Source organism: Aedes albopictus, chromosome 1, assembly GCF_035046485.1.
Source record: "Aedes albopictus strain Foshan chromosome 1, AalbF5, whole genome shotgun sequence".
NCBI classification, from domain to species: Eukaryota; Metazoa; Arthropoda; class Insecta; order Diptera; family Culicidae; genus Aedes; species Aedes albopictus.
Window position 1 is genome coordinate 196,184,196 of NC_085136.1, and position 288,358 is coordinate 196,472,553.

At 39.7% G+C, this 288,358-nt stretch overlaps 4 protein-coding genes across 4 annotated transcripts; all 4 read right to left on the minus strand.

The window, feature by feature from the left end:
* Positions 1–955: 955 nt before the first annotated feature.
* Positions 956–192,410, minus strand: LOC109397238 (proline-rich protein 36). The gene is made up of 4 exons (XM_062846081.1): positions 190,753–192,410; positions 116,996–117,052; positions 33,941–33,979; positions 956–6,253 (listed from the first exon to the last, which is right to left on the minus strand). The coding sequence occupies exon 4, from the start codon at positions 6,233–6,235 to the stop codon at positions 2,105–2,107; it is 4,131 nt and encodes a 1,376-aa protein (XP_062702065.1). The 5' UTR covers positions 6,236–6,253; positions 33,941–33,979; positions 116,996–117,052; positions 190,753–192,410; the 3' UTR covers positions 956–2,104.
* LOC134290553 (uncharacterized) lies at positions 7,604–9,577 on the minus strand. The gene has a single exon (XM_062857716.1). It carries the CDS (start codon positions 9,575–9,577, stop codon positions 7,604–7,606), a length of 1,974 nt encoding a protein of 657 aa, XP_062713700.1.
* Positions 192,411–208,493: 16,083 nt separating the features above from the next.
* LOC109397236 (uncharacterized) lies at positions 208,494–230,893 on the minus strand. The gene is made up of 6 exons (XM_029866910.2): positions 230,673–230,893; positions 230,492–230,577; positions 230,293–230,422; positions 230,093–230,218; positions 218,379–219,320; positions 208,494–214,090 (listed from the first exon to the last, which is right to left on the minus strand). The coding sequence occupies exons 1-6, from the start codon at positions 230,865–230,867 to the stop codon at positions 212,573–212,575; spliced, it is 2,997 nt and encodes a 998-aa protein (XP_029722770.2). The 5' UTR covers positions 230,868–230,893; the 3' UTR covers positions 208,494–212,572.
* Positions 230,894–255,262: 24,369 nt separating this feature from the next.
* Positions 255,263–257,831, minus strand: LOC134286321 (uncharacterized). The gene has a single exon (XM_062847927.1). It carries the CDS (start codon positions 256,303–256,305, stop codon positions 255,565–255,567), a length of 741 nt encoding a protein of 246 aa, XP_062703911.1. The 5' UTR covers positions 256,306–257,831; the 3' UTR covers positions 255,263–255,564.
* Positions 257,832–288,358: the final 30,527 nt, after the last annotated feature.

Below are 288,358 nucleotides of genomic sequence, written 5' to 3' on the forward strand. Positions count from 1 at the left end.
TTTCGTAGCAGATTCGTTTTTGTTTAATCCGCAAGCGCAATCCGACAGTAGTTTGTTAGAACCGAGCATGCATGGCAGTCGTTTGCCATTACTGCCGTTTTCAGACGAGAGTTTAAACAGTAACAACCCCGTTCCGACGATCGTTACCGATAATCCAGCATCATCCACGAGGGCGAAGCGTTCTGACATCGTCGCGTGCCCGAATCGAAGTCGTTCTACTGAATTTGTGCAATCGAACGGAATTAGCACATGTGATTCATTCAAAAAAGTCAGCGAGCTGCAATCGCATAATGATGAAGTCGAGCAGCGGCAAGAAATTATTCGAAATGAAATCGTTGGTCATCGAGAAGGTACAAGAATCAGGAGGTCTCATCGAACAAAGCGATTCAAAAAAGATTCTAATTATTTGTATTATTAAGTTGAACTATATTCAGTCGGATTATATTTAAGCTTTGAAGTGAATCATCATAAATGTTGAATTTGACCTGAATTTATTGTATATTGGTTTAATCTTAAGGAGGAAGACCACTATTAGCGTAATGAAATGAGTGACCTACGACTACTCGTTTAGAGATAGCCGATCAGAGATAATAAAGTCAGTTGTTTGTTGAAGCGTGCATCGTAAGCATCTCGGTCTTCTTAACGATATATATAATCCGAACCGTCTTAACTAGAATACCTAGATATAATAGTGAATAAAAGGACGATTCTCGGTGGGAAACAAGAAAATGGAGTATGGCGCAGACGCATGAATTACGAGTTGTACCAAGTGTACAAAGATTCGAATTATGCGAAACGGCAGAATTCGGTGGGCTGGACACGTAGTGCGAATATCGAAAGAAAAAATTGCGAAAACAATATTAATCGTTCAAGGGCACGACAGATAAATCGAGAACACTCAAAAACAATTTTGGTTGAACTCGCTTGAGAACTGTTTCCGCAATCGTGAAGCGCAGAGTCTTAAATGGCTGTGATACTATTATTTAAACTGTTTCTTTTATATTTATCACTATTTTATTACCATAATTAAAACCTACAAATCATCCTCGGCATCGTATGTTTTAAGTTCTGCTATTGAGGTAAGTTAAATGATACTGATCTTGATTCCTCTAGAAGAAGGTTCCGTTCCTAAATAATTCCAGTTGACAGTTCATAAATAAATAGATAAATAAATAGGAGTTGCCTTTGTCTATCCTAAATAGCTACACCGTAAGTCCTAATAAAGTTTAGGTTAAAGTCGTCACAATAATTCGGGTGTCTGCGATAAAGACTACGTTTTTTCCGTCGATGGTGCTAAACAAGAACATCGAATATCAGAGCGTGCGAGCATTAGAAAGAAGAGAGCATGAAAGTAATCGATTCTTGAGTTTTTAGCTTTACCTCACTCATCCCTATGATTCTTCAGCGATACCTAGTTGTGTGATGCGATAATTGCATTTTCACGAGTTACTACTTGTTTGTATGCATTTTTTCCTTTGATTTTTTTTTTACTTCACTTCCGCACAGATTGATAAGCCCAAATTATTGGGCTGTAAATCGATTTTGTGCGGCTGGCAGCGTGTACCTTATTTCTATCATTTCTCTTCTGATAATTTAGCTCACTTTTGCTCAATTTCCTATACAGCATTATCATCAGTCTAAAATTAGATGTAATTTAGAAATTAATAACAACTATACAAGTGTAATGGAGAAGGGATTGGTTCGGAATGTTTCTTGTTGTTTTTTTGTTTATTACTTAATTGGTTTATCAAGTATCTAATATTAAGTTTAGCTGACTAGCTTCTTTTATGTTTTCACGCATATACTTCTTTTTGTATTCAAATAGATTTGGAGGTGTGACATGCAGGATAATTTAGAATGTTGTGAAAGGGTACAGGAAGCTTAATCGCGCCCGAAGATTTGCACTTAACATTAGATACTCAAGATGTTGATTTTCTTTAGTAAAATCTAGCTTTACTATGTGAGATTGTTATCACTGTAACCTCAAAATGCATTTTTCACCTAATCGGCATCCGTTTTCACGGATGCTTTCTGATTGACAATGTGTTTGATTCGATACAAACTCGTGCCAAAATATTCAAACCCAAGCAAAACCCTACCACGCTCATTTCTTTACGCTCTCTTCCTTTTCTACACTCGCTTGCTTATCTCTAGCCGGTTCTTCGGTGTTATATTCGTCTGTAGCCTCTTCAGTGATGGCATTGTCGCTACTTCTTCCTTCGAGTTCGTTGCTAATTTTAGCGGTACTTTCTTCCATGTCATCGCCAAGCTCTGCCATCTCAGTATTGTCATCATAATCTTTAGTCAAGTTATCGAAAAATGCTTCTAAGCTGTCGAACAAAGGCTTTCTTTCGGGTTCTTTAACTGTATCTTGCACCGGTTTCGGTTCTTGTTTTACCGGAAGATCTGGCTCGCTATCGCGCTCCATTAGGAATGCATTTCTCGACTGGGGGTCAGGATTCATCATCTCGCTAAGCTTAACATCTTCTGCGTAGATGGGCCGGAAACCTCCTTGGAGTTCCGGTTGGAAGCCTCCTTTCTCGGAAGGTTTCTGCGTAGACAAATCATGCTCTTCGTAGTGATGATCGTCCGAACGATCAATTTTGTTCTGTTCTTTTACCAGTGCTTGGGGTGAAGATGTTACAACTGCCCATCCCTCGTATGGGTTGGTAACCTTAACTGGATCCAGACTAATGCTGGCCTGGAATGGAGCTTGGAAGCTCTGTTCGTATCGGTGGGCAGGATTTCCGAATTCATCGAAATCGTCCATTTTGAGATAGGATACCTCGGTTTGTGTTTCACCATACGGTGAATAGTATGGAGAATTGGGATGTTTTTTGTAGTTGAACTTTTGGGTAGATTCCGTTGGAGTGTAAGCAATAGCGATGGGCGTACTTTCGGTGACTCGCTGCAATTTGCTGGAAATGACGGAATCTTCCGACTGTTCCTTGCTGATGGGTTCTTCGCCGATATTGTAAACGGTATCCTGTTTCTTCTCTATGATCTCCGGCATGCGATTCTTTGATTCGTTTTCCATCTCGATTAAAGTGTGGGGATCTGGTTTTTCAATATTATACGGGAAATGAAGCTTAGGAATTTGTTTCTTGTCCTTCGCCATTAGAATTGGTTCCTGCTCGAAATGAGATGCTATCGAAAAAGGAGTGTTTTGGTATTCGTTCCCTGGGCTAATTCTTGCCGGTGGTGGGGGAAGAGGTGGTTGCTCTCCGTTGTGTCCAACCACGACGGAATCGATGTGACTTCCTGCATGGACCGAATCCAGATTCATGGGTGTACTCTTGACGGGGTAGACTACATAAACTGGTTGCGCTCCATCGGTGCTCACAGCTTGAACGGGTGAAGAGGGGGGTTGACCCTCAACGGCCAAGTCTAGCTTTTGACCTGATGGCAACTTATGTTTGGACTGTTCGGTTTGCTTTTTCGATTGGAGCATTTGCAAGGTTACTACGGGTTCCAGTTTGGGACGTTGCGGTTTGTCTTCTGTCATGGTGTTTTTAAGGATAGTTGGAGGATCTCGTTGGAATTCATTATTTTCCGGTTCCTCAGGTTTACGACTCTGTACAGTCTTTTCGGGTGTGGGAGGAGCATAGCTTTCAGCAAATCTAGAAGCTGGAGATGAACCAGGTGGTGGAGGTGGCTTGAGATTTGGGGGAGCAATGTGGAATACACGGTCCTTTATCATAGGAGGTGGGAGACGGTAGTAGCGACGGTTTTCGTTGGGGCCTTCCATCTGTTGAGGAGGACGCATGGTATTGATGCGATTCATGAATCTAGTTGGGCCTGTCGCTCTGCGGATAGCTAAAGTTGAAGGTTGAGAATGAGTTGTTGAAGGATCAGCGAATGGTTTTCGTGGTGGTCCATTGGCAGGAAGACTTTTGCCTGGTGGTGGTGGTACTCGGAAATTACCGGCTTCTTTATGATACGGAGGATGGCCATGTGATATTTTTGCATTCGGACGGAACTGGGGCAAAATATTCGGTAGTTGTAGGGGTGGTCGAATACCTCCCGGATATGGCCGACGTTGGATTTCTTTGTAAATGAATGGCGGTCCTTGAGCGGGAATTGGGGGTCTGGGGCGTTTTGAAAGTTGGGAATTGTCTGGGTTGGACGGAGGAGTAAGTTGTTCTGGTAGATCTGAAGGGTAACTTGAAATTTCGTTCTTGTTCAAAGCTTCACTGTTCGGTGTATCGAAGACGATTCTGTTTGACACTTTATGGAGAGTACTTTCGATTTGGTCATTTTTAGGGAACACGACCATAGAATTGGGGCCCATGCCAATAGGAGCAGAATGTCCATTTGGAGGCAATACTTCACTCTTATGTGTGCCACTAATGATAGGTGCATTTTCGTATTTGTCGTCGCTTTCACTGGGGAAGCGTACGCTGGTGGTTTTGATGATATCTTGAGGCTTCACTTGAACATTGACTGAAGTTCCTACCTTCACATTGGAGGTTTCATTCGGTTCGTCCAGCACCTGACCCATTTGATAGCCCGTCGGGTGACCATTAAGGGCAGCTGAGGCAGGTTCCTGCGACACCGAGCTCACAAAATGTCCATCACTTGAACTTCCCACCGATTGTTGAGATCCCAAAACGAATGTGGCTGAATGCTGGTTTGGACTGATTACAACACTGTTCATGCTTGGAACCGATCCATATTTCACTATGTTGATTTGAGGTTGTTGCACTTCGTACTTGACATATTGATTACCGAAATTCGTTTCTTTAGGAGGACTCTGCGGCCTGTGTCCGTTAGATTGATATACTTCGTAATGGTCATATTGGTCATTGTTTGGTTTCTGCGGACGATGGCCATTCGATTGCTGGATATCGTACTTCACATACTGATCAGTAAGGTCAATAGACTGCTCAATTTTCGGACCGTCCGGAATAGATGCCTGCTGTTGCTGATCCGAAATCAGCACAATCGCTGGTGGCGTTGTTTGCTCTGTTGTTTGAGCAACGGTTGTTTCAAAGACTACATTATTCTCCTTCTCTTCTGCGGCAGCTTGCTTGTCATCCAAGCCGAGCGAGTTGAAGATATCAGAAAGGGACATAACAGCAGGATCCTTTGGAAGGTCGATTTTGTTGCTGGTTTCATTTTTACGGTTCAACATGATGTGGCTCGGCGGCAGTGGTCGGAATGGTGCTGGACGGTTACCTTCATACTTGAGTGCTGGTATGGTATACTTCATCTTATGGGCTGGGTCCTCTTCCGGTGAGGATGGTTTAGTGTCCTCAAAACGGATTGGGTTTGCAGGACGGGATTCAGTGGTTGGCTCAGGAGTCGTGGTGATAGGTTGGGATGAAGATGGGCTAGTCCACGGTCGTACTGAAGGTGAATAGTACGTTGAAGAACGAACGGGAGTTGTCTGTGGTTCAGTTGACTGAGGTCGTTGTGTAGTAGTCGTGGTCGGCATAGACAGAGTCGAGGGTAAGAAGAATTTCTTACGAGTTTGTTCTGTCGTTTCTAAGTATTTGTTTTTGATAGTACTCTTATAAGGGTATCTGGTAAACAATTGCTTAGCAGGAATGGTTGTCATCGGTGTTTCGGTGGTCGTGGTAGTAGTCGTTGTCGTTATCGGTCTTCCTGAAGTAGTCGGATAAGTATAACGAGAAGATGGTTGAGTCACTTGAATGGTGGTAGGACTTGGTTGGTTTCGTGTCGTATTAAGCCTGGCAGTTGTGTACTGAGGACGCGTAAATTGGAATTTCGGAGCAGCTGTCGTTGTAGAAGGAGTTGAAGACACATTCTTGTGATTTGACACTTTGTTGCTACCCTGATATTTCAAGTTGGCGTAAGAACTCGAAATCAACGGGTAAACAAAGTTCGAAGAGGAATACTTCACTGGTAGATTTAAGAAATCATGGAAGTTTGGCGAAGATTGACTAACGATTACATCTTTAGTGTCACTGACGTGACTGTCCTTTGTATCATAAGATCCTTTGTCATCTAGATCAATCTGATTGCCAGTTTTCTTATGGTTGAAATCAATTGCTCCTGTTGAAGGGTCACGCTCAACGTAGAATGGTTTTCCATCGTTGAATACGTTCGACGGTAAAATGGGTCCTCCATAGACTTCCTCATCCACGATTGATTCTTCCGCCATCAGATCTTCCAAATCATCATCGAAGTTAAATGCCTTCACTGCGGCTCCCGTGTACAGGACCAAACAGATGAGGACACCTATCGGCACTAGCCGATTTCTTTTCCCCATTGTTAGATGTCACTAACCCTGAAAAGAAACAAAATAAAAAATACATCAGTATTGTCCAAAAATGCACCAATATTGCATAAATATTATAACATCACTTAAGTGCTTTTAACGATTGGTTTGCTTTTTCGCATTTTCAATATTCACATAGCGCATCGTTTTTCTCATTCGTGTTCGACCTTACTTCAATTTTGATCTACGCTTTTCGCTTCTTATCTCATCCGGGTCAAGCGCAATGAGACGAGCACGTCAGACGATTGGAATCACGAAGCTTTTAACAAATTTCATTATTTTCGTGCATACGTCATTAGACTAAATTACTGCTTCCAAATGACTGTTTGGTACTCCACAATTTGAATAAAAACTTGCAACTGACAAATCAGCAAAATGATAAGTTTCCGTTGCATCTTGATATGCATGCGCCCACGTGTTCGTGCATTGGAGTTTGCGCGAGTTTTAAGTGTGATTACTGACACCTGCCGCCGCCGACAACGACGACGGTTGGGAATCCGCGCACTAGCAACGCTGCGTTCAATTGTTTTCTCTTTCGCCGGCTGCTGTGTGCGGTAACTGGCGGCATAAAATTAAGGAAAAAGTTCATTGTTCATGGCGGCGCGGGAAAGATGAAAATTGTCCCGTGGTAGCTCGTCGAGAGCGAAAGTAAGAGAAACAAAAAAAAATCTATGGTATAACACAATCACTGGTGGCAACCAAGGTTATTTTAGGAGGATTGATTTATAGCGTCAAGTTCAATGCTTTGTCGTCATTATTGTATATGTATGATCGTAGGAGCAATATTCACTGATTTGTGATTGATTTTTTAAAGAATTTGGAGTCTCTGTTTCAGTATTTGACTCAGAACATAATATGTTGATGCAACATTACATCATACCTCTATATTTAGATTTTTTTGGTAATTAAATGCGGCATGGTAAAGACAGGGTATATCGCGCAATTCAGTTCCCATTGAGATTCATTAGCCTCTGCTCAGCAACTCCGCGCGGCACGGGCCGAGCTGCAAGCTTCTTTAAGGAAGATTGGGTAACCAACGCCGGTTGGAACTATGGTCGTAGGCTCTCCAGGATAAGCGGCTCACAACAGCATCTGATTCCCATGTTAGGGCCGGCTGAATGGCATGCGAATGCTAGGGAAAGACTCCAAACTCGATTGTCCTCCGGAAAGCAGGGGGTTGGTGTCTGGCCCTGTGGCAGCCGTAAAAACCATTGTTACGAAAAATCAACAACTTCTTCTTCTTCTTCTTTCTCGTTTGAGCCGTCTCTTGACCGCTCTAGTACAGGGCCAGTGACTAAGACTATATGCCCTACGTGCTTTTTAACGTCTACTTGGACGAATCTTCCTGCTACTGCTGCGTTAGAGGTCTAGTTTGGTCGTTCTGATGAATTCCGCTACTTCCTTGAAAAGCTCCTTTTTACCAGTTTTAAACAATTCGGTGAGGTTGGCGAATTTGTTATCAAACGAAAACTGCATTCTTATTATACCGAAACGAGGGCAATGGAGCACCAAATGCTCTGACGTTTCTGGTTCTCCACACAGTTCACATTCCGCGTCGTCCGAGATTTTCATACGGTGTAGCCAGTATTTCGAATAGTCGTGGCTTATCATTAGACGATTAATAAGTTTCACGTCACTGCCCTTCATGTCGACCTTTTTATACCAAGCTGCGTTGTAGAAGTTCGGTTGCACTGTATAGAACTTCGTTCCCTTTTCCGCTGAATATTCTGCATACCATTGATTCGTTCGTCTTTCAAGCATGTTTTTAGCGTTCAGGAAGGCGTCCTTTAATTGGATTGGATGGCTTAAGACTTCGTCTGAAGCAGCGCCGGCCTTGGCTAGCGCATCTGCTGTCTCGTTTCCGCTTATCGACACATGGCTGGGAATCCACTGTATGGCGATGTTCCGTCTTTGGCATTTGACCAGAATTTCGATCAAAATACCTTCGTCCGTCTTTGAGTCCTTTGCATTTGCAAGCATGAGGCAAGCAGATCTGGAATCCGTGTATATTACATAGTTTTGAAGACGATCCTCCTCCACTATGCTAGTTGCTAACTGAATGGCGATCAGTTCTGCAGATGTAACGCTGGTTTCCATTGCGAGTTTGTAGCTCATTCTTCTCCTAGTGTTCTCGACGTAAACTCCTATTCCACAGGCTGATCCTTCTTTCGAGGCGTCCGTAAAAATTCTCCCTCTTCCTTTATTACGACCATTCATAACAAAGAGTGCCATTTGTTTAAGCTTCTTAGCGTCGTTATCTTGCTTTGCTGACTGCAATCCTTCTAGGTAAGGTTCGATTGCCACTTCATCAATATGAACCGCTGTCGCTATTGGGCTGATAGCTTTGAAGAGCTCCTTGTTGATCCAGTACATCCGCTCCTGGTATGAGAAAGCGTCCCATTTGTCATGGTCATCCGGTAGCATTACATTTTGTAGCTGTTCTGCGATCACATCGTTCCTTGAGAAATGTCGAGCGATTTCCCGAATCGCAATGTACTCCTGTCTGAACTCCAACGGCTCCTGTCCACTCAACGCAGATAGAGCATTGAGCGGAGTGGATTTGGTTGCCCCCACGATTTTCCGCAGGCATTGGTTGTTTATAACTGATACTATTCTCCGGTTAGTGGGTTTCGCGTTGTTATACACCGAGCAACCGTATTCCAAAACGCTTCTGCATAGTGCCACGTATATTCGACCTAACATTTCCGGATGTGCTCCGCTTTTTGTCCCGCTCAAGATCTTCACCATGTTGAGTCTGTGCTGGACTTTTTCTCGAACTTCTCTAATATGCACTCCAAAACTTAGGTAGCGGTCTATCGTGATTCCCAAATAGCGATGATTCCTCACCGTTTCAATCTTCGTCCCATTGATTCCGATGTCTAACTCCTTGTCGTTGTTTTGGAAAAGTATGGCTTTCGTTTTAGCAGCGTTTATTTCCAAGTTCAGGAAGGTCGCTTTTTCGGAAAACTCGTTCAAAAATTCCTGTGCTGCCTCGTTTAGCTTGTCTAATGTCTTCGCTTTGACCAAAATGCCGAAATCGTCAGCATATTGCACTAGAACGACTCCCTCCTTTTCGATTCTGTGCAAATCTAGAGTGTAGACATTGAAAAGTGTGGGGGACAATACGTCCCCTTGGGGAAGCCCATTGCTAATCGTCCTACTGATTTTTTTGTCGCGAGTTTGTAGGAAGATGGTTCTATTTCTTAGGAAACTCGAGATCCACATGAGCATGTCTTGTGGTACGCCTACGCTGGACAGGATCTCCTCTAACCTATCCGTTCGAACCGCGTTGAACGCGTTAGAGAGATCTATGCAAATTAGAGCCGTCACCATGTTGTTACGTTTACTTTCTTTGACCCAGTTTGTAACGAAGGAGATGCAGGTGTTGGTGGACAACCCCTTTCTAAACCCGAATGAGTAAAAAAAATCAAAACAACAAATCAAAACAAAAATCAACAACAAAAAGGACTTGCCATTGGAAATTCGGTACGTGGAACTGCAGATCTCTCAACGGTACGTGGAACTGCAGATGCTCCTGTTTGACGTTTGCTCACTACCGCCATCTGGTGGCGGCCCAGCCAAACACATTACGTTTAGCGTTGGGCGATTACGTTTTTGTGACGATGTTTTTTAATGAAATTTGTTCTGAGTGTTACGTCTGTTTCTCTGTGTTTATACTGTCAAAATTAAAGAAAAAATAAATATAAAATAGATTGCTTAGAGCCTGCAATATCGTGCAAAAGGGGCACAGTCAATAAAGGAAGTTTTCAGAAGCATACATGAAATCGACATACAAACTGCCGCAGAATTGTTTTGAGATAGTAATGTTGGTAAAAATGTCTTCCCAAAACATTTGGGACAGCATGTAGATAGGTTGACAGTAATGGTTCGGGAAAGAATTTCGAAAAAACCTTTTTTTTTGCTGCGAATTATAAACTATTGACAAGATCAAAAACTATGCTGAATCATAAAAAGCCAAAATAACAATATCTGAATCTCAAGGACAGTTTTCGGAATCCCGGAAATTTATTCGTCTACCTCGGACCCTTACTGATGGCTGAAAACAACGCTAGTCGTGAAATACGGGAAATACGAAGGCGCATCATCAGTGGAAGTCGTGCCTAGGGGCTCCAGAAGAAGCTGCGGTCGAAAAAGATTCACCCACACACCAAATGCACCATGTACAAAACGCCAATAAGACCGGTGGTCCTCTACGGTTACGGGACATGGACCATGCTCGAAGAAAACCTGCAAACACTCGGAGTTTTCGAGCGACGCGTACTAAGGACGATCTTCGGCGGTATGCAAGAGAATGGTGTGTGTATGTGGTGGAAAAGGATAAACCACGAGCTTGCTTGAACCCATGCAGCGTCTAGAAGTTGGCCAAAGATGGAATGATGCGGTGGGCAAGGCATGTTGCAAGGCAACAATCCTACAAAGTTAGATCCTTGCAGTTCCTTGACTTGTGTCCTGATTCCAGACCTTAAATCAAGCCTCCGGTAACTTGTGTAGGATCAGTTGGTAGACTGACCGCCCACCTTGAGCTTCCCTAGTTTAATGGACTAGTTGGGGGCCGTGCACAAATTACGTCACGCTCTCAGGGGGGAGGGGGGTTTTGCAGAACGTGACGACCCATACAAAAAATATTTAGGTCCCATACAAAAAGTGTGACATAGGGGGGAGGGGGGGAGCTGGTTTGAAAAAGGTCGATTTTGGCGTGACATAATTTGTGTATCACCTCTTGTCAACCAGCACAGGTAGCTGTACCTAGTCTATTGCTATCTGTGTCTTTGCCGGGATCTTCCATAGCCGTACGGCTGTGGTGGCCACCTGCACCGCGGACTGCTGCCGCAGTGCCGTGACGAGTTCTTCCGTGTCGGTGATCTGATCTATTTAGGTTCTTCACCTTAAGAGTCGCTTCCGCTGTAAGAGTCCTCATATCGGCCCCCTCTCCAATGACCTCTTCTGCCAGATTATTCTAAGCGGCGCCGTCACGGTACTCCTTGTCACGCTTGAGCACGAGGATTTATTCATCTGTACGAGTACTTCTAATCTAATGTGGTCTAATACTGCACAGATCGTGCAATCGGCTCCCAGATCATCGAATTTGGCGGCGCTCCAGATCGTCTTCAAGACTTCCGGGTACTTCCAACTAACATTATTGCCGTACACTATACAACATTTGTGGAGCCTCGTGGCCGTGCGGTTAGCGTCACCAAGTGTATAAACGTACCGTGCCATGGGGTGAGGGTTCGATTCCCGCTCCGAGTGATGAAACTTTTCACAAGAAATGTTTCTTCTCCGTATCCATTGGTGCTCGTTTTATGTGTCGTGTCCGTTGTCTAGTGTTAAGTTTCATTCAGTCTGTACAGCCTGTGGCTGAAGACGGTGTCCGTGTCTTTTTAATAAGCCACTCTTGAACTTGAGCAGGATTCAGCTGTTATTGTTACTTGGGATTAGACTCTTCGGTCTTGATGACAAGTGCGTCAACCTTCTCGCGCTTGGTACCTGTCCTCCTACGTTAGGCTTGGTGTCCCTACGCTCCTGCGATTTCTTCTTTTTCCGCTCAACTATGGTCCAGGGGGCGTGCTTCTCCTTATCTTGTGGTTGCTGAGGACAAATACCCTTCTCCTACCCACCCTTCTACCCTACCTACCCTTCTCATCTTTCTGGGACGCCTGGCTGGGGTCGGACTTGTCGGCTTTACCTTCGAACATCTGGGTAGATTTCAGAACCTTTGACTTCACGAATTTCTGCCCCTGCCGCTGCCGCAGTTACCATGAGTTTCTCATGGTATGGCTTGGCTGCCTTCTTTGACTTTCGGAGTCTTAACAGGACCTGCTTGAGGTCCTTGCTGATGCTAGACTTCGAGGACGCCGGGGAGGAAATGGGGTTTCCCACGCTCAGTTAACGATCGAGCAACTTCTTCACCCCCTCGATCACTCATTTTTCGGCACGGATCGGGTTGATACCTTGAATTGGGGTTACCCCATTTGGTGAACTCATACACCGGCATAGGATATCCGTAATGCTGTCTAAGCCAACCAATACACGACAAGAGATGGTTCTTCTAGGCCCAGGACTACTGTCCCTGCTGTCCGGATGCTGGCCTCCGGATGTTTAGTTCTTTAGATTTGAGCTTTTCAAATAATTCTAGATGTGGCTTTATTATATATTCAAGCAACAAAATAAAATGAAACCTCCTTCATTTTACCTACATAAGCCATGTAAAAATATCTACATGTCACGCTGTTTTGAGCTTGTTACTTATTTGCACACTTAGTAAAAGCATGCTTATTCAATACGATCATGTGACCGCACTTCCCATCGAATAAACCAAACCTACATAATGCTTGATGCACTTGCGCCCTTCATAATAACTTCTGCGTTATCCAAACATCAATATCATGGCTCGATTTTTTATTTCAATTCAAATTTGGTCTCATTTGTGCAATCTGTAGCGCAGTAAGACGAAAGATAGCAAAATAAGTACCGTGAGAAGAGTGTATTCAAATTCGATTCAAATAAAACGGCTTGCCTAATACCTTCATCAGAGGCAGGCGGCGGGCTCTCAAAGTTTACTTCATTTCCCTAGTTATTTATTTGGTATGGGGCTGAGTTATGTTGCGGAACTGTTCAAATTGCTAGGAAGTAGTCGGCAGTTGTGTGAATATAAAAAAAATACGCTTAAACACATGCGTAAAAAATGTGTGGAGAAAATTGAACAATGATTTCAAGCTTCGAGGTGGTGACTGAGTTCACGAACCGGATAGGTGAGACAAGCAATCAAAACAGTGCCAAGTTGGCCTGCTTGTGAATGGATATCTATTAGCACCGCGCGTTAGCGTACTCGTTAACAATGTTGCCATTGAATTGTTTGGTACAAATCAAATTTTTACCTTGTTTGGAAGCTGTTGGGGGATTCTGGAGTAAAACGAATCATTTACAGAAGATACGTCATTGTACATTAACACAATACACATTTATTGTTCAATTTCTGATAAAAATTCTTAAATCGACATACTGATCAATCTGAAATTATTGTAGAAAAATGCAATGTTAAGCAAAGTTCGGTAGGTACCGTAAACCGGGGTCAAATTGATCTCCGGGTCGAAATTGATCAGACGTTTTTCTATTGGATAAAGTATACTTTAAATAGTTTTGATGCAAATATCGTTTAGTATCTGTTTCCAACAGCACAATAAGTAAAAAGAAACTATGTAAAATATGCTCAACCAACTGAACAACGTCTGATCAATTTCGACCCGAAGATCAATTTGACCCCGGTTTACGGTACTCGTATATATGTAGTGAATATTTTGACGCAGATTGCATGCCAAAATATGAATTACAACTGAAATTGCTGCAACATGTCAATATTTAGACCTTTTTGTAATGCCCTATGCAACTGGTTTCGAAGCGTTCCCAAAAATTGTGTATTTTGAGTTAATAAACATCTTACGTCGAAAAATTTCAAAATTTCAAGAAAACAACTTGAACTTAACTAGCAAATCCCAAAAACTTCAACGAGTTTTGATGGGTACTTTTGAAAACTGAGATCACAATTTTCTTCACAATGCATTTAGAGATTTTTTTTCCAATTTAGTATGAACCTACTCCTTATTTTCACTTGTCAGATACATTGCAATGTTTCATTGAACCAAAATTTGGCGAGCCATCAATAAAACGCCCCATCATTGTGTATACACAGATCGAAAAAAGAATGTAAAATTCTGTGACATATGATGCACATAATTGGAGCGCGGGATATCATAGAAGTTTACATGACATATCATGTAAAAGTCATAAAATATCATGTGAACTTCCATTATATGTCATGCAATTCAGCATGCCTCTGAGAGTTTACATGACATATAACACAATTTTACATGATATATTATGTAAACCATCATAACAATAAGTTTACATGACTAAAATGAAGTTTACATCACGTGTAAATATCATTATTTTTATCTGTGTACCTACTTTGTGTAGGTCAATTTCCATCCTGGTTTGACGATTTTTATTCTTCCCTCTGGCCATGGTGACACCTTTCGGGAGAATATGCTAATTAATTCACTGCGCATTTTTGTGTATGTATGTTTGTATGCGAATCCAATATAGCGGTAAAAGCGAAATCGTCTTAACGCGTTAGCTCTCTGTGGCCGCGGCCGGTTTTGGTCGAATATATTTCATTATTTACTTCAATTCACCCACGGTCGGTCGTCTGGCAACGGCCACAAGCCACAGCCCACATTTGAAAAAAAAAATCAGATAAAATAAATAACTTTCAGGTGGCGACTGTTGGCATTGTCTGGACGGTGCCGAACGGAAGTCGTCCCACTTTTCACAGTGTGCGGTCTCATGAAAGTGGTGTTGAGGTCGTGTATTAGTACCTGATACCTTTTATGATGAATGATTGATATCGAGAGCGATGATTAAATCAGAAAGTGAAAGCTGTTTAAAATTCTGTTGTATGTTTTTGTGATGTTGGAGCAATTGATCACATATGCATGGAAACCAAATTATAATTTTAGGTGGAAGTTTGAATAATAAATGTGGTGGGGATCCCCGAGTGATTGGAACTAAAATTATGTAAGGCTCATTTTGAAAGGTTTCTTCATGATTCATCGATCATTTTAGGTGTTAAAGGAAATATAGTGGAAACACATAGGACAAAGTATAAAAATTACGTTCCATTACTGGCTACAAATTGGATTAGCTTCTTGTGCAGACCGTTCCTAAGTCATGATTTGGTTTTACAGAATGAGTACAATTCATCGACCAAGTACCAGCAAAAAATGGAGCAGCAGGGTCGATAGTCCAGGGGTTTCTCGACTCCCCCTTCTGCGAGTCAGCCGTGTATTTGCCAGCTAAGAATAGGACTACTCATCCCAATTCAAGGTGTCAAGCCACCCGTGCCGAGGAATGAGTGATCTAGAGAGCGAAAAAGATGGTCGATCGTTAACAGAGCCTGTGGAGTACCTAAGCACCCCTTAAGTAATTTGTTCCTTACCGCGTTAATATAAGGCTCTGGCGTGGCGGCCATTTTTTCCCGTGTAGCTCATGGAATTTAATAAAAACAACAAAGTGGTAGTAGTAGTGGCGAAGTCAACCCCTTCGCGAGAAGGTTTCAGTAAAAACTCGTACAAGACACTTCTCTGAAGACATCAAACCTGGACCTGAAAATCCAGATTACTAGAGGTTTTGTCTGTCCATAACAGCGTTCTGCCATAGTGTGCGGCGGCGAGAGAGCCGCACAGAAGAGCCGTAGCTGACAAATCACAGTGCAGACCACTATGATGCAACACAGCAACTGCTTGTCAGGCAGTTTCTGAGTGGGGGACAGATATTGCCATCATAGCGGACCCATACCGAGTACCCGCCAGTAACAGCAATTGGGTCGCGGATGGATCCGGAAAATGGCTACGATATGAACGACGGGTACATACTCCGTTCAGGAGTTGGTGTCTACTATCTACGAGGGCTTCATGATCGCCAAAGTAAACAAGGTGTTCTTCTGTAGCTGTTATGCGCCTCCGCGGTGGTGGACTGTATGACGCCCATGCTGACAGGGCGAAGGCCAGTGGTAATAGCGGGTGTTTTCAATGGCCTGGGCCGTGGCATGGAGATGCCATTTTACGAATCAGATCCTGCTAGAGGCACTGACTGGCGATGCTAGTTGTCGATCTGGCTAATGTAGGCACCAAAAGTACCTTTAGTCGAAACGGAGCGAAGTCGCTTATCGACGTTACCTTTTGTAGTCCTGGTGTAGCTAGTAGTTCGAACTGCAGGGTAGACGATGGATATACTCACAACGATCACCTGGTGGTTCACTATAGTATACAACAACAGCAGACAGCGAGTATAGGCAGAGGCTTGGCCAAGCTCACTTAATCAAACGACATCATACTTTAACGACGAGGTATTTAGGAATGCGCTTCACCGTGAGCGAAACCTGCTCGGTTTAAGCGGAGACGATCTGGTAGCGGTGCTCTCGCGTGCATGTGATGCGACCATGCCTAGGTAAGTCCACCCTAGATATGGGAGACCAGCGGCTTACTGGTGGACTCAAGCGACTGCGAAGCTCAGCCGAGTCTGCCTGGGGCTGTTCACACTAAAATTTGGTCATCTCAGACCCCTCCCCCTCGTAGACATTTGTCCATACAAAAATTTTAAAATTTGTATGGAGCGTAGACCTTGATGAGAACCGGCCCTAACCCCCACCCCCTCCCAAAGTCCACGTGGTTTATGAACAGCTCCCTACGGGATAGGCAGTGGATGAAGCGAGCATGAACTGATGAAGAACTAAATGAACGGTGGGTGGTGTTCGCGGTCGCCAAAATCGTGAAGAAGACTGATTAAAGGGCAAGCAATTAGGCCTGCTTTGAGAGTCTCTGTCAGTGGGGTGATGCCTACAGTATCGTGATGGCTACTACAGATCAGTCTCCAGAGATGTTGAAGGGGATATAAGAGGGGCTTTTTCCGCGTCATGACCCTGGTCCTTGGCCTCCTTTCGACAGCTGGGGACTGGGGCTGGCGATAAGGAGAGGGTCACCGATGAACAACTTGCGGGGATGGCAAAGTCCCTTAGCGTAGGTAAGACCTCAGGTCCGGACGGACCTCCGAACTTGGTCTTTAAAGTGGCCACTGCAGAGGCTCCCGAAATGTTCAGGTCCGCTATGCAGAAATGCCTGGACGAGGGAGTTCTCCCATAGTTTGGAAGCGGCGGAGTCTGCCAAAGGGGGATACCATCCGAAGACCCGTCGGCATATAGACCAATATGCTTCCTCGACACGGCGGGGAAAGTGCTAGAAAAGACTAACACCGAGGGTGTAAAAGTGATAATAGTCTCACGAACAACCAGTTCGGCTTCTGGAATGGGAGGTCAACCGTAGACGCTATGTTGTCGGTTACAAAGACCGCCGAGATAGCGCTCCAGCGTTAGAGGAGGGGAATTCACTACTGTGCAGTATGACTCTGGATGTAAGGAATGCGTTCAATAGCGCCAGTGGGCAGCTATTGCCGATGCGCTCCTGCGTCTTAGGATATCCGGGTACCTGTGCAAGATTCTCGGACGTTACTTTCAGAATCGAGTACTAATTTACGACATAGAGGGTCGGAAGTGCTTTCACATTACCTCAGGAATCCCGGAAGGTTTCATCCTGGGTCTGGTGGTATGGAATGTTATGTACGACGAGGTGTTGAAGTTAAAGTTCATGGTGGGAGTGCCAATCGTCGGCTTCGTTGACGACATTACTCTGGAGGTCTAGTGACGCCTCGTCCATACAGGTATGGCGGCTCGGCTTGGGGAACGGCGGTGAGTACCTCCAGCTACCGCGGTAAACTGGAAAGTACTTCTAGGCTAATGTGACTATCAAAGAATGCGCTCTGCGTCATCGTCATCACTGGGATGGTGCCTATCGGTATCCTTATCAGGAAGGACATAGAATGCTTCGAAATGTGCGGCACAAGAGGCATACGTAGGACTGTTGCCGTTGCATCTGACTGCATCTAGATCGTTTCGGTCATGCGGATTCTCCAGAATTTCCGGTTTGTGCTGGTTTAAGGGAAACGGCGGAACACGTTTTGTTCGTGTACCCGCGTTTTCGCACAATACGTGACCGCATGCTTGCCACACGCGAAAAGGACACAATACTCCGGACAATTTTTTCTAGAGGATGTGTAATGGCGAGTTTGGTTGGAATGTCGTTTCAACGGCTATCAACCACATCGTCTTAGGACTACAGAGAAGGTGGCGCGTGGTCTCAGAGAATGACTAGTTCAGACGCTATACAAAAGGTGGTCCTAGTCGGCTACGTAGGTTGCGGCGGTGCCCTGCGGTCGAAATCGACCCTTAAAATGCGATTAAGTGGTCGCGGGGAGAGCATCCTGGTAGCGCTACAATCGTGGCGTCGTTCTACTGGGTTGGATTCGATCCCGCGTTGGAAGGGGTCCTCAGTAAGGACCGGGGCAAGTAGAGGCCCCACTATCAGCAAATCCTTTGGTCTGAGCTTTTAGTGGGTTAAATCGCGATGCACGCAAGTATCAGTTCTTAATGATTACAGAACAGTTGGATGCGGTCGTGGTGGTTGAGTTTTCCCGCCTTCCAAGAACGAAGAGATGTGGTCAAACTGAGAAACTGGCTAATCGCCAGCATAATACCTTAGTGGACTTCCCAAAGCGTGTCATCGATGTTCGTTACTGCTGGCTATGCAGCTAATCTTGAGGATGCGATGTACCGTGCCATGCCCTAATACCGTGACCTTGAGGATGATCTTCACTTCAAAGAGCCCTGTAAAAATCAATAATCCATGTTTCTTGATTTTTTAAACGCTATATTATTGCTTATTGTGTGTATTATGAATAATTAATATGATTAATGAAATTCCAAATGTTTAATCCATTGTTAAATTCAAAATTGTAAAACATAGCTTTGTTCCTAATACCATGTATGTGGGCCGCATACATTGGTGGTCCTTTGAATCTTTGAATTCTTAGTCGAACCACCTTTGAGTTCGGACGCGCGTAACAACGCGCTTGTAAATATTTTTATAACATAACTTTTTATTTTATTTTTGACCCCGGGTCCGTTCGCGCGCGAACCTGCGTTAGTTTTTTTTTTTTCTCTACTTTTCGCCCCAACGTGAATCGTTTTACCCGTCGACGTCGCCGCCGTGTGTGTTTAATTTTCAACTTTAACCATGCCGTGTGGTGTGAAAACATGCACCGTCAACGACGACCACCTTCTATGGAGGTGCACATATTGCGACAAGAAATACCATGCCGCTTGCATTGGAGTACAACGGCATCGCGAGCATATCATCACCGCTTTCATGGTTCCTATGTGCGCAGAATGTCAAGACATTCTGAAGAAGGAAGCTGATGTGCGAAAGCTACTTTACCAACAAGATAAGCTTCTAAAGACAATGCATTCACAAAACGATACAAATCTGCGAATTGCAGCTGACCTACGCAAGTTTAGTTTAGTGTCAGCGCTGTTCGAAAGCATTGAGCGCTTGCTCAATGAAGTAAATGAAACGTTGGCAATGGTCAACAAAAATAACGAAAGCATTCGCAGCGCCATCAGCCAGCACATGGAATCGTGTGACTCACGTGTGGCTACCGTAGTAACCGACATAAATTTGTCAAATTGCACATTGTCGCAGAAAATAAATAACCTATTTGAAGACCGACTCACGTGCCTACGGAATGACATGGCTCTTTTAACAAGAAATACCGAGTCATTAACTACATCAATTAATCAAGCCAGCCATCAATCCACGCATGATTCACAACTTAGAGAAATTCTTGAGGAAGTGAAATTCGTATCGGCGAATTTATCTGGACTAAAATTGAGTAATACAAATGACCTGCTACCCAACAAAACTTTAGAGGAGGAACTAGCGGAAATAACTCAAATTAACGAAGCATCGATGACCCTGGAGGAAGAATTGGCAGAAAATATACCACGGCATCAGCAACAGACGCCGCCGCAGCAAACAGTTGAACAACAACAGCCAGAACCACTCCCTGCCAGTAACGCCATTGCTGAGCTGTTTGCTGAACGTCGAGCCAAAATGTCCAAGCAAAGCGCTGGAGCTCCACCGAAAAATGAACATTCTTCTTCTGGTTGGCGAATGACAGGAAATAAACGGTGCTGGAAGCAAGACTGGTCTGGGTATGATATCAAGCGCAGCGCTCGACAATTGCAAGAAAAAACTGCTGATAAGGCTAGACATAGTAGGAAACGCAGAAAACAACAACGCGCCCGCATAAACAGTCAACAGCTCGCGAAAAAAACCAACAACAATAAGCCACACATGGGAACGGACAAGGAACTACTGGCCACCGCAAAAACTCAATTTTCCGCTCCACCTTCTTCAATCGATCACCCGATTGCAGGCCTCTCGGTGCCAAAACCCATCAGCTTCAGAAAGGGTGAAATCATAAACCCATACCGAGCAGAGAAGCAGAGGCATCCTACCAACAACATCGCATCACTACCAACGGGAAATGCTACACCTTCATTATCACTTCAAGGACCGAATCAGCAAAACCAACAACAACAGCAACAACCTCAAAACCAAGCCTTATGCAGCAGTGAAACCCGGTTCGATTTGGACCCAATGCGACCTCCCATCGTGCGACTCACTGAGCAATCTACGGAGGGTGACGGTCGATTCTTGAAAGCACGTTTACGCGACCCTAAAATAATGGGCATCGTTCGGCTGTTCCTAGCTTATATGAAGGATCAGCCTGCGACAGTCTGTGTGGAAGGATTGACCCCGACTAGCATTCGAATGTTGCTGGCATCTGAAGGTCTACCGACGGATCCTGAACATCTTCTTCGTATCTTTAGTGATGTGCACCAGGAGTATGGATTGGACCCTACGGCAGCCATGGCGGATCTGCAGTCATACCGGCAATACCTATCAAGCGAGCGTACCCATCGACTGCAGCAACTGCGCGAGAGTGCAAACAAGTTCAGCTCTCCTTCGTCTTTTCGCAAGTAACGACGCTTTCTTCTACCGAAGAAATAAGTAGCATATCATCAACCGACGAACTTCCGGAAACTTGTTCGCATTTTAAACAGAATGTGACCGAAGTTTTGATATATTGTCAAAATTTCAATCGCATGAAAAGCCCAGCCAAAATGAAGGAAATTTATAAAAACATACTAAGTTCATCCTTCTCGGCTATTCTGGGAACTGAAACGAGCTGGGATGAAAGTGTAAAAAGCGAGGAAGTTTTCGGAAGCAGCTATAATGTATTTAGAGACGACCGTAATTTTCTGGAGTCTCAGAAAAAGTCTGGCGGTGGAGTTTTAATTGCTATTTCGGCAAATTATAATTCTGAATTAATAAGCACTTCAAAATTCAAAACGTTTGAGCATATCTGGGTGAAATCACACATAGCAGGTGAAACGCACGTGTTTGCCTCAGTGTATTTTCCTCCAGACCATGCTCATAAAAGCACATACGAAAGTTTTTTCCAATGTGCTGAACAAATTTTATCACAGCTTCCTCCTGAGGTTAAAGTTCACATCTATGGAGACTTTAATCAACGCCATGCTGACTTCATTCTGGACTCAGAAAATGAAAGCATCTTACTCCCAGTCGTTGGGGATAATGAAACATTGCAGTTTATTTTTGAAAAATCCGCAATTTTAGGACTGAACCAAATTAATCACATTAAAAACCAACAGAACTGCTATCTGGACTTTTTATTAACAAATATTAACGAAGATTTCTGTGTGACCGAATCATTAACTCCATTGTGGAAAAATGAGGCTTTCCATACAGCAATCGAATATTCTTTATTCATACATAAAAACCAAAGACCCAATGACTGTGAATACGAGGTAATCTTTGAATACCAATTGGCGAACTATAAAAATATTAAACGTAGGTTAAGTAGTGTGAATTGGCAAGTAGTTTTAAGAAACGAAGGAAATGTCGATACTGCTGTAGACGTATTTTACAAAATTTTATCGGAAATAATTATCCAAGAAATTCCTTCAAGGAAAAAACGTCGTAGCAGAAATTTAAAAAACCCAATCTGGTATAATTGACAGATAAAAAATTTGAAGAACCGCAAACAAAAAGCCCATAAAAATTACAAGACACACAATACCAATGAAAATCTAGCAAATTATTTGGATATATGCGAGCAACTGAACTTAGCCATCAGTAATGCATTTGAAGAATATAATTCAAAAACTGAAAGTGAAATAAAGTCCTGTCCAAAGAACTTCTTCAACTACGTAAAATCCAAATTAAAATCTGACAATTTTCCATCGACATTGGCGTAAACCAACTCCAAGTGCAGGATATTTTACATGCTCTTAAGAATCTAGACGCCTCAAAAGGTCCTGGTCCTGACGGGATCCCCCCAGTATTCATGAAAACTTTAGCACAGGAACTGACTGCTCCTTTGTTTTGGCTTTTTAATATGTCGCTGGAATCTGGTAATTTCCCAAAACTATGGAAAAGCTCTTTTCTAGTACCTATTTTCAAATCTGGCCGAAAATCAGACGTACGTAATTATCGTGGTATAGCCATTATCTCTTGCATTCCGAAACTTTTCGAGGCAATTGTCAACGAAAAGCTATTTCTCCAAACCAAAAACAGAATTACTGATATGCAACACGGCTTCTTCAAAGGTCGGTCGACCTCAACAAATTTACTGCAATTCATAGACTATTCATTAAACGCAATGGATAATGGAAACCACGTGGAAGCTCTCTACACGGACTTTAGTAAGGCATTTGATCGCATTGACATACCAATGCTACTTTTCAAACTACAAAAAATCGGAATTGAGCCAATTCTCCTGAAATGGCTTGAATCATACCTAACTGACCGTCAACAAATAATTAAATTCAATGGAAACAAGTCAAACCCAATTCAAGTCACTTCAGGTGTCCCCCAAGGCTCTCATTTAGGACCTCTTCTCTTTATTATGTATGTAAACGACATTTCCTTCATTTTAAACAAACTAAAAGTTCTAATTTATGCCGATGACATGAAGCTCTTTCTGGAAATACGAAATGAAGAAGACATCAATGTATTCCACAATGAAATTCACATATTCTACGTATGGTGCAAAAAAAGCCTTTTAGAATTAAATGTAAAAAAATGCAACTTAATATCATTTAGCAGAAAAAGAACAACACCAAACATTTCAGTTGCATTAGGAAATCAAAATGTGGAAAAATGTGAAAGAGTAAGAGACTTAGGAGTAATCTTAGACTCTAAGCTTACTTTCGTAGACCACTACAACACAATAATTCACAGGGCTAATAACATGCTAGGGTTTATTAAGCGTTTCTGCTACAACTTTAATGACCCATACACAATCAAAACTCTGTATATTGCATATGTAAGATCAATACTGGAATATTGCAGCATTGTATGGTCTCCTTTTTCAATCACGCACGAAGAAAGATTAGAATCAGTACAAAAGCAATTTCTATTATATGCTCTTCGTAAATTAGGTTGGACTTCATTTCCACTTCCATCATATGAAGCACGCTGCAAGCTTATCGATATACAAACATTGAAAGAGCGGCGTGAAATTGCAATGGTTTCTTTTGTTAACGATATCGTTTCACAACGTATTGATTCAACAAAAATCTTATCCTCATTAAATTTTTACATACCTTCTCGGCAACTACGAAATCGAAACATATTCATAACAAACCACCGTAGAACAAACTACGCCAAATTTGGGCCTCTTAATCGAATCATGGACATTTATAATCAACACTGCGAAACCATTGACTTTACAATGTCTCGGCATAACCTTAGAAAATACTTTTACAGTCTTCGAAGTCCCAACACCTAAAAACATTATAAATACACTACCTATCCTAATTTAATTTTTTAATATTTTTTATGTATTTCTTAGACTAAACTATAGCATTAAGAAACAAAAAATATGTATATGTAAATGTACTAGTCTACGTCGGTTGACGAAATAAATAAATAAAATAAAAAAAAAAATCATCACTATATCAATCATACTAAGTTCATACTTAAAAGAACCTGTGCGTCAAACGTTGCCTAGAGGTTTGTGCAATTGATTCATGAAGTAAAAAGTATCAATAATATTTTCAGTTTGCAAGTTTTAACCGAAACACGGTATTTGGAACACTAAAGGAACTATGCCCTAATACCGTGTATTGGTACTTTGCACTCACATTCTGTAAATATTTTAAATTGCTTGTTTTTGTAATTATGTGCCAAATTTATCACGCCTAACTTGAGAAGGTTTATTATGCTAATGATTGAGCTAGTTACTCAGTTAAAAAATAATACACTTAATAAAATATTTGAGTTTTTTTGTCAAATACACGGTATTAGGAGGCACACGGTATTAGGGCATGGCACGGTACACTAGCCTCTCTCTGAAGCAATGCCTTGTTGGTGGTTTCGGGGACACGAAGGGTTTGGCAGTCATGGGAATGCTGTTTAGTGAGTCGGGGATTCTACTTGTAGAAGACGGTCTCTAATCCCACACTACCTGGACCTTCCTGTTCAGGTGTCTGGTGAGCAGATTATCACCCCAAGGCTGAGAAGAAAAAATGATGCTTTGACATAAGTGCCACGATGTTGTACAGATTTGGATACAATATTATGAAAAAAAAATAATTGAATGATTGATTAAAATCTTTTGTCTTTTTTTTCCCTTCTGAACCATAGGGGGATAATCTGCAAACAGACACCCTAACATCAAGGATAGGGTAGCGTGGGACTGAGGCCGTCTTCTACACTATAGTTAAAGCCAGGACTACTCTCTCCTCGTACCCACTAAACACATTCTTATAGTCGCCCAACCCTACGTCTCTCCGGAACCACCAAGAAGATATTGCTTCAGAGAGGGGCTAGTGCACCTCGCACCCTCAAGGTTAGCTGCGTAGCCTGCAGCAACGAACATCGATGACTCGCTCTAGAGAGTCCATCACGGTAACATGCTGGCGCTTAGCCAGTTTCTCGAGTGGTCCTCACCACTCCCTTTGTCCTCGGAAGGCGGGCAGGGTCAACCCCGCCCGCGCCCAACTGCTTAGCAGACATCAAGAACTGGTGCCCGCGTGCAACCCGATCTGACCTGCCCGCAAAGGAAGGGTATCGCTACCCTTCAGGCCATATCAGATGCACCCGAAGGTTGCAGACAGCAGGGTCTCACCTACCCCGACCCTTGCCGGGACCCCTTTCCAACCGCGGGCTCGGATCCAACCCAGTAGACCGACGACGCCACGACAGCACCGCTACCGGGACTTCCTCTCCACGGCTACTTAATCGCTGTAAGGGTCGATCTCGACCGCAGGGCACCGGTATGATTTACGAAGCCGACTCCGAACCCCTGGACTACCTGTTATCTCGCTGATGACATTGAAACTACACTATTCTTTAAATTATTTTTATGCAATGATTTTTTTCATAATGCAACCCATTTGAGTTGCATAATGTCCATAATGCAACTCAAATGAGTTGCATTATGAACATTATACAACTATTTTTCATTATGCAATTCATTTTAGTTGCATAATGAACCAGTTCGGAAAAAATGGCCATTATAATACCAAAATGAGTTATATAAAACATAAATTATGATACTGAATTGCATTAAATATTGTTTGGAACTCGTTGCAAAACTCGATTTTTTCAGCACTCTTCGTATTTATCCAACTCGGCAAGCCTCGTTGGATAAATGTACGACTCGTGCTGAAAAAATCAACTTTTTGCAACTCGTTACATATATAACTATTAAGATGTTGTGTGAGCTTTGTTAGGAAGCCGACACCAAATCTCAAAGCCACCATGAAGTCACAATATCTGAGAGGATATAGCATACACTAGGGTGCCTGTACCAGTTATCGCACCACCTAAGAAAAACTATTTCTACAAGAATAAGAAGAAGACCGACGAATGTAAACAATAAGTCAAATGATTGATTAGTTTTCATAATTTACAGGAAAAATGTAAAACCGGAGCCAAAACTACTTTTAGTATTTATTACGGCGTGTGCCAATGATAGGAACCCTGTACCAGTTATGGATACATTTCGCACTATTTACATGCATTCCTTATGGGATTTGCCATAACTGGTACAATATGGCGAAATAGGGTGCAAGGAGGCCGAAAAGTTAAGGAAAATGATTTATTTCTACCATAATTTGAGCGAATTGTGAAGTTTGAATGATTGCAATCATCTTTTGTGATCGTGATCTATTGTTAACGAAATTTTTCTTGTTGATTTGTATCTTTAAAAGTTGAAAATCAACTATGGCGAATTTAAGGTACTATAGCAATAACTGGTACACTGAGCCTAGTTGAATACAAAAATGCTTGAACACTTATTTCATTTACATTTTGTTGAATTAATTATTTGTTTTTATTACTAATACTGCAGTATCGGATTGCTAAGTAGCAAAAGAGATGTTTGAGGATTGCTCAGAGATTTGAGATGTTTTATCAGATTTTCAGATGATGAACCTCGAACTAATCAGATCAATGGATTATAAGCGCATCAGTATGCAAAATATGGTATGAGTACCCTTCTTCAGCCTATGCCGCTATGTTCATCCAATCCTAAAAACAGAATATTTAAGCAACAATTGTTTCCGTTCTGTTTATTATCATGCATGCTCTTTCTCACTCCCAACAAAAAATAAAATAGATAAAAACAAAATGAATAGTGCTTATTAGCTTTGTTTTTGATTCGATGAAAATGGCAACACTTTGCTTAAGGTGGGTTCCATTCCCCTACAACTGTATCCCGAGCAGGAATGTATAACTGACACATAACTGGAGCATACCAAAGTCAGGTATTCTTGGACAAATGATATGAGGCTGTAGTCGTAATAAAACACGTCTATATCGATTGACTAACAAATGTGGAATGAAAATTTATTCTATCTATTTATCTGACATAAACTGTTGCTAAGGCGTAGTTATTCGTCGCCTACTCGACTTCTCCTTCACTCCTCCTCGACGAGATGACTCCGGCCAACTCACGAAACTTCGTAAGCTTGGTGTTCAACAGAGGTTTAGTCATCATATCCACAATCATATGTTCGGTTGCCAAATACTGCGGTTCAATGACGCCATCTTGTTTGAGTTGCCGGATGAAATGGTACCGTGATTTCGGGTGAAATTGATCACTTTTCGTAGTTTTTGCCGAATAATTTTTGAATACTTATCGATATGGTAAAGTTTAATGCTTTAAAACAAGTACGACCATGGTTGTCATCAGTCAACAAGGTTAAAAATTCTACTGCAAATAATTCTATTGCAACAAATATCATTTGAAATAAAAAATCAAAAAAATAATTTCGGGGTGAAATTGATCAGTCAGTGAAATGCTTTTTGTAAATGCTGAAAATATTTTTTTCTCCTAAATTAACCACCTCGGAGTGCGAAAAGCTATGCAAAATTTTTACAAGTTTGCTAAATCAATTATTTGGGTTTAAAGTTTAATAAATCCTAAGAAAACGCCTGAAAGTATGCAATTTCCATACTAAATATGTTATAGCTTCTAGAAAAGTACAATTTTATGCAAAAATTTCAATATTTATAGAACTTTTGATGACGAAATCGGGTTTAGCGAAGACTTGGCAGGTAGAAACATTCATTCGAATATTCATTACATTTGCGATACAGCTACGGTAACAAAAGTTTGAAAGTGTCTTTGAAGTTCGCCTGACAGGCAGTTTCAAAAAATATTGAATTTTATACAGAAATATGTGACTAATTGGTTGTAAAACATATCATTCAATAACTCTTGGGCCAGATGATGAACATTTTTTACAAATTGTTTCAAGTTTAAAGTGTTATTTTTAACAAATAAAAATGACCCTCTCGTCGATCAATTTCACCCCACTGATCAATTTCACCCGAAATCACGGTACTTAGTTTCAATATGTTTTGATCGTCTGTTGATGCTGCAGGAACTTAGTTGCTTGATACAGCTCTGATTATCCTCGTTCACTTTCACTGGTAATGTGGTTTTGATTCCGAGGTCGTCAAGTATACGAAGTATCCAATTCAGTTCCTTGCAGCATTCAGCCATAGCTACATATTCCGCTTCAGTACTGCTTAGGGTAACATTTTCCTGTTTCTTGGCGTTCCATCCAATCATTCCTCCTGCATAGCGAAAAAGAAATCCAGATGTTGACTTTCGATCGTGGGCATCGCCAGCCCTATCAGCATCCACAAAAACTTCGAGCTCAGACGAATCTTGTCCTAGAATCAAACATCTTGGACAAATTATATGAGGCTGTAGTCGTAATAAAACACGTCTATATCGATTGACTAACAAATGTGGAATGAAAATTTATTCTAACTATTTATCTGACATAAACTGTTGCTAAGGCGTAGTTATTCGTCGCCTACTCGACTTCTCCTTCAGGTATCATACCAAGACAATGAATTGGTCGGTTATCCAGGTATTGAATATAACTTATTTTGATATTTTGTAGATATTGATACAATACCTCAACGAGTTATAGGTTTGGTGTTGGGGACTGCTTGAGGTATTATTCAATTATGGACAAATTGCAATTTGTATGGAAAAATCGCCAATTATTATTTAGGTATTGCCATACCTGATGTCATTCACGCGTTATGCACAGAATACACACCAGTTATTATTTTAGGTATTTTACCTCTTATGCAGGGCTACTTAATGTCTCATTCAGGTTGTAGGTATTTCCATATCTGAGTTAGTTATTCTTTAGCTATTTTCTCCTGCTCGGGTATGTGTTGAAAAATTCAACTGCACTGAAACAAATTTTGTTGTAGGTTCTACCGAATCCATGGTAAAAACAAGAACTGTACCAACAATTTTCAACCGAATGCAAAATTCTGTTAAATGTACTGAAACATTGTCAGTAATACCATGCATGCTGTATTTTTGACTAAAAAAAATCTTGTTGCTGCTATTTTGGCATTGTTATTTTAACCATGTCGACTTGAATGTTGCACGTCTTGGATAAACATGGTCAAAAATACAATGTCAAAATAGTTGCATCAAGAATATTTTACGTCAAAAGTACAACATGAATGGTATTATTGACAATGTTTCAGTACATTTAACAGAATTTTGCATTCGGTCGAAAATTGTTGGTACAATTCTTATTTTTACCATGGATTCGCTAAAAACGACAACAATTTTTTTTTGGGTGTGCGTGATATTCTCTTGTATACAAGGGAACATTTATATTTTCAGCCTTAAGTTTCGCAATCATCTTCGTCACCCATCAATATTATTGTTAATTCCCTTGTCAATTTAAATACACACCCATTCTTTAAATGGGTCAAATTCCTAGAGCCAAAACGGGAAAAGTATGCAAATTCTATAGCTAAATAGACAACTGGTGAATACCATTATCGCCTCCGCTTGTTCCTCGCGGACAGGTGTATACTGGAAAGACAAACATCAATTTGGTGATACCTATATACAGTGATATCGACGAAGAAGAAGATCCACAGCAGAGAGGTGAATGAAATTTGTTCACCTACATTTTACGCGCCGTTGACCGCGACCGCGAATACATTGTTATATACTAAGTACTAACTCCACACGAGACTTCAAGTTTCAACATAGCACGTTCGATGATGGTGCAATGCCAGCCTATGCAGTTCAATTTGGTCTGCTATTAGCAGGAGGTTAAGAGAAATAGGGATAAAATGGTGTTCTTATCGATCAAAGTGTTTATTTTGCAGCTATGATATCTAGCATCAAATTTCAATATCAGTTATCAATGCAAAAAATTAAAAAAAGATCTTTTTTTTTTTCTCAGGCGTGGGATGTATACGAAGAGTGCTAAACAAACCGATCTGGAAGTAGGTCTTTACTAGCTTCTGTTTCATGCTTAGTTGGTAATGCAGCCAGGGCTCTGATATCCTTCTTAATTCAGCTAGATCGAGGAGCTGCGTACCGATCATCTGTCCACCAAGGAGTTGCAGGTCAAACAGCGTCTTTACTGACTTCGAGCGTCTGTGTATGAAATGCTTCTCCACCAATTCAAATTCTGCTATACTATGGCCACTGAACTGAACACGTTACCGTGGGGTTTGTTGCCTGCTCAGCGCTCATGCCCACGCTATGCTGATGAAGTGGGTTCGAAACCTTATCGTGAATGTCGTTATCCAATATTTCACGCCAAACTAGGCTGTCGAAATGCGAAACAAAGAGAACTTTTACAAACAACTGAATGTTGTCGTGACTGTGATCCTAACAGGTGCCATCAAGATCATCATGGGCGACATCAATGCGAAGATTGATTACGACAACTCGTAGCAACAATGACTCAATGATTGGGATGGTCTAGTGTCACGGAAAATCAAACATCACATCTGCATTAGTCGAAAATGAAGACAGAGCCTTATCGATATGTGGATGAAACGTAGGGCCAACATTGGGCCTGGCTATCGTCTCCTAATCGTCGAGATCATGCATTGTGTTGCTAGGATCCATAGACAGGAAGATTAGAGTAATTCGGACATCATTCAAGCACACGCCGACTTGAAGACGCAGCGATGAAAAGATCTTTCGTCGAAGAGCCGGAGAACCATACTGCGGATATTCCGGAGGATGGTAGCGTAGAAGAACAATGAAGCGGCGTCAAGGTCGCCTGCATTACCATTGAATAACACGGATGAGCTACGCACCCGGAGAAGCACCACAGATTACACCAGCAGGAAGATAGAAGAGTGAATGAACGCCAAAGCCGATATACCCGAACAGAAGGGCATACAGGGGATAGACAAAATGATCGGGATAGGCAAAATGTTCACTTTTCAAAAAATATTCAACTAGCTGTAACTTTTCGAAAAGTGCATCAAATATTCTCAAATTTTTACTGTAAGTTCATCAACTAGTTGTGTATCAGTGGTCCAAATTTGGAAAAGATCGGGCCATTCTTCACGAAGTTGTAAAGATTCTTGAAAAAGGTGAAATTATCCGATATGCAACTTTGAGCTGTTATATCTCTGAATTCAATGAACCGAATGCAATGAAATTTTGATCATTTATGACTTATATAATGAGCTATGGAAAACCGTTGACCTAACTTAAAATTATTAACACGGAAGAAATTTATAACGATTAGATTATTTTTCAAATAGCACACCAAATTATCAAAAACTTCAACATCGTTTCAAAATTCAGGATGCAAATTAATGTTCATTTAATATCCCTCTAATTGACATGTACATAAATGTGTTTTCAAAGAAAGTAACAACATAGCCGCCAATAAATTGAAAAAGTAATGAAATGCATATTAAAAAAAGATCAATTTACTAAAAAATCGAAAAAAAAATAAAATTGCTATGCCTTTTTCTCTTGTTAAAAACCTCAAGTTAAATCAAATGTTTTTCAGAGTTGATTATATAAGTCTTGAATGTTCAAATTTTTATTGCAATCGGTTCATTGAATCCGGAGAAATAATAGCTCAAAATTGGCGATCGAATAATTTTACCTTTTCCAAGAATCTTTATAACTTCGTGGAGAATGGCTCGATCTTTCCCAAATTTTAACCACCAATGCACAACTAGTTGATGAACTTACAGTAAAAATTTGAGAATATTTTATGCAATTTTCGAAAAGTTATAGCTAGTTGAACATTTTTTGAAAAGTAAAAATTTAGCCTATCCCGATCATTTTGTCTATCCCCTGTACCTTACAAATACCATGCGAAGAGCAACATGTGCTCTAATACCTAAAATTGTTATTGTTGCGTTATTCTACGAAATGTTAAGAAAACATCACAATAACAGTTGGAGCTATTTGAGCAGAGTTTGGTATTGATATAGTATTTGTTGGATTAGCAGTGAAAACACCGAAGAACAAGATTTGATATTACATCATGAAGTCGTCGAACAAATGAAACATTTAATAACAAGACATGTTATTAGTTTGTTATTCAATAATTTTGGGATAACAAATACAGCACTTGAAATTTTAGGTATGCATTCAATATTGAAATAACAAGACTTTTTATTTTCTAGGTGTTATTTATACAATATTTTGGCATTCGTTTTTGTTATTTTGCCTCTTATTACCACCTAATTAAGGGCATATCAAGGTATGGTAGTATTGAAGATAAATACCTTGATATGTTATATGTTATATGGTATATGTTATATGATATATGTTATTCTCTTGTTATTTTCTTCTGCTCGGGTAGAGCTGGCGAAAACACGAGGAGCCAAAGCCGTACAGCTACTCGGTTCTAGAAATGCTTATGTAGACGAGACAAAAGAGCGTGGATGGACTCCAGGAGACGTAGGAGAGAACATGTCGGTGGCATATCAGCCGAAACGCTCAAAGCTGACTCCGTAGTAACTGCGGCATCAATTATGCTGAAAAATATGGGAAACCGCTGGAACATCTCCATTCGACTGGGTACAAGGCGTCGTAGGGTATTGGTTCCCTTCTTAAGCATGTGGCTCCCATTTTCATCCTACGAAAAACAAAGGATTGAAGCGCTGTTTGTTTTGTTTCTTATTTTTGTATTTTTTGTTAGAAGTGAGCACCCATGGAAACAAAAAGAACGGAATCAATCGGTGCCGTAATCGCTTGTTTTCGAATAGGATGAATATGGGAGCGTGAGATTAACGATGGAACACATACCCTAGTAAAGGTATCCAGAAAGGATGATCTGGCTGTATGTAGGTATGTGATAACTGATAATTGGGGGAGCATGATGTCTCTGTACTTTGCAAGTGATGCAAGTGATGGATATAAAGGAAAACTACCGCAACTCTCCAACGGCAATGGGCAGGATTCATTTCATGTATCAGTTTACCGCTGTGAACCGATAATGTAATCAAGATCATAAGTCTTATGACCATAGAGATGTAATGCCATCTTTCCAACAAAAATCATAATTTTTGGTTCTCGTCGGGGTGTTTATGTTTAATGCTTGGCTTTATTTTGTGCTTGACTGCGTCTCAAAAAAAAGTTGTGCATCATGATTTCACAAAGTGCCATTTAAGAAGATTAATGATATTTAGCACTTTTACACTTCATCGGCGTGTGCCGCCACTTGTTTCTCCAAGAGATAATAATCGTTCAAAGCGTGTGGGACGTGGGTGCATTGATGTAGTTATTATAGTGCTACGCTATTCAAGTGAGAAAAAAAACCGGCGCAGAATGGTATCGCCTCGTCGCATACACAGTTAGTTGTTATGCAAGTGCTCTACATCTCCGCCCGACAATGCTCTCCACTCTCTATGCGATGTATGTGCTGGTATGCAATGCGTCCGTCGTTATTTTCATTTTTGGTTCGCCAGATATCTACATTAGCCGGAAAATTGGTCAAAACTCCATTGCAGCATGAACCACCAACGGTTTGCACGGAACATACGCCGGTGCGGTGATACAGATACATACATATGTACATATATGATTTTGAGCAAAATCGAGACCCTTGCACAAAATTGAAACAATGATAGTGTTGTGGCAGAAAGCTTCTCACAACCCGTCACATTAAAACTGAGGCCAATTGATAATGTTACATCACACAAAGGAGCATTTGAATGGAATGGCACAGTCAATCAAATGAGAGGGCAGCAGGTCATTAGGGCCAGATTTTTCTTACTTTTCCATAAAGACAAATCAAGCCACTTGCTATCTAGCAAGATGCAATTCACCTGTTGCATTGGGCTGATGCTACACTTATTTTTTTTTTTTTAACGTCGCTTTTATTATTCGTTACTTGCAATTTATGTTTGATGCTGTTGTCATTGCTTGGTTAGGCCCCGAGTTACACAGAAAAGATCTTCAGGAAACTTTAGAATATGTTACACATGTATTGTAGCATACAATTTGAAAGAAAGAAAAAGAAAAGGCGCTACACACCGGCTGTACACACTGAACATAATTTGCACTAGATAATGGGCAACATACACTAAGCCTGAACGGCTGACGCCGCTAACCGCACGGCCACGAAACGAAGCCCACAAAATCAAAATCTTGGTTGATATATTGAGTCATAATAAAATATCATCTGCAAAGGATGCCCTGTTTAGTAACCTCAAAATCAACTGGAGTATCCCAAAGAACCATGTTCGGTTCCAACACAGTGAAAATCTTTGGTTTTGTTTTTTTTGTTGTGTTGGAATGCTGTATAATAACAATTGATAATTATTGTGTATTGATATAAAACTCTTATATACATTTTACCTTAATTACGAATTCTACGTTGTCCTCGATAATGAACACCTGGAAATAGAGAGAAAAAAAAATGAAGTTCTATTTGCTAAGTGAATCTCAAAGGTGTTAATTTTCAGCTATGTGTAATGTTTGCGTGGCAAATATCGTATCTTTGATATTTAGAAGATTTAAAATTAAAATTTAAAAAAATATTTTAAAAGTAGTTTGAAGTGCATCTAGAATTGCCTCTTGGCCAACTTTCCGAGTGCCGTTAAATGTTTTTTTTTTTTGAGAATTTCCTCAATATTCTTCCATGTAATAGTAGATCATGACGATTTTTGCAATATTTCGAATACCCAAAACTGCATAAGTGCATAGTTATAAATGAAAGACCCAAATAAAAAAAATTATAAAGAAAATCGGTAAACTAGTCAACAAACTCTTGAAGAAAAGTGTATAAATCAGATGGCCGGCTGCAGAGGCACGATATCCTCCATTTGGGACATTTGTGCCATTGCCAGAATGAAAGCCTATTTCATCACCTAACTGACTGAAAAGAAAGTGAATAAGGATTACGAGTTTTCAGTAGAGTTTTTGCAGTACACGGCGATTACTCGATTTTACAGTACGCTCTGTAAATTATTTGACAGATGATGCTGTCAAAGTATCAAATTATAATTTAATCGATAATAAAATTACCAAATTGTTGTAAAATGAATTCATTGTACGGTTGTTTTTTTGGTATTACCTTTTTTTTCAGCGAAATAATTACCGAGCAACGAATATGAATCTGAGTGTGTAATTTTACCGATCGTTTGTCGAATGATTTGGTGGTGAAAACCGACCAAGCAATACTAAGCATAAGAAGAATAACTTGAACGGTAATTTTTTGCTATTGATTGGGGCAATATGCACTCCATTAGTTGGGACAAAACGAACCTATACACACTTAATTTTGAATACCGTTATCGGTAAATTTTTGACGAAAATAGAACAGCTGAATATAGCAATAATGGATTTTTTACATTTTGTACCAGTTTTTGACAGTAGGTGTACTGAACATCAGTAAAATCGGTTACTGAAGCTACCGAAATAGTTCGGCTGTTCTATTTTCGTCCAAAAAAAGTACCGAACAGGCAATTCTGGATTGAGTGTGTAGAAAACAAGCTGTAATAATGTATATATGCGCTCTGTAAGTAAACGCAAACGGAATTGAGCTTGATGATGATGAACCTGGGCTTGTTAGGGGAATATCTGTAAGTAAAAAGAAAATCGTGTCAAGTACTGTTCCATTGAATTCCATTAAGAATTTGCATTCTTTGACAGATACGACAGATCGAAATCGTGTCAAGTACAAGACACTGAAAACGACCTTACAGTTAAGGTCGAAATACGTATCTGTCGAAGGATGCAAATTCTTAGTGGAATTCAATAATGCGATCATGTTCGAAAAGTTTTTTTTTGTGCAAATATATTCTTCTTCGGAATGCTTATGGTACAGGTGAATTGTTTTTTTTTAAGAATTATTTTGCTTACGTTTTAGTTGTTAAAAATGAAAAAAATGCCATTTTTTGAGGAACCCCTTTTTCCCATGCTCTTCCAAATCACGTTTTCGCAAATATAAAATACACAAATTCGGTTTTTTTTTTTAATTTATTGGACATGTTTTTTAATTTATGGACGAGGTAGTTTCAGCAGAATATTTTTAAAGATATCTAAGCAAAGTTTCAAAGTTTGACATGAAATCAGAGGATTTTAAAGATCGACTATTTTATATATGTTGAGGATTTTTCTATCAAAAACAAGAATTTATAAAATTAGTGTTTTATGATATAATATGTGTACATAACTACAAACATGAAGCAATACTTTTCAGTATTTTTATATGTTGATACAAATTTTATTCGCTACAGTTTATTTAAATGCTGAAAATCTTTTCGAATTTGTATTTTGTGCAGATTTTTAATTTGTAAGGTATTTTCATTCTATCCAATTTTCAATAACATTAAACATTTCCCAAATTTCTTCAAGCTCTTCTAAATTTGACATTCATTATTGAGAAGATTTCATAGAAGAATCGATATAAAAAATTCAACCCGGCAAGGATGTTTTCGATCGCCTGGCAATCGTTTGACTCATTTTTTCATAACTCAGTTCAGAAGCCTTATATTGAAATGTTATGTTCGGCAAAGATGTAGATTAGTGTTTTTCCTACAATTATCACCAAGGAAGCCATAGTCTTACTTTAATGTTTAAGTCGTAAAAGTTTAAGCATCACCTACTCAAACTAAACGATCGGATTTTTCGATCGTTTAGTATGAGTAGTTGATACTAGCGCTCTAGTGCCGTATATATAAGAGTTGGAATATGGCGTCCTTGGTGATAATTGTAGGAAAAACACAAATCTACAACTTTGCGCCGAACACCACATATCAATATTAGATTTCTGAACTGAGTTATGGACAAATGAGTCTAACGAATGCCAGGTGATCCAAGACATCTTTGCAACCCTTACTCGAGATAGAGCATCCTAAACATGTTCAACTTCGACACGAATGTCACTCTAGTGGTAAAGTGTCTTTAATAAACTAATCATAATAATAATGTTCAACTACTTTCCTTTACACTCTTGATTATTGAGTTGCCTCAATATCTGCTGCGAGATTCCACAAAAGTGGTGAGGGCCTGTCCATAAACTAGGTAGACTCTTAGAGGGAGAGGGGATTCTGGCGAAAGTCTACGCTCCATACAAATTTCGAAAATTTTGTATGAACAAAAGTCTATGGAGGGGGGGAGGGGGGGTCTGAGATGCAGCGATCGTTTCTTGTTTTCGAACCACACGATGAAACACCGAAGCGAGTTTTGTTCTTCGCCTTGCATTCATATTCATAGGGCGTGCTATGTTTGTGTTTGTTGCGCCACGCAATACTACTAAACAAATTGACCTTCATGCTGGCTCTGTCAGATGAGGGTCACCAGAAGTGAGTGACACAGCTCTGCGTCGGAATGACTATTAACAAGCGTTCGGCTGCTCAGGAGATTTGCAAAGAAAGAGCGTGACGGCGGCAGCCATCGTATCAATGCGTTCGTCTCGAATGTGTTCGTTAGCAACATAGAGACGGTCGGCTGTAGCGTGGATGGAGGAACAAGGGCAATGTTGATGATGCGGCTTTTTTGTGTTATGATGGTGATAATGCAAAAGATTGGTTTGAAATAATAGTGTATATTTGTTGAAATGACCATAAAATCACGGTATGTGCATATTTACTCTTATATGAAAACCCTATAGAAATAACACAATGTGTTCAAATGACAAACATTCCATTGGAAGATTTTAAAAATTTTAGAGTAGATACTAGGATAGCATATGTTTTGAATTACGGGTGCCACTTTGGTTTGTTAATAACGGTTTTTGGCACACCGTGGCACCTAAATTTAGTACCTTTTGGACTTCCAAAAATATTTGATAGTTCGATTTATTACCACTTGAATAGTAGAGACTCCTATATTACGAATTTCTGTTACACACGATTCTTTTTTTTGCACTTTTTGAATTTTTGCTATAGCTCAGTCAAGTTTGGACCAACTCACATGAATTTTTTTACACAGGGAGACACGGTTGGTACTATTCGTGTACGAAAAATTAAGTCAATAGGTTTAAAATTGACTGATTCATATTCAAAGATTGACCTCAGCAAAAAAAGAATCAGGTGTATGCAGACATTTAGCCAAATTCCAGAAACAAATTCTGTGAAATAATTTATTTCTATAAATGATACATTCCGGTTTTCTGGTGAAAGGCCAATTCTGGTAAATGACATTCTGGTAAATTGCATTCCGGGAAATGGTATCGAATCAAATTGAGTATGGATTACATTATTCCACTTCGTGTTGAACATCCGAAGTGATTGGTCGTTATTTCGCAAGTTTAGTGCTAGAGTTTGTTTTTCTTCTGTTAGAAATATTGCGTAGCGATTGGCATAGGTAATTTTGCTTTAGCGCTGTCAACTTCTTGTTTGAATGACCAGGCGCCTCCATACCCATCATCATCGGTAGTAGTGTAAATACAAACTACCAAGTTGCCCCTTCGGCAACCACTTTTATAGTGGTTTGAAGACATCTATGCGCAACAAACAATGAACCTTATAGTTCTGCACAAGTGTATTATTCTATTAACCTTCCGTAGCTCGCGCGGCTGGCCACCACCGTCAGCACCATGCTAATGCTGATTACGAAAAGCCAGGTTTTTTCAACGTTTTGTACAAAATAAAACAGCGCAGTCGCTCGAGGGTTAACCCTCGAGTGATTGCGCTGTTGTATTTTTACATGGTGGAGGCTAACCACGAGACTGCCGGAAGGTTAAGGCAGGGTCAGATTTCCATCTCTTTTTCAAATTTCACCGTGCTGGAGCTGGTAGTGGATAACCACCACTATCATTTTATGTGGTTTCTTGATCTCACTGGGTAAGTTGTGTGTGCGCTCACAGCTAATGGTCTCCTCTGGCAGTGACGACCCTGGAGGGCCACAAGGAAGAACGCTTTTAAGAAGTGCCCAAAATACACTCTGAAGCGGTTCGAGTTTTTTTTTTGAATACTTGCACAAATCTTGGATGGAGCTGCAAAGTTGAATATATCCATTGACATTGATTATGTCGCTACTATCTACAATGTTATAGACCCACTCAACTCCACACACCTGGCCAAGTCCTTGCAAGCATTTTAATTTCCAATCATCAACTTAGAAAGAGCCCAGAATTGAAGCAGCTTCCAATAGATAAAAGGATGATGAAAATTGCGAATTTTCAATAAGTATATATGCATATAATACAGTATGCGGCAGGAAATAATGCGAAAGTATTTTCCAACTTCAAGCCTCATTTTTGTCCATTTGACGTTAACCAATTTTTGTTTCCATGATCTCTAACAGGATAATTTTCTTAAAATTTAAAAAAAATCCCATTTTGGCCACTAACCTTTACAAGACGGTGCCTGAAGCTGAAGACAATCAGAATTTTCAAACCACTAAAATGTACGCGACCTGTGTAAATTTCATATGTGATGAAACAAAAATTTAAATTTTCTCTTCAATATCATAAAATATGTGCTTATTTCATCTGGTATGTAAAACTATATGGCTCTGGATTAGTATGGCCTGTTTGTTCATCGAATTTAAGCTATTTTTTTTTACTAATTTAGCCATTTTCTCTCATGACCATTGGGTGCGCACACTGGGGTAGGATTGAAAATACACGGAAAAACCTCTAGCTCATCGAGATGTCGAGATCCACACTTGGTGTCTTCAGAGAAAATATTTCTATGAACAAGGTTAATATTCTGAACGGTAGCATGTTTTTCTAACGTTATTCGCATAAAAGTCCTATAAGTCATTTTGGCCATCTATCATTTTAGCGGTATGGTGTCTTCGGAAAAGTTGTTCGGCTATTTATGCTAAAAAAGTTTGCCGAAGTTGTCAAATTTCCTAAACTACCAAGGATCCAAAAAAAGTCGGAAGTCCAACTTTGACAAGGCATTTCTTGGCCGTTTTTCAACCGATTTCAAAACTTTTTTTTGCGATGAAACCGGACAGGTTTCAACATCATCGTCCATTAAAAAAAATATAAAATAGATGCGTCTACCCAAAGTTATTAAGCAAAAGGCACTTCCTAGTTTTTTTGAGAGCGCATTTTTTGCGCACATTGATCAATAAAACAAAATTTAAAGCGATGACATATGTTTTTTTCGACTCTAAATCATGCGTACAGCTGGAGTGAACATGTTTATGCAAAATTAGTGATTTTTCAGTACACTGATATTTTACCTTACTCAATCAACTGCTAAATACCCTATTTTTCACATAAAATAAGCAATATATCAAAATTCAAAGCGATGACATATAGTTTTTTTGGTCTTAAATTGTTCGTAGGGTTGTACTCGACATTTTTGATGAACAATGAAAATGCTCTAATTACACTCTTATTTTGTTTTACCCGGAAAACTACGAAAATTCCATACTTTTTACACAAAGTAGTCAACAAAACTAAATTTCAAACGAGAACATCTAGTTTTTTAGCCTTGAAATGTTCGTAGCAGTTTGTGGGACATACTTGAAGAATAATAGTGATGTTTTCATTACACTCGAATTTTGATTCACTCAAAAATCATCAAAATTACCACATTTTTCACGCAAAGTGGTTAACAAAAATAATGGCTTACAATGCAAAGTAGTTTTTTACCTTTAAATTATGCGTGAAAGCGTACTGGACGTTCTTGATGAGTAATAGTGATGTTTTCATGACACACTTAGTTTATTTTACTCGAAAAGCTACAAAAATACCATAATTTTCAACAAAACTGTAAATAAAACAAAATTTAAAGCCATAACATGTAGTTGTATGGCCTTATATTTTCCGTTACAATGTACTGGACCTGTTTTTGATAAAATGTTGATGTTTTCGTTACACTTATATTTTGTTTTATAAAAAAAATGTACCAAAATACCACAAAAAAAGCGAACAAGCCAAAATTTAAATTTGGACTTTGAATTTGAATTTATCGTAGTAGTTAAGTGGATTTATTTGAACAACTCTAGTGAACTTTTTTATTACACTCATATTTTATTTCACTCGGAATATTAGGAAAATACCACATTTTTCACACAAAGTAGTCAACAAATAAAAATATAAGGCAATGCATTATAGTTCTTTTTTGCCATGAAATTAATTGTAAAAAAGTACTATACTTGTTTGATAAACAATAGTGATCTTTCAATTACACTCGTTGTTTTCTTTATTTGTTTATAAAAAATCAAAAACAAATCAAATGAAGAGAACATGCTATGCGCAGCATATAGTCACATGTTGATGTACCTTAAAAAATATATTTTTACACAGATAGGGTAATTTTCAATTGTTGTACGGCTAAAAATTCGCCAATTGTTTCACACCTCATAAGAATAACATGAAGTGTGCAAAAATAGGCGAGTTTTAAGCCGTGCAACAATTGGAAAATTACCGTAATTATTTTTGATAGCTAAAAGCACTGAGATTTTCACTCAAGTGGAATACTGGCTCACTTTGTTATTTATAATTTTATAAAATTATTCATGTTTTGATACAATAAATTACCCTAACATGTTTCATACGGCTTTTCCCATCCTACTGATACTCTTTGCGTTGCAATCTCAATACAAGGGGAGCATTTTCGATGTTTTTTTGGCTTTCTCCAGTTCTCTCAAGTTTCCATCCTAGTTCCCATGCAAAGAGTTTTTTTCTTTTATTTGCTCCCAATAATAGTTTCTTCCGTGGTTTTTTCGATATTTTTTAGAGATTTTCGATAATTGCTTCTGGAATTTATGAACAATTTAAGACCAAAAAAAACTATCTGTCATCGCTTTGAATTTTGATATATTGCTTATTTTATGTGAAAAATAGGGTATTTAGCAGTTTTTTGAGTAAGGTAAAATATCAGTGTACTGAAAAATCACTAATTTTGCATAAACATGTTCACTCCAGCTGTACGCATGATTTAGAGTCGGAAAAACCATGTCATCGCTTTAAATTTTGTTTTATTGATCAATGTGCGCAAAAAATGCGCTCACAAAAAAACTAGGAAGTGCCTTTTGCTTAATAACTTTGGGTAGACGCATCTATTTTACATTTTTTTTAATGGACAATGATCTTGAAATCTTGGTTCCATCGCAAAAAAAAGTTTTGAAATTGGTTGAAAAACGGCCGAGAAATGCCTTGTTAAATTTGTACTTCTGACTTTTTTTGGACCCTTGGTAGTTCGCGGGAGTTTTTACCCCCTCAGTAGTTTAAGTGTTAAGTTACGTTTGTGAACAAATTTAATGTCCGATTTGGAATTATAATAATGAAAAATACTAAAATAAAACATATATCAAAGAAATAAGTTAAAAAAAAACAAAATATGCATTGATTTTTTTATAGAAAGTTCCTGAAAATCACGCAAAATGTATATAGAACGTTCTTGCAGTCGGGCAAGTTCGGGCAAGTTTTTTCATCGGCGATCACCTAAAAAATACATAATTAAAACATTTATTTTTTTCATCGACATGATATTTGATGATTTTTTTTAAATGGCCCTCAAAATTTACTGTTTTGTGTGAATTAGTACAACATTTTTGCTGACATATTACCATGTTATATGTTTCCAAGTGAACCAAGCCAAAGCAGAAAATTAGCAGTGTATTCAGATTTTTTGTACTTTTGATACAGAGTGTTTGTAAATTTTAAGGAGAAACTTCAAAGAATACCAATATGGTTGCCACAATGGCCGACTTGGACCCCTACTCATATTTTCAAGAGCACAAATCTTAAAAATTCGTAAACAAATGCGCTTGATTTGGAAAAGCTGCCTCTTTTTGCAAGTGAGCAAAGCCAAGATTATCAAGTGCGGCTTGGTTCGATGCTTCGTTCGTCAGATTTGTGCCTCTAAAGTTTGTATGCAAAATTGCAATGGGATTTCTTGAAGTTTCACCCTCATCCTGCTGTTAAATGATTTTATTCTATTGTGTCACCTTTGGTTTGAATGGCATTAATGTTCAAATTTTCAAATATTTTTTTTTTCAGGAACTACGCAGGTAAATTATTTGTTATTGTTCCAATTAATTATATATGACATTTCACATAACTAAAACGGAGCGTTTGGTGCGGTATGTCCACGTATCCATCCTCCCCTGTAGATTCAAGAATTGTTTCGATTTAATTATTACCAAGTAGTAGGGAATCGCGCCACTTGGGCGGTGGCTTCTATTTTTGTCTGTTAAAAAAAAAAAGACGCGGACACCGTCTTCAGCCAAAGGCTGTACAGACTGAACATAACATTAGACAAGGGACACACGGAGCATGCACACTATTCTCACGAAAAGTTTCATCGCCCGGAGCGGGAATCGAACCCTCACCCCGCAGCATGGTGCGATTAGAAGCTTGGTGACCTTAACCGCACGGCTACGAGGCTCCACCGCTATAACTCAGTCAAATTTGAACCAATTGACACAATTTTTAGAATGCGGTGAGATAGGTATAGTATCTACCCGTGTACAACATTTCAAGTCAATTGGTTCAAAATTGACTGAGTTATAGTGGAAAACAGACGAATATAGAAGCCACCGCCCAAGTGGCGCGATACCCTAGTATACTTGAATTCGAGACAATTCAAAGAATCATCTTTGCGGCAAACACAACGCAGTAGGCCTGGTCGCTTGCTTGTATCATATCTCTGATATGCTGCAAGTTTCAATACTGACAAGAAAAAATAATTGGGCGTAATCTAACCCAATTATTTTCCAGGATGCTTTCTCGTACTGGCTGCCTTCGTGTTAGATTAGATTAGATTAGATTAGATTAGATTACTTTTTACATGTTCCTCATAATCAGCAGATTTCAAAATTTTGAACCACCCTAATACAATAAAATCAAAATATATGAAAAATTCTATATCAGAAATAGATTTACAGTACTAAAATCATAACCTGTAAGTTTCAGCCATTTCGGTTTACAATTGAAGTTTTGTCCGACCTTTGTGGGAGCATCTATTAAGTACGTCACGCTAAAATTGAAAATTTTCAACCCCCCCTCCCCCTTCGTACGGGGTTTTTCCTATACCTAAAACATTGCTTGTCACACTTTCACAAAACCCCCCTCCCCCCTCTAAGCGTGACGTACTTAATGGATGCCCCCTGTATGGAGGCTCGCCACTGTGGAAAGGATCAGCAAATTGGAAGCCACAACAAAACAAAAACACTCAACAAAACGACCTACTCCGCTGAACGGTCATTATCGTTATTCTAGATCGAACATGTCACCACCGCACAGTGGTCCAGATTTGGCAAAAATTGCCAAATCATAGTAGTCTGCTAGTTTTAGCCTATATGAGTGTATTTCAACATGATTTAGCGCTCAATTTCATTTTAAAGGCAGTTTCATTTTTTGTCGGTTTCTTCGACCAAAATCCGAATAAAATTGATGTTTTTCATACGATTTTTCTATACACATATCATCATGGCGCTATTGTTTTGGCAGCTCTTGGCATTTGCATTTTTTTTCTAACCGATTCTGCATACATAAACGAGCATTTGAACGGAATCTCCCCGCGAAGAAGAGCGGGGAGCGAGTTGTAAGACAGTTTAAAGTCGAACTGTAAGAATTTCTCGTACTAAATAATGACATGTAATGTTAATTTTGAAGCCAAAAGTGTTATTTTGATCTCTTGCTCCATTGCAGATGTCTGATATACACAAGAACTTACAAATAAACTTTTGATAGCAATTATTGTATTACTTATATCAATAGACTTTTGTAGCGGTTCCACTTGTTTGTGTTTTTTTATCAAAAAAATTCGGCTGTTCGAGTCCGTATGAAGTTGATCATCAATATTAACTTCTTTTCTCGATCAGCCTAGATAGCTGTGTAGTGTCGGTAGCGATTGTCTCAATTGGCTAAGAATAACACTACGGACCGCCTGTTCCGGTGGTAAGAATTCACCAACAGGTGACCCCTAATTCATGGTGTGATGCGGCTTTATGCTTACCGTGCCTAGGAATGAATGGCTAGGGGGGTCTAATAAAAACCTAACCGCTAACGGAGCCTGTGGAGTACCAGGGCGCCCCCCACAGTATGTAGCCCTTACTGCGCTAACCGGAGCAATGGTGCAGTGGACCTTGTGTTTCTCCGAGACAATCAGCTGCCCTTCTTTAGTCTCACTTAAGGCTAAATAAGGGCGGGATTATGAAGATGTTGTTAATTAGTTTAAATTTTCACCTATATGGTTTCGCATTATGCGATTTACACATTGTATTCTGTGTATCCTCGCCTTTGGCGTTTTCCAATCGATACCGATTTGGTTTTATTGTTGCTGTTCTTTGTTGTGCTGTTGTTGCGAAGAGTTTAATCTTACCTAGTTTGGGTAGTGGCTACGGTTAAGATAGCTCAGATCAATCTTCAGCATAAAAAAACAGCAACGATCAATCTTTGCAGACTTATGCAAAATGGTACAGCCCAAGTGGCCTTGGTACAAGAACCTTACTTTCGTAAGGGAAATTTCTATCTTGGAAACCTTGTGAACCCGGTGTTTGCCACTTTCAGTAAACATGAAATGGCAAACTCGCGTGTCATGCCTCGAGCCTGTGTGCTTGTCAACAACGCAATAGTTGCTACACTCATCTCTGAACTAACCACCAGAGATGTATGTGCTATCACAATTGATGTATCTGTTGGACACCTCAACAGGAAATACGTCTATTGTTCTGTGTATTTACCGCATGATGAACCATCCCCTACGAATGCTTTCAAACAAGTAATCGCATACTGCACTTCAAAAGGCCTTCCGCTAATTGTTGGCAGTGATGCTAATGCTCACCATATCATCTGGGGCAGCTCAGACATTAACTTGAGAGGCTCCAGTTTAATGGAGTACTTAAGTAGTACAGATCTTGCATTACTTAACATAGGCAACCGCCCAACCTTCATGATATCTGCTAGAGAGGAAGTGTTAGATATAACGCTTTGCTCTAGCAGAATTAGTCACGAGCTGACCAATTGGCATGTGTCAGATGAAGAATCTTCATCTGACCATCGCTACATCTTGTTTGAACATTTAAATGTTACGTCGCAAACATTGCGTTTCAGGAATCCTCGGTCAACAAACTGGGATCTTTATACTGATTTGGTTGCAGCCAAATTTCATGGATATTCACCATCCATTGACACTCCAAGTGATTTAGATGATGCCGTTGATACTACAACGACCTTCATCATGGAAGCTTTTGAAGAAGCATGCCCTCTACGGTCTGTGAAGATCACAAGAGGAACCCCTTGGTGGAACTCTGATCTGGCGAAACTCAGGAAACAATGTAGAAAGTGTTGGAACAGACGACGTTCGGCTGGTTCGGAGGCTTTTAGGTCGGCTCGCAATGCCTACAGGAAAGCTCTCCGGTCTGCTGAACGATCCGGCTGGAAAAACCTTTGTACAAATGTTTCCAGCTTGAATGAAGTCAGTCGGTTAAACAAAATCCTTGCGAAATCTAAGGATTTCCGGGTGAACGAACTTCGTTTGCCAAATGGCGATCTGACTTCCTCTGATGAGGAAGTTCTGGAATGCTTATTCAGCACACACTTCCCTGGATGTGTGGATATTACATCTTCGGATGATGCTGATGTCTTTTCTTGTAGTTATGATTCTTTAGCTTCGGCTCGGAGTATTGTAACTATAGAATCGATTGAGTGGGCTCTTTATAGCTTTGCTCCTTTCAAATCTCCTGGGGCAGATGGGATTTATCCTATTTTGCTTCAGAAGGGATTTGATTATTTCAAACATGTTTTGAAAAAACTACTTGTTTGCAGTTTTGCTACAGGGTATATTCCCAAATACTGGAGGGATATTACTGTAAAGTTTATTCCGAAAGTGGGTCGTGCGTCGTATGAAGAAGCAAAGAGTTTCAGACCTATCAGTTTGACCTCTTTTCTTCTGAAATGCTTAGAACGCATTGTGGATCATCACATCCGTGATGTTCATCTGGCCAACGTGCCTCTTCATGTGAACCAACATGCCTACCAATCTGGTAAGTCCACTGTGACTCTTTTACACAAGGTTGTTTACGATATCGAGAAAGCATTCGCTCAAAAGCAATCTTGTTTGGGTGTTTTCTTAGATATCGAGGGTGCCTTTGACAACGTGCCTTTCGATGCTATATTGGAAGCCGCACGGAGTCATGGTATATCTCAAATGATTTCCAATTGGATTACCAAATGCTCAAAAACCGATATCTCTTCTCGACATTGCGTCTAGCAGGGATTAGGAAATTGAGTGTTTGTGGATGCCCTCAAGGGGGAGTCTTATCACCGCTTTTGTGGAATCTCGTAGCAGATACGCTATTGAGGCAACTCAATAATAGCGGTTTTCCTACTTATGGTTTTGCCGACGACTACCTAACATTGTTAGTTGGTATGTGCATCAGCACCCTATTCGACCTGATGCAAAACGCCAATATGGCCTTTCGGTTAATCCGAGTAAAACATCTATTGTTCTTTTCACGGAAAGGCGAAACCGTAATGGCGTTCGACCTTTGCGTCTCTTTGATTCTGAAATCGATGTGACTGAACAGGTAAAGTACGTTGGAGTCATTCTTGATTCCAAGCTTTCCTGGACACCTCACATTGAGTTCAGAATCAAGAAAGCTTGTATGGCCTTCGGGCAATGCCGGCGTACTTTTGGTACAACTTGGGGTCTAAAACCCAAGTATATCAAATGGATTTACACAACTGTGGTTCGGCCAATATTGGCTTATGGATGTCTTGTGTGGTGGCAAAAGGGTGAAGTGAGAACGGTCCAATCAAAATTAGGCCATCTCCAAAGGATGTGCTTAATGGCGATGTCTGGAGCGTTCTCTTCAACTCCTACGGCAGCGCTAGAAGTTCTCTTTGACGTTGCCCCACTACACATTCATCTCAAACAAGAAGCCCTTTCTTGCACTTACCGGTTACGGGTACACGGTCTACTAGAGGAAACTCCTGTGAACCGCAGTTCAACACACACCTCGTTGTTTCCACTTTTAGTGAATTGGGACAAAATTGTCCTTGCTCCAAGTGATCTTACAATTGCTTGTAATTTTCCATATAGGACATTTTCCACGAAATTCCCTTCCCGGGAAGAGTGGACATCTGGTTATCTGGAAAGAAGTATTTCAGACGGCATCGTATGTTACACTGATGGCTCCCTTCTCGAAGGTCGAGCAGGTGCTGGTGTTTATTCTCGTGAGCTAAGGCTGTATCAGTCTTACTCACTTGGTAAACACTGCACCGTTTTTCAGGCCGAAATCTTTGCTCTTATGTGCGGAGTGCAATCAGCACTTCAGCAGCACGTAATGGGCAAAGTAATATACTTCTGTTCAGATAGCCAGGCTGCTATTAAAGCACTTGCTTCGGCCAACTCCAGGTCGAAGATTGTTATCGCTTGTCGAAATCAAATCGAGGAGCTGAATTCAGCAAACGCTGTTCACCTTCTATGGGTACCTGGTCATTCTTCCATCGCTGGAAATGAATTGGCTGATGAGTTAGCTCGCTCTGGAGCATCACATGACTTCATTGGCCCTGAGCCAGCTATTCCGATATCGAAGTGTTGGATTAAGCTTCAGATTCACACCTGGGCTGTCACTCAACAAAAATTGCCAAATCATAGTAGTCTGCTAGTTTTAGCCTATATGAGTGTATTTCAACATGATTTAGCGCTCAATTTCATTTTAAAGGCAGTTTCATTTTTTGTCGGTTTCTTCGACCAAAATCCGAATAAAATTGATGTTTTTCATACGATTTTACTATACACATATCATCATGGCGCTATTGTTTTGGCAGCTCTTGGCAGTTGCATTTTTTTTCTAACCGATTCTGCATACATAAACGAGCATTTGAACGGAATCTCCCCGCGAAGAAGAGCGGGGAGCGAGTTGTAAGACAGTTTAAAGTCGAACTGTAAGAATTTCTCGTACTAAATAATGACATGTAATGTTAATTTTGAAGCCAAAAGTGTTATTTTGATCTCTTGCTCCATTGCAGATGTCTGATATACACAAGAACTTACAAATAAACTTTTGATAGCAATTATTGTATTACTTATATCAATAGACTTTTGTAGCGGTTCCACTTGTTTGTGTTTTTTTATCAAAAATTGAGCACTTTTCCATCAGCAGCTATTCAGTGCTGTAACAAGATACAAAATCAATGTTTCCCATTTTTTTAAACGCCAGTTAGTGCTCTTGGTATTATGGATGAATGCTCAATGTACTATGTCCCATATATGACATGTTCAAAAATTGAGTTTCTGCCAGCTTTTCTCAGAATTGGACCTCTGTGCACCGCCGAAAAAAAAAATCAAACATTAGACCTATCCGAAGTAATCTATGAAATGCACAGTTATCCTCACAACATCACTGATTATAGCGCAGTTTCGTGTTCGGAAAGGAATCGCTCAAGATACTTCGTGAATGATTCCTGGCAGAAACTTTCTACGGTGGCTGCCATTTGAACTGTCATTTCTTCGCAATTGCGTACTACGATCGAAGAAAAAAACGGTTTCCTGAGCGATTCAGGCAAGGAATTTCCCATGCATCAATATAGGATAAGAAATTCCTTGTGAACTGCATAATCATAATTATGGACCAAGTAAAAACCTACATATAATTTAACGTCAACGATAACATTCAACCCTACTGCAAACACCCAAAAAATCCCTCGCACAATAGAATCAAATCACCCTATCACAATTCGTCACCAAAACCAAGGATGGAAATCTAGTGATCATGATAAGATCCCGAATGTGTCGCGGTTGAAGCACATCGCGCGATCATAGCAACAACGATATAACGTTGTCGTCAAGCATTATAACAAACCACGCTCCGCGAAAATTGAGTCGCAAGGCATGTGCGGCCATGATGCGAACGTTATCATGAAGTCGAAATGATAAATACCGGAAATCATTCACTTTTTGTGCATTCTTCTTGCTCTAATATCAAGAAATGCCAATGAATGTATTGTTTTTGATCATTAATTCTGTTTATTGGTCCATAAGAGGTTCAAATCCAGGTTTAAATCGTGATGAATAAAATTTATCGCGACTTGTAACATGATCTGATAACGTGTGATCCCATGATAAAGCGTGCATCAGGTGCTTTAATTGCCTATGATCCCATGATAAAAGCACAGGGCGAGGGTGTTGGCATCATGCTACTGCCAGAGCAAAGGCAATCTTGGATTGTTCGTATCCTGTATCATTTGTCACTAGAAGTGATTTTCTTCCATCCTTGACCAAAACCGGTTTGAGGAGTGGGAACGTGCAGTTTCACACTCTCTTTCTACGGAAGCGTAGCAGGAAGGGAACTCCCCCCGGGACGCCATACCTCAACCCGGGAAGTCATCTAAACCAATGTTCAGTTTTCGCCGCCGAGGCAGTTGCTTTGGCTCAAGCAGCTCATCGTGCTGAAGACAAATCAGTGATATTCAGTGACTCCACCAGCTGCCTTCCAGCGCTGGCATCAGGTAAAGCCATGAACCCATATATACAAAGGATCGATAAGGTGGCGAAACATAAATATATGCGATTTTACTGGATACCAGGGTATTCCGGAAACCCATGAAACGAAGTAGCTGGCAATACCGCTAACCGCGTTAGAGACAATCCAACTGTGCTAGTCGATGTCCCGGCGCAGGATGTTAAAAAATGGGCTGAAAAAGAAATTTGGCGTACACATCAAACACTCACTTGGGACCAAGCGCTGCGAAGCAACCTGAGGATAATCAAGCCAACTGTGAGCAGATAGAATGACCAGCAAAATAGGAAGGAGCAAAGCGTTTTGACCAGACAACGAATCAGGCATGCCTGGTTTGCTACATCTTTTTGAACTTAACGCGTCAACGAACAGGAGGAGATTCGGAATATGATTGAAGGCGAAGTGTACAAATACCTTGGCTTCCTGCAACATAGAGGTATTCGCCACACAGCGATCTGTGGCAGAAGGAACTGCAGGACAAGTTCTTACATCGTGTCAACTGTGTTCTGAGTCGCTTTTTGTCAGCCGGCAACAAGATGAAGGCTATCAACACGTTTGCTGTGCCCCTGTTGACCTACAGCTTTGGGGTGGTAAAGTGGTAATATCCAGGCACTATGTGTCTCCCAGATCCAGCAGTTGCGGGAATAATTCGTAGAAAGCCAGGACCGTCATGAAATGTACCGAGGATTACCAGCAGAACTGCGACATCAAGACCGTTGACGAGATGATCGTAGCGTGCAAGCAGAAGGAGTTGCATGGGACGCATCGCCATCAACTGGAGCTCGTGCACATTGGTAAGGTGGCATCGAACGCGTGGCTGGTGCGGGGTGACCTCTTCTCGGAAACAGAAAGTTTCATGGTAGCCATCCAGGACCGGGTAAGAAGAATTATCGGCGGTACATATTGTATAAAGACGTGGAGGACCGCTGAAGAAAGTGCGATTCAGTAGGGGAAACGATCGGGCATGTCGTTCCAGGCTGTTCAGTGTTAGCTGGATCAGCCTACCTCAATCGTCACAACGAAGTTGCCAAGATTGTGCACCAACAGCACAACTTTGTCGACAGATTTGTACCCTACTACAAGAACCAGCCGAACCCGGTATTGAAAAATAGTTGCATAACGCTGTACTGGGATCACGAGATCATTACGGACGTCCTTATTCGTGCCAACCGGCTCGACGTTGTGGTTTACGACAAAAGGACGAAGCGGCTAACCCTCGTCGCCATCGCTGTACCGTTCGTTAGACCATAATGTTCAAGACCTAGCGGAGGAGTTGAAGCAGATGTGGCATATGGAAGACGTTCGTACAGTTTTGGTTGTCCTTTCGGCAACCGGAGTTGTCCCTAAATCTTTCCTAAGGTCCCTAGACGAGCTGGAATTGAAGAAGGACCTGAACAGCATCCTGAACGCGGTGATTCTTGGAACCTGCAGTATAGTTAGGCGGTTCCTGAATCGTCACAACTGACAGTACATCCGAAGCAGACTCATTAGGATATAAGCAAACCGGCCAATGAGATCCACAGAGCGTAATCCCTTTTGGCATTCCGATTGCCCGGGGTAGGTGAAAGTTTCCGGCAATACTAAGAAGTGCCAAAACTCTATAGGTAATAATAAAATTAATAATAATGGCGAAAGCATTGTCATCCAATCCTAATCAAGCTTAGTGTTGGCTAGTGGAGTAGATAATATACCCTTGGTCTACTGTTCGAAAAATATAAGTCATATTATTGATATTATGATAGGCCTTGAAATTCGATATTCTTTATCGCATATTATCGTATAAACGTATAATCATCATTCATCAAATTCAAAACGTGACACTAAAACCCTGAAAGTTATATTTCAAATATTTTTCTTTAAATTAACTACACATTTTAAACAAATTTACTCATTACTCTACTAACCGAAACCCAATATTCTGCAGACGATGAACCATCCGAGTACCCCATAAAGACGTTTGTTATGTACTTTTTCCATTTCCTTCATTCCCACCTATCAAGTTTTCTATACCCATGCAGACGGGTTAGACGCGCATCGGAACGGAAATATGCCGAGAAATAGGTCAAGGTAAACGTTGTTTGTGATGTGGATGAAGCATTCCAATCCCCATTACACAAAGATCTCGATGGAGCACCTGCTTTGAAACTCTGGAGCAACCCACTGGACGAGCTCTCATGGTTGTCCGCAACCGGTTTATTTTTCTCGCATTATTCCCAAGACGATCCCGCCGGGACTGTCCACGATGGGGGTTGATTATAGTGATGCGCCAACACCAGAAGTGAGGTAAAACGAAAATGAAATCGTTTCAACTTGTTGCTGGACTGAAGTATGGTAGGCATAGACAAGAAATGAAGAGTAACCTGTTAATTACGAAACGCTTGGTTGAGATCTTCGTTCTGACTCAGGTGCTTCGGAAAATAGTGGATGAGAGCGAGCACAAGGTTGAAGGCATTGTTCAGATTGAGCGATAGACGGCTGAATCGTAGGTGAAAGTTGATTCCCGCATCCGGGAATGCGTGTCTGGAGTGCTTCTCTGGGGACTATTAACCTTTTCAGCATTGCGTTTCAAGCTTCGTTTTACGTACTATTATGTTGTGTGAGCAGGCAGATTACGTGTCGTGGGTTTACGGAAAAATGGTCAACAACCTTGCGATGCTGCTGCTGCTGTAGAAGAAAGTGAAAGTGCTTAGTTCTTTAACACGATTTGTGAATTCTTGAAGGAAACAATCTATGATTTGGTGTAACATCCACATCCCCGATCAAGTGTGGAGTCACTCCTTCAAAAACATGTTTAATTCAGGCTAATATCTCTTCCATTTTATGTCCGACTTCAAAAGTCTTGGTCTCATTCACTTGAGGGGGTTAGAAGCAAAGGAGTGCAAGTAACAAAAAACACTTTCAAAAAAGGCTCAAAGTATTTGATCATTTTTTTTTATTACACTAGTATTTTACAGTATTTTCACTTCAAACGTCTCATTCTCCGTAATCAATGCTTCGATTGACCTGATTTTTTTACTGTATCTCGCCTACATATGATATGTCAAATGAATGTTGAGAATGAATTTTTCAATTGTTCTTTTCTTCCTAAAATACTTCTTCATATATTTTGGGATATTTTGCTATGTCTACTAAAACACACTATCGGGTGGTCACTAAATAACGGGAATGCTTTGAATGTGCTCTTAAAAATATATGATCTTTAAAAAATAGCAATCTGAATTTAACTATCATAAAGGTTTAACAATGTACGTCCATGGAAAATATAAAATTTAAGAAAGTTGAACGTAGTAATTTGTACAGTATTTTTTTGCAGTGATGTTGGAGCAACTGCTTTGTACGACTTTTCAGAGTTTACTTTCACGCATTTTCTGCGTCTGTGAAATCGTTGGTCAAAATAAATGGTTTCTCAGCCACCTTTAGCATCTACACACTCAAACAGTAATAAGAAAAAATGGGGATACTGACTTGTTTTTTTTTTTGCTTTGGTTGTAGCCTTTTCCCGTAAATGACATTTATAGAAATTTCCAAAAAATGTTATTTTTCTGTATCACCAAAACGTGTCGATGTAATTTGTGCACTGCGGTTCATTGTTGAACTTTTTTTGTGCTATTTTTTTTATAACGAACCATTTACATGTTGTTCAATGTGTAAATGTGATTTGATGTAAATATTTGTTATTTAACAAGGCATTCTATTGATTTATCCAGCCCATGTCACAAAAGAAGATTTTATTATGTGAAATGATATCATGCTTATTGGTTTTGCTAGTTTTCCTCTATTTCCTTCAGGATCTGTTTCTTGGGATGCCGAAATGTGGAATTCATTCAAAACCGGGCGGGTTCTAGTTTTACAATGGTTTACTATTAACTTTTTTTACGGTTGTTTTGAGCAATCAGTAGAGCCGTCCAAGGCGTTTTGGTAGTGCTTCCTGTTTCAATGTCGTTTTCTGCAGAACAGAATAAGTTGACACAAAATTAAAAATACGCTGACTTTGTGGATAGATAGACGATGGTTTTGTCTAAAAAATGTTAACTCTATGGACGCTTCTATTGTTTTAAATCAGCTGCTAAAAGCATTCCCGTTATTTAGTGGCCACCCGTTACACCAAGTTTTGAACGTGCAGGATGCTTTGTTACGAGTATAGATCTGAAGGCCTTAACTGCATAATACTGAAAGGTGACCTCAGATATCCCTGATGAACTAGAAACTTCTCCCCATGGCTTACACTATGTGTGTGTATAAATCAAATGGGCAAAATCTTATGTATGTGCACTTCTGTTGGTACACCATTTCAAACTCAAACCATATTTCTCAACTTCAGAATAGTTTGGATGATCCAGGATGCCTCTATGATGTGTATACAAGTATCATATGATTCAACTGATCTTCTATGACTACCAAAACGCACTATACTAAGTTTGAAATGCAACCGATGTGTTATTACCGGTGTAGATATAAAGGCCTTAACTCCAGAATGATTTGGATGGCCTAAGGTATCGCCATTGATGTGCAGTTAGTCTTTCATACTCTGATTTACATGTATGGACCTAATGAAATCAGTTCTGACATGCATACATTAGTTTGATATACCGTAAAACGGGGTATCTTTGATAATGCGGGTAACTTTGATAGTGCGACAGGCATTGTGTAATTTATCTTACAACTATGATTCCTTCAACCAGTTAAGAAAAAGGTAAACGTAAATCGATTCTATACATATTAAAGTTCATCTTAGACGTTTTTTCATTAAAATCTAGTTTATAAGTTGTATAAACAAATAAGTTGTATGGACAAAAAATAAAAATTGTTGATATTTTTGTCATTTATCAACCCCTTCAAACAATTTGCTATAGGACTTCGTTAAAACTATTTTTTCAATGAATGGACTCTAATTCTCGATAGATTCATCATAGTAGATTCCAAATCTGGCCTTGAATCTCTTAACGAAGTGTGTTTTTACGAAATGAAAGCAATTTTGTAAATTGGGATATTATTCTCCATACATTGATAAACGCCTAAAAGTATGCAATGCCCTTGTAATTTCATGTAGATAAATATGTGTTGTTCAAAATTTGTTAATAAAACAATAAAAAACTACCCAAAAAAAGAAAACTAACCATGAATAGCATGTAATCATATGTTGATGTACCGTTAAGTATTTATTATTACAAAGATAATAATTTTTGTTAGCTAAATTTATTATGTTTTGCACTCAATACTCCACAAACTCATTTTTATATGTAGAATTTAGTAAAAAATCAATGTTTTGATATAAAAATTCTATCTAATATATTCCACAAGCCTTCTCTCTCATGTTCATACTCCTAAGATTTCAATCTGTGATTATTTACTGAGATTTGATGTGTTTTCATGGCATTATCAAAGTTACCCCAAAATGAAAATCTGATTTTCGGTTATATGAAAAACTAAAAGCTATCCAAAATATTTCAGATTATCGAATCTTTTAATTGCAATTGATAACTGATACCCCAGTACTTGTTTTAAAAATATAAAACTCAGGGAAATACTGTTACATGTAAAAATATTGAGAAAATTCGCTGAAAAACTATCAAAGTTACCCCATTTTACGGTACTATTAGGGGAAACTGAGGAGACTTGATCCCTGGGGAGACTTGTTCCCCCTATATTTTCTTGGAATCAAAAACAGTTTTCTTCTAGCATATTTTTGCCAAAACTACTCCTGGACAAACGACTATGTTTTGGCTACAAGTGATTTCGATTGTACATTGCATTATTTTTAAATGGCTGATGATTTGTTTTCAGTTCTTCAGAAATCTTTTAGGCGATTCCGAAAATCTCAATAATTTTGTGAAAATTTAACCAAATGGTGTCAAAATTTCACAGCACATAGTTTAAATGAAATACTTTCAAACTTATTTATCCAAAGGCTGTTGTTAACATATTTTAATTAATTCAGCTTAGTATAGACAACAGTGACATGGGGAGACTTGATCCCTCGAGGATTACACACACATTACACATGTGAAAAATAAAATTCTATTCGGAAGCCTCTATTTACTCGGAATTCTAGTCTAATCAACGATAAAATGTGTCAGATAATTATAACTAGAGTACAAACCAAGAAAAGGGGGATCAAGTCTCCCCATTTTTAAAATCCGGCATATCCTTAAAAATTTAAGGAAATCTTACAATTTCAAACACTCCATATTCATCGGAAACACAAGAAAACTCAAAAAGAAAATGAATAGGAAGACTCTGGAATTATTTTCTTTTTAAATAAACCATGTGCTCAAAGGGGGATCAAGTGTCACTCATTTTTGAAAAATACATCATAAGACATGCCTCCATAAAAACACAGTTTTGAAAACTTTAACAATAATTTAAAGGCCTTCTGTTGTGTATAAACTTGCAATAGATGTTTACCTGCCATTTTGTACGGAAATCGAATCTTGTTTTGTGTTTTTTCTCAAAGTTTCAGGAAAATTAAGAAAAAGGGATCAAGTCTCCCCAGTCTCCCCTACAGGTAAAGGCCTTACAATCACAACTTCAGAGCTTTTTTAAGTTGCCTAGAACATCACCAGGTCATGATTACCATCATTTCATGTTTAAAAATGTATATTTGAATGTAATTCTCCAAGTTCAAGTGATTTAAAAAGTAAACATAACTATTTGTATTCAGTAGACAGAGTTCAAAACTTCTGGACGTTTTGGATAACCTGGAGATCTATGTAACTGCTGTATAAGGACGTAACTCATTGCTATCTAACATCTACAACCCAAACATGGAGTTTTGGGCAATTTGCACTAAAATATATCACATTTTCATAGAAATACTACTCGAAATCGAGCGAATAACAAGTGGTGTACACTACATTTGCAGCTATACCTCCAAAATGTTCTAGCATAACATAATTTCCATATATGCATATAATAGTACAACTAATCCCCTTGATAAAAACATTTTGGTTTTGAAAATCCACCAACTGGGTCAAAAGCTATAAGTATAACTATGCAAAAAAGTTGTCCACATCCTTTAAGGTTTAAACTCGACAATATCTTGAATTTCATCAATCTGACGCAAAAGCTGCATTCAGAAGATCGAAAGGTATTATATTCAGCTTTCAATTTATGGAAAAAGATTTAAATTTAAATTGGTTGAACAAAACGCAAGGTAGGGGAACTTACGTATTTTCGGCCGTTTTGTTCTTTTCGTCATGGTTTTTTTAAACCTATTGAAACTTGTATTGAACTCAAAATTGACCTCAAATCTTTCCCAAACAACTTGTAATATACGACCAAGTTTCAGGCAATTTGGCCGACAAAAACCACTCATAGCGAAGAGACCAAACCTGTCGATAACACCCTTTGTCACCCTATTTGAATTTTAGTAAATTGCATATTTAAAAAAATTATAAAACTCGATAATGAGCTAAAACTTAAGAACTGTTCTACTTGAAATTTTTTGAAGCACGGTTTTGAAATGATTGTGCTTAAAAAAATTTGGTCGTTGACAGAAGTTCACGACTTTCGTTTTATTTTGTAAACTAGTGTTATTATTATTTATTTATTTCGACAATCATCACAAGTACACTTTACATACTAATACCTAAAGTTGCATCTATAGGGGAATTGGGGGTAATATGAACACCCTAGGCGTTTGTGGTCGTTTCCAATAGAAATATGGCAAAATCTTCAAATTTTCACCCCGCAATATCGTAGATGGCAATATATTCAAAGAGTTCTGGAAGAAAATATTATTCAAAAATACAGTTTTCTTATATTATTTTCAATTTCAAAACATGCAAGGAAACAGAGTCATGAAAAATAGTGTGGGTAAAATGAACATTCGATGGGGGTAACATGAACATATCTTCAAAAACAAGTTTGAATTTATAATTTCGATATTTTCAAGTGTAGGCCAACAAATTGAATACAAACTTTATATGCTACATTTTTAAAACTTTTGATATATGATTTGGAATGTGCTGGAATGTATATGAAAAAAATGTACTAAAACAAGCGATTTTTCGGATAAAAATCTTATTTTATGAGCGCAAAATACTTTTTTCTTAACTTTTTGCACTAGTTGTGTGAAAATATGTGCTATAGATTTCAATACACCGAGTTTGCACAAAATTTTATAAAAAATTGGTAACGTTTGAACCAGCTGTTCATTTTACCCCCAAGTCGTTCTGGTTTTAAAGTTGTTCTAAAAATGATATTGAAAGCGTAACCTATTTTTTTAACTGAATATTATCTTTTGGAAGTACATTATTGGAATATGGGATCACACATGTCATAATTTGCGAAAAATATACGAATTGACCTTAATTCGGATAAGCTCAATTTACATCACAGCACATTTTTTTGTGTGGTTTTCGATATTTTCGTCATCAAGTGGTTTATTCAACTTTTAAGTTCAAGATCTGCAGAAGTATAATGTTTTACGCTATCACACAGCATCCTATCCTATTCGATCACGATCAACGATCAAATCTGACTATACATGTCAATGGTTGCTCCTCCGTGATTGATCTGAGCTGATACCAATTGCATTGAGATCCAAATGAATAAGGGCTGGGACACTGCACTTATTCTCAAAGTGCAATTTAAGCAGCTCATACATTTTTGTTCAGTAACGGCGCCGGCCACGTCAGTTGGGAAAGAAAAGGAACGTTAGAGTGTGCTGGTTGTTGCTAATAAAGACCGAGAGCACCTCTGCATCCCCACAACCAGCACGGACTGGGGTATTTGTTGACGGAAAGGATGGGAGAGTCACCGTTGGGTCGGTGATGCGAGATGCGATCCATGGATAGGGGATATATATAGTGTTCGTAAGGTGATAGATGTCGGATAGCAACCCGACTAAAATGGTTCTCGAGAGTCATGCGACCGGTACAAGAAGACGTGGAGCGCAGCGATCTAGGTGGGTCGACCAAGTGGAGGACGGTCTGCGGACCCTACGCAAAGTGCGGAACTGGAGACAAACTGCCATGGACCGAGTGGAATGGAGGAAGCTACTATGTACAGCAGAGGCCACCCCGGCCTTAGCCTGATTGGTAAGGTGAGGTAAGGTGATAGATTGTGTGGTGAATACAATGAAGGTCAAGCGGCACAGTTCGCTTTGGTTGCATAACTTGTAGGCGTTACATACACTGTGCTGTGGAAGTTAGAAGGAAGGGAAACGAATTTTTGCAATTCGTTTCTGGTTCTAGCGATGGCTATGAACATATGAATCAGAGCGTTAATGATTAATCATAAATTTAACCATGATTAATGATTAATGATTAAGATTAATCAAAAATCAGTAATCATAATCACCAAAATTTCTCATTTAATCATTATTCATTAATCTTAATCACACTGATTTCGCAATTTAATCATTAATCAGTAATCATAATCATAAGAAAAAAAAAATAATCAATCATTAATCATTCATCACCAAAAATTTTCCACCATATAAAATATATGATCCAATTTGAATTGGTTCAAATGCTGTTCTTCTTGATTATTTTTTCAATAATCTCCCAGACAGAGTTACCTTTTACTTTTGGAACTTCAAAAATATTTTAAACAATAATTATATTATAATCATTCCCTGTTTTTTGTGATTGATTAATCATGATTAATCATGATTTTTAATCAATGAGCCATTTTTAATCATTAATCATAATCAATAATCACAGATAAAATCAATTTTAATCATTAATCATAATCATTAATCATCCCAAAAATCAAATTAATCATTAATCATAATCAATAATCACCGAAATTTGAATTTTAATCACCAATGATTAATCATGATTAAAATATTTGTTAATCATGAACGCTCTGATATGAATATACATACATGAGTTGTACAAGGTTGCATCTATATCCTATTGTATCTTAAAGAGTTGAAATATTTCCTTTAATTTTTTCGGAAAATGGTCAAATCAATTAATATACAGTGCTGGTTGTAAAGAGGCATCATTCCCATAAGTAGCATAATCTCTTCAATGTTTGTTTAAAGCTAATAGATTTATATTTTTCAATTGTCTTGCTGAAGCATAAAATTGTATACATACACTCCCGTTCAAAATTTTGGAGTCACCCCCTCAAAAACGTGTCATTTTTTTAGGCCCATATCTCCGTCAATTTGCGTCCGATTTCAAAACCCTAGGTTTCATTCAAAAGATAATAAGTCAAAGAAACTTTGAACATGATTTAAAAGAAACTTTTTCAAAAAATTTTGTATGTAAACTTAACCCAAAGTTGCCAAATTTTCTAAAAAATTAATATAAACTTACGGCAGTGTCGCTGGAAGTTGGGTCGACCAAATTTTAAGATGAGAGCGGTAATATGACCCATTTTCTATTAGCTTTCAACTGCTTTTTACAGAACTTAGCTAAAAAATCTAGAAAAAAAGTTATTAAGTAAATTAATCCTTGATGTCATCGACCAAAAGTTTGGGGTCACCCCTCAATATGATGTATCGGCCAAAAGTTTGGGGTCACTATCGTAAAACATGGAAAAGTGATTTGTTGATATCTTTGTCATCTTTCATTCAATTTTAATTCTTCTTGGCTTATTTGAAACAAAATGAATGATACTTACTGAATAGACATTGAACCACACATATTTGTTGAAATTTACATACTAAAACTTAACGTAAAGTTGCCTCATTTTTTGAAGCGTGGTAAAATGTGCTAACTTTACATAACCTTTTTATATACAAAAATCGTTAAATACGTTAAGTTGAAGACATCAAACGTAAATTTAGTTAATTCTCTTTGAAATGAGCCAAAAATAATTAAAATTGAACTATAGATGACAAAGATATCACCAAATCACTTTTCCATGTTTTACGAAAGTGACCCCAAACTTTTGGCCGATACATCATATTGAGGGGTGACCCCAAACTTTTGGTCGATGACATCAAGGATTAATTTACTTAATACTTAATAATAACGAGAACAGCTTTCCCGGGAAGCTGACTAGACTGATAAGAGCAACGATGGACGGTGTGCAGAACAGCGTAAGGATTTCGGGTGAGCTATCCAGTTGATTTGAATCTCGACGGGGACTACGACAAGGTGATGAACTTTCCTGCCTACTATTCAACATCGCCCTGGAAGGTGTTATGCGACGAGCCGGGCTCAACAGCCGGGGTACGATCTTCACGAAATCCAGCCAATTTGTCTGTTTTGCGGATGACATGGATATTATTGCCAGAACATTTGGAACGGTGGCAGAACTGTACACCCGCCTGAAACGTGAAGCAGCAAAGGTCGGACTGGTGGTGAATGCGGCTAAGACAAAGTACATGCTGGTAGGTGGGACTGAGCGAGACAGGACAAGCCTTGGCAGCAATGTTACGATAGACGGGGATACTTTCGAGGTGGTAGAAGAATTCGTCTACCTCGGTTCCTTGCTAACGGCTGACAATAACGTGAGCCGTGAAATACGAAGGCGCATCATCAGTGGAAGTCGTGCCTACTATGGGCTCCAGAAGAAACTGCGGTCAAAAAAGATTCACCCCCGCACCAAATGTACCATGTACAAGACGTTAATAAGACCGGTGGTTCTCTACGGACACGAGACATGGACGATGCTCGAGGAGGACCTGCAAGCACTCGGAGTTTTCGAGCGACGGGTGCTAAGGACGATCTTCGGCGGCGTGCAGGAGAACGGTGTGTGGCGGAGAAGGATGAACCACGAGCTCGCTGCACTTTACGGCGAACCCAGCATCCAGAAGGTGGCCAAAGCCGGAAGGATACGGTGGGCAGGGCATGTTGCAAGAATGCCGGACAACAACCCTGCAAAGCTGGTGTTTGCAACTGATCCGGTTGGCACAAGAAGGCGTGGAGCGCAGAGAGCACGATGGGCGGACCAGGTGGAGCGTGATCTGGCGAGTGTTGGGCGTGACCGAGGATGGAGAGCTGCAGCTGCAAATCGAGTATTATGGCGGCAAATTGTTGATTCAGTATTATCATGAATTTGATGTGAACTAAATAAATGAAATGAACTTTTTTTCTAGATTTTTTAGCTAAGTTCTATAAAAAGCAGTTGAAGGCTTATAGAAAATGGGTCATATTACCGCTCTCATCTTAACATTTGGTCGACTCAACTTCCAGCGACACTGCCGTAAGTTTATATTCATTTTTTAGAAAATTTCGCAACTTTGGGTTAAGTTTACATACAAATTTTTTTGAAAAAGTTTCTTTTAAATCATGTTCAAAGTTTCTTTGACTTATTATCTTTTGAATGAAACCTAGGGTTTTGAAATCGGACGCAAATTGGCGGAGATATGGGCCTAAAAAAATGACATGTTTTTGAGGGGGTGACCCCAAACTTTTGAACGGGAGTGTACATTATACATAGTATGTTAGCCGAGTCAATGCGTTGCGATATAATATCATTTCCATATTTTAATGAGACCATTGCGAATTCGCGGCGCTTTTTCAAAGTCTGCTGAATATCTTGCTTATAGATTGTGTTATCATGAGCAACGAATTTAATTCATTTGGGGATGAACCTGCCTCGGGCAGAAAATTCCCATAATAAAGGGTCATTAATTATTATCGAATTTAATCAATGGAAAGTAGATTCTTGGGATTCCTTCAGGAATTCCTCCTGGAATTCTTTCAGAAACTTCTCCAAGACTTCTTCCAGGAACTGTTTACAGATTCCCTTAACCGTCGAGCAGTCGCGTCTTCGACTACGTGCAGCGACGTCATGCTCACGATGTGTACCACATGCGCGCAGTTTTTATGGTGCTTGTACTCTGTACACGACGCGACCGCTTTCGGATTAAAATTGATCTTGGGATTGCTTCCGAGATTCTTCCTGTTTTTTCAGGAACTCTTCCGGGGATTCCTTAAGGAACTTGTTTTTTTTTGTGTATTTTAACGTTTGCCAATTCTACACTCCCTTCAGGAACTCCTACCGGGATTCTTCTAAGAGTTCTTCTACGTGCTCTTTTTAGGAATCCTTTAGGATTTCCTCAGGAATTTCAAAGGTTTCTTCACAGTTTCGATTTCTTCAGTACTTCCAGGTAGGATTTCTTCAGAAACTCCTCCTTGGAGTTCTTCAAGACTTCTCCCTGGGATTCCTCCAAGGATTCTTCCAAAAAATCCTCCAAGAATTCTTCCAGGATTCCTCTGGGAATTCCTGCGTGGATTCCTCTAAAAATCCTCCCAAGCAACACACATGTTATAATAGAGTTACGACAGCGCAAGTTTTGGTTGTATAGAAGTTAATTTTACGTAATTCTAACATTGTGTTGAAATAACGTAAAATAAACTTCTATACAACCAAAACTTGCGCTGTCGTAACTTTTATATAACATGTGTGTTACTTGGGCTACAGGGATTCGTCCATAAATTCCTTTAAAATTCCTCAATAGATTTTTCTAGGAATTCCTCCGAAGATTTCTACAAGTATTTCTCTAGAGATAATTCAAGGAATTCCTCTAGAGATTCCTCCAGGGATTCCTCCAGGGATTCCTGCAGGAATTCTTTCAGGGATTCCTCAAAGGATTCCTTCTGAAAGTGCTCCATTGAATTTTCAAGGAAATTCTCTAGGAATTCCTCCAGGGACTTTTCTAGGGATTTCTCCAGGGATTCCTCATGGAATTTATACAGGGATTTCTCCAGGAATTCCTACAGGCATGACTCCAGGAATTTCTCCAGGCATTCCTCCAAGAGTTCCTCCTGGGATTTCTACTGGTATTCCTTTGGATTTCATTCAGGGACTCCTCCAGGAATATCCTCAAGAATTCCACCAGGAATTACTCCAGGAATTCCACCAGGAATTACTCCAGGAATTCCTTTAGATATTCCTCCAGGAATTCCTTCAGAAATAACTACAACAACTTCTCCACAAATTTCTCCAGGAAATCCTCTTAGCATTCCTTCAGAAATTTCTCCGGAATTTATCAAAGAATTATTCCAAGAACTCCTTCAAAGATTCCTGCATGAATTCCTCTCTAGATTCCTCTTCAAATTCCTTCAAGGATTTCTTCAGGAAGCCTCCAGGAAATCCTTTAGAAATTCCCCCAGGAATTTCTCCCGGAATTTACCCAGGAATTATTCCAGGTATTCCTCCAAGCATTCCTCCATGATTTTATCCAGGAATTGCTTCAGGAACTCCTTCAGGAATTCTACCAGGAACTCCGCGAGGAATAACTCCAAATATTTATTCGAGAATTCCTCCAGAAATTTATCCAGGGACTTATCTAGGAATTCCTTCAGAAATTCCCATAGAAATTCCTCCTCCATGGATTCCTTCAGAAATTATTTCAGGAATTTATGCAGGGATTCTTCCTGGATTTTTTTCAGGGATTTCTCCGTGAATTCTTCCAGGATTTCCTCCAAGAGTTTATCCAGAATAATTTCTACCAGAGATTCCTTCAGAAATTTCCCCAGGAATTCCTCTTAGGATTCTTCCAGAGATTCCTCCAGGAATTCCTCCGATGATTTCTCCAGAAGTACCTCCAAGAACTCCTCCTGGAGTTCCTCTGGAAATTCCTCTGCGAAATCCTCTAAGGAATTTATCTAGGATTTTTTTCAGAAATTTCTCCAGGGATTCCTCACAGATTTACTCTAAGGAATCCTCCAGGAATTCATCGAGTAATTCCTTAAGGATTTCTTTCAGGGTTAGCTACAGGAATTCATCAAAGAATTTCTTCAAGGAGTCCTCCAGAAATTTCACCTGGAAATCCTACAGAGATTCATCCAGGGTTTCCTTCGGGAATTCCTCCAAGGATTTATCCAGGAATTCCTCCAGAGGTTTCTCAAGGAATTCATCTAGGGATTGCGCTAGGAATTCTACCACAGGTCCCGCCCAGAATTCCTCGAGAGATTCCACCAGGAATTCATCTAGGAATTTATCCAGGGATTGCTCCAGGCATTCGTCTAGAAATTCCACCAAGGATTATTACTTTCCAAATTACTTTTTCAGAAATTCCTCCAGGGATTCCTCCAAGAATTCCTCTAGAGATTTCTCCAGAAATTCCTCCAGGTATACTTTCAGAAATTCTTCCAGGGATTCCGCCAAGCATTTGTCGAGAAGTACCTCCAGCGATTTCTCTAGGAGTTGCTTCAAGGATTTCTCGAAGAATTTCTCTATGGATTTCTCCAGAAATTCCTCCTGGGATTCCGCCAGAAATTTGTCCAGTGGTTCCTCCATGCATTGCTCCTGAGATTTCTCGAAGGCTTTTCCATGAATTCTCCCAGGATTTTTTCCAGGAATTTCTCCACAAATTTCTCTGAGGATTCCTCCAGGAATTATTGCAGGGATTCCTCAGGCATTTTTCCAAGAATTCCCCCAAGCATTCTTCCAAGAATTTCTTCAGAAATTTCTCTAAGGATTCCTCCAGGAATTCTCCAAAAGATTTCTTCAGATTTTTTCCAGGAATTGCTTCTAGATTTCCTCTAGGAAATCCTCCATGAATTCATCCAGGGATTCCTTCAAGATTTCTTCCAGGGTTTGCTACAGGAATTTATCCTGGTATTTCTTCAGGGAGTACTCCAGGAATTTCTCCTGGAATTCCTCAAGGGATTCTTCCAGAGTTTGCTTCAGGATTGCCTTCAGAAATTCCTCCAGGAATTCTTTTGGCAATTCCTCTACGAATTTATCCAAAAATTTCTCTAGGAATTCTTTTTTATTTTTTTTATTTATTATTTTTATTTTTTTTTCTAGGGATTGCTCCGGAGTTCTACCAGAGGTCCCTCCCAGAATTCTTCTAGAGATTCCACTAGGAATTTATCTAGGAATTTATGCAGGGATTGCTCCAAGCATTCGTCCAGGAATTTCTCCAAGGATGCCTCCAGGAAATCCTTAAAATATTGTTTCAGAAATGCCTCCAGGGATTCCTTCAAGAATTCTTCTAGCGATTTCTCAAGGAACTCTTCCAGGTATACTTTAAGAAATTCTTCCAGGAATTTCTCCAGGGATTTCTTCCAGCGATTCATTAAGGAGTTGCTTCAGGGATTTCTCCAGAAATTCCTCCAGAGGCTTCTCTGAGGATTCCTCCAGCAATTCCTAAAAGAGTTCCTCAGGCATTTTTCCAAGAATTCCTCCAAGTGAATGCCAAATAAATGTCCACTAAAGATCTGTGTTTGTCATAAAGACAGTGGTTTTCAGATTTTTTTCTAATGTCCATATATAATGTAATTAAAAATTTGTGGGGGTGGGCCTGGCCCCTAGCTCCACCCTCCTCCAGCTATGCCAATGCTAGTACGCATAGTAGGATAAATATATAATCTCTAGTGCTGTAAATTCACGAATTATGGTCAAAATTGTCATTGGCGGCTGACATAAGAGGCCAAGGTATGGGACACATGCCCTATCAAAACAGATTAAAACAATGGTCGCAGTGATGGAAATACCCGACACTAGTGTGGGGCTTATTTTAAAAAATCTCTCCGGGATAGGATTTTCCAAGTGGAAAGTGATCTATTAGTCGAATTAAGTGAGCTGTACAAAAATTAGGGATATCGGTTGATATTTAGGGGTGGCGCAAACGGTTCAAGTGAAATTTTTGCTAGAACAAACCTTCAAAAAACATTTCAAATATAAGTTAAAAGAAAATCGTGTTAAGTACTGATCCTTTGACTCGACTAAAGTACAAGACACTGAAGACGACCTTACAGTTGAGGTCGAAATACGTATCTGTCAAAGGATGCAAACTCTTAGTGGAATTCAAAGGAACAGTACTTAACACGATTTTCTTTTTACTTACAGATATTCCCTTAACAAGCCCAGGTTCATCATCATTTCAAATTTAATTTTCATACATTTTTTTTCTATACTAAATCGGTGATTCTAGAACCCGTTTGGACCAAATTTGTGCTCAAAATTGCGATATCTCGACTGGTTTCTGAGATATTAGAAAAAATGTCGTATTTCGGATAGCAAAATATGACATTTTTTCAAATATCTCGGAAACCTGTCGATATCGCAATTTTGAGCCCAAATTTGACACAAACGGGTTCTAGAATCACCGATTTAGTATCGAAAAATATGTATGAAAATTAAATTTGAAATGTTTTTTGACGGTTTGTTCTAGCAAAAATTTCATTTAAATCCTTTGCGCCACCCCTAAATATCAACCGATATCGCTCATTTTTGTACAGCTCACTTACTTCGACTGGTAGATCACTTTCCACTTGGAAAATCATATCCCGGAGAGGTTTTTTTTTTAAAATTGGGGTGGGGCTTATTTGACCCGACATGGAATAAAAAAAAAGGTGTGCTATTCCCAAGCCCCACATATTGGTTATCTGTTCAATTCCGCTAGCCTTGGTCAACCACGGACTAGCAACTACGGTCACCATCGCTCATGCTCACGCTCATGTTCGGTTGGCCAATGTTTGTACACGCACCCTACCTATAAGATTCCACCTTAAGATAAATGGGAGCACGTCCAAGTGCATTTTTTACTCGCGTATTCAAGAGCACGGATCTCGTTATCCGCAAAACAAATGGAGCTACATATTTGACCACAATTAGCAATTACAGTATGAAACCCCTTACCTACTATTAGTACCGACTAATTGTTTTCTTTGTTTTGTAATCAATCATGGACATTGGACACCCCTATGCAAAATATAGTTCAAAAAGCGAGATTTTTTCAACGTGTTGTACAAAATACAACAGTGCGATCGCTCGAGGGTTAAGCTGGATAAGAAACCTGCTTAACATAAATACCGTTCTCATGATTCCGGGACAGAATTGATATAAAAAATAAAATATATGAATTGCTGTTTTGATTGCGATGTCAGTATATTAAATCAATAGAGCGATTCCATATCGTTTCAGCAACGAGTAATTTTCATATATTTTTATTTGGATGAAACCTTGCATACAAGTCTTTGGGGGAGAAAAACGCCGTTTTGCATACTTGGTTCGCCATTTTGAATCTAGTCTTACTTATGAGAAGGGCCTATGAAAAATGCACATGATATCTTAAAAAAATTGTATCTCGAAAACGGTTTGTACGATCGGTTTGGTGTCTTCGGCGAAGTTTAGACAATTGTTGGTTCCATATAGCACCAAATATGCACGGTAAAAAAAAGTTTGGTTTTTGTGATTTGAACTAAAATATAGATTTTCCCTTAAAAGTGACATGTCAATATTTTTTTAATTATCCTTATGTTATAGCTGACTGAAAATGCTATCTAGTGCACAGTGGCTTGTTCTGGAGAAAAATAGGTTACAATGAAAAAAAAAAAATGTTTTAAAAAATTACCATTTTCAAAAAAAGCTATTGAGCGATTCCAAGCAACAGCATCAAAATTGAGGAAATTTTTCAATTCATGATTTTCTATTGAACTGAAACTTTGCACAGTTTTTCAGTTCCATTTCAATCGCCATTTTTCGATATCAAATTTTTATTTTGAATCACGACTAACTTTTTAAAAGGGTGTATGTGAAAATGGTTCAAAAATATTCAAAAATCTGCACAGCCAAAATGGTTCGTTCGATTGCTATGAATTTTTCAGCAAAGTTAGATAACTAAATGGTATTTCCTAAGAAAATATACACTGTGAAAAAACATCTTTTTTAATATTAAAAAATATCATTTTTGTCACAAAAACTCAAATATCTCAAAACCCTATCTTTTTACCATCGTAATTTTTTTGGGAAAGACGGTCCATTGTATTAGCAATCTACCATAAAAATTTGGTGATGGTAAACTAATAAACAAAAAAGTTATAACATTTCAAACATTTCACTATTTTCACATTTGGTAAATATTTTTTTCTGTGTAAATTATTTCGGTCAGAAATCGCAGTTTGATGCTGATTTTATTGTTCAGCAAAGTTAGATAACTAAATGGTGATTTCTAAGAAAATATACACTGTGAAAAAAAATATTTTTTTAACATTAAAAAATATCATTTTTGTCACAAAAACTCAAATATCTCAAAACCCTATCTTTTTACCAACGTAATTTTTTAAGGAAACCGGTCCATTGTACTACTGCAGTAATTCTGAAAAGTGACGTAAGCGCCATTCAAAATTTCGATATTTTTTGGTATATTATTTATAATATCTGGGGTGAGAATAACACTGTGGTATTCCTGCTGTATTAGAATGCAAGATCTAATCGTAATCTATCATATTTGGAAAGAAACTTAAAGGATGAGCAAGAGTTTTATGCATAATAACCAAAAAATGGGCCAAAACTATCAATGTCGCTTACGTCACTTTGCAGAATTACGGCAGATTAGCAATCTACCATAAAAATTTGATGATAATAAACTAATAAACAAAAAAGTTTTGCCAATTCAAACATTTCACAATTTTCACATTTAGTAATAATTTTTTTTTTAGTGTAAATTATTTCGGCCGGAAATCGCAGTTTGATGCTGATTTTATTGTTAATGGCCTTGCGTGAGTAGAACAAGCTGTTTTTATTATGTATTATGTATATTATATGTACAGTAATGTTCCGATTTTATCACGCCCTCCGCGCATTGATCGTTTATTCATTAATTTGCTGTTACATTTGAGGACAAGTGTTTTCCCTTTTCTTCAAGATGAATGGTGAAAGCGTGTTTTGCAACGTTAAAAATATTGAAATGGGTATAGATGTTGAAGTATATTTCAAAGCATTTTTGAAAAGGGGCGTGATTATATTGTTTAAACAGATGTCGCTGATGGTATGGTGGCATGACTCTCTGCACTTAGCACTTCTGGCAATTTCTCAGATGGCTCGTCTGTCAAAGTCTAGACGGCAGGACGTGCAAATGCGTAAATTTGTATTCAATTTGGGCATAACCAGTTTATCTATGGTGCTTTCGGTGAGATTTCGTAACTCTTTTGAACATTTTTTTTTCATCAAACGGTCTACAAGAGAGCGTTGAGTTGAAGACCTTTGAGAAAGCGATTGTTCATGTTGTTCGTTAGATTATAATAAACAAAATCACTTATTAGTTTTAACTGACCAGTTTGGTGTTGTTTACTTGGCTGAAGAAAAAATTTACTATAAAATTTTTAATATCCATAGCGGTAGTATTTTTTTTTGCTTTTTCGTGAGCATTGTCATGGTATGTATACAGACAAACAAACGTAACACTGACGAAATTTTCATTGACCACGCCTTTAACGATCATTTTGAATCTTGGTTGTGGCTTTTATGACCAGAAGAGTGCCCATCGTTTTTCTTTGCGTTTGACGTTTCACACTAGCGCCTTCTGATGACGATATTGCACAACGCAGTGTTTCGTGAAACATTTCCACCAGGTGGTGGTAGTGGGAACTGGGCGATGGATTTTCACGAAAATTGTTCTTGGCGTTTTGTCTGTTTGTCTGTGGTATGTACCTCTCATGCATTTGTTGTTGTTGAAGTTACTCGCATTCTTCCGATCATAAAGTCTGTTCTCTAAGAGGTAATTTTTTTGCAGATCAACTAGACGTATACGCGAATATATAAAACTTTTATTATGCAGCTTTCGTCTTAAAAATAAGTTTAATTCCATTTTTCTTATGATCAACAGCTTTTCAACGCTATCAAGGGAACTTTTCAACAGTCACGTACAATAAAAAGTATGACACTCTCAATATTTTTGATCACAACACTGGATCGCGTCTAAGTTTCAAATAGATACTATAGTAATTATGAATAATCAAACAAAAATATCATGAAAACAACTTGTTTAATTCAGGCGGTAGCCTTTACAATAAAATCAGCATCAACATATAATTCTCGAAATAATTTACACAGAAAAAAAAATTTTTTGTTACTAAATGTAAAAATTGTGAAATGTTTGAAATGTTATAACTTTTTTGTTTATCAGTTTACCATCACCAAAATTTTATGGTAGATAGCTGATATAATGGGCCATTTTCCCTAAAAAATTGACGTTGGTAAAAAGATAGGGTTTTGAGATATTTGAGTTTTTGTGACAAAGATCATATTTTTTTAAAGTAAAAAAAGAAATTTTTTACAGTGTATATTTTCTTAGGAATCATCATTTAGTTATCTAACTTTGCTGAAAAATTCATAACAATCGAACAATCCGTTTTTGCTGTGCAGCTTTTAGAATATTTTTGAACTATTTTCGCATACACCCTTTTGAAAAGTTAGTCGTGATTCAAAATAAAAATTTGATATCGAAAAATGGCGATTTAGATGAAATTGAAAAACTGTGCAAAGTTTCAGATATTTTTGAAATGGTCGCTCAGGATCGACTGACATGACTCCTTGGAACGCCTCTATTACGAAAAGTCAAAAAAGTTTGTCGCCCTAATTTTATGAAAGTTCATACATCAAATTTGCAAGCAAAAAGTACTTCGGTAACATTTTTCTAAGATGCACCGTTTAGAAGATATTACTAATATAATATTGATTTTTTTTTCTTTTTATTTCTTATTAAGAAACGGTCATTGACGGAACTAGCCTCGTTATGGCCAGCGTGGCCATGGTGGACTAGTTCCAACAAAGACCATGTTTGCAACCACCAACTGTATGTAGTACAGCTAACTGGTATCTAATTACCTGTATCTAATACTTGTTAGCACGTTTTCAGCAGAACGCACCAAAAATCACTTGAAGAAATCATTGTTCCTGATAGTGGGATTTTGTAACTTGTTTTTCAAAATACTTCTAAGGCAGAGAATTCCACTCAAATCTTTAAGCTGTCAGTGTCATTTTAACTCAAAATTTTCCAATTTTTCCGAAAAAAATACTTTTGAAACTGGAGAAACACGGAGTACATCCGAAAAGGGCTAAAATTTATTAAGTTACCAAAAAATCAATATATAATTAGTCCACTGTTGAAAATGCTTTGACATCCATGTGCACAACAGAACATGTGCTCGATGAACAAATTGAGATTTGAAATTATGAAAAGAAATCCACGTACCGTAATCCGGGGTAACATTGATCAGAATTTTCGATCTTTCTTGAATAATTCTCTTGTTAAAGCAAACGTTACATATTTTATACTTTTAAAACAAGTACGGGCCCTCTAAGTATGTGTTAAGCTACTCGAAAAAGTATTGTGAAATTTTAAAACATGTTTAAATAAGCTTTTTAATCTAATTTTTTATTTTGTTGATTTGGGGTAACATTGATCATGTCAGTGATCAATGTTCGTTAGTGTTGAAAATACCCTTACTTACTAAATTCGGGGTCGCTGAATTCGAATATGTTGTCCAAATTCTTACAAGTTTTGCACTTTTTAGGTTATTTAAAGATTAAAATCCTCTAAACTGCGAATAACGCCTAAAGCTAGGAAATGGCTTAAGAAATTTAATGTCTTCTTTTAAAAAATCGTATATTTTATTGAAAGAGAGCACTTTTATAGAAGTTTCACTTATTTAATCCAACTCCAGGATATCGTATTGAAGTAATACAGTGATTTCGAACCTCATATTGTATCTAGTATTCATGCCAAGCATGAATGTTTGACAATGTATCTCATGGCGTTATGAAACACAGTTTTGGAAAAATACCTTAATTTCAATGTTTATGTAATTCAATTTTCATGAATTACATGTCATTTAATAGCTAAATAATAGCAGATTACGATATACCATTCGATAGCAGAAACTGATTCAATGTAAAATGCTAGTTTGAACATTACATGAGGTCGGTCAAGCCGATCAATGTTACCCCGTTGATCAATGATACCCCGTATTACGGTACTCCGGTGAGACTCGAACTCACGACTCCCAATTCGCTAGACGGGCGCTTCTATTCCTTCAAGCTACGGAGTCACTCGACTATCTCCGTCGCCAGCAGGCCTAGAACTGAACTCGATTCCACAATCGCACAAGGTTATCTTCTTTTTACAATCCAAACCCCCTTCGGATGGGATTAGACAACATCTAACACATTGTCTGATCAGCATGGCTTGGTCAGCCAAAGCAAAATCAAGAAATTGACATTTGTAAGGTGCTACGGTCACCCTTACCGTATTCGGTCGGCCGAGGACCGACCCGTCGAGAGTCCGACTGCACACTTATTGCCATACCAATAAGTGATTGGGAGGCAGTGCCCGAAGCTCTCGACAATTAAAAATAACTTCCTCTCCCGATTTGACATACATGTGCACAACAGACAATGTGTTAGATGTTCATCTAATCCCATCCGAAGGGGGTTTGGATTGTGAAAAGAAGATAACCATGTGCGATTGTGGAATCGAGTTCGGTTCTAGGCCTGCTGGCGACGGAGATAGTCGAGTGACTCCGTAGCTTGAAGGAATAGAAGCGCCCGTCTAGCGAATTGGGAGTCGTGAGTTCGAGTCTCACCGGAGTACGTGGATTTCTTTTCATAATTTCAAATCTCAATTTGTTCATCGAGCACATGTTCTGTTGTGCACATGGATGTCAAAGCATTTTCAACAGTGTAATTTCCAACATGGCTTGGTCAGCCAAAGCAAAATCAAGAAATTGACATTAAATTAGTAATATCTTCTATACGGTGCATCTTGGAAAAATGTTATTGAAGTACTTTTTGCTTGCAAATTTGATGTATGTACTTTCATAAAATTAGGGCGACAAACTTTTTTGACTTTTCTTAATAGATTTTTTTGAAAATCGTAATTTTTTAAAACATTTTTTTTTTTCATTGTAACCTATTTTTCTCAAGAACACACCACTGTGCACTATATAGCATTTTCAGTCAGCTATAACATAAGGATAATTAAAAAAATATTGACATGTCACTTTTAAGGGAAAATCTATATTTTAGTTCAAATCACAAAAACCAAACATTTTTTTTACCGTGCATATTTTCTCCATATAGCACCAACAATTGTCTAAAACTTCGCCGAAGACACCAAATCGATCGGACAAACCGTTTTCGAGATACAATTTTTTGAAGATATCATGTGCATTTTTCATAGGCCCTTCTCATAAGTAAGGCTAGATTCAAAATGGCGAACCAAGTATGCAAAACGGCGTTTTTGTTCCCCAAAAACTTGTATGCAAGGTTTCATGCAAATCAAAAAATACAAAAAAATAAAAACTGGAAAAATTTCCCACTTGTTCGTGGAATCGCTCAATATACATATAGCATTGTAAGAGTTTGTACTTTTTATAACCATCGATAATTTTGTTTTGTTATCCAACGCAAAGATTCGTTTCTATTTTTGTTTCTCGAGTCATAACATTTGATACATTTTGCCAGTAAAAAGTGCAATAAGTGGTACTCACAGAGGTTCAACCTTGGACAACAATATTTTTACTGCGCCACTATACCGTTGTAACAGTTCACCCAGATGTAAGCCATTGAACCAGGTCAAACAAGAAGTCAATTTCTTTCATATCTCTCTTTGGCCTTCCTTCAAAACAGTCAGTGCATTGGTTGCGAATCTGAGATATCGAAATGTGTTTTGGATCTTCACGAGTTTATCACCATCAACATGTATGGAAAAAGTTTTCGATTGATAGATGATGTGGTAATGTGCAAATTAATTTATAAATAGAGTAATTGTTATTGGACTGTCCATATGAACCATGCAGACATTTGTAGGGAGGAAGGAGGTCTGGCTAAAATCGACACTGAAAAGTAAATCAAAAGTTTGTATGGATCAAGATACGGATGAAAGTTTATAATAAGATGGGTTACATTTCGATTACGTGGTGAATGAATGGTCTCTGAAGTCGTTAAAAGTATCTTCAAAAATGCAATTTAAATAACCCCACGCTTACATTTAATTAACTTCATTTATTTGATTTTTATTATTTGGCAACAACAAATATTGAAATCGTCAATGAGTAAAAATATTGATAGTTAACAAAACCTGAACTTGAAAATATGAACATGGCGTTTATGAGAAGTTTATTTCCACTTTACATTTTTTGTTCCCCATTATTTGTTTGCTTTCGAGTGTAATTTATGGTGATCAAAGTACGTTCAGCTTTCTTTTTCTAATGTGTCGATACTTTTGCAAATTTTCCATTAGAAGAGTCAATTAGAGTACAAAAACAACACAATTTGTACGAATTAATAATAATACTTACTATTCCTCTTTTAGAACCTCAGGAGAAAGATTCATGACAAATATAAGTTACCTGAAAATAACGAGAAAATGTAATCGATTAGTCAGTCACTTAAAATTATAAATTTGTTTCAATAATGTTGACAATAATTTGTCAATTTTGTTTAGACTTTGATTCACTTAACTGTTATTTTATTACAAATACAAATACAATATACAATTACACTTACATTAGCGTTCAAAAGTTGGGGTTGACCACCTCCAAAACATGGTATTTTTTCGTTGATTTGTGGATGATTTCAAAAGTTTAGGTTTCGTGTAAAAATTATACATAATAATAAACTATATCCGAAGATAATTTTGTTTAAATGTTTTACAAAAGCTTTACCTAAAGTTGCAAGATTTTCTAAAATATAAATTAAAACTCAAGGCAGTTTCGATGAAAAGTTTGGTGTAAAAAATTGAAGATAAGGGTGGTAATATAAATTATTTTGCTTTTAACGGCCTTTTACCGATTATAGCGAAAAAATGTAGAAAAAGTTATTCGATATGTAAACTATCAATCCTAGGAGGATGTTGGGGTCAATATGACCTATATAGGCTCGCTGAACGTGCACTACGCCATCGTGGTACGCTTGCGTAACATCTTGGGAGGGTTAAGGTCATCGACCAGTGGAGTAATGCGGGGCAACAGTTCGCTCGGGGTAATAGTTCGCAGTGGGTCTTTTTCTCTGCGCACAAGTTAAGAACCCCAAAAAAAACCTGTATGGGATAGGCTCATTATCAGATCAGTTACTCATCAACAAAAATTGGAACGATTTCGTTATGCTGTCGCAGAGTTATGCGGAAAACTGTGTTTCTAGCTGTTTTGATCTAATTTTTGGACCTTTCAGAATAAAAATTTATAGTGACAGGAAGAAGAAGAATCTCATAGCCTCTTGATATCGGAGAATCGTTATTCCATAGTAGTTCGAGAGAGACAATCGAATTACCAAAAAAATAACTTGTGCTATTTGCATAGGAATTTGCATAGGAACATGTCTAAGGCCTCACCAGTGGGGCAAAAGTTCACAGTCGTTGGGGCAAAAGTTCGCATCTAGAACATCAATATAATTATAGAAGCTATGGAGCAATGATAATTTCATATAAAAAGTATTATACATGTATAAAATGTGTAGTGTGTACCCTTAAATCGTTCCGATAGAGGGTTTGAACATGGTTTTGAAAGAAAATCGTTTAAAAAGGCTAGAGTAAGGTGGGGCAAAAGTTCGACCCTAGTTGAAAATTATTATTTTTTTTTAAATCGAATCAGATAAAAATAAATGAATATTGTGTGGTGATTCTACCATCCTTGAGCTAAAATTGTGCTGAACGAAGTTATGCCAAATGTCTTTTCAGTTTTGAGTTATAACACTTTTTGTATGTGTGTGTCTTATTCGAACTCTTGCCCCGCCATACTGGGGCAAAAGTTCGAATCTAGTGTTTATGGGATTTCGCTAACCGAAGCACACTTTTTTGACACTTTGGTTAAAGGAATATCTAAAACCAATTAATATTTGATGTTGGAATTGGAATACACATTAAGGTTCGATCAGGATTTTACACAAATTAGGGTTAAATTTACTACACCAAAAATTAGTAGTTTTCTGCCAAATTCAGATAAAACAACATTCATTTTCAATTTTGATCGAATTTTCTCACTGATTCCATAATTTTTAGAGATAATATGTACATTTTGCAGAATTTTAGGGTGTTACCTAAAGTTGCCACATGACTCGATCTCTTGCCCCACAATTCGTACTTTTGCCCCACTTTGTGTAAAATATGATTTCCAAATCTTTCTTTCAAAAAGTTATACATGTCAAAGCATCTTCAAAATATACCTAGTTAAGCCCCAAAATAAAATATCGAATTCGATTTCATTAAAATTCCATTCCATGCGTTGGAAGGACCATCGCGTAATACAATTTTTTGATCAAAAACTAACATTTTGTCAAAACTTTTCGAAATATTGATCAATTTTCATAATTTTTGGAGTGAAAGGCTCTTTACCTAAAAAGGCTTCGAACAACCTTGACACCCAAAAGAAATAATTTGAATTGAGTTCAAAATCTTCAAAAGAAACTCTTGCCCCACTTTACTCTATCGTGTTTGCCTATTTAAAACAAAAAATGAAAAATGGATGAGAAAACATTTTCGATTTTTTTTTCGCCATGTTCGTGTTACATATAAAAAGTTTTGAGAGTCATACGTTGATCTACTTTATTGGGAACTTTCATAGCTTTGTTTGTAAATTCACAGTCACGAGCTGAGAAGAATTAAAATTGAGAGAAAGATGATAAATGTATAAACAATGTACTTTGCTATGTTCTACGAAACTTGTTGAAAAGTTTTTGGCTGATACATTATAATTGCTTATATTCGCATAGTTGACATGAGCGTCACTGATGTTATCAGCTCACTTTCTAAATTTTAACAGTGAAATAGTTACAATTTCAAGATTTTTTCCACGTTGATATCAACCTAAGTGTTAGATGTTGTGCTCTATTGAATAAAATTGGTAATAAATATGCCCATGCGTCAAATATTATGCTGACTTTGCCAATGATGTTACGTCGACTATGCGAACATGGGCAGATACCGCAGGATGATCCAACAAATTTGATCGATTACAGATTACATGAATGATTTAATAACTAAATCATTGTTTTTATAGATGTTTCCACTGGGACAGTAGAAAGTGTAGAACGCTAATAGAGACTTTCCACGAAGCAATACAAAATCTAACCGAATTCTTAAATTTTGCCTCTTTGATTCGCCTAAAATTTCAAACAGCTATTCTAATTAACCTTTGCGTCCTAACGTATATTGCGCACTCAAAATTTGACAGTTATTTTTTCAATTGTGGCATATCCTCGGTAGATCGATCATAGCAGAACCTAAATAAGGTCTTGAATCTCTTAACCAAGCGTGTTTTCACGAATGGAAATCAATTTTGAAAATTGGGACGGAAATCGTCCAAAGGTTTATACGAGTAACCAATTTATCATTTTATAACTTTTTATCGAGTCACGACTAACATTTTAATAGGGCCTATGAAAAAACGGAACATATGAAAATAAACAAATATATGACGGAAACGGCTGGTATGATCGGTAAGGGGTCTTCGGCAAAGTTGTAGATTCATAAGTGGCGGTTCTAGTTAAAATACACATTGAAAATTTTTGTTTATCTTCTAAAATTGGATTTTGCTACTAAAAAGTTAATAATCTCAAAAAGCTATTTTATGAAAACCGGTGAAACTATAGAAGAAAATCGGTAAAATCTAAGGAACCGGTGAAACCAGACAAATTTAATACGGGAATACTGTGAAAATTTTATACTACAGATCGGTGATGGAACTATTTTACCGAACTTTCTGCATAATGCGTTTGACAGCCATGTAGGCTCTCTTGTACAGTAGTAACAAGTGTTCCCGATCAAAAGGTCGTGAATTCTATTCCACGGTGGATGTTTTTGTGTTAACAGGAGTTTTTGTGTTGGCATAAAACCACTGTTAGTTTGTAAAAATACTGTACTTTCGGTAATATTTACGGTTCATTTATGTATAAATATTACCGTACGTTCAGTGATACCCACACTTCATTCGTAGAAAAAATGCCGCACGTCCTACAATTTACTACACATCCGACATTTACTGAATTCCAAACTCTGTTACGTACCGTAAGTTAAATTTTCATTTCCGAGCCCTCTTAGAAGCTCCCGGTGCGACTCGCTTGCCTGATAGGTGTTCTACTTTTCGTTGTAGCACTTGATGAAGCCCACCCAGCCAACACACGATCGCATAAGATGTTGAATAGGATGCTAAAGTGGAGGCGATATTCGTATAGTTTACACGCGGTCAATTGGAAGCATGTACGTATATGGCCTCCACTTTAGGATCCTATTCAACATCATATATGACTTCGTGTTAACTGGGCAGGGGTGGGCTTATAGTCTTAGTATTTTGAGATGCTAACTGCAATGTAAGAACGAATGAGAGACCGTGTTATTTTGTTATCTCCCGTCTCTTTCATCATCGCTCACTGATAGACGTAGTGGTAAATTGAATCGATTGATTATATACGATAATTATCGTATGTAATAATGCAGCTGTACCCGGCAAACTTTGTCTTGCCTACTGCGTTTTTTGACGTTTCAAGTTTCTATCCAAGACCAAGTCCCCGATCACAAAATGTATGGAAGATCGATTTTCAAAAACTCTCAATATTTCCATGTTTTTTGCCTCATGAACCTTCCTTGGGTGAAAACTCACAGAACAAAACTAAGACGATCAAAATCGGACCTTCAGTTCGCGAGTTAGGGGCTGTCCATAAACCACGTGGTCATTTGGGGGGTGTGGGGCGGTTCGGCCAATGACCATTTTGTATGGACTAATAAAAAATTTTGTATGGACTAATGACCACGCGAGGGGGGGGGGGGGTTGAAAAGTCCCAAAAAAATGACCACGTGGTTTATGGACAGCCCCTTATGCGCGGTCCCACGTATGCCACTACATTTTTATATATATAGATATCGTATGTAATAATGCAGGTGATGAACAGGGCTTTTAAATAAATGACAAAATCCCGTGTTTATAATATAATACGATCAAGCATGGTAAATATTCCGGTCACAACAGTACTTTTCCCGACCTCGGAAAAAGAAAGAATTACATATAAAAAACAAGGTCAAAATGATAAAAAATCTATATTTTCAACAACAATCAATAAAAACATCATTGAATGAGTAAATATAGACTGTTTCAGAAATTATAAATACACTTTGTTTATTCAATTAAATGAACTGTTATGATGATTTTTACCAACTTGTTTCAGAGTATAGCATATTGTACTCCATATATTTATATTTCCTTTCAATTGTCTTGATATTTTAAAGAACAGTCGAGTTCTCTAACAAATAACTTAATTTTTCAAATTTGCATTTGCACAAAGGTGTTTTTTAATGATTTCAACATTATTTATCACTAAATAACAAAAATTATCTAAATTTTTATCACATTCGCTTTCTCAACAAGTTGTCTAAGTAATGCCTGGATCAAAATTTGGGAAAACTCGATAAAGGCATTCCCACAACATTTTTTCGGAGATCATGTTTCTTATTTTTTGAGGTTTTCTACGGAACATAAGAACTACCACACAGTTTCTTAGCTTTCCTGAACACATTTAATCTAAACAAACTTATTTTTTTTAGCTCATTCGATCCTACAGATGGCAAAGCTTGTCATACCATAAAAACGAATGTAGTAAGCAGTAATTAAGATATTCGTTTGCTTAACATTTGTTGCTACTGGTGTTGTTGAGAAATTTGAAACAAAACATTTTGTATTGCGAAGGCCCTTTTTGGTGGTTCTTGATCAAATATTCCAGTAAAAATTACTCTTACCAATCGAGAAATATATTTTATTATCGATACAGCCATTTTTATTGTGTTTGGAAATTAAATATTATATCTGTGAGATTTTTTTCTTTTCTACTATGCTACATTTTTGGCCACTTTGTGCAACTTCAAGTTTTAATCATCTAGTTTACAGAGCCCTATGTTTTAACTTTTATCAGAAACATCAACAAACTTGGTATTATTTGCTTCGTTAGCAAGTTTACTATAAGAGCTAGAAGAAACTTTTTTGGATATTATGCTGAAAATGAAATGGCAATTGATCGTTAGTGTATTTATAATTTCTGAAACAGTCTATATGTATTCTTGTACCATCATTTATAATTTGTACCGCCAAACGGGGTTACTTGCAAAAGCGGTGTAATTTGCAACACGATTTTTTTTATCTAGTTCATTTATTTGGGGCTCAATCTCGTATAACGCTTTACGGAGCCGAGGATCTTTCTTTGTACTTAATAGTATACATTACCCGAGCAAAGTTTCATAGCAACCGGATAACATACTGTGTTATCTGATATCAAAAATAATTAACTAAATTTGTTCTCATTGTGGCTGAATAAGCAGGCAACATAACAAACATCATAACAGCCAAGTATATCCGTGATACCAATAAAATATCTCATTATGTTATCAACAAAGGCATCCTGATAACAACTTCTGTAAATCTATCAATTTTGAACTTTATTTGTTATCAGAAAGATATTTGCAACGGTCATTGATAACTAACTTCCGTTGTTGTTGTCGACGATGATGCCCCCAGTTTGACAGTTTGACAAATCGATAACACAAAATTGTAAAATGAGTTCTGGAGCGAACACTAGTTATCAGTTTGTTACTGCTCAGTTATTGTACTTTGCTCGGGTATACAGAGTAATAACTTTTTAATGATATCTGTTAGTAATGGGTGGAAGCCAGGGTACTCGTGGCAGCTCGAGGTTAGAATGTCACATTTTGAGGGATGGACAGGGTAATGATTGGGCCAAAGGTTTCACTGCTGCTCATCCGGGGGTGAATCGCATCTTGCTAGCGAATTCGGTGCCTTGTGGTGTTGGTACCAACTTGTTGTGGGACTTGGACAAAACAGAGAAAAAAAACTGGAGAAGAAAACACAAGCGAATTAAGCTTTTATACCAGCAGAGCGAAGAAAGTCGAAAATACATCCCATATATGTGACATCGCGGGTCCCCAACACATCTCTCACAAGAACAAAGGGTTGTCTACCTCGGGCCTCAAGGGTATCCAATAGTAGCGCTCTGGAGGCGTCATTATCCGGGCATTGCCAAACTACGTGGTCGATGTCATCATAACCGTAACCGCACTTAGTACAAACATTGCTCAACGCGAGGTTAATCCTGTGTAAATGCGCGTCTAGCGAGTAATGGTTGGACATAAGTCTTGACATCACGCGAATGAAAATGCGACTTACATCCAGACCATACCACCACACTCGCAAAGAAGCATTAGGAATAATGGAATGTAACCACCGCCCAGCTGGCCATCTCGCCAATCATTTTGTCAACTTTGAAGAGAACTCTGGCGAACAAAATGGAAAAAATCATCATGTGAAATTCTTCTATCATAGATCTATTTATTTATTTATTTATTTATTTATTTCGTCAACCGACGTAGACTAGTACATTTACATATACATATTTTTTGTTTCTTAATGCTATAGTTTAGTCTAAGAAATACATAAAAAATATTAAAAAATTAAATTAGGATAGGTAGTATATTTATAATGTTTTTAGGTGTTGGGACTTCGAAGACTGTAAAAGTATTTTCTAAGGTTATGCCGAGACATTGTAAAGTCAATGTTTTCGCAGTGTTGATTATAAATGTCCATCATTCGATTAAGAGGCCCAAATTTGGCGTAGTTTGTTCTACGGTGGTTTGTTATGAATATGTTTTGATTTCGTAGTTGCCGAGAAGGTATGTAAAAATTTAATGAGGATAAGATTTTTGTTGAATCAATACGTTGTGAAACGATATCGTTAACAAAAGAAACCATTGCAATTTCACGCCGCTCTTTCAATGTTTGTATGTCGATAAGCTTGCAGCGTGCTTCATATGATGGAAGTGGAAATGAAGTCCAATCTAATTTACGAAGAGCATATAATAGAAATTGCTTTTGTACTGATTCTAATCTTTCTTCGTGCGTGATTGAAAAAGGAGACCATACAATGCTGCAATATTCCAGTATTGATCTTACATATGCAATATACAGAGTTTTGATTGTGTATGGGTCATTAAAGTTGTAGCAGAAACGCTTAATAAACCCTAGCATGTTATTAGCCCTGTGAATTATTGTGTTGTAGTGGTCTACGAAAGTAAGCTTAGAGTTTAAGATTACTCCTAAGTCTCTTACTCTTTCACATTTTTCCACATTTTGATTTCCTAATGCAACTGAAATGTTTGGTGTTGTTCTTTTTCTGCTAAATGATATTAAGTTGCATTTTTTTTTACATTTAATTCTAAAAGGCTTTTTTTGCACCATACGTAGAATATGTGAATTTCATTGTGGAATACATTGATGTCTTCTTCATTTCGTATTTCCAGAAAGAGCTTCATGTCATCGGCATAAATTAGAACTTTTAGTTTGTTTAAAATGAAGGAAATGTCGTTTACATACATAATAAAGAGAAGAGGTCCTAAATGAGAGCCTTGGGGGACACCTGAAGTGACTTGAATTGGGTTTGACTTGTTTCCATTGAATTTAATTATTTGTTGACGGTCAGTTAGGTATGATTCAAGCCATTTCAGGAGAATTGGCTCAATTCCGATTTTTTGTAGTTTGAAAAGTAGCATTGGTAGGGTAAAAGCTCCCTTAGTGGAGGTAGTACCAATAGTGGTGGTAGTGCCATGTTGAGGCCATTAGCAAGCTACAGGGGTGTTTGCATGGCACCCTACCGGCCGACAAACAAGCCCTACGCCGAGACCCGAACAAACCTCATCCGCACTACTCCGACATGGCTACACTTACCTACCTATGTTATCATTGTCATTCTATTATACACAAAGAACACGCATTGTTATGGTTTACCTCTCTATGCATTGTTTCCTTTTGTTCGAATTTTGTATAACAATTAACACAATATTGTATTCAACATTTCCATGCAACAATACGATAGCAGAACATTCTTTGTAATAACAATAGGGGACAGCTGATTATAAATAGGTAATCATTTATTGTACGAGTCAGTCTGAAATAAATTGTTGAAGAAGAAGTTTCTCTTTTTTTTAACCTTCCGGATAGTATCCGCGATAACATTTGGCGCTGTAGACAGGATGCTAGTCGGAACTAGCATCCAGCGAAAGTAGTCCGTGGAAGTGTAGTATCTATCAGTGAACGCGTAGTGTGAAGTGTGGAATCTCCTGAAGCATACTAACTGGATTCGTCATGCCGATACTCCAGTTGGCACCGATCTACAGTGAAGCTGCAACTCAAACTCTCCATTTGGTTGCACAACAACCATGCTCATCGCTGCGCATCCGGTATTCAATACGACCAGCCGGTCGTATCATTTCGTCCACGTAAAAGCATACCCGTCGTTCTCCTTCTTCACATTATTGGTCATCGTCCACGTTCACACAAATCATACATCGCCGAAGCAACTGTACGACAAACACAGTAATTGCCTACGGGATGACAACAGCTATTGCCGTTGGAGCAGCTTCAACGCGCGCAGCAACTCGTTGCCAGAAGCTTTTGCCTCCATGTTTGCTCTTCAGATCGCATCAATCTCATCACCACCATCGCCAAGCAGGTTTGTCCTCGACAATTCGTCGTGCGAAGTCACTGCTTTCACATGGTGTACGGCACCTGCCAAAGAACCGAACGTCATCTTCATCATCGTTGAAGCCACTACGTCAAACATACTCTTTATTGCACATAGTGATTGCCTTCAAGATGAGCTTCAATAAAATCGCGACTCTATCCATTCATCGGAGCAGTTCCGGTGTGTGCAACAATCCGTTGTCCGGAACTTTTGCCTCCGAGAATGTCATATTTCTCATCCTTCATTCGCAACATCGAACCAGCTTTACCCAGTGCTTGTGCCTTAAAGTGGGACATCGTTTCACCTTCTCTCCTTCCACGGAGCGTTTTGTATCGCGCAACAGTTCGTCACGCGAAACTACTCCTCTGAACCGCCGAAGCGGTCCTTATCAACCAGCGATCAGTGCCTTCGGGATTCTTCATCATCTCCAGCATTGCTCATCTCCGAAGCAGTCTGTAACATTCACTGACACACTGAGTCTTCGTATTATTCTCCATCTTTCGGAACGTCAACTCCATTCATCGAGTATGATCATCAATGATTCATCATGTAGGCGCATTCAGGAAAACTTCCCATTCAACGTTATCTTGTTACTCAACACAGTCTGCATCGATCATATCATGGTGGGCGGCTTGCCATTTCAAACCGAATAATCATTCGCGATCATGCCTACATCATCATGCAGTCATCAACATCACCACTACATCAAACAATTGGCATCACCAAACAATCCGATCGCTCAAGGTGGGCGGCAACTCATCTTCAGGCTACCAGCATCTCCTCACTCATCAGCACAAAAATTAGTACCCAATTTGGTGGGCGGAATGTTGAGGCCATTAGCAAGCTACAGGGGTGTTTGCATGGCACCCTACCGGCCGACAAACAAGCCCTACGCCGAGACCCGAACAAACCTCATCCGCACTACTCCGACATGGCTACACTTACCTACCTATGTTATCATTGTCATTCTATTATACACAAAGAACACGCATTGTTATGGTTTACCTCTCTATGCATTGTTTCCTTTTGTTCGAATTTTGTATAACAATTAACACAATATTGTATTCAACATTTCCATGCAACAATACGATAGCAGAACATTCTTTGTAATAACAATAGGGGACAGCTGATTATAAATAGGTAATCATTTATTGTACGAGTCAGTCTGAAATAAATTGTTGAAGAAGAAGTTTCTCTTTTTTTTAACCTTCCGGATAGTATCCGCGATAACATGCCATTTTAGCACTATATCGAACAAAAAGCTTGCAAATGACATTTTTAATAGATGCATCATAACTAATTAATAACATTAATTCAGTTTTGTGTTTAGGATTTGCCGAAAAACCTATTTTAAACAATTATTTTCCATAAAATTTTTGCTCCTTTGCACCTATAGTGGTGGTAGTGTTCCTATAGTGGTGGGTCCCATAAGAATTCAATGGGATGCGCCACTATAGGAACCAAAGTTTTACCTCCATAATAGGAACCGTGTACCTATAGTTGGTGCAAGTGATTTATTAGCAAAAACTGAAATAAACAATGGTTTTTACATTTTTCCTAGCAAATTTATGCGAAAAACTACCGATTAACGTTTTCAGACTTTTTATTTTGTGGTATTATCAATTTTATTCAATTATTTTTCTACAAGGAGCTACTAATAGCACCACTATTGGTACATTTACCCTATGTCAATGCGATCAAATGCCTTACTAAAGTCCGTGTAGAGAGCTTCCACGTGGTTTGCATTATCCATTGCGTTTAATGAATAGTCTATGAATTGCAGTAAATTTGTTGAGGTCGACCGACCTTTGAAGAAGCCGTGTTGCATATCAGTAATTCTATTTTTGGTTTAGAGAAATAGTTTTTCGTTGACAATTGCCTCGAAAAGTTTCGGAATGCAAGAGGCTATACCACGATAATTACGTACGTCTGATTTTCGGCCAGATTTGAAAATAGGTACTAGAAAAGAGCTTTTCCATAGTTTTGGGAAATTACCAGATTCCAGCGACATATTAAAAAGCCAAAACAAGGGAGCAGTCAGTTCCTGTGCTAAAGTTTTCATGAATACTGGGGGATCCCGTCAGGACCAGGACCTTTTGAAGCGTCTAGATTCTTAAGAGCATGTAAAATATCCTGCACTTGGAGTTGGTTTACGCCAATGTCCCTAGGGAATTCTGGGTAAAATGCAAAATAATCGCGGTCACGATCTTCTTCAGAAAATGTTGTATAGATTTCTTGGAAGAAATTTGCAAAAAGATTGCAAATTTTTTCCGAGTTATCACCAACAGATTTATCAAGATGCATAAGGGATGGAAAATTGTCAGATTTTAATTTGGATTTTACGTAGTTGAAGAAGTTCTTTGGACAGGACTTTATTTCGCTTTCAGTTTTTGAATTATATTCTTCAAATGCATTACTGATGGTTAAGTTCAGTTGCTCGCATATATCCAAATAATTTGCTAGATTTCATTGGTATTGTGTGTCTTGTAATTTTTATGGGCTTTTTGTTTGCGGTTCTTCAATTTCACCTTCCTGTGCGCCCACCTTTGCGAGAGAGTCCGCCTTCTCATTGCCATAAATTGAGCAATGTGAGGGGACCCATACAAAGGTAATCTTGTATGATCATTCGACCAGTGCACCCATCTGCTCCCTTATTTTTGTAAGAAAGTAAGATGAATGTTTTACAGGTTTCATCGACCGGAGTGCCTCAATCGAACTAAGGCTATCCGAGAAGATGAAGAAATGGTCTACGGGCATGTTTGAAATCATCCCCAAAGCGAAATTGATTGCTGCCAGCTCAGCAACATAAACCGAACAAGGTTCCTGAAGTTTGCGGAAGGCGGTGAAATTTTCATTGAAGACACCGAAACCAGTGGATCCATTTATGCGAGACCCATCAGTGAAGAATCTCTTACAGGAATTGACATTTTGGTACTTTTCGTTAAAAATGCGAGGAATAGATATACATCGAAGTTGATCTGGTATTCCATGAATAGCTTGTTTCATGGACAGATCGTATTTAACAGAGGTACTGTCATTAGTGAAGTGTACACGGGGAGGATTATAACTTGGTAGGCTTATGTCAGATGACATGTAGAACAGATGAATTCTCATGAATTTTGAATTTGCAACACGATAACATGCCTTAAATTTCAACTTTTTTCTCATGATAGTTGTGTATTTGGAAAAAAAAAATGGAAAAACATTGGAAAAGGTGTTGCAAGTTACCCCGTTTGACGGTACCAAGTACGTAGGTAGGGATTTAGGACCCTATTACATATAAAAAAAAATCATGTAGTAGAACTTCAGATTCGCATCTGAGGGCAATGTTTGATGATTGCAATAACATTCCGTAGCACCTTAATTGAAAAGAAAGCGTGCACTATCTTTCATCATATTTTACAAACACTCCGCGACGCTCATTGTTTTGCGGACTGTCTCGAGACCATTAAAAATTAACTCTTCCTCTTCCGTCTTTTTACCACACCACTGTTTGCTTCCGCGAAGTTTCGATCAAGTCGTTGTATTACGACTGGAACGTTTTATTTCCATTTTGGCTCCAACGGTATAGTGTTACAGCATTAGCTTTTGGTCATTTCACACTTTAATATCCATATCACAGAAAATTTGAGCATAGGTTTGCATTGCTCTTCCCTCGGCAAAGAAACCACGTGAAATGGTCAAATAATGTTGTCAATTAATACCAGTTCTCGAAGAAATAATAATTGATTGTACGTATTAATAAATTATTTCCGACACGAGCGCACCCATTGGTGTAAAATGTCGTAAATAAAAAAAAATAAAAGAAAAATTTGCCAATTAATAACAATGCTCGTATGTTGCGTTGGATCTTCTTCGCGAGCATTCATTTTTGCATCTTCGCGATCCATTATTCGCAAGCATTTGTTTTTTCATTTATGCTTCGCGAAGAACACTTTAGCAAGTAAATGAGAGCAGTGAGCGAGGAAGTAAGTTGATCACTTTTGCAGACCACATGCGACTCCCATTCGTTCATGGTACTCACTCCTCCATTCGTCCACTTCGTTGCAAGTGCATTTTGATAGTTGTGTTGCGGCTAATCTGGTTGGAAAAGACCTGGCATCAGGCATTAAAATTCTACGCCGAAATCCGGATTTTCCGCAATCCTCGGTGACCGCACCGGTTCCCCCTCTCAGTAGGAGGTGATTTTTTGAATCAAATTAGCCCAAGATTGCTAGAATCGGCGACAAAATAGCAAAAATATGACCATTTTTGTTTAGCAGATACCAGGGTAGCATGTTAGCTAGGATGCCGTGCAGCGGGTGCAGTTCACGAAGCTAATCGTGGCGAATGATTTTCTGATCTTCGCGAAGAGCACGCATGCTGCATCGAAGCAATCATGTCTTCGGGCGATGAAGTTTTTTTTCAGTCGTAACGAGCGACGAGGAAGCTTTGTTGATGACGAATAAAACTCAAGCATTGGCAACTACACAGCAAAAAAATTCTTGTGATATCACATCATTTTCGCTGCACATCGGTTGCGTCGTAAAAGTGATGTAAGCAATTACATCATTTTCATGCAACAAATGAGCCGCCGTAGCTTGAGAGTGGGTCTAGAAATCGCTAGAACCGGATCGATGGGTGAATCATATATAAGTAAAATATTGGCATGGATTCGTACACGAATCCGTTGATTGTGAGGCGTATCCCTTACCTCTCGGCTATTTCACCGAGTTTTAAGGAAGGTGATAAATATGATACTGCTTCTAGGTATCTGCTGGAATGGGTTTGTTGACACTTTCCAGTGCCAACCAGGGTGTGCATGGTGAGTGTGATTATAGTTGGAAAACGATGCAACAGAGCGAAATTCCGTTCGAAATTGGATACGTCGCCAGAAATTACGCGCCTGGATATTACAAAATTATTTGCTGTGTATGTTCACTCACAGTTCACATGTACATGGCGAAGCAATATTCATCGCCCTTCGCATGTTTCATCAGTGTTCAGCAACAGAACACTCAATTGTGAGGAGCATTATAGCGGTACAATTTAGAGACTTGTATTTGTATTAGTTACAGACGGTATATATTGTCGGGCCGCCACCAAACCGGACGTCGCAAGACTGAGTCACGACGCGACCCGAATCGCGATGTTTTCTGAATCATTTCGGAAGTAGTGCACATCTATGTATCTCCTTGTCATTAGCAACACAGTGCACAAGTCGCGAAAAAGTTGCGATACGTGTGGACCAAGAAAATGGCAATTTCCGATTAAATGTCTGTCTTGATTCCAACCGGATAGACAATACAATTGTCAATAACAAAACCGTTTGCAACTATTGCATCAATAGTTATAATCCAGCTGTTTCAATAGTTTACAAAAACTTAAGTAATATTTAGTTCGCCACAGGAAAAAAATAATCAATCGGTTAAGAAATGATATGAGATAATAGCAATCTGAAGGTGACTACAGTTGGAACCCGCTCGTTGAGCCACAACCTCCACCCAACCAACGAATTCGATTCGCTAGTTGGGTGAAGTGATAGCAGCACAAGGGGCGTGCGCATTGTTTTTTTTTAAATCATGTTTAGGTTGGAAGTAAAAAGTAAAAAAATTCAATTTGTTTTACATTTAGAGCAAAACTGATACGTTTTGCAAGATACATATATGACCAATGCGAGAAATTATAATTTTTACCCATTTTAGTCGGTGAAGTGAAAATATAGATGTTTATGAAACCACCCGGACCAAAATGCAAGCACAAAACGCTTTCAATGATCGACAAAATAAAGATTGCCGATGTTTTGCATTTGTTCCGAAGTAACTGTACATTTTGTTTTTTTTTTTTTAAGAAATATTAAATAGAAATTCTTCTCGATTATCAGTAAAGTTTAAGAAACCAAAAACTCATTAGCTCGCCCCTCGGAATTACAGATTGGTTGTCATTTTCAGTTTGACATTGAATTATGACATCCAGGTGCTTTTTAGTTGGCTGACAGCTCAACTAACGGAGCCCCAACTAAAAAGTCACCCAACTATTAAGCCCCCAACCAGCGGGTCATGACTGTAGTTTGTAGGGTAGGGTGCTCTGGTGCATTTTTATTGTTTATACATCAAAATTGTGACGTACTGAAGCAAATCTGAAATCGCGCGATCAAGGTCATAATTAACGTGCACAGTTTATATTCCAAAAATATTGAGATGACAAAGATGCATTTTGCGCGCAGCTCGAGCACAACTACGTCAGCTGCCCCAGCCACGACATCAAGATCATCAATTATAGCAGACGTAAAAGTTCAGGTGGGCCAGGATGAGGAATTCATACTGACCCCAGCTAACGGACGGAAACTGCCTTCGTTTTATTGATTTGACCGCCTCCAAGAATATGATCATTCGTAACATTTTCCAACACAGTCCGAAAGGAGACTGTTCCTAGAGTTCACCACATTAGACGGATCTATCATAAGGGCCTGTCCATAAACTACGTAGACTCATTTTTGGCCATCTCAGACCCCCCTCCCCCCTTGTAGACTTTTGTTCATACAAAATTTTCGAAACTTGTATGGAGCGTAGACTTTGGCCAGACCCCCCGTCCCCCCTAGAGTCTACGTAGTTTATGGACAGGCCCTAAGACAAATGGAACTGCTGTGCCGAAATGTGAGGAGATTGAAAAGATGGTAGCAGCACTCCGACGAACACCTGAATGGTACAAAGAACTGAGGATTATGGCAGCGGAAAAAAATGACGTGGATGATGGAAACCAACCAAGTTCCTCGCTAAAGGAAATTAAAGATGCCATTTAAATTAGCTAGAAAGGAAGTTTATGTAGTTGCACTCATCATTCTTCTTCTTGGCGTATCATTTCTACAAGGGCACAGTCTACTTATCAGCTAATGTTTTATGAGCGCTTCCACAATTATTAACTGACAGCTTTCTCTGCCAATGATTGTTTCGCATATGTGTATCGTGTGGCAGGCATGAAGATACTCCATTCTCAAGGAAGTCAAAAAAATTTCCTTCCCGACAAAAACGACTGGGAAACGAACCAGCTCCTTCAGCATGGCCATTAGCGTGGGTCATAGAGGTCGTTTTTTCAGATCAAGGTTTTTTTTGACTCCATTTCGAGTCCTGATCGACTGTACAAAATTTGAGCGCGATCTGTCATGCCTACACTTTGCGCATCGCGATTGAAATTTGTATGGGATTTTATATGGGAAAACTCACTTTTTTTGCATATTTCTTATAAAAGAATAAAATTATTCTGAAAGTTTATGCCGATTACGTAAAAGTATAGTCCCAAATGTCCTGAAAAAACTTTGCCGAAGACCTCAAAGCGATCCGAGTCTTGTAACAAAAGCTATAACCTACTGATTGCCTGAGTGTGCTTATCTTTTAACATGTAAAGGAATAATATCAATAATAAAATCTCATTTTTTGGCCTGACTTTCGAAGAGCGTATCTTTTTGCACATGCATCGGATCGCTTTGCGGTCTTCGAAAAAGTTTTTTGACACATCCTGTGCAAACTTTAACTTTAGCGGTTAAATGGTATAGAACAATTTTGTGCAACTTTCAAGAAAAATACGAAAAAGTATGATTTCCCATGTAAAATCCCATACAAACTTCAATCGCGATGCGCAAAATGAAGGCTAAACCATTCGTGCCCAAATTTTGCTCAGTTATTTGAGACCTTAAGGGCATCTGAAAAACTTTGATCTGATTGAATCTGATCAATTTTAAATTTTCCCATACAAAACATCGTACTCGATTGAAAATCACGATCCACAAGACCGATACATCAGCTTAATTCATGCTTTGTACTTCTATGCTATGAATCTGAATTCCCTACAAGTGATCATTCCTGACTGATCATGGCTCACCATTAAATCACCATTGAAATGGTAGAAAATTTGACAGGACTCTAGTTTTGCACTAAGGAATCTGCACATATGGGAGCTTTGCATTTTGACTATGTTTAAAGTCTGAACTGCCCTAGGGGTACATATGACCCCAATATAAAAACGGCTGTATAAATATACACATTCAATAAAACCGAATACTGTCTTCAACAAAGTTATTAAATTTGTATATGTGTTTCGTTCATATGTATTTATTTGTGTTTTATATTCTGAGACGATCTAGGTGTTCCAATTTGTTTCGTAGTAAAGTCGTTCAAATCTACAAGAATACTGTTATGTATTAACGCCATAAATAATAACATTGCATAATCTACCGGGATCCGTGAAGCTCTTGGAATCTACACTGTCATTTATAGACATCATAGGGGTATTCGAGGTCAGCCAACCTACCTTGGAGTTCAGAACTTCAGGTCTACACTCGTAACAGTAGCCATGTCTGTTATACTGAGTAACGCCGCGTAATCAACCGCTGTTTCCGGACCAGTCTGAAGTGAAGCTCTTGAAATCTCAAATATCATTTAGAGACACTGCATATTGGTATATTCGTATATATAGGTATATTCCAGGGTAGCCAAACTACCTTGAAGTTCAAAACATCAGGTCTACACTCGTAACATCAGCCATATCTGTTATACTGAGTAATGTTGTATAATCAATCGTGTTTACTGGACCAACCTGAAGTCAACTATACATATATTATCATGAACCTTTGGGTCATTAAGGGTCATCCAAACTTTGACAGTAATAGTAGATATTCTCACAATGAACTATAACGTTACACATCCAACTGTAATATGTAATCCCCCTGGCATTTCATGAGTCATTGCAAGATAGTGTTAAGATATGCCAGATTAACCAACCTACTTTGGAGACCATAGCTTCAAGTCTACACTTGTGATAATAGCTTTTGCCACTACGTTGAGTAGTGTTACATAATCCACTTTATTTACCAAAGAAGTTCGAGGAAAAATAAGCGTTGTTATATATTATGGACCAGCCTCACTGTTATGGAGCTTAGTTGATAAAAACAACTACTGTAACATTAGGTGATATTGTTTTAGATAGTAACGTTACACAAACAAATACGATCCGTGAACCTCTTAACCTTCAAGGGCCACTTCATGATAATTCTTAGCCATTATGATTTTTTTTTCAATTTTAGGAACTTTATTTTGAAACCTACCTAATCTAATATCAATTTAAAAGAGATTTTTATATCACCTTTTGACAGCTTGGCAACTCCGCCCAGTACGAAATCCAACGAAGGGTGATTCAACAAATCGCCGCCATACAAACATCAAATTTATTTTAATATGTTTCCGGGTACCAAAACTCATGAAAATTTGAACTTCGGCCAAGTTTGTCGTCCACGTTTGAAATTTGGAGCTACCTCAACACCGCTAATGAGTTGTTGAAACAACTTCTTCAGTCGGTAGGTTCAGCTCCGACGTATGGGACAGAGTAGCAAAGTAATCAAACCTTGACTATTCGATATTCCTTTATAGGGTATATTAAACCCAAAGTCAAATGTCCAAATTCCTACCGGATTTTACTAAATGTCACCGTGCGAGGAAATCTCCTCAACATTGGTCAATTTCGCAGGATGTTATGAATTTTGCGGTCAAGTATTAACATCGCGCGTTACGCGGCTTCCATTGTCCCTACTCAAGCAACACACATGTCATATAAGAGTTGCGGCAGCGCAAGTTTTGGTTTTATAGAAGTTAATTTGACATTATTCTAACATTGTGTTAGAATTACGTCAAAATAACTTCTATACAACTAAAACTTTCGCTGCCGTAACTCTTATATGGCATTCGTGTCGCTTGGGTAAACATGAGCTAACCCTTAGAGCCGTTACCTACTACAAGTGTTTACATAGTAAAATGACTATATCTTTTCCCATTCCATCATCAGACGGATATCGTCATACGCTCACGCATATGATGAAATTCTTTTGTCACCTCACCACCGCTATTACCGGTTGTTTCTTTCGCAAACGCGTGCTTGTAAATTCAATTAAATATGCATGGAAAACAGTACGCCGCGCCGGGGTAAGCCGCGTAACACCATGACTCAAGCGCTCAAGCCCTTGTAAGATATGCTCGTTTCCTCCAGCCTCCCACAGCATTCAACCAACTACCTTTGGTAATTATCCGGTCGATGACGCTACCCGTCTGTTGTTGCGTTGCGAGAGCTTGAGCATGAATAAGAGACCCAAACACAAAACAGGGGCAAAACTCGCGTGATCCGTCCTAGGCACGGAAGCCCCGGGAGAGGGGAAGAGGCCGCCCGAGCCGTAATTTGACAATGAAAATAACCGAAAAAATTACAACCCACTACAACGGGGGGCCGCCAGCAGCGCTAACAAACTGATAGACGCGGTGTAATTGAGATGGTGCTTTTTTCTGCTTCGCTTTTGCGCTTCAACTCTTGGCTTCTCAATGAGACTTTGAATGGGCAAAGACAAGAAGTCAACGATGAAAGGCACAGATGCCGTTGAAAGTGAAACTTTCTTTGAATTGTGTAGTAATTTTTCCGTTTGTTGAGTCCTGCATTTTTGGCGATTATTTCACCGGTGGTGTTACGTAAACAATTATTTGTGGTATTTGCGTTGGCATTTTTGGCACTTGACTGTTCAACGTGTGAATATCCATTTTCAACTGATTGATAATGCTTTTTTTAACTGAACGCAATGTATGCGTTCAGTTTAACCAATTTGGCCAATTAACCTTCCAGGACGCGCGCCATCAAGCAACCGAAACTGTACCGCGCTCGTGCTGTATACGAAAAGCGAGGTTTTTTGGTAGTGTTGTACTTTTTACAACAGCGCGCGCGCTGAAGGGTTAAACAACATCAATTAGAACAAAAGTGCTAGGTGATAAACTCGTTCTTTGCGAGAAAATCCACCTGTGATGTCAGTTTTGCTGACCGTTTATGCTTGTTGATGCAAAATGGATACTTAAGTGATTTTGGGCTTGCATAATTTTGCGATTTCTGGTGTCTGGGTTAGGCGTTCCAGGGGATTTTAGGGGTGTTACAGGCGTTTTCAAAGGATTTCATGGGTATTCGAGGGCGTTTTAGAAGGTTTCAAGGATGTTCCACGGGATTTCAGAGAAATCAAGGGGTTTTCATTGAGTTTCAAGGGTGTTGGTGGACGTTTCATAGCGATCCGGGATGTTCCGGGGGTTTCAGGGAGTTCCAGAAGTATTCTAGGTGATATCAGGGTTCTAGGGGACTCAGAGGATTTCAGGGGCGTCTCCTCATTCCAACGGAAAACGTTTCGGAACCCTAGTGAAATTCCCTGGAAGCCCTATGAAACATATCTGAAACCCCCTTATTTGCTCTTTTGCAACCTCCGTGAACCTTTCCGAAACCCTTCTGAAAGATCCATGAATTTTATAAGCTGAAATATGAAATATTCGTAATAGGGTAAATCGCCAAAAGTTGCACACCTTAAAAACTCTGCAATTGTTGCACACCCCTAAGAACAGCATGGAGCGTGCAACAATTAGCGAATGTTTAAGGTGTGCATACACATACATACATACATTTATTTGTTCTACATCACATTTAAGACAAGACATAATCAACAATAGTACGCCACAATACTCGATTTGTGGCTGCCGCTCTCCATCCTCAGTCGCGCCCAGTGCTCGCCAGGTCATGCTCCACCCATCGTGCTCTCTGCGCTCCACGCCTTCTTGTGCCAACCGGATCAGTTGCAAACACCAGCTTTGCAGGGTTGTTGTCCGGCATTCTTGCAACACGCCCTGTCCACCGTATCCTTCCAGCTTACGGTGCCGGCTTATCGTGTGCAATAATTGGCAATTTACCCTAGATAAATTTAAATTTCAACTACCAGTGCAAAACATTCGAAAATTAACCTTCAAGAGGATACCTTAAATGAAGGTCCGTTTTGGGACCCTGGGGTCCATTGGACCCCAACATATATTCTCGCGAATCTCGTGATCCTTACTTTTTGAAAGGTTGATGTTTTCAGCAAAGATGTTAGGAAAGTCAAGGCCTATCTAGTGATGAACAATTTAGTTCGGGAAGTTTCCGCTAGGTGGTGCTAGTGAGCATTGAAAAATGCCCCCGATCTACAGGATATAACGTACCTAAACAAGCGGACAAGGACAAGACGTACCGAAACAATAGGGTAAATCGCACTGCTGTAGACGAGTAGACATATATGTCCAGCGGGTCAAAAGGGGTCATTCAAATATTACGTAACGCAAAGGAGTGGGATGTGGTCTAGCGCTGTGTTACGTTTCATTCAAAATTTTCCAAGGGGACGGCATCCTATTTTTTCACTATGGAGTTTGACAGGTTGGATTGTGCCTCCTTACGTGGAGCATAAATTTATGCTCCAGCCAAAATATTCACCAACACAGTCGTGAAATTTGAATGTTTACCTTTTACGAGGGATATCGGTGCAAAACGCTCACATCACATTAGATCTCATAAAAGTGTTGATCATGAAAAAGCTGCATTATTTGATAATTTTCAATTTGAGAGTGTCGATGTTTAGGTAAAGTTCCTACAGAGAGTGATAATTCTTTGTGAAAAGTCACACAATTCCTCCTTTTGCAAACTTTGTTCGCCAAAGTGCGTTTTTCCTTATTTTCTCCCGCTGCTGTATTGAGTGAATGTTGGTATTAGTGTGCTCTGGTTGCGCATGATAAGCGGCAACAAAATCAGATCACCGTAGCATCCCCGTGAAATTTTCCATACAAAAGTTGTTGCACGGAGAAGGAAGGAGCCCTTAAGTTGTCAAATTTTGCGTTTCGTAATATTTGAATAAACCCAAGAGGAATCAGAGACAAACAGACGTAACACTATTAAAATTTAAATCTCATATATCTCAGGATCCTGATTACTTATATAGTTGATGTCTTCGGCAAAGTTGTTTGGTTGGTCAAGAACTTATAGATTTTAAACCGTTTGATTCGATATTCCACCACTAGGCAGTGCTAGATAGCATGCAAATTTTTTATCTCATAATATCTCAGGATCCTGATTTCTTAGAAAAATGGTGTCTTAGTTGTTGGGTAGGTCAAAAATGTTCAGTTGATGAGCCATTTGATACGAACTCTCCTATTGGGAGACGCTGGTGCGGGATGCTTATTATTTATAGAGATGGTGTCTACAGCTGTTATTTGGCAGGACATGGACCTACCGAATATAGACACTAAAGAATCTACAGACTTTGGGAGAAATAGTTGAATTACGCAATTTTAGAGTGTTTTATAGTGAATTTAGTGTGTACTAATAGAAAATGACGTTACACAACCAACCCACAGTCGTTATCGGTCCGTAAATCTCGTTTGGCTAAACGAATTGATCGATCGCTTGGTTAGGGGCCATCCATAAATGGCGTAGCATTTTTTGACGATTTTTGACACCCCCCTTCTCCCCCTATTTTCCCATACCTAATACATGGCTCGTAGCATAATCAGAGACTCTCCCCACCACCCTAAAATGCCACTTCATCTATGGACGGCCCCTTACAGTTGTCTGCACCTTGGAAAGCATATGGAATCTATAGTGTCTATATTACAGATTATGGGATATATACAATTATACTTTGATCATAATCTACACAATTTTCCACAGCACAGAGATCAGACATCCAAGCTCAGTTTCAAAACTGTGTAAGGAATTAAACGTTCATTTGAAATGGCAACACAAGTGGCAACATCGTGGTGGCGCTGCTATCCCAATGTTCCAACGCTGTTGTCGGTGGTGAATATAAAACTTATGTAGATATGCGTACTCACCACTAATTGTAGCAACTTGCCGCATAGGTGACGCTAGTGTTGTCAACGCTAAAAAAAATTGAATCCTTGCACAGCTTTCGAGACAATTTTCTATACGCTTGAATGTCTGTTCTCTGTGATACAAAATATATTTTCATGAAAAATCGAATAAAATGGAATGTAAATTTCAACGTTTCCTTCCCGTTACCGGAAGGAATTCCTGGAGAGAAATTCCTGGAGGAATCCCGTGATGAGTTCCTGGAGGAATCCTGGAAGAAATTCCTAGGGGAATCTCGAGAGGAATTCCGGGAGAAATTTCTGGAGAATCTCGGGAGAAATTCCTGAAAGAATCCCGAGAGGAATTCCTTGAGGAATGCCAGGAAGAATTCGTGGAGGAATCTCGGAAAGCATTTGTGGAAGAATCCTTTTACGAATTCCTAGTCGAATCCCTAGTTGAATTCCTGAAGTAGTTTTGGGAGTATTTCCGGAGGGCTTTTAAGTGGATTTCCCAGATGAAATCGTAGAGGAACCTCGGGGGGAATTACTGAAAGAATCCCTGTATTAATTTCTGGAAGAATTCTGGTAGGAGTTCCTTCAGAAATTTTGGGAGGAATTCCTGGAGGTATCCGGGTGAGTCAATTCTGAAGCAAATTATCCACCAAATTGGAAGTATTGGTATTGTGAACAGAATTAATTATATTGTGTTATTCTCAAGATATTCACTTCAAAAGAAGCGTACTTATTTGAGAACGCTTGCCACTCGGTAATCTAGGATGCTGGGCATATACGAACTAATTAGCGCCATTTTGCAGAAAAACTTTAAAATAATTTTCATTACCAAATAATCCTTGATGTAATGAACACTTTTGCCGAAGACACAAACTTTCTATACATTCCGAATCTCAAGATATTCAAGCTAAATTTAACTTTCAATCCTTAATTTGAATAAACAATAGCGCCACCTACTGGGCTAATTCCAATTAAATTTGTTCGTCACAGATTGCCCTTGGTCTATTGAACAATTTTGTCGAAGACAGCATGATTCTAGGAAGTGACGATCACAAGATATAATCATTCGTGTCGTGGGGTCCAATGGACCCCAGGGGACCAAAATCGCCCGGTTCAACTTTGACATAAAAAATAATCTATAGTACGCAATGAAACATTTGTTATTTTTGCACAAATAACTCATTGTGGTGTAGTTTGAAGGTACTGTGAAAACGGGACCGATGTGTCAATCCAAACTTTTTTGCGACCACTTCAAAGTGGCTCTGGGGTCCAGTGGACCCCAGGTATCCATTAGAGGGTTAATGAAAATCGGTCAACATTAGGATCATCAAGCTTAAGGATGCGTTCAGCCCGATTAGTTGCCGGCTTAGAATAGCACTCCGCTGTTCTAGGGTAGAAGTCCACAAAACAGAGAACCCCAAGGTGTCAGGCAACCCGTGCTGATGGATGAATGGTTGCGTTACGGTGAAAGATCTACCATAAACCGAACCATAGGAGCAGCATATTTTAGTTATCAAAGGAAAACACTTTGGTCCTTATTACATTTCACACCTTGTGGCAAGTGATAGGTCTCGGTTTTGGTGTCGCCGAGATGGATCTTTAAAACAAGGAAGCATGGATTAGTAATCCTAATCTTTTATTTGGTGCACTGGTTTGAGTCAGTAAAGACTAGGGTTCCGATGCATTGTCATTATCAATTGGTATCATTTAATGACTTTTTCGTTAAATGATCCGATTTTGATTCAATCAGGTATCAGAAGGCTGGCTTCAGCGGCACGTTATCCTGTGCGCCGCCGCTGCCAACAATTTTCGTCCCACGCCGACGCCGACCGAGGTATTGGCGGCGCACAATACGCCACTGTTTTTCACACCGCTGATTTTCATTTTTCGCGCCGTTGATCAGTGCACGAACAAAGTTAAGTTTACACAAAGTTAAAAAAAAAAATCTCACGATCACTGTTATATGTAAGAGTTTGACTGCAATAATTGATTTCTCATCATCAAAAAGAAAAACAATATTCGGTTACTTTTGCAGCTATAGACGCTAGTCAAAACCGTTCTCTAGCACAGGGGTTTTCAGCCCTTTTGCTTCGCGGTGCACTTTTTAGAAATTAATCGTAGAGCGGTGCACTCTTTTGAAATGTCTTAAATATTAAAAGATTTTATTTATTTGTCACAAAACTATGACTTGATTGAATTTGTTCATTACTTGTCTACCTTTACTTATTCACTAATGTTCTTTTTTCAAAATTTCATTCAAGATCTTTGAGAATTCTTACATAGCTCGTAAGACTATTATTTATAATTCATGAAGATATTTATAAGTACTGAAAAGATTTTTGAAAGATTTTCCTCAGTATTCATGACAAACTTATAAGAACATTTGGCCGGGGTTCTGCTAAACCGAACTAAGGGCCAAAAAGTTTATTCCGAGATAATTAAAGCGAAACTGGAAGCATTTCCTCACTTTTTGGTTTTTGATTTTTTTTAAATAACGAAGCAATATTTTCAAAATCGGTTTTCGTGCACATGTAGAGTATGGATCAAGGTATCTTCTGATTTTTTTTTGTAGTGGAAAATGTTTTTCGTTTTTGCAGAAACCATTTTTGAACAAAATTTCACAAAAAAATGGTTTCTGCAAAAATGGAAAACATTATCCACCTCAAAAAAATTCAGAAGATACCTTGATCCATACTCTACATGTGCACGAAAACCGGTTTTGAAAATATTGCTTCGTTATTTAATAAAAACCAAATTAATCCACCTAGTGGTGATAGTGCCTTTCTCGTTGAACATGTTCTCACAATCTTTCCGACAACGTAAGTCAAAGTGTTTCTGAATCCGAATATTTTTATAGAAAAGCAAACATTTTATCAAATACATCTTTGAATTGACTTAAAACTTATTGATTGCAGTCCGACGTATAAGCAGGGCTGAAAAATATCAGACTTCTCAGTTGACTGCTTGAGCACTTTGTTGAGCACCTTCACTAACACTGGAGGCGAATCAATATCAAGACGATACTAACAAGCTAAGCTAAAACTCTTTACACAATCACAGATCACATTTTTTTTTTCTGAACATTTAGGCTATATCTTATTGACCGTTGAAAACAAGAGCGATTGGTAGTGAGTATAGTGCGACGTCTGTTTGTATGTGGGTTTAATTTGTCGCTTGCATTGATTTTATTTACTTTCGTAGTTCCGGCGAAGCACCAAACGCTGGTTGTGCAACCCTACCGGTAGTCTGTAATGTGGTGTGAGCCTATTTTCTAGTTAACCGTTCCTCGGGTTATTCAAAAAGCCGTGATGTAATATGCTGCATGGTACATCTGGTCTTCCAAATATAGTCTGAGACTATTTCATTGCTAACGTTCATTAGGTTACCCAAAAAAACACGATTTGATTTATCTCATGCATGGATTGGTATAGATCACTTTTACATTTGACAACTTCCAGTGGGACACCCAGAACTGGTTTCGGAACACTACCGGTTGTCTAAAATATGGTCTGAGGCTATGTTCTTACGAATCGATCATCGTGTATTCAAAAAAAGCTGCTATTTGATGTACTGTCAAACACTTATTTGTGCATTTCGTCAGTTCCGGCGAGACACTCGAAAGTGGTTCCGGTACGCTACCGGTAGTCTTAAAGTGGCCTGAGACTTTTCTTGCTGACCGTTCAGCGCGTCATCGAAAAAGCCGATATTTAATGCGCGGTGTGCATGCGTTTGGTTCCGTTCTACATTTGACCACTTCCGGCGGAGCACCTAGACCGGTTTCGGCACAGTATTGGTTTTCCAAAGTGTGGTCTATGATTGTTTCTCTTGTTAACCGTTCATCAGGTTACCAAAACAGCTATTTATGGGGTTGGTTCTCCTTTACATTTGATCACTTCCGATGGGGCACCCTTAAACGGTGAGGAATACTACTGGTTGTTCCAAATATGGCCGGGAACTTTTTTTTGCCAATCAAGATACCTAAAAATCCGCGATTTGATTTGTCGCATGGGTTTGGTTCACTTTTTTGTTTGGCCATTTCCGGCGGGACACCCGGAACCGGTTCCGGATCACTACCGGTTCAGATACATATGGTCTGAGAATATTTTCCTGCTGACTGTTCATCAGGATATCAAAAAAGCCACTATTTGATATGTCGCATGTATGGGTTTGGTTAACTTTTAAACTTGGCCACCTCTGGCGGGACATCTAGAACCGGTTCCGGAACACAACTGGTTCCGATATGTTCTGAGAATGTTTTCCTGCATACTGTTCATCAGGTTATCGAAAAAGCCGCGGTTTGATATGTTGCATGCATGGTTTTAGTTCAATTTCATTGGCCACTTCCGGCGGGACACCCGGAACCGGTTCCGGAACACAACCGGTTCAAATATGGTCTGAGAATATTTTCCTGCTTACCTTTCATCAGGATGTCAAAAAAGCCACTATTTGATATGTCGCATGCATGGGTTTGGTTAACTTTTATACTTGGCCACCTCCAGCGGGACATCTGGAACCAGTTCCGGAATACTACCGGTTCCAATATGGTCTGAGAATGTATTCCTTCTTACTGTTCATCAGGGTGTCGAAAAAGCTGCGGTTTGATATGCCGTATGCATGGGTTTAGTGCACTTTTATGTTTGGCCACTTCCGGCGGGACACCCGGAACCGGTTCCGGGACACTACCGGTTCAGATATGGTATGAGACCATTTTTCTGCTTACCGTTCATCAAGTTATCGAAAACGCCGTAGTTTGATGTGTCGCATGGATGGGTTTGTAGCGTTTTCATATCTGGCCCCTTCCTGGGGTACCGATCCGGAACACCTAAATGGCCATAACTCCGGAACGGCTGAACCGATCCACACCATTTTCAATAGGAAACAATGGGACCAGATTCCCCGTCGAATGAACCGTCGGTCATTAAAATTTGTTGAGGTTTACTGTCAAAAAGTGATGTGAGTTTTTTTTGTACACACACATACACACATACACACACACATACATACACACACACATACATACACACAGACATCACCTCAATTCGTCGAGCTGAGTTGATTGGTATATGTGACTCGACCCTCCGGGCCTTCTATCGAAAAGTCATTTTTGGAGTGAACATATAGCCTTTCCAGTACACTTAGTGTACGAGAAAGGCAAAAATCAAAAACCGAAAAAAATAGGAAATGCTTCCAGTTTCGCCTTAAGGCGAAACTGGAAGCATTTTCTCATTTTTTCGGTTTTTGATTTTTTATTAAATAACGAAGCAATATTTTCAAAATCGGTTTTCGTGCACATGTAGAGTATGGATCAAGATATCTTCTGAATTTTTTTGAGTTGGAAAATGTTTTTCATTTTTGCAGAAACCATTTTTTTGTGAAATTTTGTTCAAAAATGGTTTCTGCAAAAACGAAAAACATTTTCCACTACAAAAAAAATCAGAAGATACCTTGATCCATACTCTACATGTGCACGAAAACCGATTTTGAAAATATTGCTTCGTTATTTAATAAAAAATCAAAAACCAAAAAGTGAGGAAATGCTTCCAGTTTCGCCTTAAGCATAAAGTTCAACCACTAACAAATAAGAAACAGTCAAGAATATTTGAAACTTTTCCGCACACATATAACTTACAAGCCTTTATTAACCATCAGGGATGAAGAATATGTAAATTATTTGGATTCATTGATATAATTACATTTTATTTCTCGGTACTTTGCACTCAGTTCACTCTGGCTGATCAAAAACATTAGAAAATGGTTTATAGTTCAGTTTGGCTGAATGTGTTTTTTTTTTGTTTCAGATAAAACCAGTTGGATTGGGAAAAACATCTCGATTTTTCATCGCCTATCAAGTTGAAATCGATATCACTCACAATCTTTTACTTGAATCTGAGAGGACGCGTATAGTATTGTAGCATGGTGGTCTCAAAATAGTTTAAAATATGAACGGCGGAAGCTCTCCCAGCTCAGCTCTTTTGGCACAGGGCAAGAGTGATTATCTCAAATGATGTCCGTGCATGTCCTGAAGTCCTGAGATGTGAAAGTGGAGCAAATTGTGTACTTCAAATGTATGCTAGTCGAAGAAAACCATGAGAATGTTCTGCCAAAGTGCACTAAGTACAAAAAATTTTTCAAAAATATGAAAGAGTTTCGAACTTGGATCATTTGCGGGATAACCAAGCGCGTTTCCTCGAGGTCATTTTACTTAGCTGAAGGTCCGTCGTTAAGTCTGAATCAAGTTCTAAACATTCTCCTCAAGGGTGGTTTTCATGAAAACGCAATTTTTCAATCAGCCAAAGCGAACCAAGTGTTCAATTTTTTCAAGCTTTATTATTCTTGATGGCCTTGTAGTTCAATGACGGCTCCTGTTTTAAATCATCAGTTTGAGTTGTATCGACATAACGCAGGTATTCAAAATCAGTTGGTTTCTGTATTGTTGAGAATAATTTGATTCTAAATGCAGTGGACTTGGTCCGGTCTGGCTGAATGTGATTTGGAAAAATGGCGTTCAGCGCCATCGAAACATAATTGTTCCTCCAACACCCGTATTTCTAATAACGTGTTGGGCGTGGCAAGGCGTTCAAAATGTGCAAAAGTGATCGGACAGCGGCACGCGTGTAAATCAAAGGGGTACCGCTGTCCGATCACTTTTGCACATTTTGAACGTCTTGCCACGCCCAAACCTGTTAACGAAAACGTTTTGTACCTTGTATACGTAAAATTTAGCATAAGTAGTTCCATGTCAAAAATAGAGCAAAATCCATCAACGCAAACCAAAACTACAACATCCCAAACTTGGCCATTTTGAGTGAAAATCGGCGTTTGTCCGATCAATTATGCACCACAGTGTACGTATATTCCAGGGTAGCCAAACTACCTTGGAGTTCAAAACATCAGGTCTACACTCGTTACATCAGCCATATCTGTTATACTAATAACGTGTTCATTTCACTCACAGATTGTTACTATGAGTGGGTTAGAAGTTAGAAAACTGGCGGCGTTGAAGAGAACTTGAAATGAACATCATCTAGACCAAAACAAAAATATTTCGCTGATTCTATCGGATGGTGTACAATTCACTCTGGTTGTATGCAATTTCATTTTTTGTATGTTCTGCCAAACAGAAATTTTGAATTTACTACACGAAGAGCTGTTAGAATTACTGGATTTTTACATGGAAGGAAGATCATTCACCCATACATGGATTCTTCACCCAATGGTTAAGAAAACTAAATTTTTCAAAAATTGGTCTTTGGTTCGGTTCAGCAAAACCCCGACCATATTATGTTAAACTTGTCTATCATAAAGCGGTAAAATAACAAACATAAAAAACATAACAGAAAAATGCTCCTGTATGGTCAGTCAAATAACATGTTCTGTAAGAATCGATAACAACTTAATTACAGTGAATATTACAGTGAATTTCAAAACTTGTTATTGTTGTGTTATTATTCATCATTCTCAATAGTAGAATAATAACTAAACATGTTCTACAACAAAATATATTATCAAAATGTTATTTAGTGGATGAATCTCAATAGATTATGGGTCGTCCATAAATGACGTAGCTTTTTGGGGGGGAGGGGGGTGTTTGTGATTTTGTGACGAAGTGTGACGATAGGGGGGTAGGGGTTTATGATATGCTACGTAGCTTTCTACTAGGCCTATTGAAAAAAATATTTCATAATTAATAAACATTTTACTTGCATTAATTATCATTATCCAGTTACTAAAAAAAATATTGCATGATTTTTTTTCCATTCACAGTAATGTAAATAACAAATAATGGATAAACAAAAAATAAATGCCGGCTTCATTTCATAAGGCATGCAGCTATCGGACGCAACAACTGTATCTGAGAAAGTGGTTTTGAAATCCTGCGTGAAGAATAATGTATTGTGTTTGCAGACAAAAATCAATTTCGCTTAGATGCTTCTCAAGACCAATAGTTTGCCGCTTGCTATAGGGCACTGCACGCCGCTAAGGTTGCAAAGGATTTTTTTTTATAAGTTTTTGGCATTACTGTATTATTCCAGGATTTCCTTATATAGTCTCTACAGAACTTTCTCGAAGAATTCATCCAATAATTTCTTAAGGAGCTCCTCTAGCAACTTTGTAAGGAATTTCTCATTGTGTACTTTATAGGTTTCCCCAACAGGGGAAGGATAACATTTCCACAGGAATTCCTACTGGGAATTCCAGAAAAAAACTTCTGAAAACATTCCAAAAAGATCTGGAGGAATTTCAGAAGGAATCCCTGAAGTAACTTCCAGAAGAATTTTAGAAGGAACTCCTAAAACCATCTTGAAAGGAAATAGATAAATTTCAAAATATATTCCGTGAGGAGTACCTGGAGCAAATCTAGATGAAGCTTTCAGAGAAATCTTGAATAAACTTCTGGAAGAATCTTAGAAGGAGATATTTGTTGATTGTCAAAAGGAACTCCTGGTTTAATTTCTGAAGAAAGCACAAAAGAAAAAAATGAAAGAATCCCGTAAAGAATTCCTGAAGGAATCCCGGAAATAACTTTTGGGGAATCACGGAAGATTATCTTAACTCCTGATGAAATCTAAGAAAGAAAATCCTGGAGGAATTCCAGAAGCAACTATGGGAGGAATTCGTAAAGGGATTCCTCGCAGAATTCTAAGATATCCTGGAGGAATCCTGGATGAAGTGATAGGAGGGATGCCGGAAAACGTTACTGGAGGAGACCCGAAAATAAAAACATCCTGGATAAATCCTAGAAGGAAGTCCTCGAGGAATCCCAGAAGAGTCCAGGAAAGAATTCCTGACGGTATCCAAAAAAAAACACCTGGAGGAATCCCAGAAGCAACTCCTGGGAGGGTTTTGAAAGAATGCCGGAGGGGCTACCTGCCGAGGTCTTGGAATGAATATCTGAGTGAATTCCTGAAGGAAACCAAGATCCTGGAGGAATCCCGAAAGGAACTTCTTTAGGAAACACAGAAAAAAGTTCTGATGGCATCTCAAAAGAAATTCCTGTTAAAATCCCTGTAAAGATGTCCAAAAAAACTGCTGGTGGAAGAGAGGAGAAGAAAACCTTGAAAAAACTCCTGAAGGAAACCTTGAATAAACTTTTAGAAAAACCTTAGAAAAAAAAAACTCATTGAGAAATCTCAGAAGGAGGTTTTGGGGGAATCTAAAAAGGAACTCCGGAATGAACTATTGAAGGGATTCTTGAAGGAACCCCCGAAGGAATACAATAAGGAGGAATTCTCTAATGGAATCCCAAAGAAAATTAATGGAGAAATCCTAGAAGGAAGTGCTGGAGGAACTAAAAAGGGAGACATTCTCAAAAATGGAAATTTCAAAAGAAACATCTCGAGGAATTCCAAAATGAACTGCTGTAAGAATTTTAAAAGAACTCCTGCAGGGTCCTTCGAATGTCGTGGTGAATTTTATTCAAATAAAACCAATTTGATATTCTTAATAGATTTATTAGTGAGCAAACTAATATCTCCGGAAGAGCTTCTATGGTATATTGAGAGCATCAATTTCTGGTTCTTCGGCATCAAGCAGAACGATGGGCGGTTTATTGAGTCATTAGCTCTGGTGATAATCTCCACTGGTTGCACCTATGGTCTTGATGTCGGCGATCTGAACCTGGTAGTCGGCAATGTTTTCTTGCTTTTGTTTTTTTTTCATAATATTCTATTAACATTCAAGTTAAAATTTCAATCAGAACTAAGTTCGATTTTTTTTACATGAAAATTTTGTTGAGGGGGGGGGGGGGGTGTTTAACATGCTACGTCATTTATAGAGGGGGGTATTTGAATTTGTGACGAAATGCTACGAGGGGGAGGGGGGTATTAAAAATCGCTTAAAAAAGGCTACGTCATTTATGGACGCCCCCTTATGACAAAATAAGATTGCCAAACGAAGCAGGTTATACAAAAGTAATACTTTGATAAGCTATTAATAACAAGTTATGATATAAAAACAGACTATGTGATTATGTTGTCACAAACTTCTTCTTCTTCTTTGTGGCTCGACGTTCCCAATGGGACTTGGCCTGCCTCACTTCTACTTAGTGTTCTTTGAGCACTTCCACAGTTATTAATTGAAGGGCATTCTTTGCCTGCCATTGCATGAATTTGTGTATTGTGAGGCAAGTAAAATGATACACTATGCCCAAGGGAGTCGAGAAAATTTTCCCAACCGGAACGGGAATCGAACCAGCCATCTCCGGATTGGCGATCCATAGCTTAACCACTAGGCTAACTGGATACCCGACAGACAAACAGACAACATTCTGATATTTCCCATCGTACACCGATTTAAAGGTCTATTTTAAAATTTGATAGTTGGCCAACTGGTCATCCGTGGCGCTCGCATCGCGTGTTCGAGTTTGACGTTTGCCTTTTAGAATTGGGCGAATATGTTTCCAAGGCTAAAATTTGAATCGAAAAATGTTCGAAGTGTTACGTTTGTCACAAACATGTGACTAGACCATCATAGGAGACCTGACCGCTTAGTTAAGCTAAGATGATGATGATGATGGTCCTGCTACATATTCCTACAAAGAATATGGAATTCAGATCGACCATTTGTTCGACAGACCAGCTGACGAACGAAAATAGGCTACGGTTCATCGATTTCGCCATCTGTATGAACGTGGTCATTCGTAGCACCTTATTTCAACGAAGCATTTCTTATTGACAAACCAAAGACAAATTTTGACAATATTCTATGTTAATGGTATCTTTGAGCTTTCAATGTTATTCTCTTCTATCCGATAACCTAACTCACATGATGTTTTGAATTGACTTTGGGTATCTTTTCAAAGTAAAGTTTTTTACTATTGACACGGGTTGAGGAATCCATGAAACAAAATCGATTTACATTCAAACATAAATTGAAACACGGAACATATTCAAATAAACATTATGATTAATCGTCGATGGGGGAGAAAACATGGGAAGGTATTTTTCCACTCAGACAACAGCAATATCTATATAGGTACATCATCGTACAACAATCTGCTTGAGCAAAACTGAAAGTGATTGGATCGTTGATCAATGAATTCCTTGATGGTAGCTTGTCGATGGCCATTCAACGTAATAACTCTCCAGTCAACGACTCTGGTGCTATGCGATTGCAGAATACCTAACGTCCGCAATTGAAGAAACTTCCTACCCGTGGCTGATTGAGCTTTACTGAAAATACAGCATATCAAGATTGAGCATGGATCATGGGAATTTTACCGCTCACTGTTGTTTGGTGATGATTTCCTTTGTACACAGTGCTGCTAGATGAAGATCTATCACAAGCAACATATCTGTTTCTGAACGATGGTAGCATCTAGGAAAATCCCGTTTATAGATAGTGTCGTCAAGGTGCGTAATTTGACTCGAAGCATGCGACGTGTTAAATTTATTCGCATATAACCATTCATCGTCGTCCGTTAGCAATGCTGTGTGTGGCACCGCACCGTTCGATTCATCAAGTTCAAGATTTGTGCCTTAGGCCACGGTAGCAGCCAGCTGTCTGTCTTGTCCGGAGGAAAAAACTGTCTAGATTGATTGTCTCTAATTATATGGAAATGAACGGATCCTCCACGCGACACGGGGAAAGTGCCAGGTGTGAGTAATGTTTTCAGACTTTCGAGCGGTGCTAATGTGAGTCTAATTGGACGGCCATCCGCTTTGACATTTTCTGTATTGAAATCGTTGGAGACTTCCAACGCCAATTCCTTTCCATGGATCATTACTTGAAGATAAAACTTCTCCAAAATATATCAACCCACCAAAACTTAAACATTGCAACCATAGTAAAAAAATCTATTAAAAAGATTAGAACTACACTACCGATCAAAAGTTTGGGGTAACCTCTTCAAAAACATGGCATATTTTGAGGCCCATATCTCCACCAATTTGCGCCGATTCTAAACCCCTAGATCTCATTCAAATGAAAATAAGTCAAAGTAATTTTGAACATGATTTAGGCGAAACTTTTACAAAAATATTTGTATAACTTAACCCAAAGTTGCCAAATTTTCTAAAAAAAACATAAACTAACGGCTGTGTCTCTGGAAATTGGGTCGACCAAATTTTAGGATGAGAGTGGTAATATAATCTATTTTCTATTAGCTTTTAACTGATTTTTTAAAAGACACGGACACGTTTAGTACTTCCAGTGAGCTATTCGCTCTTTGAAGGAAGCACGACACTAGACAACGGACTAGCATGCAACGCCCAGTGGCACAGCCGAAAACTTTTCCTGACAGCTGTGGCGGGAATCGAACCCGCGCTCCTAGCACGATGCGACTAAATGCTTGGTAACACTAGCCGCACGACCACGAAGCCATTTTTACCGAACTTGGATGAAAAATCTAGGAAAAAAGTTATTAAGTAAATTAACTCTTGATGTCATCGACCAAAAGTTTGGGTCACCCCTCAACATGATGTATCAGCCAAAAGTTTGGGGTCACTATCATAAAACATGGAAAAGTGATTTTGGCTTCGTCATCTGTAGTTCAATTTTATTTCTTTTTGGCTCATTTTAAAGATAATTAACTAAATTTACGTTTGATGTCTTTAATTTAACGTATTCAACGATTTTTATATATAAAAATGTTATGTAAAATTTATACTTTTCATTACATTTCGATCGACCTCAAATGCCAAACTAGAACTATTTTCCATTTTACTTAAATCCAATTTACCGTGTTTGATCGTATTATTCAATGAAAGCGAGAATTCGTTCTTAATTTTAAGACCATATTACTGATTCTTTTGCCGTTTTTCTTTTTTATCTGGGTTGAAACTGGATTGGCGGAAAATGTGTAAACAAACAAACGTCAAACAAATTGCAGCGCAAGGGAACCCATGTCGGAACTGGATAATAAAGAAAAACGACTTTACTATGTTGCCATGTGATTTATGGGGGGATACCTTCAAGACTCTTTATAGCTAAATCATTTTACGATATACAGATGCAAAATGGTGATTGGCAGATGAAGCTCTTGGTAAATAACTGTGAAAGTGCTTATAGAACACTATAGCTATAGCTGAAAGGCAGGATTTATCCAAGTGAGGACGTTACGCTAAGCAAAATAAAAATAACAATGATTTTTCTATCGTTTTCAAATAAACTAAAAAAATCTAATAGATAGTTAAATACCATCGATAACAATAAAAGTACAGTTAATTTGTTACGGTCAATTGTACATTAGTTAAAATAAATATACAATAATATTTCAGTAACAAATTTTGAAAACGACGTATAATCAATGGTCTCTCTCTCTTCTTGGCGTAACGTCCTCATTGGGACAAAGCCTGCATCTCAGCTTAGTGTTCTATGAGCACTTCCACAGTTATTAACTGAGAGCTTCCTCTGCCAATGACCATTTTGCATGCGTATATCGTGTGGCAGGCACGAAGATACTTAATGCCCAAGGAAGTCAAGGAAATTTCCTTTACGAAAAGATCCTGGACCGACCGGGAATCGAACCCGTCATGGTGTAGCATTGATTATACGTCGTTTTCAAAATTTGTTACTGATTTGTTGTCGTATGTAAGCATTTACATATCGCCATCGAATAACCATAGATTTTTATCTCGGTCACATTTTTCTCCAGCAATTACAGATGCTAATGGCCACCAGAATTGTGAACGATTTATGATACTGATCAAATGATCTGAAGTCTGGCCTGTGATATTTGGCAGTTACTTGGAAAGATTCATGGTAGATCAACAACTGTCAAGCAACACATACCAGTGCTCGTAAATTCTGGAAAGAAATGTTACCGGGAAATATAAATTCTATGGTTTTTCAAAAGCAAAAACAGCATACAAATAACAACAAACATTATTGTATTTTTATTTACAGCATATATTATACAGCGAAACATTTTTTTTGTCTCAAAAGCGAACTTATGTGTCTCTGACAGATTTTGGGTCGCTGAATCTGAATCCGGGCTCAGATTTACTCCAGCACGCTACAATTTTGAGCTAAACCTCAAATTATAGGGCAAAATGTGTGATTTTGGGCTTTTTTGACTGCAAGCCATGAAGCATGGACATATTTTTGAAGCATTCAAAGTGTAAATAAGTCAATATTAACATCTAAATTGATGATTTAGGGTATCGAGCCACTTGGATGGTGGCTTCTATATTCGTATGTTTTCCTCTATAACTCACGATAACAATTTTGAATCAATTGACTTGAAATTTTGTACACGGGTAGATACTATACCTATCTCACCGCATTTCAAATATTGTGTCAATTGGTTCAAATTTGACTGAATAGCGGAAAACAGACGAAAATAGAAGCCACCGCCCAAGTGGCTCGATTCCCTATGCCAAATATATCGTTTCACCAAATCAAATTTGATTATTTGTAGCATGTTATGGTAGGTAAAATATTTGCCATACAAGTCAGCCTTCAAAACTTCCATGGAACTTCAGTACTCAACTCAAAATGCTCAAAACTATGACATAAGATTTGGTAAAACTGAATATTAGCGTTAGCGTTAGCGTTAGCGTAGTTACGGTATACTTCGTAGATTGGATACTAACAACATTCATGTACCTTTTGCTAATCTTGCATGGATTGCTTTTCGGAACAAGGCTGGGGAGTTAACTTCGCTCCAATCTTATACAAGAATACCAAAAGCACAAATGTCATTATTCCCGGCCACGCCCATCTTTACCGTAACTTGGGATAGGGGAAGGAAATGTTGATGTAGCACTTATACAGGGGATAGACAAAATGATCGGGACAGGCAAAATTTTCACTTTAAAAAAAATGTTCAACTAGCTGTAACTTTCCGTAAAGTGCATCAAATATTCTCAAATTTTTACTGTAAGTTCATCAACTAGTTGTGTATCAGTGGTCAAAATTTGGGGAAGATCGGGCCATTTTCCACGAAGTTATAAAAAATCTTGAAAAAGGTAAAACTATCCGATAGTCAACTTTGAGCTATTATATCTCCGGATTTAATAAACCGATTGCAATGAAATTTTGACCATACATGACTTATATAATGAACTCTAGAAAACTTTTGACTAAACTTGAAATTTTCAACAAGAGAAAAAAATGTTGCGATTTTATTTTTTTCACGATTTTTTAGCAAATTGGTCTGTTTTTAATATGTATCCCATTACTTTTTCAAATTGTTGGCGGCTATGTTGTTACTTTCCTTCAAAACACGTTTATATATAAGTCAGTTAGAGGGAAATTAAATGAACTATAATTTGCATCTTGAATTTTGAAACGATGTTGAAGTTTTTGATAATTTGGTGTTTTATTAGAAAAATAATCTAATCGTTATAATTTTCTTCTGTGTTAAGAATTGCAAGTCAAGTTAACGGTTTTTCATAGCTCATTATAGAAGTCATGTATGGTCAAAATTTCATTCCATTCGGTTCATTAAATCCGGAGATATAACAGCTCAAATTTGGCTATCGGATAATTTAACCTTTTCCAATAATTGTTATAACTTCGTGGAGAATGGTCCGATTTTTCCCAAATTTTGACCACTGATACACAACTAGTTGATGAACTTACAGTAAAAATTTTAGAATATTTGATGAACTTTACGAAAAGTTACAGCTAGTTGAACATTTTTTGAAAAGTGAAAATTTTGCCTGTCCCGATCATTTTGTCTATCCCCTGTATAAGAGGCCTCCGACTCAGTGACACTCCCATAAGTACTACGGAGTGGGTGGTTGGGAGATGTATTATGTAGGTCAAGGATTCGCCTGAAAAGCTGGCGATGGACCCACGGCATTGGTTGTTTAGTTGGTTAAAATTTAATCTTTTGAAAGCCGGCAATCAAAAGAGATTTTTTTCTATTTATTGCTTAAATAATTATGTTCCTGCTCAGTAAGAGGCCCAAGCAGAACCGATCCCTCCAGGGTCATCGGAACATCACAGTAAATGTTTGAAACGCGTGAAAAAAAAAACAAATTTGGCGATCCGGAAAAAAAAACTCAATTATATAAAAAAAACGCGAAAACAACGAAAAAAACATCTCAATTTATTAAAAAAAAACGTAAAACGAGTTGAAGAAAATAAAATCAAAAGATATTTTTTCTATTTATTGTATAAACAAGTATGTTTCGGCTCAGTGCGAGGAACAAGCAGAACCGATCCCTCCAGGGTCATCGGAACTTTGCAATAAATGTTTAAAACGCAAGGAAAAAAAATTGGTGACTCGAAAAATAACAAAATAAAAGAAAAAATCGCGTTACACAACAACAAAAAACATCTCAATTTATCTAAAAAAAAAAAATAAAAAGATCGCGTGAAACGAGTAAAAAAAAACATGGTTGGCAATCCGAAAAAAAAAAATCAATTTTTCTAAAAAAAAAAAAAAAAAAAAACGCGTCCACACCCGCGACATTACGACACATGGTCTACCCGCCACCGAATGATATGGCGATCTTGACCCTTAAAAAAAATAAGAAGGATGTTTCGTCGTCCCGACTGCAGGGTTGCCCGCTTGTACATCTGAAATAGAAAATAGTATTAAAAGGTGATAGGCTCACAACAGTTACATAATTTTCGAAAATAAATCTCTCTTTACATAGACAAAAATTACCTGAATCCTCCTGAAACAAATGGTTTATTAGCAATAAAAAAACATAATACAAAAAAAAAGTAGAACAAATTATGATCTTGGATTTTTTTTTTGCATTTAAATTGACAAATCTAAAAAATTACAAGATCAGAATTTGTTATGGTAGATCTTACACCGTAACGCACCATTATAAGGTGATCTACCCACGTTACGGGGCGATTTGGTAAAACTGAATATTTAGCATAAACTGTTAATTAAGGTGTTAATTGACCAATTCATACTTTGATTGCTTTAAAAACTATTTTCCATGTGTATTGGCTTGCAGTAGTCAAAATAGCCCAAAACCACACATTTTGTCGTAAAATTTGAGGTTCAACTCAAAATTGTGACGTGCTGGAGCAAATCTGAGCCCAGATTCGGATTCAGCGAACCAAAATATGTCAGTGACACATAAGTTCGCTTTTGAGACAAACAAAAAATGTTTCGCTATGTTCTATTTGTTGTTATTTGTAAGCAACACACGCCTACTGGAAGACGCTGCGGTAAAAAAGTCCTTCGTCGAGGAGCTAGAGATCCGTGCTGCGGATATTCCAGCAGGTAAAAGCGTAGAAGATCAATGGAGCGCCATCAAGAACGCCTTCATCGCTACCGGCGAGAATAACTTTGGTGAGCTACGCACCCGGAGCAAGCAGTGAATCACAGATGATACCTGGATGAGGACAGTGGAGCGAAGGAAAGCTAAAGCCGCGAAAACACGAGGAGTCAAAGCCGTAGCCCGTCAGCGCTATACTTCTCTCGAGAAGGAAGTGAAACGCTCATGTAGATGGGACAAAAGAGCCTTGGCGGAATCCGTAGCCGACGAAGGCGAGAAAGCCGCAAACATCGGTGACATTCGTCTCCTCTACGATGTTTCACGTCGCCTTAGTGGGACTAAGATGAATCCTACGATGCCCGTGAAAGACACGTCTGGACTGTTACTGACCGACCCGGCTGACCAGTTGAAACGCTGGTTCGAGCACTTTGGAAACCTTTTTCAAGTGTCGATCACGCCACCAACACCTCAGCATGATCCGCCAAGGGTTCGACGTATTACCCGTGTCAACACCGAAGCTCCATCAGTGCAGGAGATAGAAACAGCCATCCGTAGCATGAAATCGAACCTGGGCCCAGGGATCGATCGCATATCAACTGAGATGCTCAAAGCTGACCCCGTAGTATCCGCACAACTACTGCATCAATTATTCTGCAACGTATGGGAAACCGCGACATTTCCGGCTGACCAAAAAGGGTGACCTGACTGTATGCGATAATTGGCGGGGCATCATGTTACTGTGTATCGTTCTCGAAGTCCTCTGCAAAGTGATTCTTAACCGGATACAGGAGATTGACGCAACTCTCCGACGGCAGCAAGCAGGATTCCGTGTGGACCATATTGTCACGCTCCGCATCATCCTGGAGCAAATCAATGAATTGCAAGAGTCTCTCTACCTGGTGTTCATTGATTACAAAAAGCTTTCGACCGTCATAGTCACGGAAACATGTGGGAAGCCCTCAGGTGCAAGGATCTCTCCGAAAAAATCATCGGCCTCATTGAAGCACAGTACAGGGTATTTTCATGCAGAGTACTGAACAACGGTGTTTTGTCCGATCCCATCGTTGCTGGAGTGAGGCAAGGGTATACTATCATCGCTACTGTTTTACATTTTAATCGACGAGATCGTGGTAGGTGCGATTGACCGTGAACCAAATCGTGAATTGCTGTTGCAGCCCATTACCATGCAGCACCTAAATGACTTCCAACTGGCTGATGACGTTGCTCTCCTAGCTCAACGGCGCTCTGATATGCAGAGCAAGCTCGATGATCTTGCCAATCGCTCCTCAGCGGCAGGTCTTACACCATCAACATAAACAAGATCAAATCGTTGGATGTAAACACGGTCAACCCTTCCAGCTTTACGGTAGTTGGGCAATCATGGGAGAATGTTAAAAGCTTCCAATATCTTGGTAGCCGAATGGCGGCCGATGGCCGCACCAAGATTGACATAGGTGCACAGATCAAGAAGGCGAGGGCTGCTTTTGCGAGTTTAAGAAAAGTATGGAAAAACAACCAGATTATTCAACGCACCAAAATCCGAATTTTCAACTCGAACGTGAAATCTGTGCTGCTATACGCTAGTGTAACCTGGTGTGTATCATAAGAGAACACTCAACGGATGCAGGTCTTCATCAATAGATGCCTGCGGTATATATTTCGTGCATGGTGGCCTCACAATTGGATCACCAACGTGGAGTTCCATCGTCGATGTCATCAAAAGGCGATATCGGCAGAAATTCGGGAGCAAAAGTGGAGGTGGGTCGGCCACATGCTACGCAGGGGCGGAAACGAAATCTGCAAGCAAGCGTACCCAGAGGTTCATGGTGGCACAGCCCCGACAATAAAATCAAGCAAGTCGACCACGCCACAATGAATACTCAATTGTCAAAGTCATATGAGATTGATGACATTTAGCAGCTCTGGTGGCATGTACGAAAATATGCAACGCCCAAGAAAGTCAAAAATATTTGCATTAAAGAAAGGCTCTGGACTGATCGGGACCCGAACTCGTGACCCTCGGCTATATGGACCTACAAAAACAAATTTATATACCCGGGTTTAAATGTATTTACCTGTTGTGCGAAAAATTTGCTACAATACGATGGAAGGGAAGAAGCGATGAAAATAATCTGAAAAAAAAGAAAACATTTTTCTTATCATTTCATGTCATGTATCATCATGTTATTGGTTTGCATAAATTGACAGTAAAGGTTAGTGCAATTTGCACATCTTCAACTTGTTGTAAATTGAGTTGATAATGACAAAACAGTTTATTATAATAATATAAAAAACCCAGATTAATCCACCTAGTGGTGATAGTGCCTTTCTCGTCGAACATGTACTCATGGTCTTTCCTTGGTTGGGATACAACTGGGATGATTTTGCTTCAGAATGTTGGCTTTGCAGTCTTTTAGGGAAATCGAAAATACTATCTTATGATTTTTTCCGACGTTTCGGTCCGTATGGGGAATTTTCAAGGGATCAATCAGTCAAGGTTTCCTAGTCAAGATGGCTTTTCTAGGTCAAAAATGTCATACGGAAATTTTGGTATATATTGAGTCCGTTCGGTTTGAAACCGTCGTGATGCGGACAATCTCCTACCTATCGGGCGGTCTAGAACTCGGTCCCTGTTTTGGGAATCTTCCGCTATTGCTTTGTTCAGCAAGATTCTGTGCATGAGCCATCATTCCGAAGCATGATCTTTCCATCGACGTAATCCGAACTGTTCCTGAACCCTGATATTACTTTATTTAGAAAAGCAATTATTTTAATATATACTACCCGTCATAAGTACGGACTCACAAAAAGTATTGCAACAATATTGCATCACCCTGTCTCACCTCGATATCTCAAAAACCAGAACACCTATAAAAATGCCGCCTTCAGAAAAGTTGTTGCTTTTGGGCTTCTGAATAACTTTGCTGAAGACAGCATCTTTGTAAGTCCTAAAGTTTTGGAGATATTGAGGTGAGTCAATGTGATGAAACATTGTTGCTATACTTTTTGTGAGTCCGTACTTATGATGGGTAGTGTAATTGGGAAACTTATTAATGGAACATATTCCAACGTTATGTTAAACGTATAGACAGAGCTGAAAAATATCATAATTTTCAGTTGACTGCTTGAGAACCTTCACTATCACTGAATCACTTCTGTCACAATCACAGATGACTTTACGGTCTTCGACAAAGTTTTTTTCTGCACACTTTAGTCTATATTTCATTATCATAGGTTACAAATAAAATTTGACAAAAAATGCAAGCAATAAACTCATAAAATAATTCCCAGTAGTTTTAGACGCAAAAGAGGATTGAAAAACTTTGTCCGGGGTTGATGCGATTATTTTCATGTTTCAATGTAACGTAGATCCATACTACTATATATTTTTACACCTCAGTAATCTGAAAGGGTGCGATTCTTGGTGTGATTTGATGAGATTGCTTTAGTACAGATAACCAGACATATCATTTTTAACATATTGCTATTTTATCCGTCACGAAAAAATAATCGCCAAATGCTAATCAGGTTGCGTTTCATAAGCAGCTGCAGGCTTGATAACGATAGTGAGTAAACGTCAAACGAACAAAAACAATTTATATTTGATTCAACAAGCACTATGGGTGAGTAGAGTGAGTCGTCTGCGTCTGTTGGTATGTGGCCTTAGTTCAGTCAAGATTTTGTTCTCTTACACATATTTATCGCTTGTATTGACTTTGTTCACTTTTGTAGTCCCTGCGAGCACCCAATGCTGGTTCTGCATCACTATCGGTAGCCTCTAATGTGATCTGAGCCTATTTTCTTGCTAATCGTTCATCAGGTTATTAAATAAATCGCGGTTTGATGTATAGCATGCATGGGTTTGGTTCACTTTTGTATTTGGCCACCCGAGAAACCCAATCTGGAACACTTCTGGTAGTTTTGAATACGGTCTGAGCCAATTTTCTTACTAACCGTTTTTCGAATTATCGAAAAAGCTACGATTTTATGTATAGCATGCATGGGTTAGGATCATTTTTTCATTTGCCTACATCCGGCGGGACACCAGGAACCGATTACAGGACAGTACCGATTGTCCCTTATGTGGTTTGAGACTACTTTCTTGGTTCATCAGGTTCCCTAAAAAGCCATGAATTCATTTTTGCATTTGACCACTTCCGGTGTAACAACTTAAACGGTTCTGGAACACTACCGATATTATCTAATGCGGTCTGAACTTATTTTCTTGCTAACTGTTCATCAAATTATCGAAAAATCCGCTATCTGATGTGTCGCATGCATAGGTTTGGTTCCTTTTGGCATTTGGCCACTTCCGGCGGTATACCCTAGACCGGTTCCGGAACTCTATCGGTAGTCTTTTAAAATATCTTAGATGTGGTCCACGATGTGGTCTGAGCCTATTTTCTCGCTAATCGCCGCTGTTCAATGTGCCGGGTTTAGTTATCTTCTACATTTGACCACATAGGTCGTTTCCAATATTTTCTTGCTAAATGTTTATCAGGTTAAATAAAGAGCAGCGATTTGATGCGTCGCATTTAAGGATTTGGTTATTTTTATGCTACTTCCGGCGTCTGGTCTGTAACACTACCGGTTCAGATCTGGTCTGAGAATGTTTTCCTGCCTACTGTTTATCAGGTTATCGAAACAGCCGCTATTTGATGTGTCGCATGCCTGGGTTTGGTTCACTTTCATATTTGGTCACTTCCGGCGGGACACCCGGAACCGGTTCCGGAGCACTACCAGTTCAGATATGGTCTGAGAATGTTTTCCTCCCAACTGTTCATCAGGTTATCGGAAAAGCCGGTGTTTGATGTGTTGCATGCCTAGGTTTGGTTCACATTCATATTCGGCCACTTCCGGCGGGACACCCGAAACCTGTTCCGGAACACTACCGGTTCAGATATGGTCTGAGAATGTTTTCCTGCCTACTGTTTATCAGGTTATTGAAACAGCCGCTGTATGAAGTGTCGCATGCCTGAGTTTGGTTCACTTTTTTATATGGCCACTTCCGGCGGGACACCCGAACCGGTTCCGGAACACTACCAGTTCAGGTGTGGTCTGAGAATGTTTTCCTGCCTACTGTTTATCAGGTTATTGAAACAGCTGCTGTTTGAAGTGTCGCATGCCTGAGTTTGGTTCACTTTTTTATATGGCCACTTCCGGCGGGACACCCGAACCGGTTCCGGAACACTACCAGTTCAGGTGTGGTCTGAGAATGTTTTCTTGCCTATAGTTCATCAGGTTATCGAAAAAGCCGCTGTTTGATGTGTTGCATGCCTGGGTTTGGTTCACTTTCATATTTGGCCACATCCGGCGGGACACCCGGAACCGGTTCCGGAACACTACCAGTTCAGATACGGTCTGAGAATGTTTTCCTGCCTATTGTTCATCAGGTTATCGAAAAAGCCGCTGTTTGATGTGTTGCATGCCTGGGTTTGGTTCACTTTCATATTTGGCTACTTCCGGCGGGACACTCGGAACCTGTTCCGGAACACTACCGGTTCAGATATGGTCTGCGAATGTTTTCCTGCCTATGGTTCATCAGGTTATCGAAAAAGCCGCTGTTTGATGTGTCGTATGCCTGGGTTTGGTTTACTTTCATATTTGGTCACTTCCGGTGGGACACCCGGAACCGGTTCCGGAACTCTACCGGTTCAGATATGATCTGGTACTATTTTCCTGCTTACCGTTCATCAGGTTATCGAAAATGCCGTGGTTTGATGTGTCGCATGCATGGGTTCGTAGCGCTTTCATATCTGGCCCCATCCTGGGATACCGATCCGGAACACCAAAATGGCCATAACTCCGGAACGGCTGGACCGATCTGAACCATTTTCAATAGGAAACAATGGGACAAAATGCCGTGTCGAATGAACCATCGGTTGTTGAAATCGGTTGATATTTACTATCTAAATATGAGGTGACCTTTTTCTACACACACACACATATACACACACACACACACACACACACACACACACACACACACACACACACACACACACACACACACACACACACACACACACACACGGAGCCATACCGAATTCCCCCCGAAGATGGAAACTGGACAGCAGATAGGGCGAAAACAGTAGCAGTCTGGACAGCGGGAAGATATCCCGTGCAAGAAGTGGTGTACTGCGCAGATGAAGGTTTTGTGGTTGTGAAAATCAACGGAATTTTTATATGTAGCTGCTATGCCCCACCAAGATGGACGATAGAGCAGTTTAACCAAATGCTGGACAGGATAACCGAGGAGCTAATCGGCCGAAGACCAGTCGTCATTGCCGGCGATTTTAACGCTTGGGCGGTCGAATGGGGTAGCCGTCTCACAACCCCAAGAGGAAGTAGTCTACTGGAGGCCCTAGCTAAGCTAAACATAGACATCGCCAACGAAGGTAGCACCAGTACGTATCGTAGGGAAGGTAGAGAGTCTATCGTCGACGTCACCTTTTGCAGTCCTGTTCTGATGGGAGCGATAAATTGGAGAGTATGTGAGGAATACACCCACAGCGACCATCAAGCCATCCGGTACCATATTGGAGGCAGGACTCGGCTGGAGTCACGTGGGACACAAACGAATGAGCGGAGGTGGAGGACAGCGAACTTCGAAAAGGACGTGTTTGTGGAGGCGCTAAGGCTGGAGAGCAATTCACTGAACCTCAGTGCAGAAGAGCTGGTAGCGGTACTATCCCGCGCGTGCGACGCTACAATGCCAAGGATGGGAAAACCAAGAAACAGTCGACACCCCGTCTACTGGTGGAACCCAACGATTGCTGATCTGCGAGCACAGTGCTTACGAGCTAGAAGAAGGATGCAGAGGGCTAGAAATGACGGTGATAGGGAGCAACGTAGGTTACCTTACAGAGCAGCAAGAGCCGCATTGAACAAAGCGATCAAGCTCAGCAAGAAAGCCTGTCTTGACAATCTCTGTCATAAGGCCAACTTGAATCCATGGGGTAGTGCGTACAAAGTAGCAATGTCGAAGATAAAAGGTCCTGCGGTACCACCCAACAGATGCCCGGAAAAGATGAAAGTTATCATCGAGGCACTGTTTCCGATTCACGAGCCGACAATCTGGCCGCCCACACCGTACGTCAATCAGGATACCCACGATGAAGAAATCAGGGTGACTAACGAAGAGCTGATCGCGGTAGCGAAAGTCTTGCCAATCGAGAGAGCCCCTGGCCCGGACGGGATACCAAACGTGGCCCTAAAAGCAGCAATCTACGAAAACCCGGATATGTTCAGGAGCACAATACAACATTGCATTCAGGAGGGCAGTTTCCCTGACATCTGGAAACGACAGAAATTGGTGCTACTGCCAAAGCCTGGGAAACTTCCCGGCGACCCATCAGCGTATAGGCCGATATGCCTATTGGATACCGTTGGTAAATTGTTGGAGAGAGTGGTCCTAAACAGGCTCACGAAATACACTGAGAGTGAGAGCGGTCTATCAGAATTGCAGTTCGGATTCCGGAAAGGCAGGAGCACTGTAGATGCCATCAGAACGGTTGTGGATGCTATGCAGACGGCGCAGAAGCAACAGAGAAGGGGAAACCGTTACTGCGCGGTGGTCACCCTAGACGTCAAAAATGCTTTCAACAGTGCCAGCTGGGCAGCAATTGCCGATTCGCTGCACAGGCTGAGGGTACCTGAGTATCTGTGCCAGATTCTGAAAAGTTATTTCCAGAACCGCAGATTGATCTACGAAACAGACGCCGGAAAGAGGAGTGTGGCTATTACGGCGGGCGTTCCACAGGGATCCATTCTGGGCCCGACTCTCTGGAACGTCATGTACGATGAGGTTTTGAAACTGAGCCTTCCCAGAGGAGTAAAGGTCGTCGGATTTGCGGATGACGTGGCGCTGCTTGTGATCGGAGAAACACGAGAGGAAGTAGAAGTACTGGCCACGGAGGCGATAGACACGGTGGAAGACTGGATGCGGGAGAAGAAGCTATCTCTAGCTCACCACAAGACTGAGATAGTTGTCATCAGCAACCGGAAGAATGTGCAGCATGCAACAATTGTTGTTGGCGAGTGTACTATCGACTCGAAGCGCGAAGTCAGGCACTTGGGAGTGATGCTAGACGACCGACTGAACTTCAACAACCACGTTGACTACGTCTGCAAGAAGGCCACGGTGGTGATCTCGGCACTATCCCGGATCATGCCTAACAACTCTGCGATCATCAGCAGCAAGCGGAGACTACTAGCGAGCGTATCATCATCCATCGTCAGATACGCAGCCCCAGTGTGGTCGTCGGCATTAAAGACTGGAAGAAACCGCGCCCAGCTGAACCGTACGTCCAGGCTGATGGCGATGCGAGTGTCGAGTGCGTATCGAACCATCTCGTCAGACGCCGTGTGTGTAATAGCCGGGATGATCCCTATCTGCCTTCTACTGGAAGAAGATAGCGAATGCTACAGGGACCGAGGCACAAGAGGAATTCGGAAGAGAGCGCGAGTCAGCACACTACACAAGTGGCAGCAGCAGTGGGATAACGCTGCGAATGGCAGGTGGACTCATCGTCTAATTCCCAACGTGTCGATGTGGATCACCAGAGCACACGGGGAGGTTAACTTCCACATGACACAATTTCTGTCTGGTCATGGGTGCTCTAAGCAGTACTTGTACAGATTCGGCCATGCCAGTTCACCAATCTGTCCTGAGTGTCGGGACACAGAAGAAACACCGGAGCACGTCATCTTCAGTTGTCCAAGGTTCGCGCATTCGCGAGGAGAAATGGCAGCAATTGTCGGCGTCGACGTAAATGTGGAAAATATCGTCGAACGTATGTGCAGCGACGAAGAAAAGTGGAACGTAGTTAACAGGACTGTAGTTCAGATCATGGTTGTACTACAGCAAAGTTGGCAGGAGGAACAACGATCGGTTTCGGGAGATATTCCTTCGCCGGGAAACTCTCTGACGGAGTATAGCCGAGGGCTAGTAGAGTAGAACGCGTCGTAGCACCGGTCTGGGTCGTCGGAGCGCCAGTGAACCGGACGCCAGGACCCACCGGCATCGCTGGAGTGACTTCGGCACCCTGCCGGTAAGTTCGTAATGTCCGCAAGGCGTAGAAGATGTCTGCCTCCGGGCGGGTCTGCGCTGAATGGCGAAAAATGTAGGAAATTAACAAATTACTAACAGGAGCTAAATGGTTCAGCATGACGCATGTTGCTTGCTGATTGGCGAAACCTAACAAATTAACAACAAGAGCTAAATGGCTTAGCATGGAGGTAGCGAAAGAGCATAGAAAATTTTAACAATAACAGCGTAGAATAACAAATTGGTGATGGTGCACAAGGCACATAACGCCTCCCCTCCGAAGAAATACTGCATGGTGGTACCGGAGGGGAATTTAAGGTGGAGGTGAACTAGGAGAGTGTTTTTAGTGGGTAGGCGCACATTCGAATCCCACACAGCGTCTTTTGAAGATTTTTGGACTCCTAGAATAAAAAAAAAAAAAAAAAAAAACACACACACACACACACACACACACACACACACACACACACACGCACATACGCACACACATACATACACTAGGAACACTAGGAAACTCGAACCGAATAACCGCCGGCGTCCAGCTTACTGGTGGAATGAAACGCTCAGCACCCTACGTGCTGCCTGCCTTAAAGCTAGAAGACGATTTCAAAGAGCAAGATCCGAAGCGAGCAGAGAGGAACGCAAGGTGATTTTCCGCGAGGCCAGGACCGCTTTCAAGCGGGAGATTGCTCTGAGCAAGGCCAATTGCTTCAAGGAGCTGTGCAGAGAAGCAGACGCCAATCCCTGGGGACAAGCTTATCGCGTCGTGATGGCGAAGATCAAGGGCCCAGCTACACCAGCTGAAATGTGCCCTGAAAAGCTGGAGGTAATTGTGAACGGCCTCTTTCCGAATCACGGTTTAACCACATGGCCACCTACGCCGTACGTCGACGGGGTGGAAGTAGCTGCCGGCGCAAACCGGGTGTCTAACGAGGAACTCCTTACAATAGCCAAAGGACTAAAAGTGAAGAAAGCCCCTGGTCCAGATGGTATCCCCAACATGGCATTGAAAGCGGCGATCGAAGCGTTTCCGGACATGTTCAGGATAACGATACAGAAATGTCTGGTGGATAGCTACTTCCCAGACATTTGGAAGATCCAGAAGCTGGTGTTGCTGCCAAAGCCTGGCAAGCCGCCAGGAGACCCAGCATCGTATCGACCGATATGCCTGCTGGATACGCTTGGCAAACTCCTGGAGAAAATCATCCTGAACAGGCTGATAAAGTGTACGGAAAGCGAGAGCGGACTGTCTAATAGGCAGTTCGGGTTTCGGAAAGGGAAGTCGACTGTGGATGCAATCCGGACAGTCATTGCAAATGCGGAGAAAGCCTCAAAGCAGAAGAGGAGAGGTAATCGTTACTGCGCCGTGGTAGCTATAGACGTGAAGAACGCATTCAATAGCGCCAGCTGGGAAGCCATCGCCACTGCACTACACAACATGAGGGTCCCTGACTATCTGTGCAAGGTTCTGAAAAGCTACTTCCAGAATCGAGTCTTGGTCTACGAGACAAACCAGGGTCAGAGATCGGTTAGAGTCACGGCGGGTGTGCCACAGGGCTCCATACTCGGCCCAACGTTGTGGAATATTATGTATGACGGAGTGTTAAGACTTGAACTACCCGGAGGAGTCGAGATCGTCGGTTTCGCGGATGACGTCGTCCTTTCGATAACCGGTGAGACCCTGGAAGAAGTAGAGATGCTGACGGCGGAGACGATCGGTTCCATCGAGGCTTGGATGAGTGAAGTAAAGCTGCGGTTGGCTCACCATAAGACAGAGGTAGTGCTAGTCAGCAACTGTAAAGCAGTTCAACGGGCCGAAATCAACGTCGGCGGACAGGTTATCCCGTCAAAGCGTGCGTTAAAACACCTGGGCGTGATGGTGGACGACCGATTGAATTTCAATTGCCACGTCGACTATGCCTGTGAGAAGGCAGCGAAAGTTGTTAATGCTGTATCCAGGATTATGCCGAACATCGGTGGACCGAGCAGCAGCAGCAGACGTCTTCTGGCGGGAGTATCCTCTTCGATACTTAGATACGGAGTTCCGGCCTGGGCTACAGCGCTGAAACTGAAGCGGAATCGAACAAAACTTTCGAGCACGTTCCGGCTCATGGCTATTCGTGTGGCGAGCGCGTACAGGACGATATCGTCGGAAGCAGTCTGCATTATCGCCGGGATGGTTCCCATACACATCACCCTGGCAGAGGATGTAGAGTGTTACCGGAGAAGAGGCACAGCAAACGTGAGGAAGACAACCAGAGCGGACTCGTTGGCTAAGTGGCAGCAAGAGTGGAATGACGCGGAGAAGGGTAGATGGACCTACCGGCTTATCCCAGATGTGTCGGTATGGATGTCCAGAAAACACGGAGATGTGAACTTCTACCTAACACAGTTCTTGTCAGGTCATGGATGCTTCAGACAGTATTTGTATCGATTCGGCCATGCAGAGTCCCCATTCTGTCCGACATGCCCAAACAACGAGGAGACACCGGAGCACGTGATATTCGACTGTCCGCGATTTGAAGAAGTACGTGGTGACATGCTAGCGAGCGCTGCTGGAAATCTGAGTCCCAACAACGTAGTAGAGAGAATGTGTCAGGACGAAACCGTATGGAATGCGGTGAACAGAGCGGTCACGCGGATCATGTCAGCTCTCCAGCGGAGATGGCGCGAAGATCAAAGAGTATTGGGTCGCGATCGGAGTAGGCTTGATCCACCGCCGGGGACTTGACCGAGTCGTTCGTTGCGTAGTACCGGTTATAGGTCGTCGGGGCGCCGGTGAACCGGAAGTCTACCACCAACCGGAATCGCCGGGCCGACTTCGGCACCTTACTGGTCGGGTTGAAAACATCGGTGTCGAGAGAACTTCCACCGTCGGGGTCTTTCTCTGTCGGAGTAGGCTAGGTCCGTCCACCGCCGGGGACTAGACCGAGTAGACCGCGAAAAAGCACCGGTGCTTGGTCGTCAGGGCGCCTGTGAACCGGAAGCCAGTCTCCAACCGGAATCTCAGAACCGACCTTGGCACCAGCCTGGGAAGTATCGGTAACGGAAGAAGTTTCAGTGTCGGGGAACTCTTCGTCGGATAGGGTAGATCCACCGTCGGGGACTATCCGAGTCGTGCGCGAAAAGCCTGAGTGCTGAATGGCACACGGACGGCATTAGAATAACAAATTTGGTGTATGTTTGTACCAACTGTGTCGCTGAATGGCGATAGGTTAGGTACGAACACTAAAAAGATTAGAATAACAAATTTAGAAGCGACAAAATGTGCATGAGCACAGAAGAAGAAGAGCGCATGAGCGCATTGCCCCCCCTGAAGCAGTCGCATCAGTGGTACCAGGGGGATCGAGGCGACAAGGTGTAGCAGAGTTTTTCCAATCGGTTTTCTCTGCTCGGGAGGTTGGGAGGAAAAAAAAAAAAAAAAACACATACATACACACACACAGACATCATCTCAACTCGTCGAGCTGAGTCGATTGGTATATAAGACTTGACCCCTCCGAGGGCTCTATCAAATTTTCGTTTTTGGAGTGAACATATAGCCTTTCGGTACACCTTGGTGTACGAGAAAGGCAAAAATAAAACTTCAACAAAGTTGTGGAGCACAGAATTAAGTACTAAAAATAATTAATTAATTTATTCATTTATTTACTTCAACATCTTTACAAGAACAATCCATATAGGGAGACTCAGGGCATTATAATTTACCTAGCTTGGTTGGGAAAGATTTGACACCAACTTTCATTTGAGTTCAACAGGTTTCAAAAACCTTCCATGACGAAGAGAGAAAAACTGCCGAAAATACGGAAGTTCCCCTATTGCTGTAAGTTTCCAAATACGTTGACCAAAGGTTCTCGTAACCTGCCATAGGCCATTGAAGTTTTTCTGCAGAGTGCAACACTCAGTTCTTGACTAACATGAACCTTTCATCACTTGTCGTACTCGTATTATTTCAATAATCTCTTGTAGGCACATGTAAGCCCCAACAAAAACATATGATTTGACCTAATAATTTCCGCTCCATAATGATCATTCAAGACGACCACAAAACGGTGCATACTGGCCACTGGCAACGACGGCCGTCCGTTTGCTGTGCTACTGCGTTCGAGACCGGCAAATATAGCCCATTTTTTCTCTAACGGGAGTCTTTCTCACGTGTGCATTCGCTGACGGCTTATCACGCGCTGACCAACCTGGCGGCAAAACAATTTGTGGTCAAGTGCTGCACGGATATAGGCATCATAAACACGAAGGAAAAATTAATTCACTCTATCGCAGCTGATTTCAACAAACACTGTGAAAAAAGTTTCTAAAAACGAACCTTGATCAGATAACGTACAAACCTGTTCCCAAATGGTTCAATTCACTTTCTTCCACGCTTGTAGCCTAGGGCTTCCCCGTTGGTCAAGCGAGTTCACTAAAACTGAGTTAGTAAGTCAGTATGTTTTCAAAGCAGACAAATAAGTCGAAATAAAAGCAAGCGAGCTTATGGATGTTCAGGGCGTAGCCAATTGGTGTCTGCAGATGTAGGGGCATGGTCTCAAGACTGCAGCTTGATAAAAGGCATCGGTCGTGTGGGAATAGATTGAATGCACGTAGCGTCGTAGCATCATATCTTCACGCACGCACATGAAAGGGAAAACAACTATTAACGACATAAAACGCACCATTCATGGCAACGATTTACGCAGTTTGAGGCTTTCATTGAGAGAGCAGTAGTGTTATCACATTCTTTGCTCGAAATTGAAGCCTGATTTTCAGGAAAGTCTACCTGTAGCTAAAAGTTGTCTAATGCCGGCCAAGTGCCCATTTGTAACGTACGATTAATTTAATGGCTACATGGACCAAAACTAGATTTTCATCAAAGAACCTCACAACACAGAGGGAGACCGTAACTACTGATCGTTAGGGTGCTCCTATGCCCATCCTACTCAAAACAAAGGATTTAATGACTGTTTTTGTTGTTGTTGTTTATTTGATAAGCAGTAAATGCCTGATAATAAAAAGAATCGAAAAAGCAATCAGTGCCGTAATCGCTTTGTCTCAAAATAGGAGGAATTGCTTATTTTAAATATGACAGCCTAAAATTTAATATATTCAATGATTTTCATTTGGTAAAATCTTATGCAACGCATTTCAACATTTTCAACAAAAATCAATGTTGCATTAGTTAACAGTTAGTATCATTCACTAGATCATTCATTATAATTCAAAATAACACTCACTCACTCACTCACTCACTCATGTATGCTGAGCACCTCTGGGGGTACAAAGGGCCAACGTAAAAGATCTTCATCTTAGGCGGCTGCTCGCTTTAGCCTTGACCTGAGTCCAGGTCAGATTCCTATCGATTTCCTTGATTTTCTTGTTGAGGCTTCTTCGTCACGAGCCTCTGGGTCTGCCTCTGCTGTGATATCCGGATTCCTAATCCAGTGCTTGTGCGCAGATTTCGTCTCCGCCGACTCACCTCCAATGGGGCACGTTCGGTGTAGTACTAGATTTGTAGTAATGAGCTGAATTTTAGTATGGTGAGAAGGTCAATTCTCCGTTTCTGAATGAAATGGTGCAAAAAGCGTGGATATTATGATTCCTTGCCTAATTTGATGCTGTTTGAGCAAAACTTTGGATAACTATGTTGTTTATGTTGCAAGAAATGGAGAAAAAAAACAATACTGTTGTCCAAAGTTTTGCTCAATTAGCATCAAATTAGGCAAGGAATCATAATACCCACGCTTTTTGCACCATTTCATTCAGAAACGGAGAACTGACCTTCTCACCATACTAAAATTCAGCTCATTAAGTCATTACTACAAATCTAGTACTACACCGAACTGTCCTATTATGTTCTTGAATTTCTGTTGATTATCGGTTTCTGATGGCATCGTCGATGGAGTTCAGTACTCGAGATCCAGTTGTGAAGTCATCATACCCGAATTATAGCCACAGGCATCGGTTGATATTTAATAACATGTAGCTTCTATATGGTCTCTGCTGACACGCACCACACACTAAGAATGAATCGCAGAATTCTGTGAAATAATTTACCGAATCTCAACTGTAAAATAAGTTTTCACAGGTCTTTCTGCGAATTTCAAAGCTTTTCAAACCAACTGTCAAAACTTCACAGAACATTCGGTGATGGCTAACAAATGACACAATTCTGTGAAATTTTTACATTACTGTTCGGTAAACAACAAAATTTTTACCGCGGACTGCGATTTTCACCGAATTTCTGTAAAATCAGTAGTCCGCCATATTCCCAAGAGCGTGCAGGGAGTCAAAACACAACTGATTTGTTTTATTGGCTATTCCGTGGAGGTAATAAAACTAAAGTGAATTCCAGAAAAAAACATTTTCAATAATAATTCCGTAAGTACTATTTGCACCTTTATAATATATTTGTTTGTAGTTATTTGCCTGCTTTTTCTGCTAGATTGAAGTGCCCGGACATATCACCCATGATGCGCACTGCATAAAAAAATGTGTGAACAGTCGCTTTTTTCCCGTGAATTGGTATATGTTGCCTTCGCAATGTGTACAGCTGATTTTTGGAATAAATATTGCAGTATCAAACAAATCTAACAGATATTGGTTTTGATTTTTTTTTTGGGAAAACTTTAAAAAACACCAAATAATTCGGTGAACAGTAAATAAAATAACTGAAAAATCACCGTAAATTTGTAGAAAAACACCGAAAGTTCTGTGAAACCAACAAAAATAAATAACAAATTCACATAAAATCGGTAAAAAAGTCACCGAAATGTTCGGCGAATTTGACAGATGAACATTTTCAATTTTTACAGATCGTTCGGTGAAACAAAAAATCACCGAACAGTTCACCGAAAATTCTGCTGTTGAGATTTCGGTGAAATTTCGCAGAATTCTGTGATTTATTCTTAGTGTGCACGTTTCGCTGGCGTAGAACAGCACCGATTTCACGTTGGAATTAAACATACGAATTTTGGCGCGTTGATTGATCTGATTTAATTTTCAGATATTTCGTAAACTTGCAAAAGCAGCCCCTTTTTTGTTCTAAACCAAAGGGGGGAAATCTGCTCAACAGACACCCGAACAGGCAGATACGGGTATTGTGGGGTTAAGGCCATCTTCTACAACAAAAGTAAAAGCCAAGACTACTCTCTCCTGGACCCATTAAACAACATTCCTATGGTCGCCAGACCCTTTGTTTCTCTGGAACCACCACTGCTGAAGGAAAGGGTATCACCACCCTTCAGGTCCTATCAGCTGCACCAGAAGGTTGCTGACAGTTGGGTATCCAATCCACATGCCCCGGCCCTTACCGGGGACCCCTTTCCAACCACTGGCTCGGATAGAAACGCTACCAGGATGTTCTCTTCGCAGCTACTTAATCGCTGTAAAGGCACAATTTCGACCGCAGGGCACCGGTATGACCTACTACGCCGACTCCGAAACCCTTGGACCACCTTTTGTACCGCATCTGAACTAGCCATTCTCCGAGTCCACGTGCCACCGTGCCACTATGGCCGTTGAAACGGAATTCCAGCCAAACTCATCCCAAGATTGTCTGAAGTTGTGTCCTCCCTGTTGTGCATAAACGCGGACACACGAACAAAACGTGTTCCGCCGTTTCCTCTCAACCAGCCTCACTCAAAAACCACCTGACAGAGCAGTTCTTGAGCTGCATCACAGTGGTTCGGGTTCAGCTGCGTTACCTGTGTGATTTGTTCACTGCGGCTTTCTTGAAGGCCGGGCGTCTCAGACCAGCCGTTGGATACCTGTTGTTCACGGGTTTCGCGGTACAAATCATACAAATGGGTGAAATCGTGCAGTGTTGTGCCTTATGACCTTATGCGCCGCATCTTCTATACAGTTTGCTCCTGTCAGGGCCTTTACATTCCCATGACTTGTGTCCTGGTTCCAGACACCTAAAACAAACCTCCGGTGGCTCGTGGCATATGACATACTCATCAGCCTACCATGATCCTCCCTACTTTAACGGATTTTTTTACGTCCGCCACAGGTAGCTGAACCGAGGCTACCTGTGTCCCTACCTGTCCCGGTTTCGGTGGCCACCTGCACGTCGCACTGTTGCCGCAGTGCCGTGACGAACTCTTCCACTTTGGTGACCTTGTCTAGGATTTCCGGCTTCAGAGTCGCCTCTTGTATATGAGCCCTCGTAGCGCGTCGCCTTTCTCGCGCTTGGCACTTGCTTTTTTACGCCTTATTGGTTTGGCGTCCCTGTTCTCCTCGACCTACGGCTTTTTCTTCCTCCTCTACTCTGTGGTTGCTGAGGGCCTAGCAACGGTCACAACCTCTTCCGGTCCACCGTTCCTAGCTTTCCGGGACGCTGGGCAGGAGCTTGACTTGCCGGAATTATTGCCGACCTTCATAGTTAGTATCCTTTCGGGAACCGCCAGACAGCTCCTCACCTGAGGGCTGCCTCGCACGCTTCTGCTAGTGTTTAGCACGAGCTGTCGCACTTCCAGCGAAAGCGAAGGCCTCCGTCTGGGGAGACTTCGTAACCTTTACTTTAACCGGTTCCGCAACTGCTGCAGCTTTCACGAGTCTCACGTGATTCTGCTTGGCATTGTCTATCGACTTACAAAATCTCAACAGGGCCGTTTTCAGGACCTTACTTATGTTGGACTTCGTGAACGCAAAGTCGATGATCTTGACAAGCAGCCGCTCAGCCACCTCGATCTCGAACAGACATTCTCTTTTTTGGTTGATGGCCCTGATCAACCACGCTCCATCGAATACCTCCACCGGCAGGCTAGCCGGGGAATGGATCGAAGCTCCAACGCTGGAGCTGCGTGCACAGCTTCCCATTCCTACCTCCTCGCTTCTCCTTAACGGAGACCTCGTCAACCCACTTCATCTGAAGGGTTTAGCCTCACCACTACCACTACCTCTTTATTGATTTTGATTTTTGTTTCAGTTTTTTTTTCATGCTTAATCCCACGAACAGCATGCGAAAAGAGGTCCACCACGCCAGAGCCCTGCATTAACGTGATAAGGGACAAAATACTGTGGGGGTGCCCAAGTACTCTACTGGCTCCGTTAACGATCGAGCATCTTTTTCACCCCCTCGATCACCAATTCCTCGGCACGGGTCGCTTGACACCTTGAATTGGGGTTAGCATTCCTATTCTTAGCCGGTGAATACGCGTCTGACTCGCTAGGGGGGTGGAGGGTGGGGTTGATCACGGATCACTGATTGCTTAACAGTAGTTTAATAGCCGCATACGTAAAAAATATACTATAAAAGGCAGTCATAGTGCCTCTACATAAACTTTACAATGGAGAAACTAGCGGTAGGCGTAGCGCCATTGACCGTTCTACGTGAAAACGCGAAATAGACGACCCATTCCTACACTCTCGAAACGAATTTCAGCACCGCTTGCGAACCCGAACTACTTTAGCAGCAATCCTTGGCACCCCCGCTACAGCCCGATTCTCCTCTCCTCTTCTTGGCGTAACGTCCTCACTGGGACAAAGCCTGCTTCTCAGCTTAGTGTTCAATGAGCACTTCCACAGTTTTTAACTGAGAGCTTCCTCTGCCAATGACCATTTTGCATGTGTATATCGTGTGGCAGGCACGAAGATACTCTATGCCCAAGGAAATCTAGGAAATTTCCTTTACGAAAAGATCCTGGACCGACCGGGAATCGAACCCATCACCCTCAGCATGGTCATGCTGAATACCCGTGCGTTTACCGCCTCGGCTATATGGGCCCTCGTAAGAAATTATTAATCAAATTTGCAAAATCTACAATCCATTTCTGACTATTGAAATTCTCACAGAAAAAAAAAATCTTTCACACGCGGAGACTATCCGGATGGTGTAGCACCGGCAAATCATGCTAATGTTATCATATATCTAGCAAATATCTATCTATCTATCTATATATATAAAAATGAGTTTGAAGTTCATTTGAGGCAACAAAACTCAAGAACGGCTGAACCGATCAGGATGACTCTTGCATGGTTAGTTTCGTATTCATGGTGGCTGTGTTTATATGTAAAAAAAAGTTAGGAAAATGAACTAAAAATGTAAGGAAATAGACAAAATGCTGATTTTTTATTTATTACCTGGGATGAAAATCAGCACGATCGAAATGAAACCAATCTAGAGTGCCATGTTGCAATGACCTTAACAATTGTCAAACCACCACAACTTGGCAAGACAAAGTTTGCCGGGACAGCTAGTACTATATAAAAAACTATACTTGATTCAAATTTTGGCTGAATTGGTTAACTTTTCACGAAAATTTAGCGTTTCTTATTTAACTGACATTCGTTGAACTACCTACTATATCTTAGGAATAAAAAAAAAACAAATATTTTTAAGTTTTAATCCCTTGCAATCTAATGCAAAATTGTAATTAGCGTTGCCTAGTAACGGAATCTTGCATCTAATGGTAAATCATATACCAGCCTTTGACTTACCTAACTACTTTGCCGAAGAAACCATCTTTGCAAATAATCAGGTTCCTGAGATAAATCTATCTATATAAAAATGTAGTGGCATACGTGGGACCGCGCATAACTTGCGAACGGAGGGCCCGATTTGGGTCGTCTTAGTTTTGTTCTGTTGGTTTTCAACCAAGGAAGGTTTATGCAGCATAAAACATGGACAAATTGAAAGTTTTTGAAAATCGATTCTTCATTGAACGGGGACTTGGACTTGGCTAAAAACTTGAAACGTTAAAAAACGCAGTAGGCAAGACAAAGTTTGCCGGGATCAGCTAGTTAAGTATAAAACTAGTAAGTTCTCTTGCGTCGCCTGTTTATGGAATTTCGAACCAAACTATTCATCAATTGTAAGTACTTGACCAGCCTAACAACTTTGGCGAAACACCAACTCTCTAAGTAATCTAAGTGCGGCCCCGTTTTTTTGGTGCGGCTTCGTGGTCGTGCGGCTAGTGTCATCAAGCATTTAGTTGCATCGTGCTAAGGAGCGCGGGTTCGATTCCCGCCGCAACTGACAGGGAAAGTTTTCGGCTGTGCCACTGGGCGTTGCATGCTAGTTGGTTGTCTAGTGTCGTGCTTCCTTTAAAGAGCGAACAGCTCACTGGAAGTACTAAACGTGTCTTTGTTTTTTGAAAAAAGTCAAGACTCACAGATATAAAACATTGTTAATTCTGTCAATGTTATGTCTAGTTGTCTCTGATACAGTGGTAGCAGTGCTGTCATGCTAAAATCAGAGCTGGTTACCCAAGTTTTCAAAATAGCTGCGCCCCTTATGATGCTACGCCCCCATATAAATAATTCAAGCATTGCGCTCAATTTTGGCTCATTTTTGGTGTAGAATCATGCCCTGAGTTCGGAAACGCGAAGGAAAAAAATTACAGTAGAGCGGAAATTTTTTCGACTTTCCATACAAGGTTGATGATTCGAAATCGATTTTTGTTCTATTTTTAAGCAACGTCGCTCACTTCACACATCTCATTCTCCGTAATCAATGCTCCGATTGAGATGAATTTTTTACTGTAACTCGCCTACATATGATATGTCAAATAAACGTTGAGAAAGAATTTTTATATTGCTTTTTTCTTATTGAAAAAAAATATATTTCTTCATATATTTTTGGAAATTTGGCTGAAATTTAAGGAGATTGTCCCTAAAACTCGCCAATATCTTGAATTTCATCAATCTGATGCAAAACCTGCATTCAGATGATCGAATGGTATTGTATTCAGCTTTTAATTTATGGAAAAAGATTTGAAATTGGTTGAACAATACACAATATATTTGAATTTTAATAAATTCCATATTTTTAAAAGTTGTAAAACCTGATATTGAGCTAAAACTCAAAAACCGCTCTACTTAAAATTTTTTGAAGCACGGTTTCGAAATCAGTACTAAATTTTAATTCAAAAATTTTGGTCGTTGACAGAAGTTCACGACTTTCGTTTTATTTTGTAAACAAGTGTAATTATCATAATTCTTTCAAAAATACCTCCAGGGATTCCTTCAAGCATTCCTACAGGAATTTCTCCAAAAATACCTACAGGAAATCGTCAAGGAAGTCCTCAGGAAATCCTCCAGGAATACTTACTGGATTTCCCCTAGGGATTGCTCCAGGAGTTCCTCCAAGGTTTCTTCAAGGAATTCGTCCAGGGATTCCTCCAGGAATACATCCAGCGATTCGTCGAGGAATTTCTCCAGGGATTTCTTAAGGAATTTCTCCAGGGTTCCTCTAGGAATTTTTCCAAGTATTCCTCCAGGAATTCCTCCAGGGATTTCTCCAGGAATTCCTCCAGGGATACCTCCAGGAATTCATCTAGGGCTTCCTCTAGGGCTTCCTCCAGGGATTCCTCCAAAGATTCCTCCAGAATTTCCTCCAGAAATACCTCTAGGTATTCCTCCAGGAATTTCTTAGGAAATCCTCCAGGAATTCCTACAGGAACTCCTCCAGGGATTCCCCCAGGAATTCCTATAGGCGTTATTCCAGGAATACCTCCAGGGATTCCTCCTGGGATTTCTCTTGAATTTTTTTTAAGTTAATCCTCAAGAAATTCCTCCAAGGATTCCTCCAGGAATTTCTTCTGGGAATTCTCCTGGTATTCCTTCAGGAATTTCTCCAGGGATTAATTCAGGAATTTCTCCGGTGATTCTCCCAGGAATTTCTCCAGGAATTCCTCCATGATTTTTCTAGGGGTTTCTTCAGGAATTTCTCCAGGGATTTCTATAGGAATTCTTCCAGCGATTCATCCAGAAATTTCTCCAGTTATTCCTCACGAAATGCCTCCAAGGATTCCTCCAGCAATTTCTTCAGGAATTTCTACAGGGATTAATTCAGGAATTCCACTAGGGATTCTTCCAGGAATTTCTCCAGAGATTCATCTAGAGATTCCTCCAGAGATTCCTCCAAGAATTTTCCCAGTGATTCCTCCAGGGCTTCCTCCAGAAATACCTTCAGGGACTCCTCCTGTGGATCTTCCAGGAAATCGTCCAGGCATTCCTCCAGGCATTCCTCCAGGAATTCCTCCAGCGATTGCTCAAGGGATTCCTGCAGGGATTCTTCCAGGAATTCCTGCGAGGATTCCTCTAGGAATTTCTCAAGGCATTCCTCCAGGAATTTCTCCAGGAATACCTCCTGGAATTTCTTCAGGGTTTCCTCCAGGAATATCTCCAGGGATTCGCCCAGGAATTCCTTCAAGAATATCTTCAAATATTCCTCCAGGAATTCCTCCAGGGATACCTCCAGGAATTCGTCCAGGAATTTCCGAAGGGATTCCTCAAGGAATTCCTCCAGGAATTTATCCAGGGATTCCTTAAGCAATTTCTCAAGGGTTCCTCCAGGAATTCCTCCAGGGCTACCTCCAGGGATTCCAGCAGGGAATCCTCCAGAAATTCCTCCAGGGATTCCTTCAGGGATTCCTCCAGAAAATCGTCCAGGCAATCCTCCAGGGATTTCTCCTGGAATTCCTCCAAGGATTCCTTCTGGAATTTCTCCAGGAATAACTCCCGGAATGTATCCAGGAATTCATCCTATTCTTGGAGCTTTTCATATTTCGAAAACTTTATTGATTTTTTAATTGTGTACGAAAGAACATCTTTTTCTGAGCTCGAAAACAGTTTTTGACAGCAGGGACACTGCTTGACATCTACGCTTAGTACAAAATCCGATGAGGGGTGATTCATCATATCGCTTCCATACACACATCAAATTGGTTTTTAAATAGGTTCCATGCCACCAAATTTTTTGAAAATTTGGATTTTGGTCCAGTTTGGCATGCAGATTCAGAATATGGATTTTTATCAACACCGCTTAAGCCAATTCCTTCAGGGATTTCTCCTGTAATTCCTCCTGGTAATCCTCCTAGAATCCTTCAGGAATCCCTTTGGGGATTCCTCCATGATTTCCACAGGGATTTCTCCAGCAATTTCTTTGGGGATTCCTTTAGGGATTCTCATTCATTTCATTTATTAAATATAACATCAAATTCATAATAAAACTGAGTCAACAATATTCCACGGTTCGTGGCTGCCGCTCTCCATCCTTGGTCTCGCCCAATGCTTGCCGGATCACGCTCCACCTGGTCCACCCAGCGTGCTCTCTGCGCTCCACGCCTTCTTGTGCCAACCGGATTGGTAGCAAACACCAACTTTGCAGGGTTGCTGTCCGGCATTCTCGCAACATGCCCTTCCCACCGTATCCTTCCGGCTTTGGCCACCTTCTGGATCCTTGGTTCGCCGTAGAGTTCAGCGAGCTCGTGGTTCATCTTTCGCCGCCACACACCATTCTCCTGTACACCGCCGAAGATCATCCTTAGCATGCGTCGCTCGAAAACACCAAGTGCCTGCAGGTCCTCCGGTCTTATAAGCGTTTTGTACATGGTAAATTTGGTACGGGGCTGAATCTGGAGCCCGTAGTAAATCCGACTTCCACTGATGATGCGCCTTCGAATTTCACGACTAACGTTGTTGTCAGCTGGACGTGAGGATCCGATGTAGACTAATTCCTCCACCACCTCGAAGGTATCCTCGTCTATCGTAACCTTGCTACCCAGGCGGATCCGGTCGTGTTCGGTTCCATCTACAAGCATGTACTTTGTATTTGAGGCATTCACCACCAGTCCGACCTGCTTTGGTGCTTCGCGTTTCAGGCGGGTGTACACTACAGCTCTGCCACCGTTCCAAATGTTCTGACGATAATATCCATGTCGTCCGCGAAGCACACAAATTGCCCGGATTTTGTGAAAATCGTACCCCAGCTGTAGAGCCCGGCTCGTCGCATTAGGCCTTCTAGAGAGATGTTTAAGAGTAGGCATGAGAGTCCGTCACCTTGTCGCAGTCCCCGGCGAGATTCGAATGAGTTGGATAGTTCACCCGAAATCTTTACGCAGTTTTACACACCGTCCATCGTTGCTTTAAACAGTCTAGTCAGATTCCCAGGAAAGCCGTTTTCGTCCTGGGTCCGTTTCGTTTTTAGGGATTTTCAATACAAGTCAAATTAAAAAGATATTTTAGTAAATTAATCAGAATAACTCCAAGGTGTTCCATAAGAAATGTGATTTTACGACAACACTTTTCAATGCAAGTCAAATTTTAAAAATTATGTCAATAAATTTATCAGAATTACTCCAAGGAAATCCCTTAGAACTGTGATTTTACGACAGAAATTCGCAATACAATTCAAAGTTTACCTTGGGATGGATTTCTAAAGCAATCCCAGTAGGATTTGTAAAGAACTATTGAAATAATCCCTTGCTGAAATTGCTGCAGAAATCCCTGAAATTCAAAAAAAAAGCCAGCACAAAACCCTGAGCAGTTCCGTGATCAGGAAGGTGGAATCTTCTCTGAAGTATCAACTTGAACCTCTCATTCTATGAACGTCAAGTACATTTCAGCGAGCACAACTCCACATTCGTGTGCAAGAGTTTTTGATAGTGAAGAAATTTTTAGTAAAATCCCTGCAGAAATCTTAGGAAATGTTTTTGAATGAAGCTCCGGAGGAGTAAGGAATATTCGAAAAAATCCCAGGGATTTCCCGTACAGGAATCCGAGGAGAAATACCTTAAGAACTTTTTGGTAAATTCTTTGTGGAATTCCAAAAATACAAAAATAAATACTTATTCATAGCCAAAATTCCTTGAAAACCCCTTTATTGAAATTGTTGGAGAATTTCCTGCAAGTAATCTTGTAGAGCGATTTTTTTTATTCAAAAAAAAAAAATCTGAATACCTGGAGAAACTGCATTGTGCCGCGTCTGCAAATATCACTAGAATTTTTTGAAGGAATCAATGGAAGAGTTTCTGAAGGACTTCTCGGAGGAACCTCTATGGCATTTTTGGCCGATTTGTTTCTTAAATTTTCTGACAGATTTATAAAGCAATACCTCTGTAATTTCATTTATTACAATAAATCCGTAATTTCATATATTACATTGTTAATGATATATTTTGAGGGAATTTCTACGACTGAGATCGCAGCTCATTGAAAAGCGAAGGAATTTTCACATTGTTATTGATTTACGATGAGAGCTGCTTTCGAATCTGAGATAGCCACTTTATATTTTGGGAACTGAAAAATCTATTATCCTTTTTTGGTATATGATGAGCGCAATTTTAACATCCAAGACTAACACTTTTTTGTGAGCGGGAAAATTGTCTTGTTTGCTTTATTTTGGGAACAGTAAAATAGTTAAATTGAGCGCAATGCTTGAATTATTTATATGGGGGCGTAGCATCATAAGGGGCGCAGCTATTTTGAAAACTTGGGTAACCAGCTCTGATTTTAGCATGACAGCACTGAATCGAACCCGCCGTCACCGGATTGGCGATCCATAGCCTTAATCACTAGGCTAACTGGAGACCCGAAGTGACTGGAGACTGAAATGGAGGTGCTCAGAATTGCGATATCTCTTTTCGTTCCCGAGCTATTGACGAAAAACTAATTTAAAATGAACATTTTTGACCATTTTTTGAGATCCCTATAGGAAAGTTGACATATTTTGCCCGATAACTCAAAAACGGAAAAAGATACTGCAATTCTGAGCACCTCCATTTCAGTCTCCAGTCACTTCGGGTCTCCAGTTAGCCTAGTGATTAAGGCTATGGATCGCCAATCCGGTGACGGCGGGTTCGATGGCCGAGGGGGCGGTCCAGAATGTCAAATTGTTTAAAAATCCATATTCACTAAAACTGATGTGGTCAGAGCGTTAACAGGGTGCACCCAAAATAACCAAAATTGGTATTTTATTATATTTTGCATCCTGAAAAAAAAATTTTTTTTTTAACTGAAGAGCTGGTTACTCAGTGAGTAACTTGGAGTAACCACGATGACACCACTGCCCGAGGGGGCGGTCCAGAATGTCAAATTGTTTAAAAATCCATATTCACTAAAACTGATGTGGTCAGGGCGTTAACAGTGTGCACCCAAAATAACCAAAATTGGCATTTTATAATATTTCGCTTCCTGAGTGGGCGGTCCAGAATGTCAAATTGTTTAAAAATCCATATTCACTAAAACTGATGTGGTCAGGGCGTTAACAGGGTGCACCCAAAATAACCAAAATTGGCATTTTATAATATTTCGCTTCCTGAGGGGGCGGTCCAGAATGTCAAATTGTTTAAAAATCCATATTCACTAAAACTGATGTGGTCAGGGCGTTAACAGGGTGCACCCAAAATAACCAAAATTGGCATTTTATAATATTTCGCTTCCTGAGTGGGCGGTCCAGAATGTCGAATTGTTTAAAAATCCATATTCACTAAAACTGATGTGGTCAGGGCGTTAACAGTGTGCACCCAAAATAACCAAAATTGGCATTTTATAATATTTCGCTTCCTGAGGGGGCGGTCCAGAATGTCAAATTGTTTAAAAATCCATATTCACTAAAACTGATGTGGTCAGGGCGTTAACAGTGTGCACCCAAAATAACCAAAATTGGCATTTTATAATATTTCGCTTCCTGAGGGGGCGGTCCAGAATGTCAAATTGTTTAAAAATCCATATTCACTAAAACTGATGTGGTCAGGGCGTTAACAGGGTGCACCCAAAATAACCAAAATTGGTATTTTATTATATTTTGCATCCTGAAAAAAAATTTTTTTTTTTAACTGAAGAGCTGGTTACTCAGTGAGTAACTTGGAGTAACCACGATGACACCACTGCCCGAGGGGGCGGTCCAGAATGTCAAATTGTTTAAAAATCCATATTCACTAAAACTGATGTGGTCAGGGCGTTAACAGGGTGCACCCAAAATAACCAAAATTGGCATTTTATAATATTTCGCTTCCTGAGGGGGCGGTCCAGAATGTCAAATTGTTTAAAAATCCATATTCACTAAAACTGATGTGGTCAGGGCGTTAACAGGGTGCACCCAAAATAACCAAAATTGGTATTTTATTATATTTTGCATCCTGAAAAAAAATTTTTTTTTAACTGAAGAGCTGGTTACTCAGTGAGTAACTTGGAGTAACCACGATGACACCACTGCCCGAGGGGGCGGTCCAGAATGTCAAATTGTTTAAAAATCCATATTCACTAAAACTGATGTGGTCAGGGCGTTAACAGTGTGCACCCAAAATAACCAAAATTGGCATTTTATAATATTTCGCTTCCTGAGTGGGCGGTCCAGAATGTCAAATTGTTTAAAAATCCATATTCACTAAAACTGATGTGGTCAGGGCGTTAACAGTGTGCACCCAAAATAACCAAAATTGGCATTTTATAATATTTCGCTTCCTGAGGGGGCGGTCCAGAATGTCAAATTGTTTAAAAATCCATATTCACTAAAACTGATGTGGTCAGGGCGTTAACAGTGTGCACCCAAAATAACCAAAATTGGCATTTTATAATATTTCGCTTCCTGAGGGGGCGGTCCAGAATGTCAAATTGTTTAAAAATCCATATTCACTAAAACTGATGTGGTCAGGGCGTTAACAGGGTGCACCCAAAATAACCAAAATTGGTATTTTATTATATTTTGCATCCTGAAAAAATTTTTTTTTTTTTAACTGAAGAGCTGGTTACTCAGTGAGTAACTTGGAGTAACCACGATGACACCACTGCCCGAGGGGGCGGTCCAGAATGTCAAATTGTTTAAAAATCCATATTCACTAAAACTGATGTGGTCAGGGCGTTAACAGGGTGCACCCAAAATAACCAAAATTGGTATTTTATTATATTTTGCATCCTGAAAAAAAATTTTTTTTTTTTAACTGAAGAGCTGGTTACTCAGTGAGTAACTTGGAGTAACCACGATGACACCACTGCCCGAGGGGGCGGTCCAGAATGTCAAATTGTTTAAAAATCCATATTCACTAAAACTGATGTGGTCAGGGCGTTAACAGTGTGCACCCAAAATAACGAAAATTGGCATTTTATAATATTTCGCTTCCTGAGTGGGCGGTCCAGAATGTCAAATTGTTTAAAAATCCATATTCACTAAAACTGATGTGGTCAGGGCGTTAACAGTGTGCACCCAAAATAACCAAAATTGGCATTTTATAATATTTCGCTTCCTGAGGGGGCGGTCCAGAATGTCAAATTGTTTAAAAATCCATATTCACTAAAACTGATGTGGTCAGGGCGTTAACAGTGTGCACCCAAAATAACCAAAATTGGCATTTTATAATATTTCGCTTCCTGAGTGGGCGGTCCAGAATGTCAAATTGTTTAAAAATCCATATTCACTAAAACTGATGTGGTCAGGGCGTTAACAGTGTGCACCCAAAATAACCAAAATTGGCATTTTATAATATTTCGCTTCCTGAGGGGGCGGTCCAGAATGTCAAATTGTTTAAAAATCCATATTCACTAAAACTGATGTGGTCAGGGCGTTAACAGTGTGCACCCAAAATAACCAAAATTGGCATTTTATAATATTTCGCTTCCTGAGGGGGCGGTCCAGAATGTCAAATTGTTTAAAAATCCATATTCACTAAAACTGATGTGGTCAGGGCGTTAACAGTGTGCACCCAAAATAACCAAAATTGGTATTTTATTATATTTTGCATCCTGAAAAAAAATTTTTTTTTTTTTAACTGAAGAGCTGGTTACTCAGTGAGTAACTTGGAGTAACCACGATGACACCACTGCCCGAGGGGGCGGTCCAGAATGTCAAATTGTTTAAAAATCCATATTCACTAAAACTGATGTGGTCAGGGCGTTAACAGTGTGCACCCAAAATAACCAAAATTGGCATTTTATAATATTTCGCTTCCTGAGTGGGCGGTCCAGAATGTCGAATTGTTTAAAAATCCATATTCACTAAAACTGATGTGGTCAGGGCGTTAACAGTGTGCACCCAAAATAACCAAAATTGGCATTTTATAATATTTCGCTTCCTGAGGGGGCGGTCCAGAATGTCAAATTGTTTAAAAATCCATATTCACTAAAACTGATGTGGTCAGGGCGTTAACAGTGTGCACCCAAAATAACCAAAATTGGCATTTTATAATATTTCGCTTCCTGAGTGGGCGGTCCAGAATGTCAAATTGTTTAAAAATCCATATTCACTAAAACTGATGTGGTCAGGGCGTTAACAGTGTGCACCCAAAATAACCAAAATTGGCATTTTATAATATTTCGCTTCCTGAGTGGGCGGTCCAGAATGTCGAATTGTTTAAAAATCCATATTCACTAAAACTGATGTGGTCAGGGCGTTAACAGTGTGCACCCAAAATAACCAAAATTTTATAATATTTCGCTTCCTGAGGGGGCGGTCCAGAATGTCAAATTGTTTAAAAATCCATATTCACTAAAACTGATGTGGTCAGGGCGTTAACAGTGTGCACCCAAAGTAACCAAAATTGGCATTTTATAATATTTCGCTTCCTGAGTGGGCGGTCCAGAATGTCAAATTGTTTAAAAATCCATATTCACTAAAACTGATGTGGTCAGGGCGTTAACAGTGTGCACCCAAAATAACCAAAATTGGCATTTTATAATATTTCGCTTCCTGAGGGGGCGGTCCAGAATGTCAAATTGTTTAAAAATCCATATTCACTAAAACTGATGTGGTCAGGGCGTTAACAGTGTGCACCCAAAATAACCAAAATTGGCATTTTATAATATTTCGCTTCCTGAGTGGGCGGTCCAGAATGTCGAATTGTTTAAAAATCCATATTCACTAAAACTGATGTGGTCAGGGCGTTAACAGTGTGCACCCAAAATAACCAAAATTGGCATTTTATAATATTTCGCTTCCTGAGGGGGCGGTCCAGAATGTCAAATTGTTTAAAAATCCATATTCACTAAAACTGATGTGGTCAGGGCGTTAACAGTGTGCACCCAAAATAACCAAAATTGGCATTTTATAATATTTCGCTTCCTGAGTGGGCGGTCCAGAATGTCAAATTGTTTAAAAATCCATATTCACTAAAACTGATGTGGTCAGGGCGTTAACAGTGTGCACCCAAAATAACCAAAATTGGCATTTTATAATATTTCGCTTCCTGAGGGGGCGGTCCAGAATGTCAAATTGTTTAAAAATCCATATTCACTAAAACTGATGTGGTCAGGGCGTTAACAGTGTGCACCCAAAATAACCAAAATTGGCATTTTATAATATTTCGCTTCCTGAGTGGGCGGTCCAGAATGTCGAATTGTTTAAAAATCCATATTCACTAAAACTGATGTGGTCAGGGCGTTAACAGTGTGCACCCAAAATAACCAAAATTGGCATTTTATAATATTTCGCTTCCTGAGGGGGCGGTCCAGAATGTCAAATTGTTTAAAAATCCATATTCACTAAAACTGATGTGGTCAGGGCGTTAACAGGGTGCACCCAAAATAACCAAAATTGGTATTTTATTATATTTTGCATCCTGAAAAAATTTTTTTTTTTTTAACTGAAGAGCTGGTTACTCAGTGAGTAACTTGGAGTAACCACGATGACACCACTGCCCGAGGGGGCGGTCCAGAATGTCAAATTGTTTAAAAATCCATATTCACTAAAACTGATGTGGTCAGGGCGTTAACAGTGTGCACCCAAAGTAACCAAAATTGGCATTTTATAATATTTCGCTTCCTGAGTGGGCGGTCCAGAATGTCAAATTGTTTAAAAATCCATATTCACTAAAACTGATGTGGTCAGGGCGTTAACAGTGTGCACCCAAAATAACCAAAATTGGCATTTTATAATATTTCGCTTCCTGAGGGGGCGGTCCAGAATGTCAAATTGTTTAAAAATCCATATTCACTAAAACTGATGTGGTCAGGGCGTTAACAGTGTGCACCCAAAATAACCAAAATTGGCATTTTATAATATTTCGCTTCCTGAGTGGGCGGTCCAGAATGTCGAATTGTTTAAAAATCCATATTCACTAAAACTGATGTGGTCAGGGCGTTAACAGTGTGCACCCAAAATAACCAAAATTGGCATTTTATAATATTTCGCTTCCTGAGGGGGCGGTCCAGAATGTCAAATTGTTTAAAAATCCATATTCACTAAAACTGATGTGGTCAGGGCGTTAACAGTGTGCACCCAAAATAACCAAAATTGGCATTTTATAATATTTCGCTTCCTGAGTGGGCGGTCCAGAATGTCAAATTGTTTAAAAATCCATATTCACTAAAACTGATGTGGTCAGGGCGTTAACAGTGTGCACCCAAAATAACCAAAATTGGCATTTTATAATATTTCGCTTCCTGAGGGGGCGGTCCAGAATGTCAAATTGTTTAAAAATCCATATTCACTAAAACTGATGTGGTCAGGGCGTTAACAGTGTGCACCCAAAATAACCAAAATTGGCATTTTATAATATTTCGCTTCCTGAGTGGGCGGTCCAGAATGTCGAATTGTTTAAAAATCCATATTCACTAAAACTGATGTGGTCAGGGCGTTAACAGTGTGCACCCAAAATAACCAAAATTGGCATTTTATAATATTTCGCTTCCTGAGGGGGCGGTCCAGAATGTCAAATTGTTTAAAAATCCATATTCACTAAAACTGATGTGGTCAGGGCGTTAACAGGGTGCACCCAAAATAACCAAAATTGGTATTTTATTATATTTTGCATCCTGAAAAAATTTTTTTTTTTTTAACTGAAGAGCTGGTTACTCAGTGAGTAACTTGGAGTAACCACGATGACACCACTGCCCGAGGGGGCGGTCCAGAATGTCAAATTGTTTAAAAATCCATATTCACTAAAACTGATGTGGTCAGGGCGTTAACAGGGTGCACCCAAAATAACCAAAATTGGTATTTTATTATATTTTGCATCCTGAAAAAAAATTTTTTTTTTTTAACTGAAGAGCTGGTTACTCAGTGAGTAACTTGGAGTAACCACGATGACACCACTGCCCGAGGGGGCGGTCCAGAATGTCAAATTGTTTAAAAATCCATATTCACTAAAACTGATGTGGTCAGGGCGTTAACAGTGTGCACCCAAAATAACGAAAATTGGCATTTTATAATATTTCGCTTCCTGAGTGGGCGGTCCAGAATGTCAAATTGTTTAAAAATCCATATTCACTAAAACTGATGTGGTCAGGGCGTTAACAGTGTGCACCCAAAATAACCAAAATTGGCATTTTATAATATTTCGCTTCCTGAGGGGGCGGTCCAGAATGTCAAATTGTTTAAAAATCCATATTCACTAAAACTGATGTGGTCAGGGCGTTAACAGTGTGCACCCAAAATAACCAAAATTGGCATTTTATAATATTTCGCTTCCTGAGTGGGCGGTCCAGAATGTCAAATTGTTTAAAAATCCATATTCACTAAAACTGATGTGGTCAGGGCGTTAACAGTGTGCACCCAAAATAACCAAAATTGGCATTTTATAATATTTCGCTTCCTGAGGGGGCGGTCCAGAATGTCAAATTGTTTAAAAATCCATATTCACTAAAACTGATGTGGTCAGGGCGTAAACAGTGTGCACCCAAAATAACCAAAATTGGCATTTTATAATATTTCGCTTCCTGAGGGGGCGGTCCAGAATGTCAAATTGTTTAAAAATCCATATTCACTAAAACTGATGTGGTCAGGGCGTTAACAGTGTGCACCCAAAATAACCAAAATTGGTATGTTATTATATTTTGCATCCTGAAAAAAAAATTTTTTTTTTTTAACTGAAGAGCTGGTTACTCAGTGAGTAACTTGGAGTAACCACGATGACACCACTGCCCGAGGGGGCGGTCCAGAATGTCAAATTGTTTAAAAATCCATATTCACTAAAACTGATGTGGTCAGGGCGTTAACAGTGTGCACCCAAAATAACCAAAATTGGCATTTTATAATATTTCGCTTCCTGAGTGGGCGGTCCAGAATGTCGAATTGTTTAAAAATCCATATTCACTAAAACTGATGTGGTCAGGGCGTTAACAGTGTGCACCCAAAATAACCAAAATTGGCATTTTATAATATTTCGCTTCCTGAGGGGGCGGTCCAGAATGTCAAATTGTTTAAAAATCCATATTCACTAAAACTGATGTGGTCAGGGCGTTAACAGTGTGCACCCAAAATAACCAAAATTGGCATTTTATAATATTTCGCTTCCTGAGTGGGCGGTCCAGAATGTCAAATTGTTTAAAAATCCATATTCACTAAAACTGATGTGGTCAGGGCGTTAACAGTGTGCACCCAAAATAACCAAAATTGGCATTTTATAATATTTCGCTTCCTGAGTGGGCGGTCCAGAATGTCGAATTGTTTAAAAATCCATATTCACTAAAACTGATGTGGTCAGGGCGTTAACAGTGTGCACCCAAAATAACCAAAATTGGCATTTTATAATATTTCGCTTCCTGAGGGGGCGGTCCAGAATGTCAAATTGTTTAAAAATCCATATTCACTAAAACTGATGTGGTCAGGGCGTTAACAGGGTGCACCCAAAATAACCAAAATTGGCATTTTATAATATTTCGCTTCCTGAGTGGGCGGTCCAGAATGTCAAATTGTTTAAAAATCCATATTCACTAAAACTGATGTGGTCAGGGCGTTAACAGGGTGCACCCAAAATAACCAAAATTGGCATTTTATAATATTTCGCTTCCTGAGGGGGCGGTCCAGAATGTCAAATTGTTTAAAAATCCATATTCACTAAAACTGATGTGGTCAGGGCGTTAACAGTGTGCACCCAAAATAACCAAAATTGGCATTTTATAATATTTCGCTTCCTGAGGGGGCGGTCCAGAATGTCAAATTGTTTAAAAATCCATATTCACTAAAACTGATGTGGTCAGGGCGTTAACAGGGTGCACCCAAAATAACCAAAATTGGTATTTTATTATATTTTGCATCCTGAAAAAAAAATTTTTTTTTTTTAACTGAAGAGCTGGTTACTCAGTGAGTAACTTGGAGTAACCACGATGACACCACTGCCCGAGGGGGCGGTCCAGAATGTCAAATTGTTTAAAAATCCATATTCACTAAAACTGATGTGGTCAGGGCGTTAACAGTGTGCACCCAAAGTAACCAAAATTGGCATTTTATAATATTTCGCTTCCTGAGTGGGCGGTCCAGAATGTCAAATTGTTTAAAAATCCATATTCACTAAAACTGATGTGGTCAGGGCGTTAACAGTGTGCACCCAAAATAACCAAAATTGGCATTTTATAATATTTCGCTTCCTGAGGGGGCGGTCCAGAATGTCAAATTGTTTAAAAATCCATATTCACTAAAACTGATGTGGTCAGGGCGTTAACAGGGTGCACCCAAAATAACCAAAATTGGCATTTTATAATATTTCGCTTCCTGAGTGGGCGGTCCAGAATGTCGAATTGTTTAAAAATCCATATTCACTAAAACTGATGTGGTCAGGGCGTTAACAGTGTGCACCCAAAATAACCAAAATTGGCATTTTATAATATTTCGCTTCCTGAGGGGGCGGTCCAGAATGTCAAATTGTTTAAAAATCCATATTCACTAAAACTGATGTGGTCAGGGCGTTAACAGGGTGCACCCAAAATAACCAAAATTGGTATTTTATTATATTTTGCATCCTGAAAAAAATTTTTTTTTTTTTTAACTGAAGAGCTGGTTACTCAGTGAGTAACTTGGAGTAACCACGATGACACCACTGAGTGGTAGACATTCGTTTAACCGAGGCATATTCTCTCTATTTTTCGCAACTGTAATAGGGCACTGCATGAAATTCTCTCCTTCTCTTTCACTCTTACAGAAATTTTGTAAACAACAAGGCCACGAAACTTCAAAATCCCATACAAAATCAAAACAGTGCAGTGCCCTATAGTTGCATATTCTTTTTTTTATTATTTTTGAAGGATCTTCTAAGTAATTTGCATAAGCAAATGCAATCAGAGTTTCCCATTGCTCATGTGTACATAAATGTGACAGCGAGCCTCCCACCAAATTGTCTCCCAGCTCTTCAAAATCGCAGTGTGCTGCGCTGCTAGGAGGCTCACAAAAATCTGGCGGGTGCGAGCTAGGCACATAGGGCACTGCATGAAATTCTCTACTTCTCTTTCACTCTTACAGAAATTTTGTAAACAACAAGGCCAAGAAACGTCAAAATCCCATATAAAATCAAAACAATGCAGTGCCCTATAGCTCCCGGGGAGCCCGTCTCATGCGCTGCGTGAGCTGTTGGTATCTAAGGTGAAAAACACCTTCTTGGTAACGAAGAACCTCAACAACTTCTTTCCGTACTCAACACAAGTGTCTGGTTGGTTTATGCGATACGACTAGGGATTCTCAATGCAAAGGTTAAGGTTACAATTCTCGTTCGTTTAGGAAGTTTTCGTCGTGAAATTTTCTAAATTAATCAGCGCATGAGACGAAGCTCATGAGACACATCTTGAGAAAAATGAGGCGCACAACTTTCAGTCTCAAAATGTACTGTGCATAACACCCAAAGTATTCAAATTTCTAGCATAAACTACTTGCTTCATTACACTAGTTTGCGGTGATCATTTTTGGTGTGGAATCATGCCCTGAGTTCGAAAACGCGAAGGAAAAAAATTACAGTAGAGCGGAAATTTTTTCGACTTTCCATACAAGGTTTATGATTTGAAATCGATTTTTGTTCTATTTTTAAGCACCGTCGCTCACTTCACACAACTCATTCTCCGTAATCAATGCTCCGATTTAGCTGAAGTTTTTGATATGTCAAATAAACGTTGAGAAAGAATTTTTAGATTGTTTTTTTTTAATGAAAAAAAAAATACATTTCTTCATATATTTTTGGAAATTTAGCTAAAATTTAAGGAGATCGTCCCTAAAACTCGCCAATATCTTAAATTTCATCAATCTGACGCAAAACCTGTATTCAGATGATCGAATGGTATTGCATTCAGCTTTTAATTTATGGAGAAAGATTTAAAATTGGTTGAACAAAACGCAAGATTTTTGAATTTAAGTAAATTCCATATTTTTAAAAGTTGTAAAACTCAATATTAAGCTAAAGCTCAAAAACTACCCTACTTAAAATTTTTTGAAGCACGGTATCGGAATCAGTGCTAAATTGTCCTTCAGAAGTTCACGACTTTCGTTTTATTTTGTAAACTAGTGTTATTTAGACGTTTTTTTTTCAAAAAATCATGTCAAAAATGAATGTGATTTAAAACCAAGACACATTTACAATATATTCCCTCAGATTGAATGAAACAAGCCAATTGTTTGACCATTTCATACATTTTTGTGTGAACTTCTGCTTTGAATTAAACCGGGTACAATAATTCTGATTCTTCTTACAGTTCTTTCACTTGGCAGTATTTAAATTCATTCAATAATGCTAGTATTATGTAGATATACTTCAGAAGCATTTTTAATTCTTGACGTCTTTATTCCTACACATAAAACTCTTTATTTTAGCCTTTATCAATACCATTCTGATGTTTAACCAATAAAAAAACTATAAGATACAGCGCGGCATGTTGAAACGGGTGGAGCAGGTTGAAACAGCGGGTTAACATGATGTTTTATAATGATGATAAACTGCTTGAAGGCCGTAACACATACTTTTTGATTCAAACAATCTTTTGACGAAGGACAAATTTCCAAATTGTATTGAAATCTATTTCAAAACTTTGCATTTCATCTTGCCCCACCCGTTTCAACTTGTCCCACTGTACCTTATGCTTAATTTTCTCACGACGTTTCATGCTATAATTTAACCATTTCCAAAAAATAATTCTGTACTATATTTTCAAAACAACTAATCTAGCAACAACTAATCAACTAAACAACTAATATAATCATTTGAATGTTTTCACAGCGTATTTTCAATAAATTAATGTATTTTTCATCGTTTTCTCTTACCGGGAATATTTTGTAATATTTCGCTGAATTGCACAAATACATAAACTTTTAAGGGGGCATCCATAAAGTACGTCTCGCTTGGAGGGGGAGGGGGGTTCTCAAATGTGTGAAAAGCAATGTATTGGGTATAGGAAAAAAAACCCGTACGATAGGGGGAGGGGGGGGTGATAATTCCTTTTTTCGCGTGACGTACTTAATGGATGCTCCTTAAGGTCAATAATCTTGTTAACACGTCATAAACTAAAAGCCTTGGGGAATATGCTCGAAATAAACTCGCGAAATTGCAATAATTCATTCTATAATTCAATAATTCTATTGAAAACTTTATTTTCATTCACCTCGGCGTAACGATTGCCTAGGAAAAAAAAACATTTGAAGGGTTTCTACCCTCATTTTTGTTCCAGTGTGTTATGTGTAACATATGGGGATTAGTGGCATAATGGACACCCTAAGCAAATGAGTACGTTAGGCCTGTATAACAGAGTAAAACTTGACATATTATCAGTTGACTTGCAACTTTAACTTGTTTTCTACGTCTTTCAATCATTTACAGCAGGTAGAATGTCTTTATTGTGAATAAATAATGAATTGTAAACCGTGTGTTTTTCAGGGCTGGCAGGAAAGGTACGGGGCGAAATGGACACCCCTGCATCTTTTAAGCTAATTCTTTGGTTACATCGACCTGTTAAGTAATTTGCCTACGGAGATCAATACCACAGATATAATACTCCATCTTAGACGAGTTTACATAACGTCAAAGTTAATTATATAAACTTTAGGCTAAAAAAATCGGATTGATTTTTTCCAAACTTTCTAAAACGCCCAACAGTATGCAATATGCGTACATCCATTCGAAATTACCTGTGTTCATTTCGCCCCGAATCGACTACAACATTAAAATTGCTGTTTTAAGGACAAACGTCTTGAAATCCCGCTCCAACAGTGCATCAGAACCTTAGACGCACAAATCTCAAGAAGCAAGCTTCAAACAACAGAGAGTTTTATTATTCTGTTCTTGCTCACTTGTAATGAGCTTAAAATGATAAGCTCAGGTGTGCTGGTTTTGTTTACGAAGATATTTGTGCCCTCGAAATCGTGAGTAGGTGCCAAAGTCGACCATTGTGGCGGCCATTTTGGGATTCTAGCAAGTCTGTCCTTAAGTAAATTCTGATCAAAAATAAAATGCTTCATCCATTGCTAAATCTTCGTATACATGTAGATAAGGTAAAAATTTACTTGTTTTCATGGTGGACCCACTCCAAAACTCGTAATACCTTATTTGATGCTGCTTCTAAATTATAAGAATTTCACCATATGAAAAACATATTTCAATTTCAATGATATTTTGGTTATTTTGGAGCAATATAAATGGTACCTTTGCAAAATAGAACCATGACTTGTTCCTTTACACTTATGCATCAAAAGTTTTACATAAAAGTCAACGGTTTCGGCAAAAACAGGGGTGTCCATTTCGCCCCGGGTGTCCATTATGCTCCTAATCCCCCTAATGTAAGTGTGATGTATTACCCTTACATAAAATTGTATTAAATGGATATACTATAACTACGATGAAAAAGTATTATCTTAAAAATTGTGCTGGATGAGTACGACTGAAATATATTGATTCCGGAATGCTGGCATTCTCAGTCTTGGGTAAATCAAAACGGCAAGTTTTGTTTTTCCCGACGTTTCGGGTTTTTATTAAGCCTTTTTCAAGGGTAAGGAACGGTTGATAGCTTACCCCTTGAAAAAGGCTTAATAAAAAGCCGAAACTTGTCGTTTTGATTTACCCAAGACTGACGAAGCCAACATTAATTATCTTAAAATCTTTTGTGTAAGTTTCCTGCACGTAGGGCATATGTACCATACCTTGGCCATATATGCAAGCCGCTTTGGGAAGATTCATTTATTACGTCCATCGTTTTTCGGGATTTCTAGACCCCCCTCCCCCCTCTGTCACGCTATTTTCCTATACCTAATGCACGTACTGTCACACTTTCTTAGACCCCCCCTCCCCCCAAAATGTTGGACGTAATTTTTGAACGTTCCCTTTGACAATTTTGACATAAATATTCAAGAACTTGCTTAATTAGGGTATTGGTTCCCTTATTAAGCATGTGGCTCCCATTTTCATCCTACGAAAAACAAAGGAATGAAGCACTGTTTGTTTTGTTTCTTATTTTTGTATTTTTTGTTAGAAGTGAGCACGCATGAAAACAAAAAGAACGGAATCAATCGGTGCCGTAATCGCTTGTTTTCGAATAAGATGAAATTGGGAGCGTGAGATTACTGATGGAACACAAACCCTACGTTGAAAAGATTCGATGCGATGGTATGCAATGTTTGTCTACGGTACAAAAGTTGGCCTATTAGTGGAAACAACATTGGCCTATTGCTTTCCGAGCGCTAGAACCACTTATTCTCTCATTTTTTCAGTATTTCTACTGAAGTAAGTATTATTACCTTATTACTGTTTGTTCACCAATCTTACTTTCAACTTACGTTTTCGGAGCCAAAATTTCCATAAACTATAAATAATTTAAGTGATTTATTTATACAGTTTTTTACAGTTTAGTAACGAAAGCAACGCTACTCAATTATTGTGTTATATTTTTACAGTCACAGCACACAAAATCTTTCTTTCTGTTCGTTCTTTCTGGTTCATACGCAAGCAATGTTGTTGACGTCATTTTACTAATGAGCCAAGATTTGGGTACAGAGTGAAAAAAATGTCCTCAATACTCGGCCCACATTTAATTTGTAAAATAACTATTATTCGTTGAAAACAAATATAAAAGTTTGAAATGGCGTCTTTGACCGTTGCATCAAATGTTCAGTTATCGAAAAGTCAATTCGAAATATCCCAGAATCATGCCATTTATGATCATGTGTTTAGACTACCCACTAAGCCGAAGAATCATGGCGGTTACAAAAGCTAAACAAACTACTATGCCAACGAATACCCTATTAGAAATTGTTTGGACCACAGCTAAACGTATGTCTATCACTGTATCACACAAAATGAGATCCTTTAGTAGTTTGCGTAGTTTTCGCATTATGGTGGATAATTCAGGCGGAAAAGAGTTCAGCAGTTACAAAGGCATTTCAAATTATATTTATTAGGGGTGGAGGGGGTAAAGTGGACAACCTAAGCATTTCGGTCGTTTCCCGCGGAGATGCGGCAAAATCCATCTACTTTTCCGAGAAACATGGAAGGTAATGATATACTCTAGAAATCTTGTAAGGGATTGCATTTAAAAAATATTGTTTTCTTTGATTATTTTCTTCACCAAATCGTGCATCAAAATAGCGTGAAAAAATTGAACAAGTCGTTCAAAGTTATATAACAGCATATTGTTTCTATGTTTTTAAATACAAACTATCAAATTTCATACGAAACCTTTATATTGTCGTTTTCAAACTTTTAATACAAACTTTAAAACACACTAAAATAATTATTGTAAAAATAGTGTAAAAAACAAGCACTGTTTTGGATGAAAATTATATTTTTTTGATATAAAATATTTTTTTATAACTTCTTACTTCACCTATCTCACGATATGTAGGACGGCTCGGTCTAATTTTGTTAAAATTATTTAAAAAAATATTTTTTTTTTACAAAACTTATTTTTTTTCGGTCAAATATATTCTCCTACGTGGACTTTATTGGTTCAGGGTGTAAAACTTGTAATAATTTGAAAATAACTTACGAGAAAACCTTAGCAATTATAAGCAGATTTTACATCATTTCCGATTTTCCACGTGATTTTTTAAAGGTTTTGTCATCTTGAAGAGGTTTATTTGATTTTAATGTTCAAGATCAGCAAAAGTATAATGATTCATGCTTAGGCATAAGCTTCAATCGTTGAAACATTTTTAAAAACAATAAAAGCTATGGAACTGTACCCTGTCCATTTTACCCCCACCACCCCTACAATAAAATAGCTTGGAGTAAAAAATTCAACCTCGTTGATTTATGGTCGTACTTGTTTTAAAGCATCGAGTTCGACAATATCGATAACTATTCAAAAATAAGACGATGAAATTACGGGTTAATCAATATTCTGACTTCAAACTCCTAAAAAGTTTATAGGAATTCAACATTGACATTGCATACTGTTGGATAAGCTATTAAAAGAAGACTACTATGAACAGAGAAGCATCATGGGAGCAGCTATTGAAAGGGAAAACAAAACACCTCTGCCTAACGACCAGACAACTTAGTCGCGGACAGAGCCTGAGAAGAAAATAAAATGCCGGCAACCAAGCAGTAGTGTTCCATCGAGGAAAGTTTTTTCTAGTGCCTACTCTTTCATTATCATTTCCTCTATGCCGACTGTTGTAGCTCGATGCTGATGCAAAGCATACATTATGTACCTCTTTGGTAATAAATAGTGTTTTATTTCATCCGTAATGCCATGTGACGTCTTGGGACAACTTCGGAGATAGAAAGAGCGCATCGTTGTGTTACGATCGAGCAGACATGGGTAAAAACAAAAATTCGCCGCGCAAAGTTCATGACTTCACCACCGTGGCATAAGGTTAGTCATGCCCATACAGTTCCAGCGCATGTTGGCACAGCCATGGCAGCGAATTCAATGCACAACAATAACGGCATTGAACGCGCACAGCATCTTTGTCTGTTTTATTTTTTTCACTGCAACAATTCAGAGACGAATATGAGATGTCTTCTCGAGTGTGGGTGCGATCAGCGAAAGTTGTTTCTCGTCTTTTTCGATATGGGCAGCGTATTTTGTGAAAGTAAAATCCATGATTACCGCGTAATTTCCTGGAATTTAACAAAACCATCACACGAGTGGCAGATCACGCCCCATCTGTAAAAATAATCTCTGCGATTAAGCTGTTTTGCGCGATTCACGCATTTTTGTGTAGTGAATCATTGCAACATCATTGATGTGATGTGGTTACAGGGCAAAACAATCGTGTTCACTTTTCCTTTCCTTGCTTGTTTGATATTACAAGAACGTTCACAAGGGTTACATTAGAATTTGATTTGAAACGTGATTTTGAATTTCGTAGTAAAATAAGTATTTACAAATGTCATTATTGCGAATTAAGTTCAACTTGTAGAATGAGGCAAATACCATTTATAGAGCCATGCCATGTTTACCATATCCTTCCGGCTTTGGCCAACCTTCTGTATGCTGGGTTCGCCATCACACATCGTTCTCCTGCACTTCGCCAAAGATCGTCCTCAACATTCGCCGCTAGAACACTTATAGTGCTCGCAAGTCTTCCTCAAGTTTCCTTATACTTCATGCCATCAGAGAAGTACCGGTATTATTACCGTTCTGCACATGTGACATTTAGTACGAGGATGGATCTTTTTTGACAGCAGTTTATTCTGAAGCCCATAGCACAGCGTAACAAAAATTAACTTTTGGTCTTTCTCAAGAGCAAACTTATGTGTCTCTGACAGATTTTGGGCCGCTTAATCCGAATCCGGAATCTCAGATTTGCTCCAGCACGTCACAATTTTGAGCTATACCTCAATGTATAGGGCAAAATATGCGATTTTAAGCCATTAAGCATGGATTTTTTTTTTCAATCAATCAAAGCATAAATTGGTCGCTTAAAACTATCAAATTCGATTTAGTAAAACGAAATATTTTAAATTGCATGAGTCGTTAATTTAGATGTTAATTGACCAATTTATGCTTTTATTGGTTGAAAAAATAAATTCAATGCAGTCAAAAAAGCCCAAAATCGCATACACACTTATTTCTGAATTGCCTGTTCGGTACTTTTTTGACGAGATTATAACAGCAGTACGATCTCGGTAGTTTCGGTAATCGATTTTACTGAGGCTCAGTAAAACAACTGTCAAAATTGTATGGAAAAGGTAAACAATGCATTTTTGCTGAACGAGTTCGGTGCTCAGCAGTTTTAATCTCGTCAAAAAATTACCGAACTCGGTAATCAAAATTAAGTGTGTATTTTGCCCTATAAATTGATCACTCCTGCCTCGCTCAGCTTCCCTTTACCAGCATGTGCACTGTGGTGCATAACTGATCGGACAAACGCCGATTTTCATACAAAATGGCCAAGTTTGGGTTGCTGTAACTTTGATTTACTTTGATGGATTGAGCTCAATTTTTGACGTGGAACTGCTAATATGCTGAATTTTACGTATACGAAGTACAAAATATTTTCGTTCACAGGTTTGGGTGTGGCAAGGCGTTCAAAATGTACAAAAGTGATCGGACAGCTTCACAGTTCAGGCGGATATACAGTAGACTGGGTCAACAAAGTCGATTTTTCGGAACAAAGCTTTTTGATGCCTTTTAGCGTCCAAAACAACTGTGCAAAATTTGGAAGCGATTGGTTACTTCCCCGTATTCCGCATTGCGATTGAAATTTGATGGCATTTAGTATGGGAAAACGTGGAAAGTTATAACGTACAGATTGCCCGGTGGTGCTTAGCATTAAACATGTATAGGAATAACATCAATAATAAAATCTCAATTTTTGGCCTAAGTTACCAGGCGATAAACTTTTTTCACAAGCGTCGGATCACTTAGCGGTCTTCGACAAAAATTTTCGGCATATCCTAGGCTATACGTCATTAGTTAGACCGGTTTAGACGAAAAAATTCAATTTATGAGAAAAATGCAAAAAAGCACGTTTTCCCATACTAAATTAAATACAAATTTCAATCGCAATGCGGAATACGGGGAGGTAACCAATCGCTTCCAAATTTTGCACAGTTGTTTTGGACGCTAAAATAGATTGCAAAAGCTTTGTTCCGTGTTGATACGATCAAATTTAAAGTTTCTCCATACAACGTTGACCCACTCTAATATACAGCTACGTCACGGTTCGTAATGTTCTGCCGAGGATATCCATGTCGCTGCTTTGCACACCATCCATTGTTGCTTTTATCAATATTTATGTTATCAAGCTTCACGAGAAAGCCGAAAATGAGGCTGTCATGCGCAACTTAACCCTTTGGAGCCGGAGGGGTCATATATGCCGCCAACATAGAAACGGCTGCATAAATTCACTCATTCGATAAAACAGAATACTGTCTTCGGCAAAGTTGTTGCAAATTGAGTTTGGGAAAAATACGAATATTTGTATTAGGGATTTTATTGATAACCTAGAACATCCTGAACACCATAAAATTTGGAAAAACGAAATAATTGACATACCTGTTGTTCAAAAAGCTGAATTTGGATGTAGGTTACGATTATATGTATTCATTAAGCCTTGGTCAAGAATTTCAAAACGTGCTTTATGTTCTGGGATGTTCAAGGTGTTCCAAACTTTCATATAGTGAAGTCCTTCAACATACATACATTTATTTGTTCAACATCACATTTAAGACAAGACATAATCAACAATAGTACGCCACAATACTCGGTTTGTGGCTGCCGCTCTCCATCCTCGGTCGCGCCTAATGCTCGCCAGGTCACGCTCCACCTGGTCCGCCCATCGTGCTCTCTGCGCTCCACGCCTTCTTGTGCCAACCGGATCAGTTGCAAACACCAGCTTTGCAGGGTTATTGTCCGGCATTCTTGCAACATGCCCTGCCCACCGTATCCTTCCGGCTTTGGCCACCTTCTGGATGCTGGGTTCGCCGTAAAGTGCAGCGAGCTCGTGGTTCATTCTTCTCCGCCACACACCGTTCTCCTGCACACCACCGTCCTCCTCGAGCATGGTCCATGTCTCGTGCCCGTAGAGGACCACCGGTCTTATTAGCGTTTTGTACATGGTGCATTTGGTGCGTGGGTGAATCTTTTTCGACCGCACTTTCTTCTGGAGCCCGTAGTAGGCCCGACTTCCGCTGATGATGCGCCTCCGAATTTCACGGCTCACGTTGTTGTCAGCCGTCAGTAAGGATCCGAGGTAGACGAATTCCTCCACCACCTCGAAAGTATCCCCGTCTATCGTAACATTACTACCCAGACGGATCCGGTCGTTTTCGGTTCCGCCTACCAGCATGTTCTTTGTTTTTGAGGCATTTACCACCAGTCCGACCTTTGCTGCTTCGCGTTTCAGGCGGGTGTACAGCTCTGCCACCGTTCCAAATGTTCTGGCAATAATGTCCATGTCGTCCGCAAAGCACACAAATTGTCCGGATTTTGTGAAAATCGTTACCCGGTTGTTGAGCCCGGCTCGTCGCATCACACCTTCCAGAGCGATGTTGAAAAGTAGGCATGAGAGTCCATCACCTTGTCGCAGTCCCCGGGGAGATTCGAATGAACTAGATAGTTCACCCGAAACCCTTACGCAGTTTTGCACACCGTCCATCGTTGCTTTAATCAGTCTAGTCAGCTCCCCAGGAAAGCCGTTTTCGTCCATGATTCTCCATAGCTCTGCGCGGTCGATATTGTCGTATGCCGCTTTGAAGTCGATGAACAGGTGATGCGTTGGGACCTGGTATTCACGGCATTTCTGGAGAATTTGCCGTACGGTAAAGATCTGATCCGTTGTCGACCGGCCGTCGATAAAGCCGGCTTGATAACTTCCCACGAACTCATTCGTTTTAGGTGAAAGACGACGGAAGATGATCTGGGATAGCGCTTTGTAGGCAGCATTCAAAATAGTGATCGCTCTGAAGCTCTCACATTCCAAATGGTCGCTTTTCTAGTGAATGGGGCAGATTACCCCTTCCTTCCACTTCTCCGGTAGCTGTTCGGTTTCCCAGATCCTGACTATCAGCCGATGCAAACAGGTGGCCAACTTTTCTGGGCCCATCTTGATGAGTTCAGCTGCGATACCATCCTTACCAGCTGCTTTGTTGGTTTTGAGCAGATAGTGGTCGGAGTCGATGTTGGCGCCACGATAGGTCCTGACGTCGATAATGTCGGAGAAGTGCCGTCCGTCAATCAGAACGTGGTCGATTTGAGATTCCGTCTGCTGTGGTGATCTCTAGGTGTAACGATAAGGGAGGCTGTGTTGGAAAAAGATGCTACGTATGGCCATATTTTTGGAGGTGGCGAGATCAATAAGTCGTAGGCCGTTTTCGTTCGTCAGCTGGTGGGCGCTGAACTTACCAATCGTCGGTCTAAATTCCTCCTCCTGACCTACCTGAGCGTTCCAATCTCCTATGATGATCTTGACGTCGTGACTTGGGCAGCGATCGTACTCGCGTTTGAGCTGCGCGTAAAATGCGTTCTTGTCATCATCAGTACTTCCGGAGTGTGGGCTATGCACGTTTATTATGCTAAAGTTGAAGAATCGGCCCTTGATCCTCAACCTGCACATTCTTTCGTCGATCGGCCACCAACCGATCACGGGCCTCTGCATATCACCCATCACGATGAAAGCTGTTCCCAGCTCGCGTGTGTTGCCGCAGCTCTGGTAGATGGTATGATTATCTCTAAACGTTCGCACCATGGATCCTGTCCAACACACCTCCTGCAGCGCTACGATGCCGAACCCGCGGTCCTTCAGTAGATCGGCGAGTATGCGGGTGCTCCCAATGAAGTTGAGAAATCGGCAGTTCCACGTACCGAGTTTCCAATCGCAAGTCCTTTTTGTTCGCTGTGGTCGTTGCCGTTGGTTTTGGTTCGTATTATTCTGTTGCTGATTTTCCGTTACAAGTGTTTTTTTTTACGGCTGGCTCGTAGGGCCTGACACCAACCCCCAACTTTCCGGAGGACCATAGTGCACAGTTGAGCTTAGAGTCCTTCCCTGGCACTCGGACGCAGATCAGCCGTCCCTAACATGAGGATCAGACGCTGTTGTGAGCCGCTCCTCCTGGAGAACAGACGCTCAGGTTTGCCGAAGCAAACCCCCCCTTCCCTGTCAGCCTACGACCAAACTTCCCACCGGGGTTGGTTACCCGATCTTCCCTAAGGTTGCTCATAGTTTCCTGCCGGTACCGCGAGGAGGTAGGGATAGGAGTTGCTGGGCAGAGGCTAGTGGATCACAATGGGATCTGAATTGCGCAGCATACCCAGCCTTTACCGTGAAGTCCTTCAAATCTACAAGAATAATTTCATGTCTTTCGTCACAAATAATAGCATTGCATAACCTACTGGGATCCGTGAAGCTCTTGATATCTACAATGTCATGTAGGGATATTCCAGATCAGCTAAACTACCTTGGGGTTCAGAACTTCAGGTCTACACTCGTAGCAATAGCCATATCTGTTATCCTGAGTAACATTGCATAATCAACCACAGTTACTGGAGCAATCTGAAGTCTACTAGCTTATTATAAACTCTTGGGACATTCAGGTTCGCCCAAACTGTTCTATAATGGTGTCCTTCAAATCTAAGGCATTGTCCACTTAGAACCGGACGGACAAAATCACGTATATCTCAGGGATGGAATAACAAACATAAAAGGTTAAGCCCTCAAAACAAAGATTATTTATTGTAGTTTCATGGAAAAATTACATTGAAATTATTTATTTTTATTTCAAATACATTTTTTCACTTATTCCGTGTTAACTTCCTTAAAAATCTGCACAAAGGTGGTAAATTTTAGAATCAATCCCTTCGGCTTATAAGTCCAACAATCAGGTCGTCTACGCAATTGCCTGAGAACCTTGATTAGTCTGATTGGGATTCCGAAGAAAAAATTCAAAAAGTTTTTCTTATTGCGAAATGAGAGGCAATTTGGTAAATAGAGTGAACGCGAAATTTGAATGTTTTTTCGTTGATAAATACTACCCATCCATGACGAAACCACTGAACGGCTCCGGCTGCCGTGACAGATCTTCGAAATAGGTAAAACCTCTATAGATCCCTTGTATGCGTTTATGAAAAGCAGCACGCGGTTATTGAGGCTGTCATCCTTGTATAAATTTGTTCTCATCATCTTGTTTTTAAAAAACGATGCCCAGAGTTCGTGCTTCTTGCCAAATCTTCGAATTCAAAGCAGATTAATCAATGAACCCAAGCTTTAATCTTCTGGGGACACTTTTTTATGCCATGATTAACAACATCTTTGCACAAAACATTCAATGGTTTTGGAGATATTAACATTTTTTGCGACTGCCGTACCTGACCACGCTAAATTTTCAACGTGTTTGTGCAAGATTTTTTTCCTTCTCTTGTCTTCAATCTAAAATAACTTTTCACTCGTTGCAAGAAAATCGATGAAATTTTCACCGTTAAAAGAGGACTAGTGTAGGATAAGACTGCTGTAAAAGAATGAATATTGTGATCATTGAGAGCGTCCCTATAAAATATGCCATGCGTCCGGATTCTAAGTGGACAATGCTTTACAAGAATAACTTGATGTATTTTTACCAAAAAAATAATAGCATTGCATAATCTGCTGGGATCCGCGAAGCACTTGAAATCTCATATGTCATTTAATGACACTACAGGGATATTCCAGGTCAGCGAAACTATGTTAGAGTTCAATACTTCAGGTCTTCACTCTTAACAACAGCCATATCTGCTACTCTGAGTAACGTTGCATATTTATCCTTGATTAGTGGACCAATCTGAAGTCTACTTTTTTATTTTAAACCTTTGGGACATTCAGGGTCGAAAAACTTTATGCGTTTCACCATAAATAATAGCATAGCATAATCTGCTGCGATCCGTGAAGCTCTTGAAATCTGAACACTATGGGGATGTTCCCGGTCAGCCAAACTATCTTTGAGTTCAGAACTTCAGGTCTACACTCGTAACATCAGCTATATCTGACATTTTGAGAAACATTTCATAACCAATCGTGGTGGCTGGACCAACCTGAAGTCTACTATTATAAGCATTGGGACATTGAGGGTCGTCTAAATTTTGACATTGAGGGTCCTGAAGTTTAGCTCTTGATAGTAACAGTAGTTATTCTCACAATGAACTTTAGACTATAATTTATAATCCCACTAGCATATCATGAGTCATTTCAAGATAGTTTTGAGATATTCCAGATCAACAACACTACACCGGAGACCATAGCTTCAAGTCTACACTTATGATGATAGCTTTTGCCACTACGTTAAATAGTGTTACATAATCCACTGTAATTACCAAAGCAGCTCAAGGAACAATAAGCGTTGTTATTATATTTTTGAGATATTATGGGCTTCCCTACTGTAATGAAGCTTAGTTGATAAAAATAACCACTGTAACTTTCAGAAGACTTACTGGACATGATAGATTACAAATCGTAGCTTTTAATGAAAGAAGTTACCGTTACACCCGTAGAATCTTCACAGTTGCATACAAACCACTTTAGTGTAAACATACAATAAGGTACACCGGGGCAAGTTGAAACAGGAAGGGCAAGATGATACACGAAGTTTTGAAATAGATTTCAATACAATTTGGAAATTTTTCTTTCGTCAAAAGATTGTTTGAATCAAAAACAATGTGTTATTGCATTCAAGCTGTTTACACTCATTGGCTAACATCATGTTAACCCGCTGTTTCATCTTGCCCCACCCGTTTCAACTTGCCCCGGTGTACCTTAATTGGTTTTGTCCTGCACACAGTGTCCATTGAGCATGCGTTTGAATCTTACCTGTAAAAAAAACAGAGAGCGAAAAAATGATTTTAATAAATATCATGTATGTATTGATAACTATCTAAAATAATAGAACAAACCAATATAGATAATTATAGTTGAGGGGTTTAGAAGCAAAGGGGTGTAAGTGACAAAAACCTCCTTTGAAATAATAAACGTGGCTCAAAACTCAACTCAAATTGGCTCTATATACTCAACTCAAACAGAATGGAAAAATGTGCTTCTCTCCGCATCTGGGCCTCTCAATTATTCGGCTTCAACTTTTCAGGACGCGCGCTATAGTAAATCGGAAAATCACCTCGATTCATCTGTTGTACAGAGAAGCGCATGAATTTTTGTATTCGTAAAATTTCGTTTAAAACAAAAATTTGGAATGTATTTTGCCGATGACCAAATACAAATGGACGACAACATTTTGAAAGGGCGTAAGTACTTTTGGAAACATCACTTTCTGATACAGCCATTCCATAGAAAATCAATACAGTGCAACTCCAATTGTCGTGAGTGTCGTAATGGGTTTGTAGTTCATCGTAAATAATTAGACCCGCCCAAAAAATCAAGTTTATTCATAACTAAAAATTAAAAAAAAAAATCATAAATTTTAAACCAGCTGACCGATTTCAAACAATTGAAATGGCCAAATTGTACAACTGTGCAAAAATACGCAAATACACTCCCGTTCAAAAGTTTGGGGTCACCCCCTCAAAAACATGTCAATTTTTTAGGCCCATATCTCCGCCAATTTGGGTCCGATTTCAAAACCCTAGGTTTCATTCAAAAGATAATAAGTCAAAGAATCTTTGAACATGATTTAAAAGAAACTTTTTCAAAAAACTTTGTATGTAAACTTAACCCAAAGTTGCCAAATTTTCTAAAAAATGAATATAAACTTACGGCAGTGTCGCTGGAAGTTGAGTCGACCAAATTTTAAGATGAGAGCGGTAATATGACCCATTTTCTATTAGCTTTCAACTGCTTTTTACAGAACTAAGCTAAAAAATCTAGAAAAAAAAGTTATTAAGTAAATTAATCCTTGATGTCATCGACCAAAAGTTTGGAGTCACCCCTCAATATGACGTATCGGCCAAAAGTTTGGGGTCACTTTCGTAAAACATGGAAAAGTGATTTGGTGATATCTTCGTCATCTATAGTTCAATTTTAATTATTTTTGGCTCATTTCAAAGATAATTAACTAAATTTACGTTTGATGTCTTTAACTTAACGTGTTTAACGATTTTTGTATATAAAAATGTTATGTAAAGTTAGCACATTTTACCACGCTTCAAAAAATGAGGCAACTTTACGTTAAGTTTTAGTATGTAAGTTTCAACAAATATGTGTGGTTCAATGTCTATGCAGTAAGTATCATTCATTTTGTTTCAAACAAGCCAAGAAGAATTAAAATTGAATGAAAGATGACAAGGATATCAACAAATCACTTTTCCATGTTTTACGATAGTGACCCCAAACTTTTGGCCGATACATCATTTTGTGGGGTGACCCCAAACTTTTGATCGATGACATCAAGGATTAATTTACTTAATAACTTTTTTTTCTAGATTTTTTAGCTAAGTTCTGTAGAAAGCAGTTGAAAGCTAATATAAAATGGGTTATATTACCGCTATCATTTTAAAATTTGGTCGACCCTATTTCCAGCGATACTGCCGTAAGTTTATATTCATTTTTTAGAAAATTTGGCAACTTTGGGTTAGGTTTACATACAAATTTTTTTGAAAAAGTTTCTTTTAAATCACGTTCAAAGTTTCTTTGACTTTTGAATGAGACCTAGGGTTTCGAAATCGGACGAAAATTGGCGAAGATATGGGCCTAAAAATGACATGTTTTTGAGGGGGTGACCCCAAACTTTTTACCGGGAGTGTATATTAGATTTTACACGTTTTAATGACCTCTGAACCAAAGAAGGACCCCGGTTTTATAATTCTATCACTCTAAAGGATTTACAATATCGTGAAATTTGAAAGTAGTTTGTATTAAAATATATTACTCTCAATATTCAAAATAATAAATCTCAAAAACTAAGCAACAAGGTTACTGAATTTTCTTATAAAAATATAAATCAATGATCATATTATTTGATTTTGATCACCGTTTGTTTTATTCGTTGATTTTGATTGGTTTTTCTCGGTGATATTGAACTTCAACTAAATCTCACGTTTCACACGTTTTTTAATCTTTCGGTCATCTTCAGAAACTGTCATACAAATTCAATAGAAAAGAACAAAAAAAAACAATCACAAATTACAAACATTTCTTAATAATTCATAAAATTCATTTAAAACGCATTCTGGAGAGAATCGACAACTACGCGAGTAGGCTAACAGCCGAGGTGATCCACATAAAGGTAAACAGAGAAACGACAGTAAACTTGCAGCGTGACGTAGACGGATTCTCCAACACATACAACAACTTAAGGTACACCGGAGCAAGTTGAAACGGGTGGGGCAAGATGAAACAGCGGGTTAACATGATGTTAGCCAATGAGTGTAAACAGCTTGAATGCAATAACACATAGTTTTTGATTCAAACAATGTTTTGACGAAAGAAAAATTTCCAAATTGTATTGAAATCTATTTCAAAACTTCGTGTTTCATCTTGCCCCACCTGTTTCAACTTGCCCCGGTGTACCTTAATTAATAAACTGAAAGACGAGCAATAGCGAACCGAACGACTACACAGAGAAGTAACATAGGTTAATTAATTAGAATGAAAAGACCGCCTTGGGAGACGGACGGGCGGTGGAATTGTAAGTGTATTAGGGTATTCTGCTTAGAGGGTTCGAAAAGTCGGTACAAGATGTTTTTATTGGTGTATTTTCTACGGGATACTTTGTTCTGAACACTTACTATACTTTTAACTTCAGACATTTTAGTCGAAGACGATAAACTCATATCTATATCTATACAAATGCAGTGGCATACGTGAGACCGCGCATAATTTTATTCTGTTAGTTTTCACCCAATGAAGGTTTATGAGAAAAAAAACATGGAGAAATAGCGATTTTTTGGAAATCGATATTTCAGACATTTTGACCAGGGACTCGACGAGGATCTGAACTTGGAACGTTGCCGGGGCCCGTGGCGCAGTGGCAAACGTGTACGCTTCATAAGCGGATGGTCATGGGTTCGATCACAGCCCCGGCACTTCGTTAGTTGCTCCTCCCTCCGAGAGCGGCTGGCACTTGACCCTCTTCTGAGCTCTCATAGCTCAAACGGACCCGGATAATTGGATATCGGCAAACGGCAACCCATAATGGACGACCCCAATCGGACTGGAAAAGGAACAACAGCCACACATCATTTCATCATCGTGCTTATCATTCTACCAATGACAGGGTAGAAAAGTGAAAGCAGCACAGAGGCAAACCAGTTCGATAGAGTAGAATAGAAATATAATAGAATATATTTAGGCGCTGTACAAAGTGTAGGTGCAGTAGCCTGGTACACGGTTTATATAAGAAAATACAAAAAAATGGAAAAAAAAACTCCAACTCCTGTATATTTTTTGAGTTCCATTTCGGTCCCATATCAACTATGCAAAATTTCAGATCGATCAAAGAAACTACAATTTAGCGCCCGCCATTCTTATTTTTTCATACGATTTACTATGGGGAAAATTTACTTCTGCAAAGAAAAATCGCTTGAGGTCACCCATTGATCCCTAAAAATAAGTCGTTGAATGATTTCTGTAGATAACTTCACGAGGAATCAGACCTCCGAAGACCGCAAAGCGATGCGACATTCGTGGAAGAAGTTATTAAACTTTACCCGATCGATACAATGACGAGATTTTATTATTTATTGTTATTCCTTACATATTAAACAGCATTGGCATACCATTCGGTTTTCAGGCAATAACTTTTTCCACATGCCTTAGATCGTTTTGTGGTCTTCAGAGGGTTTGTTCCTCGTAAAATATCCAACAGAAATTATTCATCGATATATTTTTTTTATATTATATTATATTATATTATATATTATATTATATTAGGAGCAACATGTGGCGATTTTTCTTTGAAAAATTGATTTTCCCCATAGTAAATCGTATGAAAACTTAAAACGGCTGGCGCTAAAATATAGTTTCTCCGATTGAGCTGAAATTTTGCACAGTTGATATGGGACCAAAATGGAACTCAAAAAGTGTACAGGAGTAAAATGTCCTTTTATGTCCCACGCTAAGGTGCAGCCGTCAATAGGAATCGCTCACGTAGTGCCCTAGTGGACAAAAGAGCTGTAAAATAGGTTAAGTGATTAAGAATAAAAAAAATCGTTTCCACTGTTTTGAGGCATGTCAATTGGTGTAAGTGATTTATAGCAAGGCAGTGGGAGTGTTAGTAACTTTTTTTTTTCTTGAATTGTTAGCTAAGCATGGTAAAAATCAATTGAAAATTAATAGAAATAAAGTTACATTACCGCTCTCATCTTAAAATTTGGTCGACCCAATTTCCAGCGACACTGCCATAAGTTTAATTCTTTTTTTCAATATTGCGACTTGAGGCTAACTTTACACATATTTTTTTTTTAATTCCACCTAAATCACGATCGAAGTTTCATTGACTTATTATCTTTAGAATGCGACCTAGGGCTTTGAAATCGGACGCAAATTGGCGGAGAAATAGACCTGAAATAACGACATGTTTTTTTAGGGGATGTCCCCAAACTTTTGATCGGGAGTGTATGTGGGATTTCACTTTTCTACTTGAATATAAGTATTGTACAGCTTAGGTATACATTTGATTTAAGTGTTATGTGTTACATGTCGATGTCAAACTATAGGGATTCACTGAACAGCAGATGTAATTTCAACATCAACATCAACCATCTGCTTTAAACAAGGTTTTTACTTACAAGCAGCTTGATCTCACGTTACACTCCCATGTCAATGACATTTACGCAAATTTCTTTTCCTAATTCATTACCGTTGACATCGGTCAACGGCAACATGCCACAGCATCGTCGGAAACAATTGCAACAGTACAAACGACAAAACAACAAGCACAATATCGTCTGTCCGAAAGTTGCAGTGTCCATCGACGCATAAAAGTGAAACCCCAAAACGACCAACAACAACAGCTGAGATCTTGTTGCCGCACTTTCGACGCTCTAGCTATTCCTTTCTTTGAACTTTCAACAACACAACTGGCTTGAACTTGAATGTCGTGCAATGCTTTCGAATAAAACAATAAAAGTTGCATTTTGCAGCGCTAAGCCATTTGATTTGAGCTGGGTGCTCCGCAATTCGTGGATGAATACATTATCGCCTATTAAATGGTGGAAAAACCTTCACTTACGTTTAGTTGCACCGTGTATAGACCTTAAGTGTCGAACGATCAAGTATGTACAACAATGATAGGCGTGCTGTATGACCATACGTGATTACTAAGTTTTATATTAGGTGCTGGTGTAAGTTGCCAACAGAATTTTGACAAAAACTACTATACAAAGATTCCTACCCACATTTCACTTTTCGGTACTTGAGACAAGCTAAAGCTGAACGTGGTGTAGGTTGAACGGATCCGGCTAAGTGGGTCAACACGATCACACCTGAATACGTGATGAGACTTGAGTCACCGTCAACGTTTATTTTTCGGGTGATTCGAGATTCGTTCAGCTAATAAAAAGAAAATCTGGCTGGGGATCACGGTCAATTAACGTTGCGGAAGACAAATTGATTTTATGTTTTTAAGAGGTGTAAAACAGTGATTTCGAACAAATTTTGGAAACATTTTCAATCATACATTTTGGAAACAAAAGTGGTGAACGAAGGAAACTCAGTAGTCCAGTAGATCAATGACACCAGTGAAGATCCAAGGGTCGAGATCGGACTGGCATCATCTACTGGAAACTGTTGTAAAAATACCTAATTGCTCCCTGGGGTTGGGAATTAGAAGAAGAAAGGCAATTTTATGCCCAATAACAAAAAAATGGATCCTGCCGCCATATTAATCAAATACAAAAAGCATCATGTGAATCATAAAAACATCTACCGGTATAATCCATCAACTTCCGCGTGTGTTTACAATTCATCAACCGAGATTGAATCCTGCTGACCCAGTGCATTTGAGTGAGCAATTGCTAGCTACCAATGCCGGTTTCCTTCTTCCATATCCAGACTTCGAGGCCGTACTGGCGAAACAAGCCTCCAAACAGCAGCAGCTTTAATGAGACCTTCCAATGTGTAATTACTGCGTTTTTATCTTTTCCTCCTGTTTCATTGTGCGGGGGACGTCGTCGTCGGAAAAGAAAAGATTACTTTCCATGCGCGCATGGTCAGCGAAGCGTGCAAATTTTATCAGTACGGCACATCGTTAGTGCGAAATTTTCTACAACGCCGAGATGGTTGTGGGTCACCATCATTATCGAATAGTGTTTTATGATTTAGTGACACTACTGATACAAACTGCAACTTGATTTGTTAAAATCGTGCACTTTTATACAGGTTTTCTCTCTTTTAAAAACTAAGAGCGCTGTGCCATGGTGAACGTAATGCGCAATATGACAATAGTTATTCATGCAACGAGTTGCATAATGATGAGTTTTACAATACATATAACTGATATGATATCAGTCGTACATTTCTCCAATTAGGCTTGTCCACTTGGTAAAATACGACGAGTGCTGTTAATTCGAGTTTTGCAGCGAGTTGCATGCAATATTTTTCTGCAACTTCTCATCGTAAAAGGCCATTTTACCTCACGCAAATCTGACAGGAAAAGGCCTACTTTCCCACACCAAATTGACAGTGCTGTAATGGTTCCTTACAGCACTGATTTGCGTGGCGTAACGAACCATTACAGCACTGTTTTCAGTTTTGATCAACTTCTTGATGCTTTCTGGATGCAGTTTTGAAAAATTGTGACAACTTCACAGTATAACCTGCTATTTTCAGATTGTCTTAAACATGGCTATGAGCATCAGTATGCAGTTTGATGAAAAATTTTGTTCAAGCGGTAATTTATGAACTTGCAAAAAACGTTGTACGCAAGCCTCGTTCGATAAATATACAACTCGTGCTGTAAAAATCGTCATTCTGCACCTTGTTGCGTAAACTATTATTGCGACTGTTTTTCCGGATCACAGCATTTTTTGTGTACATACGGACGCTTCAGTGACTTTAGTTCACAACCTAATTATTGTTAACTCATAGTGCTTTTAGAGGTTTATAGGGTAATTCGTGATCCTCCGAGCTGACATTGCCAACATCTTCCCCAATAATATCCGTGGCCGGCGAATTTCTTCAGATGGAAAGGGACTTGGGCATAGGCGAAACTACCGGTGGTGCCGGGGGTGCCAGGCACCTCCTACAATTTTAATGCATTGCTATGAGATATGGGGCGTCATACCCTCAAAAACATGTCATTTTTTAGGCCCATATCTTCGCCAATTTGCCTCCGATTTCAAAACCCTAGATCTCATTGAAAAGATAATAAGTCAAAGAAACTTTGAACATGATTTAAAAGAAACTTAAAAAAAAATGTGTGTAAACTTAACCCAAAGTTGAATATAAACTTAGGGCAGTGTCGCTGGAAATTTGATCGACCAAATTTTAAGATGAGAGTGGTAATATAACCCATTTTCGGGCCTCGCAGTGCACTTTTTAGAAAATAATTCCTCCACGGTGCAGCTGTTCATTTATAATCTTGTGTCGACTTTTCAAACCTTCTATACCGAATATTCTTTTCAAATGAGTGTAATTAGTTTTGTACTGATTAAAATGTTTATTATAGTCGAAAGTCCTGATATCCTGAGCAAAGAGAAATTTTTGAAAAAAGGTAATTTTTTGATGATTCGTAACGAGAGCCCCACTAAGTTCTGCATTTACCTCTAAATGACTTTTATTGTGTTTTTTTTAGTTGTTTTGCAAAGATTGTTGCTGGATTTCTCAAAAGATACTTGGAAAATTCCATTAAGTTTTCATAAGCAAATTTTCAGTAAGGCTATTTATAAACTGCTTGTGATATTATTGATAAATCCATGCAAAAATCTACGCGAAACCGTTGAAATAGAATTGTTTCTGTGGTCTTCTAAGTTATTGAGGCTGTATTGCAGATTCTTCACATGCAAAGCCGATTTGTGAGAAATTCGTTCTAATATTTCTGACGAGACTTGTGTTTGATTTCTCCCATCATTCTTTCCGAATACCTGGATTTCTTTAAAGCAAAATTGTGCCCCTAGGTAGAACCATTGAGATTTTACTGGCGACCTTTCGGAACACATTACACTACTTTTGCCCTTGCTCTCACATAAATTGTGTTTGCAACATGAATTGAAATGAAGGCAAAATGCTAATACTTGAAAACTCCTGCTCTACAGGAAACCTGAGAAAAATCAATGAAGAAATCCCAGAAGGAAACACAAGAACAATTTTCGAGAAATTCCCGATGTGATTTCTGGAATAGGAATCCCGGGAGAAATCAATGAAGGAATATCGGGAGAAGTCCTTGATCTCTGGTAGCACAACAAGTTGCAGCTATCTTGGTATGACTTTGGCCAAGAGCCTCCATAAGCTTATTTATTACTTGTGTGCCTACTACTGCTTGTTTACTACTTGTGTTTTTCGAAATTGTTCCAGAATAAATTCTTCACAAAATTGCGGAGAAATACCTGAAGGAATCCTAACATAAATCCCTGATGAAACTCCAAGATGGATCTATGAAGCGGCCTCAGGAAGAGTTTCGAAAAGAATCCCGAGGGAAATCGCTACATAAGGTATCCATAAAATAATACTTCCAGAAGAAGTCCATAAAACAATCCGAAAAAAAAACATTAATAATCTCAGTGCAAATCAGTGGAGACCTTTCAGGAGGAATCGCTAAAGGAATCCACGGAGCAATCCATAATGGAATCCTTGGAGGAATCTATGACGGAAACCCAAGATGAAATTCTAAAGAAATCCAACTTAAGAAATCTCGTGAGAAACCAATTGAAAATCTCTGAAAAATCTATTAAAAGCCCCAAAGGAATCCTGGGAAAATTCTTGAAAGATTCTCTAAGGAAAACATGGGGAAAATCCCGGTGGGCTTCGTGGCCGAGCGGTTAGCGCCGTCAGTCGTTAAGGTGTCTCGTAAGCCTCGGAGTGTAGTTTCGATTCCCGCTCCAGTCGGGGAAATCTTTTCGTCAAACGAAAAATACTCCACTGGGCCACTGGGTGTTATATGTGTTGTTCGTTGTCAAATGTTAGTATTGTTCAGTTTGTAGAGGCCGCAAGGTCGAAGACGGTGTAATTGTCTTTTTAAATTCTTGGAGAATTCTATGGAAAATTATCGGATGGTATTGCAGAACATTCGCATAGATAAATCCCTGTGGAAGGCCATGTATTTAGTATCAATGCCATCTAAGGCGGTAATTTTTAAATGGTAATCTTTTCGGCAAATGACTTTCGAACAATTAAACGATTACGTAAATTCGCCATTTTTTTATCTCTTCACTGAGTCGAGATATTGGCAACAGTAGGTTTTTTATCCCAGTGTCACCTATTTGAAGGATTTCTTACTCAAATACACTACCGGACTTTGTTTGGCCAGAAAACTTCCCTAACCAAATCATCATGTTACAGATTATTTCACTTTTTTTTCATATGTTGCTCTATAGAGTTCTATATAGTTCGTCAGGAAGGAAGGAACTGCACTCCGGTTAGGAGATTCGTCTGTCCCGTGAACATTCACTACATTGTAAGTTAAAATAAGTGGTGTGTATGAATATAATAATAATAAAATAAATTTGCAGTATTGGAGCTGCCTGAAGTAGAAGCTGCTACCGATGTGTGGTTTTTGTTCCGTGACAAGTCGTCCTAACACATTCCTTATGGGGTTAGCCATAATTGGTACAATATGGCGAAAAGGGTACAAGGAAACCGAAATTTTAAGGAAAATGATTTATTTCTACCATGATTTGAGGAAAATGTGGAGTTCAAATGAGTGCGGCTATCTTTTGTGAACGTGATCAGTTGTTCACAAAATTTTTCTTGTTGATTTTTATCGTTAAAGAGTGAAAATGACCTATGGCGAATAATTGGTACTATAGCCATAATTGGTACACTTACCCTATTTGATACAATTGGTCACACGTTTGCTTCATAAGCAGATGGTCATAGGTTCGATTCCAGCCCCGGCACTTTCGTCAGTTACTCTTTCCCACTGAGAACAGCTGACACTAACCCTCTTCTGAGCCCAAGGCTCAAACGAACCCGGATACATATGGACATCGGCGGACGGCAACTCATAATGGACCCCCAATCGGACTGGAAACAGGAACAACCAACAGCCACACATCAACATCATTGTGCTCATTATTCTAGCATGATAGGGTAGAAAGTGAAAGCACACAGATCGAAAAAAGGGTGTAAAATTCTGTGAATGCACATGATTGGAGCGTGGGATATCACAAAAGTTTACATGACATATCATGTAAAAGTCATGAAATATCATGAAAACTTCCATTATATGTCATGTAAATCAGCATGACTCTAAGTGTTTACATGACATATAACACAAATTTACATGATAAATCATGTAATCCATCATAACACTAAGTTTACATAACTGAAATGAAGTTTACATGACCTGTAAATCTCATTATTTTTATCTGTGCAGCGCAACGGCAACCAATTCGATATAGTAGAACTAGAATAGAGTACATTTAGGCGCGAGACAAAGTCTAAGTACAGCTTCCAATTGGAATAGCTCACGCAGTGCCCTAGTGGATAAAAGAGCTGTAATAGTTATTTATGTAACGAGTTGCAAAAAGTTGATTTTTTCAGCACGAGTCGTACATTTATTCAACGAGGCTTGCCGAGCGACAGCGTGATTTTTATGCTGTCAATGTTGATACTTTTTTAGACGCTTTTGCAAGACGCGTGACTGTTGTCAATAAGAAAAAAAACTGACAATTTAGACGTTTCTGAACGACTTTTTTGGGGAAAATGAAGCTGAAACTAACTCTAACATGTTGAATCAGCGTGTTTATGAAGAAAAAGTGCTATGAAATAGTGACTTCACCAAAACCATTGTGCAAAACACCTGATTCATAAAATGTGGGAAAAACACGGGCATTGCACAATTTATGAATCAGGTGAAAACCCTGCTGAAATTTTGCCATTTTTTTTTTGAATTTTCACTAGTGTTGATGTTTTTGAAAATACTGAGCATTCAAAACCTGAATGGCCTTCAACCGATTCGATGCCATTTCGTACGTTGTTATCGCAGCCGGACACTTGGAGGAGAGCGTATCAGGAGCAATCATTGATCAAACCACAGTATTGCGCGCAAACCCCAAAATTTTATTCCCACCTTTGGGTTTCCGCGCCGAGGACCCAGCGCCAGATTCGGCGACACAGAGACATGACAGCAGTTGCCGGACAGTTGGTAATCCTGATTTTTGACGGCGGTCATCCGTTAGTTATGAGAGTGGATTGTTTTCATGCAAATAGAGCATTTCGCTGAAAATGCACGTATATTTAGTAAATATTGACAGATTTCTTGCTGTGTTAGTGTGGAACTTAGCTGTTTGCCAGGCTGTTTGCTGTATCGCGGAAGCCGTCGCTGGAAGAGAACGTCATGAAATTCAACGAAGCATCGAAAATTTTCTGTGAAAAAAGCAATATTTATTTACATTTTGGAGTTATGCAGATTAAAATAGGGTATTGGTTCCCTTATTAAGCATCTGGCTCACATTTTCATCTTACGAAAAACAAAGGATTGAAGCGCTGTTTGTTATGTTTCTTATTTTTTGTTAGAAGTGAGCACGCATTAAAACAAAAAGAACGAAATCAATAGGTGACGTATACGATTATAATCGCTTGTTTTCGAATAGGATGAATATGGGAGCGTGAGATTAATGATGGCACTCATACCCTATGTGTGATGAGATAGAATAGAACCGCTTTTGAAAAACTGTTGGTAGCCACAACTAAAAACTAAAATAGGTTTTAGATGAAGTCACCGTCTTATTCATTCGGACTTTATGTTACGCTACAAAGAAGTGGTGTTTGACACCACCGTAGGAGAATAGCAAGCAACGATTAAAAAAACGTTGCTAGACCCTGATGATCAATAATTGACTATGAAAATAATTAAAAGGGGTACTCACTAAACAGATTAAATCACTGCGTAAGCCATGATTTTCTGCTTATTTGAATGGTTTCATGATTTTGCGAATAAAATAATCAAAGATTGCCTTGGTGATCGCGACGTTTAATCAGTTTACGCTGTTAAGTGAATCTCCCTAAAATCTTTTTGATGCCAGTTTTACGATACCTTTCAGCACAAACACAAAGTATTCAGGCGCATGCTTATAGAATGTATACAGTTTACATATCATGTTGGAGTTTATTCGTCTTTAAAGTAGATCACATCCTCTGAGGTGCTGGAATCGATTCAGATTTATTGATTCCTACTTTCACTCATGTGTTTTAAGATGGTGGTTCTACAGCCATAGAGACGTATGGTGTCATGAGTTATACGAAATTTGCGAAAAAAAAATCGATGATTTATAAATAGTGTCAAAACTGATTCATGTTTGTGGGGATGTATCCAGCTGATTCATAAATTGTGGTTTCTGGCATTCTTCTAGAAAGTCAAAATTTTAACATTTTCCATTATATTCAACGATTAAAGTGTTCGTGATTTAGAAGTATAGACACAACCCTACTATTTGGTTTTGATTACATTGAAATTTATGATTTTTTTTTCTTCTGTATTGATTTTTTATGTTGCAAAAACCCTTAGATGATTCATACGTGTGGGTTCAGTGTATAAAGAATAAATAATAATTAAATAATCGAGGGCCACTAAATCGAGGTATACTAATAGTGTTACGTCTGTTTGTCTGTGGTAGTACTGCGACATTGTAGCTACATGTGTTGGCATTTAAAATGACCGTTGAATTCCTTGCACAGTCTTTGGATGTTGGTTCTCTGTGATGCTTCAGATTCCACAACTGTACTGAATTGCAGTCTTCCATTGAGAGTAGCTTGGCGTATATGAAGATTGCATAACCTGATGCTTCAGACAGGCAAGCGCGTCAAGATGCATTCCGATGCTCATTCTGATAACCCTTGAAGTGAAGTTCGAAAACTTTCTCCGCCTTGAACATGAATGCACAAAAACTTTACCTGATCATTCAATCACGCGAACAAAGATTGAAGGTTATCATCATCATCATTTGCTTATTCAACCGTTCGTTATCAAGTAAAAACGATTTAATTATTTTGGATTATACAATCCAAAACAATGCCACTCATACATCCGACGCCGCAGAAAATTTCGATTATCTTTTGCGCCGTCATTTCGCGGATTTCAATTTCCTGCTGAGAGCAACGACATCTGTGACGCTAGGCTACCGCCTACCGGCAGACAATCGATACCCAAAATGGAGTGAAAACACAACATTGATTTGCTCGAAGCTTCATTTGAATAGCCCGTCTAAATACAGCTTTACAAATTTTGACCAGTTACACAAAAATTTCCGAAAAATTGTCTTCGTCATGCTAGCTGACTGGGCGCCTGAAGCCACAGGTATAAGCAGCGAACGTTCACCTTTCTTCGCCGATCTTGAGCCGCATGACGAGCCGTCATCACCGTCGTCAGTTCCCTCCTCTCAGCCAGTGCGTTCGATTGCTCATGATGGTGGCGAACCATGATCACCACGAGAGATGCTTGGCTGTGCTTGACTGCTAGTGCTACTACCGCGTAGCAGCCAGCACATTCCGACTCCTGTTATCACAAAACGATGACGATTCCCGTGACAACGACGGAATGTCTCTGATTCAAACCACTGACCAAGAGCTTGTTTCACAGTAGCCGCTCGATCCTCGATCACATCGACCACCGTTGCAGCATCTGATCGAGCATAAGGCGTAAAGAGCAAAGTTACACTCTCGTCTCGCACACGACGATCGCCCAACAAGCCAGCCGCAGCACTTTCTCTTAATTCCAATGCGATGATTAATAAATAAACATATATGCGCGAAACCCGAGACATGCGCGAGACCTTCGCGACCGGGACCGGACGATCGTTTTGACGCGCTTCACGGACACCAGCCAACAGTCGTCGTCAGCTGGAACGCGTTAAATTTTTTCCGGAAATTAATATGTGCAAATGATTAAAATACACATAGTTTCACTCTCTCCCGGAGGATATATTAGTGATAATATTTTTGGGTGATATTTTGTACCACTAATCATCGATAAATTTGGGCGAAATTTTCTACGACATATTTGACCCAATTGTCGGGAGAATTAATGATTTTGATTGGACCTATCCCATAATGATCACGGTTACCCAGATATGATCTCGTGCAAACATTTGGGAATTCATGGCCCGTTTCTTGCAATTAGATCAAATATTTTGAATATGGAACTTACATTAATTTAACCCGGGAACATTCGAGAGCTTTCAAGCTATAGCTTGAATTACGATCACCGAATTTATGTTCTTTTGGGAGCAAATAAAAGCAAGTAAAACATTTGTGAAGGTCTTGTGTAAAGGTATCTAGTAGAAGTACAAACTACGCTCAAGAAAGATTTACCATGCACAAAGCGCTCCTGAAACCAATAGTTTCCTTTGAGTATGGAACTAGGACCATGCTCGAAGGACCTGCAAGCACTCAGAGTATTCGAGAACCGCAAAGCTGATCGATAAGCGATGATTTTGCTACTGAAAGTGGAGCGCATTTACACTCTTTATTCATTCTGAGTCGAAAACGACAAAATAAGCATATTTTTGTGTTATTTATAGCAGCCCTATCACAGCTTCTTCTTCCTCCGGTTATCGACTACACATAATAATACATAATTCGAGGCTGTCAATCTCCAACCTTGGTCACGCTCAACAGTCGCCAGATCTCTTTTCAACTGATCCGCCCGCTTTTCACGCTGCCATCCGAATCTTCTAGTGCCGTCGCGATCTCTTGCGAACACAAGATTTGTAGAGTTGTTGTCCGGCATTCTCACAACATGCCCTGTCCATCGTATCCTTCTAGCTTTTGTCATCCTCTGGATGCTTGGTTCACCGTAAAGTGCAGCGAGCTCGTAGTTCATCCTTCACCACCACGCACCCTTCTTTTGCACACTAACAAAGATGATCCTATGCACCCGACGCGACGCTGGAACACTTCGAGTGTTTGCTTGTCCTCTTCGTGCATAGTTCAGGTTTCGTGACCGTAGAGAACCACCGGTCTTATCAGCGCCCTGTGCATGGTGCATTTGGTGCGGGGTTGAATCTTTTTCGACCGCAGGTTCTTGTGGAGCCCATAGTAGGCCAAACTTCCACCGATGATGCGCCTTCGTATTTCACGGCTAACAAAGTTGTTTGCCGTTATGAGGGATTCGAGTTAGACGAAGTCCTCCACCACCACCAGGCTTGCTCTGTCGTACGCGATTCCTCCAGCCAGCATGTACTTCGTTTTTGACGTGTTCACCATTAGTCCGACCTGTGCTGCTTCACGCATCAGACAGATGTACAGTACTACCACCGTTCCAAATGTTCTATCGATAGTATCCATGTCATTCGCAAAACCGACAAATTGGCAGAATTACATATAAATCGTGCCCCTGCTGTTGAGCCCGCCTCGTCGCATAACAACTTCTAAAGCGATATTGGACAGCAGGCATGAGATTCCATAACCTTGTCGCAACCCTTACGCAGTTTTTACATCGTTCATCATCGCTCTAATCAGTCTAGTGAGTTTCCCGGAGAAGCCGTTTCCGTCCACGATTTTCCATAGCTCTGTGCGGTCGATACTGACGTACGGTGCCTTGAAGTCGATGAGCAGGTGGTGGTATGTATACGCGGCAATTTTGGAGAATTTGCCGCACGATGAAGATCGGGTCCGCTGTCGAGCGGCCGTCGACGAAGCCGGCTTGATAAATGGCCAGACACTCATTTAATAATTCTCATTTAGTACTGAAAATTCTCACACCCCAAATTGTCATCTTTCTTGTAGATAGGGCAGTTCGGTTTCCCAGATCTGGACAATTGGTCAGTACAGGTAGGTGGTCAACTTTTCCGGATCCATTTTGATAAAGTTCAGCTCCGATACCATCCTTTCCAGCTGACTTATTGTTCTGGAGCTGCTGGATAGCATCCTTAAATTTCGACATGGAAGTTAGCTCCCTGCAGTACTGAGATGATCATTTCTCCCGCTGTCTACCTTGTTCCTCCATGTCTGCGTTCCCCGCAAATTTCAGCTCGCGGCACGAAACCTTTGCGGGATGCGTTGAGCTTATCGTAGAACTTTCGTGCTTCTGATAACCGGCACAGCATTTCCATTTGTTCGCACTCCGCTTCTTCTCGTTGGTGCAATTCTCCTGGAAGAGACGAGTCTGGTGTTTATCTTATACCGCTCCACGTTCTGTGGAGTCCCGGCATGTGTTCTTCTCTTCCAAAATCTCTCTACAATCATCGTCGAACCAATCGTTCCTTTAGCTCCGTTCCACATATTCACTATTCAGGCAAGTATACTAAATGTGAAAATTGCCCGGTGGATCCGTGTGACCAATAACTGACATGATAACTGATTAATTTCTATGTAATTCAGCAAGGTTGCGACCATTCATTTGCAAAGATTTACATTCATTTGCTATTATCTCAGTTCAGAAGCATGCTATCGAAAAACAATGTATGGATGAATTTAACCTTGTAGTTTTATCTGAAAGCTTGCCGAATAACATTGGGGTCGCAAACGTATAGGGGATTCTGGGGTAATACGCACCACTTAAGGAAGATGCGTCCAAATGCATATAAAAATGCAATAATTTGTTGGTTTAATGCATGCATTCATTGCATATACTTTTATTCTAAGAGAAACCAAACAAAATTTCAGCCTTAATACAGTTCAGCTCTTGAAAATAGCGTTTTTTGTAAAGACTAACATTACGGCTTCGTATGTTTATGCGGGGCAGTATGCACCCTTGCTCGGGGTAAAATGCACTACAACAATGGGGCAGGATGCACTCAAACAAAGGGGCAAGACGCACCACAACATTGAGGCAAGATGCACCGTCGAGTTTAGAAATCTTTTTTCTTCTTAGACAAAATGCATGTTTTATAAGGTTTTAAGACAAACAACAGCTCAATTTTGTTTGCGATTACTTACAGAGCACTCATAGATATTATTACAGCTTGTTTTCTTTAGGTGCGTTTTGCCCCAATCAATGGAGTGCATATTGCCCCAATCAATAGCAAAAAATAAAATAGTTTAAAACATATAATTTACGTAGATTACTGTTTAAGTTATTTTTCCTATGCTTAGCATTGCCCTCAATGAACTGAATAAACACAACAGCATTAGATGTTTGGTCGGTTTTCACCATCAAATCATTCGACAAACGATCGGGAAAATTACATCAGAATCGTGCTTTTCAATTTTATTAATTTTTCTCACTAAATTCGTAACGCAGATACATAAAATTTTCCAGATGCTCATTTATTAAGACGTTCTATTAGACTGATAAGGTTTCAAAGCACTAAAACCGATAATCCCTGAAAAACAAAGGGGGTGCGTTTTGCCTCGACAGTGCGTATTACCCCAGATGCCCCTACCAAAGTCGTGAGCGAGCTGTGAAGGCAACTCTCCACGCGGTGAATATAAATTTCATTCACGCTGTGGAAAGTTGCCTTCACAGCTCGCTCACGACTTTGGAATGCGTGTGCGACCCCAATGTAATTTGGCAAACTTTCAGATAAAACTACAAGGTTAAATTCTTCCATTCATTGTTTTTCGATAGCATGCTTCTGAACTGAGATAATAGCAAATGAATGTAAATTTTTGCAAATGAATGGTTGCAACCTTGTAATTCAGCGGGTGTTGATGTGTCGCACGGCAAGTTAAAAAAATGCGAAAATAGGCCACGTTTACACCGGTTCCAGAACCGTAAAGTGGCCAATTTTTTTGGCATTTGGCATGACCACTGATGTATTACCTTAAAATTTTGCAAATTTGTCGCACTCCAGGGTCATAGAAAATGCGAGAATCGGTCACATTTCCGAGATCCCTGGAATCGGTTTCGCGACCACCAGGTTGTTTCCAAAGATAATTAAAATATTCATTAATCTAAGATATTAAGCGATTTTTGATGTGTCGCACGGCCATCAAAATGCGAGAATTGGCCACATATCATGGGTCCCGGGAACCAGTTTCGGGACCACCCAGTAACCAATCTTGCTTTTGCTGACAATCACAAAACTCTGCAAATGTCCATATGTCGCACGACATGGATTCACCAAATTTGTAAAATAGTCACTGCTCGGGGGTTCCCTTGAAGCGGTTTCGGGTCACCTGGTAGCCAAAACTCACAATCCTGGACTCAGCAGGTAGAGGAAAATCATAAGGAACTTAATGGAGTATTTCCTCAAAGAAATCCTGTAGGAACTTAATGAGGAATGCCATAAAAACTGCAGGAGGAATTGTTCAAAATACTCCCTTATAAACTTTTGGAGGATGTCTATTAGAAACATCTGAAAGAATTTTAGAATGAACTTCTAGAGAAATTCCTGGAGGACCTGCAGGAATTCCGAACGAAACTCTTCGAGGAAACCTAAAGAGTTCATAAATGAATCCTGGAAGCAGTTCCTGAAAGATTTCCAGAATAACTTCCTTGGAGAATCCTGGCAAGAGTTTCCGAGGCAATCCCGGACGAAGTTCCCGAAGGAACCAACGAAGGAGTTCCTGCAAAAATTCCAGAAGCGATTACTAACAGAACCCCAGAAAAAAAATCCCGGAATTCTTGAAGCAATCTCAGAACTAGTTACTGAAAGAATCCCGGAAGAAACACCTGGAAAAAGCTTTTTGGAGGAATAGTGAAAGAAGTTTTTGTACGGTTTGTGGAAGGATCTCAGATAGAATTCCTGAAGAAATCCCTGAAGGGCAGGGGGCATCTCGCAAGAGATTCCTGGAAGGAATGCCGGACGGGATTTTGGAAAGACCCAAGTAACACAGAAAACATCTTTGGATATCTAAATTTTAAAAGATGTTTTTTAAGTAAGGTACCCCGGGGCAAGTGAGACCTACAGCTATAACTTTTTTTATTTTTTATTTTTAAGACAAACATTCTTCATAGAAAACATAGGTATCACACCAACGGATACTTTGAATTCAAAAATTGTTATTGTTCTCACCATAAAGAGACCATATATGTTATTGTTGTTCATATGTAATTTTCAATTCACTAAGTGAGATTAACGTACTCTACTACATTCGTCGTTTAAAAATGGAATAACAAATAAAGTAAAACTTTTTCAGTTTCAGGATAATATTTGGAGTGCTTGCAAATTATTTTTTGCAATTTCTCATCGTAATAGGCTGTTTTACCTCACGCAAATCTGACAGGAAAAGGCCTACTTTCCCACACCAAACTATCAGTGCTGTAATGGTTCATTACAGCACTGATTTGCGTTGCGTAATGAACCATTACAGCACTGTTTTCAGTTTTGATCAACTTCTTGATGCTTTCTGGACGCAGGTTTGGAAAATTGTGACAACTACACAGTATAACCTGCTATGACCAGACTTTCTTAAACATGGCTATGAACATCAGTGTGCAGTTTGATGAAAAAGTTTTGTCAAAACTATCCTCAAGTGGTAATTTATGAAATTGCAAAAAACGTTGTACGCATCTCGGTGCAGAACTCGATTTTTACAGCACTCGTCGTACTTATCCAACTCGGCAAGCCTCGTTGGATAAGTGTACAACTCGTGCTGTAAAAATCTTCATTCTGCACCTTGTTGCGTAAACTACTATTAAGCGAAAAAGCTGTAATTTATTTTCATTTATTACCGTTTGTTAACTGCTCTCACTTACCCCAGTGCATTTCAGCATCTGGGGCAAGTGAGACCTATGAGAGTAAACAAACACAATTTCATAGTTTGATCTCGCTTTCTTCAGCCTAAGTCGAAATTCACATAAAAGTGAAGTAAAAATCGGCGCCTTAAGTAATCAATCGTTGAATTATACTTAATTACTCCTATTCTGATGATGAAACTATTGTTTAAAATGGTGAAGTCTTTGATAGATCATATTTTTTTAGAAACTATCTATTTTCACATATTTTAGTTCAAGCAAATTTTATCATTTTTTCGTTTTTCGCTGCATAATGAGTTTTTCTGAATGTTAAGGGATCGGTCATAAAGTATCAGAAAATTGGAAAACGACTTATTCGGAGTTTACGATTTAAAAATCTTTATTTAATGATCGTAATATTATGTAAGGGAAAACATAACATCTGTAAATGTTGAAAAACCTTTTGGCGAGACCCATCAACTACGTAATATGAAAAGTAAGTTTGGAAATCTTTGGGCAATTAAACCTTAGGGCGCTTTTTGTATAAATAAAATCAATTTGTTTTGCACGAGCTGCTAGAGTTAAATCATTTTTTTTTCTCAGTGATTCGTCATTATATGTGTTACGTAATTTATGCACGATACCACAAAACTTTTCCAACATAAATCGCTAAACATAGTTATTCGCATAACATATTTATAATTTATGCTACCTTACATATATGCAGCAACTATATTATGCCATTATTACAAAAAATCCGAATAGGTCCCACTTGCCCCGTGATACGGTGTAAATGAAGATCTGTTCCACTTTTCATAATATGCATAATATACAGAATTTAAAAATTTTGAAAAAGTTTTAATGTCCATTACTTAGAAGAAATATACCAACAATGTCTTTTAGAACCATTGGAACTAAAAAATTATTTATGTTTAGATTTTTTTGGCTTGACAAAACCAAACTAGCATTTTTTTAGGTCCCACTTGCCCCGGGATACCTTATATTATAAGTGACTCATAATACATCTTGTGTTAGTTTCTAGCTCTAAATATGCTAGGCGATAACAAACAGCACCGAAAAATATCATTTGGGGTACCACGCATGAAATACTTTTATATAACAATTAAACAACAAAATAATCCACCACACGAAGTATTTCAATCATATCGCAACACTACTAAGTAAAACAAGAAGAAATAATCAATGTTTGTGATAGACAAGGCATTTTTAAAATCCTTACCCCAATCACTTTTTCGTTTCACAAGCGCATAGACGGTGAGCGGTTCATGGCAGCTTGTTTCACGAAACAGTAGAGTTTTCGATAATAATCACACATATTCCGTGTTCCGTCTTTGTCGAGCCACTATTAATGATCCGTTTAACGTATAACCTGATCCTACGAGATGAACACCGTCGCTCTAACAGAGAAAATATTGTAAAATCTGGCCATATACCCAAATCCAAAGCAGCTGCCTGAATCTATCCGGCAGTCATATCAACATTCAAAACCCAAACTGTAAGCTGTACTGCAACAACGTTTTGTTGATCCAGTTCTCTGGAATCAATCGAAGAAATTTTACATTTCCGGCACTGCCGGTACGTATATCAGCTCCTCTTGATGGTTGCACACATTCGACCTCCACTCCAGCTGGTATGAAATCCTGTCGGACCCGTTCTCAACAATGTGGTATACGGCTTCGCAATTCTTTAATGGACCACCTAGAATCCTCCGTAAACTATAAACCTCCGACGAACCACAGAGACCAACAAGCAACTTTAGTGAGGTTATTGGCAATGTTTTGATATTTTGACAGCTGTTGCGCTTGTAAGAATGTAGTTATATATAAGTTATTTGGAAGTTGTAAAAATGTTCACAACACAAAAATATGGCTAATGTGTAATTCTGTTGAAAACATGTATTTTTGATGTATTATTAATGCTATTAAAACACTCTTCCATAAGCTGTTGTGGAGTTGCTATCGGAATGCTATTTTAGCGTAATTTCTGCTTATTTCTAAATCCAAACATTGGAATTGTTTAGATATGTTTTGTATACTTTGTTCAGATTACAATTCCGGTCAAAAGTATGTATACACAAATAAAAATATGTAACAAATTGGAAAACTTGTCTTGTTTTTTATGAACTATTTTTGGTTTTAACTAGGTACATATTTTTCAATCTTACTAGGTCATAGCCAATAGTGAGCTGGCTGGTTAAGATCAATTTCAATTTCTAATTTTGTTAGAATCAACTTTGTTAGAAATTAAAATTGATCTTAATATTTTTGAACGACACTGTAAGTCTCGTAGAAGAGCTGCCATATTGCTTTTCGTGAGGAATGAGGAAAATATCCCATCAAACTGTACCATTTAGTTGATTCAACTTACAATTTTTAATTGAATGCAACGGCGATTGAATTATGGATGAGTAAAAGCCACTGTTTCACCATAAATCTAAAACCGCAAGGGGAATATATCTATTGCTATTGAATGTTAACATTGTCATGATTTTTTTTATAGAAAATGTTTGCAAAATATCATGCTTGGTCATTCCCACTTATCACTTGAATTTATTTTTTTCCAGATTGCAAGAGTATATTTCCATTTTTGTTTTGCCGGTTGCTACAAAGCATATGTATTCATATATTTTCTATCCATATTGGTTTGTAAAATAAATGATAACCGTAGGTTGTTCTACCTACATATAGCCTAAGTACAACCTATGCAAATGATATGTCATATAAAAGTTGTGCATCCGCTATATAACGAAGAAGTAACTTAATTTCAACCAATCAATTCAATTGTATTATTAAAGTATTTTACAAGCTATTTTTGTTGACACATAACTTAATTTCAGCTAATCTATACATGAAAGTTGGATGGAACGCAATTATCAGTACTATAAGTGTACTGGGGTACATCTTATATAACCTGAAAGATGTTTTATAAGCCGCCATTTTTTGCGCTGTTTTCAATATATAAGTGTTCAATTTTACGTAAATAACGCAAGAAAAATACAACAGAACTTGTGTGAAACGTGTATTTTAAACTATTATATAGCAAGCTGTGTTACTTGGGGAGTTTTTGTTTTAGGAATCATGGAAGGAATTCTAAAGCAAACCCCGAGAAAATTTCTGGAGGAATTTCGGACGAAATTCCGGGTGAAATTGCTGAAATTCCCAGGCATATTTTCCAGAAATACCTTCTGAAAGTAAAAAAAAAAAACTTCTGAAGACATGACAAAAAAAACATTGAGAATCTAGGATGGGATTCCTTAGACATTCCTGGAACTCCTGTAGAAATTCCGGAAGAAATCTCTCGAAGTCCTAGAAACGATATCTGAAGGAATCCTGAAAGAAGTTCCTGGAGGATTCCGAAAAACAATCTCAGATGGAGCTCCAAGAGGAATCAATGAATAAATTTGTGGAGAAACCACGGAAGAAATTCCCGGATCAATCTCAGCAAAAAAATATGCTGAAGTAATCCTAGAAGGAATTCCTGGAGGGATCTCGGAATTTATTTCTAGAAAAAGGAGAATGGGCACATTCGGTCCATCCCATGTACACTAATGACTCATACCATATCTAAAAGGTTTCATCAAAGCAAGAAAAAATTCTATATAGTGGGAGAAAAAAACATGATTTTTCATTAAAATAAACAGTTTATAAAATAGAAAACCCCATACAAAATCTCAAGACGAATTTTACTATAACTGTTTTCTCCCGCTATTCAGAATTCTCACGCCCTATAACCATTTTTTTGTTTCACTGAGACCTTTTAGATCAGTGGTCACCAAACTGCGGCCCGCGGGCCGCATGCGGCCCTCGACCAGGTTTTGTGCGGCCCGCGAACTGGTTTTGAAATGTATTAGAAAGTGGCCCACTGGTAGATTCCTGTATGTAATACTATTTTTGAATTTTGTTCGGAAGATATTCAAAACTGTTGAAGAACGATATGTTTAGCTTAAATAATAAGTTAAGGATAAATTTCACAGGTTCACTGCTAGGACTTTGGACTTGTGGCAAAACTCGTCATTAGTAATTTGTTTACTTTCACGAAAATAAAATATTTTTTTCTCACCGGCGAAAAATTTCATGTATTCGATGTACTTTATATTCAGCACTTCTAGCAGGAAACTATTCTATTTTTTTACAGAATTTTTTCCTACACTTCTTAAGAGAAAGTGTTGCCCAAGCTTTCGGAATTGGGCAAGATACTCTTCATTCCCCTAGCAATGCTTTCAAGAATTCCTCTTAAAATATATATTCTAAATTGGGTACAAATATGTGCACACATTGCTCAGAAAATCATGTCTTCCGGTTTTTCTTTATTTACTTCCTAAGTAATTATGCAAGAAAAACTTAAAAAAATCATCAATGATTTTCACAACAGTATCTCCAGTCAGTTTTTAAGAATTTTTTCCGAGATTCCTGAAATCCCCACAAATCATTCAAAAATTTCTCAAAATTCACGAGAAGTCCCAAAAAACCTCACAGTTCCAATATTTTGTTTTTAAATAAAGGGTGCGATATTCAGGAAACCGCTAAGCTGCAGTAAGAATCTCCATACGTAAATTTGTCAATACTGGTTCTAGGGTTTTACAAGAAATTTGTCCGTGTTCGTGTCTAGGACTTCCAGAATTCTGCACTTATATTATAACGCAGATTATAAGTACGCTGTAAGTTTATCCACAATATTCCCAAAGAGGTTCGTATGACATTTAAGTAACTAGTCTGAAATAACATTATCAATACCAAGAACTTCAAAACCTAAATATTACGCTAAATTGCTTGAAGGCCTGTTTTTTAATTCACTACGATTATCACAAAGATTTTCAGGATTTTTCCAAGTGAAATTAAATTTTCCGATAACTGCAAATTGTTTAGTTCTTTTCTTTTGTTCAATAGAGAAAAAAAAAACAAATGGATTTTGTGTTGAATTTTGAATTTTTTTAATAATAAACTCTTGAATGACTTGCGGCTCGCAGGCTCTTTTTAAAATTCAATTTTGGCCCGCAAGAACAGTTAGGCTGAGGATCACTGTTTTAGATAATATATTAGTCATTAGAGTACGTGGGATAGAGGATTTTTAAAGAAATTTAGGAACTCCTGAAGCAATCTCAGAAGGTATTTCTTAAGAAATCCCAGAAAAAATCTCAGAAGAATCTCGGAAGTACTTCATGGAGGAATCCTGGCGAGAGCTCGTAAAAGAATCCCAAACGGAACCTCTTCAGGAATTTCAAGAGAAACTTCTGGAAGAACCACAGAGGAAACTTATGAAGGAATCCTCAATAAAGCCCCGGAAGAATCTTATCAAGAATTCCCTGGGAATCCCACAAGAAACTCCTGGAAGAGTCCTGGAACCACTTTGTAGAAAATTGCGAAGGATTTCTTGGAAGAATCTCGGATGAAATTCCTATATAATCCCAGAAGGACCTTCTGGAGAGTACCACCGGCGAAATTTTCCAAATCCAAACAAATATGTTTAAAACATGTATTGAGTACAGCTGAATCAAGTTTCGTAAAAGAAATTCCTTCAAGAAATTGCTACATTTTGTAAAAAAAAAAGAAATGTTTAAATGGCCAAATTTGAAAATTTTGAATCCGGGGTGAAGTTGATCAACCAACATAGCATTCTAAGATTGGAAAATTATTGAAAAAAAACTTAATTTGATGATGGTCAATTTAACCTTTCAACAGTCAAATTTACTAGTTTTGTTAGTTATCTGGATTCAGGAGATGCAAATTAAGTGGAGCAGGCAATTTTATATTCTTAAGATCCCAGCACACAGGATCAAATATTTGTTAAAAAAGAAACCAGTGCTCAAACATCCTGTTTGACTCGATCGAATTTTCATTAGTGTCAAACAGATGTTGTTTCCTGAGTTCTTTCCTTGTCAAATATTTGACTCTGTTTGCTTATAACCTTATACCGATGCTGAATTTGACATTTTAAATTTCTTAATTGAGTCATTTAATTTTCATTTTAAATATGTAAAACAAAATTCTGGTGCGTAGATTTATAGAGGTAAACCTGGTACTGCAGGTGCAGAAATTGTTTTGAAATATTTTAATCACTCCTAATGTTATCCGCAAGTCTTTTTTAAGTGATCAATTTGAATCCCGATTACGGAAAATTTAAAACAGTGCATCACAGTCCACGTTGCTGAAATGCCGAAACGGGAATGCGCTGGTATTCATGCTAAGGGTATTTGTGTTCGATTCCGATTGGATTTACAAATGTTCGTAATAGAAAACTCCTTTACTTTCTTAATCATAGAGCATCTTCGATTTTGTCATAATTAACGAAGTAAAAAAATAGTCATAAAGCAAAACATATTATGTAAACCACATGAAGTTAAAAATTGAATCATGTCTGTGAAAAAATATCCTTTCCTTCATGCACTGACGCATAATGATTTCATTATTGGTTTTCGAAGATGAATCACACGAAAATATGTTTACACATGACTCACATGAACTAGGGTGAAATGTGATAGAAAACGGCTCGGTCTAGTATAGTGAATTGATAGATGTACTTAGAGATATTGTTGAAAGTATTGAGTCAACTACAACAACTAAGCCTTCTTTTATAACACTTTTAAGAATATAATACATCCATTGACCATACAGATAACATAATTTAACAGCTCTAAGAAATATAAAGCATGTTGCATAATCTTCCAAATGATCGATAACAATTGAACGATATCTAATTAATCTAATAATGCTGCCACTGCTTTGGGGTGGAATAGCTATCTATTTGCGTAAAGTTGCACATCCATACCACCCTGGCAATTGCAATCACAGCATCAAACAAGCATTTGAATCCCGCATAGAAGTAAATAAAAAAAACCGTATGGTGATCTTACCTTTCCAAGGCTTCTTCGTGGCTGCAAATCACTCCTCTGTAGTCCGCCGTCGAGTCTGAAGATGTCTTTTGCTGACGTTAGTCGTTTCTTTTCACCCGAAAAGGGGAAATCTCCAGACCTTACGCTTGACCAACTGCCCTGCACGGCTCAATGTCTACGGTTGGTAGTAGTAGGTATGTTTGCACAGATCCACCCGAGCGAAACGCGGCAACAGCAGAGAGAGAGACTTTAATTTGTCATCCAGCAGCAAGCGACGAACCTGTTCTTGTTTTCTCGGTCAACTTGTTTTCTTCAGTGTGGTGCGTTTTCGATTTCTTCGGAGTCGATTGATAGGAGGATAGGCTTTCACTGATTTTCCAACTTGCACGAGTTTTGTCGTCACTACTTAGCACTTCCTGTTTTTTATTTTCCCTTTTACTTGAAACCGGGATGCTGGATGACTTATGGGATGGTTTTGTGGGGATATTGAAGCAACAAATTATTAGTACCAGCGAAACCAAGTTAATCAGTCAATGTCAATTTGTAACGTTGAGATCCTTCCAATTGTCACTTCACAGTCGTAATCGACTTTTTCGATTTCACCTTCCACTTCGTTTCTCCCAAATTAATTTTCGAAATCTTATCTAAAATTCATCAGCTTCTCGATCCGAAAGAAAGGTGCCAAGAAGAGAAAGATTCCGTTTTAATAGTTATCAACCAACTGACACACATTAACCAATATTTTATTTTCCTTAAAAACAAAACCTGCGCTGCCACGGTTTCATCTCTCACTCTCCACCGCCCGATCTTCGAAATGCGCCACTCTAAGCTCCGGGCCCGAAGAAGGGGAGCTTAACGTATACTTTCTTTCACCCTCCGATGTGTGTCCACCGTTTCCCTAACCCACACTTAGCCACACCATCCAAGGCTTGAGAGTCACACTACACACCGAGAGACCACAAGAGATTGGAAGAAATTTCCAAGAGTCGCTTTTAATTTCTTCAGATCACAACCTTCTTGTTTTTCTTGCTCTTCCTCTTCTTCGTCGGCTGCTTTTTAGTATCTCCTCCTTTTCGAGACTGCTTTCGCTGGGATACTCGCTCTTCCGCTTGAGGATTTCTCCAAACAACGCCTAATGAGCCACTTGATAGGGCCCGCAACAGCTAAGACCTTCCACGTCCGTCCTACTCAACGGCACTAGACAGAATGAAGACGAAGAAATTCCAGCGGTCCACCTTTTCCCCCACGATCACGGCCACGGCTGGCGCGGCAGATCTTGAGAAAGAAAGTTTTTTGGGGCCTCTCTCTCGCGGTGAACCTCTCCGTCTTCAATGACCACGATCGTACAGTACAATCGGTGAACCTGGCGCGTGCGTGTATTTTCTTTTGAAGTAGATGGAGAGTGATGGAATTTCGAGCGATCAACCGTCAAGATTCTCGCCGTGGCTGGGCCAGGTTGAACCTCCGTATGATGATAACGTTCGGTAGATATGCTCACCGCGTTGCTGCTTGGAGCTTGCTAGCGAGATGGGAAATTCATTGCACTGGGTGAATTAGATTCGTTTGGAAAATTGAACTCAGAGATACGGAGTACATGGCTAAGTTGAATTCATTCGGGGGCGGTCGAGGAAAATTGAATAAATGCTTAACAGCTTGAACTCCATTTGTGCGGTACACTAATTTAAATTTTAATTGTGGTTTTCTGTTTGTTTTGATATTAATATCTGGGCTTTTTAACTGTTGGAAAATCCGGTCAATCAAAGTCACATTTGCAGGGCTAGTAGGAACGAATCTATGACGAAAGGTCGAAAGACATAAGGTCCAATGGGACAAAAGGTCGAATGGATAAAAGGTCAAAAATTGTGAATTGTCTTTTTTTTGTCTTTTTTTTTCAATTCGAAATAGATGCTAATAAATGATGGAAAGTAATGTTATTCATTAAGGTTAAACATGGAAAACAATATTCCTTGAAAGAGCAGCCAATGGGTAGAAGAAGGGTAAATCATAGATCGGAATATTGTCATTTGAAACTCCAATCATTACAACGATTAAATAAAGTCAAACAGTCTATAAATTAGAAAAGGACAAATATCTGGGTATTATAGGAGTGATCCATGATGTACGTCACGATTATAGGGGGAGAGAGGTTTGCAAAAGTGTAACAAGCAATATATTTAGTATAGGACAGAGGGAGGCGGATCGAAAATTCTCAATTTTTGGCGTAACGCCTGTATGAGCAAACAAAATGAAATTGTTTTCTTATACAATATAATTATTAGGATCTACCTATCAATCCAAGTAATGATCACTAAGCACAAGTAGTCAATCAATATTTCTGTACAGTTAGAAAGAACAGCTATTGAAAAGAAGAAGTCAAAATTTCTGATTGAAAGTTAAGTCCCTAAGGATTCAATAATTATTTCAGTAACAAAAGATAACCCTTTCGTGACGAACCAGCACAATCGTGCTGTTTTTCGGCATTGGTTTTACACATTTTTTTTAATTGTTTTTTCCTCAAAATATGTGATGTAAATAGTTTTTATGATCGAGTTATTACTCTAACTTGTATTTCTGAGCCTCAGCTTTGATTGGAATTGTTTATAAAAAACGCCACGATAAGTTAAACAAAAAGTGAACAATCACCCTAGAAGTTGAAAAAATATTATCTGTCGTATTTTCAAGAATATTTGTTTAATCCAGGTATGCAGGGATAAAAATCGATAGAAAAAGAATAGTTCTGCAAACGGCGAAGAAAAAGTGGTTATTTGTTGAAAAGCACAAGATTTCTGGGTGGTCAAAATGGGACCAGCACAATTGTGCTGTTCCGTCTCCAAGGCGGTTCAAGTTCCATCGGTAATTGCCTATTCTTAGGCGTTTTATGGTATAGAAGATTAATTTTAGTTATTAAACCACTACAAAGTGTTAGTTTGTAAAAACTTAGACGTGTAATTTCAACTCAAGGAACACGATATCGGCTTGTACGAGTTGTTTAAGGAACTATGAATACTTGGGTGAAAAATATTACTCCATATTATCGAAATCATGAATAAGATTGGAACTGTGATTTGCTTATTATCTTCTTTTTATTCACTTCTATGATCTGAATACCCTGTCAAGCTGATCTCATGTTCCTAGATTTAAAATTATACGTCTAAATTTCTACAAACTAACACTTTGCAGTGATTTAATAATTACAATAAATCTTCTGTACCAAAAAACGCCTAAAAGTAGGCAATTTTAAGCAATTATTTAGAGAATATCGACCGGGTTGAGGATGGACCTGCACAATTGTGCTGGTCCCAATTTGACCCCAAAAAGTGCATAGGTGGATAAAGTAGCCGAAGTAAAGAAAGTTTTATTCTAGAGGACGTTAAATTTATAAGAGAAAATTTGAGCTAATCATTCTTTTATGGTCCGTCACGAAAGGGAGAACAGCCTATAAATTTAAGAAGGAAAAAATCCTAAAAAAAATCGAAGTAAATAGCCATTAAATAAATACTACATTAACATAACTTGAAAGAACAGCCTATAATAAAGAGAAGGCCAAGTTCACGAAACTATTGACCAAACAGTGACTCACAAATGACAAAAAAAAACGATTCAATACAGGTAACCTTCGATATAACGTACCCTCGATATAGCGAATTCGATATAACGTACATTTTGCTTCGATATAACGTACAACAGTAAAAAATTTCATTTTTTTCCAGTGATAACCCCCAGATAAACCACAAAATTACTCAAATCAATCTTTTATTACAGCATTGACCTGGTTACCCAGAATTAACGCAATTTGGAAAAAGAAGTTAGTGTACGTTATATCGAAGCAAAATGTACGTTATATCGAAGCAAAATGTACGTTATATCGAAGCAAAAGAAGCAACGAAATGACTTTTTCGTGAAAACTAAGTCGTGTTTTTCATTATTGGTTTTGTGAATATCACCGAAATCATTGTTTGAGTTTAATTTCACGTCCAATCCATCAACACTAGCATAAAACATATTATTTTTTTCTGATTCGATATAACGTCCGTCCGTCCGATCAAGCTAAGGCCGGGGTGGCCTCTGCTGTACATAGTAGCCGCCTCCATTCCACTCGGTGCATGGCTGTTTGTCTCCAGTTCCGCACTCTACGTAGGGTTCGCAGATCGTCCTCCACTTGGTCGACCCACCTAGCTCGCTGCGCCCCACGTCTTCTTGTACCGGTCGGATGACTCTCGAGAACCATTTTAGTCGGGTTACTATCCGACATCCTGATGACGTGACCCTCCCACCGTAGCCTCCCGATTTTCGCGGTATGGACGATGGTTGGTTCTCTTAGCAGCCGATGCAGCGTGGTTCATTCGCCTTCTCCAAGTCCCGTCTTCCATCTGCACTTCGCCGTAGATTGTACGCAACACCTTCCGTTCGAAAACTCCAAGGGCGCGTTGGTCCTCGTCCTCTGCAAGTAGGGCCCATGTTTCGTGTCCATAGAGGGCGGCCGGTCTAATCAGCGTTTTGTAGATAGTTAACTTCGTGTTACGGCGAACTTTATTCAATCGTAGAGTTCTGCGGAGTCCAAAGTAAGCACGATTTCCTGCCACAATGCGCCTCTGAATTTCTCTGCTGGTGTCGTTGTCGGCGGTCACCAGTGAGCCCAAGTACACGAATTTTTCAACCGCCTCGATTTTATCACCGTCGATATAAATTCGGGGTGGCGGGCGCGCTGATTCCTCCCTGGAGCCCTTTGCCATCATGTACTTTGTCTTCGACACATTAATGACTAGTCCGATTCGCCTGGCTTCACTCTTTAGTCGTTTACGAGCTATATATCTTTAGTTTAGTTTACGAGCTATAATATCAATACCATCAGCAAAACCAAGCAGCTGAACGGACTTCGTGAAAATCGTTCCACTCGTATTTATCCCCGCTCTCCTAATTCCACCCTCTAAAGCAATGTTGAACAGCAAGCACGAAAGACCATCACCTTGCCGTAACCCTCTGCGAGATTCGAAGGGACTCGAGAGTGTCCCTGATACTCGAACTACGCACATCACTCGATCCATCGTCGCCTTGATCAACCGTATCCGTTTATCCGGGAATCCGTATTCGTGCATAATGTGCCATAGCTGTTCTCGATCGATTGTATCATACGCTGATTTGAAATCGATGAACAAGTGATGTGTGGGCACGTTGTATTCGCGGCATTTCTGCAACACCTGGCGGATGGCGAATTTCTGGTCCGTTGCAGCGCGTTCGCCCATAAATCCAGCCTGATATTGCCCCACGAACTCTCTTGCAATCGGTGATAGACGGCGGCATAAAATTTGGGAGAGTATCTTGTAGGCAGCGCTCAGTAGTGTGATCGCGCGGTAGCTCCCGCAATCCAACTTGACCCCCTTTTTGTAGATGGGACACACGATACCTTCCATCCATTCCTCCGGTAATGCTTCCTCCTCCCAAATCTTGGTAATGGTAATGGTGCTCTAACTAGTGCTTCTCCACCGTATTTTAGAAGCTCGCTTGGTAGTTGATCTGCTCCAGCGGCTTTGTTGTTTTTCAACCGGCCAACCTCCTCCTCAATCTCGTGGAGGTCAGGGGCCGGAAGTCTTTCGTCCTGTGCACATACTCCTAGATCTGTTACCACGCCACCTTCGGTACTTGCAACGTCGCCATTGAGGTGCTCATCGTAATGCTACCGCCACCTCTCGACCACCTCACGCTCGCTCGTGAGAATATTCCCGTAATTATCTCGGCACATGTCGGTTTGTGGCACGAAGCATCTGCGCGAGCGGTTCAGCTTCTCGTAGAACTTTCGTATGTCCTTAGCGCGGTACAGCTCTTCCATCGCTTCGCGATCTCGTTCTTCCTGCTGGCGCTTCTTCATCCGGAAGACTGAGTTCTGCCTGTTCCGCGCCTGTCTGTAACGTGCCTCGTTCGCTTTCGTACGGTGTTGCAGAACTCTCGCCCATGCTGCATTCTTCTCGTTTTTCAACTGTTCACATTCGCCGTCGTGCCACTCGTTTCTGTGATACGGAGTCGCGAAGCCTAGTGCTGGGTGCCTAGGTAGCCGAGGTACTACCTATGGCGGATCGGATGTCCTTCCAGCCATCTGCAAGTATAGCTGCGCCAAGGTGCTCTTCCGTTGGTAGGGCCACTGCTAACTGCTGCGCGTAGTCTTCTACGTTACGTAGCTGCTCGATGTTGAGCCGCGGCGTTCGACTTCGACGCGTGGTGATAACTGTCGAAAGTTTTGAGCGCATGCATACAGCTACTGCATACTGCGGACATTGGTTATATCCGTGAAGAATTTACCGTCGATTAGAACGTGCTCGGTTTATTTATATGAATGTAATTTAACAATTAAAGTAATCTCTGATTTGAAATCATCTCACTAGATATCGATCCTGCACAATCAATTTAGTTCGCCGATATCTCAGTCTAACGAAAAGATATAATTTTGGTATTTTCTGTAAAGATATTCGTCTGACTAAGCGTTACCCGTTGATGTATGTAGTTATTAGTGATGAATACTCCTACCGGGTGGCAATGGGGTATATTTTACTGATAATTTTGGCCCAGTGAAAACATACAAAGTCAGCATCTTTGACAAAATCGCACAAATAATTGAGAGCCAGCTTATTGTAACGTTTTGCGTTTTTTAGTTATAATCAAGAAGGAAAATAAATAAAAAGACTAAAAGTTATTTAAATGTTTGTTTTGTATTTACGTTAACGATATTGAAATATTTCATTTGTTTGTAAAATCGGTCCATGTCTGTTACTTATGATCATGAATGTCATAGTATGTGTTAAAGCTTACGTGTTATTAGCGCTTTTATAGCATGATGCGCATGGCGCTTACATACTTTTTGGCGGATTACAGTCGCACTGCAAAATAGTTGGCGCGATTTCGAATAATAGTTATCAATTTCAATAGTGGGACACAGTTTCGAGGCGCAAACGACATTCTAACTCGGTCATTTCGCTACGAGTACGGCTGGAAAGCAGAAGTGCGCGAGTTAAGTCCAAGTTATTCGAAAGTTGTATTGAGTTTGAGTTGAGTTTAAGATTGAGTTGAAGTTAATTGAAGTTTATTACGGTGCAAGTTATTTTTGCAAATTAAAGTGGACCGAGGTCCGAGATTTCGCGGTTTCTGCTGAACTTTTATTGAGTTACGGAACTGTCTACGAAAAAAGCGCCCAGCGGCTGGTTTTTGTGAGTTTCATTCGGCAATCGTCATCGCCGAATCGGGGAGCTTCTGGTGGAGTGTTCCGCCATTTCCGTTTGGATCAACGCGACCCGTGTGCTCAGCGAAGGCCCGCCTCCAGTAGGCAGTTAAACGGAGGCGTGAGTGAAGTCGCGCGTCCATTATCGTAGCGAGGTTCTCCCGTCGGTCGCCAAAAGCCGAAGGTAAGGTCCCGTCCGTCAATCCCCGTGGACCGGAGTACGAGAGGCGATTCGCTGAAGCGTGTCGTCAATAGCACGCCACGAATCAGATCCAATTCCGGAAAGTAGCAAACGTACTATTCCCCGCTCGGTCATAGCAGGAATCTAAGTACGCGAAGCCGGGTCGCTGGGCTTTTAGTGCCTTCCTATTGACCGGAGGAGGATCCTCCCGGGTACAAGCGGCATCCGCCGTGTCCCTCTCGAGCAGAACGAATCGGAAGCTTCCAACCAGCCGCCACTTCCTCCGCACCGGTAATTCGGCCATACCGCACACGGGTCCTTCATCGTCGCTGCGCGCCAAATCGCAGCACGGTCACGCCGGCAAACACCATTGTTGACCGCCATCTCCGAACGTCGAAGTCGTCGCCATCGTCGAGCTACGTCCCCTGTCACCGAGCAACGTATCGTCGAAAAACCTGCGCAGGTACGTGAAGAGCTTTTTTATACATGGCCATGTTTTGCTCTTTTCCATCCCGTATGAATACCTTCCGTCCAATACGAATGAATTTCCTAGAATAAATAGTAGAAAGTTTGAAATTTCGTTTAGTTCCATTACGTTTCACATCGCTTAATTGAATAAACATACTCACTACCTTCCGTTACGTTTTAGTTCAGTTACTTCGCTCGGATGAGTAAGAATTCCTTCTGGTTTTCCCTAAGTATCTTTTAGCCTGTGAAAGAGTTGGATTTAAATTTGCGTTCGAAGAAATTCTGCCGTTTACCAAGAACCGTTCAAAACCGTCCCTGAGTGAAATAGTCTCTGGCAAAGTCGGGCAAATTTCAACACGACCGGTGGTCTCTCTTTGAGAGTGGCGCTTAAGCCACCGTGCTTTAACCAAATCCTCAAAAATAGTTTACGAACGGTTACATTATCTGAAAAATAAAAACATGTTCGAAAACACCTCACTTGATTCCTTCCAAGGTTTCCTGAGGTATTTTTCTACAAATTTCTTTAGGGATCCGGATATTTCTCAGGATGTTCCAGTAATTGCATCAGGAATTCTGCAAAATTGTCACCAATAATTCCATCAATGATTGCACCAGGTATTCAAATACGGATACCTTCAGGAATTTCTGAAGGCACTGCTCCTGGTTTTTTTTTATCAAAAATTAATGCAGGGATTCTTTTAATGATTCTTGCCAAGCTTCCTCCGGGGCTTCATCTAGGAAATCCACTTATCCTCCGGATTTTTTTTTCAGGAATTCCTCCAGGGCCTAATACTATCCCTAATACTATAACTCCACCAGCGATTCAACTTAAAATTCATAGAAGGATCCCTTGGAATTCCTCCCGGTATTCCTCCTGGGATTCCTCCCAAGATGCATGAATTGCTTCCGGGATTCCTCTAAGATATAAAACTTTAATGCTAACTAGCACCACTATGTCTGGGTATACTCTAAATTTACTATAAAAAAAATCTATAAATAATAAGCATCCCGATGTAAACCAGATATAAGCTTTACATGCTCATTAGCGTCACCTAATGGCAGAGTTCCGAATCAAATGACTCATCAACTGTGAATGTTTAACCCACCACACAATTTCTAAGACATCAATTTTCTAAGTAATCAGGATCCTGAGATACATGAGAAATAATATTTGTATGCTCACTAGCGCCGCCACGTGGTGAAGTATCAAATCAAACAGCTCATCATCTGTGAGCCCTTGCCCAAGCAAACAACTTCGCCGAAGACACCAACTCTAATAGTAGTCAGGATCTTGTGATAGATGAGATGTTAATTACTCCAGTTACAGTAGGGGGATTCACTAAACAGATTAAATTGCTGCGTAAGCCATGATTTTCTGCTTATTTGAAATGTTTCATGATTTTGCGAATGAAATAATCAAAGATTGCCTTGGTGATCGCGACGTTTAATCAGTTTAATCAGTTTACACTGTTTAGTGAATCCCCTTAGTGTGTTTGTCTGTAATGTCTCTTTGAACCCCACGTAACAACTTTTGAATGGGAAATTTTGTACAAAACGTAACAGAGCGCTTGATCCCCCTTGCTCCTCCTATCGTTACATAATATTTGAACGACCCCTTTTGAGACACAGGACATGTATGTCCAATGAGATACAGTTACAGGTGGCGCAAATAAACATTGCGAACCACTAGTTGTCGCTTTTGTTCTACCGCTGATCTTATGCAACTTAAATAGTGACGTCACTAATTGAGTTGCATAAGTTCAGCGGTAGAACAAAAGAGACAACTAGTGATTCGCGATGTTTATCTGCGCCACCTGTAACTGTACCTCATTGATGTTTGTACACCCATCTACAGAAGTGCGATTTACCCTATTGTTTTGAACGTCTTGTTCGCTTGTGACAGGTGCAAGCTCATTAATCTCCAACCATTGACAATTCGCCGTGTAATGCTCCAAAGGTTGCTGATATACGACATTTTATCTGGTAAGACTGACTGCTCATCATTGCTAGCCGACATTAACATCCATGCACCGTGTCGCCGGTTAAGAAACAGAGGTTTCATCGCTCTACCGTTTCGCAGAACACTCTACGGGCAGAACAATCCTTTCAGCCGCTGCTGCCAACACTTTAATGAAGTTTTCGACGTGTATGACTTTGGGATGTCTAGTAATACATTTAAAATAGCTATTAAGGACCTGTGATAGTTTTCAAGAATCAGTCTGTGCGGCATTTGCTGGAGGCGTAGTGAAATAAATATTGTTGGGTATGTACGTTTCATCTTTCTGATAGGGAGCATTTTGGAATGCTCTCTAGCGCTACCTAGCGATCATTTCCTGTACTAAATTGTTTATCACTAGATAGGCCTTGACATACCTAGCAACTTTGCTGAAAACATCATCCTTTTAAAAAGTAAGGATTACGAGATATACGAGAATATATGTTGGGGTTCAATGGACCCCAGGGTCTCAAAACGGACCTTCATTTAAGGCATCCATTTGAGGGTTAATTCACGAGTTATGGTCAAAATTGTCAAAGCAGCTTGCATTTTAGACCAGGGTATGGTACATATACCCTAACTCTTTAAGGCTCAAGCAACCGTCATCTTTTTCGGAAAATAAAAAGCAGTTTTCTCGCTGCAAATCAAAACAAGGATCATGAAAATATATTCACTGCATTATATTCCTCATGTGGAGTACAGTGAATATATTTTCATAGCAAAAACTTTTGTTTTGAACGAAAAAACTGCTTTCAAATGTTTGATGATGACGATGATTTCATTGACGAAAAGTTCAACGTTAAAGAGTTTGATTGATTCATTCCTCGTCAACTATTTCTGTGTATACTCGTGGCCTCGTGGCTATACGGATACACCAAAAATGAAAGAATTCGCCTTGACGGAGGCTCTCTGAGAGAATTGCGCTGTGCGTGAAAACAATTTTTTTTAACATGGGAAAGGATAGGAGCTGCATTTTCAAATGCTTCTAAAATATTTTAGGGACCTCAGATTTAAAAAAGTGTTAATGTTTTGCAATATACTTTCAAATAGCTACACTATAACTGGTTTTAGACAAAAAGTTTTTAAATCACAATGTTATGTCTATAATATAGCGCATCAAAATCTCATTCGATAACATTAAGAACGTTTTGCCTAAAAAAATTTCTATAAAGAATTAGGACACATTCCACGCACCTCTACGCCAAGGGTGTGAAATATTAAAGTGATTGTTTCGCTCCAAGCTTTCCAGCATATGAAAAAGGGTAGATTCAATCTTAGGAAAACCATTTGTTTTACTTAAAATTTGACTGGTTAGGTATTTAAATAGCTAGGTGAAGTAATAGCATTTTATGTAAGAAAAATTAAATTTTTCATTGATAATTTTCAAATATGCCTGCTGGCACGGTTAACTTCGAAAACATTATACCTATTTTTTATTAATGTAGTATAATAACGTATATTTTATACACCCAAAGGACACTTTCCATAAAAATGGGTTTTTAATATGTTTTAAGCACTTTTTGCAATAGCCGCAATTTAATGGTGTCCCGTTACGAAAATAGTATATTTGTTGTAATAGCGAATTTATTACTAGCTTTAGAAAAATGATTTTCAGGATTCTCTTAGTACTCGTGGAGACCTTTCTTCCAACATATGGGTTACCTTGATCGACGCGTTATCTTAGGCGTTACAAAGGGTGCGTAGTTATGGTGTCCCGTTACGAAAATTTTAAAGACATTCATAAGTGGATAAATAAGTTCGGTTTGATCAAATATTTAACCAAAAATCTGCAACCATGATGAAATAATATTATAGGGTGCATATATTTTCATTATCCTTCTTGGTGTAACGCCCCTACTGGAACAAGTCCCACTTCTCAGCTCTCCACGGAAACTACGTAAACAAAGGGTAGGTATTCTGGTGGATCAGTATAACAAGTGATATTTTATTAAGTTTTGTGATGACAGCATACTCTTTAAAAGCTATAACCTTTTTAACATCCTATAAATTACCACCATGATGTATAAAAAGGTTTATAGAATCACACAGCGTTCAAAACTTGAAGATCCCGAAGTGATGGTTGGCATTCCTTGTTTACCCAATTCATCACCGTATAATTTACTTTTATGATGACAAACATATTTTGAAGCTTATGTTCTTATTGAAAAAAAAAAAGTGTAAAATGGATCACGAAAATGGCGTAGCATTACTTTTTGTGATACAGTTTCTTACCGATTTTGGCAACACGAGGTGAATTTTATGTTGCCAAATTGGGGTGTTGCCAAAATCGGTAATTTTTTTTTGTGGATTATTTTCAATTTTTATACGTCAATTTGGCTTATATTTTAAATATGGACTATTCACAATTTATTAAACGATCCCTTTAGGTGACGTTCATAAATTACGTCATGATTTGTAAAATTGTTGATTTTGGAAAATTTAATGAATTTTTGTTTTTTGAAGAAGAGTACGGCTAAAATATAAATACATTTGCAAAAACAAACGATTTTTCGGTAAACATTTTTGGTCAAAATTTTTTGTTGCCAAAATCGGTAAAAAATTGTTGCCAAAATCGGGTGTTGCCAAAATCGGTAAGAAATTGTTGCCAAAAACGGGTGTTGCCAAAATCGGGAAGGAAATGTTGCCAAAAACGGGTGTTGCCAAAATCGGGAGTAGACAAAAACGGGTGTTGCCAAAATCGGTAAGAAACTGTAACATAAATTAGTAACCGTTGATTGAAAGTCTAGCGACCTCCTTCTTGTCGTTTTGGTTGACAACTTTTTTTCTTCTCGAAATCCGTTTGTTTGTATGATTACTGGTTGTCGTTAGCTAAATATCAACGGAAAGCCCCCATAATCCCATCCCCTCCCTTTGTTCTCTCTAACCTCGACCAAACGACAAGTTCAACGGATCCCCAAAACTAACATAGAATAAAAGAAAAATCCCCTTTAAAATGTAAAATTTATGTCAACGAAAATTGGCTCCTTTATTCCCAAGACGTATGAGCCTTCCAATAAATGATTAAAGCAACATGCAACATATGCTTGAAAAGACTGTGGCATAGTTCTGGAGATACAATTAAACTTCACGTACCCGACCCCCGATAACTCATTTTCAAAATGCTGGCATTTCGTCAATTTTCATTCGATTTTTTTGCAGTCGCCCTCGATCGATCATAAATTGGTGCTTATTTATTACACTCAAATGGCCATGTAGTATCCGAATCCATTCCGGAGGTATTCCGGATTTTACTGGGGTCAGGGGGTGGAGAAGGGATCTGTTTTGCCAAATAACTAAAAGAGATTATTTAGTGTGTGTTGTGTTTGAAAGGCCCCCGCGGAACCTGCTCCAGATGTTACGAAGCGGTCATTTCAGTTGATACATACTTAAGTCATTTTTGTCTATCCCATTCTTTCCAAATGAAGATTGATACGTCGCTCGGCATGTTTAGGTTACAAACCAGAAATGTTCCCGATGACACCCCCGTTGAACCTGTGCTAAATGTTCCGAGGTAGCCATTTAGTTGATACATACTTCATTCTATCCACAAACAAACAGACGTAATACCTAGAACAATTTTCGTGAAAATCATCGCCCAGTTCACACTACCATCACCTAGTGGAAATGTTTCACGAAACACTGCGTTATGCAATATCGTCAACAGAAGGCGCTAGTGTTAAACGTCAAACGCAAATAAAAACGATGTGCCCGCCTTTGGTTGTGAAAGCGACAACTATGAAGATATAAAATGATCGTTAAGGACAAGGTATTTGGAGTACATAGCTCAAAATTTCTAGAGCACCGTTTTTTAGAACCGTTGACCGGATTTGAATAAAAATGCATCACGCTAATTATTCAGTGGTTGTCAACAGCGTGATGCATTTTAATCCAAATCCGTTCAACGGTACTAAAAAACGGTGCTCTAGAAATTTTGAGCAATGTACTCCAAATACCTTGTCCTTAAAAGCATGGACGATAGAAATTTCACCAGTGTTACGTCTGTTTGTCTGTGGTTTATCGTTTCTGGATCAGTCATTCGAAATCATGAAGATTGATATGTCGCACGGCATGTTTAGGTTGAAAGCCAGAAGTGTCCCCAATGAGGCCCCGCGGAACCTGTCACGGGAATCCGGATGGGCCAACTGATTCAAATCTGGTTATAGCAGTTGTGTTTCACTATTCGCAACAAAAATTTCGTTGAAAATCGATGGTTCAAACACAACAACATTCGAAATAATCACTTTTAACCATTTTGACAACCCCCTGACCCCAGCACAATCCGGAATATCTCCGGAATGATTCCGGATATTGCATGGCCACTTGAGTATAATAAACTAGCTCCAATTTATGATCAATTGAGGGCGACTTCAAAAAAATTGGATGAAAATTGGCGAAATGCCAGCATTTTGAAAATGAGTTGTAGAGGGTCGGATACGTGAAGGTTAAATAAAACTCGAAACAGGTTCCCCAGGGCCCATTCCGATGGCCACCATAGAGCCAGAATGGGTTTGAAGGACTATTGGTGTCCTTTCGGACAGCTAATATCTGTCTGAAAAATATTGCCGAAGACACCAACATTCTATCTAGCAAAGCATTCAATCTACAACTAGATGTCTTTAGCCGTAACGGGACACCATTTGCAAAACACTGTTTTCACGCGAGCGTAACGCTGCGTTCCCAAAACTAAATCAAGAATATTTCCAAAACTATACATTTCTCAGTAAAACTCACTTCGGCAATCTTGTTCACATCAATCCAAAGAAGAAATGTCTAGAAGACTCTATTATTCAAAACTTCATAACAGAGCTAATATACGCATTTCAGATTGAAAATTTTAGAAAGAAGATTTCTGCGATGGTGTCCCGTTACGAAATGTAGCATGTTATATAAAGTAAATTGGATCCAAAACCCCATAGCACAAGTATTGCATCAGCAAGTACATCTAATAAGCTTGTTATAAAACTTGTTAAACCATATGATCATGAACATATTAATGAATTAACTACATCGGCTGTTTTCCTACTCTCCGCATCGACCAATGTGGCGCTAGCTTCTATGCGCGAAAAATCGCTAAAAGTAAATCGCAAAAATATTGTATGGCGAATACCATCTAAAGGCAAATTATTCAAAGTGGAACACATTATTCGAAAAAATATTTGGTAGTGGTTGTGCACAATGGTGACCACTATTAAGCCTACCAAATATTTTTTCGGGAAAAGCTTTGTATTTCAAGTAATTCAAGTTTAGATGCATTTCGCCATACAAAATTAAATTGATTTACTCCTGCTGATCAACTGTGGCTGCGCGCAAAGCGGGTAGTCCATTGATTGCAGACGTCATTTGTTCACGAAAGTTAGTTCCTCGCGGTGTCCCGTTACGCTGGAATGTGTCAGAAGCATTTGAAAATGCAGCTCCTATCCTTTCCCATGTTAAAAAAAAATGTTTTCACGCACAGCGCAATTCTCTCAGAGAGCCTCCGTCAAGGCGAATGTTTCATCACAAGTCTGTAAAATATGTAAGCGTTTTATAATCGATACGTTTAAGCGTTTGTTGCCAAACGCAAGACGTTTTGTTATAGCATAACCTGCAGGCGTAGCAATGGTATAAAAATGCTCAGATGACCAAAAGACCAACAACTTTACAAGCAACTTCATTATGTGGAAACAAACCATCATCGTTTAGCAAAAACTCAAAAGCAGTTTTCTCGCTGAAATCTCAACCAATGTTAATAAAAATTTATCACTGCACTCTAGCCACCATCTGGATAACAGTGAAACAATTTTCAATTACGGTTTTGTGACTTAGAAGAAGAAAACTGCTTTAGAAAAATTGATGATTTCTGATGACTGAATGATGGTTATTTGAGCCCTATGCAACTGATAAATAGTGTTTACTTGACGTTTTACTCGTATTACAGGTAGGGTATTGTACCATTTGGGCAGATGTACCTATTTTGGGCACCTGCCGCTATGTCATACCAATTGATTTGAATTTTTTTATAAGGTTAGATACTGTACATATCTTATGTGACCATGTGCCAAAAATTAGGTATGAAATTGACTTTGTTATAACGGCAAGTGCCCAAAATAGGTGCCTTTTTAGTTCTGGAACATTTGCCATCGTCAATTGAGACCACAAACAATTTGTATAAAATGACAATCATTTTGCTCAAGGGTTATTGAATAACGAGTTTACATGTTTTACTGCACATTAGTCACGTATTTCTATATTGAATTCAATATTTTCCGAAATTGCGTGTTAGGCGACTTTCAAAGACACTTCAACATTTTTGTTACCGTAGCTGTATTGCACATGTAATGAATATTCGAACGAATGTTTATAGCGGCCAAATATTCGCTTAGCCCGATTTCGTCACCAAAAGACATGTAAATATTGAAATTTATGCATACCCACATATTTAGTATGGAAATTGCATACTTTCTGGCGTTTTCTTTGAATTTATGAAACTTTTAACTTATTTAAACAATAAATTTAGAAAACTTGTATAAATTTTGCGTAGCTTTTCGTACTCTTGGTGGTTAATTCAGGTGGATAATATATTTTCACCGCTTACAAAGGCATTTCATTTACTGATCAATTTCACCCCGAAAGTGAAATTACCGTCTACCTCTGTTGGTTTGAGCGACACCTCATGCAAACCAACGGGGTTTATTTGAGCTTCTAGTAACCCTGTGGGCATCAAAAACACAGTGATGGTAACCCTTTTCGCTGTTTTGTTTTGATTCTGCGTTTCGTTTCACCCCGTTCCATGAGCAGAATGACGTTTGAACCATTTTTAGGTTTAACGATGTGCAGATTAGAGGGGGTCAAATTAAGAAGTGTTCAGATTAGATGAGGTCAAACCAACGGGCGGGGGTAGACGGTATTGAATTTTTATTTCAAATGATATATATTGCAACAAAATCATTTGCAGTAAAAGTTTCAACGCCATTGACTGATAAAAACCGTGGTCGTACTTTTTTTTTTTTTTAAAGTTTGACCATATCGATGACTATGGGGCTGTCCATAAACCACGTGGTCATTTTTTGGGACTTTCCAACCCCCCCCCCCCTATGGCCACGTGGTTTATGGACAGCCCCTATTCATAAAATTACGACGCCTAAAACCGTGAAAAGTTATCAATTTCACCCGAAATCACGGTACATTTCTTTAATAGTTATTTTTGTAACAAGTTGCAAAAAGTTGATTTTTTCAGCACGAGTCGTACATTTATCCAACGAGGCTTGCCGAGTTGGATAAATACGAAGAGTTCTGAAAAAATCAAGTTTTGCAACGAGTTCCATACAAAATGTTATACAATGATTTTTTTCATAATGCAACCCATTTGAGTTGCATAATGTTCATGATGCAACTGTTGCATTATGAACATTATACAAATATTTATTATGAACATTATACAAATATTTTTCATTATGCAACTCAATTCAGTTGCATAATGAACCAGTTCGAAATAATTCTCCATTATGATACCAAAATGAGTTATATAAAATGCAAATTATGATACTGAATTGCATAAAAGATTTTAATATTCCCAACCAACGAATCCAACGAACTTGCAAAAGATATTTGAAAATTTGGAACATGAACCGTTCAAACAATTGGTGATTATTGGTTAAAATTAGGCTGAGCTAGCTCACAGAATGCGTTCAACATTTCGCTTCGAAAGTAGGTAATGGTTTAAATTATTTATTTTCAATGGAAACTGTACTGCATGACTGGTGCAAGTGAATATGTTTCAACTATTTTCCTAATCAGAAGCTTCTATTACCCTAATAAGAAGCTTTTCAAGATGGTTTCTTTAACGTTTTTAGATTTATCATTTAGGAAAGTACGATAAAGGAGGTCAAAAGGAGCATGAAATGTGATATCCAAATAATAAGCCAAGCCAGTAATTTTCTTTCTTTATATTCCGTTTTTCAAATTATAAATATTTTTCCATGATTTTTCGTATATTAACCATCGCGCTTATATAGGTTTGTATGTACATATACAATTCATCTGTTTCGTATCTTAAATTTCTCAGTCAATCCATAATCAGCATGAGTGAGAATGATTTCCACTAGTCAATTTTGTTTTCGAATTACACAAAGAAATGACAGCATGTTTTGTTTTTTTTTATGGTGTCATTATCACCGAAGGAAAATTTGGAAAATCAAGGAGAGATCACTCTTCATAATTAAATGGGCGTGGCTGCCGCAGCACAACTTCGAAGAAAATGGGAAGATTGTTTTTTTTTTTTATCTTTGGAAAAACGTATGATGAATGTTGTAGGGGAAACATTTGAAAATAATTTCGCTTTATTTTGGTTTGCATTTCAGCTTTTGTTGAACATAAGCAAACTATTCTTCCCTTTGTTGTATTATTATAGTAGGCTTCGCTCTCTCTCTTGCTTAGTTGCTGGGACCACAAAAACTGAATCTGGTTAAAAAATAAATAAGGAACACTAAAACTGCCTAGACTTGAACACTTAAAGTATATAACGCGTTGCATTTGTCTGCTTTGTGCAATTGATTTGCTTTAATTTTGCTACAGCGAAAACCTCGAAAACTCGTAACTGGGATGATTTTTTTTACAGAAGTCGATCATAATAGTAGGTAGGTAGTTGATACTTTTTTACAAATCTTCCCAGAGAATGTAAAAATAAATAGCTACTTAGATTTTTCAGAAAATAATATACACTAAAATATGATACAGAATGACAAGTACACTTTTTATGCTGCTTACTATGGGAAAATAGTCTTACTGACAGCGAATTCAATCTCAGTGGAAGATATGCTTACAAAAAGAAAACGACTTATTTAATCAGCAGTACAGAACCATACGCCGGTAATCGAATCGTAAAATTAATATAATACAAACTAGTATTGCAGTTATGCCCATTTCAATACATCTTAGCATAGCATGTGGTAAAGGGGAAAGTGTAGACAGTATTTTGTAATATCAAGCTAGTGTTTGCGAAATAAAGTCAATTGATTTGATGGAATCAGAAAATAGACAGTCAGCGTGCCTACAGTAGACAGTTTATGAAAAACGTAATTCCAAAAGCACAAGTACATCGGAGAATTCATATGGCATTCAAAGAAATTTTCCCTGACAGCAGTTTTTAGGTTTACAACAACGATGACAAATACCGCAAGCTGAGAGTAAAATAAAGATTATGATTGACGGAATACAAGAAAACAAGAGCAGCCGAGAAAAATATTCATCACTGAAAGAGAATATTTTCTCTTTCTGCGATGAATGAGGAGAATTATGGAACAGATAAATATGCGGAAATTTTACGAAATTGTCAACACTAATATCTTTCCAGTATTGATTGTACTTTGTTGACGGTGAATTTACCAGAACCTGGCTTTATTGAATAAAGCTCTATACGAGCAAATAGACCATTTACTAAATTATCAACTAAGCTGAGTACTGATCCTCCACCAGATCAAAAGGCTTTATCCGAACTTGAATAATAATAGATTTTTTCTACAAGCTAAAACGTAGAAGATTGAAATATTACGCGATATGATGCAGGATGCAGGTGTGATACTGAACGGTTTACTAGAATCACTAGATATACTAAGAAGAAAAAATAATAGTAAGCTGCGTTTCTATTTTGATTGTGTATGAGTCGAGTTCATTGATTGTGATTTCAACGTCGTTGTGAGCCTATCCGGTTTCTATATCACTATATAGCTCAGTAGTGAGATGGTTCGCCTATGATACAAAATTCTAGGAACGTAAAATACTGTTAAAGCTATTTTAAGGTTTGTTGGTTCCTGATAATCATTCTTCTTGCAATAGGTTTTGCTGCTAATGTCAGACTGAAAATTGGCATCTGGAAATGGAAGAAGGACAGCTAGGGTTCACTATCAGCTTAATCAATACGGATGTGTTGGCTTCCTTGCAGTTATGAAGGATGGGGAAGACGATTGGATGATTGAACGTTGGATGAATATAAAACTTCTGGGTAGAACATTTTGGCATTAGTTGCTGTTTTATACTCTTTTTGCTTCAATCAACTCGCTGCAACTACGTTTATAATTCTCAGCTATCTTATCACTAGATATTACATGATCATTACATTTTTGTTACTTATTAAATGGACGTCAAAAAGTTGTTCATATGTTTGTTGGTATCGTACTCTAATAATTGAGTGATAAATTATTCCTTCTATCGTTTTCTTGCTTCCGATTGTGATGATGGTGTATAATTTTGACTACAAAAGAAAACAAACCTTGTTTTCCTAATCGTTAAATGTATATTTTATCTACAATTTACACCATGTGGTTGTGTCTGTTTGCACTATAGTAAACATGTGAGTTTCATTTCTATGGTGTGTTTCAATTCATTTATTTGTAGTTCCTTGAAAAATATAAGGCCTTTAATGTTATGTACGAATTTTCCAACATTCTTCTCTTGTGTTGAGTGTTGAGTAGTAAAACACTATCAGATTAGGTTTCTTTACTGATAAAACACTTGTTGTTGTGGGGTTCTTCTGTTCTCTTTTATTTTCGATTCAACACACGATGATGACGAATGGTATCTTACGAATATTCATTGAAATAAAACGAAACGTTTGTGCATTTACAAGAGTAACAGTTGTAACACGAATAACAGTTCTAACTTGCATGTATATTTTATTGCTCATAGATTAATTTCTTTGAGACAATCAAGTTCGGTATTGGAGTTAGATTAAATTTATTTCCAAATATAGTTTTTTTTTTTAAATTTTGAAGACACCTCTTTGAGCTATTTTTTTATTTTTTATTTCCATAATTTCCGACCTTTTTTTACCAAAACTAAGATAATAATTCTGTATCGCTTGAATGAGTGTTTATCTAGAAAAAAAAGAGTTGAATACCTTTACTAATGGGGAATTATAAACTGTGTAATAATGGACCAAAATAGTGTAAAAGACAATCAGCTGTAAATAATTTAATATTCAACCTCACAAGAATAATTCAGAACAATTATCAGAAAAGTAGAGTTTAAACATAGTAAACAATAATTTCGCAAAAAAAATGTTAGGTCTATTTAATCGATTGAAATTTGTCCTTACAAATCCATACCATTTTTAATGAAATATACGGAAATGAAAACATTGGCGATCAGCTCAATGATTTTGTCTAACGCAATACCAATTGCATACAAAATTTCAGCCTTCGGTGTATGGCGACAAGAGAAATTTCAACATCAAAGTAGCGAAGATTGCTAATTACAGGAATATCCTGAATCAGCAAGCGAAAAACTGAAACAAAATCAAAATATTTAGTGCCCGAGAATTATTCTAAAAATCAACGAAACCCTTGTATGAGAGGGACTTGCTGAAACAATAGCTTTCGGTGAATTTCAATACCGTTCGAGTTGGCAAACAGTTGGACATCTGCAGAGCCGTAGCGCGCGATTGGTCCCTACAAAGGGCTGCTGTTTCGGAGAGGCGCCATACATGGAGTTAGGGCGATTTTTAATGTTTTGATTAACATTTTGTATCGAACTGTTAGGATGAAGCTTCATTCACATTTTTTCATCCTGTTTTTGACTGGATATTCATCACTGAACATTGGTGTCAAGTGTCGCAAATAAACGAATAATTTACTAGAAAACTTATCATAAAAAGCTTATCATTTCTTCCAGCATCTTTATTGATTTTCTTTAATGAAGTTATCTAGATAATTCTTCTAATTCATCAATATTTCTTCAAAATATCCTCCCATAGTTCATAGAAAACAGAGATGTAGAATGGAGGAAGAAATCAAATCCGAAACTAAGCTTCAATACTTAATTCCAAGAAATTTCAATTTTCAAGAAAGAATAATCCAAGCATAATAAAAAGATTAAAATCAACAGAAGTAATTTTTAAAATCGCAACAACTGATTGTCATTTAAACCATAAAAGAGAAACGAAAAACTCATACCAAGACATACAATTTTGTGTGGCCATCTTGATATCCAACATTCATGCTCACACCGAAGACCATTATGGTCCACTATTACTAATGTTACCACCGTTGGCACTGCTAACCGACGAGGTCACTCCATTGACGCTGTTTATACTGCTGTTGCTGCCTGAGCTCGTGGACTGTGGTGCGGCCGCTGCATTGCTACCACTTTGCTGCTTCATCTTATCGAACAGTTGCAGCTTCGATCGAACGTTTCCTTCGCATATGTTGTTCAGTCTGTGGTGGTGTTGCGCTTGCTGCTGGTACTGGAACTGTTGCTGCTGCTGCAAACCAGCGGTCGACGTTTTCCGTTCCAAATCCAAGCAGAACGCCTCATACTCCGTTCGTTGTCGAAGCTCCGCCGGGCTGTATTTGCAATAGCCGTTGGATGCCCTCCGGGACGATTCGGTGGCACCGGATGCGGCGCTACCTCGATGCAGATGGTGATACTGATAGGGATAATGAGAACCGGAAGCCGACGATGATGTTGATGAAGCGGATGAGCCGGTTTGACCCGCGGAAAATCCGAGAGCCGAGTCAGGTACGGTAAATGGTTTAAAGGTTTGACCCTTCCGTTCGAAGTATTCGACTATTTTGGCTATTTGTGCCGACCGGGCGTTTGGTATCGTTGTGAACGATCGATCATCCCACAGCAATGAATCCGAACCGGCCAGCGAACTAATATCATCCGAACTGTCGGTGAAAATTGACGACGATCTGTTTTTACAGTACAAGAGTTGGTTGGCGAATTGATTCTTTTGAATCATGTTATTAATTTCCGAGTCCAGTGCGAGCCTATTGATCAAACCCATATCGATTGATCGTGCATCGATGTCTACATTGCTCAGCACGTGGTGTCGATAATTGAACTTTTTCCTGATTGAGTCCGACAACTCAAGATCATCCATACTCCTCAATGAGCTCACGTTCGTCGACGTTTCGTCGAAGAGCAGAATACTTGAACTATCGTTCAAGGTTTGGTTGGAGGCTAACTCCAAATCGTCCATTTTCCCCGCAATGTTATTCACACCGCCATAGACGCATCTACAAACCGATAACCGATCTGCCGATTCAAAATTTACCTTTTCCATGCAAGAACACTGCGACGACTTGTACGTGCTGAAGTCTTCGTTTAAACAAGAAAAGAACCCACTTTCAGTCGAACCTCTCCTGGTCAGTATCCTAGGCGTTTCCAGAATACCGTCCCCAATCACACTAGACGATGATTTTTTGATACCTCCTCCTGCACCGCCACCGTTCATCGACGAAGGTATCAAATCGTTCCCACCTTCCTCAGTGCCACTGTCGGTGTTGTTGTTGTTATTCCCGGCAGAGCTTCCTCCGTTCACAGCCAATTCACCCGCACTGGTGGATTCAGTCTCAATCGCTCCACTTTTGTACAGCGGATGACTAGAGAGTTCGGTGAAGTTCGCGCGATATTTCTTGATCCCGGAACCACCCCCGACCGATACTTTACGAGAGAACGTGTAACCCGCCTGACTGGCCGCTTCATCGGTGGAACCGTTTTCCTGTGGATCAGTTGGTTTGGATTTACACTGAAATGGAGGAGAAAATAAATTAATTTTGTATACTGTTCAGCAGTTTGTTCCGAAGTTTGTTTTTCCGAAGTCTCCAGAATGTCTATTTAGAAATTAAAAAAAAAAAAAACAGGGAAAATCTGGAAACAGAAAGTTACTGAAAACCGTTAGACTATATTTTAATAATTTCTGGGCACGCAATCATCACAATAATCTTTGTATTCAAACATTTTCTAGATTCGTTGGATCAAACAAGAACATAATGAAATGGATATACTGCTTGTTGTAAGGGGCTGTTCATAAACCACGTAGACCAGAATTTGGCAATCTTAGACCCCCCCCTGCTCCCTCGTAGACTTTTGTCCATACAAAAATTTGAAAATTTGTATGAAGCGTAGACTTTGGCCAGACCCCCCCTCCCCCCAAAAAGTCTGGTTTATGAACGGCCCCTAAAGGACGATTTCTTCATCCTGGCTTAAGCGTTAAACCAGGTTTAACTATATGGGTAAGCCTGGCTTACCAGTTAAGCCGAGGTGAAGAAATCGGCCCTAAGGGCCGATTTCTTCTCCCTGCCTTAAGCGTTAAACTAAGTTTAACTATATGGGTAAGCCTGGCTTACCGGTTAAGCCGGGGTGAAGAAATCGACCCTAAGTGCCGATTTCTTCACCTCGGCTTAACTCGTAAGCCAAGCTTACCCATATAGTTAAACCTGGCTTAACGCCTAAGCCAGGGTGAAGAAATCGGCCCTAAGGGCCGATTTCTTCACCTACCCAGCTTAACGACGTAAGCCTGGTTTATCTTAAACCACACTTAAAGTTAAGCCGAATTTTTAAGCCAGGTTTAAATATTTGCATTTCTTCACACCGGCTTAGCAAATGAAGGCGACGGCTTACGCTAAGCCAAGCTTAACGAATTTTCCCATATCATTCCAGTGACTTTCCAATGGAAACGTCATTTTAAGCCGCCGATATTTTGAAATGCCCGTTATATGCAGTATGGAGTAACAACACAAAACATCCGCTGAAATTTGAGCATGAAAAGCGAAATCGCTCGGTAATTTTTTCCGATGCAGAAGGAAATTAATAATGATGAACTATATAGACTGTTGATATTTTACCCAACGCTAGTATCGAAGATCTTCGATTTAGTACCTACTTCATATAATCGTTCCACAACATTTGGTGTTCGAATTTGCCTTTCATTGTACAAAGTTGGAGTGCCACATTGCAGAAAAGGCGTTGCAATGTTGCTTGATGTTTTGATATCCAGAATTGCCTTCGAATAAATAATCTCCATTATCGCCTTGTTAAAGTTGCATTTCAATAGTGACTTTTTGAAAATGTTTTGGTCGTGTGATGCTTCAGAGTCTAAACCATTTTGAAGGAATTTCCTCTAAGATTCCTCCAGGAATTTGCCTTGGGATTCCTCCAGGAACACCTCCAGGGGCTCCTTCAGGAATTTTTCAAGGACTTTCTCTAAGGGGTCCCTGCGGGAATTCCTCCAGAAAGTTATCTACGATTCCTACAGGAATTTCTGCATGAATTTCTTCCAGGCATTCCTCAGGAATTATTCAAGGGATTCCTAGAGGAATTTTTCCAAGAAATCCTCGAGGAATTCCTTCATGTTTTTCTCCAGGTATTCGTCTAACATTTTCCAGAGATTACTTCAAGTTCCTCCAGGATTTCCTCTAGAAACTCCTCCAGAAGTTTCTCCAGGGATTTCTTCAGCATTTCCTCTGGGGTACCTCCAGGAATTTTTCCAGGGATTTCCCCAGAGATTCTTCCACAAGATCCTTCAGCAATGCATCCAGGGATTTTTCCAGTAGTTCCTCTGAGATCCCTCTAGAAATTTCTCCAGGAACACCTTCAGGGGTTCCTGCAGGAATAATTCCAAGACTTTCTTTAGGATATCCCTTTGGGAATTCATCTAGGAATTTATCTGCGATTCCTACAAGAGTTCCTCCAGGAATTTCTCCGAGGATTCCTCCAGGAATTTAGCCAGGAATTCCTCCAAGGATTCCTCGAGGAATTCCTTCAGGTTTTTATCTAGGAATTTCTTTGAGATTTTACCAGAGATTCCTTCAAGAATACCTTCAGAGTTTCCTCTAGCAACTCTTCCAGGTATTCCTTTAGGATTTTTTAAAAGGATTCTTTCAGTGATTTTTCCACTAGATCATCCAGGAATTTCTTCTGGAATTCCTCTGAGATTCCTCCCAGAACTCCTCGAGAAATTTTCCCAAGGATTCCTCTAGGCACACCTCCAGGGGTTCCTTCAGGAATTCTTCCTGAATTTGTTTAAGGAATCCCTTCGGGAGTTCTTCCAGGAATTTATTTGCGATTCCTACACATTTTTTCAGAAATTCTTGCTGGAATTTATTTCAGGGATTCCTCTAGGAATTTCTTCAAGAAATTCTCCAGGATTTCCTCCATGAATTTCTGCAGGGATTACTCCGAGATACCTCTAGGATTTTTCCAGGGATTTCTCCAGAGATTCTTCCACAATATCATCCAGGAATATATCAAGAGATTTTTTCAGGAACATCCTCAGAGGCTCTTTCAGGAATTCATCCAGAACTTTCTTTGAGGGATTCATAAATTGCTGCAGGAATTTATCTGCGATTCCTCCCCTTAAACATTTCTCCAGAAATTTCTTTCGGGGAGCCCTTCAAGCATTCCTAAAGGAATTCCTTTATGTTTTTCTCCAGGAATTCAGAAGTTTCTCTAAGAATTCTTCTGAGATAGCTCCATGAATTTTTCCAGAGGTTCCTCTGAGATTCCTCCAGAAATTTGTCCAGGAATTCTTTCAGGAACACCTCCAGTTATTGCTCCAGAAATTCCCCCAAGAACTCATTCAGGAACTCCTCCAGAGGTTCCTCCTGGAATTTCTTTAAGAGATATTTCCAGGGAACTTCTCTCTAGGAATGTATCTGTGATTCCTCCAGGAATTCCTCTGCAATGAGTTGCAAAACATTTTTGCAGTGAAAAACAAATCACTAGAATATGATCATTGCTATCAGTACCATCGTGCTTATGAATCATATTGCAATTTTTTGGTATAGTATGAAAAACTAGTCCGTTGTGATATGGCAAGTATAAAACAAATTTCATAGTGCTGAGTTGCGAAAAGATATTTAAAATCCACTTGCGTCATTTTTAGGTAGTGGAACTTATGTATTTTCGGCAGTTTTGTTTTCGTCGTCATGAAAGGTTTTTTGAAACCTATTGAACTCAAAGTTTGTCACAAATCCTTCCAAATTAAGCTGAATGATATGGCAATGTTTCAGGCATTTTGGCCAACGAAAAACCCCCACAACAAAGAGAACAAACCTGCCGATAATAGCCATCGTCACCCTATTAGGTATTCAAAATAAGTCATGTTTAGAAGTACATACACCATGAATAATACTTTATATATTTAGAATTATGAGTCAAAATGTTGAATATTCGATGGGCTAAACGTGCTTTGAAGTTTGAACTAAGTTTTTGTAAGAAATCAGTGTATAAAAAGTTATTAGAAGATTTTTTTTGAGCGTAATTTGTTTGTTAAAAAAATAATATCTCTTGAACCATAACATTGTTCATTGTGACCTGACATTATGGAAAGGACTGGATTTAAAAAAATAGAAACTTCAATGCAAATGTGCTTTCGATTTCCAAATCAGGATGACAAATTTGCAAACACGATGCCTTTTTGAAGACTTTCAATCTTATGTAAAAACTTGATTGTCCCAAAAACCGATGTTGAATATTTTATATTGACGACGCTGTTTCAAAAATGTATCCATGAAGCAGATGAAGAAACCCAAATTCTGCAATTTGCGGCTTAGGCCTGGCTTAGCGCTGCTAAGCCACCTCAGAGCACCGCTTAAAATAAGCCACGCTTAACGTAAACCGTAGCTTTATTAAACCGGGTTTAGTGGTTAAGCCGAGGTGAAGAAATCGAAAAAAAGTTAAGCCTGGCTTAAAATTTTGCTAAGCCTGGTTTAAAATTTAAGCCCGGGTGAAGAAATCGGCCCTAAGTGGTACCAGACAATTCTTAAAGGGTATGCAAAAGTTAAGCCAAAAATTTGTCACAGGAATCAACAACAGACGTGACTGAGAAACTCAAGATTTTTTGAAATGTATTCGACACTCTGGTCGCAACAAACGTGACTGAGAAAGTCAAGGATGTTCAAATATAGTCGACACTCTGGTACCACCGTTTTACTTATTACTGTCCTGTGGAGTTGCCATCCGTTCTGATTTAGTTAATATTTAATGAAAATAGGAAATCGAAAAACATAAGAAATGTTAAGTAGAACACTCACCGGTCCCTTGGCTTTCATAGTTACACTATCCTCTTCCTCCTCGTCGCAATACTCTTTGCGCGGTGACGTCGGTGAGCTTGGTAAGCTCTTCGGCTGTCCCTCGATACTACTGCCGCCGCTGCTCAAACCATCCCGATTTTTCGCGTTCCGATTTTGTACTATGTTCCATTCCCGCAGCAGAGGGGCAGATATCTCGAAACAGGAGCTGAATAAATCTCCGGAACTGTACGTCGTTACCGCCGGATTGGGTCCAAGAATCTTCTTAACCCCCTTCAACTGCGACAGCGCACTGAACGGATTCGCTTTGGGCAGTCCACCTTGGTCGGTCTTAGCTCGAAGTTTATACTGTGGATCTTTCAGTAACATTGTTTCCGCTACCTTCCGGAGCGTTTGGTTCGAATAGGTGGGCGACTCCGGGATGACCGATTCGGCCAATTTACTGCCCGTCCGTTGATACATATGGTAGCGAGCCTTATCACTGGGCGTAGTATGAGGTGGAAACACGATAACGTTCTCGGATAGCGACCTCCGATGGTGGAGAGGATTATCTCCATCGCGATCACCGTTCAAGCTATTTTCACGGCTAAGATTTTCCTTGCCCGCTTGAGCCGTTTCACTCGTAGGACTGATGTTGGTCACGTCTATTGAATTTCGCTTTCCAATCACATTCTTTACAATCGGCGTTGTCGACGTACCGCTAATGCTATTGCTACCGTGCGGATTACTACTATTGATACTACTATGTACAGGGGAAGAGGTCACTAGTGCGGGCTGACCATTGCCGTTTGCCGGTGATGGCGAGGATAGGACGGTGTTAGAGTTAGTGCCATTGCTTATACTATGCCTATGTTGCTGCTGATTATAACTGTCTTCGCACACGTCCGATAACAACGTGCACTTTTTGACGCACTCGGTAAACGTGGGGCGACTCTTTGGATCATACTGGAAAGAAAGAAGAGGTGAAATGAATGTATTTTCAGACTACATACAACGGTGTGGTAAATGCGCTGAGAAACAAATCTTGAAAAATAAAGATGCTACTTTTCTAAGTTCACAACTGAAATTTGAAATTGTTTTGACTAGGGTGCGGAAACCGATTTTGGTTAGTCTGAGCGAAATCATTTTTATAAAAAATTCCTATAATCTTATGGTATTTTATAAGGCGTTATCATAACTACATCAAAAAAGAATAACGATTTTGTTGAACAATCAGAAAAAAGTGGAATCAAAATTAAATAAACATTGATTATGCAGATACGGATTTGTAAATAACTTGCAGTAAAAAGTTATCAGCCAATATCTGGTTAAAATAAAAAATAGATGAATATTTCTTGGGCACTTTCTCAACTTTGTCAGATTTCGCGGCAATTCGCGGGATTTCTTAAATTTCGCGGCCATAGCTCAATTTCGCGGACTTCGCGGCTTCCACGAAATCGCGAATTTACATTGTTCCTAGTAACTACCAATGTGTCAAATGAAAGGTTTCAATCTATATTTTAAAGGAAAAATGCAGAAATCAAGCTAATACTTGTTTTTTTTTTGTATTAAAAGTGACACTGGCCAAAATAGAAGAAGCATTGCCGCAGTTTTGGCCATATTCTCAACTGGTTTCTATTTTGGCCAATCATGTGTATTTCCTATGGAAGTGGCCAAATTAGAAGCACCCAGGCCAACACACACATATATATTGTAAGAGGATTTTTTTTCTTCCAGTTTTTGATCAAAATGTATGGTTTTCACAGCTGTAATCATAATATTGTATTAGGTCCTACTAGTAAAAATAAATTTACGCCGATTTAGATCGCAACAAGCACTATGGCCAAAACTCCGGACATGCCAAAACTGAAGCTTCTACCCTACTGCCTGTATTCGCATATCAGTTCAAACTTTGTTGGATTTCCTATTCATATGGGACAGTAATGCGATTACAGGTACTGAACCGTCCGCAGCGTTTCTCAAACTATGGGTCGCGACCCAATGGTGGGTCGCGTGCTGTTTTGTGGTGGGTCGCGATGGTTTCGACGATAATGTTATTCATACTGTTTTCTGTTGAAATCTCAGTAGCATTGAAGATCACAGTAGCAGTTGATCATTCTTACGTTTACTCCTAATTGTAATTTGTCATTCTTCAATAAACGTTCCTAGAAGCTAGACGCATCTTTAGGTTATGGCAGAGGCGTCTCGTGATCAGCAGACTGACCTGTTCTACAGATTACAATTGTACTATAGAAAACACGTTTAGAGTTATTTGATACTACACTGCTAGTTTTTTTTTGTTTCAGTAATGTGATTTTTAACATAAGCTTATTTTTACCTTCTTGTTTGTTTACCATCGTCTGAAAAATATCTTCCACATTTTCAACATAAATAATTATGTAGAGAGCGTCGTTTACCTTTGCTTCTTTATGTATATACATATATACAAAGTTCTCAATTTATTCATTAACTTAGATATAATGATTACATCTTCGAAATAATCTTTTGAAGATTATGCCTAATCTAATGTTTTTTTTTTCTTGACGTAAATCGAATTTAAGCAAAGTTCTGTGTATTTCAACAGATATTTGGGCGCTCTAATGCACATCTGAATGCGAATCAGATGCACCACTTCCGAAGTTAGGTATCTCGGACTTTAAGAAAAATCCATTTTCGATGAAAGCCGTTTTCCAAAGTTCTTCACACACCGACCATCATGTCCAATTTTTTTTTTTGTTCGGCAAATGTTTGGAATTTCCACCTCCATAAACTGTTTTAGCCCGTATCATGGCCTCGAAGTTAAAGTTGGGAAACCGTTGCCAACGAACTATAGAGCACATTTGGCACCCCGTATTCCAAACTCGCGCGCGCTGGATGTAATGCATCACAAGTGCGCACTGCATTGCCTGAATGTCTCTGGCTGCGCAAGTTGTTCTCAGCCTACGTAGAACGAAAAACCGAGACGCCCCAGATCAAGCTTTGCTACACACATGTAAACTTTTCATTGAAGAAGCTCTTCGCGTTTAGATGTGTGACTTTGGTATTCATCGCTTGTGGCTCTAAAGAGCATGCTAACAATCATTTACACACATTTGAGAACCTGATCGGCAAGTATAGCAAACACATTGTTTAAATACTATGAAATCAATGTTCGGTATTCCATATTTTTGTTGTAGCTATTGTTAAATAATCATTTATTTCCCAACAACGATACAGCATACAATTTTTAGCACTCTAAAACTGTAAATTTTCAACATGATTTTTAAGACTTTAGTCGATTGCACTTAGCGTGCGTGTACGCGTGAGAAGTAGGCGGGAAGTGAAAAATGGAAAGAAACGTTGACAACGCTGCTGCTGGTTCTACACGAGTAGGGAACGTATGAGCGACAGAGTAGAGTGAAATGAATTCGCATGAACACTGCCATTCGGAGGCAAAAAAAGTGAGGAAACTGTTGGTTTGGCAACAACATACTACGTTCGCATGAATCGGGGAACTGGTGGCCTGTGGTTTCGAAGAGTCAAGCAAGAGAGAGCTGCGCAAGGTTGGCTCTCGCATGCTCTTGCTGTATGGTTTTTGCCGGTGGATGGCTAGGAGTCGTCTTTCGTTCTCCAAAAGCCGGGAACGATGTTTGCGCCTTGTGTGCAAGTTGTTATGGGGTGTGTGCGGTGAGGGTTTTAAATTTAGTTTATTCTTTTAGTATAGGTATCTACTTGAAGATTATTTTACAAGTTTTATTCTCAGCCTATACCCGTTCCAAGAACAGGTCGAACATGTGGACGAGGCGCCTCTGGGTTATGGGCCCAGTCACGCAATAACTGCGAAGAACCAAAGGACCGAGGAACGGAAGTTTGCTGAAATCAGAAGCCCTCGTTGGAAACGTTTGGAAGCAATCTTTCCCCTGGAGAATCCGAAGAGTCTAACAATGGCAAGCATCGCGAAGAAAGCTGGCATTGTGCAGTTCGCTGGAGAGGGGTTCGATACGTGGAAGTTCCGGGTTGAAACCTAACTTTCTACGCATGGGGTACGGGACATTCTCGAAGAAGACGTTTCAGTGGAAACGGCTACTGAAGCGGTCAGGAGGACATTCCGGGAGAAGGATGAAAAGGCGAAGGCTTTGTTGGTGTCTTTTATAGCGGACAGCCACCTGGAATGCGTCCGGGACAAGGCAACTGCCAGAGCTATGTGGCAGTCGTTGGCGGAAACATTTGCGAAGAAGGGATTCACCGCGCAAACGTACATTCGGCGATCGTTGGCAATGCTGCGGATGGAGGAAGGATGCGCTCTCAAGGACCATTTTCGCAGATTCGACGAGCTCGTAAGGCAGCTGAAGGACGCAGGAGCGAAGCTAACGGAGTTGGACCAGGTCGGCCAATTGTTCATTTCGTTGCCATGCTCGTACGACGTCGTAACTACGGCAATGGAGAACCTTGAAGAAAAACATCTCATCATGGCAACCGTAAAAAGTCGTTTGTTGGCGGAGGAGCAAAAGCGAATCGGCCGAGATTCAAGTGATGACGCAACAAAGCAAGGGAGCGGGACATTTGGCATAAAGTCATTTGGCCGAAGGTCGTTTGGCATAAGGTCACTTGGCACAAAGACATTTGGCATAATGGACGTTTGGCATAATCGAAATGCACCCTTCTTTATTATGCCAAGTGCCCATTATGCCAAATGACCGTTATGCCAAATGTCTTTATGCCAAGTGACCTTATGCCAAACGACTTTCTGCCAAATGACTTTATGCCAAATGACACAGACCCACAAAGTAATACGGGAGCCAAGTACTAGCTGCAAGAGCGGAAAAGCCGAAGAAAAATACTCACAACGCCAAACCGAAGTTTTCTGGTAAGTGTTACGAATGTGGAGCTTTTGGCCACAAGCGGTCAGCGTGTCTGAAAATGAAAGAACCTCGAGTACGGGCACAAGCAGCTGAAGTCCCAATGGATAGTGAGGTTGCTCTGGTTGCATCATCGCTATCGGACTGTTTTGGCGAGAAACGAAAGGTTGTACGGGTCCTTGATTCGGGTGCCAGTCGGCATATGTCCAAGGAAGCAGGAATTTTTGGTAAGTTGGAGACGCTAGCTGGACCAGTCACAATTGAAAGCGCTATGAAAAATGGTAAGTTGCAAGGCGTCAAGCAAGGTATCGCCAGAGGATTTGTTTCCACGGGAAGCGGTCGGGTACGTTTGGCCATAAGCAACGTGTTATACGTCCCTAACTTGAAGTTCAACCTACTGTCGCTGGGGGCGTTGATGGATGTTGGAGCCAAAGTTTAATTTGAAGAGGATCGTGCCATCCTCACCAAAGATGGTGAAATCATCGGAGAAGCCATAAAGCAAGGTAACCTGTACTATTTGACAATGGATGTGGAAACTTCAGGGATTGCATTAGTATCTGAGTCTTCCGGAGAAACCATCGGTCGGAATTGGTCAACGGATTGGAAAGATTGAAACTGGAGGAATCATTTTGTGAGACGTGTGCTGAAGCCAAACTCGTACGATCACCGTTCAATGGATGAAGCAGGCCGCTGGAAAAAGTCCATACAGATGTGTGCGGAAAAAATACGCCGACTACATTTGATGGTTACCAGTACTTCGTGACGTTCTTGGATGACTATACGCATTTTGCTGTTGTGTATCTTATGAAGAAAAAAGACCAGGTGTTTGAATACTTCAAGAACTTTCAAGCAATGGCCATCGCCAAGTTTAGTGTCCAGATAGCAGCTTTGAGGTGTGACCTTGGGCGTGAATACTTCAGCAAAGAACAATTGGCGTACTACGAGAAGCATGGTATCCAGGTGGAGTCAACAGTTGGGTATACGCCTCAGCACAATGGAGTTGTTGAACGATTCAACAGGACTGTTACTGAAAAGATGCGAACGTTTTTGGTTGAATCTGGAGCTCCAAAATATCTCTGGGGTGAAGCACTGTACAACGCTGTATACGTAACGAACCGAAGTCCGACAGAAGCGCTTGGAGGGAAGAAGACACCAGCAGAGATGTGGCATGGCGAAACCCCAAATGTTGAGAAGCTGCGAGTATTCGGGAGTTTGACATTCTGCTGAATTCCGAAACAGAAGAGGAACAAACTCGATCCAACTGGAAAGCGGTGTGTAATGCTTGGATACGCCCCATGTGGATGTCGTTTGTGGGACCTAAAGGCGCATAAACAGGTTTTGGCACGAGACTTAAAATGCAACGAGTTCGAGTTTCCATTCAAGACCCAAGCGACACAAATGAGTGGGTGTCTGACTGAACAGATAATCCCACTGAGAGTTCCTCAACCAGAAGAGCCAGAGGGGGACGGCTTAGCAGTTCAAGATGGCGAGCCTGCGGATCAAGTCGAAACTGCTCCTGACAATAATGCGATCGATGGCCACCAGGATGATGTGTCGGAGGATTCTATAACACTAGCCCGAATGTCACTAGCCCGAATGACACTAGCCCGAACGACACTAGCCCGAATGTCACTAGCCCGAATACCACAAGCCCGAATCGAAATTCATCTATCAGTATCTTGGTAATAATATAATACGGAAGAACAGCGTATGTTCCAAAGAAGGAAAAACCTCTGCCGGATTTGTAAATTGATTATGGTGCTAATGATGGTGCTAATACGTCAATAAATCTTGAAAGAATAGCCGATACCTTTAAGAAGGAAAAATCTCTGATGAAAGTGTTAATTAGTTTTCCCCAAAATACCTTATGCTACCATTCGGGCTACTGGTATTCGGGCTAGTGTTACATTCGTGCTTGTGGCATTCGGGCTAATGTCTTTCGGGCTAGTGACTTTGGGGCTAGTGTCATTCGGGCTAGTGTTACAGAACCGTGTCGGAGCAAGAGGAGGAAGGAGAAGAAATGGCAGAACCGTTGGCACTCCCACCACAAGCGGTAGGTAAGGGTTCCTCCCAGGACGGGACAACTCCGAGGACCAGTGGTCGGGAGTACAGGAGACCAGATTGGTTCCGTGATTTTATTTCTTCGTATAGTGCAAATGCTGCTGTAGATACTCTCTCACAGATTCCGTCGAGTTACGACAACATCGCTGGCCATCCGGAAGCTGGAAAGTGGTACCAAGCAATCGATGACGAACTTCGTGCGTTGGATGGATCGTAATCAAACCTGGACGTTGGTGAAAAGACCAGTGTCTGCAGTTCCAGTTCCGTGCAAATGGGTGTTTACGACAAAGATTGTTGTGGATGGAAATCTTGTTCGCTACGAGGCACGCTTGGTGGCGAAAGGTTTCCTGCAGCGACGGCACATCGATTATGAGGAGACGTTTGCACCGGTTGCCAAGCTAAGTGCCATCCGGACAGTGTTGGCTGTTGCTAACACACGCGATTTCGTTATTCACCAAATGGATGTTCGAACGGCATTTTTGAACGGAGCATTGGCAGAGACGGTCTACATGGAGGTTCCTCAAGGCGTTTGGTCGAAACCTGGCGAAGTGTGTCTGTTGAAAAGATCACTCTATGGACTAAAACAATCTCCAAGGTGTTGGAACAACCGTTTCAATGATATTCTTCAAGATCAAGGGTTTGTTCGTTCGCGACATGACAATTGTTTGTACGTGCGCCAGCAAGCAGAGGAAACGGTGTGTATCGTGGTCTATGTGGACGACCTATTGATTGCAGCAAAAACTGAAGCGGCAGTGGAGAGGATCAAGCAGATGTTCAAGACGGAATTTGTAATGGCTGATATGCGTCCATTGCGTCATTTTTTGGGCATCAAGATAGAGAGAGATCGTTCGACTGGTACCATGAAGCTTTCCCAAACCGGGCTCATCGACAAGATGTTGCAGCGATTCGAAATGCAGTATTGCGAACCATGCAAAACACCAGCTGAAGTGCGACTGCAGCTGACACGAGCCAATGGAGACGGTCGGTATCCGTACAGAGAGCTTATCGGCAGCTTGATGTATATTATGATGGGGACTCGACCAGACCTGTGCTTCATAGTTGGATTTCTATCGAGGTATCAAGACGCAGCGGGACCTGAACACTGGAAACATGCAAAAAGAGTTCTTCGTTACTTGCAAGGTACCAAGCATCAGGGACTGTTATACGCCAACAATCCACACAAGGCACCTACGGAAGGCTTCGTTGATGCGGACTATGCTGGAGGCGAATAGGATCGAAAGTGTGTTTCTGGATATCTCGTGAAGGTGTTCGGCTGTGCAGTTATTTGGTCTTCGAAAAAGCAAGCAATCCTAGCTATGTCATCAATAGAGGCGGAATATGTGGCAATGAGCAGCTGCATCAGCGAGATACTCTGGATGGGCGGCATGATGAGTGACCTGTTTGAATCCAATAATCTGTATCCTTTTCCAGTATTCGAAGATAACCAGGGAGCTATCGCAATGGCCAATCGACGTAAAATTTCATTTTATCCGAGATGCTGTCGCCGATGGACGAATCCAGCTGGTTTACATCCATTCCAAACAACAAGAGGCGGACATTTTAACCAAATCGTTAGCTGCACCTTTATTCCTGGAGTTGAAACAGAAGATTGGACTACACATAATCAACTGAGAGGAGGTGTTGAAATCGCAGTAGCATTGAAGATCACAGTAGCAGTTGATCATTCTTACGTTTACTCCTAATTGTAATTTGCCATTCTTCAATAAACGTTCCTAGAAGCTAGACGCATCTTTATTTTCTTTATTTATTCTTGAAATTCGAAAATACTTCATTGAATGATCTGATAAATTAATTTTATAAATGACTAGCTGTACCCGGCAAACTCTGTCTTGCCTACTGCGTTTTTTGACGTTTCAAGTTTCTAGCCAAGACCAAGTCCCCGCTCGAAATGTATGGAAGATCGATTTTCAAAAACTCTCAATTTGCCCGTGTTTTATGGCTCGCAAACCTTCCTTGGGTGAAAACTAACAGAACAAAACTAAGGGCACTCAAATCGGACCCTCCATTCGCAAGTTATGCGCGGTCCCACGTATGCCACTACATTTTTATATATTGTCGCGCTTATCTTTTATTAGAGTCCTGCGGCGGTCGTACGCTCGCAAGGCATACCGCCGCATGACAGTCGCAAGGCAAAACAAAAGAAAAACTGATCCCGCCAAAAACAAAAGCACGTGGGTTTCGCGAAGTGACAGATGTTTTTGAATGTGTTTGTGACGAACGGCAAGAGTAGCTCAGTGGAATGAGTGTTCTTGCTGTCAAACTCCATATAGTGGAATTATATACTTTTAAATCTGGTGACGCTGTTATGATTAGTGACTGTCGCGCTAATATCAGAAGCCAGAGGCGATAATCGCCATATTCTGATTTTTCTTGAGAGGCATAATATATAGATGTTTCTGATTAAATCTTCCAAACATTTAATTTGTTTGCCGTAGTACGAAGTATTTTAAAGCTGCTGTGCTTGAAATAGTTGTGGAACTAATCATCAATAGGTTGAAGATTCTGGTAAAATTTGATATATTCACATGCTCTTGAAAGATTTCAAGTTATTGCCTGCATTTTCGATTAGATTTATGAAGGATTATTTTGCTGAATTTAAAGACGGCTTCACAACAGCTACTCTTCGTTTATTACAAATTATAAAAAACACCTATCTGATCATCCAGCAGTCAGTGGTAGAATCCTAAAAATACTGCTCGATGTAATCTTATACATGGACATTTCAATGTTATTTTGACTTCATTCAGAAAACAAAACGAAAATTTAAAAAAAGTTGATAACTTAAATCAAATTATACGTAACACAAGTGTACCACAATCTCTAATTTTACATTTTAACTTCAAATAAACTTATATTACAATATGAGCAAAACATTGTATTTAATGAAAAATGTAGTTCAGATTTTCTAAAAATAATTAATAGCGTTTTTAGTGCTGGTGTGTCGCCAAATTATATTACAATCAAAAGTGGGTCGTGAGCTGAAAAAGTTTGAAAACCCCTGCTCTAGCGGTCGCCAGTTTTGGACGTCGAAGAAAGTTGACCAGAGATTATTTGGCGAATTTAAACGTAAAGAGCTGTGAACCATACTCGATGGTAAAGATGAAAAAGGCATCTGTTAACACCCCCCGCTATCCTTGAACTACGTAGACCAAGCCCGTGCACAGGGGGGGGGGGGGGGGGAGGGGGGGTATGGCATTAGGCGCCCCTCCGCCTTTTGCTGAAATTGGCAAAAATCCATCCCTTGGCGCCACTTCTGTGCACCTGCCTCTGACGTAGACTCATGTTTGGTTATCTCACACACCCCCATAATCCCCAACCCCAATCAAAACAGTTCACGGTGTGTTTTTAGAGCAACTTTCAAAAAAAAAATATGGGAGTGTGAGTTTTCACCTTAATGAAGTACAGTCAACTTTCGTTCGTTGCACTAAGCTCGCAGCCCAGTTAGTGAAAGACTTTCACTAGGTGGGCTGAGTTTTCAGCTGTCAAATAATCTCTAACAATAGAAATTCAGGGCTACCAACCTCGGCAAATCGTGCTTCACGTCAAAAAGTGACGTTTAACTTCGTTTTAACTGGGCTACAGCCCACCTAGCGGGCGCCCAGTTAAAACGAAGCCCACCTAAACGTAGCCCAACGAACGAAATTTGACTGTATACGTAATCTTCCTTATTTCAAGAATTAAGTCAAAAAAAATCTGTCAGGGGATCTAGAGTAAAATTATGTTTTGATTTTTGCATGAAAAAGCTTTTTAAAAATTGTTCTGGACCTCTCGATGGACGTTTTCCACCGACCCACCAAATAGAAGGGAATGGTCAAAAGCATCATTGAGCAAAACTTTAGACACACTTATTTTTTGTTATAAGTTGTTCTACGCAACACAACGTGAGTTATCTATGCAAAATTTTTGATATTTATGAAGCGTGGATTTCCTACGTAGTCTACGTAATTTTTGGACGGGCTCTTGGCCCTTACACCAATAAGTGAATAAGAGATAGATATTATCGGGCTTATGAAGCATAATATTCAGTAGAAAGCCAAAGAAAAGGCGACGATGGGTAATTGCAGTTCAAGAGGACGCATAATTTTAGGGGAACTACAAGCGATTGGTCCAAGAGTCTGGTCCAGGTGAGAACAGTCTTGTGCATTATCACCATCATAACACAAAAAAGCCGCAACATCAACATTGCCCTTCTTCCTCCATCAACGCTACAGCCGACCGTCTCTATGTTGCTAACTAACACATTCGAGACGAACGCATTGAAACGGTGGCTGCCGCCGCCACGCTCTTTCTCTGCAAATCTCTTGAGTAGCCGAACGCTTCTTAACAGTCGTTCCGACGCAGAGCTATGTCACTCACTGATGGGTGACTCTCGTCTGAAAATGCCAGGATGAAGGTCAATTTGTTAAGTAGTATTGCATGGCGCAGCTAACACAAACATAGCACGCCCTATGAATAGAATGCAAAGCGTAGAACAAAAACTCGCTTCGGTGTTTCATCGTGTGGTTCGAAAACAAGAGACGATCGCTGCTGTTGGGTGTGGTTGACTCTGCATTAAACGAGGGTTGGCTTGAGTGGCTTTTGCGTGAATCGATTATGTTTTGATGGACTGCGTTTGTCGTATGAAGTGATGGTTAGAGCGAGTGTCATTCGACATTGACCCTCCTGAAACTGCACAACCCTGGGTGAGAAGGATTGTTCATTTGGTGTAGATTCAACAAAGGAAATTGTATCCTACCAAGTATCATGTAAAAATAAGTTCAAACCCTGTGATGAAATAATCTAATTGTTTTCTATGATATGCATTTCTCGTATACTTACGGTACAACAATAAAAAGCCAGTCTTAAAAACGCCGGTGGCGTATCGTTCGGACATAGATCAGCAAACACAATGTAATCCAGTCCGAATGAATCAGTCCTTGGCATAATGTCGGGATCAGCCTCAATCTAGAAAAAAATGATGTACATGCATTATAAAGATTAGCTTTATCAGTCGCTGGTACTTCAGGTTTATCATTTACCCGCGCAATAAGCTCGCAGAGGATGATCCCGTAGGAAAACACGTCACTGGTTTGATCGTACCATTGCCCTTTCAAGCACTCGGGGCTCATCCAGTAGGGTGACCCTACTGTGTCCAGTCGTGGTTTACCACTGCAAATAAAAAGAGAATATAATGACTGCGTACGGAAATATTGTATTACTCCAATGCACATAGCTTACCATTTTCGCGGGATATTGGCTGCCAGTCCAAAATCTCCGACCACTGCTTCGTACATACCGTCAACAGTTCGCTTCACAAGCACATTCTGAAGTAGAAAAAATAAGTCAACATTTTGATTCTTAGAATTGCTCCGCGACATTTGAAACTGAATCTCAATCTGCTCCGATCGAGAAATATTACCTTGCTCGTGAGGTCACGATGAAAGATACCAACATCGTGCACGTACTGCATCCCTCGGGCGATCCCGAGTGCGATCCGTATTTTTAGCAGCGGTGACAAATAAACGGCGCTGTTTGCGATCAGCTGCTCCAGGGAACCGTCTTCGATGTACTCGGTGAGGGCGTGCAGCTGACCTTCTTGAACACAGACGCCCATGAATCTGTAGGGGAGATGAGAAAACAAAAATGCAACAGCGTTAAATGATGTCGAACTATGATAACATATCATAACAATATGGTATTATATTAGACAATACAACAAGTATGCGGAATAGAAATGAAATATCATTAGTGATTTTATATTGCGTACATTGCATTCATAGCTGATTTTTGCAGTTTATTTGCAAAAAAGTACCAATTGAACATTTTGGAACTTTGGATGACTTCAGTACCTTATACACATAATATTTTTGGCATTATTGAGAAGTGTGAAATTTAAGGTGGGGCTATAGAAAGTTGCCGCAGTGTATAAAGATATAAAATGATTTAAACAATAATAAGACTCGATAGCATTCATGGAACTGCAATATCGTTAACAGTTTGCTGCGACGATATATGAGATAAGCAGGGAAATAAAAACCTAACATTTACTTGAAGTGCTTGCACAGGTGATAAATGCGGCATTTTAATCCAATTAAGTGTAGAAAAATACACATTGAACGGGTATTTAAATTTAGCTTAAGGTTGAAGAATTCGCCATTGATATGATAGTCATCATCTGATCGTAAGAAGGCAGTTTGTTAAATGTTAAGCGTTCAAAACTGAACTGTAATCATTGAAAATTTATTCACTGTAATCCATTCTCCACCCGCCACACAGTGAATACACGTTTACTTCAAAATGTTCAGTTGTGGACGAGGGATCATGTAAACCCTTGGAAACATCGATTTTATAAATGTTTGTTTATTATCGACACTTTACATAATTGTGTATTCGTGTCGCCGATAGATACTTAAAAATTACATTTCTATGCTTCTCATTTTTACAATTCGGTATATAAATCTGTATCCTTCAAAAATTTCAATAGTTTCCTAATACAATCGTCATTATTGCCTAATGACGAATTTCGCGCCAACTCGACCAGTGGTTGGCAACACCCTCTCAGAATCGAATGAAACTTGGTGGGCATAAAGACTAGGTTTTTATAAGCAACTTTGCATACTTAAATTTTCGAAAATTTTCAAGAGTAACATTTGAAGAGGGCCTAACTTTTTTTCGAAGAATTTTTTAAAATCGATGTAACTCAAAAATGACAAGACCTATAGAAAAGTGTTGTATGGGGGACTTTATGAGAATTGTTCAAGCTTTCTTGAAAAAATATTTTAAAAATTCTAAATACATTTTTACTTGCTAAAAATATATATTTTTAAAATTAAAAGTCAATTTACAGAAAATGCCCACTTTTTTATGTTTTGAAATTTTTTTTCCAAGAAAGTCAATATTGTTGCCTAACTTTCCTCCATACATCACAAGATGGGCACTTTTAAGGAAAAAAAGTTTTTCTAACAAAAACTATTTCATGTTATTTTTTTAGCGTGTTGCGCATTAACTCGTACAGGATGTATCAAGAATCCTTATACCCATTTAATAACACTCAATGGGCATTACAACTTTGTTTGATTGGGTTTTCTTGGCGTTACATCCCAACTGGAATAGAACCTGTTTCTCAGCTTGTTTTGATATCTGAATGCTTAAAACAGCATTCTGTTTGCTGAAATTGTATTATTGTGTGCCTAGAACCAGTGAACTAACATCATTATTAGAAGCGAATGATAAAGAATCGGTTTTATTTCAACAATGGCTAACCACTGATCGATGCAATTTGGAAACTATTACTAAGACTATAGACGAGTTTGTTCCGCATTTTGTAGAAAAAGTTGATAAGCTTATAACTCATGATTTCATTTATAAAGAACAATCCTCATTTTTGCGGGATAAAAAAGAATCTCTTAAACAGGGTGTAGTATTAAAAATTTGTGACTTTTCAGCAAATTATTCATTTATCATTCAAAATTCAGCTCAAGGTTACCATTGGAATAATTCTCAAGCTACCATTCACCCCTTTGAAGTGTACTACAGAAAAGAAAATAAGTTGGAAAACTTGAGCTTTATAATAATATCTGAAGTACTTACACACGATACAACAGCAGTTCAGTTATTTATATCAAAACTGCTGGATTTCATTAAACAATCGATTGATTTCTCAAAAATTACTTTCATGTCAGATGGAGCAGCAGCTCATTATAAGAACAAAAAAAAAAAAATTGCCAGTTTGTGCAGTTTTCGGTCCAATTATGGATTGGAAGCAGAATGCACTTCTTCGCAACTTCACATGGCAAAGGTCTATGTGACGCTGTTGGAGGTACTCTCAAGCGAATGGCAAAACGAGCAAGTCTTGCTCGAGATTATGGAAACGCAATCACAACTCCTCGAGAACTGTATGACTGGGCAGTTAAACAGTCAGATATACATATAACAAAATTGAATTTCTGCTTTATTTCAAATGAACAATATGCAAAAAATGACGGATGAACTTGAACTATACACATACAGTCACGTAAAAACAATACCTGGTACACAAAAATTTCATTCATTTGTGCCAATTTCTGAAAATCAAATTGAAGCGAAGAAATTTTCGAATTCAAAAGATAATCCAAAAAAATTTGCTTTGTTTCAGATAGACTAAAGATCTAATATTCAAAAAACGTTACAATAGAATGTATAAAAGAAGGATGTATATATTGTAGAAAAGAAAATAATTGAATACACATATACATATGTACATATTTCATCAATACACAAGCGTTTTCATTGATATAAAACCCTAAAAGCAAATTTGTCTTGAGCCCTTTCCAATATCAAGCACGTTTTCAATGTCAAGCACGTTAAGATATCAAAAAAGTAGTTGAGCCCATTAAGTTTTAATGGATTGTCATTAGGATTCTGGATACATTACTGTACGAGTTAATGCACAACACGCAAAACAAAAAATAAAATGAAAAAGATTTTTTTAGAAAAAAAAAATTTCTTTTAAAGTGCCCATCTTGTGATGTATGGAGGAAAGTTAAGCAACTATATTGTCTTTCTTGGGAAAAAAAATTCAAAACATAAAAAAGTGGGCTTTTTCTGTAAATTGACTTTTAATTTTGAAAAGATATTTTTTAGCGTGTAAAACATTTTTTTATATTTTTTAAATATGTTTTCTTGAAAGCTTGGACAATTCCCTAAAAGTCCCCCATACATCACTTTTTTGTACAACTTATCATATTCGAGTTATATTTTTTGTGAACAAAACGGCTAATGCGCAACACGCTAAAAAAAACTAACATGAAAAAGTTTTTGTTAGAAAAACTTTTTTTCCTTAAAAGTGCCCATCTTGTGATGTATGGAGGAAAGTTAGGCAACAATATTGACTTTCTTGGAAAAAAATTTCAAAACATAAAAAAGTGGGCATTTTCTGTAAATTGACTTTTAATTTTAAAAATATATTTTTTAGCGTATAAAAATGTATTTAGAATTTTTAAAATATTTTTACATGAAAGCTTGGACAATTCTCTAAATGTCACCCATACATCACTTTTTTGTACATCTTATCATATTCGAGTTATTTTTTGTGAAAAAAAAAACGGTTAAAGAACTTTGACTCATTTTAAATGTTAGCCTAGGTTATTTTTGAAAAAACAAAATACGCAAAGTTGCTTGAAAAGGTAAAGTCTTGAAACCTACAAAATTTTATAACATTCTGAGGGGGTGCTGCCAACCCCGAAGACGAGTTGGTGCGAAATTCGTCTAATACTTCTACTAGACTTGTCGTGCTCATATCGTTCTCCTGCCTTTCTTTTTCGTATTTCCTACATTGCAGCAACAAAAGTGTCCAAAAGTGTTCCGCAAAAATCGCAATTTGTTGGTTCTTCATTATTCAGCAAGAAAGAATGTGTTAGCCGTGTGTGGCCAATTCTTAGTCGTGTGAGTACACGTTGATCTGTCGCGTTGTCAAAATCCTTCCATCTGTGCGTATCCGGCTTCACTTCTCGTAGTTTTGCATCTCTGGTGTTATACCGTAGATACTTCCATCGGTGCTTGCTTCCTTGTAGTTTGCCTTAAATACCCCCTATCACGGGTATCAACAAACAAGCGTTTTGGCCATCAATATCAGTGCTGGCTGACACGATTCAACTTTCTGCGCGCCATGCTTTGCTTTGTGAAAAGCTAATTTTCAGGACACATTTGACTTTCACGAATTTTAATAATTTTTGCTCAACTCCTATAGCATTGATGTCAAAGAAGCAAATAACCACAACATTAGAAAATTTGATGCCGTTTCGAAATATCCAATCTATTACGTAAATCAGGGTGTTCCAGAACAAAATCTATCAAAAAATCAACTTTTTAAGGTTTTTCTTTACAAATGTGACAATTACATATGTTTCCTTTAATTTTATTGGAATACGAAGTTCGGAAAACTTTCGGCAAACAATTATATCTTTCAATTTGTGTAAAGGTAGGTTGGAATAGTTGAAATTATTGGCTATTTTCCGCATAATATGACGAGAATTAGCGCATACGAAGTATATGTCGGAACGTATTGATACAAACTTCTATACTCCTTCACGGCAATTGCGAAATCGAAGCATATTTTTAACGAGCCACCATCGAAAAAAAAAAAATTTGCATCATTTTCATCATTGCTTCGAATCAGATGATAAAATCTACAATTTTACAGCTTAAAACCAGATGCTCAACATCTACAATAGTTAATTTCGACCTGCGCAAGGTGCTTGACATATTAAAATAAGAAAAAGACTTCTAATACTCTAAAGTGGATCTACAGTGCAGCTTCCTTCCGTGTACAGTATACGTTCGATAACTGCAACATGTTTACGTTTCACTTATCGAATGAAACTCGATAACTGCAATAACTGACAGCGTTTGTACCACGCGAACGTCTACTGTACATCCAATACAATTTCTCGGTTGTCTTCCGATTAACTATTGTATAAATCTAGCTTAAACTATACCCTAATCACATCTAAAAAAAAACAGCTCAATCGGATGCAAGATAGCTGAGTTATTGCGGTGGGCGTGAAGTGGGTAGCAGGGCGTAGTAAGAAACTCAATTGTACGTGTACCACTCCATGATTCAGTGACTAGTAAGTACAACGAGTGTTCAGTAACTCGGCATCATGGAAATAGACGTTTAATTCTCAGGACTTATCTCAATATGCCATGCATTGGTTTCTTGACATACACACTAGAAGATCGATAAACCCCACGCCTATAGTGAAAATAAGATGTTTGGCTACAGAAGCGGACGAAGTCAGATAATTGCTACACACATATCTATCTGTATTCATTTACTCCAGGTAAACAGAACAGGTATTCAAGATACCTCAAAATCGGTCATAATACTTAACCATATCAAGTGATATGTAAATCTGTTACGTTGTTTATCATATAATTCTACGTGTTTTGTAACATATGCCGACATAGTTTAGCAGATCACGGTGTCAAAGTTTCGATTATTATCAAACTTTGATGTAAATACCTCGGAGTTTTCCGCACAGAATGTCAGAACTATGGCTAAATAGTGTAAATGGAAAGTTTTAAAATATTCCATCGGGGAAATTTTGGTTTAGCTAAGTTTTTGACTTTTTTCCATACTAAAATCAATAAATACTATTTTTGCCTAAAATATGTCCCATACAAAATGTATGGAAAAATTTTCGCCGATGAAATATTTTCTAGTCTTCCGAGTATGGATATATACCCCGAACACTAATCATTTTTTAAGAAACAATACGAGGTACATGAAAGTTCGATAATAATCGAGATTTTGACACCGTGCAGATACTAATTATGTGCATACAAATCAAAATAATTATCAAATTTTATGTTTCACAACTGTTGCGTTGCTACAAATTACTAATAATTGGAGGAATTTTTACGGAACACTTCTAAGTTTTCACTTGAAACACTAGTTAAATGAAATAAAAAAAACACTTCACTCTTACTTCACTTTTGCAAAAGAAAAAAAATAAACATTACACTTTTAAAGAAAAACTAGAAAAGGACGAGCAAAGGCCTTTTAGTTCCACTACTTTGTTTATCTTCGGACATATAGGCCTATTTCGTCTGCGACTTACAAACTTCTTCAGTGTCGAGTGTTCCAAGTTTTGCAAATATCATATTTTTACCATTTAGTGCGCACCTAGATCCCATTATGCACTCGGAGCTCGTGCTGGCATCCACCACACACAGGTGTCTAAATTAGTTTTCACGCAATTCGGCGTGTTTTGTCTGCGCGAATTCTCGTACCTGCCCTATATACGGTGTAATTGATCAATCGCCCGCGTTTCCACTTCTTCGCCTTTGCCATTTCGTATTTGTCTGGCGTGGCCGTTGTGTAAACAGCACAGCATACCGTGTAGTGTAATGTAGTGAGTAAAGAAGAGAGTCATGTGTATGCAAAGAGTGAATGAAATTCTTTGTTGATGTTGTTTGTTTGGACTGATCTACTTAACAACAATTTGAATATTGTGTTTGCTTTTCGGGAGGGTAGCTCGCCTCCAACTGTAGATGCCATTGAAAGTAAAACCATATCCAAATAAGTGAACCAATTTACCTTGACTGTAGGACCGGTATGAGTAATATGATATAGTGTTTAGGGATTGAAGGATGGAAGGTTTTGTAAATCGATCTTTGGTGAGCTGAGTGGAAGCTCAAGTGAAATGCCCGAGTGTCCATTGTAAACCCTATATATACCCAGCGAAAAATTTGATCGTTTAGTATTATTAGGAGGTACTAACACTTTTACGCCGTTAATATGAGAGTTACCATAAAAACACTACCCTACACGTTTTCCAAAAATCACATTGTAGTTATAATCTTCTGAACTGAGTTAAAGATAAATGAGTCAAACGATTGGTGAGTCAAAACATTCTTGTCGGTAACGGAACAAAACTTGCGATTGGAAAAACTCTCAATCATGGTAAGATTTGAATTCACCAAATGCTCACAAACTGACATGACATCTCTTCTCGACATCACGTCAAGCAATGATTAGGAAATTAAGTGTATTTATGTGGATGCCCCCTATTGTGGAATCTTACAGTAGATATACAATTGAATCAACTGAATAATTGCGGTTTTCCTACATATTATTTAACTGACGACTATTTAACATTGCTATAGTGAAACATCAGAGAATACAAATATGGCTGCCACAATGGCCAACTTGAACCCCTACCAACGTTTTTGTCGGCTTTTGGAGCTTGTATGAAGTTGATCATCAATATTTAATTTTTATCTCGATCAGCCTAGATAGCTTTGTAGTGTCGGTAGCGATTAGTCGCGATTGTCTCAATTGGCTAAGAAAAACACTACGGAACGTCTGTTCCAGTGGTAAAAGTCCACTAAACAGGTGACCCCCAATGTATGGTGTGATGCGGCTATATGCTAGCTGTGCCTAGGAATTGATGGCTAGGGAGGCCTTAGTACAAGAACCTTACTTTCGTAAGGAAAATTTATATCTAGAAAACCTTGGGAACCCGGTGTTTGCAACCTCCAGTAAAAATGAAATGGCAAACACGCGTGACATGCCTCAAGCCTGTATGCTTGCCAACACCGCAACCGTTGCTATACCCGTCTCTGAATTAACCACCAAAGATGTATGTGCTGTCACAATTGATGTACCTGTTGGAAACCTCAACAGAAAATACGTCTATTGTTCGGTTTATTTACTATATGATGAATCATCCCTTACGGATGCTTTCAAACAATTCATCGCATACTGCACTTCAAAAGGACTTCCGCTAATTGTTGGCAGTGATGCTAATGCTCACCATATCATCTGGGGCAGCTGCAGCTCAGACATCAATTTGAGAGGCTCCAGTTCGATGGAATGCTTAAGTAGTACAGATCTTGGATTACTTAACATAGGCAACCGTCCAACCTTCATGGTATCTGCTAAAGAGGCAGTGTTAGACATAACGCTTTGCTCTAGCAGAGTTAGTCACGAGCTGAACAATTGACATGTGTCAGATGAAGAATCTTTATCTGACCATCGCTACATTTTTTTTTGAACATGTGAATGTTACTTTGCAAACTTTGCGTTTCAGGAACCCCCGGTCTACCAGCTAGGATTTCTTTACCGATTTGGTTGCAGGCAAATTTCATGGATACTCACCATCCATTGACATTCCAAGTGATTTAGATGATGCCGTTGATACTAAAACGGCCTTAATCATGGAAGCTTTTGAAGAAATTTGCCCTCTGCGGTGAAGACCACAAGGGGAACCTTTTGGTGGAACTCTGATCTGGCAAAACTCAGGAAACAATGTAGAAAGAGTCGGAACAGACGACGTTCGGCTGGATCAGAGGCTTTCAGGTCGACTCGCAAGGCCTACCAGAAAGCTCTTCGGTCTGCTGAGCGATCCGGCTTGAGAAACTTTTATACAAATATTTCCAGTTTGAGTGAAGTCAGTCGGTTGAACAAAATCCATGCAAAATCTAAGGATTTTTCAAGTGAACGAACTTCGTTTTCCAAATGGTGATTTCACTTCCTTTGATGAGGAAGTTTTGGAATGTTTATTTAGTACACACTTCCCCGGATGTGTGGATCCCAAGCAACACACATGTTATATATTAGTTACGACAGCGCAAGTTTTGGTTGTATAGAAGTTTATTTGACGTTATTCAAACGCAATGTTAGAATTACGTCTAATTAACTTCTATACAACTCGCAATGTTAGAATTACGTCTAATTAACTTCTTTGCAACTTCTATACAAAACTTGCGCTGTCGTAACTCTTATATAACATGTGTGTTACTTGGGATATTACATCTTCTGATGAACCTGATGTCTTTTCTTGTAGTTATGACTTTCTGGCTTCGTCTCGGAGTATCATAACTAGAATCGATTGAGTGGGCACTAAAGAGCTTTGCTCCTTTCAAATCTCCTGAGCAGGGTGCAAAATTTTCATAGTCATTGACTGAAAACACCACGAATTTGAATGATTCTGCACTGAATATTCAAAACAAACGAATTCATTTTCGCTCTCCCTCTTCACACAGTCAGTCAATTCGTAGTCATTGAATATGAAGCCGATCGAGAAACATCTTCATAATTACCTACGTTTATGGCTACGATTCCTTCCAAAAACACTCCACAACAATCAAATGGGAAAATATATGTGTAAAGCACCTGTAAATGTAATCGAAACGTTAATATTTTATCAGCAATTTAACACTTTGTAAGATGTTTACAAATATTCATTGACTTTCATTCAGTTGACAAACGAGTATCGAGTAGCTGAATATGAATATGCAGGCAAGTGAATGAAATTTGCCGCACAGTGAACTTCAACTCGTCTGCTCGAAAATTTTGCGCCCTGCTCCTGAGGCATATGGGATATATCCTATTTTGCTTCATAAAGGATTTGATTACTTCAAACTTGTTTTGAAAAAAACTACTTGTTTGCTGTTTTACTACAGAGTATATTCCCAAACTTTGGCGGAATATTACTGTTTAAAAGTTTATTCCGAAAGTGGGTCGTACGTCGTATGAAGAAGTAGAGTTTCAGTACTATCAGTATCACTTCTTTTCTTATGAAATGCTTAAAACGCATTGTAGAAATTCACATCCGTGATGTTCATCTGGCCAACGTGCCTCTTCATGTGAACCAACATGCTTACTAATCTGAAAAGTCCACTGTGACTTAACGAAACTGCTGTAACCCGCAGATGAACACAAACCTCGTTGTTTCCACTTTTGGTGAAATGGGACAAAGTTGCCCATGTTAGAAGTGATCTTACAATTGCTGGTAATTTTCCACATAGGACATTTCTCACAAAATTCTCTTTTCGGGAAAAGTGGACATCTGGTTATTCGAAGTGAAGTATTTCAGACGGCATCACATGTTACACTGAAGGCTCACTTCTCGAAAGTCGAGCAGGTGATGATGTTTATTCTCGTGAGCTAAGGCTGTATCAGTCTTACTCACTTGGTAGACACTGCACGATTTTCAGGCCGATACCTTTGCTCTTAGTGCAATAAGCACTTCAGCAGCACGTTATGGGAAAAGTATTGTACTTCTGTTCAGATAGCCAGGTTGCTATTGAAGCTCTTAAAAATGAATAGTAAAACTAAATAGCGTATAACAATAGTGGGTATGCACAGTAGTACCGTCATAGGCCAAAAATGGAAAAGTTTATTCCCTAATTAATGAGTTTGTATATTTTTTATATATCAATGATGCTCCCAAGAATGCAGTTAACGCATTTTGATGTAAGTTTCTGTTGCATATTTTGCTTGAGAGCGTGAGTACTGTTATGCAATTTGACATTCTCAAAATTTGTCGAAAAAATACATGACTTTTGAGTTGTACACCGCGTCCTCGTATAACAAAACCAAATGGATTTTTAAATAGTTTTCCACGCAGAGAATCAGAATAGATGTTTATTTTTCAAACTCAAGGCACCAAGAAGTGGAACTGGATGTTTTTGAACCAATGGGGATGTGAGTAATTGGCACATAATTTTACCCATAGAATATATACATTATAAAACTTCATGTAACATTTCAAACATGTCGTTAATCACATTTAATCAATCGTCAGCCATCAAATGATCAGATTTGAGTAGGAGAATCAATCTTTGAAGGTTGTAGCTGCAAATATTTGCATACAAGTTTGTAGGTAGTATTGGAAGTTACCAAGGGCGGAGCCCGGGGGGGGGGGGGGGGTGGGCAGGGGGGGCCGTGCCCCCCCCCCCCCCTGACCGATCAACTATATTCTAACTTAACTGAAAAACTTAGATGATCAGAGCTGTTTTGACTAGTTAAAATAAAATTCTCCTGCATCCTCGTATTTTTTTAATGTATGCAGGAATTCCTTCGGAAATTCTTGGAGGAATACCATCGAAAATTCCTGAGGGTATTCCTTCTGAAATACCTGGAGGAATTCCTTTAGAAATTCCTGAAGGAATTCCATCCGAAATTCCTGGAGGAATCCCTTCGCAAATTCCTGAAAGAATGCCATCGGAAGTTCCTGAAGGAATTCCTTCGGAAATTCCTGGAGCAATTCTTTCGGAAATTCCTTGGGCAGTTCCTTGGGAAAATCTTGGATGAATACCTTCGGAGATTAGTGGAGGAATTCTTTCAGAAATCCATAGAGAAATTAATGAGGAAATCCTTAGGTGAATTCCTTACGAAATTCCTGGACAAAATAATTCTAAACTTCCTGGAGGAATGCTTTTGGAAATTCCTGGAGGAATTCCTTCGGAAATGCTGGACTAATGTCATTGAAAATTCCTGGAGGATTTTTTTCCGAAAGTCCTGGAGGAATTCCTTCGGAAAGTCATAGAGGATTTTTTCCAGAAATACTTTTTGGGTTTTTTTTTTGGAAATTCTTGCAGGAATTCCTTCGGATTTCCATCGAAATTCCTGGAGGAATTCTTTCAGAAATTTCGGGAGGAATTCCTTCGGAAATTGCTGGACGAATTCCTTTGGAATTCCAGGAGGAATTCTTTTAGGAATTCCTGGAGGAATTCTTTCGGAAATTCCGGGAAAAATCCCTTCGGAAATTTCTGGGCGAATTTCATTGGAAATTCCAGGAGGAATTCTTCGGAAATTCCTGCAATAATTTCTTCGGCAATTACTGGATGAATTCCTTCGGAAATTGCTGGCCCAATTCTTTTGGAAATTCCTGGAGGAATTCCTTCGGAAATTCCTGGAGGAATTCCTTCAGAAATTCTTGGAGGTTTTTTTTCGGAAATTCTTTTTAAATTTTTTTTTTTTTTTGGGAATTCCTGGAGAATTACCGTCGGAAATTCCTAGCAGAATTCCTTCGGAAAATCCTGAAGGAATTCTTTCGGAAATTCCGGGAGGAATTCCTTCGGAAATTCCATAAGGATTACCTTTAAAAATTCCTGGAGGAATTCTTTCAGAAATTTCGGGAGGAATTCTTTCGGAAATTGCTGGACGAATTCCTTTGGAGATTCCCGGAGGAATTCATTCGGAAATTTCAGGAGAAATTCCTTTAGGAATTCCTGGAGGAATTCTTTCGGAAATTTCAGAAGGAATTCCATCGGGAATTGCTGGAGGAATTGCTCCAGAAATTTTCCGAAAAAATTTAATCACGAATTTCTGAAGAAATTCCTCCACGAATTTTCAAAGGAATTCCTTCAGGAATTTCCTGAGAAATTCTTCCATGAATTTCTGGAGGAGATCCTCCAGGAATTTTCAAAGAAATTCCTTCTGCAATTTGCGAAGGAATTCTTCCTGGAATTTCCGAAGGAATTCCTTCATAAATTTCCGAAGGCATTCCTTGAGGAATTTCCGAAGGCCTTCAGGAATTTCCGAAGGAAATCTTCCAGCAATTTCCGAAAGAATTCCTGTAGTAATTTCCGGTGGAATTCCTCCAGGCATTTTCAAAGAAATTTCACCTGGAATTTTCAAAGGAGTTCCTGCCGGAATTTCCAAAGGAATTCTTTCGTGAATGTCCGAAGGAATTCCACCAGGAATTTTCGAATTTTCTCCAAGAATTCCTTCACGAATTTCCGAAGGAGTTCCTCCATAAATTTCAGAAGGAATTCCTCCAGAATTTTCGAAAGAATTTCTTCAAGAATTCCTTCACGAATTTCCGAAGGAGTTCCTCCATAAATTTCAGAAGGAATTCCTCCAGGACTTTTGCGAAGGAATCGCTCAAGGATTTTCTGAAGGAATTCCTCCATGAATTTCCGAAGGAATTCCTCCAGAAATTTCAGGAAGGAATTTCTCCAGGTATTTCCGAAGGAATTACTCCAGGAATTTCCGAAGAAATTCCTCCAGGAATTCCCGAAAGAAATCCTTCACAAATTCTCGAAGGAATTCCTCCAAGAATTTCCGAGGGAATTCCTCTAGGATTTCCCCGAAGAATATCTCCATGAGTTTCCGGAGGAGCTTGTCCAGGAATTTCCGTAGGAATTCCTCAAGAAATTTTCAAAGGAATTTCTCCTGGAATTTTCAAAGGATTTTCTCCTGAATTTCCGAAGGAATTCCTCTACGAATTTCCAAAGAAATCCCTCCCGGAATTTCCAAAGAAATTTCTTATGGATTTGCTTTGAAATACCTCCAAAAATTTCCGAATGAATTCCTCCAAAAATTGTTGACGGTTGTCCTCAAAAAATTTCCTTAGGATTTTCTCACATAATCCCTAAGAAGTTTCTCAAGTTTTCATAGGAGTTTCGCAGTACATTTTTGAAGGAATTTCTTGAGGAATTTCCGAAGAAACTTCTCAAGGATCTTTCGCTGGAATTCCTTGAGGGATTTCGTAAAGATTTATAAAAAATCCGAAAAAAAAATCCTCAACGAACTTATCAAACAATTTCTCACAAAATTTCCGAAGGTATTCCATAAGACATTTCAGACATATGTAAAAAAAAATCCAATCGAACTCCTTTAACAATTTCCGAATTTTCCTTATCAAGGCATTTTTAAAGGAACTCTTCAAAGAATTTCCGAATGAGTTCTTCTAGGAAATAAAAAATCACAAAAATGCTTCAGGAATTTTCGAAATATTTTTTCAAGGAAGTTTTGAAAGATTTTTAAAGAAATTCCTTACGGAATTTCAGAAGGGATATCTCAAGAGACTTTTAGTGATTTTTTTTCAATATTTTCGAAAGAATTGCTTCAGGAATTTGGGAAGAAATCCTCACAGAAATTTCCGGATGAATTCCTCCAAGAATTTTTGAAGGCATTCCTCAAGGAATTTTCGGAAGAATTCCTCACGAAAACTCCGAAGGAGTTCCTCAAGGAATATTCTAAATGTATTTCAAAGAAATTCCTCAAGGAGTTCCCGAAGAATCTTCTAAAGGGAATCGTAGAAGAACTCTCGAAGGAATGTCTTATGGAATTTCTCAAGGAGCTTTAGAAATGAAGGACTCTCTCTCTTCTTGGCGTAACGTCCTCATTGGGACAAAGCCTGCTTCTCAGCTTAGTGTTCTATGAGCACTTCCACAGTTATTAACTGAGAGCTTCCTCTGCCAATGACCATTTTGCATGCGTATATCGTGTGGCAGGCACGAAGATACTCTAAGCCCAAGGAAGTCAAGGAAATTTCCTTTACGAAAAGATCCTGGACCGACCGGGAATCGAACCCGTCACCCTCAGCATGGTCATGCTGAATACCCGTGCGTTTACCGCCTCGGCTATATGGGCCCTTTAGAAATGAAGGAATTCCTCATGAAATTTATGAAGAATTTGTCAAGGAATTTCAGGTGGAATTCCTCATGGATTTTTGAAATAAATTCCCTAAATTATTTTTAATTGATTCCTTTAAAAATTTCTGAATGCATTCCTCTAGCAACTTCCAAAGATATTCCTCCAGGAATTTCCGAAGGAATTCCTTTAGAAATTTTCAAAGAATTTTTTCCCGTAACTCCGAAGGAATTCATTAAAGGATTTTTCGAAGAAATTTCTCCAGAAATTTCTTAGGGTATTCCTCAAGGAAAGGAATCTTAGTTTGATTGGAATTTTTGAAAGAATTCCCGGAGAATTTCTTAAAGTATTTTCTGGAGCTTCTCAAACGGATTTCTGGTGGAATTAAGAATAATATTTGTAAAGAACTACTGGGGAAATTCTCAAAAGAATGCATGGTGAAATTCGTAATAAAACTTCTGGAGGAATTATTGAAGAAATTTATGAAAGTATTCCCAACGGAATTACTGCAAGTTTTCCGAAGGTGATTTCTTCTGGAATATCTACATTAACATAACCTGGAAAAATATTAAAGAAATTTCTGGAGAAACTGCTGGATAAATTCAAATTCATGATGGCATTTGTTAGGAATTTCCTGAAGCAATATCTTGAGGAATTCCTCAGGATTATAATCATATATGATTCTTCCATTGAACCATTCCTGTTAATCACCCATATTCCATACTTCACTTTTTCTTTTTTTTTTTAATGATGAAGTATTTGAACTCCTTGTTACTGCAAAGTGGTTTTCAGTTTAAGGGTGCTCGCCCCCCTCTGGCCGAAAAGCTGGCTACGCCCTTGGAAGTTACCCGTTATTTTTATAAAAATAGGTATTAAAATAATACTAGTCTTTCTGTAACTTTCTGAAATGCATACCAAAATGATTGAATTTTTTGCAAGAGATATTCCGATGCTTTTGCAATAATTGAGGGATATGTTGTTCGAAAACAATCTTTGTAAATATTTTAATTTTTTTAATTATGAAAAAAAAATACAGTTGTGTAAGTGTAGCTTGAGAACTGGGCCTCGTCAAAACTTACCTTTGTAATTGTCAAATTTGATAAGAAATTTCGCATTTATTGCTATCATTTCCTTAAAATCCATCCAGTATCTATAATTGTAGTGCTGGAAGACGAAGGAGTAAATACGTTCTTTGAGTAATATTTACGGGACCTAATTCTTCATATTCCCTTCCCAAATCTAAATATTTTATCAATTTATTTGCGTAGTTTTTTTTTGTAATCAAATTAGGGGGATTCACTTAACAGCGTAAACTGATTAAACTGATTAAATGCCGCGATCACCAAGGCAATCTTTGATTATTCCATTCGCAAAATCATGAAACATTTCAAATAAGCAGAAAATCATGGCTTACGCAGCAATTTAATCTGTTTAGTGAGTACCTGAGACGAGACTCGCGAAGCGGAAAAAAAGCAACGTCAAGTGCAGCCCAACTGAGCTGTCAGTTGTAGCCCGTTTGATTACGTTACCTAAAACGAGTAAAGTATTGCTATCCGAGATAAATTCTGAAGCCAAAATTCACTCCGAGCAGCATTTTCTTCTCCTGTACTGTCAAAAATAAATTGAAAACAAAATATTCCAATGATTACTTTGCTTGGCGATTGTTGGCGATGCGAAATTTCACCTCAACATGATTTTGTGCGTGAATGAGATTCAGTCACACTGCATGTGAGGTGATGCGGTCACGTACGTGTTTGAACCACCAGCCCAAAACATAATGTCAACACAGATAGGAAGAAGAAAAAAATAACAAAGTGGAGAATAAGAAGACCGTCTTCGCGAGTCTCGTCTCAGGTGAGTACCCCTATTGATTTCTTTGACTTTTTTGCAGGCACTTTGTCGAATATATAACAATATAGAGCGATATCTGTATATATTTCTTTTATTGTTTTAGAGCTATCTTTGATTAAAATTCCACGTACTTCTTTACTGGATAGCATTTCCAATGCAATTGCTAGAAACAAAAACAACTGAAAATACTTGAATACTTCAAAACTCAGGCCCATGAATCGTATGACACACAGTGTGTATTATATTTACGGTTTGAATTTTTTTATACGTACATATCGTGAAATAATACCGAATAATTGTTTAAAATTTTGGAATTGAAGAAGTAATTGATACTGTACTTAATAGTACTATTGTTTCAAAATTATTACTATTGGTTATTTGATACTGCAGTTATACATACTAATTCGATTTGTGATGGTTTTTCTGTGTTTTGATAATGATAACTACCTTATTTCTGAGGAAAAATCTTTAATTTTATATAGTTTTCATTACAGTAGGAATAAAATCTACTAATAAAATCATTTAATAAAATCACAATTATAATATTTTAACTTGTTATACACAGCAAAAACTGCTATAATTCAACCCCCTCTTTATAATAATTGAAAATATTTTATTTCGGATTTCTGTGCAAAATAAAGTTTTTTTTAATGATATTTTCATTATCATTAATAAAAATGTCCAAAGTTAATATTTTTCAAGTGATGTTCGAGAAAACGTACTTAAATATGCTTGTTTAGTCATAACATGCTATTTTTGGTCATTAATAATGATTCTGCCCTTCAAAAAAAGAAGAAAATGATTTATGACTGCTTCCCTGAACAAATGGAATAACTGTGGTATGGTGAGTGTGCTGTGCCACTTAAATACGCGTTACTATCACTCATATTCGAGAAATGGTGTGGTAACAATCAAATCTATCGTATTTTTATCACATTTTCTATCGAGATTGACAAGGAATTCTTTCAGTTAATAACTGTGAAATGCAGAAGCAGCCTTTGTCCTAATTGGGATGTTACACCAATAAGAAAAAGAAAAAAAAAACTAATCAGAAGTGAAAAGACCACTAACCCGCCACCCTGTACAAAAACCGATGGATTTAGTTTTGCATCTTTACAGATGAAGGTTAGCCAGCCTATGGTGTAATAAATGTTGGTTAGGGTGATGGATTTTTAAAAGAATTAGTTGTCCGCAACTCAACTTATTTTAGCTCGAAACACTAACCTATTAAATTTGCCAGCTTTGAATGACGTTTGATCGTTTCTCGTCAAACACCAGAACACGTAACGAATTCACAGCGCAACAAAAGCATAACGACTTATGACAGCTGGAGGCGCCGATGTTTTGCCTTGTTTAGTGCAACAAGAGAAACAAAAATCAATTTAAACGGCATCAACTATCATGAATTATGCCACGCGGGGGGAAATTGCAAAGGAACACCGCGTCTCGGCTGTCAGCGGTCAAACGTTTTTGTTGTAGCTACGAACGACTTCAGTGCTTGCATATTAGTGCAGATTGCTTCAAAAGCGGCAACAAATCTCCGCCAGCAGCCGTGCGGTGACTGAGAGATTACATCCTTTCAATAAACCGTAACAAATTGTGGCGCCAGATTGTATCGCGCGCAATGTAGTCTCCTACCTCATTATCCACATTCAGGCGCTCAGAGTGATGATATCCAAGAAATGGCATAACTAGTCGATAGCTTCAGGGGAAGCTATCATATCGTAATGGATAAGTTGGCACAGATCACGACCGTTGATGTCCACCATGACGAAAGATCTGACCTACGCAAACAAAACTGGATAAGGCTAATACTTTTGAATAAGCATGAGCGTGTTAATGAACTATTAGTGTTTTTGCGGTCTCAAATATTATCTACAGTGTTGAAGAAGTTGAAAGTGAAGTGCGAAAATTAGTGGTAAAATAGTGCACGACAGCGGTCTTAATAGTTTGACATTGACGTTCTGTTGCAGTTCCTAGCCGTTTACGAACTGATGAGGCTTAACGAGTGAATGGACAGTTTTTGTTAGGCTGTAAAATGCATATCGCTTTCCAGATTATATGTAGCGATGAGATCAAGCTAATATTGAAGGGTGAAGGGATCGCAACTTTTACTTGTCAGGGAAAGCATCATTCAACCCACCATCAATGTCCAGCGTTTTTAAGAGGCGTATTGCGTTTATGGCATAAGTAACTGTAACAGTTGTTTGCTGTTGGTATTTAGCATTACATACTTTGAAAATCAAAACAGGAAGCTATAGAGAGAAACTCTTTTGTTTTGCTAGTCGTGAGGTCAGGGCATGGGCCCTCCCACAATGCTTATCCATTATGGAAGGAAACACAAATTGATCACGAGACTGACACGGTCCGGATATGTACATTTGTATTCCTTTATGGCTGGCGTGGGGCCGATCCAGATATTAGAATGCATTAAAATGCATATCTGAGACGTGTACACAACTCACGCATATGCATATTATGCAGCTATTAGAGCTGACACAGACCGTTCGGAAAGGTTCATGACTCTGTCTGTTTCTTCATTCCGAAATGGAAGCAGTTTTCCGAATCATCCCCATTGTTTTCTGGTACGGATATAAAAATGTAGGTTGCATGGCGCTGTCGTATCTAAGAGTCGTGAATATTTGCAATCTACGAAGGTGTTATCAACAGAGAAAACACAAAACGCTGCTATCTACGTGCTTAAACACTTTCATTGAATATGCGCCTAGTTAATTAGAATTGTAAATAAGCATAAAACATTTTCCTAGTTGTGCGGAACTACGCCTGAGTTCCGTTATGGAGAAATAATGAAATAAAAAATCGCAATGCAATTATGTCAACACTTGCCAAATTTCCAGACAAGGCTTTACCGATTTTTTCCAAAGTAAAACTGGATGCATTACCTCATCGCAACATACTGAATTCGTCCTATCATTCTCCCCTGGACGAAGATCTGCAGCGGAGAATACCCCGAGGACCTTTCCGGAATCGTCAGCGACCTCGTAAGAACTGGACCCGCGTTTGGCGACGACCACACATGGGGTGTATACAAGCCCGAATTTCGCGTTGTATCGTTCAGCGGCGGATGATGGTTTAAAGTTCCGCTTATAAACCTTCTGTCCAACCTGGTAAGTCGGACAAAACTTCCTATGCCTCAAATTGTACGTTTTCCGGCTTTTCTCGTGACATTGCTTCAAATTTTCTTCAACGATTTTGAAGACTTTCTCATTTGATTTTCGTCGTACATCATCTTGTTCTTCAACTGAGATCTCTCGATCTTCTCTATCCAACCTATGTTCCTCGCCCTTGGTGATTTTCTCGTGACCCTAGACAGAGAATTCGATAAGGCGAGAGACCAGTTGAGGCATGGATGGTCGTGTTTACCAGCTCTTCTACTTCCGCGATTTGATCTTTCTCCATGTAGGTCCGTAGACAGGCGTTGATCGTCCTGTTAGCAGTGAATCAAAATTCAACCATCGCACAACAATAATGACAATGTCGCAACCTGTTTTTGTTGCGACAAACAAACCCATGCGACATAAGTTTGTCCCAACTTGAAAATAATGGGATTAACATCGTACACCATGAGTTCAAAGATTTTTAAGCCATGCATTGCGATTTTCGAATGGTAACTTCGAGTCGGTAAACACTGCAACTCTGGTGAAGCTCTATCATCAAACAGTTTCGACTTTGGGTTAGCAATAATTGATTATTCACGAGTTGAAAAGTACGCAACAAATTCAGCTTCCGTTTTGTCTGCAACAAAAAAATTCGAGATCATGTCATTATCTGTTACCAGTAGGGATAAAGAGTAATCGTCGCACCTTCTTTGTTGCTTGTTTTGTGCCTCTTTTGTCTGACAATTCTCTTCACTGCCTGTTAGTCCTTTCGACCGGATTTGCCTGGCTATGGTGGCGCGAATTCGGCCAATGTTGAATTCCTCGACGAGACAGCAGGGCCTACATTACCTACGAATGTAGTGGCATTATCCGAGGTAACGACCTCCGGAGTACCGAAGCGTCTGAGCCAGCAATCCTCCGCCATTTGGCACACTTGTTTGCTCTCAATCTTCCTCACGGGTACTAGCAACAAGGTTCATTTGGAAAACAAGTCCATCAATACTAGCAAATGGCTTTTTCCGCTACGACTCCTAGGAAGATTTTGAATAAATTCAAGTGCTAAAATTTGAAAAGGTTTGCTGGTTAGCCTCTGAATCCCCATGGCAGGTGCTGTTGACACAGTCGAGGGTTTACATTGTCTGCATACGCTACATGACTGGACATATTTCTTAATTTGAAGAGCCATTTTTGGCCAATAATACCGCATTTTCAATCGATGAATCGTCTTTTCGTAACCCGGGTGCAAGGTTTTAGCATGCTCTTGTTCTAAAATATCCTGGCGCAAATCATCGGGCAAGCACAGCTTCCACTCAAAACGGTAGTCCATTGCATCCGTGGGCGACGAAACCAATTTATATAGCTTATCCTGTTTTATTTTAAAATCGGAGAAATTGTCTGGACGTTCCAACACCTTCTTGTATACCGAAGAGTCATCCTTGCTCAGGTCAATCGCTTCAACTGCACGGGAAAGTGCATCCGGAACCACGTTTTCGGGCCCTTTCCGGTGTTTCACCAGCATGTCGTATTGCTGAAGCAACATGCTCCAGCGGCTGAGCTTGGATGACGGTTTCCACTTCGAGTTCATTATAAATGAGAGAGCAGATGATACCCCGTAACGTGGGTAGATCACCTTAGAATGGTGCATTGCGGTGTAAGATCTACCAAATCAAATTTTGATCTTGATATTTACCGTATTTTTAAATGTTCCAAGATCAAAGTTTGATGCTCTTTTCCTTGTGTTTTGTAGTATTTGTGTTTCAATGTACTGCTAATTAACATTTTATTTCAGCAGGATTCAGGTAAATGTATCGTACGATATAAATAATATTTTAAAAATATGTAACTGTGGCGAGCGTATCACTAATATGTAGCTTATTTGACGTACGATGTTAATAATATTTTATACTTCAGATTATCAACCGAAGAATCTAGTAATTCAACCAAATACCAACAAGATGACGAGGAAACCAGGGCAGACAACTGATTCGAAGCAGTCTAACAATGGTGTGCCTGAACGTTAACCAAGCGTACCCTTTGGAGTTTACCCTTCGACTAACAACACCCAAATTCCCGTGACACCTAGGCCTGAGAGATCGTAGAGTTGTCTACATTTTTCGTAGGTGTCCAAAACTAACCATCCTTTCCCATTCCTCAGCAGGCGCAAGGACGTGGCCAGGACAGTGTTCGACCATTGGAGGATTGCGTCAGTCTTGTCTAAGAGTCAGAGATTAGTCTCAAATCTTTGTGCTTTGGTTCGGACGGGAAGGAGGCAACCCTCATAACAGCGGTCTAGAACTGTACCACCTACGAATTTGTGCGACTCGCTTAATGCTAATGCTATTGCTAATGCTAACTTTGCCGAATAGAGTAGGGGTCGCACACGCAGACCAAAGTCGTGACAGAGTTGTAAAAGCGACTCTCCACGAGGTGAGTGTAATTTACATTCACCTCGTGTAGAGTTGCCTTCGCAACTCCCTCACGACTTCAGTATGAGTGTGCGACCCCTACTCTATTCAGCAAAGTTTTAGACAAAACCACAATGCAAAAGTCGTCCATACATCGTTTCTTGATTACACGCTTCTGAGCTGAGAAAATAGCAAGTGAGTGTAACTCTTTGCAAGTGAGTGTTCCCATCCTTGCCCGGCAGTGGAAGATCTTCCGAAACCATTTCTTCCCGGACAGGTACTGAAGTCCATACTATGTATGTTTCCGGTTGGAGGCTAGCTTCCGGTTCATAGGCACCCTGGTGACCAATTTCCTGTGCTTTTTTCGCGTTCTACTCGGTTTAGTCCCCGGCGATGGACCTAGCCTACTACGCCGGAGAAAAACTCCGACAACTCCCGACACCGTTATTTCATCCTGACCAGTTAGGTGCCGAGATCCAATCGCTTTTCAACCCAATCTAATCTTCACGACGACAACGTCAACTGTCACGTCACACAGGGAAACACGAATTACCTCGTACCTGGAGCATTCAAAGTGACGTGCTCCGATGACTCCTCTACTCCGGGCAAAATGGTGAGGCATTGTGACCAAACCAATGCAGATACTACCTGAAGCAGCCATGGCAAAAACTGCGTCAGATGGAAGTTCACCTCTCCCTACATACTTCCTGTAAATCCACGCAGTCACGTTTGGTGTGAGCCGGTGGGTTCACCAGCCTATCACCGCATTGTCCCACTCTTGCTGGCATTTAGCAAACGTGTCCGCTCTGACAATACTCCTCACGCTCCTGGTATTTCTCCATTGGTAACATTCTACGTCCTTTGGCAGAGTGATGCAAATGGACATCATCCCCGCAATAACACATACCCCAGTCAACCAGTAATTGTATAAGATGTTGGATAAGATGTTAAAGTGGAGGCGATATGCGTACATTTTACATGCGCCTAAGTGGAGGCATGCACGCAAATGGCCTCCACTTTATCATCTTATGCAACATCTTGTACGATTATTGGTTGTCTGGGACTGCTCCCGTCGATATGGTTCGGCACGCCATGAGCTGGAACGCTCTTTTCAGCTTCACACTATTTCGCTTTGTTTTTAACGCTGGGCCTGGGACTCCGTTCGGCATGATCCTCACCTACGTGTTGACCACTTCTGATGTCTTTTCGCTGACGTAATCAACATGAGCGTTGTAATTTAAACGGTCGTCGGCCATCAGCCCCAGGTGCTTCAGTACTCTTTCCGACGCAATTTCGTGCTCTCCGACTTTGATGATTACCAGCTGAACAGTTTTGCAGTTGTTCACTAGTACTACCTTCGCCTTATGATGGAACCGCTGTAGCCTGTTAACCGTTATGTGTCCGATGAACTTTTTTGCTTTTTTCTACACCGTGTTTTTTAAATGGGCGCTGGGTACCCGAGTACGCTGTCGGCTACATAAGGGTTAAGGATAATCCTTTCCTCCAGTAGCTTCCCGAGGGTGTCCAGCAAACACAATAATGGTCTGTCGATGCTGGATCCCCTGGAGGCATCACCGGTTTCGGCAGTAAAACCAGCTTGTGGAACTTTCATCTATCTGGGCTAGGAAATAACTTCATCCAAGCATTTCTATAGCGCCATCCTGAATATGTCAGGGAACACCTGTATCGCCGTTTTTAGTGCCACATTGGGGATTCCATCCGGACCAGGAGCTTTCTTCAAATTCAGATCTTTTGCAACTACTATCAGGTACTATCAGTTCTTCGATAGGGATTAGTGAGCCTTTTGATTCAGCTTCTTTGTGTGAAGACATTGCGAAACGTTGTGTCATGGTGCTGAAATAGATCTTCCACGATCTTTTCAACTTGTCCGGACACATTTCAACGGGTGTCCTCAAGCCCTTCAACTTCACCGCCAAAATCGATTCACGTTACCCCATGAGTTGGCATCCGCTTCTCGGCACAGCTCTTTGAAGCAGTTCGATTTGCGGTCATGACGACATTTATAGGAAGCTGCCAATACGTCAACAGTGTACCTTGGTGTCATTCTAAAAGAGCGAGCGACGGACGATACTACGGGCTACGGGTACTGTTCAGGATTACGTCGGGTTGTAGCTCCTCTTTCGTTGACGTCGAAGTTGGTTCCTGTTGTTGCACAATCTGAGATTTTTCGAGGTGTTTAGTAGTCCAAGTAGATACACATTTGGACAGCACTTTCTCCGACAAAAACATGTTTGAATCTTGTAAGAATATTAAAAAAAAGATGCCTCCTAATTTGATGAAATCTTTTTCTTAGGTGTATTCCCATGGTACGAAAAGGTCTCTACTGTAGGAATATGTCGGCATGAGTTCTATGCTGCCTATGCTCGCATATGAATAGGAATCCCAGCAAATATGGGACTGATATGCGATTATAGGCAATACATAAATCCGTCGAAATCAGATCCAGTAAGAATCTTGACTGTATAACGTCATGTTAAGCCTGATTGATAACCATGTCCTCGCAAGCATTAATAACCATGTGATCTCAAGCATATGTAATTCATAAAGTGTATAATTTACAACTTATTTTCAATACAGCCCTAATTTACCTGTGTTCTAAATGATTACCTTTTTATAATTCCAATTAGTTATTAAAAGCATACCTGAAAAGAATAAGAAAAAAACATGAGTTAATTCAAGTTACACAAAAAATTGTAGCAACATTTCAAAAGTTGTAACGTTTCTAGAATAATTAAATTGTTGTTCGTGCATAAAGTCACAAGAACGTTATTAAGTACAAGTATTAAGTGTAGATTCGCCTTACTGGGTGAAAGGAACGATTTTAAAATCGATATCATCAAGTTTTTTTTATGGCTGACAAACATGTGAGAGCTCTTATTAATTTGTAAAACAAGCATCAAATCAATAATTACTGCTATATAATCGATCCAATTGAAGCGTCTCATTAACCTTCTTAATTTATTTATTTATTTATTTACCATTAACATCAACAGGCTTGTGTATGCCCCAATGATGTGTACTTAAAACTAAGGTACAAAAGCATTTAACAAACTCGACAACTTTTCGCCACAAAAACTGAAATACAATGCAACTATGAACACCACTAAATACAAATTTATCATTCAAATACAGATAACATGTATCATTTCTTATTTGTAACTAAACAGTACAACAGATAACATAACATAGCATATTAAACAAGAATTATAACAAAAAAACATTTTAACCTTCATGAAATCACATAATTTACAATATAAAAACAAATTACAAAATATCGGGTTTCCACGGGCATCTTACTTTTTTAAACTCCCGAAATTTAATGTTTTTAGGCCATGTAGATGACATCATCGCGGCAGATTTCCATTTACGATTTAATATCACTTTGAAGGAGACATAGTCAAGTGCACTACAATCAACCCATCGTGGAACTAACTTTCTGACGTTAATGCGCTCGTTATCAAAGGTGCCCAAGCAGCGAGAAACCATGAGGTGCACATCTTCTTCCGAAACGCTTCCATCGATGTTAGTAAGCAATAAATCGAAGTTCTCGTCCTCGCAAATAGAATCTGATAACCGATTCGCAGTATCGAATGCGTTTGCCATTTCACTTGTTCCTCCTTCCTTCTGTCGCGATGAATTCGGCGTTGAGTGTCGTATCCAGGTATCCGAGTGATTGTTCTCATGCGACGTAATCACCGACAAAATAGATGCAACTTTAGCTTTCAGTTCGTCTACGTCCCGTTGTAGTACGCACGTTGGCTCCGGAACGATTTCGGCGATCGGTTCATTCAATTTCTCACTATGTTCTTTCCTCCACTGTACGAATTCAACCAAACACTCGTCGCACATCCAACAGCTATTCTTATTCGGAGGCGACACGGCAGCGAGCTCAGCAGTGTTCAATCCAACACAAGCGGCATGATAAACTGCGGCACACAATGCATTGCAGTATATGTACGGTTGGTCTTTTGTTACCACTGGAAGAAGACACTTTTTGCACTCCATAGCAAGATTTGCGGAACAAATTAATTGCACTTTTTTCGTCACAACGGTAGCCGATACGAACAACTTATATCGCAGAAATGTACAGACTATTGACGATCGTATTTTAAAAGATTCCTTCGGGATTTACGTGACCGATTCCAACAAAAAATAACCGTAAAACGACAAGCGATACAGAATTACGCCCGATTGAACCAACGACAACAGAATCACTTCGGTGTTGGTGTTGTGTTGTGTAATGCATCACGTTTGGAACAGCTCGCTGACATAGTGTACGGTGATCATTTTTTTTGTTGAATGAGAAAATCTGCTGATCAGATACCCAAGAGGTGGTTCCTCGAGTTATGTGGGGATCGACCCACTAAAAACTCATTCTCTCTCTTCCTTACCTTCGCGGTACGCCCGTTAAGGATGACTTCGAGAAGGAGGAGACCGTACATTAGTACACTCTAATGGTAAGCGTTCCACCAGCTACCGCCTAAAGTTTTTCACTCTTCCCTGGGAGCTCGGTTCCTGGCTAGTACTTGACTACCCGTTGAACTCCAGTTCTTGGATGGGGAAGGGGTGCTAACGCAGCTAGCTGTTGTTGGGCTCGTTATTTTCTCTGTAGTTCAAGTACGATTCGAGAAACCGTGGAAGTAACGGAATCCCACTTGTCCTCCCTTGTACACATCCTTTCAACAATATTGTCAGGCGTGATATGTCTACCGCATATCTCCTGCATACTCGACCTTTACTCCATGAAACGTGGGCATTCAAAGAGCACATGCTCCGCGGTCTCGTCGCAGTCTGCGCACTCCATGCGGGGAGCCTGCGTGCCCGAATCTGAGCAGATACCAAAGCAACCATGGCCTGACAGAAACTGTGTCAAGTGAAGCAGGCCTCGCCATGGGGCCTGTTCGTCCACTTGGACACGCTCGGTATGAGCCTACGTGTCCATCTACACTTGCTGCAGGAATCCCATTCACTGCCACTTCAGCATAGACGATGTTCAGGCGATTCGCCTCGCACCTCTGAGCCGCGACGCTAGAAGCACTCTCCTCTGCCACTCTGCCACCACTAGTGCTATCGCGACAACTAGCGCCTTCGCCCATGCGGCGGCGCCATACCGTTCCGTATGGATATCGTTTATGCCGCGAGCAGCTTACGCTTACTCGAGACTATTGGCGTGCTATTTGACATTATCTTTGACAATGCCATTATCGCCATGCTTGCCTTTTTGCAGGCATATTCTGCCGAATTTCAGCTTATCGTCCATCATGACCCCCAATCGCTTCAGTGAGCGCTTAGAGTTCATCGTGCATCCGCCTGTGGTGACCACTGCCTGTTGTTCAGACTTGCGGTTGTTGACCACCACTACCTCCGTTTTGTGGTGCGTGAGTGCCAAACGTCTCAACCCATGTCTTGACCTCATCCAGTCCTCTACTACCCAAGCAACACAACTGGCTACAAAACAGTGGCGGCAGGGTATTTAAGGGTTGCGTAGTAAGTCATAGTGACTTCTATGCAACCCTTACATACGCTGCTGTCACTGTTTTGTAACCATGTGTGTTGCTTGGGTATGCTAATTGCGTGCGTTGCTGTCAGTTCCACTTCCTCAATCGATTCGCCGTATACCACAAGGGTAATATCATCAGCGAAGCCGACAAGCTTTATACCCATGTGGAAGTTTGAGCCTCAATACGCCATCATAAGCCGTGTTCCATAGTACCGGGCCCAGGATGGACCCCTGAGGAATCCCCGCGGTGATCTTGTAGCTTCCCTCGCCTTCCTCGGTGTCATAGATTAGCACCTATTCTGGAAGCTCACCAGTATCTGTCATAGACCGGTAACCGGGACTCCTAGGTGGTGTATGACACACTCGATAGCGGCCCAGCTGACGCTGTAGAACGCATTCTTTATGTCCAGCGCAGCGTGACGACGCGCAATAGCAGATTCCTGTTCGCTTCTTCTGTAGCGCTATCTCGGCCGCTTTGGTAACAGACCTAATAGCGTCCACCGTCGATCGACCCTTTCGGAAGCCGAACTGGTTATCTGAGAGGCCAGAGTCATCGGGTTTCTCGCTATATACCGTCAGCCTCGATGGAATGTTCCGTTCAAACGGTTTTCCGGCGGTCTCCAGAAAGCAGATATGTCTGTACACCGACGGGTCGCCAGGTGGCTTCCCGGGTTTGGGCAGTAAAACCAATCTTTGTCTTTTCCAGTTCTCCAGAAATTCGCCTCTGCCTAGGCACATCTGCATAGCTATTCTGAACATGCCAGGGCTAGCCTAGATGGCCGTCTTGATGGCTACTGTCGGGGTACCGTACGGACCCGGAGCCTTGTTCAACTTAAGCGACTTCGCGATTGCAATGAGTTCGTCATCAGGGCGGCCACGCTATGGTTGATTTGGCCATAGGGGACGGGGGCCTTTGGTCTTGTATCGTGGCGCGGGAACAGCGTTTCCACGATCTTCTGCAGCATCTCGGCAAATATACTATATTAACAATATAGGTCACTCTTACGATTTTTTGGCGACACCTTTTTAGTGAATGTGGCGCCACCAAGCGTCAGAAGAGGTACTACTACACACTAAATGCATGTGCTATCCGAATGACGTTTATTCTGTCGAACTGTCATTGCATGGTGGGGGTGCCCATTTCTTCTGAAATAATCGATTAAAGAATAATCGATTTTTTTTTTCAACTACTCAAATTACAACAAATTTTATTCTCTCTTCTTGAACAATTTCTGGAGTATTTTATCGTCGCAGCACCAAATCGAAGTTGTGAATCGTGCGGCATGCGAAGTTGCAGATGAGAAGTAAATTTGAACCGATAAACGTTCATAACAGACTAAAACACAGACGACCCAAATCGAACTTTCCGTTAGCGAGTGATGAACGGTATTTTCTCCGGAAATTACACAAGAATTTCCTTGTGGGATCCCTTTAGGAATTGCACCCTGATTTTTTTTCTCCAAGATTCCTCCTGAATCTCTTGGGGGATTCCTCCTAGAAATTATTCTGGAATTATTTTAGGAACTCCTTTCGGGATTGCTCAGGGAAAACGTTCCAGCGTTCCTCCTCCATCCTAAAACATTTTTTTCCATGAATAAAACGCAATCAGTGAAGTACTAGATTTGTAGTATATTGATTTGTATAATGAGAAAGTAAATTCTCCGTTACTGCAATAAAATGGTAACTGCAATACCTAATGGTAACAAAAAGCAAGGGTTTTATGACTGTTTGTGTGATTTGATGCTGTTTGAGCAAAACTTTGGGTAACTGTGTTGTTGTATTCTCATTTAATGCAACTTCAACAACATATTTTCCCAAAGTTTTGCTCAAGCAGCATCAAACTAGGCAGGGAATCATAATACCCATGAGTTTGCACCGTTTCAATGCAGAAACGGAGAGTTTAGCATCTCACCATACAAAAAAACCAAGTCATTATTACAAATCTAGTATTCACTTATTCCTTCTGGGAATCCCGGAAAAAAGTACTTTTGAAGACATTCCAAATTTATAGAAATCTCGGAAGGAATCACAAAAATAATTCCTGGAGGATTTCTGATACTTCAAAGAGGGAACTTCTGAAGGAATCCTGGAAAGATCCCTCGAAAAATATTAATTAAATTGTTCGTATAAAATCGCGTTGTTGATTTTCAAAGTCACTTTGGAATTTCTCCGAAATTTCAAAAGAAATTCCTTGAAAAATCCCAGAAGACTCGGAGGAAATACTTAAAGGACGAAGTGAATTCCAGAAGGAACTTTTGGAGGAATACTGGTAGAAATCCCGGTTGAAACTCCCAGAAGGAGGCATTTTTTAAGGAACTCTTGGATAAATTCTTCAAACAACTCCTGGTCGTTTTTTGGAAAATTTTGAAGGAATTCCAGAAGGAACTCCGGGAGGTATTCGTAAAAAAAAGCTCCTGAGAGAATTGTTGAAGTAGCTGAGCTTCTGCAGGAATCCAAGAAAAACTCCAAGAAACTCCTATACGGAAATCCTATAAGGAACTTCTTGGCGAATACTAGAAGAGAATTCTTGAGGATTCCTAGAATTAATTCTTGAAGCAACATCAGAAGACATTGCTGGAGTAATTTCAGTAGGAACTCCTTCGAGTTCCTCGAAGGAACCTCTGGAGAAATTTAAGGAAAAAAAACTGTAAAGCAATCTCTGAAGGCACTCCTGGAGGAATTTCAAAAAGAGCTCTTGAATGAATCGCAGAAAAAAAAACTAGAAGGAAACCAAGGGGAATGACATATCTTTTTCTAATCGGAAAACTAAACAACGGATTTTTCCGGTTAGCAAAGAAAAAGAGAAAACTGAGAAGGAACTTCCGTTGGAAAATCAGAAGGAGTTCAGAAGGAACATCTGAAGGAATGCCTGACTAAATTTATGGAGGATTATCACTCCTGCAGCAGGCGAATTTGCTAGAATATTTTTACTAACTGAAGTTCACCCATAAGCCCATGACTGTATATTTAAAAATAATGAGTTTTGCAAGGATTTCGCGACGATCGTGTAAATGTTCAATCTTTGACAGCACAATGTTCACACATCCAACTACAAAGGAAACCGATTAGTCCGGAGTAAAACAACCAGTATTCGAATAAACTCACAGTTCACTTCGAAAGAACAACGAAATTAATCGAAATTAAATTTGACGGGGTCTATTCTCGGGTCCGATCCCTGAGCTCATTTTTTGTAAGCACGGAACGCTCAAACGTTGAAATTTCGTGCATCTGTCCATTAGCTCGTGCACCCTTGGATTCAATGTCTTGCACTCTGCCACAAGAAATTTGACGTGAATTTGGTTGGTGATCTTCCGGATTTTTGTAAGCTATCCAATCCGATGTATGTATGTCAGCGTGGACATTAAAAAAGATGATATTAAAAGTCAAAGGTAGGAAAATAGCAATTTTAAGGGTGAAAATTTTAAATTGCGAAGTAAAACGATTTCGGTGACGTTACAATGAGGGAGCATTCAAATTCTTCTACAGATGCATTCATAGATGTCATCTAATGAAATATAGCGCATTTAGTTTACCACTGGACTATCACTGGAGTTTTCATAAGTGTGAAAACGTTAATTAAATTGCGCAATTGCAACAAATGAACCCGGTATGTTCAGAGCACTTATTCAGTATAAAGCAAAGAAATAGTGCGCTGAAGACATCAACTGGTTTTGATGCAATCGCGCTCTTTTATTAAGGTTCTCGCACTTATAAAGACCGAGTGCGCAGTCCAGTGGTGAACTAAATGCGCAATATTATTTTGTTTGTGTATATTGTAAATCGATTATTTTGGAACAAAAACTTTGACACCCCTAACATCTTTTTTCAGAAATGTCACCTTGCACGGTAAACAAAAAATGATCAAAATACAATTATTGACTTTTTCTGACAGCAGGTGGTGCTGTAATCATTCGTAAACGGCGTCTCCATGTCGTTTTATGTGAAAACACGAAGTGACCTATATTGTTAATATAGTATATTTGATCTCGGGGCAGGGATGGGAATACTCACTTTCAAAGAGTTGCACTCACTTGCTATTTTCTTAGCACATAAGCGTGCAATCAAGAAACGATGTATGGACGACTTTTGCATTGTGGTTTTGTTTAAAACTTTGCCGAACAGAGTAGGGGTCGCACACACATACCAAAGTCGTGACATAGTTGTAAAAGCGACTCTCCACGAGGTGAGTGTAATTTACATTCACCTCGTGGAGAGTTGCCTTCGCAGCTCCCTCACGACTTCGGTTTGCGTGTGCGACCCCTACTCTATTCGGCAAAGTTTCAGACAGAACCACAATGCAAAAGTCGTCCATACATCGTTTCTTGATTGCACGCTTCTGAGCAGAGAAAATATCAAGTGAGTGTAACTCTGTGCAAGTGAGTGTTCCCATCCTTGTCTCGGGGGAGCGTTCTGGAGGTGCTGACGCGCCCTTCACTTCGTAGATCTCACTTCGTTCTATGCTATGCGAGCTCGTTGCATCTTTTTTTTAGCTCTTAGGTAGGATGCGCGGAGCTCTGCGATTTCTGGACACCACCAGTACACCGGTTTACCTCCATTTTTGGGTAGGGATCACCTTGGCATAGCGGCGTCACATGCACGGCATAGGGTTCCGACTAGATCATCGCTGGATAGATCGTCGGTCTCGGTGTTACCCCCCATAAGCAATCGCTACACAAATGCCGGTTTATCGAATCGCGAGGTCAGCCATCCCCGATGACCCTTCGGCTGTGGCCGTCTTCCTCCGTGTTCCACCCTGTATCGAATCGCCAATGGTCACTGTGCGTGTATCCATCGTCGACCCTCCAGTCCGAGCTAAGGTTTAGACCCGGGCTCCAGAAGGTTACATCAATGATGGACTCTGTACCGTTCCTAATGTAGGTTTTTTTTTATCGCATACGTCGGCTACCCGTTTGTGATTTACTGGTCAAAATTAGTAAGCTGTGCAAAAATGAGCGATTTCGGTTGAGGAGGCGCAATGAGTTTAAGTGGATTTTTTGCTAGAGAACATTTCAAAATTTATTTCTAAACATAACTATTCTAGAATGATTCTAGAACGCAATTGGCTTCTTAAATGGTGTTGAGATAATTGCATATTCTGAATCTGCATTTCAAACTGAGCCGAAATCCAAATTTTCATGATTTTAGGTGCCCGGGAACCTATTTAAAAATCAATTCGAAGTTTGTATGGGAGCGATTTGTCAAATCACCCCTTGTCGCATTTTGTACTGGGCGCGACTGTCAAGCAGTTGCCCAGCTGTCAAAAGGTGATTTCAAAAAATGTCTTTGAAATTGATTTTAGGTACCAAAACAAAGTTCTAAAAATCTGAAAAAAATTATAGTGGCTCAGAAAAAGGTACTCTTTCGTATAAAATCAAAAAGTCAATACATTTTGTAAAATTTAAAACCCCAATTCCAAGGTCTGCAGTTAGCCTAGTGGTTAAGATTATGGATCATCAATCCGGAGACGGCGGGTTCGGCATAGCGAATCAATGTGCTTGCCTCACAATATACAAATTTTAGTATATTAATTGAGGGGGTTAGAAGCAAAGGAGTGTAAGTGACAAAAATCCTCTTTCGAGTCATTTACTAGGAGAATTTTAGGAGAAAAACTTTAAACCTCATTTAGGTTTAAAGTTTTTCTCCTATTCATTGAATTTTTTCTAATCATCGTAAAAATAATCTTAAAAAAGTTCCAGAAAGCTTGAAATCTGAATAATTTTTTGTTATGTTCCAATCCAACCAATGCAGATTCAGTCTTTGTCATTATTGTTGCTAGATGATTGGATTTTGATTCAGTGACCAAAACCAAAACTTTCGGCAACATGTTATTCTTGTTCTTCTAGTTGTTCGATTGATATGAAAATCATTCCAAAGTGATTCGTCTAATCGAGAGCCATCAACGAAGAGCGATAAATAATGTTGTGCTCGACGCAAATTTATGCCATGATTGACGGAAGCACCAAATATGTACGTGCAAACTTGTTTGATTTGGCTTTACTACTTTTTGATTAGACAGCATTTGGCTCGCTCATCACTGTAAACAACGTCCTGCCTTTAAGGTAGGCATGTATAGTAGTTGCCATTTGCTTTACATCTCAAGATTCGAATGTTTATCAACCTTGGAAGCAGCTTGATTAGAGTAGTTTTTTCAATCGTCGTGGCCCTTTCAACTTCCTCTCAAACTGAATTCCAAACAAACTGCTGGCTGATTTATGGTATAGCTGCGACCAAACGCGAAGAGGGCAGTTCAAGCAGACACAAATAAATTGGAGTGTTTATGTAATTGAAATATTACCTCTCATCAAGCGAGGCAGAGCAAATGAAATAATCTCCCTTGCTTGCGGTGTCATTTGGAAATATCGTCAACATTGTTTCAGGCATCAGCGGGCATTCATTCGGTAGGGAGAAAAATGTACAATCTGTCCTCCCACTTATTACACAAATATACAAGGGCGACATTTTTCAGTTCTTTTTCTCAGATGACTCAAATTGGAATGTGACGCGAAAAAAAATATGTACGAACCAGAGTCAGAGTAATTTCAATATCGTTCGCAGCTCATTTCAGCGCCGCTTTGTTAGGAGCAATTTGTTTTGGATCACTAGCGTCTCAAGCAGCTTACTAGGCTGGACTAGCCCCTTACGACTTATTACTATGTGAAGTCGAACCCAATATAGTCATTTTGTCTCATTTGATCCATATTTATCTTTTTGGAATATCATGCCATTTACTTGCAAGAGCTTTAAAGAGATAATTCCAGGAAGAGTTTCTATAAAGTGATGTATGTAACTGTTGTAATAGTCCAGGAAAACTACCAAGAATCAATTTTTAATTTAACACTGGGTTATCGGTAGAATTTTAGTTAAAGTTTCACCGAAATTAAAAAAAAAACTGTGCACGCCTACGCCCCGAAAAGATGTTACTTAACTAGTGTGGCAGGCAGGTAAACTGTCTTTCAATTTTCCCAAGCAAACTGTCTCTAGGGCCAATGAACGGGGTAGCAGCCAGCCAGCCAGCAGTATTTGAGCTATGTGTCCGCCGCTGTTGGCCACGGTGAAGGCTGTTCGCCGCCCTCTGGGAACAAAACACCATAAGCGAGGTCTCGTTAACGGCGCATTGTTTTCCCGAGCGGCTGATTTTCCCAAGATGGTGTGTTCGATGCCGCTCCAAAGTGTCGGATTCAATGGATCATAGTTTTCGATCCTCCTACGCTTCCATTGTTTGCAGACGGCGCGCCGGCACGCATGCTAGTGAAAGATCAGTAAAATTCGATCACTTCTGGGTTCCGTGATATCCCGTCGAGGCGGAAGTTGACGGAATCAAGACATGAATGAAAGTAAATGTTTTATAGAGTGCTTGATCTGAATTTATTATCTTTGTAAAGATGAAAAAGGGGTTGGGGCTTGGGATTATTTAGGTAGAAGCTCATTTTTAGAGCTCTTTTCGAAACCACGAATTAATAATGAACATTGCCAACGAATTTGAATGTCCCCAATTTTTGACGACACTCTACTGTTATAGCTCTACGGCCGCACTGGGACTTGGACTGCCGCGCTTCAACTTAGTGTTCTTTGAGCACTTCCACAGTTATCAATTGAAGGGCTTTCTTTGCCTGTCATTGCATGAATTTGTATTTTGTGAGGCAAGTACAATGATACTTTATGCCCAAGGAGACGAGAAAATTTTCCTGACCGGAACGGTAGCCGAACCCGCAGTCTCCGGATTGGCAATCCACAGCCCACAACCACTAGGCTAACTGGAGACCCTTGCTTAATATGTAATGGACTTTTCCGTCGTTGTTTGGTGCTCTTTCCAGAACACTTGAACACCGCGCATTGAAAATGTACAGAAGTGCGTTTTGCCTTGCGGAATCTTCCTTGACGTGAGGACCAACTTTTGGCTCCATATGTCGAGCGATGTTATCCTTTGGGACACATTAGGAACGAGGCGTAAAACCAAACAGGACATGTACAGACATTGCAAAGATCCTGAAGGATAGCATCAATTCATCAATCCCAGATTAATATGCAGGGTATCGGGATGCTTCGTTGACATAGTCCTCTCGTTCGGCCTATACTTCGGCCTATAACAATAATGAAAAACTCAAACAAACACATAGAACTGGAGATCGGAAAAGCTATGCGCCAAACAACTGTAACATTTCATTTCAATTTTAGCAGGAACATTTCGAATTCACTTTTCGATATCTGAACATTTTTTGCGACGGTCAAAGACGCTATTTTGAACTCATATATTTGTATTCAACGAAAAATAACAATTTTACAAATTAAATGTGGGTTGAATATTGAGGACATTTTTTTCACCCAAATCTTGGCCCATCAGTAAAGTGACGTCAGCAACACCGAAAAAGTGCCGTCAACAATATTGTTTGCGATTGAATCAGAAAGAACGAACAGGAAAAAAGATTTTGTGTGCGGTGACTGTGAAATTATAACACAATAATAGGGTTGCGTTGTTTTCGTTACTCAATTGAGAATGAACTTTAGTTTAAGTGATTTATTTATAGTTATGAGAAAATTTGGCTCCGAAAATGTAATTTGAAAGCAAGATTGGTGAACAAACAGTGATAATACTTTAGCAGACATATTATAAATTGAGAGAATAAGTGGTTCTAACGCTTGGAAAGCAATAGACCAAAGTTGTATCCACTAATAGGCCAACTTTTGTACCGTAGACCAACATTGCATACCATCGCATCGAATCTTTGCAACGGAATGAAATAAGTTCTTGAATATTTACGCCAATTTACTTCCAATTGGACAGCCATGCACTGCCTAGAGTGCGTGATAGGGTGAACACATCATTTCTAGTGCTATTAATTTACACACTTAGAAAAAATCACCGAATTCGGTAATATTTTACCGAAATCTCAACCGTTAAGTTTTTTACCGGAGAAATTCGGTGACGTTTACCGAACTTCGTTAAAATTTGACAGATAAACGATAACATTTTACCGAAATTTGGTATTTTTTGCAGAATTTCGGTAAAAAACCATTACCGAACGTTCAGCTGTTGAGATTTCGGTAAAAATTACCGAACGCGACTAGCTGTGTACGAGTTATGGTCAAAATTGTCAAGGCGGCTGGCATATTAGGCCAAGGAATGGTACACATACCCTATGCCTCTGCAAGATCACTTCGAAAATATCCAAGATTTGTGCAAGTATTCATGCTATACTATGCTATGCTCTGCAAGATCACATCGAAAACGAGACATTTTAAGGCAGGTTCGACAAAACAGTCATTACGGATATCAAGATTCTATGCGGTTCATTCATTTATTTAGTTCACATCAAATTCATGATAATACTGAATCAACAATTTGCCGCCATAATACTCGATTTGCAGCTGCAGCTCTCCATCCTCGGTCACGCCCAACACTCGCCAGATCACGCTCCACCTGGTCCGCCCATCGTGCTCTCTGCGCTCCACGCCTTCTTGTACCAACCGGATGGTTAGCAAACACCAACTTTGCAGGGTTGTTGTCCGGCATTCTTGCAACATGCCCTGCCCACCGTATCCTTCCAGCTTTGGCCACTTTCTGGATACTGTGTTCGCCGTAAAGTGCAGCGAGCTCGTGGTTCATCCTTCTCTGCCACACACCGTTCTCCTGCACACCGCCGAAGATCGTTCTTAGCACCCGTCGCTCGAAAACTCCGAGTGCTTGCAGGTCCTCCTCGAGCATCGTCCATGTCTCGTGTCCGTAGAGAACCACCGGTCTTATTAACGTCTTGTACATGGTACATTTGGTGCGGGGGTGAATCTTTTTTGACCGCAGTTTCTTCTGGAGCCCATAGTAGGCACGACTTCCACTGATGATGCGCCTTCGTATTTCACGGCTCACGTTATTGTCAGCCGTTAGCAAGGAACCGAGGTAGACGAATTCTTCTACCACCTCGAAAGTATCCCCGTCTATCGTAACATTGCTGCCAAGGCTTGTCCTGTCTCGCTCAGTCCCACCTACCAGCATGTACTTTGTCTTAGCCGCATTCACCACCAGTCCGACCTTTGCTGCTTCACGTTTCAGGCGGGTGTACTGTTCTGCCACCGTTCCAAATGTTCTGGCTATAATATCCATGTCATCCGCAAAACAGACAAATTGGCTGGATTTCGTGAAGATCGTACCTCGGCTGTTGAGCCCGGCTCGTCGCATAACACCTTCCAGGGCGATGTTGAATAGTAGGCAGGAAAGTCCATCACCTTGTCGTAGTCCCCGTCGAGATTCAAATGAACTGGATAGCTCACCCGAAATCCTTACGCTGTTCTGCACACCGTCCATCGTTGCTCTTATCAGTCTAGTCAGCTTCCCGGGAAAGCTGTTCTCGTCCATAATTTTCCATAGCTCTGTGCGGTCGATACTGTCGTATGCCGCTTTGAAGTCGATGAACACGTGATGCGTTGGGACCTGGTATTCACGGCATTTCTGGAGGATTTGCCGTACGGTGAAGATCTGGTCCGTTGTCGACCGGCCGTCGATGAAACCGGCTTGGTAACTTCCCACGAACTCATTTACTTTAGGTGAAAGACGACGGAAGATGATCTGGGATAGCACTTTGTAGGCGGCATTCAAAACGGTGATCGCTCGAAAGTTCTCACACATTAACTTGTCGCCTTTCTTGTGGATGGGACAGATTATCCCTTCCTTCCACTCCTCCGGTAGCTGTTCGGTTTCCCAGATCTTGACTACTAACTGGTGCAGACAGGTGGCCAACTTTTCCGGGCCCATCTTGATGAGTTCTGCTGCGATACCGTCCTTACCAGCCGCTTTGTTGTTTTTGAGCTGGTGGATGGCATCCTTAACTTCCCTCAGCGTGGGAGTTGGTTCGTTCCCGTCCTCTGCTGCACCAACATAGTCATTTCCTCCGCTGCCTTGGTCCTCCGTGCCTACATTCTCTTCGCCATTCAGGTGCTCGTCAAAGTGCTGCTTCCACCTTTCGATTACCTCACGTTTGTCCGTCAGGAGGCTCCCTTCCTTATCCCTGCATATTTCGGCTTGCGGCACGTAGCCTTTGCGGGATGCGTTGAGCTTCTGGTACACAGTTAAAATTTTCGTGTAATTTTCCATTTAATTCGATGCACATATTTGGAGCATCTAAATAAATGCAAAATTAGGTTTGATTTTAAAATTACACGACTTGAAACTCGAGTCGTGTAAAATTAAATTCGTTTAAAATTAAACGATGCATTTGTTTCTAGCGCCGCTGTATTTTTACACGAATGTTTGTTTTTCTCCGGCCAAATAATTCCGCAATTGCCTGTTTTCATTTAAATTTATAAAAAATCATCGCTCTGCTATGGCACTGTCATTGTAGTATCTGTAGAAGCTGTCCAAACTATTTGCCGTTTGTTTTGCAGTTAACCCAAAGCCGTACTTAACGCAGCCGTACGAAAAAGGAGCTTCGAAAGACACACGGGCGATTGGAGCTGAGGTGCCGCTGAAGAAGATGTTTCTGTGTGATTCGACAAATTTGTATCAGAAATTATACTCTGATACCACATATTCCATTTATGTTCTTTAATGCACTCGCGTATTGAAGATAGTTCATTATTAATAAGAAATACCATGTAATAAACCGAACAAACTATGTGTCTTCCAATGCTTTTCGTACGAACAACTTATGGTCGCCAGCAAAACAAAACTGAAACAGTGACGCCATTTGTAAATCGAAAGATGCTGTAAATTTACACGACGGTTTAAATTTGTAGTTTCGTTAATGGAAAATCGGGTGTCATTCAATTTTTTTTTACATTAAAAGCTATAAATACATTGTGATGGAATATTGAGCAGATAAACATGTGATATTGTGTGTTTTTCAATGCTCCAATTATGTGCATCAATTTAAACTCAATTTTGAATCATTTGCTTGTTTAAATTCGTTTAATTTCACAGCTCACATGATTTACATCTCGTTTAAATTTAATTATTTTTTTCTGTGTAGAACATGCGTGTTTCCTGTGAACGGCACAGCAGTTCCATTTCCTCGCACTCCGCTTCTTCCAGGCGGCGCTTTTTCTCCCGGAAGAGACGGGTCTGCTGCTTTCGCTTCTGTCTGTATCGCTCCACATTCTGTCGGGTTCCATGCTGCAGCATTACCGCCCGCGCTGCATCCTTCTCCTCCAGAACCGCTCTGCACTCCTCGTCGAACCAATCGTTTCGTCGACTCCGTTCTACGTACCCGATAGTGCTCTCGGCTGCGTTGTTGATGGCTGCTTTCACTGTACTCCAGCAGTCCTCTAGAGGGGCCACGTCGAGCACACCCTCGTCCGGCAACGCTGCCTCGAGATTCTGCGCGTATGCGGTGGCGACATCCGGTTGCTTCAGTCGCTCTAGATCGTACCGGGGCGGCCGCCGGTAATGTACGTTGTTTATAACGGAGAGTTTTGGGCGCAGTTTAACCATCACCAGGTAGTGATCGAAGTCGATATTAGCGCCACGATAGGTCCTGACGTCGATAATGTCGGAGAAGTGCCGTCCATCAATCAGAACGTGGTCGATTTGCGATTCCGTTTGTTGTGGTGATCTCCAGGTGTAACGATACGGGAGGCTGTGCTGGAAGAAGGTGCTACGAATGGCCATGTTCTTGGAGGCGGCGAAATCGATGAGGCGTAGGCCATTTTCGTTCGTCAGCTGGTGGGCGCTGAACTTTCCAATCGTCGGTCTGAATTCCTCCTCCTGGCCTACCTGAGCGTTTAGATCCCCTATGATGATCTTGACGTCGTGGTTTGGGCAGCGGTCGTACTCGCGTTCGAGCTGCGCGTAAAATGCGTCTTTGTCATCATCAGTGCTTCCGGAGTGAGGGCTGTGCACGTTTATTATGCTAATGTTGAAGAATCGGCCCTTGATCCTCAACCTGCACATTCTTTCGTCGATCGGCCACCAACCGATCACGCGCCTCTGCATGTCGCCCATCACTATAAAAGCTGTTCCCAGCTCACGTGTGTTGCCGCAACTCTGGTAGATGGTATGATTACCTCTAAACGTTCGCACCATAGATCCTGTCCAACACACCTCCTGCAGCGCTACGATTCCGAACCCGCGGTCCTTCAGTATATCGGCGAGTATGCGGGTGCTCCCGATGAAGTTGAGAGATCTGCAGTTCCACGTACCGAGCTTCCAATCGCAAGTCCCTTTTCGTCGCTGTGGTCGTCGCCATTGGTATCGGTTCGCATTCTTCTCTTGTTGATTTTCCGGTGCTAGTCTTTTTTACGGCTGGCTCGCAGGGCCTGACACCAACCCACTAACCCAGGGAGCTGGGCTTACCTTCCCGGAAGCTACGGGTTCTGCATTGGCATTTCCTCCAACTACAGTGCTAAATAGCTAGGCTCGAGCGCCAGTCTTCGCCGGGGGTGGTGTTTTTAATGGGCGCCCAGGAGATAATATTTTACCTGAGCTTCCACCCCCATTCTATGCGGTTCGTACACATAAATAAAAATTAAAAAAAAATCGATGCGGTTCATGTCAACTACATTCAACGAAGTTGCTTGGTACGCCTAGCTCTTTTAACTTCATCTGAAGCATCCACATACTTGCCGATGTACTAAAAGGATCGCGGATTCGGTATCGTAGCGCTGCATAAAGTGTGTTGGACAGGATCTGTAGTACAAACGTACTCTAGAGATAATTGAGTTCAGAGCTGCTGCAATACACGCAACCTGGAAACAATTTTCATCGTTATAGGCGATATTCAGAGGTACGTAATCGGTTGGTGACCGATCTACGAAATAAAATGCAGACTGCAGATCATACAAATTGACCGGATTTTGTGAAAATCGTACCCCGTCTATTGAGCCTAGCTCGTCCAATCACACCTTCCAGAGCGATGTTAAAAAGTAGGCATGAGAGTCCGTCATCTTGTCGCAGTCCCCGGTGAGATTCGAATGAACTCGATAGTTCACCCGAAACCCTTACGCAGTTTTGCACGCCGTCCATCGTTGCTTTAATCAGTCTAGTCAGCTTCCCAGGAAAGTCGTTTTCGTCCATGATTTTCCATAGCTCTATGCGGTCGGTACTGTCGTATGCCGATTTGAAATCGATGAACAGGTGATGCATTGGGACATGGTATTCACGGCATTTCTGGTGAATTTGCCGCACAATGAAGGTCTGGTCCGTTGTCGACCGGCCGTCGATGAAGCCGGCTTGATAAATTCCCATGAAATCGACGGAAAATGATCCGGGATAGCACTTTGTAGGCGACATTCAAAATAGTGATCGCTCTGAAGCTCTGACGTTCCAAATGGTCGCCTTTCTTATGAATAAGGCGGATTCCTCCTTCCTTTCACTCCTCCGGTAGCTGTTTGGTTTCCCAGATCCTGACTATCAACCGGTGCAGAAAGGTGCCCAAGTATACATGGTTCTGGAGCCTTACTGCATGCAGATATCATTGGCGTATCTAGGATTTTTTCCTAGGGGGTGCCTGGGGGGTGCCAGTGTTTCCAGGTTGTTTTGCTTTTTTTTGTAAAAAGAAATACCGATCCACCTTCAATTTCTTAGTACAATGATATACCTACTGCGTCGCGGGACAAATTAGCCCGAAAATTTAAACGTGCTTTAATTCAAAGAACAGTTTGTTTTAAATCCGAACAGTTGTACTGACTTAACACTCTCCCCGCTATATGAGGTTTGAGAACTTGATAACTTAATTAGGTATAATACATAAAACCCCTTTGTTTTGTGAATTGAATGCATTGATTAAGAATACATTTTTAAAGCAATTATTAGAAGTGTTAATCTCTTAAACTATAAAATATCCACAAGTTTGCGTGTAACTTGTATTCATCGTGACAACCTCTTTGTTTATTGCATGATAACAACCCTTATAAAATAATTTTATGCAATTCAGTATCATAATTTCTATTTTATATAACTCATTTTGGTATCATAATGCTCAATTTTTCCGCACTGGTTCATTATGCAACTAAAATGAGTTGCATAATGAAAAATAATTGCATAATGTTCATAATGCAACTCATTTGAGTTGCATTATGAACATTATGCAACTCAAATGAGTTGCATTATGGAAAAATCATTGCATAAAATTTTGTATGAAACTCGTTGCAAAACTTGATTTTTTCAGCACTCTTCGTATTTATCCAACTCGGCAAGCCTCGTTGGATAAATGTACGACTCGTGCTGAAAAAATCAACTTTTTGCAACTCGTCACATAAATAACTATTCAAGAACAATTGTAAGAGTCTTTTTTTTTCTCCCCTGTTGTGGACATTAGGCCACTGCTTCCAATAAGCTGAACTTTTGTGGCATTGTAAGAGTTATAAATACTTGAAGTTGCAAAATCAGGATACATATTTGCATTTTTGGTTTGACCACAACATTCTATTTTTCTCTTCGGGCTTCTGATTCTATGCTATAATATAATACAAGAAATTTGTGTTTTCGGCAAATTTTTGTTTCGGTAATTCCTCAGGAAATATTTTATTTTATTCAGGACTTCTCTTAGAAATCTCTCAGTAATTCCTTTGAATTTGGCAAATTTCTTCGGCAATTTCTTCAAAGATTTATTTGGTAATTTGTCTGGAATTGGATACTAAACACCTTTTACACATCCTTTGAAAATTTCATCGGAAATTACTTTGTAAATATCTTCGGCAATTCCACTTGGAGTTTATTTGGTTTTTTTATTTCATTTGCAAATCTTTTGAAATGTTTTCTTGCTTTTAAAAATTCTCCAATTACTCTTTGAGCAATTCCTTTGGGAATTCCTTTGGTAATTCATTCGACATTGACTCTGGGAACTTCCTCACATTTCTTTTTTGGAAATGTCTTCGGCAAGTCATTCTACTTTTTTTCGGATTTTCGTTGATTTTTTGGACTTTCATTATCTATGCTATTAGACATTTTTTCACCAATTCCTTAGAAAACTCCTTCGGAAGTTATTTTATAAATCGCTTCTATAATTTAAACAAAAATTCTATAGACAATTTCTTCTAGATTTCTTCCGTAATTATGTAAGGAATTCCCGCAGGATGATTTCGGAACACTTTTGGCATTTCCGATGTTACTTGCATTGGACATTTATTTGGGAATTTTATCAGCAAATCTTTTGGAAATCTTGGAAACTTCTATTATTATTTTAGGAACTTCTTCGGTAATTCCTTTGGAAATTTATTCGGCAATATTCTTGGAGATTTCCTTCGGGAATTTCTCTGAAAAAAAAAAATCTCTGGTGGTTCTTTAAAAAATCTGTTACTGCAATTACTTTTGGAATTCTTTCTAAATTTTCTTCAGAAATTCCTTTGATGATTTCAGAAAATTCTTTGAGAATTTCTTAGATTTTTTTTGTGAATGTTTGTGGAAATTTTTATAGAATATATTTTGAAAATTTATTGTGAGATTGGATTCGGCCAATTTTTTTAAAAAGCCTTACTATCAGGAATTCTTCTGGTAGTTCTTATATGAATTCTTTTGGCAACTACCTTGAAAGCTCTAAGGTAATTTTAATGGATTTTTTTGCGGCGATTTCTTTGGGAATTTGTCAGAAAATTTTTCGTGAATTTTATAGAATTTTCTTTAGGCAAGCCCATTTGAGAATTTATGAATTTCGAGTTCAGGAATTTTCGGAAGCAATCACGATTAAATTGCCTGAGAAATTTGCAAAAAAACTGAAAAAGAAATTGCTAAAATAATTACGGATGTACAGCCATTGAAATATGAAAAAAATAAAAGATATTTTTGATTACATTCCCAAGAAACGTAACTAGCTGAATATAAGTTTCTTTAACTAAAGTTTGCTAAAGAGTGATTTGTTCCACTCCTATAAACTAAAATGTTTGTTGGGTTCTAATGGAACTACCATAGAAATTTTCAAAAAAAAAAAAACAACCATGCCTAAGGAACCCTTAAAGAAATGGCCATACTGCGATTTAGCAAATACGGAGTCGTGTGTTCTCGAATCCCGACAGAACGAGATTTTTTGTTCCACAAATTCATCTCTCATTTTGTCAATTAGCAACATTCTGTGCCTTCTAATTAATTACAAGTTTTTCCCGTACATTCCTATAAGATTTGATTAAAGATTTCTCTAGTAATACCTCCTAGGATTTCTCTGGAAATTCCAACTATTCCCGAAATTTGTTTAGGGATTCTAGAGATTTATATTGGGATCTCCAGTTAGCCTAGTGGTTAAGGCTATGGATCGCCAATCCGGAGACGGCGGGTTCAATTCCCGTTCTAGTCGGGAAAATTTTCTCGACCTGGGCATAGTGTATCATTGTGCTTGTCTCACAATATACAAATTCATGCAATGGCAGGCAAAGAAGCCCTTCAATTAATAACTGTGGAAGTGTTTAAAGAACACTAAGGTGAAGCGAGGCAGGCCAAGTCCCAGTGGGGACGTCGAGCCATAAAGAAGAAGAAGAAGAAGAGATTTATATACGGATTCCTTCAGCTAAAAATCTGTGAGGAAGGCCAAGAGGAGTTCCAGGTGTAATACCATGATTAATTTCTAGAGTAATCCATGAATTCCTGGTTGAGTCTTTAGAAAAATCCCTGGAAGAAGCAAAGGCATTTATGGAAGTATCCTAGGAAAGAAGAATCCCGGCAAGAATTCCAGGAGAAATCTCTAGAGGGATTCCTGCAGATATCACAGTAAAAAAAATTTCCCTAGGAGGCATTCCTGAAACATTAGAAGCAGCAGGAATCGCTTATGGAATCCTAGGAGGAGTTCCTGGAGAAGTCCAACAAGAAATATTTAGAGAAATCCCAGATTTTTTTAGGATTTCCAGGTGGACACACCAAAGGCACTTCTGCAAGACTCCTAGGAAATCCCAGCAAGTTTTTGAAGGAATCTCTGGAGAAATTTTTAAAACAATTCTGGGAGGTATTATTTACTGTAAGAATGACTGGAGTAATCCTAGGAAGAATTGCTGGAAGAACCACAGCAGGAATAGCATGAGAAATCGAGCTGATATTCCTGGATAAAGGCCAAGAGGAGTTCTTTTAGGAATCCCACGGGAAATTTATGAGAAACCCCGTGGACAAATATGGATCCGTTGATAAAAACTCCTGGAGGAATCGCCGGAGAGTTTCAGAAGAAATCACAGGAAAAATCTCAGGAGGTATTCTAAGAAGGATTCTGGTATGTATCCCTGTAGAAACCTCAGCTGAAATCCTAGAAGGAATTGCTGGAGAAAACTGTGCAAGAACTTCTAGGGAAACCCCATCAGGAATGCCGGGGAAAATCCAAAGACATAATCCTTGGAATACCTAGAGAAGTCCCTGCAAGAACCGGAAGAGGTATTCTGGAAGATTCTATAAAGGCCCTGAAGGAACCGCAGGAGGATTTTCTGAAAAAAGCTCAGGAAGAATTTCAGCCATTATGCTAGGATAAATTTGTATAGAAAACACCAGGAAGAATTTCTGGATGTATTATACTATGAATGTCTGGAGGAATTGCTGGAAGAATCACAGGAGAAGTTGTTTGAGGGATTCTTGGAGATCGGCCAACAAGAGTTCCTGCAGGAATTCCATGAGTATTTTCTGGAGGAATTTTTGGATAAAATCTCTGGAGGACTTCCTGGATGAGTCCCTGGAGAAATCCCTGGTGGAGCAACCAAATGAATTTCTGCAAAAAATCCAGGAATATTGCCTGGAAAGGTCTCAGCAAAAAAGCCAGGAGAAAGCTCTAGAAGAATTCGTAGCATAATTTCTGAAGTACCACAGTTGTAATTTCTAGAGAAGAATTGCTGGAAGAACCGCTTTAATTGCTTGGGCAGTCACAGCTGGAATACCTGGAGGAATTCCTAGAGCTCCGGGAGCTATCATAGAGGTAATTTTTAGAGAAACCCTAGAATCAGCAATGCCAGGGGTATCTTAAGAGAAGTTCCTCTAACAGACTCCTTTAGGAATACCTACAGATCTCCTTGAAAGAATCGGTAGAAGTATACTGGAAGAATCTCTGATGGAATCGCAGGAGGAATTTCTGGAGGCATCTCTGGAAGATTTCCCGAAAGTATTACTGCAAGGAAGTATGTCAGGAAGTATTTCTGAAGGAGTCCTAATGGGAATTGCTTGAAGAATTCCAGCTTTAATTCATGGAAGGAGGTCAATAAAAGTTCTTGGGTAAATCCCCTGTGGAATTTCTGGAAGAACCGCTGTAGAAAGTCCTCGATATATCCTTGAAGAAATGTATGGAAGAATCAATGAAGGGATTTTATAGAAAAACTAGCTGTACCCGGCAAACTTTGTCTTGCCTACTGAGTTTTTTTACGTTTCAAGTTTCTAGCCAAGACCAAGTCTCCGGTCAAAATGAGTTCAAAAACTCTCAATTTTTCCATGTTTTTTTGCCTCATAAACCTTTCTTGGGTGAAAACTAACAGAACAAAACTAAGACGACCAAAATCGAACCTTTCGTTCGCAAGTTATGCGCGGTCCCATGTATGCCACTGCATTTATATATATATATTTATATATGTATTTATATATATATATATAGAGTTCTGGGAGATCTTCCGGAAGAATTTGCGGAAGAACTTTCCTAGTAGGATTCTAGAAGATACCACAGTAAGAATTCTTAGAGGAGAAGAGAAATTGCTGGAAGAATCGCAGCAGGGGTTGCATGAGAAATCACAGCCACAATTCCCGGATGAAGGCCAATATAAGCGCCTGGAGGAATATACCATGAAAAATTTCTGGAAGAATCTCTGAATGAAATCTCTGAAGGAATTCCTTGAAGAATCACCGGAGGAACTTCTGAAAGGATCCCAGTTGCTTGAATAATTCCACCAGAAATTCCTGAAAAAACCCTAGTAGAAATTTTTAGAGCATTCTCTAGAAGAATTCCGAGAAGAATCATAGTAAGAATTTTCCTAGAAATTCTAGCAGAATTTGCTGGATCATTCTCTGCAGAAATTTCTAGTACGTAAACCCCATCAGGACTGCTTGGAGTATTCTAAGGGAAGTTAATTGAAGAAATATCGGGAGGAATCCATAAAGGAAGACTAGAGAAATCAATGTACGAATAGATAGAGGTATTTCTGGAGGAATCTATGGAAAAGTCTGTTGATTGTTCTTACCAATAACCAAAACGCCAAAACGCACAACAGTCACATGAGTAATTCCGGCTGTGCTTAAGTTTTGTTCAAATGTGCCATTAATATATATTGGAATTATTGTGTGAAGTTTTAAATTTTAGGTGACTGTCAAGGAAAAATTCTAGGGGGTGCCAAATATGTTCTAGGGGGTGCCAGGCACCCCTGGAACCCCCCCTAGCTACGCCAATGGCAGATATACGGTGTATTTAGAGTAATCATTACTTTGCATGAACACTTAAGGTTGATTTAAAGTGGAAATGGCAATTATTTGACTGATTTAAGATTATACCAGTATAATCGGAATTTGATTCTATAATTAGCCATTTCCACTTTAAATCAACCTTAAATTTGCATGTAAGGTAATGATTGCTCTAAATACACCCTATATCTGCATGCAATAAGGCTTCAACACCGTGGTAACTTGGGTGGCTTACAGTCATTCGACGATATTATTTGATTTTTACCCAACGTTTCGAGCACTTTTTTGGTCTTCTTCAGGGGTGGTTAATGGCTACGATCGTTTTTCGTCAAAGTTTCTGCATATAACTGTCGGGGTTTGGTAAACTATTTTGTACATCGAGATGGTGAATTAGTAATTCTCGTAGCTAATTTCTAATTTCTCGTCACTATTTTTTCCACTTGTTTTAGGCACTTGTTTAATTTTCTGTTTGTAACGTTCCACGTTCTGCCGGGTTCCTTGCTTCAGCATTACCACCCGTGCTACGTTCTTCTCCTCCATAATCGCCCTGCACTCCTCGTCGAACCATTCATTTCATCGAGTCCTTTCCACGTACCTGATAGCACCAGGTTATACCACAGGTCACCACAGCAGACCAAATCGCAAATCGATCAGGTTGTGATTAATAGACGATACTCACCCTACATTATCGACGTCAGAACCTATCGTGGCGTTTACATCGATTCTGACCACTACCTGATCATGGTCACGCTGTGCCCAAACTGTTCTTCATTAACAATACATGGTACCGAAGAACACCACGGTACAACCTAGAGCGATTGAAGCAATCGAATGTCGCTTCATCCAGCATGCGTGAATCTCGAATCAGCATTGCCGGACAAGGGTGCGATCGTTGTGGCCCCTCTGAACTGCTGTAGTACAGTGAAAGCAGTCACATACAATAAACGAAAGGTTCGACGAGGAGCACAGAAAGATTTGAGGAGACAAAAACGATAATGCTGCAACATGGAGCCCGACAGAACGTGGAACGATGCAAAACAGAAGCAAAAAAAAAACGTCGTCGGGGAGAAGCTTGGTGGGAGGAAATGAAACTGCTATGCCATTCTCAAAAAACACAAAAGCATCCTACAACGAATTCGTGCCGTGAGCCATGATTTGCAGGAATAAAGACAGGAGCCTGTTGACGGACAAACGTGAGGTGATTGAAAGGTGGAAGCATCACATCGATAAGAACATAAACGGCACGGAGAACGGGGCCATTGAGGAAGGCTTCAAAGCGATCCGATGCATGCGGCAAAAGTTATATCCTTGACAGTCCTTGCCAAAAAGTGAGATTTCATTGTTAATGTTGTTCTTTTATATGTAAAATGATAAGCAGCTTCAGACGATCATTAGCTTATAACTTGTGTTACAAGACTCGGATCACTTCTCGAACATCGGTGAACTTTTTCAGGATATTGGAGGCTATACTTTTACCGATGTAACCGATTATTTACATAATTTTGCTCTTTTATAAGGAAAATACATAGAGTTCGTTTTCCCATATAAAATCCCATACGCGATGCGAAAAGTGTAGACGTAACTGACCGCGTTTAAAATTTGCACAGTTGATCAGGACTCGAAATGGAAATTAAAAAACCTTTGATATGATAGAACGACCACTTTGTATGTGCTCATCGAGGTGAGTCAATGCGATGCTATACTGTTGCAATACTCTTTATCAATCTATACTTATGACGGTTAGTGTATTTAACGTAATTAAGTAATCCGAAAGATCTCACCAAGTTCCATTTCGTTGGACGATTGCACCTACGCACAGTGGGACAAATAAAAAAAAATGGGACATTAGATCTTGCGACAAAACTTTTGATTCAGTCATTCGATGTCTCTGGAAGAGTTTTATAAGTTTCAAGTACTTTTCAAAAGTGTGACTTTTTTTTAAGGGGGCAAACACCCAGATGATAAAAATATATTTTTTATTTACGTTAAACCCGTTTTTTGGTATAACTTTCCTGAATTGTGTTTTGATCATCAAGCGAAGTTTTAGAGATTTCAAAACTTGATATTTTTGCCGTAAAATAATTTTAAATTAGCATAGAATTTTTTATGGGCTTTCTATAATTCAATTCTAATGTGACCGTAAACGCGTTTAATAAAAGATTGAGTCGTTTGCTATATCTTCTAACAAAACGTGCAGTCTAAGCTTCAGAATGTTAAAAAATTCAGATGCCGGTGCCCGTGGTGTAGTGGCTACACGTTCACTTATGAAGTGGATGGCCATGGGTTCGATTCTAGCTCCGGCAATTGCAATTTTTCGTCATTTGCTCTTCCGTATGGAAAATGGGAGGTAGCCTTACGCTTCTATCGATATCTATTGTTGCGGTCAATGCTCACCTAAATATTTTAAGGTTCTCAATAGCTTAGACTTCCAGCTTTCTAATGGTGAGTTGAAATCGGTGGTAGCGAACACAGCGAAACTTGCGATTTGAAGTAAAAATTCAAAATAGTAACCCAAAATGGCTGCCAAAAAAATTTCAACTTCAAATGAAAGTTTGGTACATGTTAGAACAATAATTTTTGAGATATTGCGTGATTAATTAGCAGCAATTTGATTGAGAATTGACATTTTCGTCACTTTCTCAGCCCCTTGGCAAACAAGAGATCCAACAGTTTAACCCAACCAAATTAGTTTATATTCTGTATATCGTATTGCAGCGAAATGTAACACAAATTTGAGATCCAAAACTGTACATCAATGACGGCTTGGTTTCAGCGACAATTACCCTATTGTTATTATTCCTTTACATGTATGGGAAAAACAACAATAATGTTTCGCCTCATTTTACATAGGGTATAACTATAAAAAAAACCTGCCTGCAGTATTACGCTTTAAATCAGAAAATTATAATACAAACTGTGCCGTTTGACCTCTGACTGGTGTTTACTCTGATGCTGCAAAGGTAAACGTAGACTTCAAGTTGTACTAACAATCGGCACCTCCTCGTGCGGAATGAATCGCATCAGGAGTAAAAAGAGAGGTAAAATATCTTGCCAGTCAGTATCCTTATAAGAAGATGTTGTGAAACGATCCGACTTACTGTCAATTAATAAAATGGTGCCCTCTGTCATCTACCCTGTAATGCACCTCGGCTATACTGACGCCAAGCTCCAAAGGGTCGAGCATGGCACCTACCAGCACTCTGGTGTAATTTATCGTCGATTCGTTGTGTATACGGTTCATTGGCATGGCGATGCCTATATTTATCCGGCATTCATAAATTAATCCCCGCCTGCAGTTGACCTTACTGCCAGTGTATCTTCAGAGAACAAAACTGCATGTTGCGTTTCGATGCGCGATACTTGATCTGGGTTAAAGGGCCACTGGAACTTGGCATCAACTGGCGTTGTGCGAAGACATAACAACTGAAAAACAGCGCGTTAATAGCGGTCTGGGATGTCACGTCGCGTCGTTTTGCCATGTAGCTCGTACATAAAAATTTTACGCGTAATAAATCAGCTTTCAGGGACATTTTAAATTCCATCCGGTTTCAATTTTCTGAATCCTGTTGATTCATGCAGGCGATTGGTATGCACTAGAGGAATTTTCAGCATGTTGAGGATTGAAATGTCATACTACAGTTTTGCGAAGTACGCAATATTAGTATTTTTCATACTAGTGTGAAATTCTATCCGCGCATTTCATCGATTTTGCAGTAGATCAATGTTCTATCCACAATTATTATAGATTTAAATTGACAACTGCCAACAGATGGGAAACAGATGTGACTGGTCGGCGTTAAGTCAGAGAGGACCATGTGTCTTTCACTTAATTTCTAGAAAAACGACTTTTAAGTTTGCAACTCTATAAGTTTTGAGTTTTTTAACAAATGTTCTTGAATTTTCGCCATAAATCTTAATAACTATTCATCACAGTATCGCTCTGTATTGATCGCGAAAAAACGTAAAATGAAGCTTGAAACCGAGAAATTGCTAAGTAATTGATTGTACTTAGTCCACTCTGACTGAACGGTTTTTGGAAAATCTTCAACCAACTACAGTTCACACTCAAGTTTTTACATATTTGATGAAAAAATAATGCACAAGTAGGAAAACAGTTAATAGGAGTAGTGTGCAATGTGAGCAGGAAGTTTGAAATTCGATATTCCTGTTATTACACTGTTGATTACCATTTTCAATTTTTATGTTCAGTCAGAGTGGACCAAGTACAACAGTTCAATATCACCATGAAGGGTAGTTAATTAATGAGCTATTCAAAAATACTTAACTTGAACATTTAATAGCTAACAACTTTGTAATGTATTTTCACAGTTCGGTACGTTTTTTGAAATATTGTAGTTACACAGTTCATAATAATATATTCACAGGACTGGCATTTTTCAAATTTTCGTTCAGAAAGAGTGAACCAAGTACACAATGCTGAAATAATCGGTAAAATAAATTTCTTCATGAAACGGGTATTGGCACATTTCATTATGATGCCCAACAGCTACTAAACAAACATATTTTGATTTGGAAAGGATTACGAAGAATAAGGTAATTTCAATTATTTTTCTTAGAGACACATAGTCCACTCTGTCTGCACGCGAAATGCCACAATATGCTTCAACACGATGATCTGTAAAATACGATATTGACCATAATAGAATGGAATTTCACGTGCTTTCTTGATCAATAATCATCAGAAAATGCATTAGGGAGTCTTACGATTTGAAAACGTATCACATTTGGATGATAAACTATTTTATTTATTGGATTTTAACCAATACCTATTTTTTCTGCTCTCTTGACATCAAGCATATGGTTCACTCTGACTGCACACTATTACCGATTTTTGCAGTTCAATCAAAAGAAAATTGTGATATAACTCTCGTTAATTGTAATATTAAGAAAATTGGGTGAATGTTCCAAGTAGCTTAAGCAATTCTTAATCAAATGCCCTAAAAATTTCATTTTCGTCAATTTTGTTACTTGGTCCCCTCTGACTTAACGCCGACCATATAGGTTCATTATTTCATGTATGTAACGTATGTATAACTCAGATAAATATGTGAGTATGGCATCCCTTTGGTTTATAACAGCACTACGGATCACCCATTTCGGAGCTAAGAGCTCACCAAACAGGGTAGCCCCAATTCTAGGCATTTAATGGCCCTTGTCGAGGAATGAATCATCGAGAGGTGAAAAAGTGCTCGATCGTTAACGGAGCCTGTGGAACATCTCTCTCAGAAATTTGCCTCTAGCTGCGTTGATGATCTGGCGTGGTTAACCTTTTTTTCATGTACCGGCAGAGGGTAATCCCTTCGTAAGGAGTGGGTTAGCTAGGTCTCCTTTAAGAAGAGCAGAGGCACGAGAAGGCAGTTGTGAGCGAAGTGCCAGTGTAGAGAACCCCATTTCCTTCCCAGCTAGCATATCGGGAGAGGACACGAATGCAGCGTGGTTACGTGGTTACCGTAATTTTCGGCGACGATGATTTTTATATCTCGCGCCTATTCTGAGGATCTTAGAACATGACTCATCCACTTAGTTCTGGACTGCGGAAGAGGCGAGATCGGTCCCAGTAAAGTTCCGCGCCATGGTGTGAAGTTCAAGCTGCCGCAGGCAAAGTCAAGTGCCGTATTAGTGCGTTGTGCGATTGGGCGGTTTTTCAGTGCGAGTGTTGAACCCTGGATGCAACAGATTCGTGGCAAGTTGCGAGGCCCGTCACACCACACCATCAAGTCAGCGAGCGTTTTCGACCCCGCTTTTCAGCTTAGGAGCTTGGACTGGCGATACACGTGGGCCGGAGAGGGTAGCGAACGTCGATACCGCGTGCTTGGCAGGGTGGCGACAGCGAAGTCCGGCTTCGATCGGCAACCATACCGTGAATAGCGTGAAGGAGTTCGTTTTTTCGTGAAGAAAAGTTTTTGAAGCGACCACCGACCGGTTTCGAACCGGAGTCCCCAGGGTGAGGAGCACGTAATTTCCGCCCCTAGTTTCGTCTACCCGCTAGCGTGGCCCCCACAATTTTTCCCACGCCCTATCGTTCGCCCGCTAATGCGACAGTACCGGCTGCTATAAATTGCATGTTTCTTCTTTGCTAATGAACACCGAAAGTCGAACCGCACATAAATCACATAAATGAATTGACCGCACGAAGAGAGAGGAAGACAGAACAGAAGCTAGAGGGAATGAGAGTTTAGCTAAGCCTAGTGTGTAAGAGAATGTCAAGAAAGTGTAACACGCCAGCCTGCGAGTTTGTCGGGATTAAAGTAAGGTGGCTTATGCGCCACTCCTTTCGGAGACCACCTACCAGTTTATGGATTGCCCGGCCGTTGAGACCCCCTGGGAATGGGTCTAATTACTCCCGATCAAAGATACAAACGAGTCGGCTGACGTCAGACTTCGGGAGATAATTCAAGGAAAAAAGGAAAAGGATTCTATTTCTTAAGACGAGGAAACGAGACGGTAGTAATATAATAAGTTCGCTAAGTTTTCATCACTGGCTGACTTAACCAACCCTCGAACCATCCAGTAGAAAATTAGGGAGTAGTCTCGGTTGTTTCGGGGAACCGCCCCAGTAAAATAAAATATGAACAAGAAATTAAATTACGAACGGAAAAACATGCTAAACCTTCATGTCACTTTATTGACGACTCTTCACTATAGTTTTATCCAAGGGCTACGCCTAAAAGTATTCCCACCTCAAAACATCAGTACGGCATGGACACAAAACATTCATTTGTACATTTTTATTCTCTCTCCATTCTCTCGCTCTACACTAGCCTACACGGAAAGATCAATGTACACAGAGCAAGGAGTAACTTTCACGCAGCGATCGAAAAGACAAAAGATTTCATGCAAACTTGTGTGAAAATTCACGCAAATTTGTGTAACACCGGATCAGCACATTTTTTGTGCTGATCCAGTCGTACGCAAATATGAGTGAAAAATCCTTTGTCTTTTCGCAAGTTACTCATTCGCTGTGTACTTTCGTTTTAGGGTGTAGGCCTACTCTTTGCTTTCCCTTCTATCTTCCTATTCTGTCGTCGTGTGCGGGGTACTCTTACGTGCAAGAAGTGCTGTTCATCCGGGACAGTGTGCGTGTGTGTGCGTGCGTGCTCAAGAGGTGGCCACCGGCGCGAAAACGGGTACTACGGTGGGCCACGTGATTTGGAAAATTACGCTATCTACTTTAGTAGCTTCGATAGCGGGAAAAACGAGCCATGCGCATGGACTTATCTACTATCATGCATGATTTTGTTACTCACGGTTTGCCTTCTACGTACGCTTGGAGGTCTGCTTCCGATGATCTACCCACGGCGGTCACTCATCGAGCATGAACTCGCCGCTGGGGATCGCGCGTCGAGGGGTGTCGAGATGGACGCTGCTGCAGAAACCTCCGGTCTGTGTGTTGGGCGACGGGGGCGGCCGTCGCGGCGCCGCCGATGAACGTTTCGACGGTTGGCGCAATTTGATGGTGAACGTGGGTGCCTGCTACCTATGCCTAGGGCGCGATTGACGGACGCTGGCCCTCTTCCGGTTTCCGCACCTCCGGGAAAAACCTCGTAGCTGACGGTGGGGTCAGAAGCGATCTTGACTGGGGGTGTGATGTGTTCGGTTTCGCAGGTTGCCACAGACCTTCGATTCCAAGGAAACACGCACGAAATTGGCGCACAGTAATTAACTTGCAACGATTTGCACTTTAGCTCAATCTATTACACTTTAACAACACATCACGGCGCGAAACTTAAACTTGATCACTCCTGCCTCTTCCACTAGCCAGAACGAAGTGCTCGGTCCAAGTTCTTGATGCCTCAGATAAGTCGCGAAATGCAATTATCTTCCATCGAATCTGAAATATTTCCCGAGAGAAATATCGCAGATATCGTATCCACGCTCGCGAAATATTCAAGGTCAGGGGGAGGAGGGTGGTCTGCATCCAAAGTCTTTCATCATACGACTCGTCTATATCTCCGACCCAAGAGAGAGTCGACCCATTCGGCTAAGTTCAATGTTCTTTGAATGCAATTATAGGGGGTCAATGCACAGCACCGAGCGCGCAATTTTGCGAAAAGGGTTAGCACTATGCCTTTTGGGCCTGCAGGTCACATGTGCGTGTTGGCTATAGTGGAACTCATTCAACTGTCCGTCTTAAGAGGTGCTACTCGTGAGTTCTAATGAAAGTTCATGCAAAAAGGCGATTTCAATCTTTTAGACTGGTACAATATTTTATTAATAATTAAAGAGATTATTTTATAGAAGATTACGAAAAACACTAAATGAACAATCTACATATGTATACCCGTTACAAAAGTAGAAAGGGAATTGTTGTAAATATAGATGGAAATGAAATTGGTGGAATTGGTTTTCGATGCGTTAAAAATAAAAGAGTAGTTTGAGCAGTAGTGGCGTTGAGTCGTTCTTTTAGTGGGAGAGATCAGAAGAGGTAAATGTAGAAGCAGTTTCACGTTTCCGTTCGTTTTTTTTAGTTTATAGGTCATTTTTTGGGGAGGTTGGCCCTGAATCCAACCAAAGTCGGGCAACCCAATTATCTCGGTAAGTGGTCTCCCTCGGGAGTGGCGCTTAAGCCATTTTTCTTGTCACCGGGAAACTCGCAAGGCTGGCGGGTTACAGCAGGCCCAGATGAGACTTCGTAAGTCAACGATGGCGGCCAAGCAAGACCATGATAAATTCATGGTAACTGTAGATACCCAAACGAAGGCCTTCGCATTCACGGGAAGCACTGAAAATGCAGCGGAGGTGATTGTTTATGACACGCAATCACAGAAGCATGTGAGGCAACTGTCATGTGCGGAGCTACCAGGTGGCACCCGCAATCCCAAAAGTTGACATTTTTTTTTCATTCTTGAATCACTTATAACCTAATTTACAGCTCTGTTGTCCACTAAGGCACTGCGTGAGCGATTCCAATTGGAAGCTGTACATACACTTTGTACAGCGCCTAAATGTATCCTATTTCTAATTGTACTACATCGAACTGGTGGCCGTTGCGCTGCTTTCACTTTCTACCCTATCATGGTAGACTGATGAGCTCCACGATGTTGATGTGTGGCTGTTGGTTGTTCCTGTTTCCAGTCCGATTGGGAGTCCATTATGGGTTGCCGTTCGCCGATGTCCAAGTATCCGGGTTCATTTGAGCCATGGGCTCAGAAGAGGGTCAGTGTCAGCTGCTCTCAGGGGGAAAGAGCAATTGACGAAAGTGCCGGGGCTGGGATCGAACCCATGACCATCTGCTTATGAAGCAAACGTGTAGCCACTACGCTACGGGCCCCGACTAAAAAAAAAAGTTGACATTAATGCCGGTAAGTCGGACCGCAGTCATGCGTCCCGGAAAGACGAAAATGGTGGGCCTAAAACGACCACCGATTTATCCTCAACAAGCTCAAGTTAGAGCGGGTCAGGGAGAGGGCGCCCCCTGGACCAAAGTAGAGCGGAAGAAGAAGAAGAAACCGCAGGACGTGCACAAGCGTAGGGACACCAGACAAAGGAAACGTAGGAGGGCAGGTGCCAAGCATGAGAAGGGAGATGCGCTTGTCATCAAGACAGACCAGTCCAAATACTCGGAAATCTTGAAGGCGATGATGAGCGACACCAAGCTCGTGGATCTGGGAGTCGGCTTACGAAGTATTAGACGTACTCTTACAGGTGAAATGATCCTTAAGCTGAAGTGCGACAAGAAACGCAAGGACCTCGTCTACATAAATCTGGCGGATGAGGTCTTTGTCGAGGGTGTTGAGGTGAAGGTGATAAACCTCTAGGTAAAAAACGTCTAGAGACGAGATCACTGACGCGAAAGAGCTTATCACGGCACTGAGGCACCAGTGCAATGTGCAGGGGGCCTCCGTATCAGTTTGGTTTAGGGACACAGATAGCCTTGGTACAGCTACTTGCGACGGACTTTAACAAGTCCATTACAATAGTGAAGTTCAAGGTAGGTTGGTCTGCCGGGGTCCGTGGCGTAGTGGTCCACACGTTCGCTTCATAAGCGGATGGTCATAGGTTCGATCCCAGCCCCGGTACTTTGTCAGTTGCTCTTCCCCCCGAGAGCGGCTGGCACCTGACCCTCTTCTGAGCTCTCATAGCTCTAATGGACCCGGATAATTGGATATCGGCGAAATGTGTTTGATTTGTTCCATGAAATTCACGAACAGCAAGCACCCAACGGGAGGTTTAAGATACCCGGCTTTCAGAGGAGCCACAACTGACAAATCACAGTACCGGTAACGCAGCTGAACCTGAACCACTGTGACGCAGCCCAGCAACTACTTTGTCAG

Bases quoted from the DNA above. Each gene is read 5' to 3' on its own strand.
- LOC109397238 (XM_062846081.1), bottom strand. From the start codon at position 6,235: ATGGGGAAAAGAAATCGGCTAGTGCCGATAGGTGTCCTCATCTGTTTG.
- LOC134290553 (XM_062857716.1), bottom strand. From the start codon at position 9,577: ATGGTGACGGCTCTAATTTGCATAGATCTCTCTAACGCGTTCAACGCG.
- LOC109397236 (XM_029866910.2), bottom strand. From the start codon at position 230,867: ATGGGCGTCTGTGTTCAAGAAGGTCAGCTGCACGCCCTCACCGAGTAC. The intron at 230,578-230,672 runs GTAATATTTCTC...TTTCTACTTCAG, and splicing joins ATCGTGACCTCACGAGCAAG to AATGTGCTTGTGAAGCGAAC. The intron at 214,091-218,378 runs GTGAGTGTTCTA...CCTCCATTTCAG, and splicing joins CTATGAAAGCCAAGGGACCG to TGTAAATCCAAACCAACTGA.
- LOC134286321 (XM_062847927.1), bottom strand. From the start codon at position 256,305: ATGGAGTGCAAAAAGTGTCTTCTTCCAGTGGTAACAAAAGACCAACCG.